The 243,793-nt window shown below is 44.5% G+C and overlaps 1 protein-coding gene and 1 non-coding gene across 3 annotated transcripts; one reads left to right on the top strand and one right to left on the bottom strand.

Moving 5' to 3' along the window:
• Nucleotides 1–11,568: 11,568 nt before the first annotated feature.
• TRIM33 (tripartite motif containing 33) lies at nucleotides 11,569–121,004 on the top strand. Of its 2 annotated transcripts, XM_024570588.4 has the most exons (20): nucleotides 11,569–12,200; nucleotides 53,831–53,949; nucleotides 54,364–54,508; nucleotides 54,673–54,805; nucleotides 84,216–84,332; nucleotides 86,716–86,830; nucleotides 89,917–90,063; nucleotides 90,501–90,618; nucleotides 91,981–92,255; nucleotides 92,867–93,031; nucleotides 95,522–95,719; nucleotides 103,170–103,302; nucleotides 104,705–104,768; nucleotides 107,022–107,181; nucleotides 108,273–108,622; nucleotides 111,016–111,139; nucleotides 112,758–112,832; nucleotides 114,461–114,613; nucleotides 116,071–116,121; nucleotides 116,201–121,004. In XM_024570588.4, the coding sequence occupies exons 1-20, from the start codon at nucleotides 11,675–11,677 to the stop codon at nucleotides 116,411–116,413; spliced, it is 3,381 nt and encodes a 1,126-aa protein (XP_024426356.2). In that variant the 5' UTR covers nucleotides 11,569–11,674; the 3' UTR covers nucleotides 116,414–121,004. The 2 variants fall into 2 exon arrangements, with proteins under 2 accessions (XP_024426356.2, XP_053770459.1); XM_053914484.2 differs by lacking the exon at nucleotides 116,071–116,121.
• LOC112314107 (small nucleolar RNA SNORA44) lies at nucleotides 111,225–111,355 on the bottom strand. Its single transcript, XR_002975772.1, has one exon. It is a non-coding gene; the product is annotated as a small nucleolar RNA SNORA44 (small nucleolar RNA).
• Nucleotides 121,005–243,793: the final 122,789 nt, after the last annotated feature.

Raw genomic sequence — 243,793 nt, 5'->3', positions numbered from 1 at the left:
ACTCAGAATTGTTCCAGACTTGGCTAATGAGAGCCCAACGACCTTTTAATGTGTCGCCATCATCCTGTGAGGACTTCCTTGCTTCCTGCGACAGCAATATATCACAGGCTCGTCCTGTATTTTCCCTGCCCTTGACTGGGAATCAGCCATTTCACCAAGGGGCCGTAGTTCTTTTTAAAGGAGAAGGGTACTTAAAAGCCAAGCTCTGGCCAGCTGCATTTGTTGCTCTTGGGTTACCGTTGCTCCCAAGCCTGCCGGTGGACAGGACCAAGAAGTGTACGTATTTACATACACATTCATACACACACACACATGCTTATGTGGGGTGGCAGAATACGCCACCCCCAAATATGCCACTTTGGCATGCGGATTATTTTGAGCAAAAGGCATTTAAAAATGGCAGGTGCAAGAAGGGTGCTCTGACTTCCCTTTTTCTTCCTGAAAACAGAAGAGGAAACTCCAGTGTGAAAGACGCCCTCCCTCTATCAGGAGGAAGACCGTTTCATTGCCAGACACGGGCGTCCAGGCTGAGCAAATTCCATACAAACGGACCTTGGGAAAATGACTCTTATCTCCCGTTAGCTTCCCATATATTTTAGCTACTTTTCCACAATTGCCTCTCTTTCACCCTAATATATAAGCCGTCGGGTTTTCTCACTACTTCGGTTCTTTATTACCTTATAAGGGCTTCCATGTCACATAAAACTTTTTAAGATTTTATTTATTTAGTTTAGACAGAGGGGAAGGGAGAAAGAGAGGGACAGAAACATCAATGTGTGGTTGCCTCTCGTGCACCCCCCTATTGGGGACCTGGCCTGCAACCCAGGCATGTGCCCTGACTGGGAATCGAACTGGTGACCTTTTGGTTCACAGGCCAGTGCTCGATCCACTGAGCCACACCAGCCAGAGCTCATGTCACATAAAACTTAAATGAAACGGTATGCTCCTATTCTCTTAGTCTGTCTAGTGTCAATTTAATTCTCAGGCCCAGCCAGAAACCTTAAGGGGGTAGAGTGAACGTTTTTGTTTCCCCTACATATACAAACACACCATGACTATATTTGTTTCTGTAACTATCTCTATATTTTGACACCCACGAGGACATACACATACCACAATTCCAATCCAGCACCACAGTGTTAATCCAGTTTTCGCTTTGCATATTGGTAGCTGAGGAAGTGTTGCGAGCGAATACTTCGTGATACAGGCTTTCCTGTAAATCAGCCCTTGACTTCCCCGCTGGGCTTTACGAATCCAAAGTGCTGGGCTACCTATTATGGCCACCAGCACTTATGGCCACCAGCACTTCAGGTAACGCCGGCACCAGGGAGTAACAGTGAGTCAACCCAGGTGACTCTGCTATTCACTCAGCTCTTATTAAAAATGCAGATTTGATTCAAATCTATAATAACCTAAGAACACTAATAATCTCTCAGAAATAATCAGCAATAACATCACACAAAAGAACTGGGGGATAACGAGCCCAGTTCCCAAGACCTCAGATCAGAGTCCGGGTCTGGGAGGGGCAGCCAGTCTGCGTCGTGCAAGGCAGAGTCCGCGGCAGCTTCAGAGTCAGCCAGAGAGAGCGGGTTGATCTGGAGCAGCCGCGTGTAGCGCTAGCCCGCTCGGCTGTCTGTCAGAAGGCCGTTGCTCTCCTATTCTTGTCCGATGTAGAGCTGCATCAGCCTTTGATGAGCACATGTTGTCTTGTGCCGCCTCGATAAGCACGTGTTGATTATGTTGTTCTATTGTGCATGCTCTGAGAGGGTGGTGATATCCCTCAGATAAGCACAAGTTGTCTTCCCGGTGTACTGTGCTTGCTCGAGGGGTTGCTCTATCCCTGAGTCATTGCCCCACTGCGCATGCTCCTAAACGTGGCTTCTTAGTTGACAGGACTGATGCCATCTTAGTTCAGTCCTGCTCTCCACAGGAAGGTACTTTGTTTCTAATTGTTTGCTTATTTGCTCAATCTGCCTGTTTGTCAACAATCGCTTCCTGCAGGCAGTCACCACTTCCCCTCTGTGGGTGCCCTTCTTACCCTATTAGGGCTCTGACATGTTATGAGGGGTCTTGTTCCTGTACTGACACCTTCCTTAACCCCCTGGAGTTACCCCATGCTGGGATAATGCCCCCAACTCAAAGCTGTTCTCCTACTGGATGTCTTCCAGACCTGCTCAGACTTTAACGTCCTTCACTGGGCCTTCCTCCTACACAGATGGCCTTTCTCATCCATCTGGGGCTCTGACACCAGGGCCAGGCCATCCCCCAGTGCCTCGCCACCCTCCTCACCCTAATCCCCTTGCCCCTGCTGGGTGGCCCCTCCCACCCCATGTGGATGTCCTCCTTACCCTGCCCTGGCTTTGACTGCCTGTCCCGGATCCCCTCTTCATCCTGCTTGTGCTCTAAGCTCCTGGATGGCCCACCCTGCAATGCAGAAGCCTTTCTTCTCACCCTCCCCAGATCTGGCACCCTGCATGAAGAAGACCCCTGCCTTCCTGGGGACACCCTGTTCGGTCTCTGACTCTCTGCTCTGGGCCACAGCTGCCCTCCCGCTCAGGCCTGGGCACCTACATTGTTGATCCATGTCCTGGCTTCCAGACTGAATTATTGGGGAAGAAAAAAAAAGGAAAAGAAGAGCTTAGTGATTATTTTTAATACTTATCGTTTGTAACAGATCATGTTGATTATCTTCTCAAGAACAATTCTTCCCACATCTTTTATTCCTTGCAGCCAAAAGAATTCTAACTGCCCAACTAAACTTACTGATGCCTCATTCTCTCAGGATACGCCATGTATCTTTCTCAGAGGCTGCAGCCTTTTCCTACTCTTGAACATCTAAACCACAAAATTACCTACATCTCCGCAGTAGTCTCCTTTCCCATAATTCTGAGGCAGTGACATTCTTTCTCTTATCTCATCTGTGTTCTATTCAGTACATCCTATTTTCTCCCAGGTGCTCAGGGAGACCACTTTGTGAATAAGTTTACTTTCTTTATCTCCACACTCTGGATTATTGTTAGTTCATTTCTTTAAGCAGAAACATGATTAAGTCTCTCCCATTTTATTAAGAAAATAAACACTTCTCCAAACATCTGGATAAGTATCAGAAAACATTTACTCTGTGTAAATGTTTTGACCCAATAATTCTACTTCTAAGAATCACTTACTAATTTATCAAATATTTATGAATACCTTAGTTCTAGGCACTGGAACAAAATGGTAAGCAGAAACATAGCATCCCTTGCTTTCATGGAACTTAATGAAAGAGACAAATATCAATCAGATAATCACACTAATGAATGCATTATTGCAAATTGAGACCTTAATGATTAAATGAAATATTATTTACTTATATTTGCTGGTCCCTATTCCAAACTTTTTCCTTGTATTAATTTAATCATAAAACAATATAATATATGTATAGTTTTGTTATGGCCACCACTATTAAACCCACTCACAGACAATGAGACTAAGGAAGAGAGAGGTTGAGTAACTTACCCAAGGTCACATGGCCAATAAGTGGTAGAGCTGGAATTCAAACCCAGATAGTCTGGCTTCTTGCAAGTAGCTATGAAGGACAGAAACGGGGATCTATGAGAACATCTGACAAAGAAAACTTACCTAGACAGGAGCTCTCTGAGGAAGTACTGCTTGAGTTCAGACCCCAAGTTTGAGTAGGCGTGAACTCTGCAAAGCAAGTAGTAGTAGAGAAAATGATCATGCTAGCTGGAGGACAGAATGTGCAAAGGCCCCGAGGCAGGAGGGAGCATGGCACTGCGAAGAACTCGAAAGGGAAGTACAGCTTGAATGCGGAAAGCAAGGAGAGAGTGGGAGACCACGTAACTAGAGAGGTATCCAGGCCAGATGAAACAGGGTCCTATAGATGCTTGTGGATTTTGTTTTTGTCCTAAGAGCTGGGGAAAGCCACAGAGGTGAGGGTTCAGGGAGCAGGAGTCAGTTACCTTTTGGAAAGATTACTTTTACTGCAGTCAGAGAGTGGATGATTGCAGGGCGGTCACAGGCAGAGGGGAGGATGGTGGTACCTTGAGGGTCGTAAATTGATTTAGGGAGGTGATGGTGGAAATAGAGAGAAATGGAGAGATTTGGAGAAATACTTAAAAAGTCAGATGGACAAGACTGGGTAATAGGTTGGATATGTGGGGTGAGAAGTTTTAGGTTTCCAGGGTGACATCTTCCTATATCTAATCTGTTAAAATCAGTTAATTTATCTTTTTAATATCTTTATTTCTAGAAAATAAGTGAGTGATAACACCTTTCATTGACATGGGGAGTGTGAAAGAAGATGAGGAGGTCTGGGGAGAAGATTACTGAGTCTTGGATGTGCCCAGTTTGAGTGCCTTTGAAATACTCATGGGGCTCATCGACAGCCTCAGTGGGAGCTGTTGTGGAACAGTGATGGGAGGGGAAGCCAGGCTGGAGCAGCTTGAAGACCAAGCGGGATGTGCAGAGACAGAGACTGAGGGAGAAACAAACATAATTGGAAAAAAAAGATTTTATGTTAATTTACCTTTATTTATTGTAGGAAGAGATATCAATCTAGTTTTCTGATAACCTTAATAGGAACCCTTTGCTTTTATATGTTAAAAACTTTTCACAATAGGTATACTCATTGAATAAGCAATTCTGTTTTTAGGAATATTCAGAAGAAATAATCATAGACATGCAAAGAGTTATTCATCACAATATTGTTTATAATAGCAAAACATTGAAAATAACTTTACGGCATAAAACAGTTACTATGTTACAAAACACTCACATCATGAACGCTGTTTATTGTCTAAATTGGGATGTATCTTACTGGTTGCCAGAATTAGAAAAATGTGTGTGGAAGTAAATTGTACACTACTGTTTGAATGTTGTGCTTATTGGGATTACCCATGTGCCCCTGGACGGTATTAGAGATACAGAAAAGCCAAGAGTTAGCAGTTAGACTCAGCACTCTGCCATTTGTTCCTCTTGTCTCGATAGAAGCGGTTCTGACTCAGTCCGACCACACAGAACCTGGAAGCCAAAGTGCCCTTTGCACAGCATCATAAAATGCTGAGAAGTGAACTCTATTACTTTCCCTATGATTTTCTTTTCAATTATCTTAAGTCTTATGTGTTGGGAACCATCCTGCCTGGTTTCAGAAACGGTAACCCCTCGTGGCTAAGGCTGAGTAAAAAGACCTTGAGACCAGAAGCCACTTAGGAGACAAAGCTTATCTTCCTTATAGGGGCACCACCTCTGCCCCCTTTCACTTCACCCCACTTGGCCCCGGGTGGATGACTGGTAAGATTCCTCAAAAGAGGGACGACCTAAGACAGGCACGGTCATGAAGGGACCCCCCCCCCCCACGAAGGACGTGGGGGGGCTATAGAAAAAGGGGGTGATGGACCCTCGCCCCTCAGCTTTGACATGGCCCGAATCCTCATTCTGTCTGCAAGAAGTCTCCTAATCTCTTGGCTGCCTTACTTCCCCCTGCTCGGCCTAAGCCTGAAACAATGCGGGAGGTGGGTGCAGCCCTGTGCTAGAAAGGGCGGGTTCCCCAGGGCCGATCAGGCCTAAGAAAGAATGCATAAAATCCTGTGAAACCTACTTTGCTAATACCCTCAATTTAAACGATAAGGGTCCAGGCGTGAATTGAGTTTGTTCCTCAAAGTTTTATGGCTCTTTAACTATCTGACCCTGACTCTAAATAAGTACTCATAGTTCTTTGAGTGTTATCTATTGTTTGATCATTTCTGCAGGACAATGATTGATGAACTTTACATATACGCCCTGTATTCCTATGCAAATTAAACCCAATAAAATCCTGTCCAGGCCAGGGACAGGATGGCCCTCTCTTTCATCCCTTTTCCTCCGCAGGGTTTCTGTAGTCCGTGTGAATTTGTCTTTTCTCATCCATAATGCCGCAGACCCTGTGGGCCGGTATCTGCATCACTTATGATCATATAATTTACAAATTTGTGATGTCATACCTCCTCTAATTTAATCCTTCTAACGAGTTGGCTAGATCATTGTTACTAATCACACATATGTAGTTCTACAGGTTCTTGTGTCTTTGAATAGCTGTTTAAAGACCATCCTGAATTACAGCTTTGACTTACATAACTAGAAAATATTCAAAAGCAAAGATTAACTTGCTATTGTATCTTGTCATGTGGACTTTTAAAAGCATCTGACTGTATAGATTATCTATACAATGTGGGAAGTGTTAAAATATTCTGTGATAGTGTACATATACCCCACTAGTGTACATATACCCCACAAGGGATACACTAGTGTGCCCGTCATTAAGTAAAAGGCAACACTTTAGGTCCAGGGAATTTTAGATTGGCACGGTTAAGACCAGAAAGATAAAGTGGATATTGCAACCTTGTCTTTAGCCCTGCTACACCAGAATGAACACACACTGAAAAACAGGCGAGTCTTGCTCAGTTCTGAGACAGCGAATGGATAACCCCAGCATTTAAATATTATCTACTTACACAACCAATTATATTGTTCTAAATAGAAAACCAATCTACAGATTCTGAGATGTCATTCACTGTCTTTGTGAAAAGTCGAACGTTACTAATCATGTCCAATTATATCTTTAGAACGAGAAAACAGTGATTGGTAGTATTTGCTTAACTGGAGGTACCATCAAAATTTTAAAAGCTAATCATATCAACTAAGAACAAGCAAATCTTATTTAAGTCAGGACTGCCCAGTAAAAATATTCTATCAGCCATTCATGATATGAATTTTTGTGTACGAGGTCTACGTAAATACGTGACACGTAAAAGAATTCAAGACATTCCTGGCTTAAACAAATAAGGCGGTGGCTCACTATTACTCATTAGTACTTTGCGATAAGCTACCAAGCCTGCCCTTTCTGCCTGCTTAATGCCAGCAAAGATCATTTTTGTTCCAGGGAGGTCCTTCTTGGGATTCTCCAGACATTTCTACTCAGGTGATGATGCCTTTTTTCTTGTTGGCATGAATGTAAGAGAATCCAGGGGATTGACCTATCTTCTGCCCAAACAGACCATTTCTTTTCTTTTTTCATTTTAAAGTGTATGTTTTTAACCCTCACCCAAGGATGTATTTATTGATTTTAGAGAGAGAGAGAGACAAAAGAGAGAAACATTGATGCGAGAGAGAAATATAAATCTGTTGCTTCTTGCATGCTCCCTGCCTGGGGACAGGGCCTGCACAACCTGGGTACCAGTATGTGCCCTGACTGGGGGATCGAACCTCTAACCTTTTGGTGTATGGGATGATGCTCCAACCGAGCCTCCTGGCCAGGGCCAGACCATGATTTCTGGTGTTTGCCTTCCTTTTCATGGTGTGGCACCGGGCGCACTTCTGAACAAAAATCATGCCCTTTTCAATATCGCCCATTTCCATTTTGCTTTTTCAACATGTGTGTTAGGAAGGTCCCTGCTCTATAGCCGACATCTCCTAAGTCCAAGGACACATGCACCTATTGAACTTGAAATCACAAAATGTCACCTTTATATTCTCTGGCCTCATCCACACCTGACTCCAAGTATATATAGCACACTAATAGAAATGCCCCATATCTCAATTGCAGCTCAGCATTGCTCTGCTGGTCCTCATGAACTCTTCCGCTCCTGCTGTTGACCGTGGTTGCTCTGTCCAAGAGTTGCAGAACTGGCCTTACTGTGCCAACCTCCCTGGCTCAGTTGATGGATTATGCTCTTACCAATGCTCACCTGTGTCACTCCCAGTTCTCCTTCTCTTTTCTGAACGGGAAAGTTCCTTCTACTTCTGGTTACTAGCAATTTCTAGGGGGCTTTCTCCATGGCACAGCTGCTAGGTGCCTACTGATAGCTCTTTTATTTCAGAAACGTGTTTTTCTCATAATGCTCAGGCGGGCGGGTTGGGGTAAAAGACAGCCTATTTAGGGTAATGGTGGATATAGCCTCTATTATTGTTGCTCACCTCAGCCCATCTCTGAGGTACTTTTGTTTCTCCCTCCAGGCCTGTCCCTCTCAGGAATCTTTGGGTCTTCTTTTACACACATTTCATGTTTACCCTATTCCAGGTACTGTTAGCATTTTACAAATATTTAATTGTCAGAAAACCTTGAGGTGGGTCCTACTAGTAACAAATGCTCTTTGACAAATGAGGAAATGGAGGCAAGTTAAATCAAGTTACCCTAAATCACACAGCTGGTAGGTGGTGGTACCGGGCTTCAAAACCGTAATTTTGCCTTCATGCCATGCAGTCTCTCCACCAGATTTGTAGTATTTCACCGCAAGAATGATGTCAGTTTCTTCTGCAAGATTTTTGGGATCCCAGTGCCAATCAAGGATGTAGCTAGGTATCTGTTTCAACATCCCCAAGTACTCCACGACAGTTCAATTCCAGGCACTGCCTTCTCAGAGCACACGATAAATTGCATAGGGGGAAAGGGGCTAGTCTTCTCTATAAAATTATAGTTTTTAAAACACTTTTATTCTAGATTTTATTAAAGGCAAGCAGTAGTAGGCATCAAAAGGTTAAGAAAAATTCAAAGATTTTGGTTGAGAAGTTCAGCCCATTCACTTTTTTTTTTAAAAGTCAATTTGCAGAAGAGCATTTGCTTTTTATTATATATGCTCCATCTTTCTCACCAGCTGCCCAGAAGCCACCCTGGTCCAATCAACCATTATTGGATTAGCAGCCTAACTGGTTTTCCTTCTTCCACTCTGACCCCCAACAAGTGACTTCTCCAGGAAGGCCATAGTGATTCTCTTCGACTTTGAGTCTTTGCTCAAAACTCATCTGAGACTTCCCATCTCACTCAGCACCTTAAAACTTGGGAATGAGTACCTCGGGTACGCCAATGGAGGAAGTTTTTCCAAGGGATACACAAGTATGTATTTATTTATAGTTTTTTAATGCAGTGCTTACGTATATAAGCGCTAAGGACCCTGTCTCTTAGTAATTTTGTATACACCCATGTCTACATGAACAAATTGAAAAAAAAACCCAACCCAAACTACCAGTCATTTCATTAAAACATTCCCAATACTTTTTAACGTTTATGTAATGAAACATAACATTTTTTATTATGTACCTTTAAAATGGATGCTAGTGTTTAAGTCACTTTAGTGTTTACTTTCCCGTTGGATAGATTTAAAAGTAATGTAACAATTTAAAAATGTTAATACTGCAAAGTGGTGGAAATTGCACACTGCAACTATTTAGACTCATGATAAAAATTTTAGAGTCAAGTTACAATGTTTGAAAGAAGGAAATATTTTTTCAAAGTTAAAAAATATATATTTATTTATTCTTAGAGAGAGGGGAAAGGAAGGAGAGAGGGCGAGAAACATCAATGTGTGTTTGCCTCTCATGCGCCCCCCACTGGGGACCTGGCCTGCAACCAGGCATGTGCCCTGACTGGGAATCGAACCAGCCACCCTTTGGTTTGGCTGGCCCGTGCTCAATCCACTCAGCTACACCAGCCAGGGCTCAAAGTTCTTTTCAAGGGCATAAGTTAAAAAAGTTGAAGACCATTTCTGTGTATGACCTGGTCTCCTTAATTCTCTTATCTCATGTTGTACTACTCTTTCCCTTGTTCCAGCCACTCCAGCCGTACTGGCTCCTTGCTGTTCCTCTAACAGTCCAAGAATCGCTGTCTGCCTCAGGACCTTCGTTTAGTACTTACTGTTTGTTCCTCTGCCTAGCACACTCTGCAACAGAGCTACAGGCTCATTCACCTATCAACTGAGGCTTTCCCCAATCATCTCTAATTTCTTTTACTCTGCTTATTTTTCTCCATAGCATGTATTACTCCCTGGCATATGTTTATTTTCATTCTTCTCCCATTAGTGTCAAGCAAACTACAAGAGTTTGGAGGCTTTGGCTAGAAATAAATGACAGATTTATTCAAGGGTCTTGAGGGTTGTAAATGGGAAGCACAACTAGGCAAAAACCAGAAGTGTTCTGGAGAAGAAAAGTTGAGTTCTTATAGTAAGAAGTGCATTCTTGCCCTGGCTGGTGTGGCTCAGTGGATTGAGTGCTGGCCTGTGAGCCAAAGGGTCACCAGTTCAATTCCCAGTCAGGGCACGTGCCTGGGTTGTGGGCCAGGTCCCCAGCTGGGGGCGCCCCAAAGTCAAACACACACATTGATGTTTCTCTTCCTCTTTCTCCCTCCCTTTCTCTTAAAATACAACCCCCCCCCCCAAGAAAAATGCATTCTTGAGTATGAGTTCTGCGTTCTTAGCGACCTATTATTGGTCCAGTATGGTTATCAGTCAGATGTCAGGGGAGTCCTTCAGGGTGTAGAGGGTTATCTGGAGGTCTGATGAATATCCAGGTATTGCTGCAGGGCTGGAAAGTTCAAAAGTTTAAGTTCCTAGGCTAGTTAAAACAAGAACAGAATCGCTTCGCATACCTCAACCTACTCGATTTTAGTAATTTAGTCTTCACTCTATTCTTCATTATGTTGAAACTCCTTGAGGTCAAGGACCTCTTTTGTTCTCTGCTGTTATCCTAGAGTCTCTAAAACACTATCGGACACATAGCAGAGGTCAATATTTTTGAAAATAAATTAAAAATGTTTCTGGGTGGCTTCCCTTAAGGGTTTATGTATCAGCTCAAAGATTAAGTTTTTTGGGAACACTGGCAGAACACAAAAGCAATTCATGATCTCAACATTAAAAAAATCGTTTTATTACATAAAAATCCCCAGAGTACTTGTTTCTCAAATAAAGACAGCCTTTCTGAAAGCTTCTGTTACCAACATTGTTAGGGCATTCATAATTCCTAACATTGGTGACTCCCCAAACTGACGCACATCACAATCAGACCAAATGACTGACTTTTCTACATCCTTCAGCCTCCCCACTTCCTGATGCACGTGTGGGGTGTGGTCCTCCTATCTCAATCTCCAGCTCTGAAAGAGCCCTCAGTTGATTGGTTTTCAGATACGAAGCCACGTCGGAGAATCAGTCACCTGAAGAATCTAAACACAGCTGTTAAAGAGTGTCTTTCTAACCAGGTCTTTTGAGCTTCCTTTCTGGTAGGCCCCCAGTTAAAAAAAAAAAGCAAGCAAGCAAACCCCTTAACTGCTCCCCTGAGGAACAACCACTCAAGGGAACGCAGCCGATTAAGGCATAGAGACCCAGGAGGTCGGTACCTCCGAGCCGGAGGCCCAGGCGTCCGACAGTGCAAGTGAGGTCTCCGCGGAGACGCGCCCGAGTCTGGGGACCGCGCCGCCCCGGAGACGCTCGCTCTGCGGGAACCAGTTCTGGCCTCCTACCCGCCATCCTTTCCACTCTTCTCTCAGTTCGACCTCCGCGTCCCAGCTCATAACCACCCCCAGCCACACGCAGTACGGCGCCTCTGGCTTTTAAAGCCAGCTGAACCACCGCGCCGCAACGCTACGCCGGGGACCGCAGAGCCGGCGGGGCGGTGAGGACAGCTCCGCGCCCGCGCCCGGAGTTCCCGCCTCCCTCAGAGGACGTCCTGCGTACGTGCGCGCGCCGCGCCCGCCCCTCTCTCACAGCGCGGCGCGAGGGCGGGGGCGCCGCGTGCGCGCGCGCTCTCGTCCGTTCGTTCGCTCGCTCGCTCTCGGCGACCGCTCTCGCTGCGGCTGCGGCTGGGGCTGGGGGCGGTGGCGGCGCGGGCGGCGGGCGGCGCGGGGCGGTCCGGCGGGTTCAAAGAGGAAAACATGGCGGAAAACAAAGGCGGCGGCGAGGCTGAGAGCGGCGGCGGGGGCAGCGGCAGTGCGCCGGTAACTGCCGGGGTCGTCGGGCCCGCGGCGCAGGAGGCGGAGCCGCCTCTCGCCGCGGTGCTGGTGGAGGAGGAGGAGGAGGAAGGCGGCAGGGCCGACGCGGAGAGCGGCGCGGCCCGGCCCGACGACGGGGGGGTGGCCGCGGCCTCCTCCGGCTCGGCCCCGGCTGCTTCGGCTCCTGCGGCCTCCGTGGGCCCTGCGGTTCCCGGGGGGGCGGTATTGACGCCGGCCCCAGCTCCAGCCTCGGCTCCCGCTCCAGGTCCTTCCGCGGGGCCGCCTCTTGGACCTCCAGCCTCGCTCCTGGACACCTGCGCCGTGTGTCAGCAGAGCTTGCAGAGCCGGCGTGAGGCGGAGCCCAAGCTGCTGCCCTGTCTTCACTCCTTCTGCCTGCGTTGCTTGCCGGAGCCGGAGCGCCAGCTCAACGTGCCCATCCCGGGGGGCAGCAACGGCGACATCCAGCAAGGTGAGCTGGAGGCCCTGCCCGAGGTCTGGGCTGAAGGGGCTTGGCGGGGCCGACGAGGAGCTGGGGACGGAGGTGCTCGGGCCCGGGGCTGCTCCGAGCGAGCGGTCTCGAGGGTTGTAAGGTGAAAGACACGGCCCCTGGGACAGTTTCCAGAGCAGCTGGACCGCCAGAGATACGGGAACGGTGGAGGGAGGGGGTGCCAGCTGCGGGAGACGGTGGGGGGGGAGGGGACATCGCTCCAGGGGAGGTTTGTGCGGTGCGGATACACGCCGGGAAGGCGTGGACTCGGGGCGGGCGCAGGTTCGGAGAGAAGAGGGGATCCGGGAAAGGGCTGGTGGGAAGCGCTTGGGGGTGGGAAGGCCCAGAGCCCGGAGAGGTGTTGAGGAGGGAGTAGGTAAGAGATGAGAGCTGTGAGGGGGAATTGTCCTAGCGGAGAGGACTTGACCTATTCACAACTAGAGGAAAGAAGGACTAGGGATTAAATAGAGGATAAAGGGCGTTGGAGAGTTTGGGGTTAAGAGGAGGCGTCTGGTAGAAAGTAATTTTAAGATGACATTGGGAATGAGAAACTCTGGTAGGAAAATAGCTGTGAGAGGCCTGCATGGTTAGGGAAAAATACTAAGGTTTAGGGGTGAAGGAGAAATGAACTTTGAAGGGAATTGGAAATTAGGGAGAGCTGGGCCTGAATTTTAGTTCATTGTGCATTAGTGAGCCCCTGGTGTTCCAGACGCTGTAGGATTGAATGGAATACTCATTGAGGAGCTTATTCGCAATCTAAGGGAAACAAATATAGAAGCTATAGCAGTAGAGGTGGGTACTTGCTGCAATGGCGTGGCGCAATCTAGAGAAGGTCAGGGAAACTTCACTGAATAGAACACCCTTGGGCAGGTTTCTTGAAAGGTGAGTAACTCACAGGACACCTTAGGCATCCCTGCAGTTAAGGGATGTGTGGAAATCAGGTTGGATTCAGGGGCTGAATAGGTAAAGGGGCTGCAATCCCATATCTGAAACCCTTCAGAATAGTTTGGAAATTTTTCTTCTTCCTGGTAAGGTCTTTAATGCTCTAGCAGGGTCTGGGTTAACAACACATCATCAAACACGATATTTCTGTAGTGAAACATACAAATGTCACACTAAGGGTAAACAATAAATAGCCTTCCACAATTCAGGGTGGGTTTTGTTACAAATTTATGAAAAGAAATTCACAAAACTTTTGAGGTTTGGAGCTGCAAGTAATAAAGGTTTGTGGATCTGCACAAAAGCATTTGGGATTCATCGTGTAGGGTGTATCCTGTGCAGGGTAGACTGAAGGGAAGCACTTCAGCCCGCGGCAGAGTAGGAGAAGGCAAGGCTGGAGGCAGGCCCAGGTAGGAGGAACTTGGAAGTAATCTAGGTGAGAAATTAGCATTTGGGAGGGGTAGTAGTGCAGGACTGATGTCCTGTATTGAAGGAGGAGGTATTTTGCTCCAGGGGAATGGAACTGACTTTGGGAGACATTTTGAGTTTAGATGTTGTTTACTTTGTCACTTCCTGCTTGTGACTTGGACAGATTAATTTCTCTTAGTCTAAGTTTTCTCATTTGTGAAACAAGGACAGAATTACCTTCCTCATGGTTGTTGATAGAATAAAGTATGTATAGTGTAGTTATTAATGAAGTGGCAGCTAGTGTATTAGTAGTAGTAACTAATTGTAAGTAGCCATGGTAATGGAGATAAGAGCATTGAGAGTTCCAGGCTTTTAAATTTAATTTAATTATTTATTGCTTTTTTGGGTTGGGGGAAGATTTGTTGTTCTACTTATTAATGCATTCATTGGTTGCTGCTTGTATGTGCCCTGACCAGAGATCGAACCCACAACCTTGGTGTAGGGGACGACGCTGTGACCAATGGAGCTACCCAGCCAGGGCCTGGAGTTCCAGGTTTCTTGTTTGATGGGTGGCAGTGCTGTTAATGCAAATAAAGTAATTCAGGCACAGAACAGGTTGTGTGGGGGGGGGGAGGGGGTGATATAATTTCAGTTTTGGGTATTTCGGTTTTGAGGTATTGAGGCATGCAGGAAAGGATGTTAAGAATAAGGGTTGATTGATGGAGAAGATAGTAAATGGTAATGGGCACATAGAAGGTGGATAATGGTTGTGTAAGTAGCTGCTTGTGGCCTCAGGAGTGCGGTAAGACATTTGGGATTCAGGGTTCTTGTGGGAACCTGGGATTAGGTGAGAGGTTTACAGGGAGCACACGATGAAAATTGGGTTTGACTGCTGTGGCAGAGGGACTGGGAGGGACTGAGGTAATGCGGTTGGCTCTGTGATATTTGTGCAGGCCAGAGAATAATAGTCTGTAAATTCCCCATTCATTTCTCCATCCTTTGTTTTGAACTTGGAGAAGTAAGGAGATGGGTCTAACTAAGCACTGTTAGTCTTAAGGAAATACTGCGTTCTAACCAGTATCTAAAACAAATGAAGTCTGTCAGCCACCATGGTTTTAGGCAAGGAGTCTAGAAAATAATGTTAGTATTAACTCCTTTTTGCATCTTTTGCTTTGCTCTTTTAAAAAAAAGTGAGCATGCTGTTCTGGAAGGAACACTGGATTTGGAGTCAGGGAACATAGTTCTGCCACTTGCTTTCTGGTTCCCTCAGGTTCATAATATTTCTGTCCTTCAGTTTATTTCTAAAATGTAGCTGATAGTCCTTCACTTAATCTCCCTAAGTCAAATTAAATAATGCATGTGAAAATGCTTTTATAAATTGTGAAATGCTTTGCAAATGCAAGGTTTTATTGAACAACTTGTGGTTCCATCTCTGGTCTGGGAAGCCAGAGCAGGGAGTTTTTCATCTTAAATGGTTGGGAAACGATGACAGGTACTTTACCACCCTCCCTTCTGACTGACCTTTCTTCTGCTCCCCTAGCACACCGAAGTTACTCACATTCTTGAGCTGTTCCCTGTAGCTCCATGGTTCTCCAAGTGCAGCTTTGGGACCAGCAGCATCAGTATCATCTGTGATCTTGTTAAGAATGCAAATTTTGTGCCAGCTACAGGCCTTCTGACCAGCAGTCTGTTTTAACAAGCCCTCTAGGTGATTTTGGTGCACACTAAGTTCTTGAGTGAAGAAGGGCTCCTCACTTCACATGTTGCCTCCTGAGAAAGGCTTTTTCTGAGTATTCTTTCTTTTTCTTAAATGCTCTGTTTTTTAAAGAGAAGTATTAGGTTTATAGCAGTATTAAGTTAAATTAAGAGGGAGATATGGAACTTTTAAATGAAAATTAGAATCTTGGAAAACTTTACCTGTCGTCATGAGCTTGACAGCTTCTCAGTATTTGAAAGTATTTGTGATGAGATCGGTAGTGATATTAGCACTTTTTTTCTGGAATATTGGGCAGTGAAGTGTTAACATAGGGAACTAAGATTTTCCAGATGACCAAATGCATGACATTACAAAATCATGCATAGAAAAAAGATGTAAAGTGCAAAATAGACCAGTAGATTTTAATACAAGACTAGTAAAAGTTATCAGTATGGTTTGAAGTTCCAGATTGCAGCAGACATTTAAGAAATAAATACACTTTTTGCCCAGTTGTTGTGGCTTGGTTGGTTGGGTGTTGCGGGTTTGATTCCCAGTCAGGGCACATGCTTGGGTTGCAGGTTTGGTCCCTGGTTGGGTCTACATTGGTGCTCATAACGGAAAGCAGCCGATTGATGTTTCTCTGTCACATCAATGTTTCTGTTCCTCTCTTTCTCCTCTCCCCCTCTCCCTCTCTCTCAAAAAAAAAAAGAAATAAAGAAATACAATTATATTTTTTATTATATCAAAGAATAGCCACATATTTGTCTGAAAAGGCTACTAAGATACTCTGCCCTTTTCTTAAATTCACAGCTGTATGAGGCCAGGTTTTCTTCGTATTCTTCAAATAAAACAACCCATCACAACAGATTTAGTCATCTGTTAAAGCAGATGTTAAAGAGATATTTAAAAATTTTTACAGTGTCTCTCTTTATTAAAGGCTTTTTGTTTTGGAAAATACAGTTATTTCTAATATGTTATTTAAGCAGGCCATGAATTTATTTTTAAATAAATAAATATATTTAATTTTAATAAAACTTAACAAATTAAAATATTTTAAAAATACTTTATTTCTTTTTAGAGAGAGGGAAGGAGGGAGAGAGGGAGAGAAACATCGGATGTGGGGCTGCCTCTTGTGTACCCCCTGTGGGGGCCTGGCCCACAACCCAGGCACGTGCCCTGACTGGGATCGAACTGGAGACCTTCTCGTTCGCAGGTCGACCCTCAATCCAGTGAGCCATACCAGTCAGGGCAACAAATTAAAATATTAGAGAAATATTTTAAAATTCTTACTTTAATACTGTACCTATTGATGGGTAAAACCCATCTAAATAAAAGCTCTTGAAGATTCTCAATAATTAAGAGGATAAGAGGGACCCTGAGACAAAAAAGGTTGAGACCTGCGCCCATAAAGGACAATCAGAAAATGATAATGTAGAGTCATTGGGAGGGATGTCAGACTGTGGAATAGGCAGAAGATTGCAGATTCATACATTCAGACTTCTTCATTTGGGGGTACCCATTACAGTTTATAAAGAGCTCGCTAAAAAGAACGTAAAGGTGAAAAAAGTACTTAGTAACTGGTTGACCTTTTGTAATTTCCTCACTGTAGTTCTTATTCCCCCCTACTCCGCATATTAAGACTGGTTGACTGGGTTGTATCATTTTACTTTTCCTGAGTCCAAGATTGAAGGTTGAGCTTATAGTATTGGGTAAATTAACCTATGTCTCTTCTGTGGCCACAAACTACCTACTAGGGAGTCAGCTTCTAGAATGGACATTGGTCCCAAGGGAAAGAGGGAAAAAAGACCAAGGACGAATGAATATAAGTAGATTATTTTTAGAAAAATATTTGAAGTCCGTGCTTTAATGATGGGTGAATAGCATGAATTAATGTGGTACTAATGAATAACACTTTCGAATGCTGATTATATGTGGTTTATGTCGCTGCTTCTGTGAATTGTTTGTCCCTGTGTCTTCTATTTTTTTTTAGCTTGTTTATATTTTTTGTTTTGATTTACAAGAATTCTTGGTAAGTTCCATATACTGATCCTTAGTTATGTAAGTTGAAGATTTATTCTGAGCCTACCATGGCTTGGTGTGGTAGCTAGCCCCCAGACGCCCACGCTCCTTTCTCCTGGTATTCACGCCCTTCTGTAGTCTCTGCCCACGGTGACCCGGCTGGTCTGGGTGACCAAGAGACTAGGGCAGAATTAACAGTGACTTCTGAGGCTAGGCCATGAAAAGCATACAGCTTTACTCGCAACTCTCTGGATCCTGTGTTGTGGGTAAAAACAGCTGCTACTCTAGCGGTCCTATAAAGAAGCCCGTGCAGAGAAGCCCTGAGACCTTCTGCCGACATCCGGCTCCAGCTTGCTAGCCACGCGAATGAGCCACTTCGGAGCTGGATGGGTCTTCTAGCGCAGCCGGGCGCTCAGATGACTGCAGTTCGGCTGCCACCCAACTGCAGCCTCACGAGAGGCACAGAGACAGAGCCACTTGCCGAGTCACTTCCAAACTCCTGACTCTAAGAAACTGAGAGCTAATGAATTATTGTTTTAAGCCACTAAGTTTTGGGGTAATTTGTTACATAGCAATAGATAACTAATACACTTGACTTTTTTTTGACTCTTTAGAAAGTTGTCTTTTGATATATGACAGGTGTATTTTTTTAATCAAACCCCCCACCCCCAATTTTTCTAATTTTATTGCCTATTATAAAGCTAAAGTAAACTTTGTTACAGGCACACCTTGGAGATATTGCGGGTTTGGTTCCAGACCACCGCAGTAAAGCGAATATCACAATAAAGTGAGTCACACAAATTTTTTGGTTTCCCGGTACATTTACAGTATTTAAACAACACCGTAGTCTTTTAAGTATGCAATAGCATTATGTCTAATAAAGCAATGTACATACAGCTTAATTAAAAAATACTGCTTAAAAACGCTAACGGTCATCTGAGCTTCAGTGAGTTCTAATCTTTTTGTTGGTGGAGGGTCTTGCCTTCAATTTGTAGAAAAGGCAAAATTTGCAAGGCGCAGTAAAAGGAAGTCTGCTTGTATTCATTAAGGTAATTTCATTCCCCTCCATACATACCTTGTTCATCATCAGGATTATCTTGACTGATCTCAACTTTTTGCTCTTATTTTAGAATCATCTTGTGAAAGTTCATTTTAAAAAAACTTGTCAGTATTTTTGTTGGAATTGCTTTGCATATATAGATAAATTTGGGAGAACATACTTTCTTTACAATTTGGTGTCTGCCTTTTCATAAACATTGTATGCATTTACTGAAATCTTCTGGTTTAGAATATTATGTAGCCTTCTTTCCTAAAAAGTTCTTTTGCATTTTTTTGAGTTCCTCCTATATACACATGGTCCCTGACTTACCATAGTGTGACTTAAACCGTTTTTCTACCTTACCATGGTGTGAAAGTGATACGCATTCAGTAGAAATTGGCCAGGCCAAGCTATGATGCATGTTAGGTTAAAAGCATTTTCAACTTTATATTTCATACTTAGAGCGGGTTTATTGGGACGTAACTCCGTTGTAAGCTCAGGAGCATCTCGGTATGTGCCCTGACCGGAATCAAATCAACAATCTTTCAGTTACAGGATGATGCTCCAGTCAGCTGAGCCACACGGCCAGGGCTATACTTTATATTTTTACTTTTAATGTAAAAGGTTTGTCTCAAATTACACTTAGCTGTGTTTGCTTTGTCTTCTTGTTTATCATTTTACATTTTAAATATCTAAAGTATATTAATTTTATATTTGTATTTGATAATTTCATCATCTGAGGTTCTTGAGGTCTTACTTTACTACTTCTAGCTTCTGCCTAGTCTTTTTTTTTTTTTTTAAGATGTTTATTTATTTATTTTTAGAGAGGGGAAGGGAGGGAGAAAGAGAGGGAGAGAAACATCAATGTGTGGTTGCTTCTTGCACGCCGGGTACTAGGGACCTGGCGTGCAACCCAGGCGTGTGCTCTGACTGGGAATCGAACTGGCAACCCTTTGGTTCATAAGCCCATGCCCAGTCCCCTGAGCTACACCAGCCAGGGCTAGCTTCTGCCTAGTCTTGATCATAGTATGTTAGATGGTGTGTTGCAATGTTTTATCGATTTTGATGGTAACCCTGTTTACCAGGGCTTTAGGTATGAATCCTGTCCGCTGGTTTGCAGCTACCAGCTTCCGAAGAGTGTTTTGTCTTTGCTTCTTTCGGGTGCCACCAACACAAAATCACTGAAATTATGTTTGGTTGGTGTTTCTTAGAACTGGCATATGTTGAATTAGGGTTTACTTTGTAGGCTGACCTGTGTTCGGAAATTCTCAGGAGTGAAGTTCTTTCCTCATTCTGAATTTAGGCAGTGACAGTTTTATTTCTGTGCTGTTGGTCAGATTAAAAAAAAAACTTTACTACTATTATTTGCTTATGCACCCTTCTGAGAGTGTAATTTGGGCCTGCTTTGTGAAGAATCTTGGTTCTACCTACTTTGCATAAACTCTAGTCTCCCACATCTTCTCCATTCTCGGTTCACTGCCCTGTTTGTACGTCCTAACAGTTGCTGAGAGTAAAATTTCTGAGCCTTTGCATTTCCAAAGTTCTCTTTATTTTACTCTTCTACTTAAATGGTAGTAGCATGACTGAATATGAAATTCTTGGTTGAATATATTTTTTTCCTCAGAACTTTGAGGAAAGCTCTCTTTCAGTGTCTCAAAGCAATTAGTGTTGCCAATACTAGTCTCATTGTTTTATTTACTCTTCCTGGAACCTTTTAATCTCTTTATCCTTGTTCTGAAATATAGTGATGTGCTTCTATTGATTTTTTCCCCCTTCCATTGTTTTTAATAATTCACTGTCTGTTTTCTGTTAGTCTTCTGATCTTTGTTTGTAGTGACAAATTTTAAACTTAAAAATTTTTAGCCCTTACTGGTGTGGCTCAGTGGATTGAGCGCCAGCCTGTAGCTGAAAGGTTGCTGGTTTGATTCTCAGTCAGGCACGTGCCTGGGTTGTAGGCCAGGGTCCCAGTTGGGGGCACGTGAGAGGCAACTGATTCTCGTGTGTCTCATACATTGATATTTCAATTCCCTCTCTTTCTGCCTCCCTTCTCTCTCTAAAAGTAAATAAATAAAATCTTTTAAAAAGTTTTTTTTTTTTTTTTTTTTTTTTTTTTTTTACAAGGATACCCTTCTTCCCTCACCCTCCACATCCCCCCAAATGCTTTTTGGAACTGTTACTGTTTGGTGGTTGGTACTTTTGGGTTCATATTCTCTCTCCTACCTTTTCTCTTCTATTTTCCTTCTATTTTTGCTTTCTTATTCAATTCACATTCTGAAAGGTCTCCTTGACTTTATTTTCTAACCTTTTTTCTTTTTATGTTAATTTCTTTTTGCTCCTTTTTGTTTGAGGCTTCCTCAAGTGGTGGATAATCCTTACACTCATCCATTTGAGTGAGGCAAGCAAATGCTGATTGGAGGCTTTGTACTTGTTAATCGTTGGGCTTCACTTTAGATCAGGGGTTGGCAAACTGAGGCCCATGGGCCAAATCTAGCCTGCCGCCTGGTTTTATATGGCTTACGAGCTAAGAAGGATTTTTATATTTTTAAACAGTTGAAAAAAATCAAAAGAATATTTTGTGGCATGTAAAAATTATATGAAATTAAACTTTGTGCTATAAATAACATAAAAAAAAGATTTTATTTATTTTGAGCGAGAGGAAGGGAGGGAGAAAGAGAGGGAGAGAAATATCAATGTAAGAGAAACCTCTCTTGGTTGCCTCTCTTACATGCCCTTACCGGGGACAAACCCACAACCCAGGCATGTGCCCTGCATGGGAATCGAACAGACGACCCTTTGCTTTGTGGAACGACGCCCAACCAACTGAGCCACATTGGTCAGGGCCATCAGTAACATTTTTGGAATACAGCCATGCCCATTTCTTTATGTGTTATCTATGGCTGCTTTCATGCTGCAATGGCAAAATGAATAGTGGTGGCAAAGACTGTGTGGTACTCACTGCTTTGCACTGCTTCTTGGTGTACTACAAATTGCAGTGATGCGGTAATAACTTAATAGACATATATATGAATGGCTGTAGCATGACGTTTACAAAAATATTTTAATTTTTGGTGCATACCTATCATTTGAAATGAGAAATGTGGATTTCATATGTCATACATTTAATGCACAGTGGAATGTTGAGTTATTTCTTTTTTGAATTAGTTGGCAAAGTGTTTATTATTCACTTTTACTATAGTTCTGTATAGCTATGTACCTACTTGCTTATACAACAGAGTACAACATATAGACAATACCAGATTACTAGTAATGATATTCCCAACTCACAGGAAGGCAATGGACAGAGAAATTAGAAATTAAAAATGGATTATCTCATCACAGCAGACTTTCTTAAAAATTAAAAAAAAAAGTGAAATCAAGGTTAGTTTTTGCATGGATTATTTGTTTTCCAGGCAAGGAAAAACTCTTCACTGATGGTGAGTTAATTAAATCTTCCTAGTTAAGTAAAACATTATCTGTTACAAAGAATGTCATCATTCTTATTAGTAGATTTTTATTACAAAAATCTTTACTAGATTATTATTATGAATTTTGTGAATGAAAATTGGAAGTTTGTTTTCTTTTTTACATACATACCTACACAATACTCTTGATACTGTCTTTGCCCACAAAGCAGAAAATATTTACTGTGCTTTCTGATGCCAGGCCTCATGTTGACTTCCAGGTAAAAATTCTAGACCACTGAGGCCTGTCATCCCACTTGTGGTTTATTAATAGAATGCTAATATCCAGATTAAACAGATTTCTCCCCGCCCTGGCTAGTGTGTCTCAGTGGATTGAGCGCCAGCCTGCAAACCAAAGGGTCGCTGGTTCGATTCCCCATGAGTGCACGTGCCTGGGTTGTGGGCCAGGTCCCCAGTGGGGGTGGTGCACAAGAGGCAACCACACATTGATGTGCCTCTTCTTCTCTTTCTCCCTCCCTTCCCTTCTCTCTAAAAGTAAATAAATAAAATTTTTAAAAAACTACAATCGAGGCTACTATGGCAGAGGTACAGTTTTACCTAGATGTGGTTGTTTCATATGCAGATAATAGCAGAGCATATAAGACATGGAATATGAAGGCTTTACTCAGCCAAAAAGCAGTAAAATTTGAACTTAAAAAATACTCCATTTTGGCTAAACACATAATACCAGATAGGCTGTCAGTTTTCTACCTTTGTCCTAACTCAGAATCTGATTAGTCACTTGTATTTGAGTTGGATATAATTATTTTATAGTTAGTTCGACTGACTTAATAATTTTAAAGATTTTATTTATTTATGTATTTTTAGAGAGAGGGGAAGGGAAGGAGAAATAGAGGGAGAGAAACATTGATCTATTGCCTCCCCCACCCCAGGCGTATGACCTATATGGGAAACAGTGACCCTTCAGTTCACAAGTGGGTGCTCAGTCCACTAAGCCACACCAGCCAGGGCTGTTTGAGATTCTTAAATGCTTCATATCCTTACTGATACTTGATGATATTACCTGTCTTTGACATTTTAGCCATGTTGATGGACATGTAGACCTGTAAAATTGAGCATCTTTTTCTTTGTTTATTGGCCTTTAGATATTTTATTGTGATGTGCTTTTATTTGTCATAGATAATAATCCAACACGTAGAATATACAAAGAATGCTTATAACCTAATAATAAAGAATCCAAGTTAAATGAGCCGAAAGTCTGAAGAGACAATTCTCTAAAGAAGATATACATATAGCCCTGGCTGGCATAGCTCAGTGGACTGAGTGCCAACCTGGCAACCAAAGGGTCTGCTGGTTCGATTCCCAGCCTGGGGCATGTTCCTGGGTTGTGGGCCAGGTCCCAGGTCCCAGGTCCCAGTAGGGGGCACGTGAGGGGCAACCACACATTGATGTTTCCTCTACCTCTCTTTCTCCTTCCCTTCCCCTCTAAAAATGAATGAATGAATGAATGAATGATTGAATAAATAAATAAATGAAGATCTGCATGTGGCGGATAGCACATGAAAAGATGTTCAGAATCATTAGTTATTAGAGATGGAAATCAAAACCATAAGACACCACTTCTAGGTTGCTTCTAATGAAAAAATCAAAGTGTTGGCAAGGATATGGAAAAATTAGAACCCTTGAACATCGCTTGTAGGAATGTAAAGTGGTGCTGCCATTGTGGAAAACAGTTTGGTTGCACTACATTCTGAATGTAATTAACGCTACAGAATGAGATATGTGAAAATGGTAAAAATGCTAAACTTTATTTTGCCACAATAAAAAATACTTTAAAATTGTTTTTCCTTCCAGAGATTTTAAAACTATATAGAATCGTTTCTCATTTTTTTGTGGTTCTGTGTTTTAGAATTCACCTAGGCACTAAAATTAATTTGTAACTGTGAAATCAGTCATTGTGGCACTTTTTCACTTGCGGACATGTGCAAAGTGGCACAATACTTGAGCCGCCCAGTGCACGTGTTTCCCGCTGAGGAGAACAAGGCGATGCTCTGCTTTCCTTCAGTTGTCATGCTGGAAATTAATATCCTTCGTATCCCTGTTCTGTGCCCCGTTTTTCTCATTTTTGTACATTTTTTTGATTTCACTGTTTAAAATGACCCTCAAACGTGGAGCCGAAGTGCTGTGTAGTGTTTCTGCATAGTCTCCATGAAGAAGACTGTGCATACTTCATGGAGAACATGCGTGTTGAATAAGCTTTCTTCAAGGCACTTAGAGTGTTACAGAAGTTACAGTGCTGATGGCTCCATTTCAACTTAATAAACCTAGAATACATACTAAATCGTGTTTATGAAATACGCATAAAAGATTATATTTGATTGGTAGATGAAAATGTGCCAATCCAGTGTCTTGCAGGAACCAACCCTGAATTTCCCCTAGTGATGACTCAGTATCTGCTAATTTATATTTTATAGCAACTTCATAGAACATAACTACTGTGAATAATGAGACCTGACCCTATGTAAATGCAAATAAAAACCATTTTTCTCTTTTATGTGAATAGCCACATTTAATTTTTCATTTAAAAATGTATCTTGGAGATTTTTTGTTTTTTTGTTCTGAAATCTCTTTGGTGTTAATATAGCTATTCTTTAAAAAACATGAGGACTTTATTGAGGTACAGTTCACACAGTTGAGGTATCCAGTGGTTTCAGGTGTATTCACAGCGTTGCCCACCATCACATAGTCTGTTTCAGAATGCTTTCATCAGCCCAGAAAGACGTCCTGTGCTCAGTTGGTGGTCACTCCCCATTTATCCACAGTACCCTCTCCCAGACCTAGACATCGCCACTGATCTGCTTTCAGTCTCCTACAGATTGGCCTTTTCTGAACGTTTCATATAAATGGGATCATGGAATATGTGGTCTTCCGTCACAGGCTTCTTTCGTTCAGTACAGAGTGTTCAAGGTTCATATATGCTGTAGCATGCATTGACACAAAACTCTTTTTTTTCTTTTTTATCAAGATTTTATTTATTTTGTGGGAGTGGGGAAGGGAGGGAGAGAGAGAGGGAGAGAAACATACCTGGTTGCCTCTCATATGCACCCTGAGTGGGACCGAACCTGCAACCCAGTCATGTGCCTGACTGGGAATTGAACCTGCGACCTTTTGGTTTACAGACCATGCTCCAACCAACTGAGCCACACTGGCCAGGGCAGGTCATCATTCTTTTTGGGCTTGAATAATATTTTGTTTTGTGGCTATACCACATTTTGATGATCTGTTCATCAGTTGATGGGCACTTGAGTTTCCCCCCTTTTTTGACTATTATAAATATGCTGCTTTTGAATGTTTTTTTTTACAAATTTTTGCATGAACATATTTTTACTTTTATTGTGTGTGTATGAGGATGGGATTTCTAGTTTTTATAGTAACTATATTTACTCTTTGAGGAACTGCCAGACTGTTTCCCGAAGTGGCCGTACCGTTTTCCGAGTATATTCCTATCAGCACCATGGGTGAGGGTACCGATTTTTCCATAATCTTGCCAACAGTTGTTGGTATATCTTTTGTATGGGTGCCATCCTGGTGAGGGTGAAGTGGTATCTCGTTGTAGTTTTAATATGCCTTTTCCTGATGGTTAGTGATGTTGAACATCTTCTCATGTGTATTTTATTGCTATTTCTTCTTTGAAGAAATGGAACCTGACCCTCTAAGCCTTTTGCCTATTATTGAAGGATTTAAAAAAAATAGTTTACTAATTTTTAGAGCAAGGGGAAGGGAAGGAGAAAGAGGGAGAGAAACATCGATGTGAGAGAGAAACATTGATCTGTTTTTCTTGCATGTGCCCTGACCAGGGACAGAACCAGCTGCCTTTCACTTTGTGGAATGATGCCCAACCAACTGGACCACACCAGTCAGGGCCTTGCCCATTACTTAATTGGATTATTTGACGTGAAGTTGTCAGAGTTCTTTGCATATTCTGGATAGTAGATCCTCATATCTGATTTGCATGTATTGTATCTTGTATTTTGGGGTTGTCTTTCACTTTTTTGATGGTATCCTGTTGCACAAATATTTTTAACACCTTGCTATTTTTTTTTAAAACTTCTCTTTTATTGTGAAAAAATATGTAGGAAAATTTGCCATTTTACCCATTATTAAGTGTACAACTTGTTGGCATTGATCGTATTCATAGAGCTGGCAGCACAAAAGTTGTGCTGAAGTCCAGTTTTAGCGAAGTACAGTTTATTTTGTGTGTGTGCGCGCTTTCATGTTTGATGCCACATCTAAGAAACCGTTCCCTGGCCCAGGTCATGCAGATGTACTCTTGTATTTCCTTTTAAGAGCTTTACAGGTTTAGCGTTTACACTTGGATCCATGATGTAGTCAAGTTAAGTTTTTATGTAAAATTTGTATGTGAGGTGAGGGTCCGGCTTCATTATTTTGCATGCGGATATCTAGTGTCTCAGCACCATTTATTGAAAATACAGTTGACTGTTCAACAGAGTGAGAGGATCAGAGGCGCCGAGTCCCTGCCCTCGCCTTTATCCCCCCATTATTCCTCCAAAACTTAACTAATAAAGCTTTACTGATAACATAAGCAGTAGATTACACATGTTTTGTATTTTATATGTTTTACATTCTGTATTTTTATAATGAAGTAAGGAGAAAAGAAAATCATAAAGAGAAAACACATTTATAGCAGTGTACTGTATTTATCAATACCATAAGCTTACAGTGTCTTTACAAGATGAATTGTCTGTCAGTATCTACATCAGTGTTGTCTTATGTGATAAAAAAAATACTGTAGATGCTATATGTACTACTAGACATCAAAAAGTGAAAAGATAATGTGAAAAAGATATTCCTATTTATTTACAGGCATAATGATTCATGCATTGATAATGAAAAAGCAGCAATATGATTGATGGTAGCCTAGTGTAATTGATATAATTGTTTCATGGTAGTAAGGAAATCTCCAAAAAAATTTACACATGTATTTATTTAAAAAAGTTCACATTTAATGGACCTGGGCAGTTTAAACGCATGTTGTTCAGGGGTCAGCTGTCCTGCTCTTTCCCTGTTGGATTGTCCCAGCGCCCCAAGTGCTGGCCTGAATTTTTATTCCTGGACTCTCAGGTTCACTCTGTGCATCCACATGTGGATCCTTTTGACTGTAGCCCATTAGCTTCCTTACTAAAGCTTTGTGTTAAGTTTTGAAATTGTGGGCAAGTCTCCCCTCCCGCCCCTTTTGTTGTTTTTCAAGATTGTTTTAGCTGTGCTGGGTCTCTTGACTTGCCATAGAAATGTTAGCATCAGCTCGTCAATTTCACAAAAAGCCACCTGGGATTTTGAAATCATACTGAATTTGTATGTCAGTTTTGGAGACTATTGCTATTTTAACAATATAAAGTCTTCTAGTTCACAAACATAGGGTGTCTTAACATTTATTTAGGTCGTCTTTATTTCAACTGTGTTTTATAGTTTTCAGAATATACGTTTTACACTTGAAATTTTTATTCCTAAGTATTTTATTCTTTCTGATGCTTCGTAAATGAAATTTCTTAATTTCATTTTTTTTTTGATTTCTTCACAGTTACTATTCTTTCACTGCATAAAACTACAACTGAGTTTTGTTACACTGATCTTTTATTTCTCAACAGATTCTGAGGATTAGGAGGTAAGATATCTTTGGAGGCCCATTATTCTGCCTGCTGAAATTAAGTATAGCCACTCCAGCTCTCCCCTCGGTTGCTGTTTGCATGATACATCTTTTCCCACCTGTTTACTCTGAGCCTATTCACATATGGAATCTAAATTGTGTCTTTTGTAGACAGTGTATAGTTGGCTCCTGTTGTTTTTCTTTAGGTCCATCCTGACAATCTCTTGTCTTTTGGTTGGGTCGTTTAATTCATTCACATTCAATGCTTTACTGTTTAGTTGTATTTATACCTGTCACTGTGTGCCCCTCCCCCCACACCTGCTATCCTTTGTGCCTTCATTTTTCCATTTTTGCCTTTTACGATACAGATCTCCCTATCCCTGGGGGGTGCTAGTTTTTTTGGTTTTTTTTTTAGTAGTAACTTCACTGGGTTATTTTAATGAGGTCAGGTTTATTTTTCACTGTATTTGCCACAACAGGGTAGTGTGAAGCCTCTGATGTCTCTTGTCAGAAAGCATAACCTTGGACACGTGGTCACCCTGGGTCACCCTGGAACACTATGGTTTTAGGAGGGCTCATTTCCTTGATCTGTGTTAAGTTCTCTGCCTCTGTGGGCATCACACTGAGCTGTCAGGCTCTGCTAATGGTGGTCTGGTTACTGTGTTGTTTTTGACAGTTTTATGAGACATTACTTTTCCAGTCTGTTGTAATTATATTCAGACTGCTTTCAGAGGTAGTTTTAGAAGTTAGTCTTTGAGGTTGGTTATGACCCTAACAGGGCTTCTTTTTAGGTTCTTTGGGTGTATAGGAAGCTAGCTAGCCTATGGTTTAGCCGGTTCTCTCAGAGCTGCTAGCTTTCTCTTACTTGTTTAGCACCAACATTTACTGTTTTTAAGAATGCCCTTAGGTTAGAACTTTTGCATACTCTTCCAAATGCAGTCAGTTCTCTTGGGAAAAGCTTCAGCTCTCTTCCTATAGTCTGCCTCTCCCCCTGGGCAAATTCTGGGAGCCACTGCTCTGGAGCTGTAGGTAGGGCCAGCAAGTGATTCACTTCTTGCTGTGCTGAGGGTGCTGGCTGAGGTGCAGGAGCCTCTGGTCTTACTTGCATCTCCTTAGGCATGGGACTGCTGCCCTATAAGCACTTGAGCCAGTCGCCCCATTATTTTTGTCCTGTTGTACCTGGGATAAAGTTGTACCCTATGGGTTGGGACTACATGGAGGAAGGAGCTTCTGATTTCTTGGCCACAGTACCTTGAATTTATTAGCTTTTGCAATCCAGAGCTGTGTGGGATCAGAAATGCTGGTGGCCTGCCACTTCTTGGGGACTTGGAGCTGGTGGGAGAGGTCTTTTTGGCCATATCTACCGGGACTGTTGCTTTCGTCATGGTGATTTGGTGGGAAGGGGAGTGGGTTATAGCTTAAGTCCCATAGACATTTAAAAAAAAAAAGATTTTTATTTTTAGAGAGAGGGGAAGGGAAGAGGAAGACAGGGAGAGAAACATCTCTGTGAAAAACATCAGTGGGGCCTCCTGAACACCCCCAACTGGGGACTGCCTGGCCTGCAGCGCATGCATGTGCCCTGATTAGGAATCGAACCGGCAAGCTTTCAGTTTGCAGCCCCGTGCTCAATCCACTGAGCCACATCAGCAAGGGTGACATTTTTTTTTTAAACCAAAATGTAGTAGATTTTCTTAAATAAGTTGTCTTAGGATAATTGTCTTTTCTCATTAATTATAATTTTTCTGGTTTTATTTCATAGTGATTTTTGAGTTTGTTGAATTTTGGTTATTATATCTGTCAGTTGAGGTCCTAGTTAATCTTTTTTTAGCAAGCAGTCTTCCTGTTGAAGACATTGACTGGCCAGGTGGGTGTATATGCTCAGCTTCTGTTTGGGTCCTGCTGATAGTATACCAGCAAAAGTGGAGGCTGACTGTCACTGCCTTGTTGCCAGTGGATGAGATGGAATTGAAGCTCCCCCTGGGTTTTTCCCAACAAAGTTGGATACTAACTCATACAACTTTGTTGCATGTAAGCTTGGTTCCACTGAGCCCCTCTGACACTAGGGATGGAGGAAGCAGTAGGGATGACTCATGCCAACGTTTGGCTGCAGGATGGGGTGGAATCTCAGCTCCCTCAGGGACCTTAGCATGCTAGAGAATGGGATAGGGAATGGAGTGATGACTTGCCCCATGTCCCACCACCTGTTCCTTTTTGTTGTTGCTAAGTGGGGGTAGAAGTTCAGCTCCTTGTTATTACCCATTAATAGGGAGGGGTAGGAGGGTTTGTTGTTGTTGTTGTTGTTGTTGTTGTTTTGGGTTTTTTTTTTTTTAGCAGTTTAGGTGTTAAAAATGATGTTGGCTTAATTAGAGCCTCTTTTATTTGAATCGTGGCAGTGGAGGCCCTGGCCACGTAGCTCAGTTGGTCAGAGTGCTGTCCTGATACGCCAGGGTTGTGTGTTCCCATCAGGGCACACACGAGAACTGACCAATGAATGCATAAAAAAGTGGAACAACAATTTGTGCTCGCTCTCGCTCTCAAAATAATTAAAAAAAAACCATGACAGTGGAGATTCTGAGGATCCCCCCCCCTTTTCCAGTGTTATTGAAGTATAATGGACACAATTCTTATATATTAATGTTTACGTCATGATTTGGTATACATACACATTGTGAAAGAATTCCTCCCATCTATTCAATGAACACATCCATCACCTCGCATGTTTTTATGTCTGTATTGGTGAGCACATTTAAGTTCTGCTCTTTTACATGGTGTAACCAACTGTAGTCACCCTGTTACGCTTTAGACCCTCAGGTCTCATTCCCCTCATGGCAGAAAGTTTGTAACCTCCTACCAAACTTCTCCCTGTTTCCCCATCCTCCAGTTCCTGGCAGCGACTCTCCTCCTCTGTTTTTGTGAGTTTGACTTTTTTTAAAAACTTCCACATGTAAGTGATACCATGCAGTAATTGTCTTTGGGTATTTCACTTAGCATAATGTCCTAAAGATCCATCCACGTGTTTGCAAATGGTGTTAAATCACTTTACCCACTTACCTGTTGATGATGACATTCAGGTTGTTGCCGTGCCCTGGCTATTGTGAATAATGTCCTCACGAGTGTGGGAGTGCAGGTATCTTTAAGTGAACACTTAATTCTAAAGATTGAAGAGATGATCAATACAATCTACTTTTGCAAATGAAAAAAATTACAGGTCAGAGTGTCTTAGTCAAGGTTATTTAGCTAAGATGTTTTTCCTCCAGTTCAACTTTTATTAAATAAGACATGGAAAATATAAATGGTTATGTAGTGACAACTCATTTAAAATCACAAATCACTGAAATATGAAGTAGTAGTTACGTTATCAGCAAATTTAAAACAACATAATGGCTAGGAAGATATTGAGAGTACAATCTTGTCAGGTAGGCCATTACTTGATAATAAGATGCTACATTACCTTATTCAGTCTCAGTTAAGTCGAGTTTTGTTTAACATAACTGCCTCTATAACATCTCTTCTTGATTGGCTCAGATGCACCTCAATTTTACCGTGTCTGAAGTTGAATTCATCTCAGCTGTTTCTATAACTCTTTTTATAAGCTTTATCTTCCTGCCTAATCACTGTCATTTCCTAAGCCAGAAACTTGGGAATGATCCTTATTGCCTCTTCTAAACACATGTCTGCTCCCCAGTCTGTAGTTTTCTGGTAATATTTTGTTTGTGATGCCTTTAACTTATGTCTTTGGTAACAGGGTGATGTTAGCCTCTTAAAATGATCTATGAAATGTTTCCTTCTCCTCTGTTTCCTAAAGAGTTTCTATGTGGTTTATATAATTTTTCTCTTTGAGAGAATTCAGCAAACCCGGTGGGCCTGGACTTTGATTTGTAGAAGATGTTCAGCTACTAATGCAGTTTCTTTACTCGATACTAGTATGTTCAGTTTCTCTGTTTCTTCTTGAGTCAGTTTTGATAATTAATGTTGTCTAGGAATTTGACTTAAGTTATCTAACCTGTTGGCTTAAACACATTCATAATGTTGCCCTAATACTTGTGATATGTGTAGGATCTATTGTTACAGATCCCGTGTTTTATTCTTGCACTGTTGATTTTGGTAATCTTTGTTCTCTTCCCCTGCCCTCCCTCCCCTTTCCCTCCTTCCCCCTCCTTCCTTCCTCCTTCCTTCCTCTCTCCCTCCCTCTTTTCTCCTCCCTCTCCACCTTCCCTTTATTTTTAAAAAAAGTTTTTATTTACTATTTTTAGAGAGAGGGGAAGGAAGGGAGAAAGAAAGAGAAACATCGGTGTGAGAGAAAAACATCTGTTGGTTAACCTGCAACCCAGGCCTGTGCCAGCCTTTCCCTCTGGAAGGACGCCCAGCCAGCTGAGTGAGCTGCACTGGCCAGGACTGCACCTTCCTTTCTTAGTTGTACCTTCTTCTCCATCAAGCTAATTGTGTATCAGTTTGTGGGTCTTTTCGAAGAACCATCTTTGGGTTGCACCCTGCCCCCCACAATTGATAACTGCTCTGATCTTTATTTCATTCTATTTAATGCAGGTCTGATTTGTGGTATTGAGGGGCATATTCAGATCATTGGTTTTCGATGTTTTTTTCTTGTTTAAATCTTAAAAGCTATAAATTTCCTCTAATCCTGTGTTGTCACATGTTAGCTAATATCCTATTAGTGTAAAAATTAAAGCTGAGTAAAATTGAGCACCTCAGTCACTCTAGTCATATTGTAGATGTGCTAGAATAGTGTCCAGCGGCCACCACATGGGGCAGCGCAGAGGGGGAAAGTCCTGTTGGCCCTAAGCACGGCTTCCTGTACATGCTGTGACGTACATGCTAGTTTTAATTTTTATTCATTTCAAGATATTTTCTCATATCCTTGTTATTTCTTCTTTTGCCTATTGGTTATTTAGAAGTTTGTTTAAATTTTTAAATATTTGGGGCTTTCCAGATTTGTTTGTTTTTACTTCCTAATTAAATTTAATTCTGGTAGGAAAACAAACTATGTATGATTTAAAGCCTTTTCAGATTATTGAGATTTGTCTTTCTTTTTTTTTTTTTAAGAGAGGGGAAGGGAGGAAGAAAGAGAGAGAAACATCAATGTGTGGTTGCCTCTTGCACCCCAGGCATGTGCCCTGATCAGGAATCGAACCAACAACATTTGGTTTGCAGGTGGGCGTTCAGTCCACTGAGCCACACCAGCCATGGAGCTTTGTCTTAATTAGCATAGGAGTTTGCAAACTATTTCTGGAAAGGACCAGGTAATATATATTTTAGGCTTTGTAGGGCACATAAGATTTCTGTTGGTCTTTGTCCCTGGTGTTTCTGAAATAGAGCAGGTAAGACTGAGTGATAGGGGTGAAAGGAACATCTTTTGTTGTCCATAATAAGCCCCATTTCGCTGCACCGGAGGCCAGCCTCCTGAGAACATGACTCTTAGTGGGCCTCTGGATACCATTTTTTTAAAAAATTAAAACCATCCAATCATTGTTCCACTTTATGCATTTATGCATTATTGGTTGACTCTTGTATGTGCCCTTAGGTGATTGAACCTACAACCCCTGACATAGGTGCTCTAACCAGCTGAGCTACTCAGCTAGGGCCTGGATAGCTTCAGGATGGGCTCTGGTAGGAGAAATCAACCACATGATTAGAGGGTGGGGCTAAATGTTCCTGGACCTCCAAGGAAGGGAGAGGGTCTGGAGATCGGGCTCAATTGTGCCTGTATAATGGAACCTCCATAAAAAACCCTAAGCGGTGACGTTTGGAGAGGTTTGGATCTGTGAATACATCCATGTGTTGGGAAAGTGTGCAGTGCCTGGGTAGGGCGTGGAAGCCCTGTGCTCCCCACTCCTTCCCATACCGCTCCCAATGGATCTCTTCCATGTGCATGTTCCTGAGTTGTATCCTTTGTAATAAATCAGTGATAGTAAGGAAAGCACTTTTCCTTGAGTTCTGTGAGTTGCTCTTGTGAATAATTGAACTTGAAGAACGGGTTGTAGAAACCCCTTGAACTGTGACTGGCATCTTAAGTGGGGGCTGTCTTGTGAAAAGAGACTTAACGTGCGCAATCTAATGCTAACTCAAAGGTAGTTAGGGTCAGAATTGAATTGTAGGACACCCAGTTGGTGTCAAGAGAGTTGGAAAAGATACTAGATACTTGGTGTCAGGAGGAAAAAACCCTCTGATAGCTCTTTAAAAGGAAAAACCAATTCTTAGGTGGTAGGCCATACAGGAACATGCTGTGCCTGATTTGGCCTGTGGGCCATAGTGTGCCCTTTTCTGGACTCAGGAATGATCTGTCCTTGAGAGTGTTCCCTTTGTGCTTGGACAGAATGTGCACTGCGCTGGTTTTGAATGGAGTGTTCCGTGTGTCAGTTATATCAAGTTGCATATGGTGGTGTTCACAGCTTCTGTGTCCTTACTAGTACAGCTTCTGAAAAACCAGTCCCTGAGAGATTAATATCGAAATCTTCAACTGGGATTGTTGGATTTTTCATTTCTCCTTTAATATAGCAGTTCTTGCTTCATATATTTGTTAGGTGCATAGACATTTGTAATTGTCACTCTGTCCTTACGTAATCACCCTTTAACATACAAAATGTTGATCTTCGTGATTGGTCGTGTTCTTCATCTGAGAGCTTCCCCCGCCCATGTTAGTACAGCCACTCTGTCTGTCTTACGGTTACTGTTCTCATGATGTACCTTTCCACCACCTTCTGCATGCACCCTGCTGTGTTTCTGAGTCTGGAAATACATATTTTAGACAGCAGGTAGTTGGATTTTGTGTTTTACACAGTCTGACAGTACCTTCCTTTTTATTGGAGTGCTTAGTTTATTTATATTTAATGTAAGTAATGATGCGGTTGGATATAGGTTGGCCATTTTCTGTATGTTTTATAGCTGTGTCCTGTCAGTTTTGCTTCTGGCCCTATCCTTTACTAAGCCTTTTTCGTTATCTAGTGTTTTTGGTATATTTTAAAATTTTCTCTATAATTTGGTTTTTTAGTTTTTGCTATAGCAGTTGGAGCATGCCTTTATCACAGACCACTTCTGGGTAATTCTCTATTAATTTTCTTAAAATATAGCATCTTGCCCTGGCCGATGTGGCTCAGTTGGTTGAGTGTTGTCCCACAAACCACCAGGTCGCCGGCTGGATTCCTGGTCAGGGCGCATGCCTGGGTTGCGGGTTTGATCCCTGGTTGCGGTGCATGCAAGAGGCAACCAATCAGTTTCTTTCTCACATTGATGGTTCTCTCTGTCCCTTTCTCCCTCCCTTATCCTCTTTCTGGAATCAATTTTTTAAAGTTTAAAAAAATATAGCATCTTTGTTCCACTATAGACCCATCCCATACTCTGTACTGTTACTGTTATATTATTCTATTTATATGTTTAAAAAGTTATCAGTACATTGTTACGATTATTGCTTTAAACAGTCTTATGTTCCTTTTAAAGAAATTAAGAGGAAAAATAGTCTTTATGTCTTCCATGTTTATTAGTTCTAGTGTTTCTCATTTCCTTCCTGTGGACCTGAGTCACAGTCTGGTTTCAATCCTTTTTAGTCTGATGGATCTCATAAAGTATTTCTTATGGTATAAACATGTGACAGTCTCAGTTTTTGTTTATCTGTGGATGTCTTTATTTTGCCTTCATTTTGAAGAATAGTTTTGCTTGATATAGAAGTCTGGGTTTATAGTCTTCTTTCAGTACTTTAATTATGTCGTTTAATTGCTTTCTGGCCTCTAGTATTTCTGATGAAAAGTCAGATGTTAATTGTCGTTACTCTATATGTGAATTGTTTTTTTCTTGCTTTCAAGATTTTCTTTGAAAATCTTGGTCTTTCAGCTCTTTGACTATGATATCTTTAGGTTTGAGTCACTTGGTATTTATCATATTTGGAGTTCTAACTTTTGGGATCTTCAGATTAATGTAGTTCATGAAGTTTGGAACATTTCTGTCCATTCTTTACTTTTCCCATTCCTTATTCACCTCCTGGGACCTCCCATTACACTCGTGTTGGAGTTCTTGGTGTAAGCCCAGTGGACTCTGAGGATCTGTTTCTTTTTTAGGTCTATTTTCCTTTTTTGGATTGGATACTTCTAATTTATCTATTGAGCCGAAATATGTAATGGAATTTTTATTATGGACATTGTACATTTTATTTTTATAGGTCGTTACTGTCATTTTTAGTTCTTTCTTGAGACTTTCTGTATGTTGAGGAATAGCCTTCGTATGTTACTTTATGATTTGAAATGTACCTTTTATTCTTGGAAATATTTATAATAGCTGTTTTGAAATGTTTGTCTACTTGAGAACCAAGATGGTGGCGTAGGTAGACACACTGCGCCTCCTCGCACAACCAGAACTGACAGAGAATCGAACGGCAAGGGGGTACGACACCAAGGAAATAAAAAATAAACATTCATCTAGACCGGTAGGAGGGGCGGAGATGGGCACCAGGGTGGAGAGGACTCGCGTGGCTGTGGCGGGACTGGCGGAGTGAGGGACAAATGGCGCAGGCAGTCCGAGCACTAGCGGCCCCTGCGGCCCCACATTCACGCTGATAAACCGAGAGGGCCGGACTCAGAGTGGCAGAGAGCGGGGCAGGCAGAGTGCGGGTAGCACACCGCAGCCCCACATTCCAACATAGATAAACCGGACGAATGGCGGGGAGCAAAGCAGACCGCGCAACCCAGGGCTACAGCTCCGGGAAATAAAGCCTCAAACCTTTGATTGAAAACACCCGTGGGGGTTGGGGCGGCAGCAGGAGAGACTCCCAGCCTCACGGGAGAGGTCGTTGGAGAGACGCACAGGGGCCTAGAGCATGCACAAGCCCACCCACTCAGGAACCAGCACCAGAGGGGCCCAGTTTGATTGTGGGTATCGGAGTGAAAGATTGAAATCCGGAGGAGAGTGAAGCGGGCGCCATTGCTCCCTCTGGGTCCCTCCCCCACGTACAGCGTCACAGCACAGCAACCAACGTTACCCCGCCCTGGTGAACACCTAAGGCTCCGCCCCTTAAAGTAACACATGGGCCAAGACAAAAAAAGGAAAAAAAAATGGCCCAAATGACAGAACACTTCAAAGCTCCTGAAAAAATACAACTAAGCGAGGAAGAGATAGCTAACCTATTGCATGCACAGTTCAAAGCACTGGTTATCAATATGCTCACAGAACTGGTTGAATCTGTTCAAAAAGTAGATGAAGGAATGAAGCCTATGCTAAGAGAAACAAAGGAAAATGTACAGGGAACCAATAGTGATGAGAAGGAAACTGGGACTCAAATCAACGGTGTGGACCAGAAGGAAGAAAGGAACATCCAACCAGAAAAGAATGAAGAAACAAGAATTCGGAAAAATGAGGAGAGGCTTAGGAACCTCCAGGACATCTTGAAATGTTCCAACATCCGATTTATAGGGGTGCCAGGGGAAGAGGAAGAACAAAAAATGGAAAACTTATTTGAACAAATAATGAAGGAGAACTTTCCTAATCTGGCAAAGGAAACAGACTTCCAGGAAGTCCAGGAAGCTCAGAGAGTCCCAAAGAAGCTAGACCCAAGGAGGAACACACCAAGGCACATCATAATTACATTACCCAAGATTAAACGCAAGGACCTACATCCAAGATTACTGTATCCAGCAAAGCTATCATTTAGAATGGAAGGGAAGATAAAGTGCTTCTCAGATAAGGTCAAGTTAAAGAAGTTCATCATCACCAAGCCCTTATTATATGAAGTGTTAAAGAGTTACCTAAGAAAAAGAAGATAAAAAATATGAACAGTAAAAATGACAGCAAACTCACAGTTATTAACAACCACACCTAAAACCAAAACAAAAGAAAACTAAGCAAACAACTAGAACAGAAACAGAACCACAGAAATGGAGATCACATGGAGGGTTGTCAGTAGGGGAGTGGGAGGGGGAGAGGGGGGAAAGGTACAGAGAATAAGTAGCATAAATGGTAGGTAGAAAATAGACAGGGGGAGGGTAAGAATAGTGTAGGAAATGTAGAAGCCAAAGAACTTATAAGTATGACCCATGGACATGAACTATAGGGGGGAAATGTGGGAGGGAGGGCGTGGGCAGGATGGAGTGGAGTTGGGGGGGAATGGGACAACTGTAATAGCATAATCAATAAATATATTAAAAAAAAATGTTTGTCTACTAACTGCAGTCTCTGGATTCATTTGATTAGTGACTGATTTTTTCCCCCCTGAGAGTAGGTTACACTTTTTTTTGTTTCTTTTAGTGTTTCCATAATTAAATCTAAGATAATGTAACAACTCTGAATTCTGGTTTATGTTTCTGTAGGTTGTTGATTATTTTTTAGTAACTTATTTAGACTTAAAGTATGGAATCTGTCTTCTGTACAGTATATAGCCACTGACGTCTCTCTTCAGTATGTTTTAAAAAATTGTTTTGCCTGGCTTCCTGGGAGTTGCTCCAGTATCTGCATAGCTTGGTAGTCATCCAGTGCTTTGGGCAGAAGTTGTGATCCAGTATCTTCAACCTGTCCTTACACCCACTAATGATTGATCTCTGTGGTTTTGGAATCACATTCAAAGTTGCAAGCAGTTTTTAGTCTCACTTGGCCTTTAGTTTTTGCTGGGCTTTCTTGGGTCTCCTTTTCAGTTGGCTAGGTACTTGTGGAGAGTTTTATAAATCATAGTCCTTCTGTGACTCTCTCATTTTAAGTATCTGAATTTTCTGTTGGGGTTGCTGCTTGCTCTCTAACTGTGACCTAACCTCAGGCAGCAAAGCTGTTCTTCTCTGAGATACCTACTTTAACTGGCAAAGATTCCGTTCTCACATTTGCACTCACCCCCCGTTGATTCTCCCTCATATGGCACCAAGCTGCCGTTTTTATGGTCAGTCCGTATTCTAATGAACTCTGATCTTGCAGACCAGACAGTCTTGGGTGGGAGTAGGGAATCCAGGATCCTTCTCAGGCAAAAAGGCCAGTACTGTACCTCTCACTGTTCTTACCCGAAACTCCAGCAGTGTTTGTAGAATAAGCACTTACCATTTTGTCTGACAGTGGTTGTTTCCCACGTCTCTGAAATAGGTGGTTTTGTGTGTGTATGTGTGTGTGTGTGTAATGGTTTTGTCCAGTTTTGCATTTTGTATGTGTGCTTTGAAGACAGGATTTGCTTTTTATTCTTCTACTAGTTGAAGTTGGCTAGCTGTCAATTTTTTCTTTTGTACATTCATTTTGTTGTCAAATTATCTTTTTAATTTTAGTATTTTAGAAAAATGAGTAACATCTCAATTATTCTACATTTTCTTGATCTGCATTGTCCTGTACTGTTGCCACTAGTCACTTGTGGCTAGTTAAAATATTCAGTTTATTAAGTTGCACTAAGCCCCTTACCAAGCGGTCAGTGGCCACCTGGTGTATTGGCTACTGTGTCAGACACTACAGATGTACCAGATTTTCATTATTGTGGCAAGTTCCATTCATTACACAGTGATGCTGGAAAAATCTTTGATACAAATAGTAACTAATAATAGCTAGCATTTTCTGAGTACTTAACTGTGTCAGATAGTTACAGTTATTAATATACACAGTTTTCCAATACCACTGAGATGTAGATAACTATTATTATCATCCCCATTTGTCTTAAGACTCCAGTGTTAAGGAACTACTAACCCAAAGCCACGCAGCTCAGAAGGGGATGGGCTTGGAATTTATACCTAATTTGTCTGGTTTCAGAGGTTGTATTATTAATTATTTTGTTGGATTTGCTTCTTTGATAAGTGGTGCTTGGTTTCTAACTTAAATTGAAAAGGTTTTTAATGTTTTGGCCATTTTTTAATGCTGTTTGATTTTTTTGGTAAATGATTCTTTTCATATTTAAGTTGTTTGCTTTTATTTCTCAGACTTTTTATTAACATCTGAATTTTATCATATGAGAAGGGCCCCCCAAAACCCCCCAGAATTTATTTATAAAAACTTATGTCTTTATTCTCACATGTTTAAACTTCAGCCACCTTCCAAGTGCTCTCCATGTGACGCAGTACTCCCATCAAGACTTTTTTCCCACTACTCAGAACAGTTTTTGAACTCATTGATTTTGATGTCTGTTAGCGCTTCTGCCGTTTTTTGTTTCACCTCTTCCACATTGGTAAAGACGTTTCCCTTTGAGGTCTTTTTTCATCCGAGGAAACAGAAAAAAGTCACTTGGGGTGAGATCGGGTGAATAGGGAGGGTGAGGCACAGGGTCATGTCATTTTTGGTCAAAAACAGCTGAACACTGATTTTGGGCAGGTGTGCTTGTAACTCACCCATCATGAATTTGGCAAATGCATTAAACAGTCTTCAAAGAAATTCACGGAAGCCAGTGCAGCCTCTCACAACAACACCGGCTGGTACTCTGATACAGGTGGGTTCCTAGAACACTCATGTGGTGGGGGAAGCCTGTACTACAAGGGGCCCGCCCTCCAGAAGGTAATTCTGGTTTTGGGGGGTCCTCCCCCCTCCTATGCCACTTCAACATCTTTTTATGTAACCATATAGTTTTCTTCTTTAGTTGTCTTGGTAGGACTATTTTGTTAATATTTCTGCTGTTGAATAATTGAATTCCTGATACAAAACTTGGTTGACAGATTGCCAGGTTGACTACCAGTATTTCATTCATAAATATAGAAATCAATGTATTAGATAGAATATGATCTGCAATTTTTGTCTTTTGCATTGTCTGTCAGCTTAAATTTTTTTTTTATCCTCATCAGAAGACACTTTTTCATTGCTCTGAGGTGGGGGGTGGTGGTGTGGAGATATGAGAAACATTGATTGGTTTGGTTACCTCTCATTTGTGCCTCAGCTGGGGATTGAACTCACAACCTGGGTGGTGCCCTGACTAGGAATTGAACCTATGACCCTTTGAGCCACACTGGCCGGGGCAACAGTTTAATTTTATGATGGGCTTTGGTATGGTTTTATTTTAGAGGTATTATCCTCAGGGATTATTAAGAGTCTTACACCTCTGGATTATTGTTTTGTTCAAGTTGGAAAAAAAATTGGCCACTTAAAAAATAGTTTTCCGATTCTTTTTAGTCTTTTACCAGGACTCCAATTACACGTACAGATAACCCTTGAACAATACAGTTTTAAACTGCATGTGTTCCTTACATTCGGATTTTTTTCAATAAAACAGTTGGCCCTCTGGTCCTCCCTATTCGTGTATTTCACATTTTTATTTATCGATTTTATTTGTATTTATTTTTTAAAACATTTTATTTAGTTTTAGAGAGAGGGAAAGGGAGGGAGAAAGAGAGGGAGAGAAACATCAATGTGTGATTGCCTCTTGCACACCCCCTGCTGGGGACCTGGCCCACAACCCTGGCATGTGCGCAGGCTGGGAATAGAACTGGTGATCCTTTGGCTTGCAGGCTGGCACTCAATCCACTGAGCCCAAACCACCCAGGGCTATTTATTGATTTCACAGAGAGAGAGAGAGAAAAGAAGATCAATTTGTTGTTCCACTTAATTTATGCATTCGTTGATGCTTCTTGTATGTGCCCTGACTGGAGATGGAACCTGAAACCTTGGCGTCGTAGTAAGATGATTCTCTAACCAACTGAACTACCCCATCAAGGTGGTGTGTTTGTTTTTCTTTTTTTATAAGATTAGCTTTTTTTGAAAATTATATTTCTTCTTAGGGAGAGGGGAAGAGAGGGAAAGAAACATCAATGTGTGAGAGAAACACTGATCAGTAGCCTCTTGCACACAGGGCCGCAACCCAGGTCTGTGCCCTGACTGGAAATCGAACCAGCAACCTTTAGCTTTTGCAGGATGACACTCAACTAACCGAGCCATGCTGGTCAGGGCAGTGTGTTTTTAATTTGATCTTCCAAACTATCAGTTTGCTTCTTAGGAGTTGCCAGTTTTTCTTTCCTTTTTTTTCAGGTCTTCAGTTTTTACAAATGTGGAAATCATGTTTAATTACAGCAGAACCCTTTTTCTTATATTTGTGATGTGTATTCTGATTGCATTTCTGAGAGTTCTTTTATTTATTTATTTATTTTTATATACTCAAGTTCTTTTTTGTTTCTGCCATTAGTTCTGCCTCATTAGGAGCCAGTCGGCTGGTTTTGATTGTTCACCTTGGTCTCCCTCAAGTTATTGAACCTCTTCAAATGGGATATACTTGTTCTTTGCCTGTTAGGAGTATGGCTCCCTTTACAGGGTCAGGTTTGGGGGTGGGTGTGTGGTGTTTAGTGGCGGACCAGTAGACCGTGGAGGACATGATAAACTTTGTTTCGCTGTCCTTGTACTGAATGTGTTTTCACATTAAATACCTTATCCCAAGAGCGGCAGAGCCTTACCATTTCCCTGTCAGCTAGTAAGCTGGGGTTGGAGCAGTCTTCTCCCAGGACTTACTGATGGGGCTTTTCAGTGCAGAGTTCGGGTGGACTCCCAAAGGATGCAGTGAATGAGCAGATGCAATGGACCCCGGTAGCCATTGAGGCCTGGGTCTTCATGGTTATGGCTCCAAGTTCCACTGGGCCTTTTCAGCTCCATACCTTTTTCCCCTCTAAATAGAGAAAAGAACACCTAAGTGCCTTGAGGTTTTCTCAAAGTCGCGTGTAGATAACACAAACTGGAGCTCTCCTGTAGACTATACCCACTAAGATGCAGACTTCTTGTAGTTTTGAATTGAGTACTTGATTTCAAGAAACACTTGAATTCTTGAAGTTTTTGGTTATATCGTATTGTTTTTACCTGGGTTAGTGAAAAATCATTTATTTAAATTAGATGTTCAGTACTTTTTTTTATAAAGGACCAGATAAACACTTTAGGCCTTTGTGGTCCAAATATATCTTCATAGCGTTTTCCTTCTTCTTTTCTTCTTTCCTTTAAAAGTATAAAGATTATTCTTAATAAATTGCTGGCTGAACTATTTATTATTATTTAAAATTGCTTTTTTTTATAGCTAGCATGCTATAACCTGCCCATATCACCAATGAAAAAATGTATTAAATACTTTTACACAAGTTTCCAATTTGAGAAAACTTGGGTACCTTAATTCAGATAATGCTGTGTATTGGAATTAGATTAATATATTTAGTAATGAATTTACTCATTACATTTACTCATAGTTTTCCAACTATGCAGGGGTTCTGAATTTTAATTTAAAGACTGATATATCTTTCAGAATTAAGCTTAACGAATACCAAGGAGCTTTATGATAACATCCAGGCTTTTAATGCATTTCCTAAATATATTTTGTTTGTTATGTTTGATAATGTGTCAGGTCTTATATGTTTATATGTACACATAACTGGCCATATGTAACTATGACCTCAGTTAAGCCAACTTTCTATTTAGTGGTAAAATGGACTTGTGGAATTTGCTGGATACTTACCAGCATAATTTTAAATACATTACTATATGGTGTTATTCTGTAGGAGTTAAGCCAATTTGATTATAAATTAATTTCAGTTGTTTTCCATATTATATCCAGTTTTTCCCTGCATAAAGCAGTATTCTTCTTTGTTCTGCCTCTGATAGCAAATCATTCTCTTCTTGTTTCGATTGCCAACATTTTCTAAGAATGGGCAACATTTGACATTCCACATCTCCAACTCCCTATTCTTAATACTACAATCTTTCTGCTGCTATCTCTCCATTGCTATAAAATTTCTGTAGAAAAAGATCAGTGGCTTATTGCTTCATAATCTAGTTACTATTTTTTGCTTTCCTCTTAGTAAATATATACTGCTTCCTAGGTGCCTGTTACCGTGTGCACAGGGGAGAGGAATAGGAATGAACAGGAGACAGGTATGCAAGGTGGAAGGAGGAATTAGCTTTGGAAATGTTGATACTTTTCTAACTTGGGGCTCCTGGTACTACCTGATAAAATTACTGTTCTCTTCAGCCTCTTTTTCCAGTTCCCTGGATTAGTCAGTTCAGACTTTCAACACTCAGCTCATTAGACTCTTGCTCTCATCACTTGATCTGGCCTCCTACTTAGGTAATCAGAGGCCATAGGTGTAAATGCCCCTCCACTCCTCTTCCACCTGAACGTGCATCAGTATTTTTTTCCATTCATAATTACTTTCTAAGGGAAAGGAGAGGGGCATTGATGATTGAAGGCTTTAGGCTAACTGATCCAGAGTATAGGAAAGAGAAGCTTGAGCTGAATAGAAAGATTGTTTGGTCATACTGAGTCAACTGACGTTTAGAGGTTGTGTCCATTTCTAAAAGTAAGTTGGTTGAGTGATGAAAAGTCAATCATGAGTGGTTAATGGAAAAAGTAGTTGACCCTGTTTGATTCTTTTATTTTAGTATAAATGTTCAGTGTTCGTGTGCCAGCTTTTGATGTAAAATGTGCTTGTGATTTACATTTGAAACTGTTTGAAATCTGTCTCTTAAATCTTGAGAACTCCTTTTCTGTTTGACTCATAAATATGGGTGTACTGAAGGGTGCTGTCCTTGATTGTGTTCTCCCTCACTCATCTTAACTGCACTCGGATTTGAACTACTTACAATGCTGGTGGTTCGCTCTGGAGCTATGCTAAACACGATCTATTTAAAAGTTACTATGTTCTGGCTAAAATTGCTTCTCTCTCATTCTGTGTAATTGTGTAATTGTCCATGAATTACTCACACCAGAAACTTGGTAATCGTTCAGAATGTAAAATGTTTTCCCTTGCTGTAACTGCTATGTCTCTGTCATACCGTCGTCATCAAGTCATTCGGTTTTGCCTCTTAATTTATCCTCGATCTTTCTTTCATGACTGCCTTAGTTTAATCTCTTACTTAATTACTAATGGACCAGCCTAGTAACTAGAGAGCTGGTGTAGCACAGGTTTTAAGAGCAAGGGCTATATATTCAGATATCATAGTTTCAGATCTTGACCCTTCCCCCAACCATTATTTACATTGTCATATGACCTTGAGAATGTTATGTGAGGTCTCTGAAAACCTCAATTTCCTCACCTTTGAAGGGGTGATAGTAATCGAACCTACTTTACATAGCTGTTTTATGAGGACTAAAAGAACTAATACATATAAATTTCTCAGTGATATTACACTGATAGATCTTACAGTAAACCTTGTATTAATTCAAATTTAGATATACTTTGACCATGATTATCTCCTCATTCTCAAACAGGCAGGTTAAAATTCTTCCTGGAGTAAGGGCAGAAGAGCTGAGTAGAGCAAGGTTGGGTTGGGAAACATCAAAGAAGGGACACGGGTGACACAGAGTCCCTGTGTCCCAGTGGTCTTCTGAGCCAGTTCTTAAGAATCAAATGGGAAAAATGGCCAACTAATGAGAGATTCCTGGAATTCTTGCTGATATTTTATAACTGTTGTTTTCAAAGTGACATCCTTTAGAACCACAGCTTCAGTCAGGTGTCAAACTACAGTCTTAGTTTGTGTTAGTCTTAGTTTGGCTGGCTAAGAAAGCTTATACACGGTTATTTCACTTTCCAACAACTGATTCTATTTTATGCAGTTGAATTTTGGGGCCTCACTTACCTATTTTGTCAAGGCAAGGTTTTACCTTATTTTTAATTAAACTTTTATCTTAATTTCCCCTTCATATTGTAATTAGAATGTTTTCTTTTCAAGCTTTAGTATAATTAGAACAGATTATTGTAGTTTGATATTTTCATTTTTTTACTTCCCAAATTAATATGTATATTTACTTTTAGTGCATGCATATTTAGATTCCAGCATATATTATTGATGCCTTTGCTAATTGTTTTTAAATTTTAACTTCTAAATATTTTTCCATATACTTAAGGTAAAGATTGAACCGTATAAAACTGCTGTATTTGCAGATCAGAAGTGGTTTACTGTTGGTAGTTTTTGTTTTTTTTTAATCCTCACCCAAGGATATATTTACTGATTTGAGACACACACACACACACACACACACACGGAGAGACAGGGAGAGAGGAGGAAGAAACATCGGTTGGTTGGCTCCCTACATGCCTGACTGGGGATTGAACCTAGAACCTTCCGTTGTGCTGTACGGCATTCCAACCAACTGAGCCAGTTTTACATAGTTCAGCTCAGTGCTTTACTCATTCTCACAACAGTGAGTAATACTGTTAAAGGTCTGAAAACTGAATTTTCTTTTAGACTCAAATAATAGTTTTATCAGGATATAGATTGCTAGGTTGACTGTTATTTTCTCTAAAAACATTGAAGATATTTTGCCTGCTATCTTTCGGTATTTTTTTACTGATGAGGTCTGTTGTTAGTCTTGACTAACTTCTAGTACTTATAGTTAGGAAGAGTTTTTGCTCCGTCTTTGCTTTGTTTAGGTGTGGATTTATTTTTAGTTATCCTGCTCAGGACTTGGATTGCAGTTTGAGAACTCATTTACTCAGCTGTGAAGTTCTCGGCCATTATCTCTTTGAATTGCATCTGTGCCTCATTTCCTTCATGAGCTTCTAGAACTTCTGTTTGACACATGCTGGAGTTTCTCATTCAGTTCTTGAGCTTTCTTCTTGTTTGTAGTTTCCATCTCTCCTTATCTCTGCTAAATTCTATGTGATTTCTTCATATTTATGTTTTACCTTCATAATTTTATTTTCATATATCTCTTGCTGTTTGTGTTTTGAGTTTATTCAATGAGTTTGTTTTATTTTTCTTTGATTCTTTTTCATATTTACCCATTTTCATAGATTGTTCCTTTGTAACCCTGAACATTTTACAAATATCTGAAGTCTTTTTCATACTGCTTTATTCATACTGCTTCTGTGATTTTAGGTTGTTACTTCTTGGTTTATTGTGTTTATTGACTCACTCTAATGGTATTGGGTTTTTTCATGAGCATTGCAGTATTTCTTTTTTTTTAATTTTATTTTTATATATTTTATTTTTTAAATATATTTATTGATTATGCTATTACAATTGTTCCATTTCCCCCCCTTAACTCAACTCCATCCTGCCCACCACCTCCCTCCCACATTCTCACCCTATAGTTCGTGTCCATGGGTCATACTTATAAGTTCTTTGGCTTCTACATTTCCTATACTATTCTTACCCTCCCCCTATGTTCTTCCTACCATTCATGCTACTTATTCTCTGTAACTTCCCCTCCCTCCCCCTGACACTGCCCTTTTGATAACCCTCCATGTGATCTCCATTTCTGTGGTTCTGTTCCTGTTCTAGTTGTTTGCTTAGTTTTCTTTTGTTTTTGTTTTAGGTGTGGTTGTTAATAACTGTGAGTTTGCTGTCATTTTTACTGTTCATATTTTTGATCTTCTTTTTCTTAGGTAACTCTTTAACATTTCATATAATAAGGGCTTGGTGATGATGAACTCCTTGAACTTGACCTTATCTGAGAAGCACTTTATCTTCCCTTCCATTCTAAATGATAGCTTTGCTGGATACAGTAATCTTGGATGTAGGTCCTTCCCTTTCATGAATTCAAATGCTTCTTTCCAGCCCCTTCTTGCCTGTAAGGTCTCTTTTGAGAAATCAGCTGACAGTCTTATGGGAACTCCTTTGTAGGTAACTGTCTCCTTTTCTCTTGCTGCTTCTAAGATTCTCTCCTTCTGTTTCATCTTGGGTAATGTAATTATGATGTGCCTTGGTGTGTTCCTCCTTGGGTCCAGCTTCCTTGGGACTCTCTGAGCTTCCTGGACTTCCTGGAAGTCTGTTTCCTTTGCCAGATTAGGGAAGTTCTCCTTCATTATTTGTTCAAATAAGTTTTCAATTTTTTGTTCTTCCTCTTCTCCTTCTGGCACCCCTATAATTCGGATGTTGGAACGTTTCAAGATGTCTAGGAGGTTCCTAAGCCTCTCCTCATTTTTCCGAATTCTTGTTTCTTCCTTCTTTTCTGGTTGGATGTTTCTTTCTTCCTTCTGGTCCACACTGTTGATTTGAGTCCCAGTTTCCTTCTCATCACTGTTGGTTCCCTGTACATTTTCCTTTGTTTCTCTTAGCATAGGCTTCATTCCTTCATCTACTTTTTGAACAGATTCAACCAGTTCTGTGAGCATATTGATAACCAGTGCTTTGAACTGTGCATGCAATAGGTTAGCTACCTCTTCCTCGCTTAGTTGTATTTTTTCTGGAGCTTTGAAGTGTCCTGTCATTTGGGCCTTTTTTTTTTTTTTTTTGGTGTTGGCGCATCTGTTACTTTAAGGGGTGGAGCCTTAGGTGTTCCCCAGGGCGGGGTAACGTTGGTTGCTGTGCTGTGACGCTGTACGTGGGGGAGGGGCTGAGAGGGAGCAATGGCGCCTGATCCACTCTCCACCGGATTTCAGTCACTCCCTCTGCTACCCACAATCAAATTGGGCCCCTCTGGTGCTGGTCCCGAGTGGGTGGGCTTGTGCACACTCTAGGCCCCTGTGGGTCTCTCCAACGACCTCTCCCGTGAGGCTGGGAGTCTCTCCTGCTGCTGCCCCAACCCCCACGGGCATTTTCAATCAGAGGTTTGAGGCTTTATTTCCCCGCGCTGGAGCCCTGGGTTGCACGGTCTGCTTTGCTCCCCGCCGTATGTCGGGTTTATCTGCGCGAATGTGGGACGGCAGGGTGTGCTAGTGGTCAGACTGCCTGCCCTGTTGGTCCCACACTCTGCCCGTCTCGGTCCTGCCATGGCCAGGCGAGTCCTCTCCGCCCCAGTGCCCGTCTCCGCCCCTCCTACCGGTCTGGATCAATGTTTATTTTTTATTTCCTTGGTGTCGGACTTCCTTGCCGTTCGATTTTCTGTCAGTTCTGGTTGTGGGAGAGGCGCAGTGTGTCTACCTACGCCGCCATCTTGGTTCTTTTATTTTAGTTTTATTTTAATCTTTATTGTATTTTTTCCATTACCATTTAGTCCCCTCCCCCCGCAGCAGTCACCACATTGTTGTCCATGTCCATGAATCCTTTTACCTTTTTGTTCAATCCCTGCTGCACCGCTTAACCTCCCCCTACACTAGTTGTCATCAGAGATGAGATTTTTTATTTTTATTTTATTTTATTTTATTTTATTTTATTTTATTTTATTTTATTTTATTTTTTTAAAGATTTTATTTAGTTGTAGAGAGAGGGGACGGGAAGAAGAAAGAGAGGGAGAGAAACATCAATGTGTGGCTGCCCCTTGAATGCCCCCCACTGGGGACCTATCCGCAACCCAGGCATGTGCCCTGACCGGGAACCGAACCAGCGACCCTCTAGTTTGTAGGCCCGTGCTCAATCCACTGAGCTACACCAGCCAGGGTGAGATTTTTTATTTTTTAAAATATTTTATGTATTTACTTTTAGGGAGAGGGGAAGAGAGGGAGAAAGAGAGAGAAACATCAATGTGGGAGAGATACATCTATTTGTTGCCTCTCGCACACCCTCAACTGGGGACTCAGCCCACAACCCAGGCATGTGCCCTGACCTGGAATCAAACTGGTGACCTTTGGGTTCCCAGGCCAGTGCTCAGTCCACTGAGCCACACCAGCCAGGGCCAAGATGAGATTTCAAATAAGAACTTGAATTTAGGGCTGAAAAGAGAAGAGAAACGTTGGCTTCAGCCTTGGGGAAGATGACCAGTATTATGGATGGGGTTCCTTGGATTTCTTCTGGTTTATAGTAGATCTACTCCCAGTTTTTCCTTCAGTGTTTCTGAAGTCTCAGCAAAACTGTGTCAGGACATGAAGATGGAGGGCTGGAGGTCACGTGAATTTCCACTAAGTCATTAACCACTGGACAGATTCCCTATTTGAGTATGTATGTATGTATATATGTGTGTATGTATGTATGTATTTGAGAGGAAGGGGGGAGGCACACATAAACATCGATTTGTTGTTCCACTTAATATGCATTCGTTGGTTGCTGCTTGTATGTGCCTTGACTGGAGATTGAACGTGCAACCTTGGTGTATCAGGATGATGCTCCAGCCAACTGAGCCACCTGGCCAGGGCCGTACCTGTTTATTTGAAAATATAACTCAGGAACAGCCAGATGGAGGAGTTACATAGGGCAAGGTATGTGGGAAAGGGCCTGGAGATTCCATGCCCTCTGAGTGTGCTGTACCACTTTTTCCCAATTTTCACAAGTTTACCAACCTGGAAGCTCCCAGACAAGCATCTTCTTAGTTTCTTGACTTGGCCTTCTGTGTACTGTGCAGATAATACAAACTTTGGTTATGTCTCTGTACATAAAGCTTATTTGGTATTCTGACTTCTTGGGAATGACTCCAGGCATGACCTGGACTTGAACCTGCTGTATGGCTTCATTGAGGGACTTTAGGTTTTTTACCTGTAAACCTTTGTCCTGTTCCCAACAGCACTACTGATGACCCCTGTGGCCCACTTGCATTGGTGCCTCACCTTTGGGTTTTGAGTTTTTGAAAACTTTTTTGTTTTTGGCACTTGAAAACTATGCTTCCTCGGGTGCAGACTTAGTTACATGTTTGTCAAACTATACTTTGTTTTATTTTAGCTATTTCCGTGTTTGAGTTGGAGGTCAGGTGGTCTTTCCACATCTGCTTAGTCGTCCATCTTGAGTGGAAGTCCCCCAGTTTACTGAAACAAAGTCCACTTAACACTCTGGAGATAAACTAGTTTATAAACTTGTGTATTTTGGCCTAAAAAAGTCTCCCTCACTCCCCATCTTTCCCCACAATTACACATTTTAGTAAAGTGGCATTGAAAAGAAATTAATCTGATAGACATGACTGGGGCTCCCAAAAGTTGGCCTTTGAAGTAATGAAATCAGGTCCAGGAACATGTGCATAAAAGTGGTCAGAAGCTTTGGTTCTGGAGTTTGGGTTTCAGTTTTATATACTCTTCAAAACTCACCATGACAACTGGTACCAAGAGAGAGTGAGTCTGGAGCACACTCATCTGATTCACGAGGGCGTACTTGCCCATAAATTCAAATGGTAAATGGCTCTCATTTTTAAAGCAAACTTTTGTGTAATTTTTAAATTTATGGGTAAATATGGCAGAAAGTTGCCTGAAGAAGCTTTAACTCGTTTTAACTTGGTGGTGAGACACCTTGGTTTCTGGGTAACCCAACGTACATAATTCCCATAGGAGTGGGGTTTGCTGATGTCCACAGACTTTTTTCCCTCGTGTCTCTCATTGGGACTTCTTTAATGCCTCAAATTTCTGAATTAAGCTTCTGTGAAAATCTTTACGGCAGATGAGTCTTTCTCGGATGTGTTCCCCAGTCCTTGTGTACTCCGGGTTGGGTGTCTTCTGCAGTGTTCAGACATGGTTTTGTATCTGCATTTCTTGAAATTGCTTGAATACTGATTTCTGTGCCTTGCCCCTTCCTCCACCTGAATTTGTTGGATATTGTTTTTATCTTCTAAATTCCTTAATGTTATTTTAATGTGTATTTGGAGTGAGACAAAGAATAATTTGTGTTGTCATTTACTGTGATGTCAGCTTGCCAGATTATGGCATTTTTTGGACCATAAGACGCACCTAGGTCTTAGAGGAGGAAAATAGGGAAAAAAATTTTGAAGCGAGAAATGTGGTAAAATATTTAATAACATAAATAACATAATATTTCACTAATGTGAATGTAAGCCTGCATTTGGAATATAAGATGCACCCCCATTTCCCCCCCCCAATTGGGGGGGGTAGTGCGTCTTATAATCTGAAAAATACAGTGAAATAGAAATTTTAAGAATCTGAGAATTTACTGAGTTCAAAAATACCCCCAAAACAACTGGTATGACTTGCATTAAATCATTCATTTATACAGGTATAATGGATACTTTTATAATACTGAGTGTTTTCTTGCTCAGAATAGAATGTCTGTCCATCATTTGTATCCTTCCACAAAAATATTCTTTAATTTAGATGTTGCAAATTTCTTAACTTTTTAAATTATGTGTACACATCAATTTATATGTAAAATTATATTTCTTTTTTATAGTCTCCTGTTTTAAAAAAAAAATATTTAAGAGAGAGGGGAAGGGAGAGAGAATGAGAGGGACAGAAACATGGATGTGAGAGAGAAACGTTGATTGCTTCTCCCATGAGCCCAGTGGGGTACCGAACCTGTGACCCGCACCTGTGCCTTGACTGTGAATCAAAATGGCGACCTTTCGCTTTGCGGGACTACACCCGACAAACTGACCCATGCTGACCCGGGCTAGCCGCTTACGTTTTTTCATTTCTGAACTTGGCACCTGCTGTTCTTGGTTTGCATGTTGTTTTATCCCTTTCTAGTTGAGTTAGGGATCCACAAGACCACCTTCAGGGTCAGCGATTGGCTAGGACTCTCAGGATTTAGAAAAACTGTTAGACTCCGGATCATGTTTTATTACAGTGAAAGGATACAGATTAAAATGAGCAAAGACAAAAGGTGCATGGTGTGAAGTCCAGGAGGAAGCAGGAACAAGCTTCCAAGTATCTGCTTTCAGTGGAGTCACACAGGGAGATACTTAATTCTCCCAGTAACAATGTCTCAGTATGCAGGAGTCCTGCCAACCAGGGAAGCTCACCTGAGCCTTCCTGTCTAGGGTTTTTGTTGGGGGAGGGGGTCTGTCACGTAGAGGGTGCATCCTTCACAGAACTGACACCACCTATTTGGACTTCAATCATCCCCAGAGGTCAATCTGAATACAGCGTCACCCAAGGTCTCAGGTATACAAAAAACACTCTTAATCAGGCATAATATTCCGAGAGTCATCTCCCAGAAGCCAGTCAAGGGCAAGTATTGAGGACAGCCTTCCTGGGAATGTGCAGAGCGTGAGGAACGTAGGCCAGCCAGGCAGACTCTTTCTTGCATGTTAATAAATGCATGTTAACCCTTCAAGACCATACACATTTCAGTGTCAGCTCTTCAGTGAGAACTTGCCTAGTTCACTGTAAGAAGTTAATTGCTCACATACTTCTGGTTCTACAATAACACATACTTATTTCCTTTGTAGTTATATCACGCTCTTTAGTTCTTAAAAGGTTTTTGACTCAAGCCATCTCAAGTGTAAAAATACATTCTTTTTCCTCTTCCCACCATACCTTTGATTTGAAAAATTATTTTTATATTTTCCTTTGAGCGAGATCTTTGTATGCATTTTGTATTATAAAAACAGTATTTTTTTCAAACATACAATTATAAACTTCAGTTTGTTTTAACAGTGTACATGTGTCTACTGGGAGAATGATATTCCTACTTTTAGAATGACATTTTATCGATGTTTCCACTTTCCATTAGAATTATTGTATAAGTTTCTGTAGTTTGTGTGTTCAGAACTCCTGGGGACTCTGGCTAACATCCTAGAGTCTTTCTGGTGCTTCCTGTAGTTGTGCATGATACAAATGGTAAAAATTAATATACTAGTCTTCAAGCCTTTCTTGAAAGCAAGGATGTGTCATTTATACTATGTCCTCAATTTTATGGCTGACACATACAGTAATCAGTTTGCTGTGTTGACTCTCATGTTGTTATTTAGTTCTTAACTTTAACTTCTCTGTGCTACCTCAGCAGGTTTATCCATTTTTACAGATGCTGGGACACTAGCTGATTAAGGCACAGATGATTTTTCTTTCCACACTAGCATGTATTTAAGTAGTTCTGAACCAAGTCAGAATTTATAAGATGATAGATTGTGCCATAAACTTGGCCTTAATGCAGTACATTTTATTCTCTTACTGTTCTGGAGGCTAAAAGATCGAATTCATTTTTTTCTTTTTTAAAGATTTTGTTTATTTATTTTTAGAGAAAGGGGTAGGGAGGGAGAAAGGAAGAGAAACATCATTTGTGGTTGCCTCTCACAGGCCCCCAACTGGGGACCTGGCCTGCAATCCAGGCATGTGTCCTAGACTGGGAATCAAACTGGTAACCCTTTGGTTCTCCGGCCTGCACTCATTCCACTGAGCCACACCAGCCAGGGCTGAATTCATCTGTACTGGGTTGAAGTCAGAGTGTCTTTCAGAGTCAAAGTTTTGTCAGCAGCTCTGGCTCTTTCTGGTAGCTTTGAGAAAAGAATCTACTTCTTTGTCTTTTTCAGCTAATAGTGGCTACCTGTATTTCTTGGCTTGTGACTCCATCTTAAAAGCTTCCATTATCAGTTATTTTCTCCTTTTTTTGTAATCTAATCTTTTCTGCTTCCTTCTTGTAAAATCACTTGTGATGGCATTTAGGGCCCTTCCAATAATCCGGGACAACATTCCCATCTTGAGAGCCTTAATCACATCTGCAAAGTCATTTTGCTGGATAAAGTGACATTGACAGGTTTTCCAAGAAGTAGGACCTGGATATCTTTTGGGACCATTACTCAGCCAACCACATATTATAATAAAGACTCATTTTTAAACTTTTTTTTTATATTAATGCTTGCTTTCTCTTCCTAAATAGGGTATCGTTTTTTTCCCCAATGGAATAACTCAGTGGATTATTTTACTCAGCTCTTAATACTCATTTCTTTGGTCTTGTCTGTTACATACTGAATGCGTAGTTTTCATATGGGCATCATGCACAATTTTCCTGAAAAACAGTTCTTAATGTTACCGTTTTGTGTTGTAGTTGGTGTAATACGGTGCCCAGTATGCCGCCAGGAATGCAGACAGATAGACCTTGTGGATAATTATTTTGTGAAAGATACATCTGAAGCTCCTAGCAGTTCTGATGAGAAATCAGAACAGGTATGCTTCTCAATTTTTCTTTATATTCCTATCTTGATATCAAAATGTAAATTATTAGAAAAAACATACTTAGATTGTTACATAAATTAGGCTAGTTCTACTATAGTTTCATCTTTCAAATTGAAAATAAAGGGTATCTTCTGCATCTGCACAGATCTGGCTAAATGAGACAATGGACCATTACTGAAAAATTGAAATCTTGTATAGATTTTATGTTCTGAGATTTAGATTTTTACCTACCTGAATGTTTGATCTGGCAGGAAAAGGATTTCGTTAAAGATAAATGGTTAACAAAATAATTTTATTTTAGGTGCAGTGAATTAGGATATTTGAAGCAAGCTAGTTTTTACTTTTTATTCTGTGGATCTCTGTTTTGTACATTTAATGTAGATTAGTATTTATTTCCTCTCTTAGGTATGTACTAGTTGTGAAGACAATGCAAGTGCAGTTGGCTTTTGTGTGGAATGTGGAGAGTGGCTGTGTAAGACGTGTATTGAAGCACATCAAAGAGTAAAATTCACTAAAGATCACTTGATCAGGAAGAAAGAAGATGTCTCAGGTAAGAGAGAAGCAGTTTTAATGATTACTGTTAATCTCCCTCTTTTGCCCCTGTAGCATTTCTGCGTGTTCTTTATAAGCTTTGGATACCAGTATCAATAAGAATTTTGAAAGTTAGACAAAAGTGCTGCTTAGTTTAAAAATGTATGTTTTATTTTACTGCAGAGTCTGTCGGAGCATCTGGTCAGCGCCCTGTTTTCTGCCCTGTACACAAACAAGAGCAGTTGAAACTTTTCTGTGAAACATGTGATAGACTGACATGTAGAGACTGTCAGCTATTGGAACACAAAGAACATAGGTACAGAAGTCATAATTGCTTATCAAGAAATATTATAAAAATTCTTTAAAAGTTCTTATTTATTCTTCCTAAAGCAAATATGTACTACTCCATATTTTTGTTAGCATTTTAATTATCAATTTTGTATATTTCTTAAAATATGCTTTTGATAAGTTATTTAATTATTTCCATGTTCATATCTAATAGTCATGATTTGTTAAAAATGTATTATAAGAGTTTGGGTTTGTAAGAATGGAGTTGTATTTCTTTGTTCTACCTTGGTTCAGATGTACTTTTTTTTCTAAGCACTGTGGTATTTAGGCTGTGGGCTGTCACCTAAAACAGTAATATTCCCATGGGTGTGGATAAATGATAACGCATTTGAACAAAACATAAATATACTGATTTCGTGTTAGGTATTACAATGTGCAGAAAAACTAGAGATTTATAAGCATCTAAGTAAGCATAGTTACTAATTCTTTAATAAATAGCTTAGTATTTCAACTCTGTTATACCCACAGAACTCAATAATAATTCACTTATCACCACTCTGTTACATTCTAACTGTTCTGGAAATGTACTGAAATGTCCAATCAGTTATATAAGAAAATCGTCTAGTAATTTTCCCAGTTGCTATGACATCTATTTATTATAGTTAAAAAGATGGTCTTGCTTACCTATACAGCATTTTCTAAAGTGTTTTTCTTAAAATAGTTCTGCTGAATTAATGGAAATAGGTTTTATGAATCTCCTGTCATAAAAGACTAGGTTGAGTTGATCAACCACACTTAAAAGTGTTTCTAAACTGTAAGATGTGTTAGAGCTTCGAATTTGTTAGATTCACTGGAATTCATTTAGAATGCTCCTCAAGAGGAGGGCATGCGTTAATCCCAGTTTGTGCCAGGCACTTTTCTGAATGCTGTGTGTTGGGTTAATTGACACCGACTACCCATGAAGCATTGTTGCTGGTGTCATGTCTGTGCGAAGGAGAGGGAGCTCCCAGAAAGCTTTAGTCATCTGCATAGGGTCTCCCTGTAAGTGGTGGAGCCAGGATTCGAACACACGTGGCCATCCTCCACGGCTCCCTTAGCTCGTATGCTTACTTGCTCCCGTGTGGAATATAGAATGCAGTGTGTGAGCACACTATGTGGAATCTCTCAAAATTGACTGTATATACAGGTAATGCCCTTTGTTCTTCTTCAAGGCTACTCTTACTGTTTGACAGAGCATTTGTTTAGAAATCTACTTAAAATTTCTATATTGTTAATTTGTCCCAGAATGTTTCATTTTGGCTAATGTTTTACTTCAGGTTACTAATCTTGTGGCTGCCATTACCTCAGGGCCAAATCTTACCATTGATTGTTTTATAATAATCTCAGTAAGACATTAGATTACCTTTCTCACAGCTGCAGTCAGATGTTTTGAGAAATCTTAAATTTATTAGAGCTTTTTAAATTGATGGTGAGAAACAAAAGAACAGGAAGATGGTGTCCTTTTTCTCATGAAAGGATAGCTTCAACCACCCCTCTCTCAGACTTTAACCATGATCCTTTTCTTGATCATTTTCCTTGACCACCTATACCCAAGTCCTAACTATCTCTTGACTGTTTTCTCCCTTTTCTTTATTTCACACTTTTCCTGGACAGGCTGTGGCAGAGCCTGTGTCATTGGAATGCAAAGCCTAGCTGTCTGTTACTACAGCGCATTTATAATTGGTGCAGCTGTGTTGAGGTTTACCTTGTTAAATTCATTCTGTGCACATTGTGGCCAGGCTTATTTTGTAAGGTATAGAGTCTCCACCCTCCTCCCTGCCTTCTTTTAAGCACCCCTCAGTGGTTCCCCCCTAGTCAAAGTTCAGGGTGTTCATTCAGTGTAGCATACTTTATTGAGTCTCACTAGAGTCTTTCTCTTCATCTTCTGTAGGAAGTTAGGAAACAGTTCACAAAACCACCCTCACTTATACCAATTGCAGAATTCAGTAAAAACTCAACCATAGGTTTTTGGGTTCGAACAGCATGCAGTTCAGCTCATCGATACGATTTGCTATTACCTTCTTCAGTTAGAGTGGTAGCCTTCCAGACAGAATGCTGAACCCTCACCTGGGAACTGCCGTTCATAAACGAAGCACTTCCCTGTTGGTCAACAGAGAGCTGTTCATAGGGCAGCACCTGTGTGATCACAGGATTCAGCAGCTCCTCAGTGGTTCCAAATTCATGCTTGCGGGAAAGGAGGGTAGCTGCCTGCTCACAAATACCATAAACAGCCTTTGCATCCTCCTGGTTGCGTGTTCCTGCACGGAACGGTTCTGGGCAGTGCCTGCCTTATTAGAGTGTCCTCCAGCCAGGACATGAGTATTTCAGGTTCAGGGTTACTTTATGTTCTTCAGGTGTAGAGTAGGTCTCGATTAATAGCTAACAGCAAGCCAGTAACTTGCTCTTAAATGACATGTATTTACCAAAGCATCCAGAAATTTTCTGGTCCAAAAATCCCAGTGGTTGCTGCCGAGTAGCTCTCATAGGTTTTTGCCATAAACTCCAGTCTGCACGATCCATGTTGCCAACACTTCCAAAATCACGTCGAAATGTGGATCGTAGGGGTCCAAAACCATCTGGAGAGAGACTGCTTTTTGCAGTTCAGACATGGCCTGCCCCGTTCATGCTAGTGTGGCAAGAAGGATCATCTGTGCCTTAACTGGCTAGTGTTCCAGCATCTGTAAAAATGGATAAACCTGCTGAGGTGTAGCATACAGGAGTTAAAGTTAGGAACTAAAAAACAGCATCACAGTCAACACAGCAAACTGATTACTATATGTGTCAGCCATAAAATTGAGGACATAGCATAAATGACACACACATCCTTGCTTTCAAGAAGGGCTTCAAGACTAGTATATAATTTTTACCATTTGTATCATGCACAACAATAGGAAGCACCAGAAAGAGTCTAGGATGTTAGCAAGAGTCCCCAGGAGTTGTGAATACATAAACTACAGAAACTTATACGATAATTCTAATGGAAAGTGGAAACATCGATAAAATGTCATTCTAAAAGTAGGAATATCATTCTCCCAGTAGACACATGTACACTGTTAAAACAAACTGAAGTTTATAATTGTATGTTTGAAAAAAATACTGTTTTTATAATACAAAATGCAAACAAAGATCTTGGTTGCTCAAAGGAAATACATAAAATCAATTGGGCTTCTTGTTTAGTTTTAAAAGTAGGTGGCAAAAGTGATTTAGTTTTCTTTACCTGCGAATGTCATGGGTGACTTTTGCCTAGGTTATTCCTAAGAATTTCACCAGCTTTAGCAGGTTCTTGGACCTATTAACATCCTTTCTGTTCGTCATGTGTGTTGCCAACGCATGGAAGTCTTCACTTTCTGATATCATGGTCTCATCGATACAGTGTATTATTATACCAGGACCTGCATCAAGTCCAAATCCCTTCTAACCAAATTATACCAGTAAATTGGTAAATTGAAATAACCCCGTGGCAGTACAGTAAATGTAAACTGGGATCCTTACACAGGAAGGAGAATTACTGCTGGCATTTTTTTGGGATTAAGGCAAAGAAGAAAACATTTGCAGGATCAATCTCTGAGTACCTCGCTCCTTTAGCCTGCTGTGTGTTTTTTTGAACCGTGGAAAGCACATCAGGGACTGGTGGTGCTGTGGTGGCATGGCTGTGTTCAAGCTTTAATAATCTACTGTTAGTCCTGATGAGCTGTCCACTTCTTCACAGGCTACAGACGGTTACTGTACAGGGAATTCAGTAGTACCAGCACTTCAGCTTCTAATTTGTTATTAAAGTGGTAGTCTCTTTTTGTCCACCACGTTTCCTATAGCGTCTCATGTTAACAACTTCTTTGAGCTCAGACATTTCCAGTGGTTCCCATTTAGCATGACTAATCAAGCCTGGCTTTCAGATGAAATAATATGCATTCTCTTTTATGATACCAGCCAGCCACACTGTCCATCCCATTAATACATTCATGTAAAAGAGATGTAACCACTTCTCACACAGTCTGTTCAGACATTACATTTTTTGTCCAAACTTTTGCCTTAATCCCGTCAACCGTTGCCTCGCCTCCCAATTTAACTTTAGCGCCCATTAGGACTTCGGCCATGGTCCATTGGTCTCCCATGTCAAGGAGTCCCAGAAATGTTTTACTCACCTCCTGGCTGTTTTACGCACACAAGGGCATATTGCCTTTGTTCTCCATCTTGGGGTTGAAGCAGAAGACTCTGGCCTCTTCTTAAGACTTCAGTTTGATTAATCCATAGAATAATCTCGCCAGGCATGAGGTCAGGTTTCTTACTGTCATTTTTGTCCTCTAGTTTTTTAAATTGCTCCAATGTAACAGCTGTTTGGGCCCTTTAATGTTGGGGAGCAGCATGGCTCCCATTGGTCCACCCAGCCTTCAGTGGGGCTGCGTTAAGACCTTTGTTTGAACCCCAGCAATGTCTTCTTTTGTTCATCCCATTTTTAAAAAATTTTATTTATTTACTTTTGGAGAGCGGAGAAGGGAGGGAGAAAGGGAGAGAAATATCAATGTGTGAGAGATACATCAGTGTGGCCCGCAACCCAGGCATATGCCTGACTGGGAATTGAACTGGTGACCTTTTGGTTTACAGGCTGGTGTTCAATCCACTGGGCTACAGCAGCCAGGGCTATTCATTCCATTTTTTTTAATAGCCATCTTAAAATTTCCATTCTGCTGGGATAAATCTCTTGGCTCTCCCCTTTTTCTTTCCCTGTCTTCTCATGAACCACTCTAATTTTCTTAGCATTTATAAGGCCCATAAAGAGAATTTGAGACAATAACTCTGATATGGCTTCTCAGATTGTTGTTGGATTTTGCAGCAGTGCGGTTACATGGGCGCACCCATGTGACAGTGTCCCCCTTAATCGTAGTATTTCCTGTAACCTAAGTCAGGGGCAGTGGATGAGTGTCCTGATCTTCATGGTGCTGATCCAGCATGGTTCACGTAAGAAACATGGCGGTCACTTCTTCCGGGGTGTTCCACGTGCCTGTTAATGGAGAAGGCCAGCACCTATCTCAGGGTAGTCAGACTTTACAGGGGCTTTTACTCAGTCTGTCAGGCTAGTTGTCCCCTTAGGAGTGACCTGCTCTGTGTCTGAATTATGTATAACCTTATCTGCGGTTGTTCCCTAGTGAGCTGCGGGGCCTGCACCAACCCCAGACATTGCTCTTCTATTCTGCAGCGTTCAAAACCAACGATATTGCCTCTAACTAATCACTCTCATAATATTTCAGTAAAGCTTTTCCTTCAGGGGGTAGACAGTGTCAATCCACAAAATGAGACAGATGCTCTACATACACTCTCTGGTGTCATTAGTTTCTTGGTTTTGTCTTTCCTGGACCTGGGCTACTTTCTTGTGGCCACAGGTAGTAGAGGTCCTGTCTGTTTTCTTAGCATAATTTTTGCCTTGGGAGTGGCCCTGAGGCTAGTGGCTAGAGCTGAGACTGGCTGAAATCGGAGCAACTGTGACCAGTGTCTGGATCTGTCCTAACACACCATTTTCATTTTAGCTCCTATGGATAATAGTAACCAAGGGATTGTATAATTAGTTTGTTTCTTACTAGTTTGCATTTCCTTATTTTTCCAGTGATTCAGCTTCTAGGGAGTGGGGTCTGCCATTTCTAAATTCCATTGGTAATTTTTCCTGCTAGTAATTGTGTTACATACCATGAGTGACTAGGTAGTTAGGAGTCAAAGGTTCGTAAACCCCCATGCCCTCCTTCTTCCTCTTCCCAAACCATGTGTTTCAGTGAGTCCCACTGTGATGTCAGCTACGAAGTTAGGAAGCAATCCACGAGTCTTCCCTTACTGCTGATACTAACTACAGAATTTGGAAGTTGTCCCCCAAACCACCCTCAACTTCTACACCAGTTGCAGGTTTGGGATTTCCCAAGACTACCCTCAGATTCGTAATTTGCTAGAACTCACTAAAAACCATGAGGCTGACATTTGCATTTATTAAAGTGAAAAGGATGCAGATTATAATCATCTAAGGGAAAGCTGCAGGGGGCATAGTCTAGGAGAGTCCCGAGTGTGGAACCTTCAATTGTCTTCTTTCACTGGAACTCTGGGCATAGTTAACGTCTCCCAGCCTCCCAGCCAGGATGTGCGACAGTATGCTCGGGTACCGCCAGCCTGTGAGGTTCACCTGAGCTTTGATGTCCAGAACATTTTTTGGACCTTTGTCACGTAGACGTGGTTCACGGTCCATGTAACTGACCTGTCTCCAGTGCCCCCTGAGGCTGAACTGATACCTTGTGACTCAAAAGCCCCCACTGTAAATTACATCCTTAGCATGGGACCCAAGGCCTCAGGTAAACAAAGACTTTTATCAGGCATTACATTGCAAGGGCCAGTAGCTGAGGTCAAAGGCCAGACCTTTCTTTGGGCAAGGTTAAATTCTTTACTGCATAGTCTGTTATCTCCTACCTGCACTTCGAAGTAGGAAGCCCTCTGTTTAAATTTCTCTGCCTTTGTAAGTGCTACGCCTTAACTTATGAAACACTTTCCTTATCTGTCAGAACTATTTAACCTTAAAGCCAGTTCACTTCTGTGTTATCTTTACTGACACTTTTGTTCTGTTTTTCCCACCCCTCTTCCCTGTATGGACTTACTAAGGCTTTTTAGGGGTAGTTCTTTAAGGGATTTAATTTCTCCCAGGCTACTGATCAGATCAGACTTTTCACCTCCTCTTGAGTCAACTACGCAATTGTGATATTTTCTTAGAGTAGTCCGTGGAGATTATATTTTTTAATTTTTTAAAAGATTTTATTTATTTTCAGAGAGAGGGGAAAGGAGGGAGAAAGCAAGAAACATTGATCAGTTGCCTCTTTCATGCCCCCAATTGGGGACCTGGCCTGTACCCAGACACGTGCCCTGACTGGGAATCTAACCGGTGACCTTTTGGTTCACAGGTCGGCACTCCATCCACTGAGCCACAATAGCTGGGACTATTCAGTGGAGATTTTAAAAAATATACTTGCTTAGAATTAAAGAGCATTAAAATTTTGCAAAAATCTGTGGTTATATTGTTTTCTTGTTTATAATATTGTGCAGCTGAGTTTATTTCCTTGTTCTTTATTAACCTGGCCACAGATTTGAGGCTTTTATTGGTCATTTTAGTGACCTGGCTCGAAGTCATTTATTCTATTCTTTAAAAGTATTCTAATTCTAACACTTATCTTTTATCTTTATTCTTTCCTTAGTTTGATTTTTGTACTTTCCTTTGATTCTTATGTTGACTCTTTTGTTTATCAAAATATGTGGATTTCCTTTGATTAAAATTTAGCCTCATTCTGTAATCATTTTTTACCTAACACAGTCTGTAATTATATTCCCCCCCCTTTAAAGATAATTACTAGGTCGTATTTAGCGAGTAAGATGATAAACTGTGTGTTGAACTGTTATTGAAAGATTTTCTTGGGCTCTGCCGAGGAAGAAATGCCAATCAGCCACAAAATTAGGCAGTACAGAGCTTTACTGGGGTTTGCGCACCCGGGTGAGGTTCACCGGTCCCCAGAGTGGGGCCAGGGAAGTCGCGCCCAAGCAGGGAATATGGTGGGTTTTTTTGCACCAAATTCTGGTTGGCTCTCTATGTGAGGGCTAGGGATTGGTCTCTTTGAACCAGGTGGCAATCTATCATTGGTGGTTCCCTGGTTTGACGTCAGCCGTCTCTTCCCGGTTGTAGTTTGGCTGCCATTTTGTCCTACACCACCCACCCTGACATTCCGACCTCTTTGATAGGATAAGGGGTGGGCTTAGGTTGCCAGGCGGATATCCCCGCCCATCCTGACATTCCGACCTCTTTGATAGGAAAAAGGGCCCCTGTTCGATCTGGCTACTTCCTGCTGTCTGGGGCGGGGGGAGGGGGCGTAGAGGGGAGGGGCTAGAGGTTGGCTGTTTTAGATGGATTGATGACCAGGGGTGATGGGAAGCTATGGTTGGGGTAGAAGTGTCCCATACTTGTGGCTTGAGGAGAGAACGGGGGAAATAGGCGGAGCTGAAGGAGGAGTTGGATTTTCTAACAGCGGAAGGATAAGGGAGGAGGAAGGGGTAGGGTTTCCCATGACCTGGAGAGTGGCGCCTAGTAGTTGGAGAACATCCCTTCCTAGAAGCGGGATAGGGCAGGAGGGTATGACAAGGAATGAATGGGAAAAGAGAAAGCTGTCCAGACTTCAGTTAAACAGAGGGGTTCACCATGGGCGAGATGGGGTCCCGTCAACCCCCATGACTGAGATCTGGGAAGGAGTAAAAGTTCCTGAAAAAGATGGTAAAACAGAGTAGGTAGCCCCCGTGTCCACCAGGAAAGAGATGGACTTACCCGCTACCTGCAGTGTTACCCTGGGCTCCGCGAGGGCGATGAGGGTCTTTGAGTCCCAGCCGCTTCAGTCGTCTAGGAGTCCAAGAAGTTCCAGCGCAGCCAGGGAAGAGTCCGCACCTTGATTGGCTGGTCCCCCACGTGGAGGCGCCGGGGACGAGCCTCTAAGGGGACAGGCATCCCTCCAGTGGCTAAGCTGTCGGCAGTCGGGGCAGGGTTTTGTTGGTGGCTGAGGTTGAGGACACTGGTGGGCCCAGTGTCCTTCTTTGCCGCACTTGAAACAGGTCCCTGGTGGGGCGTTATTTGGCCCAGACTTAGGCTTCGCCCCTGTGCCAGTGTGTTTGCCGCCGGCCGCAGGGCCACCTTTTGCTGTAGGCGTGCCTGGCGGGCAGCCTCAGCCTCTGCTTCCCGATTAGTGAAAACCTTAAGTGCCATATTTACCAGATCTCGGATGGGGGTTTGGGGGCCATCCTTGGCCTTTTTAAATTTTCTTCTAATGTCTGGGGCTGACTGAGAGATGAAGTGAATAGCTAGGACAGTGGCCCCAGTGTTAGAAGCCGGGTCAAGGCGGGTATGGAGCATCATTGCCTCGGTTAGTCTGTTGAGAAATAAGGCCGGATTTTCTCTGGGGCCTTGGGTGACTTCTCTGAGTTTATAATAATTGACTGCCCGAGATGAAGGGCAAGGGGAAGACAGAGCCCTCCTTTTGGGAATTATATTTGTTAGAGGTGGAAAGAGCTTAGGCGTTTCTCAATTGAAGACAGGTCAGTTAGTGAGAAGGGACATGGACCCGAACGACACCCTCTGCTCCTGCCCCTTCCTGGAGGGGGCAAATACGGGAGTCTAGGGGCTCTAGATTCAGGCGAGAGCGGGTGTGTGAGCTGACTGGGGGGGAAAGGTCTTCAGAGGGAGGGGAAGAATCAGGCTGAGAGGGGAGGGCCAGAGCTGGAGTAGCCGTGGGCGGGAGCTGAGGAGGAGGAGGAGAAGCACGATCTTCAGGGGAATCAGAAAAGGAGGAAGGGGGTTCTGGGGCAGTTGGCTTAGGAGGCTGTAGGGGTCAGAGTTCCCTTGGGCCAGGAGAACCTGAGCTGTGGAGCATTGGGCACACAGATCAGGGCAGGAGCGCAAGGCCCAAAAGCTCTGAATGTATGGGACCTCAGACCGTTTGCCAGTCCGTCTGCAAAGATTATCTAGGTCTGTAAGGGTAACAAAATCGAAAGGACCTCAGGAGTCCAGGTTTCGTGATTATCGAGCTGATAAAACGGCCAGGCCACAGTGGATAGAAAAATCAGCCGTTTTCGTTTGAGGCCAGGATCAATAGCTGGCAAATTTTTCAGGAGGCACCCTAGAAGTGACTTAGGGTCTGGTTTGGACTCCTGCCCCCCCTTTCCTGGTCCCGCGAGGATTAGCAAGTGGAAATCGGCGTCCCTCAACCCAAGTTGCTGATCCAGTCCGGTAAAAATGAGGATCTAGGCCCAGGGACGTCTCCTCCGGTGCCTAGAGCCCCTCAGCGGAGGGAGAGCAGCCTCTCCCAGAAGGGTCACCCCAACGCAGCGCTGCGATTTGGTGGGAGAGCAGTCTCTCCCAGCAGATGGGGGTCCGGAATCAGTGTTTGGGGACCAGAAATGTAAGGGCAACGGCACTTACCCCGGTTCTTTGTCCGGACTGGTGGGGTAGCCACGAGGCCTCCTTGGGGAGTGGGGAGAGGAGTGGTCTTCATCAGACAACAACTCCTCCCGGGTTTCGGCACCAAATGAAAGGTTTTCTTGGGCTCCGCTGAGGAAGAAATGCCAATCAGCCACAAAATTAGGCAGTACAGAGCTTTATTGGGGTTTGCTCACCCGGGTGAGGTTCACCGGTCCCTAGAGTGGGGCCAGGGAAGTCGCGCCCAAGCAGGGAATATGGCGGGGTTTTATGCACCAAATTCTGGTTGGCTCTTCGTGGGGGCTAGGGATTGGTCTCTTTGAACAAAGCGGCAACCCATCATTGGTGGTTCCCTGGTTTGACGTCAGCCGTCTCTTCCTGGTTGTAGTTCGGCTGCCATTTTGTCCTACCCCGCCCATCCTGACAGTTATTACCAATATTGTGACCTACACATTCTCTTTTTTTCTCTTTTTTAAGTTTTAAATTATTTTTCAAAATCCTCACCCTAGGATATGTTTGTTGATTTTTAAAGAGAGGGGAGGGTTGGAGAATAAAGACAGAAAGAGAAAGAGAAATGAACATCAGCGTGTGAGAGAAACATCAGTGGGTTGCCTCTTGTGTACGCCCCGACCTGGGATGGAAACCGCAGCCTAGGCTGTGCCCTGACGGGAATCAAACCGGCAACCTTTCGGTGCACGTGGGTAATGCTCCAATCACTGAGCCACCCGGGCAGGCCTTTTCTCTCTTTAAAATGCTTTATTGGGGTCTTTGATTTTCTTTGTGGTCTTGTAAGTTCTCCAAAAGTAAAGCAGGTATAAAACTTATGAAATTTTGTTTCTTAAACCATTACGTGGTTTCTAAACTGTGGGGATATCTATCCCTCCATTCTCTAATAATTCTTTTCACAGTACCTGAATAAAAAATAGTATAGACTTATAAATACCAAGAAGTCACCAGTGGTGACTTCAGTTAATTTTCCAAAAGCAGGGAAATGGATTGAATTTTTAGCAGATCAGATAATTGTCTTAGTTGTGTTGAATGAACCACAACCAAAGCACAAAGGACTTAGAAAGGAAACCACTTGATTTACTTCCTGGAAACCTATTATAGCTCAGGATGTAGAGGTGATAGGTATCACAGAAGTTGGGCTTATTCTTTGAGTAAATAAAATCAAAGGCTCTGGACTTGGGGATATTAGGTCTAACTGGAGGATGGAGATGGGGGACTGGCTGAAATTGGAAAGATTAAGTGTAGCTCTGCACTCTAAACCATGGGACCGTCATTCACCTCGACTAGCTTCCAGAGTGCCAATAGTGACACCTTTCTGTTTCACTGTTTCTTTTTGTTCCCCTTTCTGGACTTAGAGGCCTTTCTGCTCCCTGGAGAAAGTGAACGATCAGAAGAGGCCTCTAATTCTTGGGGTCCATTTTAAATGAAAAAGATTGCCTTCCTGTGCAGCCCACCAGTTAATAAGTTCTGCTTTCTCTCACCCATGATTCTAAGCAGTTTTAAAATAGGCTTAATGTGAATGGTTGGAAGGGTCATCTGACACTTGAAGAGAGCCACTGTCACGTGCTGTACACTGTGAGGTATGTTGGGAATTCTCAACTCCTTCCTGTCTTGTCTGGCGTCAGATACAGAGACTGGAAGAGTGTTTCCTTTCTCAGCATTCCTGGCTTTCATAGCTCCGATCCACAGTTTATGGCCATAAAACAAGTGGAATTCTGCTTTGTGGGTGATTTTTCAGAAAGCTTTTGCCTTTCTGATGAAAGGGACAAGTGTTGTGGATGTCAGCCTTTTTTCAGCTTTTTCCTTCCTTGAATTTGGTTGTGGTACCTGGAACTGGGACACCATTGTATGCTGATGAGGTATAAAGCCAAGATCATCTCACAGAGTGTGGATTTGATGTTGTTGAACTGTTAAGCTAATAACATCAGCTGCATCTGTTTGGTCTTGTTATGTCATGCATTATTGGTCTTTGTAGCTGTATATCTTTCTGATTGACATAACCACCCACATGAGAGAGGCCAAGGTACACTGAAAGGAAGGACACGAAAGGGCGTAAGATAATACAGGAACAAAAGGATGTGTAACACAAAATGATGGCATCCTGAAAGATACAGCAAGCTGCTGTTGGTTACAAAATAGGGGCAGAATCTCTGGGAAGGAAGTAACTAAAATAAAAAAATGCTCTTGAAAGTATGAGAGCTGCAATAAAAAATTGACATGTTTGCTAGATAAATTCTAGTTAGTCTCTTAGAAAATAGAGCAAAATAAATTATATGAACAATACAAGAAATGTGCTTTTAAGAACCTAGAGTTGCCAGTCCAAAATGACCTATTTGGTGCCAAGCACACTGCTTGTCAAAGAGATCTGTACGAAGGCATATATTGTCATAGATATAAAATGATCAACAAAGTTTCCAAAGTACAGAAGTAGGTGACCCCGCAATGAAATGGGAATTTAAGTAAGTAGGATCTTTAAAATTAACAGTACCAGGAGATAGAGGATGCTGAGAGTGACTTCCAAAGTTGAGTGGTGAGAGGGAAAGATTTTCAACCTAGAATTCTGCAGCTTACCTGTGAATTAGTGTGAGAGTAAGGTGTTGACGTTTTTCAGCATGCAAGGATTCCACAGCTGCCTCTCATGGACCTCTTGCTGCAGAGCGATTAAAAATGTTAGTAAACCAAGTGAGTGGGAGTGTCCACAGTGGCAGCCATGTAGTAGCTAGTCCAGACTGAAGCTGAGGGCTGAGAACCCTATGAAGGATGTCTCTAGGAAAAAATGAGCCACCTCTATTAAATTTGTTAGATTAGATGACTGGAAAAATAACATAGACAACTTTTTAATATAGTTGATCGAACATGAGAAACATTAGGTACATTGAAAATTAAGCAAATGAGAACAAAAGGCGTTTATTCCAAAAAAAGTTCTACAAGAAAATAAATTATTATATACTTGCCTCATTATTGGGCAACATTTACATAGTCATTTATTAACAAGCAAAGTTGTTGTCCCCAAGGATGTGATGTGACTGATTATTGTTTCAAAAGAATCACACTAGCTGTGGTGAGGGGAGATTTCAGGGGAGCAAGGACTGAGTCAGGTGGTTAATTAGGAGGCTGTTTTCAGTAATTTAGGCAAGTAACTTGGTGGCTTAGACTGGAGTGCTGACATCGGAGATAGTAAGATATCAAATTCTACATGTATTTTGAATTTGAGTCCTGAAATCGGGATGTATGGATTTGCTGATTTATGGGTTGTATGAGATAGGTATTGAGAACACCAAGATTTTTGGCTTTCAAGTTACTAAGAGTAATGAAGGATGGAATTGAATTTACTGAGGTGGGGAAGACTGCGGGAAGGCATGGTTTGTCAGGTGTATTTAAGGAATCGGTAGTTAAGTTTTGGCCATATCTGAGATTTGATATGAGGGGCAACCCCCAAAACCATGGAATTTATTTATAAAAATTCTGTATTTATCTCACATGTTTAAATATCAGTCACTTCCAAAGTACTCTCCATTTAATGCATTATACCTATCTAGGGGTTTTTCTACTGCTCAAAACAATTTTTGAACTCCTTGATTTTGATGCCTTTTAGTGCTTCTGCTGGTTTTTGTTTCACTTCTTCTCTGTCATCAAAATGTTTCCCGTTGAGCACTTTCCCCCTGGGTAAACAAACAAATAAAAGTCACTCTGGGTGAGATGGGGCGAATAGGGAGGGTGGGACATTGGGATCATGCCATTTTTGGTCAGAAACTGCTGACCACTTAGCGTGGTGTGGGCAGATTTGCTCCTAAATCACCCATCATGAAATGGGCAAACGCGTCGAATCTTCAAAAATATTGACTGAAGCGGAACACAAGTCTCTCACCACAATGTCAGCTGGTGCACTGGTACAGATGGGCTCCCAGAACTCTCTCCTAGCTGGGGAAGCCTGCACTACAGGAGCCCTGCCCTCCAGAAGGTAATTCTGGGGATTTCTGTTGGGGCGGTTCCCCTAATAAGAATATAAGCACGACTATTGTATGATAAAACTAGATTGGGCAAGATAGGAGAGGTAGAGAGGCTGGTAGTACAGGTGTTGAATTCTTGATCGTCTAAAGCTGATAAAGCTATTAGACCTATTTTAGAGGGCATCGCCTAGACTGCCTCTATCGGGCAGGCAGAGGGGGTCCTCACATTCCATCCACCTCAGTCCCATTAACTGTCGTCATGGGGCAGGATGGAACCTACAGGTTTGGGGGGACTTTGCCTCTCCTGAAGTGAGGGTCATGCGTAAGTCTGCACGTTCTAAGACCACACAGTTCTGGCTCTTCTATCCTCATCTGGGGTGAAGACATTAAGTTGCTGGAACTACAATTTCTTCCCCGTGAACAGATTAAAAGAGATCTCCGCAGGCCCTTCCCTCTCTCTGTTCTCTCTCCATCACTACCTGCTTTAAATCTACTAGGGCGACGATTAAAATCATTATGTTCTTTATTCCTGTCACCCAAGAAAAGTCGTGCACTCCTAGGCGTCTCCTCATCTGCCATGCTTTAATTCCCATAGGCTCTGCAAGTGACAATTTGTCTTCTCTCTGCCACTTTGTTCTCTGGGATTCCTGGTTTGTTATCAACAGAATCTCCTTATACTCAGTGTCTCCTTTGATCCTTTTCTTTACTTTGCTGCAATGGGAACAGCTCTAGGACATCGCTTCCCCTTCTGCCCTCTTAACTGGTAGCTGGTTTTTCTTTGATATCCCATGTGTCAGTGGGCCTGGAGGCATGAGGTCCATTTTCTATTTGCTATTGTTTAGACCATTCTTCCTCCTCAAAAATTTCTGAATTTTAATCACATCATCAATCACATACCTTTTTGGTGGTATCATATATTAAAAGACCTTGGGGCATCCCACTTCATCTCTTAAAGATCTGAGTTTCTGACTCAGTGGTCTACTACTACTGTCTTGATTCCTAGTGCTTTTAATATTTGATCCTTCACACCCTAGTCTGCATGTTCTGTGAACTCCTTTCTAAGGCGGTTTCATTTACATTGCCACTTGCACCCATGTCTATACACTGGACTGTGGCATTTCCAATAGTTCTTTTCAATTTCAAGCATTCCTATCTGTGATCACATCTATCATTCCAGATTATTCTGCTTAGTATTAGCCTTCCACATTTATTTCCCGCACAGTGGCTTGAATTTTAATTCATTGCTAATACGCCTTTCCTGTACTTCATTTCTTTCTGTTCTCACTTAACCATTTTCCATTTTACTTTCAACACCAATCCTGTTCACTCCCTTGGCATTTAATCTTGACTCCTATATCCCACTTGGTTGAATTCGTTTGGCAAAGCCACAATCGTGATGAAACCCAGCTTCCCTTCTGTCATGCTTTGTTCATGCAGCTGACCATCACAGGAGGAAAAAAATGCGTAATGACACCATCTAGTCTTATTTTCGGCTGGTCCGCTTATCTCAAGTAGACCCTACTGTTAACTGGCAGTCATAGTGCATTCACGCCTTTTCCTGTCACATACGCTGGCATTGTATCCTCAGTCCTCACTCCCAGATACTGACATTGCTTTCTATCATCGAAAACATTGAAGCAATCGACAGGGAACTTGAACAGATTCTGTCTGCCACAGCTACTTGCCCGCCAAGCACCTGCACCCCCATTTCTACATTTCTGTTTGTGATCTTACTTGAACTCTCTCTATAAAGCCGATTTCTGTACTCACACGCTTAGATCCCATCTCGTATAGCCAGTGACATTGCTTCAGCAGTTTGGCCTTTTCTGCCGATGTCAGTTTTTCTGTCTTCAGCAGTTATTCCTATCAGTATTTTGATATTCTGCTATTTTTTTCCTATCTTTAAATACAAAACACAAAACCTTTAACCTACTTTCTCTACCAACAGCTGTTCCTACTCCTCTTGGTGCAAAACTTTTTGAAAGGATTGCTTATAGTCACGGTCTCTGGTTTTTTCTGTGCCGTTTCCTCTTCGACATGCGCACACCACGCTGCCAGCACTCTACCGGCCCCGCTCTTTTCAGGTCACCGATGGCACCGCTTTACTAATCCAGAGGCCGTTTCCTGGTGGTCATTACTGCTGTACGAATCAGCAACACTTGACGTGCTCGGTCGTTTACCTGGAGACCACAGTGTTTAGTTGTCGTCCTACTGCTCTGCTTGCTGCTTCTCAGTCCCATTTGCTCATTTTCCTGGATCTCTTCATGTTGGGTATGCCAGGCCTTAGTCCTCTACCTCCAGCTACAGTCCTGTGGCTTTAAATGCCATTCATGTGCTGGTGATGTCCAAATTTATATTTCTCTCTCAGTATTCTGTATGTCTGCTTGAGTGTTTGCATTATTAAGTGTAACATTTAAAATTGCCTAACCGCCTTCTCCAAACCTTTTTCAGTGTCAGCCTTGCCCCATCTCAATTTGTGGTCGTTGCCTGTTTTTCTGTTGCATAGGTCAGGTATCCTGGCACCATTTTTGCCTCCACTATTTTTTCATATCCAAACCCAAATTCATGGAAACACACATTTGGCTCCATTTTTATTCATTGAGTCCCAAGAGCCTACCTAGAGCAGGACAGATGGTCCCTGATTTACAGTGGTTCAACTTAGAATTTTTCGACTTAAAAACTTTGAATCGTGAATTTGCTCTCTTCCTGAGCTGGTTGCATGTGCTGTGACAGTCTCGCAATGCGGAGCAGGGGCAGTACGGTGACGTTGCCCGGCTGTAGGCTGATGCGAGTGTTCTGAGCACCGTGAGGGTGGGCCAGGCCTAGCTTTGAACTCAGTGGGCTGGGTGCGTGAAGTCCATTTTTGACAAGGTCTTTTCAACTTACAGTGGGTTCATGGGGACATAGCCCCTTTGTGACTTGAGGAACATCTGTGTGACCCAGGTTAGACCACTTCACTCACTAACGGACATTTCTTAATTTAGAGAGGGGAAAAAAGAGGTAATAGAGCTAGCTGCCTGAATGTAGGAGTTATCAACTATATGTCTGTATTTTCATAGGAATCAATTTTTAGTCGTAAAAATAGTTGAGGTCCCTTTGCTCTATCTCTTAATTGAAGGCCCTTGCTCTTTTAATTGGAATGTTTTAATCCTGTTATATTTAATGTAATTATCGATATGGTTAGGTTTAAGTTTGCCGTTTACTTTTTATTTTCTGTTTTTCTCTTTTGTGCTTTTGTTTCTTTCCTGTCATCTTCTAAGTCGAAGCTTCTTTTGGTATTTCATTTTACATCCACTTTAAGCTTAAGTTATACCCTTATTATTTTTAGTGATTGTGTTAGAGCTAATGATGGGCAGCTTTAACTTAAAGTCTATTTAAAATACTGTATTGTAATAAATTAAATAAATAAATAAATAAAATATTGTATTGTTTCTCACTTCAAAATATAGTAACCTTACAAAAGAATAATTTAGTTTATCAAACCCTTATCCTTTGTACTAATGCCATATCAGTTATTCATGCATACATTATAAACTTTACCTTAAAATGCTTTTTAAAAAAATACGGTTTTAACCCACCTTTCCAGGAGTGTTGTCCTGAAAACCTGAGGATATGTTTTTTTATTGATTTCTTTTTTTAGAGGGTAAGAGAGAGAAAAATCAATTGGTTGCCTTCTGCACATACCCTGACCGGGAATTGAACCTACAACCTTTTGATGTATGGGACGATGCTCTTTGAAGTATATGGGTTACCATCTCTTACCATGTTCCTTTGTCGTGAAGAATATCCTTCAGCATTTCTTGTTTTGTAGGTCTGCTGAGGGGGAATACTTGCAGCTTCTGTTTAGCAGAAAAATCCTGTTTAAGAGGATGTTTGTACTAGAGAATTCTGGATTGACATTATTATTTTTTTTATCATTTAAAAGCTGTCAATACTTTGTATTTTGGCCTGTATTTGTTTTTAATGATACCCTTTATATTCTTCCCTGAATGTTGTATGGTGCCTTTCTGGCTGCTTTCAAGATTTCCTCTTTTTTCTTGGGTCTTTACCATTTGACTGTGAAGTTATTACATAGGTGCTCCGTTTGTAGCTCGTGTGTGTGCTTCATTGAGCTTCTTGTATCTGTAAGTTTCTGGTTTTTTAATCAGTTTTGGGATGTTGGCCATTGCTCTTTTAAAAAATTTCTCCCCCACATTCTTACTGTCTTGTGGGATTCTAAGCACACATTATGTGAGATTATTTGATTTTGACACACAGGTCTCTGAAGCTTTGTTCGTTTTCCTTCAATCTGTTTCCTCTTCTTCAGACTTTGTAGCTTTTCATTTGTGTTCATTTTCACTAACCCTTTCTTCAGCCATCACCCATTTGCTGCCAGGCCCATCCAATGAATTATTTCAATTACTGTACTTTTCTGGAATTTCCTTTTTTGTTCTGAGGTTTCCTATCAGTTCACTATTAAGAACCTGTTTTCATTTAAATTTTGAAAAAGTACATAATAGCCCATTTAAAGTCTGCTAAGTAGAACGCCTGGACCATCTTGGTGTCAGTTCTGTTGGGTGTATTTTTCTTTGAGTCATACTTTCTTGTTTCTCTGAATGCTAATGAGTTTTCACTGAGATTTGGTCATTGTGGGTAATTGAAACTCTGGATTCTGTCTTCCTCTGCAGACTCCTAATTGTTCTTCTGACACACAGTTAAATTAGTGGTTGATTGATTACCTTGATTTTTGTAAGCTTGGCTTTATGCTTTGTTAGGATGAACTGTGAAAGCACATTATATTGCCCAAGCCTCTACCTTGTTTGGACTCAACTTCTAAACTCTGTTTCTTGAAAGATCATGTGAAGACTTGGTGTTAGGTTTTGTTAGGACAGGATAGGCCTAGGGTAGAACTTTTGCAACTGTAGTTCTTTCCTTCAAGGTGTGGTTTTCTGGTTCTTAGATGCCTGGAAGGTGACCAGAGTCTCTTCCCCCACTGGCTCAGCTGGAGTTCTCTCTCCCAGAGCTGCTTGACCTCTAGGTTTTTACCTTCCATTGGCAACTTCATAGCGACTTATGACCTCATCCTGTGCGTGTACAGCTTAGACACTGCGTATGGCTTTGTGAGGAATTAACTCACTGTGTATCTTCCCCTCCCCCTTAGCCTCCCGCTCCTCAGCCTCACCCTGCACAGCTCTCTCTATTCCAGTCCCCTGCTCCATGGATTCTAGGTGCTGAGTAGTCCCAAACTCAGATTTCTGCCTCCTCCGCGCAAACAGACTTTTGTACTTTTGCTTGGTCTCCAGTTCTCTTTGCCAGTTACCGTGAAACTGTCTGCCGACAGAGAGGCAGGGTGACTGTGAGACTCTGCAAGGGACTGTAGAATTTCTCTGAAAATGAGTTTAGCAAAGGTTCCCCAGTGACTGAATACAGTTGCCCTATATATCTTTTTGTCTTGTTTTTTAGTTTTTGGTAGCAGGCTAGCCTGGTACCTGTTACTCTGTCATGGCTGAGAGTGAAAGTTAGCTTTGCTTCACCTCAATATTTTTTATCCCAGTTGCAATTTTGTGTATATGGTTAGAGAAGGATATCTGTAGATTGTTTTTGAGCACCAGTGTGGTTTAAGAGAGAGTAGTTACTTGAAATCTAGTATCAGGTGTTTTTATTAAAGAGCAAGATGGTTTATAGTGGTGGTCCCTTGAATGGAACTATCTAAGTAACATTTCTCTCAAATACTTTCTTAAAGAAACAACTTTTCTTGGATTTAGGCCTTTAAACTAAAAAATGAGTGGACAGATGAGTATCCAGACAGATAATCCTTGATGTATATTAGAGCTACCTAGAGACCTTAAAAAAAAATGCTGATGCTTTACTGCTACTCCAGACTGCCTAATAAGAATCTTAAGTCACATTTTGGGTATTAATTTTTTTTTAAGTTTTGTTTTTAGATTTTATTTGTTTTTTTAGAGAAGGTGGGTAGAGAGGGAGAGAAACATTATCGTGTGAGAGAATCATCCATGATTGCCTCCCACATGCCCCCAGCCGGGGACATGATCCGCAACCCAGGCATGTGCCCTGACTGGGAATTGAACCAGTCCTCAGTTTGCAGGCTGACACTCGATCCACTGAGCTACACCAGCCAGGGCTCAAAAATTTTTTACAGTATTTTAAGAATACTGGTAAATCACCCTAGGTGTTTCTTGTTTTTTCAGTGGAAATTGAAAACCACTACTTTAAGAAGAACCTTTGCCAAACTTATTTTTGTTTTTGTCTGCAAATTCTAAAGTTTAAAAAGCGTTTCAGATGAGATCCACGTGGCTGGTAGAAATGACATAGAAATCCATTTCTGCTGTCAGTCCTCTCGGGGAACTATATTTAGAGCTCAGGAGACAGGTCAAGGTTTCTGATCTAAGCATATTGTTTTTTAAGGTACATTTGTTGTCAGGGCAAAAGCAGCTGATTTATTGAACTTTTATTCAGTATTCATTAAGCTCAGTTCAGTAGATATTTGAGTGCTCACCATGTACCAGGTACCATCTAGCTAATGACTATAAAATAATTTTAAAAACTGAGACTGATTTTGCTATCTTGTGTTCTTTTAGTCTGTATGAGACTTGAGATTGAGTGTGTGGTTTGATAGTAGTTCATTTTAGTGATTATGTCCGAAGTAGAGTTAATTCACTTTGGTTTTGCTGGGAAAAAAGCCTTGTGAATTTTAATATCATAGTTTGTGGGCCGTCAAACAGACTGAGGAACTCCTAGGCTCAGCGAGTCAGTCACCCAGCAGAATGACTGCCGTTGTGACTAGGGAGAGAGGAATTGCGTATGGATAAGGACCAGCCTGACGGGGAGGAGTACCAGGAGAGACTGAGAAAGAAACGTGCTGGTCAGAATGGTCAGCTGTCCATTTGGCTTTTCCTTCGGGAAATACAGGACATACAGGGACATACAGGTTGAGGCTGTTGGTAAAACTGTTGTTACTGGGTAAATTGTGACAAAAGTAAATACCCCGTTGGCTGGTCATTTTCTGGCGCAGCAGTGGAAACCTGCCTCTGGTCGTCTGTGGTTCATCTCTGACCCCGCGTGGCTGGTTCCTGTCTCTGAGGTCGTAGCATAAATGTCATCACTCTTCCAGAACTCTGTGCTGTGTACTGGCTAGAAGGTCTTGCTACTCCTGTCCTCTCATCACATCACTCTATTTAAGTTTTTTCTCATTAATTAGAATGTTTGGAAAGAAAAGAGAACATCCTATTTTGTCTTTTTCACTGTAGCATACAAAACCTTTAATCCTTTCTGGCAAGTAGAAGAATTCAGTTCATATCCATGCATACTTTTAAAAAGTTTTGAGGGGGGGTAACCTCAAAATACAGGATGAAGAATAACAAAATATCTTTAAAAATCTGGATTTTTGGTAGTTTTAGAAAAAATTTTACCTAACTACTTGATAAATGAAACTATTAGGTATTTCTTTTAGTTTGGTAAAAAAAATTGCTGGAACACTAAATGGTATCCTGATCCAAGAAGGTCTGGGGCCCTGGTTGGGGCCGTTGGTCAGTTGGAGTGTTGTCCTGGAGACCAAAAGGTCACAGGTTTGGTATATGGTGTGGCTTCCGTTTCCACACCATAGGTAGGGGCGCGAATGAGAGGGAACCAATCGATGTTTCTCTCTCACACTGATGGTTCTCTCTCTCCCTCTCTCCCTCCCCTCTCTAAAAGTCAGTTGGCATGTTTTTTGTGAGGATAAAAATAAAATATTTAAGTGAAAAAAGAAAGTTTGGAAACCTCCTAGCTATAGTTTATCTATTTTTTAACTACAGGTTCAGATTTTTTTGTGGTACAGATTTTCATATCAGTGTTGCAAAGATATGTATTTCTATAAACTTGTTCATTTTATCTAAATTTTCAAATTTCTTGATACCAGTTTTCATGAATATCTTTTTAATGTCTTCAGATCTGTAGTGTTGGTGACCTCTTTTAAATCCCTGGTATTAGTTATTTGTGTCTTCTCTCTTTTTTTTTGATTAGTCATTTCACAGATTTGTTAATCCTAGTTTTTTCAAAGAACCAAGTTTTGACTTGCTGATGTGTACCGTTATATATTTTCTCTACATTATTTTCTGTATCCATCTTAATTCCTTTTACTTTATTTGGGTTTGTTTATGTTACTTTTTTCTACCTTCTTGAGATGAATGCTTGGCTTACTAAATTTCATACTTTTTATCTAATAAACGATAATTTCCTATTAAGTATTGCCTTAGCCCTATCTCAGATTTCGATGTAAGGTATTTTAATAGTTCAATTCAAAATACTTTCTAATTTCCATTAGAAATTAGTAATTTCTTCCTTGAACAAGGTATAGATTAAAGAGTGCAGTTGGCCCTTGAACAACAACTAGGGGCACTGACTCCCCTCCCAGCCCCCCCCCCCCCCCCGCCCCGCCCTTCCTTTGAAAATCTGTGTATAACTTTTGACTCTCCCAAAACTTTAATCGGAGTCCACAGGTGCTCAAAGTGCTTCATATAAAATAACATAGAACAATACAGAGAGTCGGCCTTCCACATCCCTGGAGTCCCAACTGAATATTGAAAATAGTGTTTTTAATCTGCAGTTGGTTAAATCCACAGATGCAAAACCCAGGGTTATGAAGGCCGAGTGTATATTTGTTGAAAGAAATCTGCATGGTAGTCAGACGCGTACTTTCAAGGGTTAGCTGTAGGTTTTATTTTTAACCTCCAAATATGGAAAACATCTTTTTTTAAAAAAATGGACTTTTAATCTAATTTCATTGTTGTTAGAGAATGTGGCTTGCATGATTTCAGTCTTTTGAAATTGTTAATACTTGTTTTATTAACAAATTTGTTTTAGTCCACAGATACTTGTTTTACTCCCATTATTGGAAGGTATTTATGCTGTGTGTAGCATTGTATGTATAGGTTGTCAGTTACTATTTTGTCGTTGTCAGCACATAGCCTTTTTGCTCTGTAAGAGATAGCAAACTTTCTACCTATTACTCTTTTGAAAGTAATCTTTGGTTTCTAACTGCTTTTTGAGATTCCTCTGTTGGTTTGGTTTTCTCAATCTCTGGATTGCGGCTTTTAATCAGTAATCTCTCCAAATATTACACTTGTTTCCTTTTGTCTCCCCTTCTGGAACTTAGGTGTGTGTGTTTGATCTCCTTGTACCATTCGTTCTCCATTTCTTTTTACCTTGTGTATTTTTCCCATATTTTTTTTAGCTCAAAATACAGAACAAAGAGGCATTTTCTTCTGAGTAATATCAGTTAAAGAATATTCTCTATGTGAAGCTTCCATTAAAACCCATTGTTGTATTAAAAAATTTTAGAATCTGCCAGTCACACTCCCCTTTGTAAAAAGTGTTTCATTTTGAGATATGAAATTATACAATAGATTCACAGGGAGTTGCCAAAAAACATTTAGAGGTTCGTTGCCTGCTTTTTACCTGCTTTTAAAAAAAGGTTACCTGAATATTTGCCAGGTTGTGTCTCATTCTTTAAATATAGTAAGCAGAGATATTTTGCTTCTGTTGGTGGATCTTTATTTCTTCGTTGTTTACCCTTGATTTTTGCTCAGGGTGCCATGTTTCCTTATATATGGTTATCTTAAACTATGAACTTCTCTTTTTCCTTGAAAAATTATTTATGCCAATTTTTGTCTAGAATTACAGTGCTTTGCCAGTACATAGCACTACCAAGTTGGGACCAATTAAATTTCTAGAATGGAGTTTTTGTCACCAGATGATGTGCACTTTGTCTAAAAATCCACACGTGTGGTATGTGGTGTCTGCTACTTCTCAGGGGTCTTCCCTCCTCTTTTCTACAGCATTATTGGAGCTTCCCTTAAGTCCTTTAGAGGTGGTGGAGGCGCAGGTTACTCTTACTACATTCTTACCTTGCGGTCATAGGTCTTTTAGGTGTCTGTCTTACGGTGGTATAGATATATACAGGTGAAACTGTCCTCACAGTCGAAAGTGGTGAACGTATTTTCTCCCCAAATCCTGTCACATCGGGAAGGTATTTTTGCTAGCTAACTAATTCTAGGCCTACAGTTTTCTTTCAGTACTTTGAAGATGTTGCTCTATTCTCCATCTTCATTCCTCTGTGTATAATGTATCTTTGTTCCTAAAGCTACTTTTAAGATTTTTATTTTATTACTGGCTTAAGCAGTTTGGAAATAACACAGTTTAATGTAATTTCCTTAATATTTCTTGTGTTGAGCTTCTTAGATCTGTAGATACATAGTTTATATCAAATATGGAAAATTTTACTCCATTATAATTTCTTCTGATATATTTTTCTTTTCCCTTTCCCTTCCCATTTGGGGATGACAATTATATATTAGTGTTATTAGAGTTGTCCCAAAACTTACTTTTTTTGCTGTTATTCTCCATCCCCAGTTTTTTCTCCGATTTTACATGGCGTTAACAACACGCCATATGCTCTGTATGGAAGAAAAGGTAAGTGAATTTGAAGACAGCAGTGGAAAGCAGCAGCCTGTTCTAACTGAAATCTTATGTAACCAAAATACCAACTGATGTCACCGCTTGCCCTTTGAGATTGCAAGTTGGTTCTTTGTTGTATTTATGTGACACTCCTTATGCCTTTCCCAAGCTTTCTTGAAATTTCTACCCTTTTAGGTTCTCATCATGGTTGCATAGAGTTCCCACTCTCCGTAACTCTTCCTGAACTCTTATGGGTATTATCTCCCCTTCATATAGAGCCTTAAATAAGGAACAGAATCTCATTTTAGATAATTCTTCAAAACATTCTGTATGTGCATAGTAAGCTTTTGTTGTTGAAGGATTGAGGTTTTATATTGTCACAAAGGAGACAATTAAAATTACTGCTAAAACTAGCAGTGATCAGTAGCATTAAGCCCCCATTTTGCTTTTGGACGCAAAGTAACTATGCTTATTAAGTGCTTTGTGTGTTTTGCTCAATGTGATTCTTAGAACAGTCCTATAAGATAAATACGGTTATTTCATATTTATCGTAAGGACTTAGACATGGAGGTCTGTCCAAATCATCCAGCTCGTACTGTGAAGATAGTACTGTACTAGTAAGATAGTCATTAAGTTTTCCTAAAGATTAAATGAGAGTCTGTGTAAGATACTTTATTAGCACAGTGCCTGAAAATACAAGTTTTCAAAACAGGCTAGCTGTTGCTAGCTATAGATTGATAAATCTTTAGATAAAATATGATGTTTGGGATTTTTTTCAAAGTAATCTTGAGGATAGAGTGGGTGGATATTTTGACAAAATTGGCTATAAATGAATACTTTTTGAAAGCAGGTGAAAGTTTTCGTGGGATTGAACCTCTAATGTATATTTGAAATTTTATGTAAGTTTTACGTGGAATACCTGAATTAAAAAAGAAACTGAGTCAGAATTACTATGTTATTTTTTGATACACAGTTTGGATACAAACTCAGATGACTTATTTCCCTAGGGGTACCAGAGTAAAATCTCACCAATTGTTTACATGCTGACAATTACTAAGAATAACACTACTGTAATTACTTGGCAAGAACAGTAGAATTCCTGTGCAGCCCAGGACCTGATAAGATTCTAAATGTGCATTCAAAAGTTGTAGCTCTAAGTTATTAGCTAAGTGATTCTCAGCCTTTTTAAAAATAATCCTTTTATTATTCATCACACATTATTTACTTATGAGAACCAGATTTTCAAGAACTTTTTGGCAAACTGTATTAATATATTTCTTAATAAAAAAGCATATAAGCATGGTGGTGAATTCTGTTCAAAACCAGAATAACCAGTGGTATATTTATTATACTGAGTTTTATATCATTCCAGCCAAAAGCACAGAAAGTCTTACTTAGCCTGTCCGGACTAAATCATAGGCCTATATAACTTTTACCTAGATATTTTGAAGTACTAAAAATAGCTCATTGTGGTTAAGAAGCCTGTGTTAAGAATCACTGCTTCATATGCAAGATTAAAATTTGAGAAACTTGCTTTCATGTATTTACATATTAGACTTACGCTTAATCTGTTTGTTGGTTATTCTTTCTCCCCATTTCTGAAGTATTTCAGTTATAATTTTGATTAGTTGGAAAAGAAAATGCAGTGTTAGTTTATTCTGTTAGCTAAGAAAATCAGAAGCAGGACGGAGCCAAAACTGCTTTCCTATTGCTCCTTTGTGTTTGCAAGCTCCAGCTAGTATTTTCTTCTAATAATAAATTGAAATTCACTCAAGTGAACAGAGATATCTGATTATCACTTTGCAGTTAATATCTTGATTGTTCACTATTATTTATTATCTGAGGCCAACTTCAGCAAAATGGGTCTTTACTTCCTTACTCTCAGAGTTTTGCCTTCTTTTACAAGGCCTTTAAAATAACAAATGGCTTCAGAATTATGTATTTTTGTCCATTCATATTGTTTCCCTCAGTATAAGCACCTTTCTGTCCTGGCCGGTGTGGCTCAGTAGATTGAGTTCAGGCCTGTGAACCAAAGGGTCCTTGTTCAATTCCCAGTCAGGGCACGTGCCTGGGTTGGGGGCCAGGTCCCAGGTAGGGGGTACTCGAAAAGCAACCACATATTGATGTTTCTCTTCCTCTCTTTCTCTCACCCTTTCCCTCTGTCTAAAAATAAAGAAAAATCTTTGAAGAAAATAAAAACAAAGCACCTTTCTCCCAAGTTTGTTTACCTAGAAAGCTCTTAATCATTTGTAACATCCAGCTCAGCTATGAACACCTATGTAAGGGAAGATGACACGCACTTTCACCCACGTGTGTCCCTAGTGTGTTTCTTTGCTGCTTGTTCATGTGAATGCAGTAAAGATACTTCTGGAAAGAGGATTCTAAAACATGTATTTCGAGTGGAAAAGAGAAAGGAATTTGTGCAAGATTAAACTTCTTAATTAGATATTTGTGAATTGTGATTCTGGTTGACCTTTCTACCCAGTGCTTTCCTCTTTGTGCTGACATAATCACACTCTGCATTAAAGATCTTTCTTCCCCACAATGTAAAGCTCATTCAGTCAAAAGGGTTAACATGGTAATCTCATATTCCTACTTTATTTTTACAAATTTAATAAAATAAAGTGATATTTTGGACGTGGAGAAATTATGGTAAATAAATGCTGCTCTTCGATGAGGAGCAGTCTTCGGGTCACCTCATTGACAGCAGAACCTCTTTGTAAAAGCCCTTGAAGGTGCCCGCATGTTTTCGTGCTGTTTAATCAATATCTGATGCAAATTATAATGTGCCAGACTTTACAATATAGACAGGAGTATTTTTGGCTTTAAAATATTGGCCTTAAAAATTGTAAAATGGTAAATTTTTAATGTCTGTTTTGCTACAATAAAACATTCTTACTGCACAAAATAAAAACCTCACTTGCCAGACGCTCTCTGTAACACTGATTCCCATATCGCCTTATACTTCGCTCTTACACTGCTTTTTATTTTTCCTTTCTCTCTCGAACCCCACCAGTAAGCAAACTCTCTTTAATGTCTACAACTCTGTCACCTTTCCTCCTGTATTTACCTTCACTGAGACTTTCACTGAAGACCTAGATGCTCCTGGTCTTCCTCACCTCGGTTCCTGCCTGTAGTGATTTTGGTATCCATACAGACAGTTACACCTTTGTCAGTAGCTTCAGTTCCTTATTCCAGTGACACCCCTCCCGGCTTTGACTCTGCCTCAGCTAGGCATTCAAATTTTAGAGTTATACTGTGGATCTTACTTTAACTTGAGGCATATGAACTCCCAAATCACCAAGGTGCTGATCTCTCTGGCATAGTTTGTTGTTCAAGCTTGCTTGTACAGCTGTACCAACTGGTTTTGTAGTTCCTGTGTGCCTTTGTTGTGACTTCTCTATGAAGCTTTATTGGTAGTGAGACAGAGTAAGGTAGCGTTCCTGTTGCAAACTAGATAGGAGGTCTGTACAGAAAGTATCCTGCTATGTACTATGAAAAATAGAGACATTTACTGAAGAAGATACAAGAAACATTGTACATAGGGCAATGATATCTCAGTCCCTTTCAAAGTAGGCACCTTGGGACCTCACCCAGTTCTCCTAGCCACCCTTAGCTGCCCGTCATATTTTCCTGAATCTCATTGATGGTCTGAAATCTCTTTCTTTACAAAGGTGATTTTAGCTTTGGGAAAAGCCAGAAGTTGTAGGGCGTGACATCTGAGCTGTAAGAGGGCTGAGTCACCTGGGTGATTTGATGTTTTGCCAAAAAAACTGCAGAAGATGTGATGCAAGAGCAGGCGTGTTGTGATGAAGCTGCCAGTCACCAGTTGTCCATAGCTGTGGCCTTCTGAATCATCCCAGTAGTATTCGTGGAGGAATGTTCAAGCTTAATGAAAAATTCGATGCAGATTTGTTGCTCTTTTTGCTCAGTCATTTTGAATGTGACAGCCACACAGTACACGTGCTCACTCAACAGTGTCTACCGCCCCCACTGACTAGTACAGTGAAGTTATCGTTGTTCACGCATGCGCATTCCAGTCCACTCTCCCTGGCTGCCAGGTTACATCGATGTCACGTGAACCATTCTCGTCACATTAACACCGTCTGGATTTTTTCTGGGCAGTCCTTGTATACATCCATCATAGCTCTTGTTAGTGTGCTAGCTATTGTTTTATATTTTTGCTGATTTATTATGAGCATAGGAACAATAATGGATTTTTTAAATCCATGTGTTCCTAGCATATAGAGGAAACCCCAAAATATTTGTTGACTTAATGAACAATTTACACAAAGGAAGTGAAACTAGCAAAGAAAATTATTCTACGTTTTTAGTAACCAGTGAACTGTAATCTTTACTATCAGGTCTTAATTTTCACTATTATAATCTTAGGAAATCTTAACATACATCTCTCTCGTGTTGATAGTTACAGACAGTAAAACTGATGTCAGTGATTTTTTCATCGATAAACTTTTTGGAAAAGTTTGACAACATAAAGCATCTAGAACTAAAAAAATATTTTAAGTGGTGATTATAAAGACCAAATAAAGACTAAAAGTCAGATACAAACTTGCATGTACATTATGATTACACGTGAATCTAAAGATGCATAATAAAAGACTTGAGAAATTATATATTATAGTGGTAACAATTTTATGATGTTGGAAATATGAGTACTTTTCTTTTGAAAGTATTTTCTATAATGTGGTTATGTCTTATGCTATAAAATATATACAACATATGCCAGTATTAGGATTTAAAAAAAAAAATCCTGAATCAAAATTCTAATGTGAAGAGCCAACACTGAACAGTTTTTGAGCAATGTTTTAATCTTACAGTGGCCTTTCAGCATTGGGTCAGATGAGGAGGGACTGGTAGTTAAAAGTTGATATCGATACAAGGTATGCATGGCCAGCACAGAGTGTGGATCATTTAAGTAAGGTTTCAGTATTTACCCAAGCAGCAATTCTTCATTTCCAAAATCGTAATCATAAATTTCCTGTTTTAAATGTCATTTTTGTTTTGGTTTTAAGGTACCAGTTTTTGGAAGAAGCTTTCCAAAACCAGAAAGGTGCAATTGAGAATCTACTGGCTAAACTTCTTGAGAAGAAGAATTACGTTCATTTTGCAGCTACTCAGGTGCAGAATAGGTAAGTGTGTTGACATAAAACTTTAAGGATTATTAAACGCAGTGAGTCCAATTTAGATTTTTTCTTTAAATATTAAGTATATTAAAATAATATTTTTGGGGAGGGGTAAATGGTATAAGTTTGAGTTTAAGTTATATTTGTTAATTAAGTAAAATTTAATAGACCAAAATTTTCAATACTCTTTAGGCTGGATACATTTTTGACTGTTTTATAATTAATAGACTAATCTTGGTAAACTTTAGTTAAATGTGAAAAATGCTATTAATGTATAGAGTAGAATTATAAAATTTAACTGCAGACTGTTGAAGACACAGAATAGAAGAGAGTGTGAAGAGTGGTGGACAGATTTATTTTCTCACATAGAAAACAAGCACTGAACACAGTACTTCTTAGTAGTAGTATTATAAGGTGAATATATAGCACAATTTCTGGCACATAGAAAACTCTTAAATTTGGATTTTGATTTGATAAAACTTGATTTTATCAATAACACCATCAATACTGAAAAATTCTATATTGGTCCATTTCTAAATAAATTAAGTTTATTGGTAGAGCAAGTAGCAGTAAGTTCCAGAAGTTCCAGATTGACAAAATGAAGACCTTTAGCGTAGGAAGACAAGCACTTGGAGCTGACATAATTAAAGCTCGTGTGTTCCTGGAGGTGTGGATAGCGTTGATAATGTTTGTTCTTTGGATTCACAAATAATAGGACTTTTAGGTACTTTCAGAATATCACAATTAAGTTACGATTATTTAAAATTTCACATAGTACTAAAAATATTAAGTAGATGAATGGTACATTATGAGTTAGAAAACAGTACACTATATATTGAACAGTAAGGTGGTAGAATTTTCATCTTACGATGCAGATGTGTGTGAGGAACACACTAGTCATGGGTTGTAGGTTCTTGTGTGTGTCGGGATGTTTGGGATGTGCTGACGTGTTGGGGGTGATACTGGAGACAATAACCGTCTTCTCATAAATTCCATATGGATGTCTTTGTCAGAGAAAGGATAGTGAGTTGATGCCTATGGCAGTCTCATGTTTTTGTCTATATGTTTTAGTACATATTTTGCATTTTTGTACATACTTTGTTTATGTGTTCCTGAATCCGTGTAGAGAAGTAGAACAAGAAGTTTATGTTTTACAAGATTGCAAAGGATTGGGAAGATTGATGATTTCATCTTCAGAAAGCCTTGAAAAAAGGTGTTAAAATCTCTAATGATACTTCCCCTCTTGATGACCTATCTTCATTTTTTAATGCACATTTTGTTTTTTTTCTCCGACATGAGTGAACATACAGTGGACATTCCTAAGTCCATGCAAGTCTGACTGGCTGGCTGTTCCCTTTTTGAGCGCGTTTGATGATTTCAGTCTTCGGCACAATCATTTTGAGTCCCTTGTGTCTTATGAGGACTCAGAATCCTCATTTTTTAAAAGGTGTTTTCCTTTGACTTTAAGGACAGAATTGAATGAAATTTTTAAACAAGTTCCCAAACAAGTGCCAATATGCAGACAAAGGAGGGGAGACCTATGTTGTTATGATTGAGTGTGTTAAAAGTTACTCAGATTTGATTTTGGCAAATTGAGGTCAGTTTAGGGGTTGAAAGTGTGGGTTATATATAGTTTGTACAGAAGCAGAGTGTATAAAAGTTGAAGGCTTCCTTATTGTTGTTTAACATTTTATTTATATTGGTGCGATTTTCCCCTTTCTAATTTGTAAATAGCAGGGTATCAGCTATTTCATATTTGCAACAAAAACTTTTTTAACCACAGTGGGAGTTTATATCTATTTCTAGAACATCTAATAGCTGTTTTGAAAGAATGGATTGAAAATGTTTTATGCCTTTAACTGTATACATTAAGACACCATTTCGAGATCTATGAAAGAGTTATGTTAGGATCCATATGTGAAGTGGTTAAGTTATAAATGAAAATTAATGCCTCTAAGCTTAATTCCTGCCATTTGAAAAGATAATTATTGGTTGCAACATTGGTATTTTTTTGCACATTGTTCTTGAAAAGCATTAAGATTAATTAGAATCAGTGTGCCAGAATTGATACTAACCACCAATTGTTGATGTCAAATGTCTGTATAATATGTTTGTCATAGGAACTAAAGGATATTACCATCTAGATTAATAAACTGGCCTTCATGAATTTAATTTAAAATGACTGAGTATTTTATCCATTCTTTGTCTATATATATATATATAACTTGTTTTGACCAAATTGAGTGGTTAGGTCTGCTGAAACATAAGTTACACATTTTGACAAAGGTTTAATTTTAATTGCTTGGTTAAGTGCCCAGTTGGATATTTCTGTAATAGTTGATGATTTAGAGATAAATTGATAACCTGATGATGCATTTCTCTTATTCAGGATAAAAGAAGTGAACGAGACTAACAAGCGAGTAGAACAGGAAATAAAGGTGGCCATTTTCACCCTTATCAATGAAATTAATAAGAAAGGAAAATCTCTCTTACAGCAGCTAGAGGTACGGTTCAAAGCCAAAATCAAACAAACACTGCTTCTGTTACTCTTTAGCTGTCTTTACTGTTTATTGAAAGCTCTTTTAGATTGGTTGTGGGGGATAGGGAAGTAAACTACAAAAATTTTTTTCATGTGCTATTGGAAAATAGACATTTTTTGAGTTACTTTGCCCCACAATTAATACCACTGATTTTAACTATATAAACTAGGAAAGAGCGTTGTCCTCCTAGGAATGAAAGAATTATTACTAAAATGTGATGTAAATGCAGACAGTGCTGACCTATCACATTGCTGCCCCCCTTCCCAATATACCGTATTTTTCAGAATATAAGACGCACCCCCCCCCCCGCATTTGGGAGGAAAACGGGGGTGCACCTTATAGCCCAAATGTAGCTTACCTGGCTCACTGGGGGAAGGGAGGGTGGCGGTGAAGTGGTTTTTCTTTTTCCTAATTTCCTCCTCGAAAACGTAGGTACATCTTATGGTCCCATGTGTCTTATAGTCCGAAAAATACAGTAACTTACTTTTACATACATGTGAATGTGTATTGGGAGTCTGCTTGAGTTATTTGCATGTTTCACTTTATTTAAAAAATATTCCATAGTTGTACAAAAATTGCTTATTTTGAAATTTGTAAACTTTAAACTTACTGGTAGTTCTCTTATATTAGGTCTTTGTTTTGCATATTTGAAATTAATATGTAGATGTAAATTTCTAGATGTGAATCCAGTCAATTTGTGAAACCCAAGTTAAGTTTTAATCAAAGACGCATATCTCTGCTGCCTACAGTTGATTGGTTCTCAAAATTTTGTGCTCTTAAGTATGCTTAGATGATAGGCAGTTATATTTTCTGCACCATTGAATAATAATAGTTTAAACTACATGAGTGTTTGATTAACTCCATTACTATTAACCTCAAATTTTCCTCAAATAGCAGATTTTTTTCTGTTCCATTTCCTTGTAGAATGCTGGAGAAATATTAGACACATAATTACATACAAATTAAAAAAATTATGATAGCATAGTGTTATTTCTGAATTTCATCTTTTTCATTGAGATATAAAAGTACTCTTAACACATAACTGTTTTCTTAAGAAATAATTTATTTACTTATTTTTGGAGAGAGGGGAAAGGAAGGAGAAAGAGAGGGAGAGAAACATCAGTATGTGGCTGCGTCTCGTGTGCCCCCCCCCACTGGGGACCCGGCCCACAACCCAGGCATGTGCCCTGACTGGGAATTGAACTGGCGACCCTTTGGTTCGCTGGCCAGCACTCAGTCCACTGAGCTACACCAGTCAGGGCTCTAACACATTGTTAAAGTTGGCGGTTTCTTCCCTGTAATATATGCAGCCAGTGGCACTTAAACCTGATAAATTTTTGTTTTCAGAAAGACCCTGTTAATAGAGAGAACACTGAGTATGCAACTATTTGTGATATCTTTTAACTTACTGTAAATACAGTTTAACTATAAGTCTAAAATAATGTTTTCAAACCATTTCAAGAACTATGGAATTAAGAGATACCTCATAATGCTAAAATATACATAAATACCTAATAGTAAATTTGTGACACGCTCCATTGCTGATAATTTAAATGATTTTTCTAGTGTAATGTGTTCCAAAACTTTGTAAAATAGAGTTTTTCCTAGGTATTATAAGAGGGATGATTTCCAGCAAAGTTGTCAAACTTCTCTCAGCTGGATACTGTTACTCACTGATTTACATTATAAAATGAGAAACTTGTTTCCTTAGGAAAAAATTGTCCAATAAACCAAGTTGACTGAAAAGGGGTTGAGAAGGAAGTAGATAGGTTGTTTGGTGTGCCAAGCCAGTGTCAAAGCACGGCGGGCATCACCTCTCCTTTCTGGGGGTTGGACTTCCCAGAAAGCAGTTTGTTTTTCTTTTGTAGCGTTTCTTCCAGATTACTCTTTCCTTCAACCCCCACTTACTCACTTGTTCTTTATGAACTTTTGTCAGATCAAAAGTTTCCCTAGCCTCTACTCTTAGAGCTCTGAAATTCATATTTCTCATTTTGTCTGAGTATTTAAAAGAAGAGATTTGAACATCAGCCTCATGCCATGCCAGGAGGGGGCACTCATAACAGGAAGTTTTCTTTGGCCTGAGAAGTGTAATAAGATTATATAACGTTATTATATAACGTTATTTCTAAAGGTCAGCTTATTATGCCATAGACTCCATGTAATGGATGAGCCCAGCAATTTTCAACCTCTTTCATCTCGTGGCACACATAAACTAATTAATAAAATTCTTTGGCACATCAAAAAATATATTTTTTGCTGATCTGACAAAAAATAAGCATAATTTTGAATCATTCATACCAGATGGCTATTATTGTGTTGGCTGTTGTCATTTAAAAATTTAAAACAAAATTTTTGTCCTTATTCAAGGATGTGCTTATTGACTTTAGAGAGAGGGAAAGGGAAGGAGACAGAGAAGGAGAGAAACGTTGATGCTAGAGAGAAACATTGATGAGAGAGAGAAACATCCACCGGTTTCTTCTTGTACGTACCCCGAGTGGGAACTGAACCTGCAACCTAGACATGTGCCCTGACTGGGAATCAAACCTGCAACCTTTTGGTTTACGGGACAGCGCTCCAGTCAGCTGAGCCACACTGGCCAGGGCATGTTGTCATTTTTTAGTTTGACAATCTAAGGGAAAAGAGGCCAATGCCCCTGACTAAATAGTCAGGTATTGCATACTTTAGAAATTCTTGCAGTACACTGGTTGGAAATTGCTGGATTAGCCTAATAGAAAGACACTATCTTTAACAAAGATATTTCATCTTCTGAAGGAAAAAATATATATATAAGTAACATTAATTTCTGTATATGGAATGTCCTTTTTAGCCTGGAGAACTAAGTTTAAGGCCCATTTTTGTGAGTGACTTTTCCCTTGATTATTGGCTCATTGAATAATGAGGAGCTTGTTAACTTACCCATTTTAGCATCTGTTTGTAATGTTCCCATTTTTAAAAAGAAATAGACCTACTGTGTTCATTTTCAATAGAAATTGTGACTTGATTTTTTTTTCCATATAGAATTCTTTGGTGAGTCTCTTGTTCTGTTTCAGAATGTTACAAAAGAAAGACAGATGAAGTTACTGCAGCAGCAGAATGACATCACAGGCCTGTCCCGGCAGGTGAAGCACGTGATGAACTTTACAAACTGGGCCATTGCAAGTGGCAGCAGCACGGCCCTGCTGTACAGCAAGAGACTGGTGAGACACACAGGGTCTTTATTTTGAAGTTGGCTTTACTGTACATTTAGTGAACTGCACCTGTTTAAAGTGTAGATTTTGAATTTTGGCAGATATATTCAGTACCACATCAAGATATAGAAAATCTCCATTACCCACAAAAGTTTCCTTGTTCCCCTCTACCCCTGGCCCTAGGCAATTATTAGTCTGGTTTCTGTCTTTTCTAGAGTTTCATATACGTGGAATCGCACAGTGTTCTGTTTTGAAGATACCATCATCAGGATGGCAGAAATTCAAGCATGTGCATTTGGTTGCTAATATAGATAGTCTTTCAACGCTGATAACTGTCTCCTTTGAGACTGGCACTATGGGGCTACATGAGCTTTTATGTCTTTATCTTGTATGTTTTTTCAAGTGATACTTAATTTTAAGACTAATGTGAATTTTTTCCCTTTAAGATTACTTTTCAATTGCGCCATATTTTGAAAGCTCGTTGTGATCCTGTCCCTGCTGCTAATGGAGCAATACGTTTCCATTGTGATCCCACCTTCTGGGCAAAGAATGTAGTCAATTTAGGTGAGAAATAATTAGTTTTATGAATATAACTTGGAACACTGAATTAGGAGGAGGAAGCATCTAAAGCAAACTTTAGATACTGAAAGTTTTTTAATTTCACTCTAACATATAAACTTGGAAAATATGTTTTTCATTGGAAACTCACTTGAACTATGTTCATTATATTTTTTAAGAATATTGAGAGTCTCCTGTATAGTTTTTAAAAATGTGTATCATTCTAAACATTTCCCCACATCTTTTAAGTTGACATTGGCTGTTTCGTATTGAAAACTCAGCAATCAGGTCTTCACTCTCTGGAATAACTTTTGTTAGATGCTTAGTAGTTTGTATATAATTGTACCAAATCCTCCTCTAGAGGAGGACGTCCAGGATGCTGATGTGTCTGAAAGGCATGCCCTGAGGAATGTTTGAAAGGTCAGAGTAGCTTGTTTCACATGGAAGAGAAATGGACTTTGCTTTTGTCACTCCACAGTGTGGGACTAAGGGCCACTGGTAAAGTTACGGAGCAACAGACCAATTGCTCATTTTGTACTAAGGCAAAACCCTAAAACTTTCCTAGCAATTAAGAGTTGTGTACAGATTGACTAAACTCACTTTTAAAGTAGCCAGATCCTTACCAATTGGAAGCCGTAAAAGCAGAAGTGGATGGCCTTCCATAAAAAAGTAATCTCTGTGTTTATTCAGATTTGGCTCTAGCCTTAGATCAGGCATCAGCACACTGTTTTTGAGTGGCATGATAGTTAAGTTTGCTTTTTACATTTTAAAGGGTTATAAAACCAAACAAATGAAAAGAATATATGACAGTTCTCATGAAGCCTAAATATCTGGAACGGTTTGCCAGCTCTGCCTTATATCAGACCTTCCCGAAATTTCCTTCTCCTTTTAGAGAGCGATGGGCTCTGTGAGTAGTGGGGAAGACTGTCATTTGTAAGGACACATTTCCACAGAAGACAGTTTTGCAGCAGTGTAGTATTCTGCCCTGTATATTTTGGCAATTCAAAGGCAGATAGAATCAGTGATTGTAATCTTGAGTATTCTTCAGTCTTGTCAAAGGAGAATTGATTTAGATTGACTAAATGGGCTTCCTCAGGTAATGTCTCTTTTAGCTCTTTAGTTTTCTGTACATTTATGTAAATAAAGAATATATTCTGAAAAATCAAAAGTCAGTTATTTGGCTTTGGACTATGTTAGGTTTCCGATCTTTATCATCTTTTAAACCTAGCTCCCATCCCTACTGTACTATTGGAAGCTTTGAGTTCTGAGAGTTTTCAGAGGAAAGAGGAAAAGATAATGATTAATCCACAAAGTGTAGATGATTTATGCGATTATATGCAAATCATTCTCATTTTTTAAATCTTTCAGGTAATCTAGTAATAGAGAGTAAACCAGCTCCTGGGTATACTCCTAATGTTGTAGTCGGGCAAGTCCCTCCAGGGACAAACCACATTAGTAAAACCCCTGGACAGATTAACTTAGCACAGCTTCGACTCCAGCACATGCAACAGCAAGTGTATGCACAGAAGCATCAGCAGTTGCAACAAATGAGGATGCAGCAACCACCCGCGCCTGTACCAACAACGACGACGACAACACAGCCGCATCCACGACAAGCAGCCCCTCAGATGTTACAACAACAGGTGAGTATTGCATCACCGCATTACTGGTATAACTTGTGAAGACCTCAGGACTACACCCTGTCCCTCATAGATGAGTAACACATTTCAAAGTGACAAGTAGGGAAAGAGCTCGAAGGTCAGAGTTTAAATATTTGTTATGGGTATGGCAGGGACGTTGGGGAACTGTGAGGAAGGACAGTAAGTAACCATTGGAAACAAAATTAACTCACTATTACACAAGATTTTGTTCCTCCATCCCAGATCTTTTTTTGTTTTGTACATGTGGTTTTGGGCCAAAGAGCCACACTATTTTTGCCCAATTTCTAATACATTCATTGGGCTTTTGTTGAAACCATTCCCATCCTTGTACCTCTCCTGCCTTCCCCTCCCCTATCCGAGTCAGACCTGTTAATCCAGAGTTGGGTAAGTTAATGCTTTACATACATACAAACCTCGAATGTTTGAAAGGTCAGAGAAGGGGCTTTCGGGCTAGAGATGAGGAGAGTGACTTAATTCACTTTTTACTTTATGCTCTTATGTATCCTGACTGAACTATTGTTACCATAACATTTTATGATTGAAATAGAAATTTATAAAAAATATTATATAAATGCAATTTCTGCCCTTTGTAGCCCCCTAGGCTGATCAGTGTGCAAGCAATGCAGAGGAACAACATGAACTGTGGATCTTTCCAAGCCCATCAGATGAGATTGGCTCAGAACGCTGCCCGAATATCAGGGATACCCAGGCACAGCGGCCCTCAGTATTCCATGATGCAGCCGCACCTCCAAAGACAAGTATGCCTAGAGTTACATTTGTAAGAATCATACAATTTTAAAACTAAAAGACACCATTTGTCTGAATCTGTTGGTGGGAGGAGGGTAGGGTCATCGATACCTTTGAGAATTTGATGAATGCTGTGTGTCTTCTTATCCCAGGAAAATGCACGTAGATATATAAAATTTTGTATTTAATTTTAAGAGTTTATTTGATGCCATTAAATCTTTTATATATTCCTTGATCTAGTCTACCCAATTCATTTTACAGAAGTAAATAACAAAGGAGCTCGTTATTTATCCACAACCACAAGATATAATGGTACAATCAAGATTAGAAGCTTAGTTTCCTGAAATTGTTTTTTTTTGCTCTTTTAAATGTGACATTTTGAACCTAATATATAAAAAGGACTTTGAAAACAAACCTGTGCTATTATTAATTTTTGTTTTTACTTCGCTCTTACCATTGTTCTTTTCAGGATATAGATATGCCTCCCCTTAAAAATAAATGTATGTAGAGACACGTTTTCTAGTCTTTGCCTGAATAGTATTGTAGATTATCTTCATATAGGAGACATGATTTTTAAAGATTTTAATCCAGCACCCCAACCAGGTTTGAACTCAAAACCTAGGTATGCTCCCTGACCAGGAATCAAACCCATAACCTTTCGGTTCTGGGACGATGCTCCAACCAACTGAGCCAAACTGGCCAAGGCTAAAGCCTTTTATTTTATTCTAGTGAATGAATCCACTGGAGTCCCAAATACCATGGCAAACTCTTTCTCTTTTTTCTAATTCTTCTCCTAAGGACATGCTCATTGATTTTAGAGGGAGGGGAAGGGAGGAGGAGATGGAGAAAAACATCCATGTGAGAGAGAAACACCAATAGTTTGCTTCCCGAGTGTGCCCTGACTGGGGACTGAACCTGTAACCTAGGCATGTGCCCTGACGGAGAATTGAAACTGCAACCTTTTGGTTCACAGGAAGACATTCCAACAACTGAGCCACATTGGCCAGGGTGCAGAGTCTTTTGAAAGTCAATATTTTACACTCCTTTCTTTCCTGGAAGTTGACTATTTCTTCTACTAATATCTCTGTAGCATTTTATCATTATATGTATATTTATGTTTGATAAAGTTATAAATCAGTCTTTTGGAATTTTTCTGTGGGGAAAAAAGTCTTAATTTAAAAATTCTTAAATATCTAGTGATAGGCTGTTACTAAACTTTGACTATCTTTAAACCAAATTTTATTACAATTATTCGATACAATTGTTTAAACAACATAAATGTTTACATGCTTGAAGAATATTAGGAAAAATAAAAAGTGAAATTCTTGTAGGTCTGTATTTCTTTATGAATGAAATGGAACCTTTCCCCCCTTCCTTTCCAGTTGTATATGTTTGTATGCCTGTTACTTATTGTTAGAGTAAGTCAGAATTCCACATCAGTTTTTATTACTAGCTTGTGTGTGGGTGTTTTTTTATGTGATGCTTGGGAAACTTGTTCACAAAAATAGTATCTGGGAGTTACATGAATATTTCTCAATTTTTTGGACATTTTCTAGGTTATCAAAGCTTAATCTAACAATGAGCTATGAAGACTTTTTAAAAAATCTTATCAGGTCTTTATCTTAATTTTTGTTGCTCATCAAATATCAGAACCTACTTAAAGATTAGTTACACAAGTTTTGGAGCTAGGCACTTGATCAACAGCTCTACAGCTTTATTGTACCTTTGTGCCTCTCTCCCTCCCTCTCCCTCCCTCTCCCTCTCTCTCCCTCTCTCTCCCTCTCTCTCTCTCTCTCTTTCCCTCTCTCCCTCTGTCTCTCTGTCTCCCTGCCCCGCCCCCCCCTCAAACCCCAGAGGCTTTTGTGCTAGATGAGATTAGAAATGGGTCAGAGGTTTGCTGTTTTTTAAAAAAGATTTTATTTGTTTTTAGACAAAGGGGAAGGGAGGGAGAATGAGAGAGAAACATCAATGTATAGTTGCCTTTTACATATCCCCTACTGGGGACCCAACCCACAACCCAGGCATGTGCCCTGACTGGGAATCGAACCAGCAGCCCTTTGATTTGCAGGCTGGCACTCAGTCCACTGAGCCACACCAGCCAGGGCTAATTACTTTTATTTTTAAAAAGACAGAAGACTCAAAGAGGAATATAGACGGAACAGTGGTTTTCCTGGTATGCTATATGAAAACTTACTTGGGGGTTTCCAGATGCATGCATCTTTGTTCTGAGTAAGACCATGTTACCAGACTGATAGGTTGAAAATTTTTGCCAAGTCTGTTTTTTCCCTAAATACTGCACAAACATGAATAGAAAAATGAAAAGACTTAAGTTAGAATTACAGTTTTTTACCTATGTAAGTTTGAGAGGGCTTGCTTTATTCCTCAACCGTAGGTATCAGGCAATCATATATCCTTCCTAAGTTAAAAATGATTGTCCAGGTATATTCGTATTAGGATTATCTTGGCCGATTAAGTGATGATAACACCGTCTTTCCTAACAGCACTCGAACCCAGGGCACGCGGGACCCTTTCCTGTTGTGTCGGCACACAACACCATCAACCCGACCAGCCCTACCACAGCTACTATGGCGAGTGCGAATCGCGGCCCCACCAGCCCGTCCGTCACAGCGATAGAGCTAATCCCCTCCGTCACCAATCCGGAAAACCTTCCATCGCTACCAGATATTCCACCCATTCAGGTTTGTGTTTAAGCCGAGTGAAAGATTTCAAACCTCGTGTTCATGAGGGAGTTTGAGTATGTTTTTCTGGTCGTTTTTAAATTTTGGCAAAACTTTTTTTTTTTTTTTTGAAATTTCCAAATAGTTGGTTATTTTTGAATTTTTAAAAGTTGTATGTACTAAAACTAGCACTCCTCAATATTTTTAAGTTATAACATATAAACTGCTTATCTTTCTCTCACCTGCCAACAGGTAAACCTTGAGTTAGGTGAAGCCCTCCTTGTGTGGTTTGGATCCAGAGAGGAGACCCAGGACCAAAATGTGGTCATGTCTTTGTCATTTCTATTAGGTTTACTGTGCAGACAGGCTGGCCTGAGAAGGGAGAGGCTGGAGAGCGCGGTGTCAGGCGCCGGGGGTGCGCTGCCCCGGGAGGGCCTCTGAGGCAATGCTGTACCTTTCCTCTGCAACGTTTTACTGAACAAAGTCTTTCAGTGCTTCTCGGAATTCTGTTAATTCATTTGATTCAAAAGCACTTTGTGTTTTTAAATGTAAATAGAACCTGGAAGATTATAGTGAGTTACGTTCTCATGAGATGCTGTGGGAGCAGGTGCAGTGAGACTGCTGAGTCACGAGGGCCCTGACTATCCGTGGCCACTGTTGAACATTTTAATATATTTAATGGATTTCTAAGACTTAGTTTTAAGGGATGTTTCTTTAATTCCAATGTTGTTTCAAAACCACTCATTCATTGTAAATTCTCTTAATCTGATTGCTTTCCTGATGTTAGGGGAGATCTTTATTGGCTAAGGAAATTGTCGTTGTTTGTACTGAGAGTTCTGGACTATATATATGGAAAATTTTGGAGTATATCTACAAATAAAATTGCTAAGATACAAGTTTATAATTTACAGAGAACTTTCACAGACAGTGCATCAGTTTAATACTTGAAATCATTTCATATATGTAATGTCTCTACCTTATGGATGAGAGTAAGAGGTTAGTGACTTTCTCAGAGTCACCCAGTATGTGGAAAAGTAGTAATTGAAGGCCCAGCTCCTGATTACCAGTCCATGTCCTCCCCTACTCTTTGTAGAGATAGCAGGGAGGTAGTTTGGGATTGGAGGCCTGGAAAAGTATTAGTATTGAGAGGCTTTGGGCACTCAGAGAAAGGTATATAACAGCGTTCAAGGGGTTAGTCATTCACGTTTTATTAAGTACTTACTGTATGTTAAAGTCCTTGGGCATTAATAATAAAAAGACAAGACTTGGTTTCAGTTCCTAAGAAACTTGCTAATGTCAAACTTAACATGATTTGCTAGGGTCACTCTGGCCCTTGGTCCAGTTCTTTCTCACACAGACCAGAAGGTGGAAGTGTAGGTGCTCTGCATCCTTGAAAAGTTGGACGTCCTAGGGGAAGGAGGCCCACGTTACATCTTCCTTGTCATCTCTCCCAGAAGAGCCGTGCGATCAGGACGAGAAGCTCGGAATGTGTGCCCTCCTGTGTTCAGTTTGTAGAGGGGGTCGGGGAATAGAGGCCATGACTTCGCCGAGGAGCTTTTCCTTCCTTACGCACATGCTGACCTTATTTTTATTTACAGATTTATGAAAGTATCATGTACTTTTAAAAATTGAGATATAATTCACATACCATACAATCCAACTTTTAAAAATGTACATTTCATTGGTTTTTAGTATATACACTGTCACTGCTGAGTCTAGAGCATTTCCTCACCCCAGACAGAAACTCTGGACCCATTAGCAGCCACTTTCCATTTCCTTCTCCACCCTGGAAACCACTCACTCCTGTTCTGTGTCTGCATTTGCCTGTTCTGAACATTTTGTGTGACTGAGATGACTGAGATTATATGTGGGCGCCCCCCCCCCCCCTCCGCCATGAGAATAAGTCTACCAAGACATGATCTGCTTGGGGAGGAAAGGTGGCTGAGCTCTCAGAGGAGAAGGGCCTTGAGCTTGTTCCTCAGTGGGCTTTTATTGGGTTCAATTTGCACAGGAATACAGGTAAAGCTCATCAAGCATTGTCAGCCAGTAAGGATCAAACAATAGATAACATTCAAAGAACTATGAGGGCTTATTCTGAGTCAGGGTCAGTTAGCTAAAGGGCCATAAAACTTTGGGAAACAAATTCATTTTATGCTTGGACCCTTATCAGAAAATTGAAGGAATTCTTAGCAAAGCAGGTTTCACAGGATTTTATACTTATTTCTTAGGCCTGATTGCCTGGGGAACTGGCTGTTTCTGCCCAGGGCTGCACCGCCCTCCGGCATTGTTTCAGGCTTAAGTCAGGCAGGGGAAGTAAGGCAGCCAAGAGATTAGGAGACTTCTTACAGACAGAATGAGGACTCAGGCTTTGTCAAAGCCGTGGGGTGAGGGTCCATCAGCCCCTTTTTCTATAGCCCCCTGAAGTCCTTCCCTGAGGGCCCCATCGTGACCATGCGTGTCTTAGGTTGTCTCTCCCTTGAGGAATCTTACCTGTCATTGTCTAACCAGCCGTCCGCCCCAGGGGCCCAGGCAGGATGAAGTAAAAGAGGGCAGAGGCAGTGCGCACCCCAGCCTGGAAGATAAGCTTTGTCTCCTTAGTGGCTTATGGTCCCAAGGTCTTTTACTCAGCCTTAGCCATGGGGGGTTTACAGCTTCTGAAACCAGGCAGGGTGGTTCCCAACAATTATACAATATGTGGCCTTTTGTGACTGGCACCTTTCACTTAGCATCATGTTTTCCAGGTCCATCCATACTGTAGCATGTGTCAGTACTGAACTCCTTTTTATGGCAGACTGTTCCGTTGTGTGAATGAACCACACTTGTTCGTCCCTCTATCAGTTGATGGACATTGCGGTCTCCACATTTGGCTGTTAGGAATGCTGCTGCTCTGAGCATGTGCACGAACACAGGCTCTCAGCTCTCGGTGCTGAATTTCTAGGAGCGGAAATTCAGGGTCATATTGTGAGTATGTTTGTGTTTTTGAGGAACTGCCAAACTCTTCGTCCACAGTGGCCACACGTTTTGTATTCCCAGCAGCAGTGTGTGAGGGTCTCTGTTTCTCCACGTTCTCGCCACCGCTTGTTACTGTCACATATTTTTGAAAGGGATTAGAGGGGTTACCACCAAAGGACAAAGTAAGAAATAGTTAACCGTGTGAACCAAAAATAGAAAGGGAAGCAAACCTATTATCTCCAGAAGAATCACTTTTTCTCCTGTCCTGTAGTTTCCATGGCAGAGTAAAAGGAAACCTGAGGGAAGCTGTACAGGAGGAAACGAGGCAGCATTAATTATGTAACAAACAGTCAATAAACACAAAGACAGTGTTGGATATTTGCTGACATATCATTATGGCCACCCAGTATAGAGTAGAATTTGATTTAAATAGAATTCTCTCAACCTGAATTATTTTTTTTCGCTCAACTACATAGTGGTGATGCATGTTTGTAATTTGACTTAGAGGGAATATGTAATGAACCTGAATACTTTTCGAATTTATAAGTGAACATTAGATTTTGTTCCTAATATGATCAACAGATGTAGTATTCTAATGATTTCTTTTATACTTTCTTGTAAAGGATTTTTTGTATTTGGCATATTAGTAACTATTTGGAGACTATATTGGATATTATGAAATTTTGGGAAAACTTTGATATTCACATGCAAATTTAAATATTAGAGGGTACTCATTTTTATACTATGTCCAACATTGGCTAAATTAGTCTTTTTTTCCATCTTTGTCAGTGTGATAGATTAAAATGACACCAGTTTTATTTACATTTCTTTTATTTGCATGGTTGGGTATCTTAGGTTCATTGATTATTTGTATTTCTTTCATGGATTGTCTTTTTCCTTTAATTCGTACAAATTATTATATCACACATGCTCTGTACAGTTATTCAGGAAGCTCAAAAACCATTGGCTTAGTGAGTAAGGGAGTTGTTCGTCTAGTGAAACCTCTAGCTTTACGGTGACTCTATCCGCGACGAATGAAACCTGGATGCGAGTGCTGCAGCCAGCATAGTGGGTTCTGGGAAACCCTCGTGCTTTCGGTTGTCTCTCTGGCAGAGACACACTGCAGGCGGCAGAGCGCAGGAGAGTGGGAGCAGAGTAGGGAATGTGGGACTTCGTGTTTGTTTTGCATCGTTCCCTCCTTCACATTTAGGTGAGACAAGGCCCAGCCTCCGTCTGTGGCTTATGTTAGTGCAATAGCTGCTCCTCTTCACACACCCTCCAGCTGACTGTAGTTGCAGCAAGGGCTTCTCCAGTAATTAGAGCTTACAAGTAAAGCCATGGCCAACAGCTATGACCAGTGGGCAGGCGCAGCTCCCAGTCTGCCTTAATTGTCCCTTTTGTTAGCATGTAGCCTACTCCCACCTTCAGCCTTTTCTGTCGCTGACATGAGGCTCTTTGAGGTGTCTAGTGAAAAAGACTTCATTAGTGAGAAAGGCCTATTCACTTCTTTTAAAATTAAGGTATAATTGACATCAAACATTATATTAATTTTAGGTGTATCGCATAGTGATTGGGTATTTGCATACATCGAAATGATCACCACAATACATCTAGTTACCATCTGTCACCATACATAGTTATAAAAGTTATTTTCTCGTGACAACTCTCAAGTATGGTGAAATTTGAGTATTACTATCTGTAGTCACTATGCTGTACATATTACTACCTCCCCGTGATTTATTGGTTTTATAATTGGAAGTTTGTATCTTTTGACTCACTTCACCCATTTCGCCCACCCACCACCTCCTCCTGTATCTGTGAGCTGGTTTTCGTTTTGTTTTCAGACTCCACATACAGATGAGGTTGTGTAGTATTTGTCTTTCTCTATCCGACTTATTTTATTTAGCATAATACCCTCTAGATTCCTCCATGTTGTTACAAAATGGCAAAATTTCATTTTTTTTAATGTTGAGTAATAATTCCATTTTGTATATATCCATTCATCTGTTGATGGATGTACAGGTTGCTTCCATATCTTGCCTATTACTAGTAATGCTGCAGTGAACACAGGGGTGCATATCTTTTTCAAATTGGTGTTTTTGGTTTCTTCAGATAAATACCCAGAAGTGAAATTGCTGGATCGTATGGTAGCTCTATTTTTAATATTTTGAGGAATTGCCATAGTATTTTCCATAGTGGCTTCACCAGTTTATAATCCCACCATCAGTGTACAAGGGATCAGTGTGCACCCTTCTTCTGCCAGCACTTGTTACTTACTACAAGTTATTGATAAGAGCCATTTCGACATGTGTGGGATCGTTGACGGTTCATCTGGTGACTAGTGATGAACAGATTTTTCATGAGTTTGTTGGTCATTTGTATGTCCTTTTCAGAGAAATGTCTATTCAGGTCCTCTGCCCGTTTTTCAATTGGATTGTTTGTTTTTTATGTTAAGTTGTATGAGTTCCTTATGTATTTTAAATATTAACCTCTTATTGGATGTATCATTTACAAATATCTTATCCCTTCAAGTAGGTTGTCTTCTTTGGTTTCCTTTGCTGTGCAAAAACTTTTTAGTTTGATATAGTCCCATTTGTTTTTTTCTTTTGTTGCCTTTTTTCCCAAGGAGACATGTGAATAAAGCTACTGTTATCTATCCAAAAAGATACTGTTACAAGTGGCGTCAAAGAGTTTACTGCTTACGTTCTCTTGCAGGAATTTTATGATGTTGGGTTTTACATTTAAGTCTTCAAGCCATTTTGAGTTCATTTTAATGTGGTGTAAGAAAGTGGTCTGGTTTTATATTTTTCTGCATTATCTGTTTGGTTTTCCCAGTACCGCTTATTGAAGAGACGGTCTTTACCCCATTGTGTATCCTTGACTCCTTTGTTGTAGATTAATTGACCATAGATACGAGAATTTATTTCTGAGTTTTCTATTCCATAAATCTGTGTGTTATCCAGTGGCATACTGTTTTGATTATTGTAGCTTTGTAAGTATAGCTTGTTATCAGGGAGTATGGTACCTCTCACTTTGTTCTTAGAATTTATTTGGCTCTTCAGAGTCTTTTTGGGTTTCATATAAATTTTAGGATTAGTTAGTCGCTCTAATCCTAATTGATTTTGTATCCTGCAACTTCACCGAATTCATTTATTCTAACAGTTTTTTGGTGGAGTCTAGGGTTTTCTATCTGTAATATGTCATCTGCAATAAGGACAGGTTTACTTCTTCCTTTCCAAGTTACAGGCTTTTGTTTCTCTTTCTTTCCTAATTGCTCTGGCTAAGACTTCCAACACTATATTGGATAAAAGTGGCAAGAGTGGGCCTCCTTGTCTTTTTTCGGGATCTTAAAGGAAGACCTTGCAGGTTTTCACTGTTAAGTATGTTGTTAGCTGTGGAGTTGTAATTTATGGCCTGTATGATGTCACAGTATGTACCCTCTATACCCATTTTATTGATAATTTTTATTATAAATAGATATTGAGTTATTTTTAGGAGTCCTCCCTTGCCTGTGGTATGTTTTGAGCTTCTTTATTCTGTTCATTTTTCTGTCAATCCAACTCTACCTTGGCATATATATTTATAGTTTCTTCCAAAGTTTCTGCTTTGATGCCATCTTTTCCTGTTTTATAGTCATGAAAATCACTGTGTATTTGGGGAGGGAAGGGAAGCAAGTAGTAAATGTATGTGTGGAGTTTTCAAGAAGCGTTCCTGCCTCCAGTGGGAGAGAAGATGCAAAGGGGGCACGTGTAGATACAGTCAGGTCAGTCAGCAAGAAGATGGGCAGTTGTTTAAGGGTAATTTGACCACCTCTTACGTGGCATAATGCAAACTTTTACTTAGGGTGGTTTTATAATTAAATAGTATCACTTTACTGTTTCTTACACAAATATTTTCTCATCTCATCATCACAGTGCTCAGTGTGGGTGAATGTGTTAAAGATGGGAAACTGATGTTCAGTTGGAAATCAGGTCATGGTCTCCGTGCCAGGCCCTCTGGCTTTAGCCTACAGCCTGTTGACTCCCCCTTTTTGTGAAGTCAGGAACCCTGTGTCTCGGGCTAAGGGCTTTCTCCTGCGTACAGACATGACGCAGAGCTTTCGAGTTAGGCATTGACATTAAATCCCTGTTTGGGTGAATGATTCTGGGAGATGTTTGGGTGTTGAAATAAAGGGAGGAAGATGGGACACGGATGATGGAAAAACAGGGTCTTGCATCAACATTGAGAAAAGGCAAACGTGTCAGAATGTGTCAGCGCTGTTTGCATAGTAGAACATAAAGAATTTAGGGGGTTATTGGCTTTTGTCCTGTTCTGCTGGGCATTCGTTGAATAATATTATTATAGCTTTATTCACATAAACTTTATACTGTGTGGGTTACCTCAGGGTGCCTTAAGGAAGCAACAGGCTGATTTAGCTGTAGGGTAATCTGTTTATTAGGTGACTGAGCATAAGTGATTATCCTAATAAAATTAGTAACTTCTCTTTAATCAAAGCAAATTTATCTTTTTCTTTCTTTAGCTGGAAGATGCTGGTTCAAGTAGTTTAGATAATCTACTAAGTAGATACATCTCAGGCAGTCACCTCCCCCCACAGCCTACAAGCACCATGAATCCCTCTCCAGGCCCCTCTGCTCTGTCTCCAGGATCGTCAGGTAAAGCCAGCCGAGGTGCCGCCTCGCCCTGTTGCAACAGTCGTCTCTCAGTGTGTGTGTGTTAGGGTTCTTCAGAAACACAGAGTCAGCAGCAGTGTGCGTGCGTGCCTGTGCAGGGAGAGGGAGAGATTTGAAGGAAGAAGCTCGCGTGAGTGTTCAGGCTGGCAAGCCCAAACTGCAGAGCAGGTCTCCAGGCTGGAGACCCAGGGAAGAGTAGGTGATGATGCAGCCTGGAGTCTCGGGGCAAAACTCTTCCTCTGGTGACCTCAGGCTTTTTCTGTTAAGGTCTTCAGCTAATCAGATGAGGCCCATGCACATCATGGACGTTGCTCTTTTTTACTCAGAACCTACCGATTGAGGTGTTAGTCACATCTAAAAAACACCCTCATAACAACATTTAGACTGGTGTTTGGCCAAGCGACTGGGTACTCTCCTCTAGCCAAGGTGACCCACAGAGTTGACAATTCAGAACATACCATAGTTTTTCCCCAGGTAGTGTTGGCAGTCTTGGCTAACAAGTGAACTGAATCTGTATCTGTAGTGTATGCTGTTCAGAACTGCAGGGCGCCGCTTCCCTCACACCCAGCCCTATTAACAGGTGTCGCATTTGTGGGTGCATTGACTTCCCGAGTCTCACATTTTCTGATACAGATCATCAGTTGAGTTCTTGGGTTCTAACCCAAGTTTAAAACACTTCATAAAATAATGAAAAGTGGAAAATTTGTTTTAAAAAAGTTACGGGAAGGCAAGTGAATTTTCAAATTGTAATTTTAAAACAAAAACTTAAATTTATTGGAAACTGTTAAAATGTGACTAACCAAGTCCAAGAGATACAGCTCTTCCAAAATCCCAGTTGTTTTACTGACCTTCCTACCATGAGTGTGAATGATCGAAGCAACTCCTCACAAGTTGATGATGCAGAGTCACGGAATAGATTTTTCTGGGGGAATTACTTATTTTTTCCTTGCTAAAACAGACCACCTCATTATTTGTAGAGTAAGAATAGTTCAGATTTCGATGTGGGTTTTGCATGAGATGCATCATTAATACATTTGTTGAATCACATAATTTTGAGGTTTAGTATAATTATTGTAGGACTTCTAAAATACAGAGGAAATAGTAGGAATCTAAGTAGTATACTTAACCAGATGGCTTGGGGCAAGACAGCAGGCAGCCTTCTCTTACTGCAGTTGTCACTGATGGGTAGTATTGCTGTGAGGAGAATTCTGGGAATGGGGCTCGGCTGAGGGACTGGTTGAGGTCTGCCAACCTGAGGCCCAAGCCTATGTCTGATTTCTGAGAATTAATAAGTTTTCATTGTAATCATTAATCCTGTAATTAGTAGGTAGAATTCTGAATACTCTTATCTGCATTGATATTTATTTTAACTTATTGGTTGCAGGTTTATCCAATTCTCACACACCTGTGAGACCCCCTAGTACCTCTAGCACTGGCAGTCGAGGCAGGTGAGTATTACGTTATTAATAGCTATATATATATATTTTCTTCTTTATTAAGAAATATTTCAAATACATATTTTAGAAAGTAGTCTTATCACAGTGAACTCTCACGTACTTACCACCCAGCTTCAACAATTACCAGTCTTAGTTCAACAGTTATGGCCACTGTTAATTCTTCTGCACTCCCACTCATTCTCTCTTGGTCTGCATTATTTTGAAACAAATCTCAGACATCTTATTTTACTTGTGATTGCTTCAGAATATATCACTTAAAATATAAGGATTTTAAAATTGTATAGCTGCAGAACTACTATCACATCTAGAAAAAAATTAGCAGGTAGTTCTTTAATATCAATAGAGATCCAGTTAATGTTCAGATTTCCCAATTTTTCCCACAAGTGCCTTAAAACACGGCTTCTTTGAACCAGAGTCAAATGAGCTCTCTGCATCGCCAGTAGAGACATCGAAGGTGGGGTTGGTGTTACGGGAGGTGTGTTGTTTCTCCCCCAGTGCACCCCCCGCCCCACCCCTTGGTCGCTGGAGTAGGCTGCCTGCTGTTCTTTCTCTGTGTCCTCTTCAGATCAGGGGTTGGCCTAGACTCCTTTTGGTCTGGGGGAGGCGGCCTCATTGTGGAGGGGGGGCGCGCAGTGCCCTGAGGGGCACGTAGTGTCTGCTTGGCTTTTGTTCGTTTTCTGATAACAACCATTAATATTCATTTTCTCTTTTTTAACTAATTGAAAAATGTGTTTTTAAATTATTGTACTCCTTCTTAGTTTACTATTTTAAACTATTTCTGTAAAGAGAAACTTTGTCGTTATCTGTTAGGTTATAGGAAAGGCTGAGTGAATCGATTCTTTCTCTTTATTTACGTATTTTTATAATAATGAATTGATTTCCCAGCACTCTCCAACAGTAGTCAATGAGTCTTATCATTTTTAACTTTATAAACTCACATTTAAACATATTTTATGTTCTCAACCATTATAGATGTGGTTTCGTTGATGCTTAAAGTTTTCTATTTTTGGACTGTCAGCTTTTTAGAGTTGGCCCCTTTAGTTGTTTTGTTATAACCCCGGAAGTCTCTGAAAGCTTCCTTGTTTCTTCTTGTGAAATGATGTTCCAGGTTCATCTTGTACATTCCCGGCCTCAGACCTGGAGTCCGCCACTTGCCTAAGAAATCTGGTCACATTAGTGAGGAAAATGGTGCTTGGAGACACTCTGCTAGGTACTAGGCATACTCGTTACTGCTGAAGTGTTCACTGTTTCTTCTGCCTTTTTGGTGGACAGCACTAAGAGTATGTTGACAAAATACAGTAGTGTTAACTGATTTTTACTCTTTAGTGTACATAATTTAGTATAAGCAGGAAAGACGTACGCTCTGTAAATTTTTTGTATGTGTGCACATGCATTTTTGAAGACTGGTCCTTTTAAACACTTGCTAGACTTGTTAATTATACTTGAAGTTAATGATCAGTTTTTTTTATTTCAAAATACTTTATTTATTTATTTTTAGACAAGAGAGAAATATTAATGTGTAGTTGCCTCTTATGCGCCCCCAACTGGGGACCTGACCCACAACCCAGGCATGTACCCTGACTGGGAATTGAACCAGCAACGCTTTGGTTTGCAGGCTGGTGCTCAATCCACTGGGCCACACCAGGCAGGGCAATGATAAGTATTTTTAGAAGAAAAGTATAAATTGAGTGAAAAAACATTTATTCTTAGAAGTAATACAGTCTTACCAATTACTCACTTTCTCTTGCCAGTGGTTTTGCTTCGTGACCCAGATGGAACTGGTTAGTCATGTATCATTGCATTGATTTCAAACAAGGACCTTCTGGGTTCTTCACTATTTGTTACCTTCTTTTCCCAATCCCCTGCCCTCAAAAATTAAAGTGGCAGTTCCTTTTTCCTCAGATATTTGTGGGTAGAGAAGAATTGAAACTACTTGCATAGAGAGAAGCGATCACCAACACCAACATTCTGTGCTATTAGCCTTGGGAAACTATCACTTACTAGACTTCTTACATGATTAGTGTAAGTGCCTCAGACCATAACATGGTATTTGTAAGGTCTTCCGAAAGTGTGATCTACATGTTTAAGAAGTGGAAGCTAGTTTATACCACAGTCCTCTTAATACCAATATAAAGTGTCCTTATCATTTTAAAGTTAATAAATTGTCTGTTTTCATGTTAATGATGATTACTTTTATATTCACCACACAGTCAAACATACGTGGCCTTTGTCGTTTTTTATTAGCTGTGGGTCATCAGGAAGAACTGCTGAGAAGACAAATCTTAGTTTCAAGTCTGATCAAGTGAAGGTCAAGCAAGAGCCTGGGACTGAAGATGAAATATGCAGCTTCTCAGGAGCTGTGAAACAAGAGAAGACAGAGGACGGCAGGAGGAGTGCCTGCATGGTAAAGTCCCTCTGGGCCCGCCCAGGGCCTCCCGTCTGAGTGTGTCGGACAGGACAGTGCGTCTGTGAACGTTTATTTGTTTGAATGTTTGTGCCCGGTGCTAGACAAATCTCGCTCTCTAATCAGAACAGACTTAATCAATTAAGGACTCATTTCAAGTGATCTTTTAGTTTGTAATTGGTCAGTATTTTTGCCATGATTCTAAATCAAGTTCCGTCTTATTCTGAATTTATTAATCATCTCAATAGTCCCATTGAGTCTTAGGCCACAAATGGTCCTTGGCTATTTTCCTGGGCCTGTAGGTTCAGAATTAAGGCTGCTGACATGAAAGAAGTTTAACAATCAAAGAGTTCTGTGATGGGAAGATCACCTTTAGCTTATGAATGACTAACCATTTTAGAGTTCCCAGTGGAACACTATAGAATTTATATATAGGATGAAAGAAGGCCAAAGTCCCTCATCGTTTTGATATTTCCATCTTGGTTTTTCTTCCTGCCCAGACGAGAAGCCTCATTTTCTGTGTGGTTGGCACAGAAACTCGAGCTCGAGCCCCTGTGTGGCGAATGCGGTGCATGTAGTTGTAGAGGGCAGCACGCCGAGCCCTTGGCGTTGAGGAGCAGTCTCACCTCTTCACCCAGGACTTAGTGTGGAAAGTTACCCCCAGAACAGGGTCGAATATTCTTTTTTGTGTTGTTACAATCTTCCTGCATTTGTAGAATAAGTGAGCAGAAGACTATTTCAGAATGCTTCTCAAAAACTACGCAACAGATTCTTTTGTGAAAAATAACATACCAAAGTCAACTTTGGGTAGGAAAAGTATAACCCTCTGCTTACTCCCAAATCAGTGTGCTTAACCGTTAAATTAATTTCCTTACTATCTGAGTGAACCAGTATTAACATGTTGAAATTCACTATAAATTAACATGCCTAAATAATTTTGGGGTTAATTTTGTTCCTTTATGTCACTAATGCAATTCCCAGAATAATTTTAAGTTTGTGTATAGGTTGACGTGATTTTAAGCACACACACACACACTGTAAACAACAGGAATGAAACGATTCTTCAGGAGTCTGTCCTCGTTTTGTTGTAGCTGAGCAGCCCTGAGAGCAGCCTGACGCCACCTCTCTCAACCAGCCTGCACCTGGAGAGCGAGCTGGACGCGTTACCGGGCCTGGAAAACCACGTGAAAACCGAGCCTGCGGATACGAGTGAAAGCTGCAAACAGTCAGGGCTCAGCAGCCTCGTTAACGGAAAGTCCTCAGTTCGAAGCCTCATGCACAGGGCGGCGAGAATGGGAGGAGACGGTAACAGCAAAGATGATGACCCAAATGAGGACTGGTGTGCTGTCTGCCAAAACGGAGGGGACCTCTTGTGCTGTGAAAAATGCCCAAAGGTTTTTCATCTAACTTGTCATGTTCCAACACTTCTTAGCTTTCCAAGGTATCAGCGAAAGAATTGATTTTTTTGTTTTTTATCTTCATGAGCTAAAAAAAACCCCCAGAAAGTTATTCAGGGCAGATGGCCGTCTAAACTAATGCATACGTAGTATTTCTGTAAAACGTGGGCCTATTTATTATTCCTTTGGTGTTACCTTCGAGAGAAGCTAATAGCTGAATGATAAAATGCCCAAGATCTAAGTGGAGCATTAATGATAAAAAATAGATAATTTCCTGGCCTTTAGTTTATACTTAATGTAAACAAATTAGATACAACTCCAGATTGTGAAGGGCAAGGGTCTCGAGTGTTGGAGAAAGTAGATTTCCTCTTGAAGCTGAATTTTTAAAAATCTATTGCCATTAATTTTAATGGGGTCTATAGTTAGGATTTTATTTATGAATACTATTTAGTTTTATGGAAACTCTATCGGATCTTACCCAAAGTTACTTTTGTAATGTTTGAAAGCTCTCAGAAGGCATTTTAAAGAAAAAAACACCTTTGTAAAATCACCTTCTGTATCTTGAATTGTTGGGGAAATAGCTTCCTCTTGACCACTGGAAGCAGTTAATTTGGTAGTAGTGCCTGCCTGAAGCACTGTGTGCAGATTTCTCGGACTTTTCCTTTGATCTGGTTGGAATGTCTTTCAGTCATTAACTTTGGAGTGGACAGTTACTGACTGATTTAAAAGTGAATAATTTGGGGAATAAAATAAAGAAAGAAAGAGCGTTGTCCTCAGACTGTGTGACCCCATGGCAAGCCGTGCTACCAGCTAACACAGTGGGACCGATGTGCTGGGCTGGGCTTCACAGCCTGTCGTCTAGCGGTGACTCTGTCGCGAACTAGCCTCGTTACTTTGGGCAGTTCACAGATTCTCGGGGATTGTTGCCTGCACTACATGTGGTAGAGTTTGCTCTAGAAGAGCTCCTTTTCTTCCTTCCATTGAACGTTTTATGTTCACACAATTTTATCTTCTAGAGATCATAAAATAGTAGAGTCATACTTCTTTATTTCAGCCTTTCCCCTTCCTCAGTCATACCCTAGGTTTCTTTTCAAGTGAAAGTAAACCAGTATTCTTGGGAAAACCCAGCTGCTTTTCTGTCTATAGATGATTAGATTTCTTTCCTTTTTTCCTCTCCCCTCCCCTCCCCTCCCCTTCTCGTCTTTGTCACTGGAGGACATCCTTACTGATTTAAGAGAGGGGGAAAGGGAGGGAGAAAGAGAGGGAGAGGAACATCAATGTGAGTGAAACATTGATTGGTTGCCTCTAGTATGCGCCGAGACCTGGGGATAGAACCCACAACCTTGGCATGTGCCCTGACTGGGAATCGAACCTGTGACCTTACGGTTTACGAGATAATGCTCCAACCAACCAAGCCAGACTGGCCAGGGCTCCTCTTAGATTTCTGAGAAGCAGTAATTTTACTTGAGTGATACTACCCTTTTTGAAAAATTCAACCTTTTGCCTTAGAAAAGTGGTGGATATAGAAATAGTGCCAGAATATTTTTCCGAAGATTTGTAATTCTTACCTAAATCTTAGGAGGTATAGTCATTTGCCAGAGATGCAATGACAGCCTTCTTTTTCTTTACTTTTTTAGAAAAGAAAAGCACTGGCATTTTGGTTAGAAATTAAGGCTTTTCATATTTTTTTTCGTTGAATAGTAACATCTGCTGGAACATTAGAATTCTGTCACTGAGTGCTTTCTCTCAAAGGCAGATGCTTTGGAAGGAAATGAGACTGTTGGCACACATCAGTATAGTCTCTAGACTTAGAATTTATTCATATGCGGTAGGGGTGGGGGAGATTGAATATGAGTGAGTCATTGGAGTTTATGGTTTGATAGAAATCTTGATGTAAACAAGCCATAGACTGAGCAGATTTAAAAGATTAGGGGTATGTGTGCATGTGCTTGCACTTGTAGGAGTGTGTGTGTGTGTGTGTCCTAGGCTTTTGACTGGCCATGAGAAAAGAATTGTTTTTATTTGGCATGTTTTGTTTAATACAAGCCGAAACAGTACAGGACACCTGAGGAATTCCATATCCTGTGCTCTTGTCCGTGAACACGGGGCCGTTACAGTTCCTGGGGCCTGAGAGTTGGTCTTATGCTGCAAGTACAGGTCATCAACTTTATACTAGGAAAAACCCTTTTGACTGTCAACATGCCAGTTTCATACTGCTTTCTGGTAGCTAATCAATTGAAGAATGCCTGGGAAAGCTTTTATCATACAGCCTCACTTTATGAGATTTGATAAGATTAGAACATCCCTTCCCACCCCCACCCCCCCATAAGTAGAAAAGAAAGAAAACAACAAATTAGTCTTAACTTCTAGGGAATTAGCTTCTCTAGAGTGAGTTTTGTTACAAAAATATGGACTGATTGCCTGTTTTTCTCCTCAGTGGGGACTGGATATGCACATTTTGCAGAGATATTGGGAAACCAGAAGTTGAATATGATTGTGACAATTTGCAACATAGTAAGAAGGGGAAAACTGCACAGGGATTAAGCCCTGTGGACCAAAGGGTAAGTGTCAAATAAATTGATATATTATTAGGGATTCTGTAGCTGCCTTGCTATACATTTTTAAAATTTTACTTATTTGCTGAGATGTTATGGGAAAGGCGAGTGGCAGCTGCAGGTACTATGCTGACCTGAGCTGTCAGAGTCTCTCCAGGTTGCTCTCGCATGCAGTTGGAGACCTCATGGCTACAACCAGCCACAGCCCTTGGAAACATGCTGAATTTTTTTAAGTGTAATATCCATGTAACTTGATACAGTTTCATTTCTTAATCTCTGCATCTAATGGTATATTGATGAGTTCTGAAATCTTTAGCCCTCAGCTCTAGGCTCTTCATCCAGCTTTTTCGCATTTAACATGTCCCAAGCAAAATCTTTATTTTCGACAGAGGGTAAGGGAGGGAGAAAGAGAGGGAGAGATACATTAGTGTGAGAGAGGCACATCGACCGCTTGCCAGGAATCGAACCTGTGAACTGCGCTTTGCGGGATGACACCCAGCTGTCTGAGCCGCACCAGTCAGGGCCCCAGCCAAAGTATTGATTTTTCAAAGTCATCTTCCAAAAGCAAAAGCAATAAACAAGCAGATAACGATGTAAAAAACTGTACTTCTCCCCCAGTGTTTTATATCATTGAATGACACCACTGTTTATCTCTGTTACTCAGATGAGAAATCTATGAGAAGTAAAAGAATCGGGAGTGACTGTAATACTGTTTTCTTACTTTCCCGAACCATGACCTCCTGAGACAGCCACCATGGTCTGTCATCTGCACTGTCGCATTAATCTCGTCCCTGGGCTCCCCGATTCTGCTCTTGCCCTTTTGCAGTCATTTTCTGTGCTGTTCATAGTGTTCTTTTTGAAAATGCAAACAAGGCTGTCATGTTCTTGCCTAAAGTCCTCTAATAACTTCTCATCATATGAAAAATGGAATCTGAAATCCTTTCCTCAACTTCAGTTGAATTTCTGCTCGTGTGGCCCGTAGTCTGATCTCCAAAGACAAAGTAGCTTTCACATAGTTCTGTGGTTAATTACAGTTGCGTTTGGCTCTGATCCGATGTATATGTTTATAAAATCCTTTGCTGTCTGTAAAGAGAAAGTGTATGCTTAGAGTGTACGAACTTAATATTAAAAGAAGTTTAAGTAAATGAAAACCGTAAATGTAAAATGCATTTCAATTTATCTTTGTGTAAAAAAAATTCTAGAATAGGATTGAGAAGACTTACACAGATAGTTTTTATTTAATTTTGACCCAGAATGGAGTCATTTCGAGAAAGGGAATAGTAACACGTGGCCAGCCTCCCTAAGGGAATTACAATGAATAGCAACAGCGATAGTTTATAGATTACCAGGTAATCTGTAAATTGTTGTACAGAATGCTGTTTGTTACGTTTCTCACTCCTTTCCATGTCTGTAAATAGTTGAGTTAATAATAGATAAGAACAATGGCCTTCTGTCTTTGGTAAGTTCATTGAAAGCAGAACAGAAGATAGTTTCAAAACTGTATGGGAAACCAGGCAGTTTTATCTGGGTGTATGTTCAGTTGAAGAGCTAGGATGTGAGAAGCTTATGACCAGTTTGTACTAGAAACTCAACTAAGGGTTTTCTTTTCTTTTTGGGGGGCCAGAAATGTGAACGTCTCCTGCTTTACCTCTATTGTCATGAATTAAGTATTGAATTCCAGGAGCCAGTTCCTGCTTCGGTAAGTTGTTTACCTTAGTGCCTCCCTGCTAAAGAAGTTAGACTCCCTGTGTTAAAACTCAGGCTTCTTGAATAATCTCCTTGACCTTTCCAAGGCTGAAATTTTCTTTCCTAATACTATTTCTTCCCTAATTGGGTTCTTTGAGGATTGTGTATGGTAACCTGTGTAAAATGTTTTAGCATAGTACCTAGTAACATTTTGAGTATTTCTTATAATCAGAAATTTCAGTAGGGCTAGGATGTGAGATTCACTTCTTAAAATTGAGGTTTGTTTTTAAAGATTTCGTTGCTGTGATGAAAACTTAATGAATTGAATTGCCGTGTCCTCTTTTACTTTTAAGATGGACGTAAGGGATACAGGTATAATGAAATGATCTTGAACCTAGGAGTCAGAAGACAACTTCTTCTCTTAGTTCTGCCATTAACCATCCTTATAACTTTGGGGAAATTACACGATTTTTTGCCTTTTTAAACTTTGCTGTGAGAGTATTGGACTAAATTATTTCTTAAGGTTCTAGTTGTATAATACCTGCTCTGTACGTTGGGGAGAAAACAGTGTAAGTATTAGTTTGAATAAACACATAAAAATGAATTTCACACTGGCTCTGCCTTCATAAACCCTCTTTTGAAAAGGCAAGATTCAGAAAAGACTGCGAAAATTGTATAAGTCAGTGCTGTTTATTTAACTTAAAGGGGGCTTTTTTAAGGAATAAAGGCCCCAAAGTCCCGTAACAGAAGGAACATAGGAGGTGCTCAGTGTGTGACCAGTGGGACAAGAACACGCTACACGCATTTATTTGTCAGCCATCGGTGGTGGAATGAAGACACGGGGGGAACCAGGCCTGGTCCAGAGCATTGACCGGTAGGCTTGTGCACTGCATGGGCTCGGCAGGGAGCTGCGGAGCACAGAAGTCTGGACACTAGGAAGGTGTTTTCCGCACAGAGTAATCACCTGATGTTAGGAAGTCTGTCTTGTCTTTAATAAAGTTCGGGGACTTTACAGTATAAAGTTACTTTCAAATAATGATTTTTCATGAACTATTTAAATAGCTTCTCCATGTTCAGTTATTTCCCAAGGATACAAATTTTTGATCAAGAGTGGGGGCCAGAACATTCGAGCATGACCACTAAATGGTTGATTAAAAAATTTGGGGGGTAGTTATTACAGTCTTTCTTCTTCTGTTCCTATGTCCAGAGTACTTTGTGATATAAATATAATCATTCTAAATCATACCATTCTAATAATAATACCTTTTGTAACATTTTTTCTTTCCTATTTGAAAATAACCTCTTGAGGAATCATAAAATTCTGATGAGCCAGATGTGTCCTTAACATTAGTGACGGGCTATCCTTGCTGTTTGCTTTCTTCCCAAATCTACTTATTAAAGACAGAAATTGGGGACCTTCATTAACATGGAGACTGCCACCCATTCCGGACATGATCCGTGATGCAATCAGGGCCAAAGATTTAAAGTATATTCACTGAACCCCAAGTTTGCAAGTAGCTGGCTCAGTGATTAGCACATTTTTTCCTAAAATTCATGTGCTGTACATTTTCATATTAAACAATTTGGCATTTTTGGAGAATCCTTACCTAGCCGTAACTATTTGTGTGTTTTTTTTTTAAGATACCAAACTACTATAAAATTATAAAGAAACCAATGGATTTATCCACTGTGAAAAAGAAGCTTCAGAAAAAACATTCCCAACACTACCAAGTCCCAGATGACTTCGTGGCCGACGTCCGTTTGATCTTCAAGAACTGTGAAAGGTTTAATGAAGTATGTTAGCTTCCAAACTATAGAGTTTCGCATTAGTAGTTTTTGTCTGTTTGCTTGTTTTGTTTGGGTTTTGCTTTTCCCGTCAAGTGAATTTTCTAATTTGATTTAAAATTTTTTTCTGCTTCAATTCTGTCAAAAGTAAAATTTTCATCCACAGTTCCAAAGAAGAATGTTTACTATGTGTAGTTTGAGTGTATACTTAAATGTAATAAATTAGGAATATGATTGAATGTCCCTTCTGAAGCCAGTTGAGGATTGAGATGAGTACAGGAGGTAGTCTGTGGTTAAGTGTATTTTGTGGGAAATGATTACAGACGGCCTACATGTTGGATACCGTTAGGAGACGTTTGTCACGGTGTCCTTTGATTTCATTATTGACCATATCGATGTGGAACCTTAAAGTCATAAACTGATCTCTGGTGGCTCATTCTGAACAGTGGCCCAGAGTATATGATGTTGGGTTTTGTGTAGCTTTCATTAACTTTGGTTGTGATTTTTTGTTGTTGTTTGTTTGCTTTTTGTTTGTTTTGAGGATAAGGATTTGTGATCCATACCTTGAAAAGAAATGTGATATACACCTCCTTAAAGGAAGTAATTTGGTTATCTTTGGAAAAAGTCAAGTCTCCTATTGTTAAAGAAAATTTTCATTATCATAGGAGAAGAAAATGAAATTGGATGAGAATTCAAAAAATCTTTTCAAGATTAATACTAAGATCTCATATTTATTGTTGATGAAATTTGGGTGCCATATGACTATTACTAAAATAAATCATATTGAATTATTAAAATGTACTGATAGCCACCTCTGGAAGCATCTAGGTGACTTTGTAAAATTTTTTAAAAGGTTCTTAATTAGGTTAAAAGTCTATAGTCACCTTATTAGCAATGTTCCACAGAGAACAGAGGAAAACTTGACTCAAAGTTAGATTTATACAGTCCCAAGTTTTTTGTCTTATTTTCTAATCCACCTAGATTATTTTAAGTAAATACGCTTTCATGAACTATAGCTAACGCTTGCCAGGAAGAAGGTCCATTTTATCTGCTTTAGTAATAAATGATTTATGATTAATAAATTGCATACAGGTGGATTCTGATTAAGTGGTGTGTTGAAAGTTGGGCAGATTTTTAAAAGCAACATTTCTTCCAATATTCATTTCACAGATGTATTTCTCTTAAATAGATTGATGTATGTAGACCAACTTTTACTCAGATTGACCTTAGTAATTCAAAATCCAAGACAATCTGTTGAGGTTTCACAGTACTTTAGTAATAGAACTTTGTAAAGAAAGTGGTTCCATGTTCTGCAGAATTTCCGAAAGCACTTGTAATCTGGTCATAGCATTTATAACCTGTTTCCCCTAGTGTGGCTGACGTTTGTCGCCAATCCTATGCAGTTTTGTAACTTTAGAAAGGATTATAATTTCCCTTTTTTTTTTTGACTCTGGTATCCTTTTTAGATGATGAGAGTTGTTCAAGTTTATGCAGAAACACAAGAGATTAATTTGAAGGTAAGCTTTTCAGACCATGCAAACTTGGTGAAGGATTGTGCATTACCAATAGGTGAATGTCCCTGTCTTTTGCTTGCAGGCTGACTCAGAAGTAGCTCAGGCAGGGAAGGCAGTTGCAGTGTACTTTGAAGATAAACTCACAGAGATCTACTCAGACAGGACCTTCGCACCTTTGCCAGAGTTTGAGCAGGAAGAGGATGATGGTGAGGTAACTGAGGACTCTGATGAAGACTTTATACAACCCCGCAGAAAACGCCTAAAGTCAGATGACAGACCGATACATATAAAGTAAAATGGCACGAACTTAAATCAACTGTTTAAACAGAGAGAGAGAGAAGAGAAAATAATGCTTTTTACTGAAGTGTTACTCGAATGTCCTGCCTGCAGTGGGCACCTCCTTGAAGAAGCTGATAGCTTTTACATAGTATTAGATCGAGATAATGGACAGAAACACATTCTTGTCAAGAAAGGGGGAGAGAACTCTTACTTGCACCATTAAAAGTAAAAATAAGAAGCAAAAGTGAAATGATACGGAAATCTCTGTCACTAGAAAGAAGAGTTCTGATCGTTAGAACTGGCAGACATTGGTGACTGGTGGTGATGGGTGCAGGACGCTGGGCGTGACACCTGAGGGCTGTGTCGCTTGATCGGTTGTTTCTTTGGACCATAGTGCACGGTTATTAAAACAGCGTGTGCGCCTCCCCTCCACCCGCACACGCACTGGCTTGTTTTCTGGTTAAAGTCAAAGTTGTTCCGGTTCCATTGTTGATGTCAGTGCAAATGTGCATTGAATCTACCTTTGTATTATTTCTCATTGCGATGCTCTTGGGCCTTAGTTTCTATATTGGTTTAAAGATTCGACAGTTTTATTTTCTGTTCACACCTGGAGTCTAGGGAGCGTGACCACTGGTCATCATTTAATCAACTTGAATGGTCTACTGAAATAAATATGGTAACTTTCCAGTAGCAGATCACATAATTATAATGATCATTTCCAGAAAATACTTCCACAGAATTGCACCTCTCAACCAAATCATCAAGTCACAGAGTTATTCCCATGAAAGGCAGAATGTTTGTTTCAAAATTAACCTAGTTTTCTGTGTATTTAAACTTGATTGAGAAGGTGACAGCTGGCTCTTATCCAGTCTTCCTTCGTATCAGTTTTCTGATAGACCACTATTGGCAAACAGTAATCTGTCAGCTACCAAATGTGTAAACTTTTCTGTATTTCACTTTGTCTTATTTGTAAATAGTGAACGAAAACTTCTGGCGGATCAGCAACATTTGCTGAGCCTGTTTTTTAAGCTAATGTGTATTCTTACTAATGTTCCTATCAAGAATGGATTTGTAATATATGCTGTCTATTTCTAATGTTCACATTCATATTTTGAGGTTCTATGTTATTTTAATAGAGAACAGACTTCCCAGAAAATCTTCAGAAGCAGCTTATTATTAAAACATCAAACTATTGAAAGAAACCTGGTAGGGTTAGATTACTCATCGGCCCATCAAGTGGGACATTGGCGTGGACTGGGGGCCTCGAGGACGAAGAGAGCTGTGAGTAAATGCTGAGAGCGCGCCAGTTCCCACTTGAATGGGCGGGTGGTGGAGTGACCCCACCGTCACACTCTGACTTCGGCACCCAAGGTGGACAAAGCACCTTGGCTCTGCTTCGTTTTTCTTCTCTTCTGTTGTGATGCTCACGTCCAAGATGTGTGTTTTAGACTGTGTACATACAGGCTTCTCTTCTGTTGGATTAAAAATTTTAGTCCTACTTTTGTATGGACCCATTAGAATATAAAGTGACCAAAATAGAAGACTCTCCATTAGGTATTTTCAGACATCAGCAGATTTGTGGCAACTTGTTTGCCTTTTAAAAAATCCAGCTTAAGCAGTTCAGACAGATTACTCAATGAAAATTATTTGACATGATTGTCTAAGAGGTAAATATTTTTTAGTGCATATTGAATCAAATAAAGTGCTCTAAAGAAATGATTATGCAAAGTCCTTTGGGTTGTTTTTCTTTTGTTAACAGAGTGGTGGGGTAGGCATGTGATTCAAGCCTTCGGTGGTGTGTGAACAGTGTTGGCTTTGCTTCTGCTGTTGACCAACTTCGTTCTCCAGCTGCTCTCTGAGTTTTGTTGAGTTAAACTTGAAAACATCCCTGACTATTCTGTTATTTTACTCAAATTTCAAATTCCTATGAAAAGTTTCCTTATAAGAGGGAGAAAATTCTTTAAAAAGACTTTTATCTGTGCTCATTTCCCTCTTCACTACAACATTTGTGATTTTAATTTGGTCAGGAGACATACCTTAGGGCACATTTTTGGAAAGTGACAAGTAGCAGTATAGCTTTATTTTGTCTAATATTTAATACTTGCTCTTTCACAGTTATTAGATAAGTCATATATATAGTTTCTACCAATGGAGGAAGAAACAAAATCTTAAGTAAATATTTATTTCTCAATGTTTGGGGCCTTAAAACATAGTATGTTCCCTTAAAGACATTTCCATGTTAGATGGGGTTTTCCCTCTTAGTTTTATTTCAAGATTGGTTCTTAAAAAGCCACTTTATTGTCAACATTTAATGGGCTTCATTTCTGTTAACAGAAGATAATTCATACCGCTGAGGAATTACCATTCATTAATAGCTACCAGTTAACCATCATCAATGAAGGTGTTCACTTTAGATTTCATTTAAAGCTTTTTTTTGCACACTGATTAACTGATCTAAGCTGTTTCTATGTTGATCTGTTCAGCGCTAATATATGTTCAAAGTATAAAAACTTAAATTGATGTTTAAGATACCTTACATGTTTCCCTATTGTTTCAAAAAGACAAACATTGAATATCAGTTCCTGAAGGCAGTTTGTTTTGATACTCTCTGGCACTTGTATTCTTCATTAAAAGGTAGTATTTTTGATTTGGAGATGTTAATGTTTTCTTAAGAGCTTACAAAGTTTTTGCCACATTTCAGTTTCTATCTCCTATCAGAACACCAAGAACAAAGTATTCCTTAGTCTGTTTCGCTGGCCTAAATTTGTGTATTTTAGTGCTTAGCTGAGCTGATCCGCTGCAGGAATTGCTTCGCAAGGTCAAGCGTGCGCGCGCCCCGCGTGGCTAGATTGTAGGCCGTGCTCCGGAGAGAAACGCCCAGTCATGACCACAGAGCAGTGGCCAGGCCCTGGGTCCGTGGTTGAAAGTCCCCTTTTCGGAATCAGCCAGGTACTTCCTGACTTCTATTTCTTACACAAGGGAATTTTAAATAAGTTTTAAAGTCAGTTAATTCTCACTTTTTGTTAACAGTTTTTATTTTGTTAATCCAAAGAAATAATGTTTTAAAATAGAAGAAAAAGGTTTACAGTGTGCAAACTGTAGATTTATTAATTACCTCAGCAGGTATCCTGCCATGTAATTATTAGTGATTAGTGTTAACAAGTTCATAGGTCTAGGTCTCCTGACTCTGTGCTTGGACTGTGGCCCACCAGATGTCACTCGGAGTCTCTTTGTGTCCCGAAATGGGAGCAGATGGTGTGGCTCCCTCGCCCTTGACCTTTTAAGTTCCCTACCTCCTCCCACTCACATATGACACTGAAGTAAGGAAATCTCTCCTTGTTAGCGCTGCTTATTTGCATAATCAGCATTGGATCAGTGAGTAGCTTCAGAAAAACCTATCCACCCCAACTCTCTTCGTTAAACCAATTAAGTTCTGAATTCCTACTATGATTTCTTAATTGCACCATCTGTGTTAATAATCTGCCGAAGGCCGCCCAAGGCTTTCCAGGTGAATCCCAGTTTGATCCCGCGCCGACCTGGACGTTTTCTTTCTTTCTCCCGTAGTCTCTCCTTGAAAAAGCAATAACACTGCTTTCAGTCTGCTGCCTAAGCGTGCCACGTCCCGCCTGGACGGTGGTTTTATAGGAAAGTTTGTATGCACATCACCCAGTCTATCTTTTAAAAATGAAGAAAACTAAATGTATGCTGGAGCTAATGACAATATATTGTGGCATTTTATTTTAAAAATTGGGGAAAGTTGCATATTTTTTTAAACGTAGGTGTTTGAGTAAAAAAATTGAAGGTACTTTTTTAAGAAAAAAATTTATATGCCTCAGTTTACGTAGACAGTTCAGATTTCAACACGTACTCTGGGATATAATGGTTTCTGTTGCTGGGCCAGAATGCATGTGTAGCGTTCCTTCCGTCTTGGTTCCTTGTGTTTGCCTTTGTGGTCTTTTATATATTTTTTTTATTGTGTCAGAGAAACAAAATTAAGTCCATTTGGATATATTTGTCATAATCAAACTACCAAATGTACAAAATTAAGCTTAGCCCGCTTATAGCAAGTGATCTTTAAAACTAAAAGTGCTGTTCTTTTAAATTAACCAAATTTGTATGTGGGAAGGCACAGAAGTGATTTCCAAGTGCCACTGCAGTCAATATTCCCTTCCGAGTGTGGCCTAAATTTCAACCTTCAGAGTGAAATGGCCTGTCTGCTCCTGGTCTGAAAAATGTAGGCATTCACTATGTTTTCACTCAGCGAAAGGTGGCTATAAGCCTATCAAAAAAGGTTTGTGCGATCTGAAAGCCTGTTAATTTTCTACGTAGAAATACTGACACACGAAAGGGTTATAAATTCATAGCCTTACTAGTTCCTTGCTCCCGGTATTTCCACTGGTCTCCTTCCCTCATTATTTTTATTACTACTACTACTACTACTACTACTACCACCACAACTCCTATTATTTTTGCACATAGTTAACTTACCCTTCAGTATGATTCTTAAAGAAAAAGTGCTGTTTCTGTGGTATTGTATTCTCTAAATAATCATATTTAATTTTTTTAAAAAAGTTACAGTTTCTAATTGTTCCGTTCCTGTGTTTTTTGCTGGTGTGTAATAAAAGCAAGATTTTCTTTTCATGGTTATTTAATACACTAGCTGCCTGTAAATATTTCTTGTTATAATGCTCTGGAATGTGTTGTAGAAGTTGTATTAGATTAGTTTAAATCCTTGTTTGAAAGCCACATTGTTTTGGTTATTTCTATTAAATTAGAAAATTGAAAAAGTTTTCAAATGAATTTCTTTTTTTCTTTCCCATTGATTTGAGGCTTCATCACGTAAGTTCATTGACAATACTTCCACTGTGGGCAGGCGCTGGAGGTCACAGCAGTCAGTGAGCAAGGGTTTTAGACGTGGTGAGGACGCTGAGTGCTGTGATGGGGGTGGGCTCAGCGGAGCGGGACGCACAGGAAAGGGCCTGACCCCGCACGGTGTCGGTCAGGGCAGCCACCTCTTTGTCTCATTAAAGGTGAAACAGTGGGCCAAGCAGAGAGTGAGGAGAGACTGAAATATTCGGAGGCCTGAAAATGGAAGAGTGTGTGTGTGTTTCAGAACCCGAAAAGACTTCAGTTTGGCTGGACTAGAGGTGGCGTGGGAGCAGGGGACACTGAGCTTGAGAAGTGAGGAGGATGGGTCCTTTTCCAGCAGAGCTCCTTGAGAACTGTGGTAAATGGCTGGGGCTTACCCTGAGGGCAGCAAGGAGCCCCACCAAGAACTGGAAGCAGAATGGGGCTTGGAGAGTTGACATAATCAGAGTCGCCTCTTTGGAAGACCACTTTAACTGTGAAGAATGGGCTATAGAGAAGATTGGAAATCAAGAGGCAGTTGCAGGCTGTGAGTAATCCAGGTGAGCCCCAAACTAAGCTACCTGACAGTGGAAATGGAAGACAACAGTCAAATTTTAGACAGATTAAGAAAGTAAAATAGACCGATTATTAAGCCCGTGAGGTTGCCCAAGGCAGATTTTGTTTGGTACCTATGAAAACATGGAGAAAGGAATAGATTATGAGTGGAGGGGAGTGAGTTCAGTTTGGAGATACGTGGAGTTTATTAATGTACTTAACGGAGAATTAGAGCGCAGATGTCCGTGGTTCCGGTCCTTGTATGAAACCCCTGGGCTGCAGACGGAGCCTGGAAGGTCCTCGGGAATAATGTCCTCCATCTGTCACCGAATATGCCCAGCATGTGGTGGGCCTCGGTGACGCGAGCCAGCAGCGTACTAGCGAGGAACTAGGAACAGTGTGAGGGTGTGCTCCTGCCTGGGATGTTGAAGAAAGAGGAGTAGGATACTTAGGATGACACAGGAGACATTTAAAGAACAAAAAGAAGGGAAAAAAGACCATGGAGTAGTCATGGAGCACAGCCAAAGAGCTCTAACGGAAGACAAGAGAAAAGGGTTTCCAGGAGTGAGGAATCAGTGATACCAAGTGTTGCAGCAAGAGATGAAGTAAAAGTAAAGTGGCCATCGAACTTAGCGACATGGAAGCCATACATGACCTTGGTATGGGCTGTTGCATTTTGAACAGCAAGAGTACAGTGGGTTAGTGGATTGCGTGGGGGGTGTTTTTTCCAAGAAATTTGACTGGTGGTTTTTCTTTAGGTTATGCATCAGTTACGGCCATGAATAATCAAGTAAAACATCAGACTGGAACTTCAAAGTTGTTACCTTCCTAGGTGCAGCTTGTGTAGTGGAAAAAGCATGGGTTTTGACCAGAGGGCAGACTGGTTTGAGCCCTTTGGCTTGAAATGGTAAACAGGTTTACCAATGACCTGTATGAACTCTGAGTTTCACTGTATTTGTGAAACGAGGGTAGTCGTGTCCAGCTCATGGAGTTAATGTGGACACAAGACCGTTTATGGTTCAGGGTTGCCCAAGGTTCTCAACAGTTTCCTTTTCCCTAGTTCCTCTTCCTACCATTGCTGTGAACATGGACGGGTTAAAAATACGATTTTTCCCTTTTTATTGATGAGATAAGAAAAGGCGACTATAGATAAGACTTTAAAATCCATCCCCAGCTCTTAAATACTTAGCTTGCCCTTCACTAATTTAATTGATTCTAGACTCCCACAAACATATTAGGTTCTAGACTTTCAGGGAGTAATAAATTCAAAAACAAATGGGTAGGCTAAGTGCTTGGTGCATGATTTTGTCTCAAGCTTCCCTTTTCCATATTACCTGTCCTCAGGTGGTGGTAAATATGTCACTGTTTTATTTGTAAAGATGTAGCTGTTGGTGACCCGGAGAGGCAATACATAAGGACTTCTGCTTCCGACAGTACGGCCGATAGCAGTGAGGACTTCTCCTGATGCTCGGTTAGAGTCATTTTTTAACAACTAGTTTAATGTACTGCTGCTCTAGCAAGAAAGACGGATGCTCAAAGTTCTGCCTGATCACCTGCAGCATTTCCCCTGCAAATACTTGATCTGAATCTAATTATATGGAATAATTAAATAAGTGAAATGGATGTAGGACATTTCACAGAGACACCTGATGTGAAGTGTTAAAGTAACTGTTGTGTAAAACATACGGGGAGACCATTCCACATAAGACAACATGCAATATGTGACTGAGGTTTGATCTTGACTTAGCCAGCCATTGAAGACATCTGTGGACATTTGCATACGAATTCTCATATGATAGGGAATGTGTAACTTTCTTAGGTGTGATCATGGATTTGTGCTTATGGGGGAGATGTCCTTTTTTTGTGGAGGTGCATACTGGAATACCTAGGGGTAAAGTGCCATTCTATTTCAAATGGTTAGACAAAATGTGTGTGTGTGTGTGTGTGTGTGTGTAAAGTATAGATGTGAGAGCGTGCAGATGAGGCAGAATAACAATTGGGATTGTAGTGAAAGGTAGATGGGTCTTTACTGTTTCAAATTTTTGGAGACTTGAAAATCTTCAAACTAAGGTTTAGTTGGGGGGGGGGTGTGGAATTAAAAGCATGAAGTCATGAAGTGTTAACGAGAACAATTGCCACCAATCCTTGTGTCCCAAATACTGGAATGGGCTACGCTTTATTTTTTTAAAAGATTTGATTTCTTTATTCTTGGAAGGGTGGGAGAAAGAGGGAAAATCGATGTGTGAGCAGAACATCGATGGGTTGCCTCTTGCATGCACCCCGAACGGGGACCAGGCCCACCACCCAGGCACATGCCCTGACCAGGAATCGAACCAGTGAGTGACCTTTTCCTTTGCAGGCTGATGCCCAACTGAGCTGCACCAGTCAGGGCTGGAATGGGCTACGTTTTAAAAGGAGGGCGAAGGAGAGGGCCTGTGTGAGTGTGACGTCCGAGTGAGACACTCTTCCAAAACCCGGGGCCTCAAAATAGTGGTGCACCCAGTGAGAGAGCAAATCTGAATACCGCGCCTCGGGGAGGCAAGAAAGGGAAGTGGGTGGAAGGAAGGAAGAAAAACCTCCCCAGAGAATTTGTATCCACATGCTGACACTTAAAAACAGGTTTGGAACCAGACTTATTACCAGTGTGGTCAGAAAAATTAAGACTTTAAAGTGGTTTTAGGTTGGAAGTGATTCCAGGTACTTAACAGAAACATATGTTTATTTTTTTAAAAAAAGATTTGCTTTTATCTCTTTTTAAAAAAGATTTTATTTATTTTTAGAGAGAGGGGAAGGGAGGAAGAAAGGAGGAGAGAAACATCAATGTGCGGTTGCCTCCCTTGTGCCCCTCACTGGGAAGCTGGCCTGCAACCCAGGCATGTGCCCTGACTGGGAATCGAACCAGCGGCCCTTTGGTTCTCAGGCCCGTGCTCAATCCACTGGGCTACACCAGCCAGGGCACAATAGTAAATTCTTAAGAAAACACTTTTAAACCTAATCTCAGGAACTTCACTGAACCTCAGTGTGATCAAAAACAGGCCCTCAGATGCATTACAGTAAAAGATGCTGAAAGTCAAAGATGAAGAGAATATCGAAAGCAGCAAGAGAAAAACAGTTCCTTCCTTTCCAGGGAACAGGATTAAAAGTTGACTTCCCAACAGTAACAGTGGAGGCCAGAAGGCTATGGATAAAATAAAATGCTTAACGAAAAATATGTCAACCAAGACTTCTACATCCAGCAAAGAAGCTGTCTTTGAAAAATGAAGGTGAAATAAAGTCTTAGGTACTAAACGCAACGAGGATCCAGGCTAAAAGCAAGTGACACCGTGTAGTAGTTGGAACCCACACCAGCAAAGGTAATTATATATGACAGTGTAAATGCATATTTCCCTCTTAATTGTTTTAAAAAGCAGCTGGTTAAAGCTATATATCGTTGGGTCCTTACAGAAATGTAATATATGTATATTGAATTTGCTAATTTATATAGGGGGGGTAGGAGCTAAGTTGTGTTAGCCTAAGGAAATGAGTTGGTACAATAATAACAGTGTATTGTTGGGTAGCATTAACGGAAGTTTATGTATAACAATAACATCACAAAGAGGAAATGGGAATAGAGTTACATGGGTTATATTCCTGTATGGAATTAGCCTAGTATAAATCTGGAACCGATTTTAATGTATATGGTAAAACCTAGAGCAACTGAAAAAAAAAAAAAAACCCTAAAGTATAGCAAAAATCCATTATAGAAATCAAAGTACTACTTTGGAAGATACTCACTTAAAGCAAAAGAAAGCATTAAAAGAGAAATAAAGGAACAAGAAAGGCATGAGACAAAATGCAAAATAAAATCGCAGGCATCGATCCAACAAAGTAGTAACATTAAGTAAGAACAGGTTAAACCACCACCGGTCAGCGAGTGCTGGACTGGATAGAGGCCCACGGCAACCGCACGCTTTACACATGGGAAGATACAAATAGACTGAAAGTAGTGAGAGGGAATGGATGTTCTGCAAAGCGGCACTCACGAGGCTGGGGTGGCTGTGCTTAGGAGAGAACAGACAAAATGATGTGGGGGACAGACATTTTATAATGACAACAGCGTCAATGACATTGGGGAGATTTAACATTTCTAAACACACACACCAGACTACAGGAGAAATAGATAACACACCAATAATGGTTAGAGACCTCAGTATTCCCGTCCGGTAATGGATAGAACAGTAGCTAGACAGAAGGTCAGGGAAACAAGATGAACAGCTCTAAACCAGCTCATCTAACTTCTGCAGAAGACTTCCTTGGGAGGAGAGTACGCGTTCCTAAGTGCACATGGGACGTTCTCCAGGGTAGACTGTGTGCTGAACCGTACAACAAACCTCCGTGAGTGTGGGAGGGTAGGGGTAATGCCAAGTATGCTCGTTATCAACAATGGGGTAAACGGTGAAGTTAGTAGCGGGAGAACGTTCGTGATGGGAAAGGTGAGTGGAGGGACTTCTGGGAGGGCTGCCAGCGCTCTTCTGTTCTAGCTGGTAGTTAAAAGCATGGTATCCTTATCACAATTCATGGAACTGTGTATTTGTGTGATTTTTCTGTAGCTTATTGCCTGTATCTTATTTTAGCTATATCTTTATTAAGTTAAAGTGAATTTTAATATTAAGTTAAAGTGAATTTTAAAAGATATGGACTTTATGCCAATAAATTAGAAAATTTAAAGGAAATTAACAAATTCCTAGAAAAAGAAAAACTGACGCAAGTTCTGACAAGTTTTAAAGTAATTGGGTCCATAATTAAAAAACCTTTTATTGCCCTGGCTGGTGTGGCTCAGTGCGGCTCGTGACCCAAGGGCTCGCCAGTTCCATTCCCAGTCAGGGCACGTGCCTGGGTTGCAAGCCGGGTCCCCAATTGGGAGCATGTGAGAGGCAGCCAATTGATTATTCTCTCTCACATCGATGTTTCTTTCCTTCTCTTTTTTCCTCCCTTTGTCTCTAAAAAATAAAGTCTTATAAGAACCTTTTATTAAAAAGTACTCCAAGGACAAATGGCTTTATAAACTAATTCTAACCATATGAAGAAGAAATAATACTTTACCCAATTCCTTCCAAAGAATAGTAAAAGTGAAATTACCAACTCATTTTCTATTCACTCTCCGACACAAGAAAGCCCAGTGAAAGCTCTTACATGTTTTCAACACAGTTTCTTTGCTGTCTCCATATACAGGGTGGGCAAAAGTGGGCTTACAGTTACTCGTATGGAAATACATATAAATACCACCATGATTAATACAAGAACAAAATTCCGCGCTTGTAGCGGAACACCACTTTCGCTCTCCCCTGTGCTCACGGACCATGTAAGCTCTCTGTTCAGTGAACCTCAGCGTCCAGTGCCATCTCACAATTCTGTCCCCTTCCTCTACTTCCTGTGCGCACATTCCCTTTCGAGTCAGGGTAGACACCTGAGTTAGTATCTGGCTGCTCCTGTGCTAATTTGCACAAGAAGTCAGCTAATGGACCTCAATAACAGCTGATATTACCCATTTGACTGGATTTATAAAGCTACCTGTCATGACTGGAAATTCGATTCCTTCCCGTCCCGCCCAATAAACTACCTTCATTGAAATAAACAGCAGAATCTGGTCTTTGAAGGCAAATGTCTGTCTCTTGGCATTCTCCGTTCTCCTGGGCGGCAGAAGTTCTTAGCGCTCTGGCTGTCCCTCCTGTCTTCAGCCTGTCTGCCCACCGAGCTCAGCTGAACCCCTTCGGGAGCATTTCATGAAGGGTCTCCGCCGCACGATCCCTGGAGGAATGTTTCAGCTGATCGGGAGGCCAGGAAAGGTTCAGAAAGGGGCATGTGTGTCTTGAGAGGCAGAGCAGAAGGGCAGGGTAGGCGAGAGGGCAGATTTGGTGAAGTAGCAGCCAAGGCCTTGGGGGCGGCAAGAGGGAGCACTCACCCAACCCCCAAACCCACTGTGATACAGTTTACAGGAGATGCGCCCTCTAGTGGGAGTCTGGTCGTGCTTGTGATGTTCCCGAAGGTGACAGAGGCACCTGGATGGTTGGTGGTGGTCACAATGCGGCATCCTGTACCTGGCAGGACATCTCTTTTCCTGGAATTACAAGGGAACCCGAGCTCCTGCGTGATCTCAGGCTCGGCGTCCCGCAGGGACTGAGGGCTCATGTTCGGTCCCGACGGCAGAGGCCCTCCTGGGTCAAGGCTGCGAGTGAGCGGCCCTCCTGCTGGACTGTGGGCCGGGAGAGGCCCCGTCCCGTCTTCGATCCCGAAGGTTCCATCCCGCTTGAAGAGGCTCTTGAACCTAAAATGCGGCACCCCCTTCTTCACCCTCTTCCGAATCTGCGCAGAGAGCGTCGTATCCGCGGGCAACGGGGGCCAGGCTTCAGGGATAAAACGTGCTGGTGCGCCAGGCACGGTCCTCAAGCTCGGTCACACTCAAGGAACCGAGACTCGGGGGCCAGTGTGGGGCAGATCTGAGATTTCAGTTCAGTTAACGCGACTTCAGGTCCGTGCATGTAACCACGTCGCCACCCTGTCTCTCGGCACAGGACGTCACTGCTACATCCCGTGGTGTGACTGTTTCCCTGGGCCATTCCTCCACGTGACTGAAGAGTGAGTGTTGGGGTGCAGGGGTCCGTGGTGCCCACTGGCTCCCCCTTTCTCCTGGCCTGTCCTGAGGCGGAGCAGTGTCCAGCACTCCAGGGGCAGGCTCCTTGCCTGGGCTGGGAGCCAGGGCCCAAGGGTCTGCGGGGACTGCCAGGCCCGGTGCGGGCTGCAGAGGACTGTCACTCGGTCTCATTGGGTATGGGACAGGGACAGGGACACAGCCTGTGCTCACCTTTCTGGTCCTGCATCCTGTCTTGTGCTGCTTGCTGTGGACACAAGAAGGCCGTTTCCCCAGCCAGGCCAGTGCCTGAGCAAGAGAGCTGAACAGATGGGTGTGGAGGGTGGGGCTGGGCCTGAAGGCCAGCATGTCCTCCTCCACCTCCATGCCCTCCACCCTCAGGTGGCCCCACACCTGTGGCCCCATGGGAGGAACATGAGAACAAGCTGTTTGGAGGAGGCTGGAAAAGGCCTGAAGGCAGTGACAGCCTCAGGGTGTCCTTTGGAGAGGAGCTGGGGATGGGCAGGCATGTGAAAATGCCCATGATGAGTGACTGACAGGGCAGGCAAGGGGGCTGGGTGGTGAAGGATGCTGCAGGACGATTCTGGGGAAACAATCCCTCATCACCATCAGCACGAGGCCCCTACCAGGGTTGCAGGGAGGCCTAAAACCCCTGGTTCCTTTAGCGGGACAAGGGAGAAAGGCAGATTTTCCTGTTTGTGGCAGAGGCTAGCCTCACAAAGGCTGTGCCTCTGAGTGTTGGGTCCCTCCGTGTCTGCTGTCCCCTTTCCCACAGTGAGAGCTTCACCTGGGCACCTGGCTGCCGAGCCAAGGACCTGGCGGTGAACCGGGCCTGCCAACAGGATGTGCACTGCAGGGTCCGAGGGTGTGCCCGGCTTCTCCGTCCTGCTGGCTGGGTCCCTGGCAAGGCCTGCCACAGACACTGAGTGCTAAGGAGGGCACATGGCCCCACCTGGGTCACCTGTGTATTCTGAACTGTTTCCTGAGAGACGAGAAACTTGTTTTGTCTCAGCCCTGGTGTGTTGAGATCTTTTTGTTACAGCGGTTTATCCCAGGCCCTGAGACAGGACCCTGTCCGTGGAGAGGCGCGGAAAAGCAGGAGGCGTTGGCCCGCCTGCGGGTGTTATTTGCCCTGCAGCAGAGCAAGGCTGCTGGCCCTGCAGGGTTGTGTGGTTTCCTCCTCTTGCTAAGGGGCCAGTCCCTGAGGGGAAGGCCCCTCCCCGCCCCCAAGGCCGCGGCTGTGAGGCTGCAGGCTTTCGCAGCAAGTCCTCCCCAGGTGACTTCCGGACATTTGGCCCCAGGGGCCGAGCGCGGGTCTGCAGGACCTCAGGGATGGCAGCCACACAGAGCGCTGTTTGGTCATGCAGCCTGTCTGTGCTCGGCCTGACCCGGCTCAGCCTGGCAGGGACACTCTGGGCCCGTGAGAAGGGCCCCCTCAGGGTGGTCAGTCATGGCCCCGGGGGAACCTGGCCCAGGACCTGCCCCATCCGCCCACCTGGCCTCAGGTCTGTCCCTGGCGCAGCCCCAGGCCCCTCAGGCTCCAAGCCTCCTCCTGGGAGTCCCTTTCCTTCTGAGGATTCAGGAGAGACTCAAGACAGGCACAGGGGCAGGGGATCCCCTTGAGGGCTGAGAACCACAGCTACTTTGACAAAGAGACTGATGAAACTCTGAGGGGAAACCTCTGAGCTGATGCTGGGTAAACGCAACAAGGCAGAGCGGTCACACATGCAGGAAAACAAAGGAGCAACAGTTTCTGAAAGACACCTGATTTCAGCCTTTGCACCGCAAAATGCAAATGGTGGTTCTTGGAATATGTGCATTTTTACTTGCAAGGCTTTTGTTAAGTAAGGTTTCCCAGAAACTCCATGCTGTCTCCCTTCCTTTAGTGAAATTACTCTATCATTACAATGGATTGTTATTGGATTTCAAAGGTGTGGCATCTGGGGAGAATAAAACAGGAAGCGAGGAAGGATTGAGTCCTCCCAACCTGGAGAGTGTGAGGTCAAGGTGGGAACAGCTCAGTGGCAGAGATGGGGGCAGCTGTGGTGCCTGCTGCACAGGGATCCCCTGGGGCGGGCTGTGACCTCCCAGAGCCTAGCTCTCATCAGCAGTCGCTGGAGTGTATGGCTGGGACAGGAGGGCCGGGCAGCAGAGGGGTCAGGGAGGGGACAGAGCTGAGAGCGGCTTCGCACTTTCTTTTCAGTGTTGGTCCCTCTGTTTTCCAGACAATCACCTTCTGGAAATGTTAGGGCTGCGAGCAGCCTCCTCCAAGATTGGTCGGCTTGCCCCTTGGCATACAGTCCGAGGGGCAGTATGGCCCCATAGTCAGCGCTGGACGGGGCCAAGACCCATGACAGCAGGGGCCCGCACACTGCCTCATTGTCACACCTGTCTTCCCCCAGCTGCTGGGACTCTGGACCGTGTGCAGAAGTACACGAGACTGAGAATGGCAAAGGAAGGAAGTGCGGAGGTTAGCCAGGCATGCACCACCAGCAGGTGCGCAGAGACCCCGGGGAGGCCGAGAGGGCCAGGTCCGGGGCTGTTTACCAACTGAGCATTTCCGTCCAGTGGCCATCACAGTGACCTCTCCAAGTCTGCTTGTTCACCTTTGAAGAGGGTAGCACAAGATTTTTGTGGCACACGAATGAGATGTTTTTGAAGAGTACTTATAAGCCAGATGAGCATGCAAATACAAGATATTATTAAACTTTTGCAAATACTTGAGGGAGAGAGACTAGTTTAGGAAACCGTGTAAAGGTAATGCCTTACCAGGAGCCACCAAGACAAGATTGTTCTGGGGCAGAAAACCGTCCAGCAAAGTGCCATTACAAATACATCATTATTATCACCACTATTATAATTATATTATTTTGGGGGAGGGGCTACCACAAAAGAATGTGATTCCAGTCTAAAAAAAAAGTGCCTGGGCTGCATGTTCTGATAAATGCATGATCATGGAGCAGGGTGGCTGCTGTAGACGTTCAGTTCGTGGTCCCCTGTACCCTCAGAACTACTGCAGGCAGATCTGAAGACGCCGCGGCCTCGCTTCTGAGGAGCACTGGCGCCCTCTGGTGGATACTGCTGAGCACAACAGTGCAATGACTGGGAGGCCATTAGGGGCGCTGCAGACTGGCTGTACTGGTGGGGCCAAGAAGGGCACCTTTTCGCCCACAATAGACCTTGATGGCTGAGAAAACAGAACCAGAGCTCCACTCTGTGGCATCCAAAAATCAGTTCTCTTTGCTCGGACAAAAGCAGGACTGGGCCATTCCTTCTAGTCCGGGAAAGAAAGGAAAACAAGGCAGCTGATTGCCAAGTTCAGATTGAAATGCCTACTAAGCTACACTAGTAATAATAAAAAAGCTCTCATTTATTGTCTATCATATACCAGGCACTTGGAATTCACTATTTCTAATCCTTACAAGAGTCCTGAAAGTTAGGTGTTATTTTCTCTATTTTCTGCATGAGCAAACTGAGAATCAGAGGGGTTCAGTGACCCACCAAGTCCCTCACTTTCCTCTGTGCCATCCTTGCTCTGAGGCCTGGACTGAAGGAACTCCAGGGTGGGGCATACTGGGGTGCAGGGTCAGAGGCCAAAGAGCTCCGAAGATCCCGGCCAGCAGCTGCACAGGTGATGCAGCCCCACTGACCATGAGGGGGCCCTGAGGAGCAACTCCACACCTGCTCAGTAGTCAGAAGCAGGAAATGCCTGGGGGTCAGCATTAAAGACAGGGACCTGGGTGGCTGAGCCTCCTCTCCCCCACCTGGGTCCCCCTTGCTTTGCTTTCCCCTTTCTCGCTCTCTCCTCCCTCCGTCCCGTGTCTCCCTGACCCTCTCTGTGTTATAAAATTGCTCATCACGTCTCACGGGTTAGCCAAGACAGAAACACAAGTTCTCAGGGTGTGTCCAAGTCATTCCCAATATTAGTAAGTGAAAGTGACAGTGGTTGAAAGCGCACTTGGTAAAACTTGCCACTGACTGAAAATTAACAGAAGACTGAGTCTGCTTGACCAAATTTACAAAAGGTGGTGAGAAAACAGTAGCCACAAATGCCACAATTGCAGGTGCTCTAACTACATGGAATATGTGACCACAAGCTGACGAGGAACCGGCTTTATGATGTAAAATTTAACTGGAAAATAATTGTCAATGAAAATAACTCCCAAAATAAAAAGTGGAAAAATCGGAGACTGTTAAATTGCCCAGTAGGGAAAACACATTAAGAAATGAAATGGGATTGAAGGAGCTGGCGCTGGAAAAGGCTTGCTGGGTGAAGATTCCTCAGTGCGTCCTTCTCCTGTGGCCTCCTGTCCCTGTCAACCCCCTCACTGGTTTGCAGCGCCCAGTGGCTTCTGGACGTCGGGGACCCCCCGAACCATACTCACATGTGGAACAACTCCCATTGCAAGTGAACTGGAAACCCCACTTCTTCGCACACGCTGTCCTTTCCACTCTGTCCGGTCTCCATCACGTCCCCTCTGCAGATCACTGTTTCTCCCGCTGTAAATGTTTCGGTTTCCGGGATTCCAGCTCCAGCTTCCTTCCCGGCTCACAAGGTTGCCTGGGGCAGCTTCAAACCCTGTCTTACCTTCTACCACTTTTGGGCTGCAGATGAATACAAGATGTATGTCCTTACCTGTCACAGCAACACTTCCCAGCTTCAAATAACGACAAATCGAAAAGACTGATTCACGTAAGCAGGCAAAGGAATTTATGGGAAAGATGTTAAGTTTCTCAAAAACGGATGAGCAAGGAAGAGACTAGAAAAGGAGCAGGCGCCCCCCGCTCAGGGTCCCACTACAGGGGTGATCTGATTAGAACCAACTGTGCCCAAGGGCTGCTGGCTCCACGGACACTGGGCACGGCCACTGGGCACGGCCACCCACTGAGTGGCCTGAGGGAATTTTAATGGCTCTGCTTCTTTGTGTCACTTGCCCAAGAGTTGGGCCACTCGAGGCCACCTGCTCAGGCTCTGGCTGCTGGGGTGGGAAGGACCTGGTCTTGGTGGGATAGTGGCAGATCCTGCAAACACAGGAAGTGGGTTCATGGCCATGGGCGCCTCAAAGCCTAAAATACTTATCAGCCGGCTCTTCACATAAAAGGCATGGCAACCCTTGCTTTAGGGGTTGAATGGTCGCAGACTTGAAGGCTGACCAGTTCAGACCAGACTTGCCTGTTATCTTTGGCCCTCTCTTTGCTTTGGGTTGGTTCCCAGCACAGGTACCAACCACCGACGATCAGAGATTTTCAGGCCTGAAAGCTCCAGCCATTGGCTTACTGGCCTCTGCACTCAACTCAGTCTTCGTCCTGCATCCAACTCAACGGCAGCGGTCTTGAGGCTTGTGTGGGGGACCAATGCCCTTAGTCCTTCCCTGGCCTCCGGGTGGTTCTCTTGCTTTGGAGAGAGACCTAAAAGGGAGGTGCTGGAGAAAGGTTAGGGCCATGCCACCGATTTATTCCTGGGACAGGTCATCTCCTACTTCATAAACACTTCACTTCAGTGGCTGGAATCTGCTAGCTTAGCTTTTTGACCCACAAAAGCTCCGCAGCTTTGGACTCTCAGGCAGCTTGGATGGCAGGCTGCCGGCAGAGAAAGTCGTTCATTCCGCAGAGCTGGGGTCCCTCCCACCGACTGACTGAGCTCCCCTAGAACAGAGAGGCAAAGACTGTCCGACATTCTGGTTTATTTCTGAGCCACGTCCTGCAGAACCACAGGCTACATACCTCCCAGTGTACTGTAGGTGACAATGTGGCCACATGTTTTGCCATAGCATAAATCTCACCAGATTGCCAGCGTGAGGTGATTCTTTCCTGCCACCTGCTGCATCAGTGCCATATTTTAGGTACCAACTTCTAAGTAACACAGGATGTAGTTTTTGTGGGTGTAAGAGAGACCCCAAAGATGACTTATATAGAAGTGACCCATGTCTCGTGGCTGGCATGCCAGCTCTGCTTTATGAGGTTGTCCAGGGACCCCTCTTTCTGGTGGTTCCACCATCCCTCAGGTGCTGCTCTCCCTGAAGATGACTGTCCCCAGTGTCAGGGCCCCACGCAGTTGGAAAGAGGGTGTGAACATGGCAGACTCTGCTCTCTTGGAAGGTGTGCACTTCTCACATCTCATTGGCCAGGAGCTGTCATGTGACCACACAGCCTGAAGGAGGCAGAAGGAGCAAGGGAGTGGATGTAATCGGACAACTTCAGTCTCTACCCTGGGCTGCTCCCAACCCCCAAATCAGGGCAGAGCACTCTGGCTGCCACGCAGCACTCCCGCCCATTGTTACTACCCAGATGATCTTGCCTTTGGCAGTGAAGTGCCTGAAATCTGCTTCTTCCATTCTGGCCTCTTTGCTTCTCCATTAATAGCAAGGATCCCACTTCAGCTGCTTCCACTTGCATCGCTGGCCCCTGGAATCAGCCACAGATTGATGATCTGAGATGCCGCTGGCCTCCTCAGCAATGCACCCGGTCTTTCAGGCCCCTTGGAGGAGAAGAGTGAACAGACGTGCGGGCTGCTCACACATGGCATCTCCTCCGCAGTGTCTCTACATGCCTAAGTGTTTGGATTCTCGCCTCCGGTATTCACTGGAACTTCACTTTGCAAGAGTCACTGTCGAGTCCCGACAACTGCACACCGCCCCCTGCTGGCTGGTGAGCGCACCCCTGATGTGCACTGTGGTAGGCCACCCACCCCTGTGGGAGGAAAGGACCCCTCCCTCAGCTGCTGGGGAGGGGGGGTGGCGGTGGGTCCCCCCTGCGGCCCAATCCTGGCTGCTCAGGGGAAGACCACTGCACTGCCTGGGCCACACCCTTCCTGGAGCAGCCACATCCAATGACTGGTCATTGGGCTATGCAGGCTATGCAGACCTGGTCCCCTGGCCCCAACTTGAGTGATTCTCAGTGGTCGTCCAGGCTCCAGAGCTCACGGTGTGGCCAGTGGAAGCCTCTGACCAATTCTACTTTTCCTTCTGTTCCACAGGCGTGGTTCGAAGGGCCATCCAAATAGAGCTTCTGCGTGCTAATTTATACCTCACAGTCCGCTGCTCGGAAATTCCTTTGATGACAATGTAACGATAGTGATTATGAACCCCTTTACTCCCCCCCCCCAAGGGCCTCCAGGTCATGCTGGCACCTGATTCTATTGTAGTTAGAGACCTACAGGCAGCGAGCAGCGGGGGGGCGGGGTGGGGGGTGGTGGTGAAGAGTCGTGAGTAGAGCTGGCTTCCTTCTGCCAGGAAATGTGTGGCGGGAGCTACCGGCATCTTCACAGGAGGGGATGTGTTTCAGCTGGCTCAGAGGAAGTGTCCAGCAAATGTTGATCTGAACTGAACTGCCTCACACCTACTTACTTCTTATCCCCCAGACCGTCTTGTCTTGTTCTTTTGAGACCACTAGACCTGGAAAGGAAGAAATGGAGCTTTGTGCCTTCTTCACTAAGGGAGGAAGAGAGGAGTCCTAGGGCGGCTGGAAATAACTCGTTGGAAAAAGGGCTAGTTAATGGAAGTGTGATCATGAATTTTGATTTGGAAAGTCGTGTTTCAGGCTAAGCATAGCCTAGTGGGAATAACCATCTGGGAACCAGAGATACGAAATGGTTTCATAAAAATAGGTCAGGGCTAGAGACAGGACGTCATCTGTTTGGGGGTGACAATGGAAAGTCGCCACTTACAGGAGCAAAGCTCAGAAGACAGGGCTTGGCAGGCAAGAATCCTCCGCAGTGTGGTGGGAACTGGAGCCTGCTGGGCCAACCGCTGACCGGATGGGCAAATAGGTTCCGGTCTGTCAGTAAATCTTCAAGTTACCTGGGCAGAGGTAGCAGGTGAGCTGCACATGAGCCGTCTGAAGAGAATGTCTCACGCACAGCAGTGAGCACCCTGCTCCTGTGATGGGGTTCTGTGGCCCTCCCACGTCATCGCCTAGGCCCCTGCAATCACAGGATATGATGAAGTTCCCATGCTGTGTGGAAATTGGTGTTGATTTATTTTTAATGACCTTAGATATGCAGTGTGGGCATTGCAGACATCCGAGAGGGCTGAAAACAATCTAAGACTAGCAATAGTTTCCTTCAACAATGGAACCGTAGTGATTTAATGAAAAAAAAAATCTCCCTAACTTTTTATTAACATGAATGTTGAGGGGAACCCCTGTGAACCCATTGTGTTACAGCTTGAAGATCTATATTGCCAGCAGCTTCCCATAACAGGAATAGACATACTCTGAAAAGTCCAAACAAAGAAGAACCACAGTTGACCCTGAACTTGATTTCCTTGGAGGGCCATGAAATTCTCCCCTGAATCAACACGAGACAGAAGAGCTTGTTAAAGCTGTAACGATTGTGTTCGCAGTTAGATCTTTGAGGAAAAAAGTTTGTCTGCCATCCCTGCTTTATTAGTCATGAAATGGTTTTCTTTTCATTCATTATTGAAAGCCCCACGTTTAATAAAGTCAAAGCCATAAAAATGTTAGAAATGGGGGAAGCTGCTTTTTGTGATTCAAGAGAGACACTTTCAGAGCCGAGTGTGGGAAGCAGGGAGAGGTGCGCAGCTTGCCTCTGGTGAGGGTTATGCATCCGGGGTCAGGTGAGGAGTCGGCCAACCTCTCAGTCACACCTCTCCTTTCTAGAAGAAGCGATGGTTTTGGTTCATGCCACCTTCCTAATTTGTTTCAGCTAAGCACTGAGATAGGAGAACAAGAGAGAGATCAACATGTGAAGAAATGTTAAAAAGTCGGAGTTTAATTGGTGCTATTTTACTTTAGTTTTAAGAGAGAGGAAGATACCAGATAAAACAGACTTGAAGATAAAAAGTTTTACCACAGATAAAGGAGGGATATTTCATAATGCTAAGGTCAACTCGCCAGGAAGACTTAACAACCCTAAATGTTTATTTACCTAATAACGGAGCTTCCAAATACATGAAGCATAAGCCCCTCTCTAAACAACTGATAGAACCACTAGACAAAGAAATCAGTAAAGATATAAATGATCTGAAGAACACTCTCAATCACCTCCACCTAACTGATGTCATAGGACACTCACTATGCCGTACAATTGCAGACTGCACATTCTTTTCAAGTGTGCATGGTGTGTTCGTCAAGATAGGTCATATGCTAGGCCATAAAACGAGTCTCAGTAAATGTCGAAGTACTGAAATCATGTAGAGTATATTCTTTGACCACCCTGTAATTATATTAGAAATCAGCAAAAATACAATACCCAGGAAAACTCAAGATATTTAAAATTAAACCACATATTTCTAAAAGGCTGTGTATTACTGAAGAAATCAAGAGTGAGGTTAGAAAATGATTTTTTAAAAGATTTTATTTATTTATTTTTAGAGAGAGAGGAAGGGAGGGAGAAAGAGGGGGGGGGAGACATTGATGTGGGAGAGATACATGGATCAGTTGCCTCTCCCATGCCCCCAACTAAGGACCTGGCCCACAACCCAGGCATGAGCCCTGACTGGGAATCGAATTGGCTACCTTTCAGTTTGCAGGCTGGTGCTCAATCCACTAAGCTGCACCAGCCAGGGCAAAGTTAGAAAATATTTAAGGTGAAATGATAATGAAAACCACATATCAAGTTGTGGGGTGCTGCTAAAGCAGTTTTTAGAGGAAAATTTATAGCTTTACATGGTTACATTAGGATAAAACGGTCTAAACACAGAAATACATGTATTTCTATCCTCATTAACTTATTTAATAAATTAATATTGGGCACCTGGTTGTGGGGTATATGGTCCTGAGCAGAACAGACGTGGTTCCTGCCCTTTTGCTGGTTGCAGTCTAGTGAGAGAGACAAGTGAGGAATAAGCAAGCACAGACAAATATAAAATTAAAATGATAAGTGCTATGAAGGGAAAAATTGGGTGTTGTGTGGGGAGAGGACTTAATTTAGGTTGAGACATAAGACAAAGCCTCTTTGAGAAAGTATCATTTAAGCTCAGTGGGGCTTGAGTTAAAAGAGGAGATAGTCAAGCACGGAGTGAGGGGGATGTTCCAGGTAGAGGAGCTGTGCATGGAGTAGGCAAGGGGGTGTAGGGGTCCGGGGCTCAGAGGAATGGCCACGGCAAGTACAGCTAAGGATCATGTAAAATACTGGTCTATGTTCTGTGCACTCCCCTCTGCTCTGGATTCCCCGGAGGGCAGTGTCTCTTGCTCCAGCCCACCTCAAGTAGAAGCAAAGGCGCACAGACGCAGTAGGGCTAAGGGCCAGGAAACAAGCCTCGTGAGCGCTTGCAGAAGGAGGTCCTCTGCTCTCAAAGACTCAGTAAGACCAGGGTAGGGGGAAGAGTGAGCAGAAGGTGAGAAGTCCATTTGGAAGGGAGAGAAAGGAGCGGAGGGACTGAGGCTCTTTGTCAAAGGGAGGAAGCTTGGCTTGCAAGGACCAGGGAGCGAAAACACGGAGCTGTCTGGAGTGTGGGCCTCCACTGCTTCAGCGGACTGCCAGTGGTCCACCGTAAAGGAACCTGGTGAACCCTGTGAGCAGTGGGTGGGGGGGCTTGGGCCGAATCCCACGGCTTGGGCAGCGTTCCTCCTGAAACCTTTTGTTCCCAGACCCCTTCACACTCGTAAAAAGTATTAAGAATCCCAAAAAGCTTTTCTTTATGAATTATATGTATAGTAGGGTCACAAGATAGAACATAGAACACCTAGTTACATTTGAATTTCAGATCAATAATTTTTTAGCATAAGTATGTCCCATGCAATATTTGTGCGTCTATTTGCTGAGCCTGGCAACCCTAATCTAGAGCTCTTTACTGAGTCAGAAATTAAAGCTGAGGCCCTGGCTGGTGTGGCTCAGTTGGTTGGAGCATCGTCTCATAAACTGAAAGGTCACAGGTTTGATTCCCGGTCAGAGCACACACTTGAGTTGCGGGTTCAGTCCCTGGTTGGGGCTTGTATGAGAGGCAACCAATCAGTGTTCTTCTCTCACATAGGTGTTTCTCCCCTTCTCTTTTTCCCTCCCTTCCCCTCTCTCTAAAATTAATAAGTGTCCTGGCCGGTGTGGCTCAGTGGACTGAGCGCTGGCTTGCGAACTGAAGGGTCACCAGTTTGGATCCCAGTCAGGGCACGTTCCTGGGCTGTGGGCCAGGTCCCCAGTAGGGGGCGTGTGAGAGGCAACCATTCAATGTACCTTTCACACATCATGTTTCTCTCCCTCTTTCCCCCTTCCTTCCTCTCTCTCTAAAAGTAAATAAAATCTTTAAAATAAAATTAATAAGCACGTCCTTGGGTGAGGATAAAAAAATAAACCCAAGAAATGTAAAGTTATTTATGTATTAGTTAAAAGTAATAATAGTAAGTCCACTACATGTCAATGTAAATAACATTTTAATTAAAATATTCACGTTTCCTAAACAAAAAGTCACTGAGAAGAACAGCCATATTTTTACATTTTTGCAAATCTCTTTGCTGTCTAACTTGATAAAAGACTATGGGACATCTCTTCTGTACTCAGTCTATTGTGATGTGTTGTTTTGGTTGAAGTATGTGAAGAAAAATCACCTTTGCTCAGGAAAAAGGAGGACACAGTTATGGATATTCTTCTTCGATCCAATATTGAAGTTTGCTGAGAGGTACTATGTTGAAGATTATTTGCTGCGTGGACTCTGAATTTATATCAGTGGACTTTTTGTACCTACTCAGTTACATTAAAAGCGATTGCTCTCTATCTTGTACTTTGAATAGACCTTTTGCTCATTTGTAATATTAAAACATTATGCATGCCCTGGCTGGTGTAGCTCAGTGGATTGAGCATGGGCTGTGAATCAAAGGGTTGCTGGTTTGATTCCCAGTCAGGGCACAAGCCTGGGTTGTGGACCAGGTCCCCGGTAGGGGGCATGAGAGAGGCAACCATACACATTGATGTTTCTCTCCCTCTCTTTCTCCCTCTCTTCCCCTCTCTCTAACAATAAATAAATAAATTCTTTAAAAAAAATAAAATAAAAAAAAATAAAACATCATGCATTAGCCATTTGGAAAATATTTGTTCACTGAATTATGCAGTTTTCCAAGCATTAGCACATTTCATTTTACAATATCCAAAAAATCGTATCCATTAATGTGACAACCAAATTCATTAGGAAAGTTGTAAGTACCAGGAAGCTCTCAAATTCAAGGTCGAGGACATAAATTTTCCAAAATTCTAATTTTTTTCTTGAAAGCTCAGATTTTTTCACTGGCTATAAATATCATTTCATCGAAAGGATGTGCTCTTGGGATACTTCCCCCAAAAAATAGAAGAGAATTTTAAAAGAAAGTGTATGGAAAGGTCAAGATTTAATAGAATCAATAATTCTTACTCTTTCAGAAAGGATGCTCTCAAGTGAAACTGGCTGTGTTTTCCTTCGAGGGCGTGGCGGTGGGGAACACAGTTCTCCTGTCACTGTTTGGTGCCCTGGCCTCGATTCCTGCTCGGTCACCAGCTGTCCCCTCACCATTGCTTTTGCATCATCCATGAAAATGCCAGTTCTGCGAAAAAGACAAATGATGTCTGTGATTTTATGAGAACAGTTTTGACCTTGCAGACCTTCTGAAAGCCTCTAGCAGCTTCCAAGTGTCTGGGGGCGACACCTCGGAGCCACTGGAAAGCCTTGGCTGCTGACTGTGCCGCAGGGTGGGAGGTAGGAACCCAGCCAGCTGGAACAGTTCTTCTGAGTTAAGCCAGGGGGACACACCCCCATCAGAACGGAAACCTGTTTCAGCTCACTGAAGCAGAAACAGGATTTACTGATCAGATATTGGAGCACTCACAGTCACTTGAAGGCCGGGTTTTATAAATTGGGCAGCAAGAATCAAAAGGACGCCCTCCGTCCAGAACCTGGGCCAGCATATCCCCAGCAGGTGGGTTTGGGCAGCTGCTGCTGTGCCCAGGATGTTGTATTTGCATCATTCATAGCCCAGCCCTGGTCCCCGAGGCTGCTGCCACAGCTGTCCCTTCTCATCTTTGGCACCTGGAGAGATTTCCACCAACCCCTGCAGGAAGGAACCCAACCCTTGCGTGGCTGACCCTGGGTCCCTTGCCCACGTGATGGCTGGTCAGTGAGCTGGGGAAGCTGCTGCCACCCAACATCTCTACTCCTCTGGTAAGTGCTTCTCTGCTTCCTATGAAGACTTACAAGGAAGGGGATTCTCCATGAATAGAGAAGAGGTTTGGATGCTAAGCAGCCAAAAAATGACAACTGCTTGAGCCCATTTCAGCCAGAGCTGGACATTTGGTAGTAATCAGTCCAGTGCTGGTTGCCGGACAGAAGAAATCTCCAAGGAAGAAGAGTTCGCTGAGTGAGATGGGAGGGGCCTGGGGATGGGCCTGGAGCCCTCCAGCTGAGTGAAGTGCAGACACCTATAAAGACCTGAGAAGGAGGGGCAAGGGGGGAGCAGAGAGCTGTGTTTCAGAAGCCCAAAGGGAAGGGCACTTGGAGATGGACGGAGTGTTACAGTGTTGCATCCCACCCAGAGGCCCAGGAAGCCCAGGCCCGAGAAATGTCCATTGAAGAATTATAAGATGTCTGTAAGTCTGCTCCTTCCCCATCCCTCCCTTCTCTAGCCCACTGGAATGTGAATCATTGTTACCTTTCAAAACAGCCAGGGAGCTGGGATGTCACTTATTTCACAGATGTAGTTATTCTAGAAACGGGGACGTGGGCACCCTCTGGCATCGTTCCTAAGTGCTGAGCCATCCCTGTGCAGCCAGGGCCCCGGCGGAGTCTGTTATGGACAGGAAGCCTCGCAGGCAGCACACGGGAGCTCAGAAAGATCACTCTGCCTTAACAAGTTCAGCACATAGTGGTAATCTATTCAACAACACTGTGGAGACCAAGCTCTGTGTTAAGAATTGGGGATTCTTAATGCAGAGGGTCAAACAACAATACATTCCTACCTTTTTCGACAGCAAGGAGGGAACTGGACAGCATTAAACTAAGTGAAATGAGCCAGTTGGTGAAAGAAAAATACCATATGATCTCACTTGTAAGAGGAATCTAATGAACAAAATAAACTAATGAGCAAAATAGAACCAGAGACATAGAAACATGCAACAGACTGACAGCTGTAAGAGGGGAGGGGGGAGGGGGGAACTAGTTGAAAAGTGGTAAAAAGATTAGTCAAAGAACAGACATGAAGGACCTGTGGGCTTGGACAACGGTGTGAGGATTGAATATGGAAGTGAGGGGCGGGCTGGGTGGAGGGGGGCAAAGGGGGAAAATCGGGACAACTGTAATAGTGTAGACAATAAAATATTTTAAAAAGATAAAAAATAATATATGAGACAGAACACAGACATAAAAGCACATACAAAGCAAAATTTAAAAAGCACAAATGACTACAGTCCCACCTCCCCGGTGCCTGTTCTCACTCTCCGATGTGGTCTGCAGGCCCTGGGCCTGTCTGCAAGGGACCCGCCCTGTTGCACCCCCCCACCCCCTGCTGCCCACTCGGACCTGCCGGAGGCCTGGCCACCTTTTGGTCTCAGCTTAGACCTCAGCCCTCTCACTAACAAGGCTCTGACTCACAAGTCCGCTTGGGAGTCTTCCTGTGTGCCCCCGCACATGTCGACTTCTCTGTCTCAGCGTGTGTGTGCCTGGTTACTGATTTTCCTGAGTGGGGAGTCTCAGATCCACCAACCCCACTTTGGGGTATTGACCCAAAGAAAGCCAAAATGCTAATTCGAAAGGATATATGCACCCCTATGCTCATCACAGCATTACTAGTAATAGCCAAGATATGGAAGAAACCTAGGTGTTCGTCCATAAGTGAATGGATGAAGAAGATGGGATACATATGAGGTCTGTCTGGAAAAGGCCCAACCATCGTTCACATAATGAGAACAGTCTTCACCACATTGATGTAGCCTGGAGAGTGGACTGGAATGCGTGTGCATGAACAATGGTGACTTCACTGTACTAGTCAGTGGGGGGGGTGGTAGATGCCACTGGGTGAGCATGTGTAGTGTGTGGCCGTCACATTCAAAATGACTGAGTGAGTAGAGCAATGAATCTGCATCAAATTTTGCTTTAAGCTTGAACATTCCTCTGTGGAAACTATTCAGATGATTAAGGAAGCTGCACCTATGGGCAACTGGTGACTGGCAGCTTCATTGCTACAATGCACCGGCTCATGCTTCTCATCTCATGCAGAGTTTTTTTGGCAAAAACATCAAGTCACCCAGGTGACTCAGCCTCCCTACAGCCCAGATTTGGTGCCCTGTGACTTCTGGCTTTTCCCAAAACTAAAATCACCTTTGAAAGGGAAGAGATTTCAGACCATCGATGAGATTCAGGAAAATATGATGGGTAGCTAAGGGCAACTGGGAGAACTGGGTGAGGTCCCAAGGTGCCTACTTTGAAGGGGACTGAGACATCATTGTCTAATGTACAGTGTTTCTTGTATCTTGTATCTTCTTCAGTAAATGTCTCTTATTTTTTATAGCATGTGGCTGGATACTTTCTGGACAGACCTTCGTATATGGATGTGATATACATATATATGCACACACAATGGGATATTAAGCAGCAGTAAAAAAGAATAAAATCTTGCCACTTGCAACAATATGAATGAACCTTGAGGGCATTATGCTAAGAGAAACAAATCGGAGAAAGACAAATACCCTATGATTTCATTCATACGTACAATCTAAAAAAACAAAGCAAATGAATTAGCATCAAAAAACCGCCAGAAACGGACGCGTGGATACAGAGAACAAGCGGATGGTTTGCCAAAGGGGAGGGGTGTGGGGGACCCGAAGAAAGTTAAGAAAGAGAAAATAACGGAAGTCCTAGATGCAGGACCTGCTTACCTTACTTACCAACCTGGGTCTTTCTCACAATTGCTTCCCCAGCGCCTGGCACATAGTAGGTGCTCTATAAATATTAAATGACTCCATGATGGATGAATAAATCAAGAGCCTGGTGCTACTGCAGCCTGAGCTGCGCGCGGGGGCCAGAGGGGCTGGTAGGGGGCTGAGCGCTGCGCAGGCTCATGGAGGCAGACGGGCCCAGATCGGCAGCGGCCAGGGGAGCCTCACGGGGAAGGGCTTGTGTTGCTGGAGGCGGCTATTTATTTGGAGTAGTAACTTGGAGTTTTGTAAGTGTGCGAGATGCGGCCAGGAGGGCATGCTGTCCCCACGACCTCGCTGTCTGTGGCAAATGTAGGGGCCCAGCAAGCCCGACGCTCCTCGGCCACCACGCCCGTCCTGGGGCCGCAGCACTGCCTGGCAGATGTGGCGACTAGAGTGGGGCGCAGGTGCGCTGCAAGAAGGGCCCAGCTCCGCTGGCTGAGGGGCTCTGTGATGTAGGGGACTCAGCCAAGCCTTGGCCCCGCGTCAAGAGCGCCATCTGCACCCCGAGAGCCTCGATTTTGCAGTTGCCTCGAAGCCAACTCAGGCAGATTTGACAGGAGCTTAGCAAATAGCTCTTCCAGAAGGTTTGTAAATTTCCAGTCTGCTCTGCTACGTTTTCCCCTACAACTGCCACCGACCAAATGTTAATTTGGACCAGGACTGGCGTTTGATTAGCAAATGTATGGACTCGTCACAGAGTTGGAACGGACTGTTCCTAGAATATATACATATACATGCATTATATGTACATAATTGTCAAATATTTACCCGTGAGTGGGTCTTTGCACATAGATACATTCCTCAGACGTTGCATGTAAAGAGAATTTTTGTCATTTTCATTCTAATTTTTAGTAGAAAATCAATGCACCCTTTAATGTTATTTTAAAGACTTCTGCAATGAGTATGCCTTTTGCCAAAGTAGAATAATGGTCCTTAACCCTTCTGTCACATAAACTGTGTATAATGTACGTGTGTTTACATCTGCGTGTTTGTAACTTTTGTGTACCTGTGTCGAGGATCACTTTGGGAAAATGTGAAAAATGTTGGTTCCAGACTAGCTTTAAGATTTTCACGCTCCATTGAACAGACAGGGGGAGGGCTGAGTTACGTACGCAGCGTAACTGGCACCAAGATTTCATCTGCATCGCTACCCACACCAGCACCCGCACAACAAACGCAGAATCGTTCGGCACGCCGGGATGAGAGTACCTTGCAGCTCCGAGCGGCATTTCAGGTACAGCTTGCTGACGTCTCAGTAACCACGGAGGGGAAAGTGTTTGCTGACGGAAGCCCTGGGCTCAGCAATGTCTGATGTGCAACAGACACTATTTGGGATGAATGGAGAGTCCCCGATTCCTATTGTGTGTGACGACAGTTCCTCCCCGCGTGTTCACATTCATTAACAGTGATTAGTTTTTCAAATGACCTTCAGAGTAACTTGGGGAACCAGAGCAGTAATACTTTATAGAGTAAAGTAAATAACTACATATCCCAATTCACACAACTGTGTGGAGGCAGGCAGACTGGTTAATTTGGGCTCCAGGGACTCTAGGAGCATCCTTACAGTTGTGAGCAGAGAGGAAGGTGACTTACTTTGAAATTCTTAGAGTCGTTTGTGCAAGTGAGTATTTTTTTCTCTAGGACTCCCCTCCACACTGGCGCTCCTGGTGGCCCCGTGGAAGAGCCCCGAATGGTAGAATTTCCTTTAACTGTAGGAGGGTCCCCTTGCTCAGCAGCATAGGTAGGGGCTGCATCTAACCTGACATCATCAGCACCTAGTTCAGGGCAGGGCACGGGGCTGTTTGCTTGTTGAATGAACGAACAAAAGACTATGTGAAGATATGTGAAGTGGGTGTAGGTGGTGGCCGTGCAACACAATACTCTCTACGAGGGAGAGGCCACGGGCGTGCAAATCCTACTCAATCAATCAGCGTGCAGGAGATTGCACCAGTTTGTAACGGGCGTTTTTCGTGCCCCTGACAGCAGAGAAGAATCAAGGCGCTTGACTCAGGCAGGATCAGTGGTTAATTTTCTTGACCTGATAGGCAAACTTTCAGAAAGGGTTTTTCCTTTTCACTCTTGAGTTGCTACATGGAAAGGTGTGACTCTCGGGTGGCTGCCCTTCCTGGCTGCCTGGAGGAAGCAGTGGGGAGTAGGTAAAAAGGTAGCTCGTCCACAAAATGAGGGATGTAGAGCTGATAGTGGAGAGTGATGGAGCCTGGACATGTCACCTGAGCCTCGAATGCAGGTGTTCTTAAAGTGGTCATGCTTCAGGAGGAGCAGGTGAGATGGCCCCAGGATCTTTTGATTAAGTTTTTTTGAACTAAGTTTCTGTCACTTGCCATCAATCAGCTCTGGGTAATTAATTTGCTTTTAATGATTGTTAAGTAATGAACATACACTGCTTTTATAAAATAAGAACAAAAAAGAAACACAGAAGTGAACACACACATACCCACAGACCCACACAGAGATCAAGGGCTCCATCTCTCTGATTTCTGATATAAGCCAAGTGAGTTCAGGGGTCATCTTCCCTTCCCTTTGTTACCCAGCTGTGTACAGTCCAGTCTGGGGATCGGGCAGGAATCAGGTTATTGCTACTGAATGCCACTACCCCTTTGGAAAGAGACAGGGGCCAATTTCAGTAAAATTGAAATTGAACAAAGTCAGAGAAAAACAGGCTAGGAAACTGACATATACAATCTTTTACCATTGAATGGGAACTGTACATTCAAGACAGAGCTCATCTTTTAATTTTCTTTTTTAAAAAAACATATTTTATTGATCATGCTAATACAGTTGTCCCATTTCCCCCTCTTTATTCCCCTCTACACTATACACCCCCTCCCACCTGCATTCCCCCACCTTAGTTCATGTCCATGGGTCGTGCATATAAGTTCTTTGGCTTCTACATTTCCTATACTGTTCTCAACCTCCCCCTGTCTATTTCGTACCTACAATTTATGCTACTTATTCCCTGTACCTTTTCCCCCATTCTCCCTCTTCCCCTCCCTGCTGTTAACCTTCCATGTGATCTCTATTTCTGTGATTCTGTTTTTGTTCTAGTTGTTTGCTTAGTTTGTTTTTGTTTTCTTTTTAGGCTCAGTTGTTGCTAGTTGTGAGTTTGTTATCATTTTACTGTTCATATTTTTGATCATCTTTTTCTTAGATAAGTCCTTTTAACATTTCATATAATAAGGGCTTGGTGATGATGAACTCCTTTAAGTTGACCTTACCTGGGAAGCACTTTATCTGCCCTCCCATTCTAAATGATAGCTTTGCTGGATAGAGCAATCTTGGATGTAGGTCCTTGCCTTTCATGACTTGGAATACTTCTTTCCAGCCCCTTCTTGCCTGTAAGGTTTCTTTTGAGAAATCTGCTTATAGTCTAATGGGCACTCCTTTGTAGGTAACTGTCTCCTTTTCTGTTGCTGCTTTTAAGATTCTCTCCTTATCTTTAATCTTGGGTAATGTAATTATAATGTAATTATGGTGTGTGCTTCCTTGGGTCCAACTTCTTTGGGACTCTCTGAGCTTCCCAGACTTCCTGGAAGTCTGTTTCCTTTGCCAGATTGGGGAAGTCCTCGTTCATTATGTTTTCAAATAAGTTTTCAATTTTTTGCTCTTCCTATTCTCCTTCTGGTACCCCCATGATTCAGATATTGGAATGTTTAAGGTTGTCCCAGAGGTTCCTAAGCCTCTCTTCATATTTCTGAATTCTTGTTTCTTCATTCTGTTCTGGTTGAATATTTCTTTCTTCCTTCTGGTCCACACCGTTGATTTGAGTCCCAGTTTCCTTCCCGCCACTGTTGGCTCCCTTTACGTTTTCCTTTATTTCACTTTTCATAGCTTTTACTTTTTCCTCTATTTTGTGACCATATTCAACCAATTCTGTGAGCATCCTGATTGCCAGTGTTTTGAACTGTGCATCTATAGGTTGGCTATCCATCGCTTAGTTGTATTTTTTCTGGAGCTTTGATCTGTTCTTTCATTTGGGCCATTTTTTTTTGTCTTGGCTCACCTGTTACATAGTAAGGGGTGGAGCCTTAGGTGTTCACCAGGGCGGGGCAACCCACATTGCTGCGTTGTGACGCTGTATGTGGGGGAGTGGTCTGAGAAGGAACAATGGCACTTGCTTGGCTCTCTGACGGTTTTCAGTCACTTCCTCTGCTACCCACAAGCAAATTGGTCCCTTCTGGTGCTGACTCCCAGGTGGGTGGGTTTGTGTATGTTCTAGGCCCCTGTGGGTCTCTCCAACAAACTCTCCTGTGAGGCTGGGAGTCTCTCCCACTGCCACCTCAACCCCCACAGGAGTTTTCAATCAGAGGTTTGAGGCTTTATTTCCTCACGGTGGAGCCCTGGGTTGTGGGTCTGTCTCCCTCCCCAGTTGTTCCTCCCGGTTTATCGGCACATGACTGGGTCTGCCTGCTCTGCCAGCTGCTGCCTTGCCCGGTCTGCCAGCTGCCACCTTGCCATGAGTCCTCTCTGCCTGGCTGCCTGTCTCCACCCCTCCTACAGGTCTGGATGAATGTTTCTTCTTTATCTCCTTGGTTGTTGGACTTCACACAGTTTGATATTCTGGAAGTTCTGGTTGTTTTTTATTTTTAAATTTGTTGTTGTCCTTCTTTTGGTTGTGTGAGGAGGCACAGTGTGTCTACCTACGCCTCCATCTTGGCAGGAAGTCCCAGGACTCCATCTTTTAATTTTCTGAATGGATTCTTTTGAGGAGCAGAAGTTTTAAAATTGATCAAGTCCAATTTTTAATTTTTTTTTCTCTTATGGTTGGTGTTTTTGAGTCCTATCTAAGAATTTTTTTTCGACTCCAGGATTGAGATTTTTCTCTTATGGTTATCTTTAGACACTTCACTGTTTAAGTTTTTACATTTAGGTCTACGATCTATTTCAGGTTAATTTTTTAGTACAGTGTGTTGTAAGAGTCAAGGTCATTTTCCCTCCATGTGGATATCTATTAGTTCTAAACCCATTTTTTGAAAAAGATGTTCTTTCCCCATTGTATATTCTTGGCTTCTTTGTTATAAATTAATTGACTTTATAAGCTTGGGTTTACTATTGGGCTTGCTATTCTGTTCCATTGACCTATTTTTTTATGACAGTACCATACTGTTTTGATTATTATAGCTTTGTAATGTAGTTTGAAATCAGGATGTCTACTGCCTGAAGCTTTGTTCTTCTTTCTCCAGATTATTTAGGCAATTTTGGGTATTTTGTCATTCCACACAAATTTTCGGATTGTTCTATCTCTGTGGAATATGTCATTGGAATTTTGAGAGGGATTGAATTGAATCTGTAGATTGCTTTGGGTAGAATAGTTATTTTAACAATATTAATCCTTTCAGTTCACGAGCACAGTATATCCTTCCATTTCCTTGTGTCTTCATCACTTTCTTTCATCAATGTGTTATCATTTTCAGTTCATAGGTCTTTCATCTCCTTGGTCAAATTTACTCTTTGGTATATTATTCTTTTGATGCAATTATAAATGGAATTATTTTCTTAATTTATCTTTCTGTTAGTTTATTATTAATGTATAGAAATACAACAGATTTCTGTATGTTCATTTTGTATCCAGCAACTTTACCGAATTTGTTTTTTAGTTCTAACAGCTTTTTGATGGAGTCTCTGCGGTTTTCTATATGTAATATCATGCCACCTACAAAAAGTGACAGTTTTACTTGTTCCTTTCCAAGGTGGATGACTTTTATTTCTTTTTCTTTACTAAGTGGTTTGGCTAGGATTTCTAATACTATGTTGAATAAATGTGGCAAGAGTGGGCATCCTTGCTACCTTTACCACTCTTATCCCTACTTAGGAAATTTCAAGGGTTTTAGGAGCTCTGTGCCAAGAAAGGGAACAAAGACTAAATATATATATATTTGTAAATCACGATGTCACAGGTCATGAACTGAGAAGTATGATGAACTCAACCTGTGTACCTAAGAACCAGAAAGAACCCTAGTGCCCAAGAAACAGCCCCCCGGGTCTACCCCCAGGTGCAGATTCTAACTCCGTTCCCTGCAACACACTTGTCCTCTTACCTTGAAGCAAATTGTCCAGAGTTCACTAGATCCAGCGGTTCTAGCTATGTTCTCAGGACACTAAGGCTGGGTTAAACAAGTCAAATGTGGAGGCGCTTTTCGAGATTGGACACATTGACCATCTCCAGGAAGGCCACACAATGTGAGGCATTTCTAAAGCGGTGTATGTTACAAGGCTTTATTTTTATGGCAGTCCAGCATTTTGGGAATCACAGTTTGAAGACTGCTGTGCTAGACAAGGGCACGCTGATGCACGAAATGAGTGGTAAGATCGTGGGTCACAGTGGAGGGACTTCTGAAATTCATCTGCCCATCCTCGAGTTTCATTTATGATACAACTCGAGACACATAGACCAAACGAAGACCTTGTTCTTCTATTATGTAGGATAGCATTCTGTTTTGTGGTGATGTTTCTTAAATGCTTAATAAGCACTGTGGTAACTGATATTACCTGCACCTTATTAAGGCTAGTATCTGATCTGTAGAATTGCATTTTATGGTATATTTGTGACAAAAGTTTCTAATTTTTGGTACAATAACTACAACCTGGTTAGCTTCAATGGCTAGAAGCTACAAATTTCCTAAGCTACAAGGTCTATCAGAGTTAAATATTTACTTCTGGGGATACTTTTTGTGGTCATTTCTCTACTGATATTGATCCCCAAATCATATTTTAAAGGTTAACTCTCTGTTTTTCTTCATTTCTATCTTCTTGGAATAATCCTTAAGGAGAAAAAGACAAATGGAAATATTAGTGCTACCCATCCCAATAGCTCATTGTCATCTTAAGTTTGGGGGGAAAGAATAAATAATCAGGAAAATCTTATATGAGAACCGTGAGGATTAATGGAGTTAATATACAGGGTCCAGCAGAGGCAACACCCGCATGAATGTGGTTGGTAGGGTAATAATATGGGTGTAATAATTTATAGCTTTAATTTGAATATTTCACCTAAAATGTCATGTGTTGTGCTTGAGTGTGATATTGTTATGTTACAGAATTACATGCTTATGATTTTGTAATAAAACATTTTGTAATAAAAGGGGGCATTATATGTGCCCACCGACCCTGTATGAAAAATGCTCAGGACAACACTTAGCACAAATTAGACACTATGTATAAATGTTTTTTAATAAGTGAAATAAGACATTTAAAAGCAATTTAGACATTGGTGAAGTAATGACAACTTTTAACCTGGTCTCCTAGGGATACAGGTTCCCCAGAGGACTCTGGGAGGGAAGTAGTGTTCTCTTTATTGTAAAGAAAGAAGTCAGAATCTTTCAGAGCTGACTTATTTTTTTCCCAACCAAGGAAAACATTTCCAACCATCTCAAAGCTTTAAATAAAACCGGTCTCTTTGAACAAGACTCACTACTTGGACAGAAAAACCAAGTGGTTTTCATTACTCACCAGCAAAGAAACCACACCATTCGAGGGTCTCACTGTTGCCTATTAATAGTGAGTTGCCAACAGACTCTCTCACTTGGAAGATGTTGGCTGGACCAGCATTATAGACCACAATTCCATCTTCCAGAGAGCCTACCCTTTTTTCATTTGTCAAAATGGCATTAGATGAAGAGCATCTGGAACTCTATCGAGTATCTTGGAAGCTACACCCTGAATGATTTTCTGCAGTGAATTCTAGCCCCAAACTCAATAGTCCTTGAGTATTGCTTGCTCATGGCATAACTAGTCATTGAGAAGGAAGAGAACTCCAGAGGTTATTTTCTAGACAAACATGAAGATTTGCAGAATGTTGAAAAACTGGATTGGAAATTTAAAAATCATAATGTGAATCCATTATTGCTGCTATCACCTGGGAAATTTTTTGTCACCATAAGACTTTTGATGGCAAGTTTTCATAAGTAGATGTTGGAAGATTGAGAGGCAAGATTTGATGAATATTTTATTCTGTATCCCCCAAAAGGCATTTTTAAACCACCAATTCCTTCTGTGAGAAAAAGTTCTGTTCTACCAAAAGGAATGCGTTGCAGAGAGAATAATTTAGGGATTCTAGGGACCTCAAAAGCCATCAAAAAAGGCAAAACAGAGTTTTATAGTGACCACAAAGTCCCTCATTGCCTCAGAGAGGAAAACAGTAAATGCATTTTATAAATAAAATTAATTTTAAGTTTTACATCAGTGCATCTTGCTTATTTTCTCCTGGTGAACGTTTTATGAAACAAGCCCTGCAAGAAAGCCTTTCTAAATGTGCTCAGTATTTCCAAGACCTTTAAGGAGAGAATGTCTTCTGACACAAGACTCTATTTCTCATTTGATACCAGATGTGTTTTGTAAGTTAAAGAAGTTTATGGAATTTGGAAAGTTTGACAGGAGATAAGAAGGTCAAGAATTTGGTAGCTTTTCTTAAATATGAATGAATATGGCCTTAAAAACAGGGCATTCTCCATCCTTCCTGAGATGGTACGCACAGTTGCTTGATGGATCTCCGTCTGATGCCTTTACACCTAAATCCTTCAGAGAGATGCTCTCCGATGTGATTTCAAGATCATTGCAGTGGCTGAATATACCCTGAGTAGTTCCCAAGATTAAACCTGGGTATGATCGGACCACTTGCTCTACCTACTTACGCACATTGGGGGTCTCACATTTCTTCAGCCTCTGCACATCCAACTGTGGGTGTTTTGCTCCTTCACTAGCAAAACTATTTCAACTGGATCTTCGAGTGAAGGAGCCACCCTGTCTGAACATTACTGCTATACTAAAGACTTTTCCTTTAAAACCCCGTCATACTATTCTGGTTTTTAACTGCAACAGTAAATGTGTATTATTTTTAAAGCTCTAGGAAGTTTAGACTGTGATGTTTCCTTGATTCCAAGATACCCCACTCATTTAATAAAATCCTTTGGGGAATTGTACCTCCCATATACAAGATATCTCCCAACTTCAGAAAAGTTAAATTATGGGGGGGGAAATGTCATAAAAAATATAGTGTGTGTACTGATGTGGGAAAATGTTTGAAATATATTTTTAAGTGAAAGAAGCAAGTTACAGAGCAATTGTTAGCTGCAGTAGTATAACGAATAAGCCCCCATGTACCCAGTAGAAGTGTGTTTCTTGCTCACACAATGTTCTTGAGCAGACTTGGGACAACTCTCCTGCCAACACCCGTGCAGAGCTCAGGCCGGAGAAAGCTCCATCATCTCCGACATGAGGCTGCTCCACCCCAACCAGCTAAAAGGAGAAAAGAACTTGGGGCAGCATGTACGGGAGGTTTTCATCACCAGGCCTAGAAGATGCGCATGGCACTTCCACTCATGTTCATTGGCTAGACTTAGTCATGTGACCACATCTGACTGCAAAGCAGGCTGGGAAATGTATTCTGCAAGTGTTCTCAAGAGAGGGGAACGTGAATTGTTCTTTAGCAGTCCCTGATTGTGTGTGTGTGTGTGTGTGTGTGCATGGGTGTATGTATACACAGGGGTGGGCAAAAGCAGGTTTACATTCGTGCATGTGGAAAACAATACAATAATTAATAAATACTAATACAAGAATAAACTGTGTTTCACACACTCACCACTGCAAACCTATTCTTGCCTACCCCTGTATATCTTATCTTAGTGAAAATATGGAAATATTAGCTGTATTAGGGTTGTCCAGAGGAATAGAACCAATAGTAGATATACTTAGATATGGAGGAGAGATGGTTGATATCTCCTCTACGTGTGGTTTATTATAAGGATTGGCCCAGGTGATTGTGGAAGCTGAGAAGCCCCATGACCTTCCATCTCTAAGCTGCAGACCCGGCAAAGCCTGTGGTGCAATTCAGTCTGAGTGAGTCTGAGGGCCTGAGACCCCAGGGAGCTGGGCACGGTGTGGATCCCAGTCTGGGGGCAGGAGGACAGGAGAGGAAATGTCCCAGCTCCACAGTGAGGCCGGGAAAAGGGGCAAATGCCTCCTTTCTCCACCTTTTGTTCTACTCAGGCTCTCAGGAGGTTGGATGATGCCCACCCACATGCAAAGGGCACTCTACTGGGTCCATGGCCTCAAATGCTCGCCTCGTAGGAAAACCACCGTCGCAGACAGACCCAGGAATAATCTGGGTACCCTGTGGCCGTCAGTTGATGCACAAAATTAACCCTCACGTTCACATATACATAGAAATAAATATGGAAGAATATGAACAAAATTACTTATCATGGGTTCCTCCAGCAGATGGAACACAGGAAATTTTAATTTATTTTTTACTAATGTCTTAAAAAACAAATGTACCGCTTTTTAAAGCAGAAAATGGATTTTTTTTTGATAATATAGAAGGCTGCAGGGACCCTAGCAGAGAAAGACAAATGCCTTCTCTCTGAAGTTTCTCAGGCGTGGCCTCTGCTTGAGACTGCAAACGTGTTTGCCTGTTTGCAATCAATATCAATATCCCGGTCCCCGCTGATTCAGTAGGAAATGCCAGCGGCAGTCTTCCCTCAAGCTCACTAAGATTTGTGAGCTTTATGGAAGGGTGCTTAAGGGTGCTCGTTGTTCCAGGAGTGAACTTCCATTCAGACCCGGGTGAAGCAGTGACGTGGGGACTCTGAGCACACACGGTGTCATGGTGGCTCACCCACAAGGGTCCCTGTAAAGAGACAAGCTGCCACTGAGGAAGGGCTGAGATGATAAGCCACCTGCCAGTTCTAGTTCAGTGACCTCCGACAGCTTGCTTACCCCGGGCGGGCGTTCTCATCCCCCACATGCTTGGCACCCTGGGTCAGGGAGCGCTTTGCCGTGGGCCGACCAGGGCCCTGTGGGGTGTGTGGCAGTGCCCCTGGCCTCTACACATTAGGAGCCAGCAGCCCATACAATCCCCTCCCCAAGCTGTGACAATAAAAATGTCTCCAAGACGTTGTGAAATGTCCCCTGGGGTCAAAATCACTGCTGGTTGGGAACCATTGACTTAAAACCCTTATGAATTTCCATTTCCTTGTTTGAAGACTGGGGATAAGAATGCTTCTATGGTATAATGCATAAGGCAAGCAACCCTAGCTTCTGTAATAAACAATCCCCGCATCTCAGTGGCTTGGAACAGTAAAGTTTCTACTTTGCTGTGTTTCAGCAGTGTGGGTATTTATGGTCTGGTGGCTTTTCTTATTGAAAATTCAGGAACTGGGTTCCTTCCATTAAAAAAAATGTTATTTATTTATTTATTTTTAAGAGGGGAAGGAAGGGAGAAAGAGAGAGAGAGAGAGAAACATCAGTGTAAGAGAGAAACATTGATCAGTTGCCTCCCACACGACCCCAACTGGGAACCTGGCCTGAAACCCAGGCCTGTGCCCTGATGGGGGATCCAACCGGTGACCCCTTGGTTCTCAGGCCTGCACTCAGTCCCCTGAGCCGCACCTGCCAGGGAGAGCACCTTCCATTTTGTGAACTTCTATCTAGGTCCTTGGCATTCTCTTTATTCAGATGAGAGTTAGAAAAAGAGATGGGTCATAACTAGTGGGACATTATTATGGGTCAGGCCTGGAAGTGACACATATTTTTCCTACTTATATTCCATTTGCCAGGAGCTCAGTCACATGGAGACACGTGACTGCAAGGGAGGCTGGGACATGTGGTTCTCAGGAGCCAGGTAGTCTCAGCATACAGGTTTGGATAAGTTATGAACTGATTGTGGAGGTTGTGTGTGTGTGTGTGTGTGTGTGTGTGTGTGTGAATCTGAACGTCTCAGGTATCACTGGGCAGATGGAACATTGACCCATACATTGGACCCTGACATTGACCCTGACATTGGAACCTCTCTGGGAGAAAGAAGGATTTCAATCCAATAGCCATTCTGACTCTCCCCTAGGTGTTTCTGTGATTTGCTGGAAAGAACTCATAGGTACTCAGAAGTCTGCTCAAGTTCTTGCACTTGACCTTCTCATGAAAGCCCATGGTGCGCAGCCATCGAGGATGCTGCTGGCCTCTGCTGCTGCCCCTGGTGGACCTGGCGAGACCAGGTCCTCCACCACAGTTGCCATGTAGCTGCCCTGCAGCTGCAGCCCCTGCCAGACCCTGCTGCAGTGCTGTGGTACCAAAGCGGGGCAATGACCCTGTCCCCCCCCTTGGCTGTGCTTGGGTGTCTCAGTATCAGCTGTGCCCAGCATCTCTCCTGGACTTTCATGAAAGCTGCTCCGTTGGCTTCCTATCCTGACCTGTCTCTCCCAGGAGATCAACTCTAGTCTGTTAGCCTGCAGAGTTGGCAGGAGCCTGCCGAGGGGCGGAGATTGCAGCAGGGACAGAAACTGCCCTTTCCCTTCCTTCCCTCTGCTACACTAAGTACCTCTGGCCTCCTCCAAACTCTCACCGTGGGCTCCTGTGGAGAGATGCTACAGCGGTCACCAGACCACGACTTCTGCAGTAGTAGCCCCGGGTAGGCTCAGCCAGGACTGCGACGTGTATATTAGATATACGGGTGTTTTAGATTTCTGTACATGTTGGACTCCCGGAGCACGCTCAAAAAGGATGGTGCTGCCATAAGAAGCGTCTCTGTGAAGTGGAGGCATGGCGGGGTAGGGAGGCAGTGTTGGCTCTGTCCACCCGGTGACATAGACCCGAGCTGATTTAGCGTCCGGGAACTTAGGGCTCTTGAGCACAGTGGTCCTCGGTGACTGCATATTTGGCACACACGATAAATCAGATGCTATTCAAACTTAATTAAAGATGCTCTTTCTAAAATAAATTACCACCAGTGGCGGATCTTAGGGACATGAAGCCACCCATCCCATCTGCCTGCTCACTCACCCGTCCTCCAAGTTAGAATGGGCTCTTAGCTCTGATGCCTAATTAGGTTAACAAGTATTTTTAATGAACTCAGCTTTGGCTTGGGATAAAGATCATATCTGAGATTTATGAAACTCCAATAGAAAATTGGGGATTTGGCTTGGTAATGGTTCAAATATTTTCAGTGGGCTGTAAATGTCGTGATTGGGCAAGAAAATGAGTGTAATCAGTTATGCTCCTGTTCTTGCCCAAGTGGGTGTTTTGATCCCTGGAGTCGGCTGTCCTGCATTTAATCGAGTGGGCCACTGCCCAGGGCCCTGTGATAACGAATAGGACAGCATTTCAGAGCATGCCTGCGACTGAGGAGATACCGTTTCTGGACGCCTAAGAGCAGGAGCGATTTCTTTTTTTCTTTTAATAGGGAGAAGAGTTTAATAGGAGTGTGCGTGTGAGTGAGTGAGGGTGTGCCTGTGTGTGCATGCCATGTGAGTGTGAGTATATGTGTACACATGTGAGTGTGGATCTGCATGTGTGAAAGTGAATGTCTATGTGTCTTTCTCTGTGTTATGCGTGTGAGTGCTTGTATGTGTGTAAGTTTGTGTGTAAACATGCGTATATGTGAAAAGTATGTTCCTGTTTGTGTGAATGTGTGTATGTCTGTGAGTGTGACAGAAAGAGAGAGAATAAGTGTTTGCTTAGAGAACTTCAGAACAAATCAGAGAGCTGATTGCCCGATCTAAGGTTTTATCTCCTTTCTCACCTTTGACTCAGTTTCCTCATTTCCTTGGGAGGAGAAGGAAGTCTGCTCACTCTCACAGGGCTCCTGGGTCTGTATGCCTCTCAGGGCTCTTTAATAGAAACGAGGGGCCATTCTCTGCCCTTGGATCAGCCTGGATTCAGATGAACCCTTCCACTCACCCCCGCACCCTTTGGCACTTGGGTAAACAAACAAAGAAAGCTCGTTTTCACTGACCCTGACTCTGGCCATTCCAGCACCAAGCAAGCTTAGAAGAAAAGAAGGAAGGAGAAAAGGGACCTGAACATTCACTGAGTACTTATCATTTGATAGGCACCATGTTAGTCACTCTACAAGTGAAGACACTGAGGCTGGATGAGGTTAAGTCCTAGTCACACAGCTAGGAACTGCTAGGGCCGGCATTCAAATCTGTACTGTATCTGATGGGGAACTCAAACATCCCTACTGTATCTGATGAGGAACTCAAACGTTGGGGAAATTTTAGTTTCAGGTAACAGTTAATAAGCTTAGTAATCAATGTATGTAAAAAGCTACTGTTCCAGGAACTGAAGGTATGACCCACCCTGACTCCAGGAGACCGGAAGCAGTTCCACCTTTGTGGCTCAAGACGGCTGCAAGCCATGGAGGTGGTATCTGAGCCACTGTGCTCCAGGGTGAGGCGCTCACGCCTCACACAGACAAAGGCCACTGCCAGGACACAGATAAAAGAATGCTGCAGCTTTTATCTCATTAACTTCTTCCCTGAATTCCAATCCCTTTGCCTACCCTTTTCTCCTCCTATAAAAAGGTCGGTTTAAAATGGAATGTAAGATGGTCTGTTAGGGCAGAAGCCCACTGTCTTCTCAGATTGTCGACCTTCTGAATAAAGCGCCCATAAAGATTCAATCCCTGTTTCTGCTTATTGGGTCCAGTAGGTGACAGGCAGCATGAACGCCGGCTCTTCCGGTTCCATATTCTTTCCACTAACCACACCGCCTCACAGTACCCTGGGGGAGACACAGGGATTTTTCATTTTGATGGTGTTCCAAAATCTTGGCCAACACTTTAGATCAATTTGTTGCTCAAATGATCATAAATATAAAGAAAGAAAGAGGTTTAAAACACAAAGATAAAAGACTCTTCTTCTGAAAAAATTAAATGTAAAAACCAGGAGAAATTATAATAACAAAACAACTCACTAACACCAACTAAAAAATAACAAGGTTATAGGTTTATGCCACACGTGTCAAAATTAGGTGGTCGGATAAAGCAATGGAAGGTCCTGGCGCAGCTCAGCGAGGCTCAGTCCCGACCAGCCAGCACTGTTGCTGGAAAGAGTGCGAGTCCACGCCACCCTGGGGGGTGTCTGATCCCATTGTCACCTGCTCAAGGTGACCTTAAAGCCAACTCTCTCTTTGTTAGAAAGGAAGAACCCATCGGTTTGGAGAGATGTTGAAGATACACCAGCACTGAATTGAGGCTCTCTCTTTGATTTAAACAGAACTGAGAGTGAAGAGGAAGTAACTTTCCCACCATGTGATTCAATGTGATTTAATTCTATCTCTAGGTACCAATCAATATTTGATAGTGCCCATAAACTCTTTTTTTTTTTAATGGAGTTGGGGACACTTAAGGTTAAAATTTATCAACTGAAGGATGAAACCAAATAATAGAAATGAGGAAGTTCGAGGATGTGGTGAGAATCTCATGGTAAACATTTTACCATTTATTTGTGGAAATGAGACTAAATAACACTGGGACCTTTTTTTTTTTTTTTTAACATCTAGAGTCAATTGAGACTTTCTAAATGTGAAAGACATAATTGAGAAACCCCATTTCTTAAGTATTTTATCTTTTATCCCCCTCAATCACTGTGGAGAGATTTTGTTTAGTTATGTATCGTTGCATAAGAATCCATCTCAAAACTTAGTGGCTTAAAGCAAAAACACCCACATATTTGATCACAATTTCGGCAGTGTGGGCAAGACTCAGCGTGGGGGCAGTTTGTCCTTGTGACAGCCGGTGTCCACAGGGGCTGGAGGCGTCACTTCAGGATGCCTCACTCCTCTGGGCAGTAACGTTGATGCTGGGTGTTGGCTGGAAGTTCAGTTGTGGCTGTTGGCTGGGCTCCAATTTTCCTTCTTGACTTTGCTCTGTAGCTGCTTGAGCTTCCTGGCAGCATGGTGGCTGGATTCCAAAAGGGAGGAAGTGGAAATTACTAGTACTCTACACGTGAGGCCCAGAACTAAAACAGCATCACCTCCATTGTATTCTATTGGTCAAAACAGTCACAGCCCAGCTCAGGTTCAAGGCCATGGGGAAAAAGATCCTACCTCTCAGTGGGAGGAGTGAGAAAGAACTTGTGACCATTTGCCACTACAGCTGTCACTGCATATTTCTTGTGATAAGGCATTTTCAGTTTCCCTGCAATTTCTTTTTCATATTAAATTTGAAAATAATATTAAATTTGACACTTTTACAGAAATGAACTTATGCACTATAATCTCACTTTTGGAAAATTATTTTCATCCATCTATCTACCCTTCTGGGTTGTTTTTTTTTTTTAAAGATTCTATTTATTTATTTTTAGAGAGGAGGGGAGGAGGGAGAAAGAGAGGGACAAACATCAGTGTGTGGTTGCCTCTCACTTGGTCCTACTGGGGACCTGGCCCACAACCCAGGCCTGTGCTCTGACTGGGAATCGAACCGGTGACCCTTTGGTTCACAGCCCACGCTCAATCTACTGAACTACACCAGCCAGGGCTCTACCCTTCTGTTTGAATACATGCACAAAGAGATGTCTAGAAAAATGTTTAACAATATTAGTGATGCTTGTATCTAGACAAGGTATTTAGAATTTTTTAAGAAAATTTCTTTTGTGATTATTGTATTTTATTTGAATTTCTCATATGTATCATTTAAGACTATTTTTTAAAGAGAAGTTTTAGGTAGGCTCACAAGCAAAGTTGAGAGGAAGATATAGAGATTTTTATATAGAACCAGTAAAGTCATTTTAATACAACCTAGAAAAAAAGCAAGTTGTCGGAAAATGCATTTACTGCTAGTCAGAGAAGCAACAGTTACTATGTCAGTGAGCTGTGTAGAAGCGGAAGATTAGGTCCAGAGGGCGCCTGGCGCAGGCTCACACATCCAGCACGCAGGGCGGTGTGTGCCAGGCTGGCGGGCTGTCGTGGAGTTGTGCGCCACTTCCTTTTCCGAAATGCGAGGGAGCGAGTTGGCTTGGGTTTTCTCTAATGTGAATCTATGCGTTTGGATGTTGGATCCATAAACATGTTGAGTGTGAGACAAGAACAGAGAAAGAACCCGGTTGCCGGCTTGATTTCTGGGTTCCTCAGGGAAAGCTTCCAAGGGTTTCTCCTGACCCTTTCAATCTGAAGTCCTTTTCTGGATGTCCCCAAAATGCATGACCTCTCCACTGAGAGGGTCTACCTGTAGACCGAAGACGTCTGTCACACACAGGACCTTCCCAGGGGGAAGAACTTCAAAGTCCCTTTGAAGATGGAAGGCACAGAGCGGGAGGTCTGGCTGGGCCCTGCTGTCCACCCAGACAAAGGCAAAGTATTCCTCAGGGGTGCTGCTTAATTTGGGCTGGGTCAGGCTTCATAGTGCAAACGGCTGCTGCTCCTCTTGTCACTGAACAAATCGGGCCTTGGGTTTTCCTGGTAATTGCTGTGGCTGAAGAGCAAACAGAACAGCCAGGGCCCCTGCTGTAGCCTGCTTGCGCGTGGCAGGGGTGATCCAGGGGCGACAGCAGAATGAATTTTAAGTCTCACAAGCCTCTCTCCCTGCTGGAGTTCCTGGGAGGCTGCTCCTTGACTGAGGGGACTTGGCCTCCAAGGCCTGGGCTCGCCTGCCCTTGACTTTGCCACCCAGGCAGCTCTGGGCTCTGCGTGTGTAGTCTCAGCTAGCTCTGCTCCTTACCCAGCGCCTGGCGCTGAGTTCCTTTCAACTAAATCTTCCCGGACATTTTGCTGAAGTTACTACTTCCTAGCATTCAGCAGCTCTCTGGTGACCTTCATGGGAAAGGGGCTAGCCTCCAGCAAATCTCATTTGGAGGAGAGAGGCACACGGCCTCGAAGCAGGCAGTAAATAAGGGCCCGGTGCAGGGAGGGTGGTGGCGATGAGAGCCTGCTGTTTCTCCAATCACTTCAGGAGATGAAAACACCCAGGAATCCGTTTTGTCCGACTTGGTTGCCATTTCTTTTTGAGGACATTTCCCTGGTGAGGCCAATTCTCCTGTTTTCAGTCCTGCTTCCTTCGGCTGCCACGAAAGGGATGCAGGGCTCTGGCCCGGTGCTAATGGATTGGAGAGGCAATCCATTCACCTCTATCCTCTCCTTCAATGCGTGACAGAAATTCTTACTTCAGGAGTTAATTCGCTGTGTTTTGAAACATCACGCCTCATTCAGAACATTTTTGAAAAGCGTGACAAGGAAAGGCGACGAGGAAGGGTTTTGGACATTTGGGGACCCATCCTTTGAACACCCAACATTCCAGACACTTTAATTGTGCGTGTTTCATTCACTGGGCTTTGTACTAGGAGCTGCACCCCAGAAAAGAGCCGGGCGGTGTGGGGAGCTTCTTGCATCTGGGGAATTGGAAGTCGCTCCAAATGGCTAGGACAAGGGCTGCTTGGGAGTTTTTCACTGTTTTCGAAGATGAAAAAGACAGACATTATTCCTCATGGAGCTGCCACTTTAATGAAAAGGACAGAGCACGAAACCACCAGTATGCTGTGTTCCTTAATAAAAGTGTGTTTGGGGTGCTGGGGTGCTGAGAAGGAGGAAGGACTGAGCTAAATCAGTGGGGTGGGGGCGCCTGGGGGAGGGCCTGGTGGGGCACCGCAGAGGAAGCTGGGACAGAGTGTTGAGGGCCCCTTAGGTTTCTCTCAAGTCAACGACGCCTGGGAGGGACTCCAGACAATGGAAATGGGTGGGTGGGTGGGGGAACCACTGCTGTGGGGAATTGCTGGTACAGTGCGGTGCTTCTGAACAGCCAGCAGGAGATCTTGCATGTCAGGGGGCAGGAAAAGCCACCGCTCCTGGACAGCACTGAGTTCACACCTGACCCAACAGCTGAGAGACATGGGGCAAGTGGATTTCTCTGAGCCTGGGTTTCAGCCTTTAGAAAACGGGGACACTAATGTCTAGGTCACAGTGCTGTGACAAGAAGTAAATGTGCTGTAAGAAGTGAAGGGATGCTGTGAAGTGATTGGCATTGTGCCTACCCCCAAAGTGTGACCTCCCTTTCCCCACGGAGGTGGGGGCTGCCCTGGTGAAGGGCTGGGCTGGGGCAGGCTTCCTCCACTGTCAGGAAGGGTCTGGGCTGGGCCCAAAGTGGGGAGTCTGGGGGGGACAGAAAGGAGGCTGGGCTGACTCTTTCCACCTTCTGACCATGGCCCATGCCCCCGCCCCACCCCGCCCCAGCACCGATGTCTCAGAGCTGCTCTGCTCATTCACTCTGGTGACAATCCCGGTAACTCAGAGGAGAGACTGCCCACCCTTCAAGGCAATGCCACGTTTAGAGAGAAAAGGCTCATCTGTACCTCTGCGGAGGCCCCTGCCACTCCCAAGGCTCCTGTACACTCACACCAACGCTTGTTTGCAGACTGAAGCCCATTCTGGCCCCCAGAATAAGACGCCAGTCTGAGGTAGCCTCTAACTTCACAAGCAAGCAAAGGATTGTCCCCCAGGGAGCGCAGGAGCGCTTCCTGTCTGCCACACCTTCCCAGGTGGCCACGACCCGACCCTTCCAATCTCGTATGTTCCTGGGCTCGGTCCCCCAGGAAATGCAGCTGCGGAAGAGCACTGGTTCTCCTGGGCCTCGCAGGCAGCTGCTGCTCCACCCCTTCATTCAGTTCTCCGAGTGGCAGAAGTGCACATCAGGTCGTTGGAAGTGGCTTCATTTGTGCACAGCAAGTGACGGACAGGCAATCGCTGAGCCAGCCCTGCAAGTGCGTCCACGCCCGGTGGATCGATCGAGCAGAGCGGGAGGGACCGGCCTGCCTGCACGCACCCAGACACTGCACTGGAAGGGGTTTTAATTATAACACTGAAGTGTATTTGTCTTATAAAGCACATCGGGGATAAAATATTAAAAGGGCAAATACTCTTTTCCAAGAGAATGAGTTTTGTCGCCAGTGTATTTTATTGAAACAATAACCCTGACAAAATCAGAGTAACACGCCCGAGCTCTTGCCAGGGCAGTCGATGCAAGAAAAGGCATCTTTGTCTCAGCAGCAAACACCCTTGATTCAGCCCTGGTCCCAGGCCGGCTGCACTCTCCATTAACCGGTTTCTGCAAACCCTCCTGATCACCTTGGAGACCCCTCTTACCCACGGGGAGACCGACGCTCAGAGAGCTGTGTCCCAGGCCACACAGCCAGTGGCAGAGAGAAATTTAAACTGGGGCTGTGGATTAAAAAACATATCTTGTTCTTTTTAACTCTTTTTAAATTTAATCCTTTCACACCTAGGTGACAAATATACATAGTCTAAAAGATAAAAAATATCAACCAGGTTCACGACAAAACCCAGATCTCTTCTGCTGAGTGCCCCACCTCCATTCCTGCTCTAGGTGACATCACTGTATTAGTCGTCAGGTTCTCCAGAAAGACAGGACAAATGTATGGAGAGAGAGAGAGGGGGAGAGAAAGAGGGAGAGAGGGAGATTTTAAAGAATTGGCTCATGGGATTATGGAGGCTGGCAAGTACAAAATTCGCAGGGTGAGCTGGTGGGCTGGAGACCCAGGTGAAGAGCAAATGATGTAGTTCAAGTTTGAAGGCTGCCTGCTGGCAGAATGCCTTGCTTGGGGTGGGGGTGGGTCAGTCTTTGTTTTATTAAACCCTTCAACTGATTGGATGAGGGCCCCCACTTTACCGAAAGTGATCTGCTTTACTCTAAGCCCAGTGGTTTGAATGTTAATCTCATCCAAAACACACTCTCCCAGAAATACTCTCTGTCTCAGTATCTGGGCATCGTGAGCGAGTCAAGCTGACATAAAACTATTGCACCTACTTTCAACTCTGTTGTTACGAGTTGTTGAGTCACTTCTGACTCCTGGCCACGCCATGAATGTGTGACGTTCACAGCGTCCTGTCCTCAGCAGCCCGGCTCAGCTCCTGTAGACTCAGGTCCATGGCTTCTTTGACAGAGTCCGTCCATCTCTGTTCGGTCTTCCTCTTTTCCTGCTGCCTTCCATTTTTCCCAGCATCACTGTCTTTTCCAAAGAACCTGCCCTTTCATGGTGTGCCCCAAGTAAGTTTTAGTTTGTCGTTTTTGCCCCCTGTGATGCGTCAGCCTTCATTTGCCCTAGGACCCACTGGTTCCACTTTCTGGTGGCCCGGGTGTCCGCAGAGCGCTCCTCCAACACCATCTTTCAAATGAACCTATTCGTTTTCCCTTTTAATTTTCAACTTTCTTTTAACTACCTTTCAACTTTCAGCTCTATCAGGTAGTTGATCTGGTACTTTCATATTTCTTAAAAACATGTCTTTATTGTTATTTCTTGTTTTACTTATTTCTTTTTCTTTTCTTTCTTTAACTATTGCCTGTTGACTCTTCACGATGGCGCCTGCAGACTCCGCTCTCTGACATTCCTCCCCGAAAACCCGGCCCTGTGCCCCCTCCTCAACAGCGCTCACCGTTTAAGTCAATATTCAGCGTTTACATTATGATGTCTGTGAGTCACAGCTGAATCACAGGGTGTGTTCCAATTACATTTCCTTTCTTGTTCATCTTTTTGTTCTTTTCTGGAGTTAAAAATCGCTTCCTGCTTAGTATGCTTCGTTTACGGCTTCGTACCTGTCACTGATTAACCCCATACTTAGTCAGCACAGAGGGATCTCTCAGCTCACTGACCAATGGGGTAGTGAGGGTTCTGTCCACTCCTCTCCCTCACGCCCACTTTCCTGCCTTCCCCCTGAGCCCCTGTGCCGCTCATCTCTGCATCGGATTCTTTCTAGGTCTGCGCAGCTGTGGCCTGAGAGTCCCCAGCACCACTTCCGGGGAACTCCCTTGGCCTCCTTTCTGTGTGTTGATCCCCTGCTTTCTGGATCCTGTGTTTTTATTGACTTTAGAGAGGGGAAGGAAGAGAAAGAGAGACAGAGAAGGGGAGAGAGAGAGAAAGAGAGACATCTATGTGAGAGAGAAATTGACCCTATGCCTCCTGTACGCTCTCTGACTGGGGACCGAACCTGCAACCCAGGCGTGTGCCCTGACCGGGAATTGAACCAGCAACCTTTTATGTTGGAGGACAACACTCCAAACAACTGAGCCACCCTGCCAGAGCCCATGTTTTCCTCTTTATTTTGGTGGAGCATATTTTCCAGTAGCTTCTTGAGAAAAGGGGCATGGAAGTACTTTTTTTTGAGGCTTCACATGTCTGAATATGTCTTCTACCCTCACACTTTACCGATAACTTGGATAGACACAGACTTCAATATTGAAAATAATTTTCCTTCAGAATTTCAAAATCTGTGTCCCAGCGTAGGAGACTGTAGCCCTTCTGCCTCCTGATCAGCTTCGGACATTGATATATGAGCTCCTTGAGGTTCCCCTTTCTGGAAGCTTTTAGGGTTTTTCTTTATCTTTGGCGTACTGACATTTTGTGATTCTGGACCTTGCTGTGGGCTTTTTAAATTCATTCCTTAGACACTCGATGGGCCCTTTCAGACTGGAGGCTTCTGTCTTTCTGTTTTGTGAAATTTCCTTGTATTGTTTCTTTAGTAATTTCCCCCTTTATCTTCTTTGCTTTCTCTTTCTGGAATGTCTATTATTCAAATGCTTTTCCTCTTTGATGGATTCTCTCAATTTTTTATCTTTCCTTTTACATTTATTATTATTCTTTTGAATCTACTTTATGGGAAATTTCCTCATTTTTATCTTCTCATCTTCCTATTGAATTTAAAAAATTAATCATTTTTAAAAATTGTATTTATTGTGGGTGGGGAGAGGGGTACATTGATTTGTTGCTTCACTCACTCATTCACTGACTGGTTGATTCTTGTATGTGCCCTGACCAGGGATTGAACCCACAGTCTTGGCGTATCGGGATGACCAATTGAGCTACCTGGCCAGGGCTTAATCATATCTTTAACTGCATTATTATTTGCTGAATACTTATTTTTTTAAGTTTCTTATTCTCAAATCCAAGTGGTCTTACCTTGTGCTGAGGATATTTACACATTTTCGAATGTTTCCTCTTCACCGTCTCTTCTTCCTCTAAGTTCCTTTTATCTCCTGGTTTTTGATCTTGTTCACATTATAGGAATTCTTCAAATGTTTGATATTTCTTGATTACCCGTTTTTCAGATGCTAAGACATCAAGACACTAAGGCCTTATCAGCATCTTACGGCTCTAAAACGCTGATTATCTGTCTGTCTATCTGTCTGTCTATCTGTCTAGATATCAGCATGTACACACTAGGGGCTTATTATCCAGTGGGCTTTACCGTGCCCTGGGGATCCAAGGGGACCAGGCTGCTTCGGTGGAGGTCTCCCAAAGTCACCATCCGTAGGCATATTCTCTGAGCTGTTTCTCCAGACAGGAAGCCTTACCTAAGGGATATAAGATACGCCTGGCTTCTGGCATCCTGGAGCAGAGCTGGGGAAGGGGCCTGGGGCTTACAGTTTGCTGGCTTTTACACAATCCTCATTTTCAGTAGAGAGGCTAATAGCCACCCTGAGTTTGACTGGTATCTTCAGGTTTGGAGCCTGATTGGTTCACCTCTCCAGAGGTGAATCCCCATCCTCCTGCTGGGGTGGGTAAGAGGTAATTACCATATTTTGCTGTGTATAAGGCACGCTTTTTTTGCCTACATTTTTTAGGGAAAAATAAGGATGTACATTATACATAGGTATAACGATTATATGCCACAGGTTTAATAATCCTGTGTGTAATGCACATAAAAATGTGGGTGCGCGTTATACACGTATATGGGTGGGCCAGGTAGGAGCAAGGATGGGTGAGTCTAATTACTTCTCCTAGTCTTTTTATCACTTGTCCTTTTCCAGCCCTGACACCTGGTGCCTCCAACTCCTGAGCCTTTCTAGAGTCTGCAGTCCAGGTAGGCCTGCCTTTCCCTGACTTCCAGCTTCTCTGCTTTGTTCCTCTCTCCTTTGTTCCAGTTCCTTCTGGTCCACCTGCTTCTTAGCTTCTCAAATTTTGTAGACATTTGTTATCTGCTGAATTTCCTTCCCTATTCTCTCAGTTTTTGCAGGTATAGAAAACCTTTTAGAATGCTGTCAGCTTAGTGGACTTTTGGCAGGAAACAGAGACAAAAGCATGCGTTCTACCTGTCCCCAGAGCAGAACTCCTGGGTTTCAAAGAGGCCGGTGGGGCGAAGAGCTGCTGGTTGCGGAACCCGAGCCCGTCTGATGCTCAGGCCAGCCAGCTCCGCTCTGCCTCACAGCGCACATGAGGCGGGCGCTATGAGCTGCTCTTTCAGCAGTGTTCTTTGTGGCTCTCTCCCTGGAGAGGTTAGAGAAGTCTGATCTGAAGCACCAGGCAGGGCATCCTTAGTGGAATAGGAGTCTCTTGGTCAAGTTGGCTGTAAAGTAAATCTCTTTTCCCATCATTCTGTTGCCAGTTGGCTTGGCTTACCGAATACGTGATTGAACAGCCGAAGTGGCCAGCCCACTGTGAGTGGCCAACGGTCAGCTCTCCAGGACTGCTCTGTTGCTCTGGTTGCAGGGGCTATCCAGGCCTTAATTTGGCTGAGTACGGCTTTACCTCTCATGGTGACAAGACATCTCGAACGGCTGTCTAACTGCTCCCCTCTTCTCCCCTGGTTGTTTGAACAGCTGCCCCCTTTAAGGGCTCAGATGAAATGCCAATCTCTTTGCAGCACCTCCTCAAGCCCTCATCGGCACGTTCTCAGGGAGCTTTTTATGGAGTGTGGGGATGATTCTATTTTTTTAATTTTTAAATATTTAAAAAGATTATTTTAGAGAAAGGGGAAGAGAAGGAGATAGAGAAGGGAGAAAAACATCGGTTGGATACCTCTTGTTTATACCCCAAACTGGGAGCCGAACCAGTAACCCAGGCATGTGCCCTGACTAGGAATCGAACCAGTGACCTTTCGCTTTGCAGGATAATGCCCAACCCACTGAGCCACACCAGTCAGGGTGGGATAACCCTTGCTAGATGATTGCACTCACTTGCCGAGCAGTTGCTCTCTCCTGTTGGACAGTGAGAGCTCATTAAGGCTCATTAAAGCCAGGCGCTCTGTCTCCCTCTGCCCCAGCGCCTATCAGGGTATCTGACTTGTACACGGTGCCGGCAGTTTATATTTGTTGAGTGACCATGAAGGTTCCCGCATCAGCAGAGTGTGTTGTCCTTTTGCCAGCGACAGTGACAGGTTTCTATTGATCTACCTTTAAGCTCCACACTGTAACTGCCAAAGTCAGCTTGAGGCTCTGTCTGCCAAGGCCCCTTCCCTCACCACACGCCCCACCCCACCCTCAGGAGAAGGGCTTGGGTGTGAGTCAGAATGAAACAGAATAGCAAGACACAATTAGCTTCGGCATTGGGGTGCACTTCTGGAGGAAGGATGGAAACAGGAGTCCACACTCTTGGCTTTCTCTCTGGGTTCTCCTCCTTTGGAATGTGGCCAGTGCCCTGCTGCTGGTGTGATGGGGTGGGCCCTGGTGCCCCGGCTCTCCTCGCTCTGGTCCCCGTGTGGCCAGCAGTGACAGGCTGTGACTTGCAGACATCCTCTGCTCTGAGGGGTTTTCAGCCCGTAATCTACCCCAGTCGGACAATCCCTTTGCTGCAAGGCGTCAGCCACCGGTAAAGGAATAATTTCCCTGCTGTAACATTTGGGTTTGTCTCTAGTGAGGTGTGCTTGTGTGCAGGATCAGAACGAGCTCTTTGCTGTTATGTTGGAAGAGGCTGTATTTTCACAGGGGCCTTGCAGAATGTGTTTCAAAAGGCCCAGGCCTATTGCAAAGGAATATTCCTGCTAAAAGATGAACAGAGAATGTCTTGAAAGAGAGGGGATCAACCTCTTTCACTTAGAACATTTTTAAAAGAAGACACAAAGCAATCCCAGTGCTCATCAGCTGGTAAACGGGTAGACGCAATGTGTTATACCTGTACGACAGATTGTGAATTAGCAACACGAAAGGGCTACCGCTGATACATGTAACGACGTGGAGAGATCTCAGAAACATCTGCTGAGTGAAAGGGGCCAGACACAGACGACTACACCGTGTGCGATTCCATGCACACGAACTTTCTACAAAAAAAAGACAGATCTGGGGCTGGGGCGGAGTGGGCGTTGACTGCACACAGACACAGCGTGGCGGTTTGGAGTGATGGAATCATCTAAAAGCTGTTGTGCTGGCGGTCACGCAGCTGTATAGATTAACTGAGAATCATTAAACCGTACACTTACAGTGGGGAGCTTGTACGATACAGAAGTGATATCTTGTTGAAGCTGCTAAGTGTGGGGAAAAAACGGGGAGCAGACAAAAAATGACATAAAAACTCCTTTTCCAACTCAGGAAATGGATGGGAAAAACAGTGCGGGATGCACAGCTCTCCGTGGATCCCGAGTGTGCATTAGGCTTAACACCTTTTTCCTGTTTGTTTGACTACTGTCTTCCTGCCCTTGGAGAGGAGGAAATGGCCCAGAATCTTCCCACTAAAGGCAGTGAAATGGGAACAGCGGGGCCAGAGGAACACATTTGCCCCCGGAGCTGCCTCCCCCACACGCAGCCTCTGCAGCTCCTCTTGTAGCTGTGAGGTTGGTCCTCCAAGCACAGAGCACGAAGACCTCCATCGCCAGTGCGAGAAAGTGCAACCTACTCATTTCAGCCCCTGTCTCGGGAAGACCCTGTGTTCCTTGTGAGACAGTCCTGGAGGGCCAGCTCTGAAGGAGGATACGAGGCCCCGGCCAGTCGCTGCTATGATTGGCCGCCCGCAGGTCCATGAATTCCAGACCACAGAGAGTCAGACCCACCAGGAGGGAGAGGAGGAGAGCAATGAAGGACGAGGGGGACAGAAAACACCCTAGTGATAGCGGCTCACTCCAGTCTGTACTTTGTTACCCTGCGGGAGCTTGTCCCCTTATCTTGCTTAACCCCAACAAGCTCCAGGCAAGATCATCACTACTATCCCCAGGGAAGTGAGTGAAAGAGGAAAGATAATCGAGGACAGAGCCGGGGACTCCCAGTCAGTCCTTAGACTTAAGCTGATTACATAAACTGTGCTATTCTGTACTCTACGTGTGTATGCAGTATTACCCTATACTATACTGGGAATATGGCACATATAGTGTATACATGGTAAATATGTTATATGTGTGTATACATATATGTATGTGTGTGTGCGCGGAGATCTGTTGAAACAGGATGGGGAAGAAGTTGTGAGTATGTAATAGAGTTTATTCTTGTATTATTATTTATTAATTATTGTATTATTTTTCATATGAACAACCGTAAACCTCCTTGCTCCATTTTGTATCCACATCTACCTATTTATCTACCTATCACCCATCTGTACACATATATTCACTACCAAGTCCCGGTTGTGTAGCAGGCCTTGTTTTAAACCCCTTAACTACTTCCTCACCACAGTCCCATGAAGCTTTTTAACAGATGAGGAAAGTGAGGCACAGAGAGATTCCTGTGCCTGCCGTCACACAGCACTCAGGTGGCAGAGCTGGGATTTGAACCCATGCTGTCCAGTGTGCTTTTCATGACAACACTCTGCCTGCCTCCAGGCCAGCCACGTGGAGGGAGGGTCCAGCCTGCACCAGATCCTGGCCCGCGCAGCTCCAGCCCTTCATGCCGTCCTGCCTTCATCTGCCAGGACTCCGCTTCCTGCTACCAGGGCATCTCTCCTCCCCCGTCTCCCAAACTCTCGGCACACTCTCTCACTCCCAGGCTGGGCCTCTGTCTCCCCTGCTGCCAACCTCATGATCCCGTCCCAGGAGGAACCGGAACAGAATGTGGATTTTATGAGCCTATGGACTTTTGAAGAGATATAGTTGATTTATTACCTCCTCTCTGTGTTAAAAATGGTCTTCTAGAAACTTTATGATATATTTACATGGAAATCTTCCAACTAAAGAATGTGCTGTAATACAAAGAAACTGGCTGCCAATATTGTTTCATTACAAAGTGACTTTGAACCAGGTCGGAGTAAATGTTTATGATTTCTCTTGAAATGTGACAGACTCATGACATGGTAATTAATTTTACCGTAGGCCGAATTCAGAATGACTTTGGTAATAGATGAGTAGGCGTGTAAAATGTTTATAGGGCTTTCAAAAATAAGCCCAAGGCTTAAATGAAACCTTAATCAGACAACCGAGGAAAAATAAAATTACAATTCTAACTTTACTGATAGAATTTCTGGAAGCAAGGCGTTTTCAAGATTGATATTCATTGTGGGGAATGAGAACACATCACATATTTTATGTACTGCTAGACCATTTGGAGACTTCAAATACACTTACTTTTCCAGAACTGCATGCCTTGAGCAATGGTTAAAAAAGAAAGGCTAAATTTAGAAAATTGGCTTTGATTTAGGGCAAACGCTGCAAGGAACGCATCTCTCACGACTCCCGTACAAGAGGATCAGAGCAGCGTCTCATCCGAGCCTCTGTTTTCTGGTGCTTCTTTCTCCCACCCTCACATTTAATCCATCGGCAAGCCCTGCATTTTCCCCCTTAAGAAGGTATTCAGAATCTGCTTACTTCCCCCATCTCCACTTCGCCATGTGGTCCAAGCCTCATTATCTCTTGCCTGGGTTACCGCAACATCCCTCTACCTGGCTCCTTGCTTCCCATAGTCCCTCCCTCCCCCGTGGAGTCTGTGATTGACAAGGCAGCCAGCATGATTTGGTGACAACATATATGAGGTCATGTCACTCTACTTCCACAGGCTTCCTGCTCACTCAGACTACCAGCCAAGTAAGTACAGAGCCTAGAGCTCCTGCTGGATCCGTGATGTCCCATCATGCCTTTCTGCCCCCTGCTCACTCCTCCCCATCCCAGGCAGCTTCCTGTCTGGGGTCTCTGTGCGTGTTGTCACCTCAGTCCACAAGCTCGTTCCCCAGTATGCTCTGGCTGCATCGTCTCCCCCAGGGGTTTATGCACGTGCTGTCTTCTCAGGGAAACCGCACCTGACCATCCTTTTAACAAGTGCAAACCCCCCACCCCGCCAAACGCTCCGTCCTCCTTGTCTGCTTTACTTTTTATTCAGGACTTATCACCCTCTGACACTATCCAGTGTACTTATTTTATTTAGAAGGTAAGCTCCGTGCGGTCAGGAATTTACGTCTGTTTCTTTACTGCTGTTTACCCAGCACATACACTAATGCCAGGTACCTAGTGGGAGTAAGAGGAAACACATTATTTATTGGTTGGATGGATGGATGGGTGGATGGAAGGGACTTTTATCGCTGCTGTGTGAGGGACAGGGGCTCTGAGAGAGGAGCCAGACTTTAGCGGATGTTCTAGAAAGGACTGCTGAAGGGGTGTGGAGACATCTGGAAGGGATCTCGGTGAATAATGGGCTACTGCTTAGACTATTTCTATTAATAATATCAGGTGTAGTAGCCTTGAATGAACTAGGAAGGGTGCTGTAAAGTTGGTCCCAGAAACGGGTGCAACGGTGGAGGGAATAAACTCACATGTCTTGCCCTGACCTGGGTAACATGCCTTCTAATTAAAAATGGCTTCTGAGGTACAGAGCAAGCCTCGGGCCCAAAGCCTTCTGATTTCCTCCGGAGATTAGTGTCTGCAATGGAAACGTGGAGTTCAAAACCACAAATCAATGTACCGTTTTGCAGTTTACAAAGCGCTGTTGGAAAATATAATAAAATTGCTCTCACTGACTGAGCAATTATCTTATGTAATAAAATGTATATTTATCGAGCAATTACCCTGCGCTAAGTGCTTTACTTATAGTATCCGCTTCGGCCCTCAGAAGTGATTATGGCCACCCCCAGGGGTGTGTTCATTTAACAGCATTTACTGAGCACCTACTCTTCCAGACACCGTGCTGGGCGCCGAGGCCGCAGGGCCGTGTGGGCCCTCCAGTCTAGTGAAGGGGACAGACACTGAAACGTCACTGTTGCAGGTCATGGTGACGTGGGTCGTGGAGTAGGATAAGGCATAAGCGCATCGCCAGACCCGGAGAGAAAACGAACGGCTGTTTTAGAAAATCCCATTGTCACCGTCCTCAATCACGTATGGCCCTTGGTTCGCTTCCTCCTTTGCCTGATGAATGGGGCTTTTCCTGGATGTCACTTAGTCTACAAGCACGATTTTTATTTACGATGACTGGAAATGGGGTTAGAGGCAGTCCTGGGGGTGATTCATGGGAGGGATGATAGAAAACCTTGAACATGACCCCCTTTCCCTTCTAGACTCTTTCCAAAGGGACCTCTGTTACCACGCAGCCAGGTTTGAGGTCTCTTTGTTGGGGGCCTGACTCAGAGGGGGATTCAAGCCCCACCAATCTGCCCATGGATGTGAACCCCAAGAACACCTGAGTCTGAGGACACACCCCTGTCACCCCAGAGAGGAGCGAGGGCAGGTCAGGAAGTGCAAGATGACATATTGGGGTCCAGGAAGAAAATACTGAAATGGCTGCTAACATCTAAAAATTAGAGAGAGCTCAAGCTTCACTTCAGTTTCCCATACAGATTGGAGGAGGCAGGCCTGCTCGGTCTGTACGTCTGTCGGTCCCTTACCACATACAGACCTCAAAGGTGTCCTGAGGCACACTGAGTGTACACACGCTCACATGCACACACACAGGCACACATGTACACAGAAACGCACACACCCACAGCCCGATGGTTGTGCTGTCCTTCGCTCATCTGCTCTCTCAGAGTATTGTAGCTCATCTGTGCTACTTGGGAGACGTACAGATTGTATTGTTTCGTGTTGCCTAAACCCTCACACGAGGGCAGGACCGCTTAGGAGGAGCCCTGCAAAGGAGAAAGTGCGTTGAAGATGACGCCAGCAACGCGAATCCAGGTGAACAACCAGAAATGGCACTGTCCCTGCCTGAGGAAGGCTCACTGCCGGACACAGTGTTATGAGGTTAGAAACATCAGATCAGAAAAGAAGTTGGCAAAACACATTTAGAAATTATCAAGGAGTCAGTGCCTGTATCTCCATTGGCATTGTAGCCCTGAGATCAAGGGTTTGGTGCATATTCGTTTTACAAGGCTCATTTCTGAAAATGATTCTGTTTGCATGCTGGTGGTCCCTGAAGAATCTTCCCGTGGCTGTGAGCCTTTGGAAACTAATTGCATATTTTATACCAGATAACTATTTTATACTGTACAGTAATAAGAACTACTGAAGTGTAGTTTTATATAATCTCTTCTCCATCTTGTAAAACTTAATTTATATTTTTAAGCCTCCCATCTCCTCTATGTATTATTTTTATTTGTGTCTTTTCTTAGTCTGATAATGATTTTTCTTTTTGTGGAGGAAAATTTGCATAACCGCCCCACACGTCAAACAGTGTTGCTTGGTGAGTCACGCTCACACAAACTTCCTTTAAGAGCATGTGACTAAGTCTCTGCCTCAGCCAAATTCTCTTTGCTGCGACCCTCTTTGACCCCCCAAGCTCAGAGGCTCCCAGTGGCCTGGCCCTGCTCTTCTTTTAAGGCCAAGGCCAAGGCCAAGGCCAAGGGCCCGGGCTACTCCTCATGAGCTGGAGGACCTCCCAGCTGCCTCCGGGCCCTAGAGGGTGAGAACTGAGAACAGGCCTCTGAGGACTGGGCAAGAGGTCACCCTTGGAGCCTTCCCTGGACCCTGTGAAGAGGGCTGTGTGGCTCAGCTCTCCAAGCTGTGGGCTGGCAGGTCTCCTTGCCTCTGGGCTCCTGACCACGGTGTGGTGCTTTGCTACCAACCTGCTCAACACGTAGCCTTCCATGGGGGTGGGTAGTTCAGTGGTGAGTCACTGAAGTTAGCCTAGGCTGTTTGTACAACATTACTTAGCCCCATTGTATGTCAGTTTTCTTGTCTGTAAAATGGGCGTGAGAATGCCTACTCCATACACTTGCTGTGAAAGATGAAATGAGAATCCTTTTACTCCATATAATGCACTTAGCTTGATACACAGTAAGTTGTCAAAAAAAAAAATGTGAGCTACTGTTGTGTATTATATATCCAGTCTCAATCCCTAGATGAATAATTGGGAGCTTCATGATTGAAGTAAAATCTGACTATAAATACACCCATTTAGGGGGATGACTCTCCCCACCCCCAAAATAACAGGGTAGCAGGATCTCACACTATTTCTCCTATTTAAAACAACCTGAATGTAGTTTACAGTAATGCTTTCTGAGAGCCATCGACTTGGATTCAAACCCCAGCTCTGTCACTTACATGCTCTTGGGTGAGTCACCCAGCCTCTGGGGCCCATCTGTACAGTGGGGATTTGTCATAGTGACATTGAATTGTGGGAACTTGGTATAAACCTGACATCGAGAGGAGTGCCGGGCACCGGGATCCCAATGTAGTGTCTCTCCTGCTTTCTGTGTAGCCACTAAATAAATCAAGTAATAAATATTTAGGCCATGAGACGTTAGGATGACGTTATTGTCCATGGTCTTGAGGCCCACTGTGATACAATAGAAAGAAATATGTATTTGGTTTTCATCCCTGGTAAAGTGTTCCCCTGAGTTCTGTGAGCCATTATAGCGAATTATTGAACTGAAGAAGGGGGCGTGGGAACCCCTGATTGGTAACCATGCTGGGAAGAAGGGTGGGTACCCTGGGGACCCACTACTCGCAATTGGCATCTGAAGTGGGGACAGTCTGGTGGGACCGAGCCCTTGACCTGCGGGGTCTGTGCGAACTCTGGGCAGTCGGTGTCCGAGTGGGATTGAATGACAGGGCACCCAGTCGGTATCTGCTGAGACCCAGAGAACTGCTCAGTGTGCAAACCCTCACGTTTGCCGGCCAGCTGGCGTGAGCAGAGGAACAGCCTTCGTTTACCTGGGGGGGATCCTCCACCAGACGGAGACACCTGGAGTCGCTGAGAGAAGACTAGACATCTACTGATCCCCTACTGTGCGCCATGCACTACTATGTGCGCTTTGTAATCTCGTGGATGCTTTAAAACCATGCGACCTGATATTAATAACACAGCTTTATGTTAATTGAACTGAAGTTCAGAGAATTTAAGAACTCGCTCCAGGTCAATCTGACCACAAAAGTCCATGCTGCTCCTACCTGCTTCCCATCACCCAGATCTCTGCACCAGAAGACACTTTATCTCTAAAGGAAAATTCCCAAGTTCCCTCCACCCCCAGTTATAGGTGTTAGTAATTAAACCAGAACCAGCAGAACACAGCAGGTGTTGGGAACACTTACACCATGCCTAGGAGACACTTAGTGTCACCAGCAGAGTCCTGGGGGCCGTGGGTAAAAGGAATATGTTTTAGGCTCCCCCACCCCACAATGACTGTGATATACAAGGCACAGTCACTCAGCCAAAGGTTCTATGTAGCTCTTATGTTACCAGCCCAGTCATGGCCCCGCCTTGTTGTCCATTAGGGGTGGAATCTGGGGCCAGTTCTGCTAGGGCACAGAGTCTCGCTGTCGGGACCTGAAGCAGCAGTTCCTGAGGATTTCATTGATGAAAATTCAGCTGGCAATCTAGGGCCATCTCCGTCCAGAAAGAGGAGAGAGAAACCTTTGTAATGACCACTGGCTGTTAAATTTGACCACCACCTGAAATCAATACCCCCGCTAGTTAATCCCAGGCCCCCCGGGTCAGTTCCAGTCACCTGACCTGGGTCAGTTCCAGGTAATATGTGTCACCCGGGGAGCCACAGACTAGCGCGCTGGGAGTGGATGAGCGCTGGACCACGCCCAGACCTAGGTAGAGCATTTCCACACTCTGGGGATGGCTGCAGGAGGCTTCTTTTAAAAAATGTACCTTTTCTCTTCCAACTTTAAAATAATGCATGCATATTATCCTTATTATGGTCTTAAAATCAGACAATATGAAAAGGTTTAAAGAAGAAAGGAAAAGCCCACCATTAATGCTGCACCTGGTAATAACACTCAGACATTTTTCTGTTCATATGCCTCCAGAATTGTTTTAAAAACAGAACCATATTTTGTGATTTTATTCGATCACTTCTCATACAGCGTAGACATCTCCCCAAAAGAATGTAGATCTCTGGTGCTGTTTTAATGCATTTATGATATCCACTACAGAGATGTCCCGAAATTTGCTTAGCTCTTCTCTTTTCATTGGTTTCCAGTTTGCCATGATTATAAACAAAGCTGCAGTAACACCCTGGTGCTTTCTGGTTAAGTATCTCATCCTGTGGTCGTTAACCCTGAACCTGAAAGTCCACAAGACTCCAGGAGGCACAGTCTCACCTCTGTGCCTCCCGCTGATACATTATGGCTGAAATACTCATTCATTTACTCATTTTACAAATGTTTATTGGGTGACCGTGATGCCCCAGACACAAGCCCATTCCCTGGGGATATGCAAAGAATAAGACCGAATCTCTGCCCTCAGAAAGCTCACCTTTAGTGGGGGAACATAATTGATGAACAAAGTAAATAATACGCATTAAAAGGTAGTAAGTGATAAAGAGAAAAAAAAGGCAGGGCAAGGGGGTTTTCTTCCGTAGTCACTCAGCATCTATTCTCGCGATGATTGCGTTATCTGGCTGAATTTACTGCCACCTGTTGAGCCCCTGGGTCGTGCCATAAACTAGGTATCAGAGTGGGGCGGTGGGGGCAACTGAGGCAGGAGCACTAGTGTGATGCTCTCACACTTGTTTTCTGGCTCGTGACTCGATCTCAAGTCTCTGCGCTTTGTCCTCACAGCTTGATTAGAAAGTCTTCGATGATTTATACTTCTCTTGTGTCCTCCTGAGCATTAGGGTGATTTTTTTTTAAAGAGTTAGCAGTCAATAAATGCTTGTTGTAGAAACAACATTGGCAGTTTTGAGAGATGACAAACTGGGTATTGATAACCCAAAAAGCTTCCTGGGGAGTTAGTTCTGCTCAAGTTTTGGGTGGAAAAAGCCCCGATTAACACCCAAGTTTCATGAGAAAGCTACTTATTTAGATCACGGTGTTGACATTTAAAAATGACTGGCTCTAAATCATGTGTCATCCAGTGAAATATAATTAAATAGGTGTATTAGTATTCATGTATAATTCTAACATCGTTGTGAAAAGCTGACTGAATAAGTAATTCTATTTTTCTTTCATAGAAAACACCAAGCCAGAAAAGCATACCGAGTTTTCATCTGATTCTGGTTTATCTAAGCTGCCCCCAAATTTTACCAATACACACCAAACTCTACCTGAAGGGGGAGCTCAAACACTCATTGTGGTTCAAGGACATCAATCTTCCCACACACCCCTTTTCTGTGCATCTTTCCAGCTTCTTGGCTATCCGCTTGCTGTTTCTTCTCCCATTAAAAAAACACACACACAAAACATCCTAGCTATACAAATGTAGGTAACTCCAAAAGAATGAAGCAGCTTTACATCTATCGTGGTCAAATGACTCACGTTTATCAGGGACTGTATCCTGCACGCTCCATATATCATTCCTAATTCTCAAAACAAGCTTGCAAGATGAGCAGTAGTATCCCCATCTTGCAGACCACGGCTCCGAGGCTGAGATCAGGGTGTGAATGGTGGAGGCCAGTCTGCACGCTCTTCTCTGTAGCTGCCTCTATGTATCTGTCTCTGCACTTACCTTTAGCACTACCATATTATTGTCGCAGTTGATGTCATTCTAGCAGAAGTAGTTGAATTTAAAAATACGTCTCTTCAAATTTGACCCTCAGTTCTCCCCCTGACCCCCGCATGCTCATGACCCCTCTCAACAAGGACTCAGCATCCAGGCTTGGAAGGTTTCAGTGAGGACCTGTGGGCTTTTTCTGGTATTTTCTGCCCCAGGGCCCTTTGAGCTGAGCAAGGCCTGGCGTGCAGAAAGCTCCCACCTGCCAACCCAAGCTGCCCACAGGACCAGGTGGAGCTTTGGACTCAATTCTTATCTGAGTTCAGCCTTCTTTTAAAAATTTTTGTCCAGCTTTATTGAGAGATAATTGACATACGGTGTATGTTTAAGACATACCACCTGATGATTTGACACAGGTATATATTTTGAAATGATTACCCCAATAAAGTTAGTTAGCACCTCCACATTTCACATCAGTACATCTGTGTGTGTGCATGTGTGTGCGGTAGGAACATTTAAAATCTACTCCCTTAGCAACTTGCACGCACACGCAATAGTGGTGTTGACTATAATCACTCTGCCAAGCATGGGCTCTCCAAACTTACTCACCTTGTAACTGGAAGTTTGTAACCTCTCCCGTTTCCCCGAGCCTCCCATCACAGCAAGTGCGATTTTCCTCTCTGTTTGTAAGAGCCTGGCTTTTAAAAATTTAAATAGGAAAGAGATCAGGCAGTATTTATCTTTCTCTGACTTATTTCACTTAACACAATGCTCTCGAGGTCCCTCCCTATGGTCACAAATGGCAGGACTTCCTTTCAGATTGCAGTTGGTTTGGCACAGCCCAGGCTGCGGGAGCCCCTGGGCGGAAAGAAACAAATAGCCAGGCGTTCGGGTCCCCATCTGCAGAGGGACGTAAAGACCTCAGAATGAAATGGGCCTTTTCCAAGTGCCCGCCACAGCACCTGGGGCCCAGTAGGTGAACAATGATTCTGAGTAATTGACACTCTTTACAGAAGCGCTGTTTCTAACAGTGGAAGCCTTTCCCGAAGAACGCAAAGACAGGTTTTGGAGAAGCCTGGAAAACCAAAGACAAAATTATTGAGTCAAACTGCAAAGTGGCTGACTATGCTGACCATAGGCCTCATTAAGGGGACAGTGCCTTTAAGAAATTAGCAAAACAAAAACAAAACAAAAAAACTATTCTTTTTGGTATGAAATCTTCTGCCATTTCCCTAGAGCAGAGTTGACCCCCCCGGGGAGAAACCAACTCCACATTTTTATCTCTGTGGTTCTATGATCAAATCCCTCTTTCTTAAAAACAACCCCCCAAGTTATGTAAATAATACAAGTGTATTATAGAAATAATAGGAAATAAGGCCAAATGTGAGGGAGAATTAAATCCCGCTAATGAGCCCATCACCCAGAAATAGCCGCAGCTAACCCTGGGGGGTTCCCACGCACGTGCACGTATCGGCGTTACAACGGGGCAAACACATACGCGGTGTTGCCTCCTGCCCTTTCCCCTTAATCACGGAGCACTTCCCCGTGTCATGGAATAGCCTTGACATCTCGGCGTTAGTGGGTGGAGAATATTCTACTGCATGACTGTTCATAGGTTATTGTGGATGTCTGCGGTCATTATTTCTGCTTTTTGACTACAGCAATCCCAGGCCCCACGATGGACTTCTCTGCACGCATCACGTCTATGCTTGTTTTCTACAATCTTCCTCCCATTTTCACACTCCAGACTTGGCTCCTAAGGCAGTGATTTTTAACCAGCGGGGCATGGCTCCTCAGAGGGGGATGTCAAAGCGTGGGATATTTGTGACTCAAAAAGCCTTATTCAAAATTTTCATTATATTCATTTTTTGTTAAGATATTAAATTGTTTTGAGATTGGATCACAAAGTGAAGGAATGTGTTTTTCTGAAGGGGAATGGGATTAAAATGTGCATTCACTCGCAAATCCTGAGTGAGCACCTACTACAGGTGAGCCCTGTGCTAGGCCTCGGGGCCCCAGCCATGAGCAAGACACGCAGGTTGAGACTCACGCACTGAGGTTTATACATAAAATGTCTGAAGCCTCTGCTGGCCTGGGCAGGTCATTTTTCCTTTCTCCGTATGGCTTGGAGCCAATCATACCTGTGCTGGGATTAAAAGGGGTCACAGGTGTTCTGTGTCCAGCATAGTGCCTGGAATATGGTCGGTCTTCGGTAACAGCAATTGCTACTTTCTTCCTGTCCCCTCAAAACTAGGTTGCCATTCATGTCAATGGTTGTGTCGAGCCACTCAACTCACCTGAGACCCAGCACGCACGTGACAGCGCACGTGACAGCCATTGGTCTGAGTTCTTCTCTGTGGACCCAGAATCTTGGCATCATTTACACCAGACTGTCTCTAAGCTCAAACCAATAGGATTTGATGTGAAGGGTCAGTAATTTAGACGTTGGGGTTCCATGCCAGCCAGGGTGGTAGGCCGTGTGAAATGTTCTCTTTGATACTTGGGTGGACACCTGGGGTCATTCAGCGGCACCTTCGTAGTTTACATCACTATTAACTGGCCCTTTAAATCTCAGAGCTGCTGGAGCTCCGTTCTCAAGAATTGCTTCTTGGTTTGGGAACCACTTCTCATGATGTTGAGGGAGATTTAGCCCCTTGGGAGAGATGCAAAAGTGATGTGATGGGAAGGTGAAATGGGCAAGCTGTCTTCCTATGACGGGCCACCCCTCCTCCTCCTCACAGAGCCCCAGGGAACTACACTACTAAATATAAGATTATTTGGCAGAGTCAAGTTCTTATTGTGAAAATTATTTTTTCTTCTCTGTGAGCCCAAAACCCATCCATTTGATCAGAAGAAATCTTGTCTCTTATGAACGTTACCTTCCAGCAGGGGTCTGCCGGAAATCTGGCTGGACAGCCGGGTGCTCCCACAGAAGTTCGTATAGCAGCTCAGTGGCTTATTCTGTGAGAAGTCCAGGAGGTCCTAGTGACCCACAACTTCTTAAAGACATTGTCCTCAGAGACTGCCGCTTCGAAAAATAATTTCCTGGCCTTATTGAAGTGAACCGAAGACATACGACAAGTATATTTAGAGAGGCTGGGTAGAACGCAGAGCTGGGTTCTAGGGAAGGAATAACGTTATCTACTCCTTACCTCCTCCACTACTGCCCTTAGTACCTTTTCTTAGATATATTTTTCTTTCTCCCCAGGGCATTTAAAATTTTAAAGAATCTTTTTGGAAGCCCATTAGAACGCCATGTTTCCTAAAGTTAATCTAACCCAACATGAGAAATTATTAGCCAAGTTTCTTTTATCCACATTAAGGAGTATTTGAGATATCGATCTCTGACCAGCCTACTAGATCACAGCCATCTGATAAGTCTCGGGGGGTGAGTATGAGTCGAATCCTCAATGGATGCTGTTCCTCACCAGATCAAGGTCGGACACACATGTAGCGGTAATGGAAAATGAAGAAGGGGGATTTATATGCCTAATTAAAAGGAGCAAACTCTCAAATCCAGATCCATACATTGATTTTTAGAGTTCTGATTGCTGAAAGAGTTGCAAATGAAAGCACTTTGAGGTGAGAGTTCATTTTCCCCTAAATCAGATGAGACCAGTGCTTTAAAAATGGAAAGCTTTCACTTCATAAATCTCATTTACAGGGAGAGTTCAGATGTATTCTGAATGATGCGAACCTGATCTATGAACATCTGTCAAAGAAATCGCAGTCTCTGCGACTCGGTGGCAGATACAGCTGGAGACAGAGAATAAGATTATTTAGCTAATAAGCCCTGGAGTGCAGAAGACGTATAATTTAAAATTTGTTGTGTTTGGATACAGTTATATATAAAATTTTTTTTAAATGTGGAAAAGTACTGGATCTCAACCAAGAGTAAGAAGCTGAATTCACTGGTGCCATCCCCACAAAACTGTAATAAATCTGTTTTCTTTCAATTGGATGTTCTGAAAATATTTTCCTGAATTGATAGCTTGTTACTGTGTCCCGGGTCACTCCACTTTATTATCATCCTGGGCCCTTCAAAGGACCTAAATTGCTTTTTAATCACATCAGTAACATAAACCATAATGACATATATATTTTTTCCTCACAAATGCCTAAGCCTGTGAACATCCCCACAGCCCGTGAGCTCCTGGAGGAGGGACCGTGCCAACCTGCTGTGTCCCAGCTCTGGACCCAGTGCGTGGCCCAGAGGGCCCCATAAACACCAGTTCACGTGAATTATGGGACCCGACATGTTTGGCCCTTAGCCATCCCTCAGCTCGAGCAAAGCCCTACATTGGGTTACCCCACTGTCTGGGGAAGAGCAGCAACTGTGCTGGGGAGAGCTGTGGTATTTACGGGGTTCAGATCTTCAGTATCACATGGGCCTGATTTTTTGTGACTTGAGGTGAGGCAGAGATTTGGCAGGAGGGACACTGAATATAGGGAAAAAAGTGGGACAGAGGAAAGATTCCTAGAGAGCCTTTATTGCAGAAAAGAAATGGGATTGTTATCCTACAGCTGGAAGTGTTCAGCTGTTCTTCAAGGTTGAGCAATTCCCCGCCTGCCAGACAGAGGAAGGGCGACTAGGGGGAGCTAATGTGCTCCCTATTATCGGCCGTAACAAAACGCTGTATTCGCTGCTATAAATATTTGGCACGTGAGGAGTAAGCCGGGAATAATGATTGGGGCAGAATTACTCATTTGTTCCTCTGTCAGTGGCAAATTTAGCGTCAGCTGATACAGCCAGCTAAAATCAAGCCTGATACAATCAGCAGGGGGCAAACCCTCAGTGACCCCGACAAAAGGTTCAAGGCAGCCTGTTTGGGGGGAGCAGAATGCACCCCAGGCTGCGCTCTTGCCCTTCAGTACCAGCCCCCTGTGGTTAATGCTCACACCAGCTCCTGCCGCCTGCAGCTCTTCAAGCCACCCCAGCCTCCTCTGTAGGACTTGATGGCTACTTCTCATCACACTGGCCACGGGACGCAGGGGCTGCTTGCTGGGCTGTGCCCCAGCCTCCACCAGTGTGCCCCGGACAAGCCCACTTTCTTTTTTGCCAAAGCTCCAGTCCGTCCTGTTAATACATGCGTTTCATACTCTAGCCGCACTTGGATTTGAATTTGTTAGATGAGCCGGAGAAGGTAACTAATCTCTGAGATTCGGCATCCTCATCTGAAAAAGGAAGCAGGACTTTCAGCACCCCAAGCAAACCAGGACGAGTTGGTCACCTCACTAAAACAGGAATAATAACGGCTCATTTCTCATGCGGATGAGAATATCGTTTGTATAGTATCTGACAGGGAGGAAAGAGCCATCAATGTTAGCCTCCCTTAATCAGTTCAAAGTGTCTGTGAAATAAGGATTTGTGGAACACCTACCAGGTATCTTTCCAGGTGTTGGGACCGAGACTGAATGAAGTCTGAGACACAGTTCCTGTTTTCAAGGTGCTCACGGTGCAGCTGGGGATATAACCTGAATGCACATGATACTTACTTACACTTTGAGATTCCATTCCCCGCCCCCCCCGCCCCAAGCACACTGGAAGAAGCTCAGAATACACGATGCACATACACAGAAATTAGACTTGAAGGACAACAGCCACATAATGAGGGAGACGGTGGCAGAATAATTATTCCAGAAACCCAAGGCTAAGGAAAGCTACTCCGAATGAACACAAATCAGCCAAGAACAAAACAAGAATAGCACAAGGCAGGCTGAACGAAACAGAAAATTATCTGGTGTCAGTTTCAGAAGTTCAAGGTAGTGCTCTAGAAGGTTAAGGAGGAGTTCAGTGATGACTTTCCTAAGCCAGCTGCGTGATCATGGGCAGGTTAACTGTGGCATGCCTCAGTTTCTTCGTCTAGAAAACAAGGAACATACTTTTGGTGACAAGATGTCAACTACCAATGCACTATTAACGCGTTTCCAAACTCTCCCTTTCCTGCCTGGGCTCCTCCCAGGGTACAAGAAGAACAGCGAGGGCTGCACTGGGGGAGAAGCTTAGAGGATGTTTTCCAAGAAATTGGGAGCAGAGAGGGGGCAGGGAGGACTGTGCTGGGCGAAGCAAATTAGATGGACCCACCCCCACCTCTGTCACAGACTTTACCCCCCACCGCCACCCATCACCTCAAAGCCCTCATGCCTTCATCCATCCTAGATTTCTGTATTAAATTCCACACTGTTCTAGTCCATTGGCCCTGACCCTCAGTATGTAAATGTGCTCAAATTTTTCTCCTCAAAAAAATTCCTTTCACATTGCCTATCCTTGTTTCTAGTTACTGTATTATGGGACAGGAGCAAAAAATATTCTCAAGTGAATATCCATCAACTCTTCCGTAATCCACCCTCAAATGAGAATTCTGACCTTGTCAGCTTAGCCTTTCCTCTTCCCTCCTTTGAGAGGGGAAGGCTTTTTCCTGTCTTCCATGCTGCGTGGAATCTGGGCGATGGGGCCGGAGGAAAATAGAAGTCAGAGTAGCGAGTGGACCTGCATAATAAGGAGCTGTGCCTTCTCAAAGATGAGCAGGGAGGTAGAAGTGGGGGTGTGTGTGTGTGGAGTTTTTAAAAAATGTACACTCTCAGGTACCACAGTAGACTTACTGAACCAGATATGTATTTTTTTCCAGATATGGATTTAACAAGATTCCTAGGTGGTTTGTACATTAAATTTTGAGAAGCATAGAAAAATTAAAGTGAATCACAGGCATAAATGTGAAAACCTAAGACTATAGGAGAAAAACTTATGACCTTGGTTTGGGAAAGGGGGTTCTTAGGTACCACACGCCCCCCTCCCCCCCGCACACACAGCATGATCCATAAATGAAAACAATAGACAAATTGGACCTGATTGCCATGAAAAATTTTTAGACTTCAAAAGACATGGTTAAGAAAATGAAAAGACAAGCCACTGACTAGGGGGAAATATTTGCAAATAATGCATCTAGTAAGGGACTTGTAACCAAAATAAAGAACTCTTAACACTCAATAAGAAGACAAACAATCCAATTTTAAAATGGACAATTTGAATATACCTTTCATTAAGAAAGGTATTTAAAAAGTGCAGGAAAACATACTCAACATCATTAGTCATCAGGAAATGCACATTAAACCACATTGAGATACTGCCACACACCCTCTACAACAGCTATTCTCAAAACAATAGACAATACCAAGTTTGATGCTTATCAGAACATAAAACGGCACAGCCACTTTGGAAAATAGTTGGACAGGTTCTTAAAAAGTTAAACCTAAACTTATCATGGAACTCAGGAATGATGCTCCTGAGATTCTACCCTGGAGAAATAAAAACATATATCCACACAAAGATATATCTGTGATTGTTCATATCAGCATTATTCATAATAGACCAAACATTAAACCAATTGCTTATCAAGGCAGAAGCGAATGAGCAGCTACTACTCTAGAGGTCACTGTAGTTAGTAGTCAGTCAGGACAGGTGCACAGGTGCTCAGAAGTTTCTAGAATGTCCTTACTCTCCTCCTTCCCATATCCAGCTCTTCTCTCCAGCTGCTGACCCTACTGACCAATAGTGGTCCCAGGCCTCAGGCTCACCAACAGACAATGGACAGGATTCACGGAAGCACTAGCTACGCCAAGGCCAAAGCTTCCCATAGTCCAAGCCACTGGTCTCCTTCACAGGTGGGCTGGGCATGTCTGGCTTCTGAGACTGACTGAGCGACTCCTTCCCAGATCATTCATGCCATTTTCAGACCTTAACTTCCCCAGCCCCTTCCACAGTGGTGAACGGTCTGATTCCTCTAATAAGTCCCTCAACCCATGACACCCACAGTAACTCTGTGTCCTCGAGGGAACTCTCACTGATACAGTTATTGGCACCAAAAGCGGTTCTAGAGGAGCAGAACATTCAGGATGGGAATATAAAATCGGTTCACTGATCTGACTCGATCTGAAGGCATTTGAGATTCTGTTGCTTTACTAAGATCTATTGTTAGAATAAAATTTTGTTCACCAAGAAATAAAAAATAAAGACTGTTGCTAACGGTAAATCGGACACTGGTAGTTCGTGACACTTACGAGGCAAACTTGACTTAAGTGACCGCCTGTGGTCACCTGCAATCAAACGCTTAGAGAAAACAAGGCGTTGAGTACCACGTGGCTGTTACCTCATAAGATTTTAGTGCCAAAAAAAAATGATGAAGAATTGGGTGGCTTCTAAGTACACCGGAGAGCTTGGGTAAGGAAAATGACGGGCTCCATGCCCCACTGCCCAGATCCAGGTCCACGAGAGAGGCCCGAAAGCTTCTCTGACCGGCCTGAAGGAAACCCTCGTCTTCTGTAGGGGCGGGGCCGAGAGTTCTGAAATCCGGACCCAAGGTCTGGTCTTGAAGATGGCTGACTGGCAATGCAAACGAATTTACATCAGTGAATGAACGGAAGACCATCGAATCACACACTTTAAGTGGATGAATTGTACAGCATGTACATTATATCTTTAAAAGCTATTACCAAAAAGACATTCACAACCATGTAGGGTTTTCTGTTCAAGTCAGGGCACTGACTGGGAAGAAGAGGAATGGGGACAGGTGGGCCGTTCCAATGACGTTGAGGACGTCAAACTGGAACTGCTGCCCAGTCTCCTTTGCCAGTAGAAGCTCTCCTTCCTCCCCTGTCCGAGGTTGGTCTGCCCTTGTCTCAGAACCCATAATGACCTCTCCTAAAGTGGGTGACTTGTTAATTTCCCCCAGGACCTACACCCTACCTTAGACCCCTTCCCTGTCCCCTCTGCAGTCACCGATAAGCTCATCCAAGCTCAGGGCTTTAAGCGCCATCTCTATGCTGATGACTCAGATTTACAGCTTCAGTTCAGACCTCTCTCCTGAGCTCCAGACCCATACATTCGATTGCTCACTTTAAATCTCTGCTTGAATGCCTAATGAGGGTCTCAAAATTAACTTGTCACAAACAAGACGTTGCTCCCCAGTGGCTGAACTTGGTGTCGTGGAAGTCCTCTTTGTAATTCTTCTTTATCTCCGAGAACTGCATCTAAAAGCGTTAGCCAATCCTTCAAAAACACATCCAGAATTCACAACTTCTCACTGTCGCCTCTGCCACCCTCCAGGTCTCAGACTTTATTACCTCTCACCTGTGTGGGCGGCGTGGCCTCCTGGCTGCTCCGTGGCTTCTAGGGTCACTGCCCTTCAGTCTCTGTCCAGCACAGGTGCCACCATGATCCGGTTCAAATGAAGTCAGGTTGTATCACTTCTTGAGAGTTGGGGCAATGGCCTGCATGACCCTGGCGATCCGCACCCTCCTCTGCTTCTCCCGCCTCGTCTCTTACTACTCATCCCCTCCTCACTCCACCCAGCCATGTGGGCTGTTTCCAGGGCCCTTGAACTTGCTGGGTTCACTCTACCTGAGGGCCTCTGCTGCGAATGCCTGCCCCCACCAGGCCTTGGGCCTCAGTGCAGCTTAGTCACTTTCCAGTGAGGTCTTCCCCGGCCACTCCATTTAAACTTTCTAGTCTTCCCCTGCTTCGTGCATCTCCCCTAGTACTTATCACTCTCCTACATACTATACACAGGCAGGAATTTTTGTCTTTCCCCCGCTCTACCGCTGTATCCCCATTGTCTAAAACTGTGCCTGGAACATAGTAGGCTCTTGATAAAATGGTAGAATGAAAGTATGCAAAACATCTAACACGTCCCCAGCTAACACTGCTTATACTCAAGTTAGCTGTTCCTATGTGGCTGATTCTTTCAATCACAAAACTGGGAGGTATTCTAGACTTTTCTTTCTTTTTCTTCCTCCCATTCCCATATGTAAATACTCACAAAATTCTGTAATATCTACCTTAGCTGAACCCCTCACCACTTCCCACCTGGATCCAGGTTGAATGCTATCCTTTTTCCCTCCTTCTTTTCTCTTTTTCTGTATGTTGCTGCTAGAATTTCAGAATCACCCATCTGATCCTTTCACTCTCCTGCTTATAATTCCTCGGTGGCTTCCCAGAACTCTCAGGACAAAGCTGAGACTCTTTCACTCTTCACACAAATCCTCTCCTGATCCGGCCCTCTGACCCCTTTCTGGCCTCCCCTGAGATGCTTCCTCACACTCTGTTCCAACCAAACAGTGCCCTTGGCTCCCCAAAGAGTAAGACTCTTTCCCACCCCCTTCCCTGTTCCCTGCCTGCAATGACCTTCCTCCTCCTCCTTTCTCTTCTTAAAAATCCAGCAAATCACACTCATCTTTTACATCTCATCTCAAGCATGACAGATGCTAGAGATTCTTCCTGGACCTCTCAGTCTGACTTACAAAGCACGTTCTGTGTCTGTCCTCACCGCAGCCCACAGTCCTGCAGCGGGGGGTTGGGTGTGTGTTGGGCTACCTCCCACCCCAGTGAATACAGACCTGGAGGGTATCGCACTGTACTCACACCTCTGCACTTAGCCAGAAAGGAGGGGCCGGAAGCGCTTGCTGAATGGATGATGGTCGTAAGGGTAAGGCTCTGTTAGCTTCTCGAGGCTGCCTTGTCTAGAAGAGAGGTCAGCTGGAAGCCAGAAATCCATACGAGGGACATTTAAAGTTAGACTTCTCTGGGGGTTAGAGAGTAACCACTTCAGAGAGAATAGGGAGTGGTCAAGGCTCTATAAACAGCAATAGCAATGCATTCTACTTTGCACTCGATTTGAAAAAGGTTTCTGATATTTTCTTTGTGCATTTCCTTTTTATTATCCCTTAGTATTAAACAAAGTCTAATGGAAAATTCCAGCCTGTGTTAGCCGTTTTAAAATCATCCATGAGTTTGGGTGATTGAGCCATGATGGAGCCGCAGTATTAAAGGGGTAGCCAGGTCCCTCTTGTTGTGGAAGCAAGAATCTTTTCCGAATAGAGAAGAATTGTAAGTGCTTTGTCGCTTTGGAGGGCTGAGACCTCCCTCTTTGCCTTCCCCAAAGGGAAGTTGAATTTTACAGTATGTGGTCCCCCCCACCTGGAGATCCTCTTTCCTTGGGCTGAAAGCTGGAAGCTTCCATGTTCTCTTTTATGAGAGAAGCTATCCCCCCTCATAGATGCTTAATAAAGGCTCGGACCCAGGGTGTTTTCTGATTGGTTGTCCAGACACAAAGAAGCATTCTGATTGGTTGCTGCAGAGGTGGGAATGTGGCAATGGAAAGGGGCTGGAAAGGCGGGGAGAGCCGAACTCGAAGGAGCAACCGAAATGAGCTCATAAACACGTTACTCAACTGCAAGAATTTCATTCCTTTGAAATAAACTGTTGAAGAAAAGGGGCAAATATTTCAGCAACAGTTGGAGTGTTTGCAATGACAAGTCTCGCTGATGAATTTAAGATGATGAGAGGGTGAAGGGGACACTGGCTCGGAACAGAGCTAAGACTGTGGTGACAGAAAGCAGGATGTTCAAGGCGAGGACCTGGTCTTGGAGGGCATGGAAAATGAAAACAAAACCCAGCGAGTGACGCGGATGAATAATGGAGAGAGCAGTAGCAGCCGCCTTCTCATGGCTGGGAAGGTGGCAACACTACCAACTCTTGAAGGACAGACACGGGAGGCTGAAGGCGAAGGAGGGGACAGCCGGCGACTGTGGGAACAGTGAGGGTGTCAGGGCAGGGAAAGTATGATGGCAAAACAACCAGATCCGGGCCTGCCGTTTGTTTTCCGGCGTTAGGGAGCACATTTATCCAGTTTCCCTTACAAACTGCGAGCCGCTCCTGTGAGCCTTCATCTTCCTGTCGCCGGCAGGGAGTGGTTTTAGACTCAAACAGTTTTACTGTGGGGCTCCGAGGCCTCCTCTCCCTTCCCCGTAGGGATGAGGGTAGTCAGGTCCAGGGAGGGGACGTACTGATGCAGGGTTGCACCCCAGACACCGTGCCTGCCTTCCCTTCCAGTGATCTTCTCATGACTGCGGGGGTTTCCAGCTTTTTAAAGCGAAATGATCTCCCTCTAAATGTCAAATATGTTGAATTTTCTCATCGGATCAAAGCTGTGCTTTTAGTATTTACTGATCACAAAACATGATCTGCAGTGATGATGAAAAGCACCATGCGTGGGCTCAGTGAAGCTTACAGGTCATCTGGCGCTGCAGTGACGACAAGAGCACCCACGCATGTTCGACCTTGCGTGGTCGACCTATGGTTTCCGTCTCTAGGCAGCCCGGGGCTCGCGTGAACCATAACCCTGAGGCCTCGCAGAGTTGGCCGCTCTCAGGTTGGAAACAGGGAGCTGGCTCCTTCCAAACTGAGAATAAAAAGAAACGATTCCATTCTCTTAAGAAGGAAGAAGGTACTAAGTGAAATTGAGTACCCTAACTTCAAAGGAATTCCATAACGATGGCGAGTAATTTCAGACCACAGAAAAAGATCCTATTTTTTCAGCCTGGGCTTGGAGCGTGGAGGGCCGTCACCAGGGGCGCTAACAGCAGGCGAGTTTTGACTGAAGCAGAGCAGAGGGGCGGGAGCTGCCCTTCTATCTTCACAGGCAGGAAGGAAATTCATACTGAGGTGGGAGAGACTCCAAGAGTTACAGCTCAGTCCTGGGAGTTGGAGGAGGGCTGGAGTCCAGGGAGAGACTGAGGGCTGCCGTGGTCCCTGGACCAGGCCATTGCTGAGCCTGGGGATGCTCCCAGGGGTCAGTTACCATTACTGAACACCTACTGTGTGCTGGGCACTCTGCTAGGTGCTTCACATGCACCATTTTATTTACTCTCAGCCCCCTGAGGTAGAGGCTATTCTTATCCCCACTCTGTGGTTAAGGAAAGAAAGGCTCAGAGAGGCTTTGTCACTTGCCTAAGATCTCAGGGCTGCACTTGGAACCCAGACAGCCTGATTCCAAAGTGCCTGCTCCAAGCCACCACCTTATCAAGCAAGCATGTCGCAGCCCGTTGTCTATGCTCCATGGAGAAAACCCACAAAAAGGGCTTTACCGCGGTGTGTGGACATCTAAAAGGGGCTTATTACGTGGTAACGATGCTTATCAATGTTTCCAGTATTATTACCCTGGGAGCGCAAGTCACATAAAAAGGCTGAACATAGTGGGTGTTGTGAGAAAATCAGAGCGTGAAATCTCCCAAGATGGGGTCTTAAAAGGAATCATGCCCCGGGGTAAAGGAAGGAAACCTCTGCCACCTCCTTGTGGTGACCGTGAGCCCAGAAGAACCCTGATGCCTGCCAGGGGGACCAGTCTGCCTCCACCAGGATGGGCCCTGCACCAGGCAGAATGTGGAGGGACCTTGTGTGGCGTGTGTGGCCTGGGGGAGGGGAGCTCCTGGGGCTTGGTTGGTGGAGCTCAGAGACAAGGCTATTTTACCACCATGGACCCTTATTTATTATTGCCCATTTCCTTGTGTCCAGGTGGGTGGGAAGGGGACATTTGCCAGCAAATGACGTCATAACGGGAAGATATAGATATGGCCAGGATCCAGCCAAGATGAGCTTCAGTGGTAGAAAGAGTTTGAATAAGTGTTAAATTTAGTTAGTCCACTTACTAAGTCAGGAGTGGCCTTTTGGAACATTGTTCAAAATCTGTTTTGAAAACCACAGAGCGCTTCAAAGAGAGTTCTGTGGTGGTAAGAAGGAGGGCATGGTTTGGTAGCCGGAATTTTCAAAAATTGGAAGTTTCGTTCTAGAGAATTAAAAGCGTATATGTGTAGCAAAAAAGAACTTTCTTTAAAATTTCAAGCAAAGCTTTAAGGACCTCACGGCCAATTGAGTTTAACATTCTCCAGGGAGAAAAGTGTCTCACAGAGAACAGTTTAATCCCGGACACTGGCCGCCCCAGTCCCTGTCCGAGGGGGAGATTTGCCACTTCAGTTGTCCAAACGATTGAACACATTGTGTGGAATTTGACAACTTTTCCTCTGGAAGTTGTCACTTGTTCTTTCTGTTAGTTGAAAACAGGAAGGTATATATTGCAATATATACCAAAAAAAAAAAAAAAAAAAGAAAGAAAGAAAGAAAGAAAAGGAAAAAGCGTTGTTTGAATCTTTGGTTAGTTTGAGGAGGCTAGGATGGTGTTCTCCCAGAAGTTGCTGCAAGCCGAGGCTGGGCCATCCCGAACAGCCTGGGCAGAGGGCGAGCCCCGCACTCGGGTGCGTGGCATCCCAGGCTTATTGTGGGACGGAAGAAACATGTTGGCACACGGCTGTCTTCAGATTATGTCAGCGCCACGTGGCGAGAATGAGAAGACTCGGCACATCCTATAAACAGACTGGCCCTCTGATGACAAGACTTCCAAACAGACGTGCATTTTAATTGGGATAAACGGGTGTTAAGAACATCAACCGTCTGGGACAGGCAAGTCCACAGTAAAGAGGGTTATCACCAAGCCTGATCAGGACGCCAGACTGGTGAGGACAGAATGTTTCCAATCCTCCCGCGTAGTACCGCGGAAGGAAAGCTGACTCAAGGAGACATTTGCTGTGGAAAGAATGTGTGCATTGCTCTCATCAGCCGAGATTCTCACACTTGGTCCGTTTGGGGTCTGCTCTGCAGGGCAAGAGCTTCTCCCGTGACTCAGCCCGTCCTTAGCCACGAGGCCACTGAGGCCATCAAGGGCTCCGTGTTGCCCGGGAAGCCTGGCAACTGAGTCCACCAAAGGTCAGTCGGCTGAAAAAATGCTGTTGCTTTAGGTCACTGGGTTTTGGAGCCGTTTGTTGTGCAGCAAGAGCTAACAGATACAGACATGTTTTCAGGTCTGTACATTAAGTAAGCTGGCACGTGCAAAGCACTTAGGACTGGGCCTGGCCCACACTCAGCTTTCAAAAACGTGAGCTACAGTTACAGCTCCACCAAACAGTGCCTGTGGAGCGTTCCATCGTGTGGTGGTGCGCCCTTCTTTCTCTGAGTCTCCGTTCGATGAACTTTTGTATCGTTTTAATTGTTTTCTACTGTAAAAAATGCTATTAATGGAAAAGAATTCTTAAATTTTTAATTGCTGAATCAAAGTATATGCATATTTTAAATGAGGTTGGGTAATAAGCATTTGCCTTCCAAAGTTAATTTGTTTCTACCAACAATGTATGAAATGATTGTTTTTCCTCACCACCACCAGATCCGATATTATTACTATTATTTTAAATTTTTATTTATTGATTTCAGAGAGCGAGAGGAAGGGAGAAAGAGAGACAGACAGACAGACAGACATCAATTTGTTGTTCTACTTATTTATGCATTCTTTGGTTGATTCTTGTATATGCCCTGACTGGGGATTGAACCCATAACCCTGGCATCCTGGGATGATGTTCTAACCAACTGAGCTACCTGGCCAGGGAGACCCTACATTATCTTAATGACTGCATAATAGTCTAGCACAACAACTCAGGTGGTTTCCTTTTTCTCCTGTTATAAACAAGACTGTGGTGAACATGCTGGTAGATAAATCTTTTCACACATTCATGATTATTCCCTAAAGATAAATTCCTGGAAGGAGAATTTCTGAGTCACAAGATTTACACATTTTAAAGGATTTTGAATGTAGCACACCAAATTATTCCTCAGAAAACTTTTACCAGATTATCCTCACATGCAGCATTTACAAAATGACTTTATTATGGAAAAACTTCAAAAACATACGAGAGAACAGACACTATTACAATGGATCCCCCATATACCGAGCACAGAGATTCAAGTGTGATCAATTTATGGCCAAACTGCTTCATCTACAGCTCCCCGATTTGGGGAGATTATTCTGAATCGGATCCAAAGGAGGTATTTTCGGTGTGCTTTCACTTGAGCAGCTGAGGGCTCAGAAGACAAGCCAGTCTCCCCTTTCAGGGGGCATCCTGGCAGGAATCACTTGTGGTTACAGCCCGGGGCTGTGGGAAGCCCGCATGCTTGGCGCTTATTTCACGCCCGGGGGGAGCCAGTGACCCTGCAGGAAAGGACCCAGCCAGCCCACTTCGGAGGCTTCCCAGGGTGCCTGCGGCCTCTCTGCATCTCCCAGCTGCATGTCACTCTTCATCTGAATAAAGCGGAGGTAGCTAATGTAATTCACCGTGGCTCACAGGAGTGCAGGCATTGTGATGTGTGTTTACAGTGATCGCTGCTGAGGAGGAGGCTCCTCTTTGGCCTCTGTTGAAATTCTCCAGGCTGATTGAATTTTGTAATACCAGTCGGTCGCTTTGCATCAACAACAGGTCGGCGCAATCTGGGGACAGAAAGACAGGCAGTTTCCTATAATAAGAAAGTACAGTCATGGCCTGTTCTCTCCCCAGCTCTGGGGGAATAGTGCATACAGACTTGGCAGCAAACTGCACGCTTGCTGATGCGTTGCTGTGAGGGGGAAGAAGAGGTGACTTGAAGAAGTAAGCCAGTTTTCAGATAAAGAGCAAGACAAGACCTGTCTGCTAGACCAGAATGGTAAGTGGGTGGATGGTGGCTACTCAAAGTGATTTCCAAATGTCAGATTCAAAGCACCCTCAAGAGTTCACTGCACTTTGCCCCAAGATACTGAATTAGCCCCAGAGGTCATGCAGCCTTGCTTTAAATAATCTGCGTGATGACACGTGTCATCAGAGCTCATAGGAAAGGCCACAGGCTCTGAGGCAAACAGGACTGGGTTTGAATCCCAATTCCAACCCAATTCCATCCTATCTGATGGCTGAGCAACACTGGGCAAGTTACTCACTCATTTCTTCATTCACTCACCAACTGGACAAAAATTTGGGGGTACCTGCTGTGTGCCCAGATGTTGTGTCTGGCACTCAGAACTCCATAGTGAGCCGAGACATTGTTTCTGTCCTTAAGGAGTTCACAGTCCAGTGGGAGACAATGCCAGGGATAAGGGTGAGAACAGAGTGACAAGGGAGAGCATAGGAAATAGGCCAGAGGTCTTCCTAGAGGAAGTGGCATCTCGGCTGGAAGCAGAGAACCCGTGAGAGTCAGCCAGCCTTGTGTGAGCAGGGGCCCACCATTTGTGAAAAGAGGGAACAGCTCCCAAAGGTTTGGAGAAAGAAGTAAGAACACACCCTGGGAGTTAAAACCGTCAGGTGTAGCTGGAGTATGGTGTGCCAGGACTAGAGAGGCAGGTGGCACAGAAGAGGTAGCAGGAGCCAGATCTTGAAGGGACATCCAAGGCAGATGCAGGACAATTCAGGACACTTGTGGAGTTTCAGGGTAGACAGCAAGGTCTAGACGGTTGAGGCCAATCTCCGGCTGCAGTGTGGGTGGCGGGCGGGGCGATCTGTTAGGAGGCAGGGCGGCGGTGGGGTAATCACAGCGTGCCCTGATGGGTATTTCACAGGGAAACCGCTGGGTGTGGTGATTGTGGATGTGACTCCCTGGCTCCTGCCTTGGCCTCTGGTGGATGGTGGTGCCATTCACCGAGAGAGTGACAGTCACAGGGGGCGATGTAGGAGAAGATAGGGACTTTGTGCTGAGTTTGAGGCTGGAAAGCTTCCGTGGGCAATTGTGTTCTGAGGCATAGGGGACTCAGAGGATGACGAAGCTCGACTCTGAGTCACCAACACATAGAGGGTCATTCGAGCCACGTGAGCAGAAATGGCCGCCAAGACTAGTGTTCAGTGAAGAGAAAAATGTCCTTATCGATGACAAGGCTAAGGTCAAAGATGCAAGAAATAAGCCAGCTCTCATATGTAAAATGCCTCGGAGGGCGCCGGGTACAAGATAGGGGGGCAGCCCTAGCCGGGTGGCTCAGTTGGTGGGAGCATCATCCTGCAAAGCAAAAGGTTGTGGGTTTGATCCGCGGTCAATGTTTCTCTCTCACATGGATGTTTCTCTCTCTCTCCCTCCCTCTGCCCCTCCCTCCTTCTCTCTCTCAAACCAATAAACATATCCTTGGGTGAGGATAAAGAAAAGATAGGGGGACTGTCTATAGCAGGGCCCTTCTCTTGGTCTCCCTGTGGTGTGGGGGGACAGCCTTGTCCCCCCCCCAGTTCCATGTTGAGACGTACGGGATCTCATTCTCCTTCGCTGCTTCTCTCTTGCATTTAAGAGCAGCTGTGGAAATCCAGCGGCCCTCCTTCCCTCCCTCCCTCCCTCCCTCCCTCCCTCCCTATGTCCCAGACAATGAAAATGGGCTGCTTACTATGCAAGCCCTGACCTTAATCCTGCAGCGCCCAGACGGGTCCCCTGCAAGCAGGGCCGAGTCAGACTGTGACTGCCCGCCCCTCCAGGGGTGAATCTTAAAGTCACAATTTGCTTCAAGAGACACAGGAGAGAGATCTGGTCAGGAAACTCTAGAAAATTGTTTCTCAGCCATCTGTCTTCCCCTGAACCGCAGCCAGAGGTCGCTCACCAAGCCATGGATGGCAGCTCAGCGGCTCGGCTGGGGGGGACTAGAGCTGAGGGCCCGGAGTGCTCCAGCTCTGTGTTTGGTGATGGCAGCTGGCTGGCAGGCGACTCCCGGGGTGAGCAGGACCAGATTGTCTGAGGACAGGAAAATTAGTTTCCTAAGCCTTCCCAGATAGCTCATTATTGAAAGGAACTTTCCATCTGATGGAATGTAGCTGGCCCGCGTGGGTGCCAAGTCCTGACTCCAGGTACTGGCAGACCCTGCTGGTGCGATCTTTCAACCGAGTGCCATGGGAGAGGAACTGTGAGCTGGAAATAGACTCTTCCCGGGGCTGGAGCGGCCTCTGAGAGATTCCCCTCGGCCCAGCTGCCCTGAGGGTCTCAAAGCCCGAGTTAACTACTCTTCCTCGGAGTCTTTTGAAAGTGGGCTGACTCAGTGGAAAGCCGGAATCAATGAACTGTGCTTCAAGCGAGTAAAAGGAAAGAAAAGAACAGAACACAGGGGTGGTGCCCGCCCTCCAGGAGAGGTGAAATATTTGCGTTTATAAGAAGAAAGCTTTCTGACTTCTCACCACTGTGCCTGCCCTCCCTGCCGTCCGACTCCAGCTCTGCTGACTCTGTTCTGGGCATCTACATGCCCTCAATTCAGAAGAACGTGGAGAAGGCAGGCACCCTCGGTTCATCTAACTGGATTGTTGGCCAGCATTTGTATCAAGGGGCAGTGCTGGCCGAGCTAGAGCCCACTTACTGCAAATGTTATTATGCCCCCTCTGTAAGTGTGTACCCATCTGTATGCGTGGGGCTTAGATTTTGTGGCTGGAGGAGTAAGAACACAGGGGTTTATGGCTCTGTCTTCCACCTGCCCCTGTCCCCTGGGTTTGGTCTCCAGGAACCAAACTGATGGAATTATTTGTGAGATTCTGGGTACGAGCTGGGATTCGTAGGATCCCGGTGATAAAGTGTGGCCCAGGGGTGGGAAGCGGCCATTCCCCTCCCCCTGCACAGAACTCAGGGCTGTGCTGTGACTGGCGGCCTCGGCAGGCTTCTTCAAGCAGCTCGGTGGGTGCATGGAAGCTGGGCTCAGGGCAGCCTGAGTGGTCGCTGCAGCTGGAAGCCAGGCCTGTGGCCCAACATGAGGCTCTCCCTGGTGGTTTCTAGAATTTACCAAGGGTCCCGTGAAATGCGCTAGCTTCTGCTTGGGCGAGAGAAGCGCTTGCTCCAGATCATCGCATCTGGGGCATCAGCGTGAATGTGACCCTGTTTCATATTCCAAAACCAGGAGGCCATGGGTCACTTGGGAGAATTAATGTAGGCACAGTGTTAATGTCCCTTTCTTGCCACCTCTCTGGCTCCAACTGAACTTGGCAATGACTGTCCATGACCTATCTGGAAGGGTTGGGGGCATTTTCTGAAATCACTCAAAGGAGTATTTTTTGAAAAAATATCTTTATCCTTACCTGAGGACATTTTTTTCATTGCTTTTAGAGAGAGGGAGAGGAAGGGAGAGAGAGAAATATCGATGTGAGAGAGAAACATCAATTGGCTGCCTTCTGTACATGTCTGGGCAGGGGATGGTATGTCCTGGACCAGGGATCGAACCTGCAACCCAGGTATGTGCCCTGACCAGCAACTGAACCTACAACCTTTGGGTTACAGAACGATGCTCCAACCAACTGAGCCACACCAGCCAGGGCAAAGGAGGACTTCTTAACCAAGAAGTAGACCCAGAGCCCTGAGGCCTCCATGGGAAGGCTCAGGTGTGGGGAGGGGGTAGGGACAGAGAGGTTGGTACTGGGGGTGAGGTCAGTCTGGGGCAGAAGGAAAGGAAGAGGGAAGAAGAATGGTCTCAGGTGGTTACTTTGAGGAGCAACCGTTGCCACCGACAGAATTTCATTTTCTTAATAGCAGAGCAAACTGACAGGGACAGATCTCTGAGCTGCCAAGGAGGAATCAGCCAAGCCAGAAAACCTACCTCCAGAAAGTGCCTCTTTTATCCCAGCAATTCAATAGTGTGAGATCTAACACGGCAACTTCTAGCTTAGGGACCAAAATACACTCAGTCGGGAATGGCCTAAGATCGACAGCTCCAAGCTGCCCTAACGCCCGTCTAGACAGTATCAGTAACTCTCTGAGTGGGGGCCCACGCCGACCTGTACGAAAAGAGCCCAGGTGCTGGCTAAAAATGAGGCTTCCTCGGCCCCACCCAACCCACAGACTCAGATGCCCTTGGGGAGAGCCCGGGAGTCTGTTTTTGTGACAAGTACCCGGGGAATTGCTACACATCTAAAATTCAAGAACACATTGTTTGTACCTGCACTGCAGGAGCTACTAACCAACTGTGACTGTTTCAGTTAATTAAAACGAAATAAAATGTTAAAATTCACTAGAAGATAGTTGGGTGGGAGCCTGGGCCTAGTGTCTAGGCCGAGTCAGGGATGTTGGAGGACAGGAAGGGGGGGTCAGCTCTCGTGGGAATTGGAGAGTCAGGACCCTAAGCCCCCTTCTCTGTCTCCCAGTGGCCTCCTCTTTCTGTCTTTCTCTTCCCACCCACCCTCAGTTTTCCGTTATCTTTTATTTGGCTGGAAACTAGCCACCTCAACCCCTAAGTCAGTCTGAGCCTTCAGCTCCAGGACACGCCACCAAACCAGCAACGTCCTCTGGGTCTCTCAGACCCAGTTCCTCGAGGACAGCAGCCAAGGGGCCTAGGACATCTGTGGGCAGTCTCTGCCTGTAGGCCAGGACCAGCCCTGTTCCCTCACTCACAGGCAGTCATTATGGGGGTCAGTCATCATGGGGGACAGACATAGGGCCGCCGGCTGTGGGAGGAGCTGCTGTGGCCAGCTACAGAATGTTTGAAGTGGGAAAAGAACTTCAGTTTCTCTTTTAAGAAACCTCCAAAGAGAAGTGAGACCTTCTCTTTGGTCTCACTTGGCCCATAAGACCAAACCAGGGGAAAGGTCAGAAAGAGAGACAAGGCCAAGGCTTGTTTGGGCACAGAGATAAAGTGTACGGGAGCAGAAAGAGCTCTGGGCTTGGACCCCGAGGACCCAGAGCCTGAGGACCCAGGTTCAAATCCTGCCTGGTTTCCCTGGTAGCTGGGTCTGGGTACTCACTTCTCAGTCTCAGTTCCTCATCTGCAAGAGGCAGAGCCGGCTGCCCTTCCAGACAGGGGCTGAGAATAAAATGATGTCCTGTACATGGAAACAAATTTTAAATTGCAAACCAGAGCCTCTACTGTAGCCCCCTTAAAGTAGAGGTTAGTGGCTCTCAGTGGCTGTGACCTCTGCAGGCTCCCTGGAGAAGCAGAGTGAGGCAGCCATGGCTTGTTCCTGGTCAAGGAGGTTCTCCACATTCACAGTCACACGACCCTCTTCTAACTTCAGACTTAATCAAAGACTCCACTGAGTTCATGTCTATGGGTCTTGGTTCCTCAATATGTTCAAAGTTAAAGGATTAAAAAAATGTACTTAGTAACTTATTATAAGAAATTAATAAGTCCTTTAAGTGTTAATATAAATTTACATTTTTATTTTTTAAGCAGTTATGTCTTCCAAAACAAAAATATATCAGGCAAGAGGAGTGGCATTATTTTATATTTTTGCAACTCTCTTCAGTATCGGGCTTATTCCATTCAATCCGTTGGGATGTGTTGTTTTGGTTGAAGTATATGAAGAAAATCTGGCCTCCTCCCATGGGCAGCTGGAAAAGAGAAAATGTATTTTAATAGCTGTTTTAGATATTTGTGGATGTTCATTGATACCACACCCATTCCAGAAGCAGCAGTTAAAGAGAAGTTGCAGTGTGGAATCTGCAATCATGTCAATGAACTTGTCATTCTCTGTTACGGTAAAAGCCACGGCTCTGTCTTGTACTTTGGGTCTTCTACCCGCATGTGATTCTGGGATGGCGTGCGTGGGTCATTCGGAAAATATTGATTCAGTGAGCTACGCAGATCTACATGCGGACACGTTTCCTCGTATGATAAAAAAATCCACTCATTAACTTTACCACCAGCCCCGTCAGAAGAGCCTTAAAATACTGGAAGCTGTCAAGCTTACAGTGGTGGATGCAGCTTTCCAAAAATAAAAAAAAAAATTTTTTTTGAAGCTCAAATTCTATCATTGGCAACACAACCTGTCGGTTGATTTCTCTGACATGACAGGCTCGCTTTGTTCATTTCAGAAAATTTGTGCCAAGTACCCAAGTCGGAATAACCACATTTTGTCTGTTGATGATTCTTTTAAGTAAAAATGGTGTTTTTTTTTTTTTTTTTAATAAAAGCCTCGTTTGGCTCACAGCACGCCTTTCTTCGTCACACCTTAGCACGCAGCGGTGCTTTTACCTGCTTCCCAGCTGGCCACGTAGAATACTAAAACATGTGTGCTCAATTGTCAAGATTTGTAAAATTAAGAATTTTTACTGCTGCATGGAGAACATTCTTAAGTGAGACTGACCCTTGTTTCCCCATGTGTGGGGCAGGCAGACTGCAGACGGCTGGCACGGTGGGGACCTTGAACTTGAATCGTTAAGGGACCCGTTTCAGGGTGCATGGCTTTTCATCATCAGCGAAACAGGTCGGTGACTCGGGTAAAGGACATCTTAGTATATAGGTAAAGAGTTTTGACCTCAGGGGCTTCCTCAAAGGGTCTCAGGGACCTTCAGGGGTCTATAAGCTGCACTTTAAGAACCACGGTTCTAAAGTTTTGGTTGGAAAGGAATGACATTACTTTCTAAATGAAGTTACCGGCTCAAGGAGGTTCCCTGTGCTTAATTTTCTGGAATTCTTTCTTCCTCTCTTGGGCTGGACAACAACCTGGCCCTGAAAACAGGCAAGCGCCGTGGTCCCTCCTGCCTGGTGTGGACGTTGCTCTTGCCCCGGCCCGCCAGGCCTGCGCAGAGCCAGGCGGGCCGCTGGCAGCTCCACACCTCCGAGTCCTGCCAGCGACGGGACCCTCCCCGGTCTTCAGGCTCTGGTACCTGGGATGAATACGGAGCAAAGGTTGGAACCAATCCTTGACTTTGGGACTCTGCCTCACCAACTGGGTGCCCGGGGTGATCACCCCAGTCTTGCCCAAGCATGTCCTACATGAAGTCTCCTCAACACCAGCCATCACTCACAGCGGAAGCCGCTCTTGCGATTCAGCTAGGGCCGGAGGGATCATTCCGGCCAGCTCTTCCCCAGCTGGGAGGTTGTGTGCCACGTTCAATGTTTTGGTGAAACCACAGGGTGTGTCTGGCCACCAGCCCCTGCCGTGGTCTGCTCTGGGTCAAGGCCAGAGCTCAGGTCTGACTAAGCCATTTAGGGAGCTCAGGGAAAGTGGACAGTGCGGGGGGTGGGGGGGTGAGTTCAAACTCAGTATCACCGTTGCTTTTCTCTCTTCTTTTGTATAAAAAGATCAATCTCATGTCTAATTCATTTGAAAATTCTCCACTTCTCTCTGTGTGTTTTGGTAAAAATAGAAGTCTCTGAGGACTACAGGCTCCTGCTGAATTTTATGAGCAACTTTTCAAAGCTTGGTAACCAGGTTCTTCTAATCTTTCCTTGAGTGAATTAAGCACCAGTGGGAGGTGAGCTTTCCAGGTGACTGGTTTGAATAAAAGACTTTTGGGGTTGGAGGCAGGAGGCTTTTTAAGGTCATTTCATCAATCTGCAGGTCACAGAAAACAGCAAAATGAACAAGTTGGGAAGAATCAAGTCTCATGACCCCCTGCTCTTATCCCTTCCTCCCTCCCTCCCTCCATCCTGCCTCACTGTCCCTTTCCTGGTCCTAGCCGTCACTGTCTCCGCCACAGACTCCCAACTTACTGCCCTGCCTACTGTCTTGCCCTGGTCCAAGCCAGGGAGCACTTTCCAAAGGACAAAGATGACTGTATTTGCTCCCTGCTCTAAAACTTCGGTGCTTCCCCGGCTCAAGAACCTGAGAAGCACTGAAGCATAAACATTCCCTTTGAGGGGAATAGTGGGGCTGGCAATAGAGAAGGGCGTGAGAGAGGCTTCCGGAAGGCTGGCGATGCTCTGTTTCTTGGCTCGGGGAGGGTTATGTGGATAGTCATATTGAGCTAATTTACCGAGCTGTGCCGTTATGAAGTTCGCATTTCTGTACACATCTTGTTATACAACTGTAATGTTGTAAAGTGTTTATATGTTTAATATCACCCTCCTTGGCTGCCCACGGTGGGGGTGAGGAATGGCTTCGAACGCTGGGGAGGAGGACTATTGGGATTCCTGCCGAGGGTCCCTGAATCCTGTCGCAGCTTTGGAGACGCAGAATTGGAATGAGCTAACTGCAGTGACCGCTGGTGGGGCCGACTTGGAGACGCTCTGATGAATGGTAGCACATAACTGCAGAGCTCTGGGACACTGATGATTCAAAGAAGCCTCCAGAATCCTTTACAGAAGGTCTTGGTTTGGAGCTGAGTGGGGAGAATTAATCCTGGCCCGGCTCCCATCCAAGAAAGCATTGTTTCAGGTGACAGTTGATTAGGCCTGAGCCTGGTGTAGCTCCTGGTAGGGGTGTGAGTTTGCTCCACAGGAAAGCTGTCCTGAAGTTTGTGACCAGGACTCCAAGGGGACAGGAGGCTGTAGGACCTGGGAGAGATGCCAGGCTTTCCTCAGGGGCACAGGCTGCAACTCTGTCCCTGAGAAGTGACCCTAACAGGTGGGCCAATAAAGGGGCCCTAGAGGGAGGCTGGGGAGGCTGGTCCCTCCAGCTGGTCCCACGGAGAAGCTGCAGGAACGTGGCAGCTGTAGGCCTCCGTGGGAAGAAGGAAGTAGCGTGCGGTGCGTGGTGGGGACAGGCTCCTCTGCCACCCCCGAGTCACGAGCTCGCTGAGCTCTCGAATCGCTGGGCTTTTTGTTCATTGCACCGTTTCAGAAAAGTGCTCTTTGTAGCCTGGGCCTGTCTCCTCTGAGCACTTGGCATGTGACACGGATACTCGTCTGCTCACGCCGTGGCCTCCGTGCGGGTGACATGTGTGTGGCCTTTCTAAGAAAGTCTCCTTCAGCTAGCCATTCAGCCTCTTTCCTGCCCAGGTCCTCCCCTCACTGCCCTTGTCCCCGTGGCTGACCTCAGCCTCGGCCTTTGCCCTCAGCACAGCGGCCCTCTCTGCTGGCCTGGCGGCCTCTGCCTGCTCTTATGCTCTCGCTGGCTCACCTGCCCGGGAGCGTCACCTGCCTAGAACACTCTGTCCCCTTCCTGGCCAGTCCACATGTGTCTTGTTTAGGTGGACATTTGGTTAACCCTTCCACCGTGTCACTCTCTCCCTTCTGTCACCCTCTAGGCCTTGGGGACTCCCTCCATGTGATTTACCTCACGAAGCTTCGTTTGCAAACTTTCCAAATTTCAAGGCACTCCCGATGTGTTTCACAGGTACGTTCTCCTAAACAAAGATATTTGTTCCTTGACAAGAGCAATGTCTTCTAATTCTTTGACAACTGTGGGAACAATAGGACTCACCCATCTGTCTCTCTTTCTCTCTCTCTCTCTCTCTCTCTCTCACTCACACACACACACACACACACACACACACACACACACACACACACCCCCTTCTCTCTTCCCATCTCCACAGCCACCCTGAAAGGGTAGGCAGTCAATCAGTGTCACTAATGAACTAACTAGCTAGGGCGTCTTCAGCCTGGCCTCTCACCCTTGCCAGCAGAGGCGGCAGCTGCCTCTGTACACTGAAGGTTGTGGAAAGGTGCAGATCCAGCATCTAGGGCCAGCAAACCCTAGAAGCAATTACTTTTGGGAGCTAGGGTCCTTTGCCCCTGGGAATAATGTAAGCTCTATGGTGTACGGACCGATTGTCACACTGCTGGATGCGGCCATGCCACATGCTGAGGGGTCCCTGCCTCAGCTGCTGGTCCCTTTCTGTTGTGCTCTGCCCATCCTCCTGGGCCTGCCTGGAGGTTCTGCGTATCCTGCAAGGCCACGTTCAAATAACGCCTCTTGCCATGATACCTGTGCAGATCCTCTGCACGGCCTTCGCCCAGCACCTGGGAGCTCATTTCTCACCTGCCTGCCTCTTTACTGGTGTGGCATGTCCTTAACACCAGGAACCTAATTTTTTCTGGATCATTGCATCCTCTGAGGACAAGTCCACACCTGTCAGGTAATAATAAGTCCCTGTTGAGTTAAATTAAAGGAATCCTTGTTTAGAGGAGCAGAGAGGAAGACCCTGAGAAGTGAACATGGCACTTAATGAATGCAATGGCTCAAATATGTATTAATTATATTGTGGCTCAGGGAGGGGAAAGAACAGGAAAGAGGGAGGGAGACAGTGGAGAAGGATAAGCCCTTTCCCGCTCTCTAGGTGAACATAAGAGCAAGAGCTGTTTGAAATCTCCTGGGCCAGCCTGGTGCCTGGCACATAGTAGGTGGTCCATAAATACTTGGTGAGGAGTAAATGTGAGGTGGGTCAAGTTGTGTTTCGGGTGGAATCTGAGCACGTACTGGGGTGGGTGGGTGAAACCTGGAGGCTCAGGTAGGAGAGGGACACCCCCCATGGAGGAATACTCAACTTTGCCCACTTTTCTGGGGGCGCAGCTGTGCCTCAGACCCCTGTGACTGATCGACCAGCCACCCCTTAACCTCTTCCACCCCCTGCTGTCACCCGGCGCCCCCCTGCTCACCCTCCACTCCCCACGCCCGCAGCTCCCGCACCTGCATCCGCACAGCCCCCTTTAAGGCTCCCAGCCGAGGCCGCAGGTCACGGGGATGAGATCAGACCTGTCCCTCATGTGTGCCGGACGCCCTGGCAAACGGATAAGTGGAGACCCAAGGACCACGCATCTAAATAGTTTAAAGCTCTAAACCAAGTGAATAAAGTGTTCAATAAAATACATTCTCTCGTCCTACTCTGACAAACATCTTAAAAACAACAAAATAAATATATATATAAAGCTACAGTTTTGATATGACTGACACTTAGCCAAACATCAAAGCTGACTGACAAGTTATTATTATGCCAACCTTGGTTGATGGGCCAGTGGTGTTGGGGTGAGCAGTAAAAAAGCACCCGCAATTAGTTATTACATATTTTTTAATATATTTATTGATTATGCTATTACAGTTGTCCCATTCCCCCCCCACTCCACTCCATACTGCCCACCCCCCTCCCTCCCACATTCCCCCCCTATAGTTCATGTCCATAGGTCATACTTATAAGTTCTTTGGCTTCTACATTTCCCACACTATTTTTACCCTCCCCCTGTCTATTTTCCACCTATCATCTATGCTACTTATTCTCTGTACTTTTCCCCCTCTCTCCCCCTCCCACTCCCTTAATGACGACCCTCATGTTCTAGTTGTTTGCCTAGTTTGCTCTCGTTTTTGTTTTATGTGTGGCCGTTAATAACTGTGAGTTTGCTGTCATTTTTACTGTTCCAATTTTTGATCTTCTTTTTCTTAGGTAACTCCCTTTAACATTTCATATAATAAGGGCTTAGTGATGATGAGCTTCTTTAACTTGACCTTATCTGAGAAGCACTTTATCTTCCCTTCCATTCTAAGTGATAGCTTTGCTGGATACAGTAATCTTGGATGTAGGTCCTTGCATTTAATCTTGGGTAATGTAATTATGATGTGCCTTGGCGTGTTCCTCCTTGGGTCCACCTTCTTTGGGACTCTCTGAGCTTCCTGGACTTCCCGGAAGTCTATTTCCTTTGCCAGATTAGGGAAGTTCTCCTTCATTATTTGTTCAAATAAGTTTTCAATTTTTTGTTCTTCCTCTTCTCCTTCTGGCACCCCTATAATTCGGATGTTGGAACGTTTCAAGGCGTCCGGGAGGTTCCTAAGCCTCTCCTCATTTTTCCAAGTTCTTGTTTCTTCATTCTTTTCTGGTTGGATGTTTGTTTCTTCCTTCTGGTCCACACCATTGATTTGAGTCCCAGTTTCCTTCTCATCACTATTGGTTCCCTGTACATTTTCCTTTGTTTCTCTTAGCATAGGCTTCATTTTTTCATCTGTTTTTCGAATAGATTCAACCAAGTCTGTGAGCATCTTGATAACCAGTGCTTTGAACTGTGCATCCGATAGGTTGGCTATCTCTTCCTCGCTTAGTTGTATTTTTTCTGGAGCTTTGAAGTGTTCTGTCATTTGGGCCTTTTTTTTTTTTTTTTTTTTTTTGTCTTGGTGCGTCTGTTACTTTAAGGGGCGGAGCCTTAGGTGTTCACCGGGGCGGGGTAATGCTGGTGGCTGCACTGTGACGCTGTATGTGGGGGAGGGGCCGAGTGGGAGCAATGGCGCCTGCCTTACTGTCCTCCGGATTTCAGTCTTTCACTCCGATACCCACAATCAAACTGGGCCCCTCTGGTGCTGGTTCCCGAGTAAGTGGGCCTGTGCACACTCTAGGCCCCTGTGGGTCTCTCCAACGATCTCTCCTGTGAGGCTGGGAGTCTCTCCCGCTGCTGTCCCAACCCCCATGGGCGTTTTCAATCAGAGGTTTGAGGCTTTATTTCCCTGAGCTGGAGCCCTGGGTTACGCAGTCTGCTTCGCTCCCTGCCGTTTGTCGGTTTATCTGTGGGCGAATGTGGTGCCGCGGGGTGCTACCCACTGCTCTGCCTGCCCCGCTCTCCGCCACAATGAGTCTGGCCCTCTGGGTTTATCTGTGCAAATGTGGGGCCACAGGGTCTGCTAGTGCTCGGACTGCCTGCTCCATTTGTCCCTCACTCCGCCAGTCTCAGTCCCGCCACAGCCACGCGAGTCCTCTCCACCCAGGTGCCCGTCTCCGCCCCTCCTACCAGTCTGGATGAATGGTTATTTTCTATTTTCTTGGTGTTGGTCCCCCTTGCTGTTCGATTCTCTGTCAGTTCTGGTTGTGCGAGGAGGCGCAGTGTGTCTACCTACGCCGCCATCTTGGTTCTCTTCCAGTTATTACATATTTATTCCATCAATTTTATTTTCTCTTTTTATTTCAACAAAATCCCTAATGACGCTGTTACACAACCGAGACATTCCCGTCGTAGGTGTTCTCCTGATAATGGCCTGGCTTAAACACGAAATGTGAGTGTATTCAAAGCGACCAAAATCTCAGCGTATTTTCCATCACAGAGCATAGAGCAAACGAAATGTAGACTTTCTAAACACAAATTTTTCCAAAAAGAAGTATTTCTTTTAATATAGTAAATTAAGGGGAAAATACAAATTATATTTAACGATTATAAAAATGTTCAATCACAATTATTTAAATCAAGCAAAATAAAACTATTCCCACAATTCTACAAGGCAATATCCGTATAGTTGCCGATGTGGAAAAAATAGTATCACTCTTGCCCTGGCTGGTGTGGCTCTGTTGGTTGGAACATCATCCCATAACCAGGGGGTCGTTGGCTTCATTCCCAGTGAGGGCACATGCCTGGCTTTCGGGATCAATCCCCGGTTGGGGTGGGTGCAGGAGACGGCTGATTGGTGTTTCTCTCTCACATCGATCTTTCTCTCCCGTCCTTAAACCTTTTAAGAAAACAGTATCGCTCTTTATGGACATTATGTCTAGACCACTGGTTCTCCACCAGGGGTGACTTTGTCCCCCAGGAGCACGTGACAATATCTGGAGACATCTTGGTTGGTGCAACTTGCTGCTGGCGTCTCATGGGTAGAGGCCAGGGATGCAGCTCGCCACCCTACAATGCAGAGGACAGTCCCCACAACAAAGAGTTAGCCAGTTTAAGTTGTCAACAGTGCCACAGCCGAGAAGCCCTGGCTACACCCACATCCACAAGCATCCACACAAGCATAGCACGCGCTGCTTCATATTGCAGGGTGCTCCTTGCCTGCTGCGACGTGCGACGGTTGTGAATACCACACTAATGGTAGGTAACTCCACAGTTACCAACTGGAGCACGAGGGGAAGCAGGGAAACGGGCACGTGTCACAGTGCTTTATGCAAGCATCTACCGAATCCTTGTCGTGCAAGAGGAAGGTTTGACATTTTAATTAGTCTTTTACTTGAGCGCTTCTGCCAATCAATCCCCCGCCTTCCCCAGTTAAGACACATCCTGAAATAATGTCCGTCTCTAACGTCAGAAGCTACACGAGCCACAGATCTTGACGTTCACACACAGCCATGTTTTGTTTTGTTCAAGGACAAGAGACAAGAGCAGCATAGTCCTGGAGCCTGAATGGTCCTGGAGCCTGGAGCACACCGTCCTTCAAGGGAGGGTGTGCAAGGTTATGGGTCGTGCTGTCCCAGAGTTGAGCAGCAGATCCCAAGTTACAGAGGTGGCCGTATTTTCCTTCGTAAATACAGTTTCTGGGGGCTTGGGGGTGGGGCTCTGGAGCACGAGGCATGGGGCAGAGGGTGTGAGCCCCCGTCAACCTTGGGCTCTGAGCAGGAACGCGGAGAGCTGAGAGGATGCTAATGTCGGACCGTGAGCGGTTTCCCAGCTCTTTCCTAGAACAGCGTGCGGCTAGGCTGCCGAAACATTGGGATTGAAAGCAGCTGGCAAAGATGTTCAGTGAGGAAGTCAGCCTGCCTGGAGAAGCCAAAGGAAAAGCTCCCCGTGGACTGTGACTGGAAAAGAAGCCTGGTTCTCAGGTCCCTTTTGGGAAGTGTCACTCCGTCAGGTGGGGGCTCCCTCTGACCCCAGGCCCTCAGGGCTCCTCTGAAGCAGGTGTGATTGGAACCTGTGCGTACTGCAGGTCCTGGTTGGGGTCGGGGACTAGGGAGACCCTGTCACTACCTGCCCTAAAGAAATTCCCAGCTGAATAGTAAATTTATTCTTAGTAGTAATATTCTTAATATGAGTTTCACTAATGAACTCAGAAGGTAAAGAGCAGACAGAAAAACCCACCTCTAAATAACCTCAGCTGACAGTTCTAGAGAGTCAGGCCCAAGGGGAGATTAGGTGGCAGGCACCTGTGTAGGACAGTGTTGGGGGAGAAGGCAGACACGGGATTTACTAGTCCTCATCCTGTGTCCCTTCACAAAGGGACTGTCGTTGACCCTCTCTGCTCCTCAGCACAGGGAGCCAGGCAGGTTCCCTGTTCCCGTGTTACACGCCAGGGCACTGACTTAGGAAGGTGGAGTAACTTGCTCAGGACGGCACAGACGGTAGGTGCAGAGCCACAGTGAGACCCGGTCTTCTGGCTTGAAGAACAGTGCTCCTTCCAGGGACAGCAGCGTTCCAGTGTGCAGAGCCTGGTGGCTTCAGTTATCGTAAGGGGTTCACGGATGCAAATGAGCGGTGAGCACTGTTCGTGGTTCCATCCATAGATTGTCACCAGCACCATGGGAACAGCACCCAGAAGTTTCCGACACTGACGTAGAATTCTAGGGCAGAGCCTGGGAACCACGACATGACCCCACGCTGTGTCACGACCTTCTGGCAGACAGGGGACATCCTCAGCACATCCTGAGACAGGAGACGCTGAGCACGGCCACTCCTAGGAGTGGGGATAACTAGGGTTCTGGCACAATGTTTGGTGTGTGTTCTGTGGTGCATAATGGACTTATAATTCAGACAGGAAACTAGAGAACCCACCATGTAGTAGGTGCTCAGAAAGTTGTATCACTTGACCAAGTGACCGGCCGAATCCCAGAAGAGGAGAAGTCAAACAGCAAAGGGGTTTAAACCAGCCTCCTGGAGGTGTTCAGGGCGGGAGATCAGCAAGCAGCCTGCTCACCTGTTAGGGAAAAGGAACGGAAACAAACAGCGGAAGCATTTAGCACTTCGGTAAACACCATGAAGCTGTTGGGTTTGAAATAACACGACTGTGCTGTCTCATTAGAGGTTCTAATGGGAACAGAAGGGAAATACGCATGGCCAATTTCCTTTCTCTTCTTGTCATTAGTAATGCGTTTTTAAAGTGGCCAGTAGGGTGGTAAGTTATTTTCAGTCACTATGAGTTTGATCATTCCTTCTTTCCTTCCTTCCTTCATTTATTCATTCATTCAACAAACGCTCACCGTGTCCCATAGGCCAGGCGCCGATCCAGGTGTTGGGATTAACAGTGAACAGAGCAGAAAAGAGACTCAGCGCTCCTGCAGCTCACATCTCAGACAACAAGGACGTTCAAAATAAACCACATAGTACAGGCTCGGCCCAAATAACGCCCCCCTTTATTACAAAACCTTTTATTGCAAAATTATATGATTCTATTCTGCGACGTAACAACATCACACTCAGCACACCACATGGTACTTTAGATGAAATGTTCAAATTACTGTCCATCTCGTGTGAGACGTTCACGCACCCTCCCAACCGCACTCAAGTAGGCGTGACTTCTGCCAGGCCCTGTACACCAGGTGGAGACAAGGAGGCAGGGAAAGGGGACATGGAGGGAAATTGCAGTTTTAAACAGGATGATCAGGACAGAAAGCCTCACTGGGAAGGTGAAACTTGAGCCGAAGTCTGAGGATAAGAGGAAGCACGTCAGGCAGGCATGTTCTGGGAGCAGCCAGGACACCGTGGTGGAGAGAGCAGAGTGCGCCACCGGGAATGAGCAGCCTGTGAAGTGGGCGGGAACCAGGGGAGTCTCAAGAAGCCTCAACTGTTTCAACTGCCTCAACGGCTGTGAGAGACTGAGCAAGATGAGGACTGAGAATTGACTGTTATTTAGTAACACAGAGTCAACCTAGAGCTTGATACAAACAACTCCAAAGGCTTGGGGTGGAGTGACTGACAGCGTGGCTTCCGAGGTTTAAGAGAAGAAAGGAAGAAATGTATTCAGCGAATACAGACAACTCTTTGCAGGAGATGGATTCCAAAGGGAGTGTCCAAGGGGGAGAGTGTAGCTGGAGGTGGCTGTTTGTATGCAGACAGCATGGTCCAACACAGAGGAGAAATGGGTGATGAGAGGTAGGGAAGAACTGCTGGAGAAAAGTCCTCGCGCAGGTGGACGGAGCTATGATGCCGACCACAGGGGAGTCCTTTGCAACAAGGAGAGCAGGTGCAGGCAGGAGGGGATGCGCTGGTGGGAGATGGTGGACATTTCCTTCTTAGTGCTTCACCCTTCCCAGGGAAACAGGACGTGCGGTCCTGGGCTAAAGTGGGGGGAGGGGAGAGGTGATGGGGGTATGAGAGGACACATCCCTCCCCGGTCTCCCCTGAGGATTAGCTGAGGTGCCACAAGCCCAGGGCCTGGCAGGTAGGAGGGAATCGTAAATACTAGCACCTTTCCCTTGAACTGAAAGGAATTCCTCTACTGTCTGTGTGATTGTCGTTAATATAACAACTTGATTTTTAAATTACACATTATTATTATACTTTATGTTCAATATTAAACATTACAGAACATGCAGAAAGTATAAAAAAAATCACTTGCACTCTCTCCCCAAAGACTGACGCACATCCTTCCAGCCCCTTTTCCTAGGAGAATATATATACTTTTTCTAGGGGGATATATATACTTTTTTTGCCTGAAGCCTTTTTCACTTCACATTGTATTTCACTATTTTTCCACGTCATTTGTTAGTGTCCAAAAGTGTGATTTTTAATAGTCCTACAGCATTCCATCCCATGGCTGTTCCATCATTTATCTTAAAATGCTCCCTGTTTGGGGCATTGGTGTTAATACCAATTTTTCTCATGTACAGCTAACACTGCAAGGGGCATCTTTGGCAGAGAAGTCTTTGTACTCTGATGCGTTCTCTAGGAGAAGTTCTAGCAAGGGGTCCGAGGAGACGGCCATTTGTTAGGCTCTTGGTCCGTACTGCCCAACGGCCTTCCAGAAAGGTCGCGCTGACTTACATCTCTGCCAGCAGCACCGGAGAGCGCCCTGGCGTGGCCATTTTTAAAACCTTTGCCAAAACTCCATGGACTGATTACTTTAATTTGCATTCCCCTGGTGGCCTGTGAAGTTCAGCTTCTTATCATATGTTCACATCATTTGCATTTCCCTGGAATGCCTCTGGGCAGAGGAGTTTGGTTGGAGGAAAAGCCTGTCAGAGGAAATCTTTTATCTTATTTTTTTAATGTATCGGGGTAACGTTGGTCAATGGTATGTACGTTTCAGGTGTATAGCTTTGTAATACAACATCTGTCCTGTCTTTGACTCCCTCGGCCCCTCCCTGCAGCGGCTGCAGGTGGCTGCTGATTTTCTGTGACACTCCCCAGATGAAGACCCCGGCACTCCAGAGGCCACTGTGTGGGTGACACCATCTTTCAACCCCTTCCTGCTCCTCGATGACACGTCCCTATCAGGGTGACTCGAGTGGTTTCTGCAGGATTCATCCCAAATCCCAGGAGACCCAAAGTCCTTTTTAATATTCCACAAAGAGAGAGTTTCATCCCATCCGTGACCTGGCAAGCAGGAGCCACGCAGGAGCTGAGCTGAGACTGCAGACAGGGCGCTGAGCCCCGTTCCCCCTCCCACCCCGTGTGGCGTCCGGGACCTGACGTGCTTGAGGCGAAATGTTCCTCCTCTCCCGAGGGAAGGAAGCTGAAGCCACTGCAGTGTTAACACTGTTTTTGTTTTAATGCTTCCCCCCAAAATATCTTTCACACCCATTTTGTTCGGTTGAGACCCATCTTGTCCTTCTTCATTCAGAGCATCAGAGATCCTGCAAACAGAAGCTTCACTCGAAAGGGAAGCTACTCCAGCAAATGTCTGGGAAATAGAAAAACTCCTTTTTTAAACGGCTTGTTTTGTTAGAGACGGCTCCACACTCACTTGGTCTCTTTTTACACACACACACCTACACAAAACCTACACAACACACGACATCATACTACGCTCACGAACAACCACACAGCCCATCATGGCCACCACACCCCCAGCCCCTAACATACACACCCCCCTCCACACCCCTCATTCCAGCCCCCACCCCCCAAACCACGCGTGGTCGTGTGACTTCCGTGAGGACGAGGGGCCTGTCCTGCCTGCACTTCCCATCACAACAGGCCCCAAAGCTGCCCCCGCCTTGTGGGGAGGGTGGGGAAGGGGAAGAATGTGCCCAAGCCGGGGCTCTGGGATGAATCAGAGGAATAATTAGAAATTAGCGAGTCGTGTGTGGGGCAATAACTATAGTCCAGAACAGGCCTGGGACGTGGCCTTCTACCCGCATGCTCGTGAACGTGGCCCAGGGGCCTTGCCATCGGAAATAAGGCTAGTCCCTGGCAGATGGTCAGGCCGAGACAACAAGAACCTGGAAGCATCCACCCTTCTAATTCTCTTCCACTTTCCTCATTTAAAGATGAAGAAAAACGTGAACGGTAAAGCCTCAGAGGTATAAAGGAGCTACAGCCACATAGCTCTGCTAATTGGAAAGAGCAAATTTAATCAACAGCGGTAATCAGCTGTATGGGTTTTCTGTGGTGAAATTTTCATGCTGCACCCGTCACTCCCTCTCCTCCTTACCCATAGTGTTCTCGGAGACCAGGGCTATTTTTAATACCTGCCTTGGAAAGACATCATTTAGAAAGCAAATCTGCTACGAGCTCCCCCAGCAAGGCCGCCCCGAGCCAAATCCACACGAATGGCCACGGGTCTGAGCTGTGGGATCATCTGTGCCTCCGTGGGTCTTCCCGTCAGTTTGGGTGACTGAAAACGGTTTCCTCTTGCCTGGAGCTGTCAAGGCTGAGTGACTGATGCCGAGCAAGTTCCTTCAGCCGTGGAGAGTTTTCTGAACGGTGGTAGAGGCATTAGATGGCAGCCGCTGAGCTCTTGGGCTCTGGGCTCAAATATGACACTGTTTGAGTCCTCACTGCACTGGCCCGAGACGCTGAGCACTTGTTCTGTCTCCTAGAGCCTGAGCCCGATGGATCCTAACGGCAGAGGCCGCATGGTGGGTGGAGGATGCCTGTGAGGCTGCAGCACACGGCAGCTGCTGCTGCTGGGAATGAGCTCGAGCTTCTGCAGGTGTACTGTCCAGCAGGTGGGCACATCCCAATGGAGCTCCTCTTGGGCCACAAGGGGAGATAAGGAGAGGAGCGTCTAGCTGCCTAGTTTCAAGAAGGGGAACCGTCATGTGTCAGCTGCAGTGACAGACCAGCAGGAGGCACCAGAATTTAACTCCACCCGTTCCCAGATGTCAGTGGCATGAGGCCGTCACCTTGAGGGCCAGTGACCACGTCCCCGCCCTTCCCAGAGCTCCCCTAAGGAGATCCTCTTTGTCTAGTGCAGCTCGTTCCCCCACCAGAGAAGGTCTCCCTTCTCCTTTACACTAAATTGGCAAGTCGTTATTGTAGTAATAATGCCCACGATAACCAGCGATCTGTCTTTCACCGGTAAACTGTTGCTATGCGCTTGGCTAAGAAGGCCCGTGCTGCCATAACCTGTAAGTGCCGGATGAAGCACAACAACGAGACCGGAAGCGATAATAACGACACCTGATGCTTCCATGAGCATTTATTTTGCAAGTACACAGCTGCTCTCTGACCTCCCTGGGCCAGGAAATCCTCACATCATGCTGTTTGTTCTGTTTGGAATCCTAAATTCTCAGGTCACGTGTCCTTTTTGAAGTCTTTGTGAGTCTTCAGTCTCTGGTGACAGGCACGCCAGGCAGAGCCAACCTGGTGGGAGGGGGGGCTGTTTTCTTTTGGTTTTTCCCCCACAAACATGTGCCCCTGACCCCAGAGAGGCAGCTTCTTTATTACGGCCGTTTATTGTTTACCAGGCACTGCAGGTGTACACGGCATTTTCTCAGACACGGAGACAAGGTCGCTGCCCCACGTGCGGGGAGGTTTATCCAGCGCTTCATCTACCTGAGCTGAGCTGTCGGGAAGCAAGGCTGGCGGGCGGAAGGGATGAGAGCGGTGTCTGAGAGGTCAGGTGGAAGGAAGGCTTTCTGAGGAGGAACCTGAAAGGGGGGAAGTCAGGTGCGTGAAACTTGAAGCATCACTCCAGGACCCTGGAGAGGTTCAGTGATGTGCTGTGTTCCAGCTTGGGGAAGAGAAATTCTGCCCACGTGCCTTGGAACAGTCGGAGACAAGTAAGTGGAAAGGCTAAGAAGAGACAAATGCTCTGTTGGTCCTAAGAGCCTCTACACCAGTCTGTACCTACCCCCTCCCTGCCCTCCTGCAAATTGTCTTGTTTTCTTCTGTTTTGTTTGGGGAGTGGCTGTGGCAGGGAGACATATTAGTCAGTTTTTAAAAAATGTGTTATTATTAATTCACTGTGAAACTTAAACAGATTCATTTTCCTCCTCAAGAAGGGTAATTTTTCGGGTATATGGGCCCCTAATCTTTAGCCACACTCTGCCACTGGTCAATCACTCCTCTTCTGTCCTGTCTCACCCAGGCCAGCCCTGATGGTACCTCCCAGGCCCTGTGCGCTGCCATCATTGATGCTGCCTGCATCATCTGAAAAGATGGACAAATCCCCCCAGAAGCTATAGACCCACAGGGTCGAGGATGTGAAAACACAGTGAGGTTGGGGCCAAAGCTGCCCTCTCCTGTGGGAGGAGACAGAAGGTTTGGTGATGCGAGACATTCCTGGGTTCCCACCTTCTGGAGCAAGGGCTCAAATTCTGGGAAGGCTCAGAGATGCAGACTTGCCCTGGGCTCGGAAGAAACTGATCACGTCCTTGGCATGGGATTCTTCCTGCTCAGAGCGCAGGGCTTAGTCCAATACCAGGCAAGTTTTGCAGCCAGAAACAGATATAAATTTGGCTGAGCAGCATTAGCGAAAGCAAAATAGATTCTGTAATGTGTAGAATATGCACCAGATGGCTCTGCTTCCTACCAGTCATGTAAGACTAGTTCACAAAGGCTGCTGCCTTCCACCATCCCCACCATCCCCACCATCCCCACCATCCCCATCCCCACCATCCCCACCATCCCCACCATCCCCATCATCCCCACCATCCCCACCATCCCCACCATCCCCATCATCCCCACCATCCCCATCATCCCCACCATCCCCATCCCCATCATCCCCATCATCTCCACCATCCCCACCCCCATCTTCCCCAGCATTACCACTATCCCCATGACACCCACCATCCCCATCCCCAGCATCCCCAGCATCCCCATCAAATCTTATTAGAAGCCCTCTGGTACACAGCGTTCTGCAGAGCATGCTGGGTCTGGATGTCTAGTTATGAACATTTCCTACCTTCCTCCCCGCTTTCCCTCCCTCAGCCTCCATGCCTCAGCGGTGTTTGTGGTCTGGGTTATGGTTTCCTCCATGCTCTTCCCCTGACCTCCCCATCTGCCACCACCCCTCGCCCTGCTCCTTCTTCCTATTCCCTTCCACTGTCTGAACCAGAGTCTCTCTCGAGAGGACCTCACCCCTCCCCGCATCAGAATTCCCCCGCAGTGTGTTCACAGACAGGTGTCGGGGAGCCCCTCCCCCATGCTGACACGGGAGGTCTCATGGTGGCTCACAGTCGCTTGCACTTTCACAAGCTCCCTCGGTGATGCTCATGTGCCCCAGACTTGGAGAAATGCTGCTCTCTGCTCTCCCCTTCCTACGAGAGCCAAATGCTGAGTTTTTTAATCTCCCCATTTTCAGGGGGCACAGAAGTGATGCCTGTCACCTCCAGACCTGTCCCATAAGCTTCCCTCATCCCCTCCCATTCCCGTCCTTCCTGCTGGCTGGAAGGGGTGACCAGAGAGCAATCGAAGCCACAGGCTTGATTTTAATAACTCCAGGCTGGAGTTTCAGGGCTGAACGTAATGCTTATGTTACTCACCTCAGAGTCCGGGTCCTGCCCCCGAGTTCAAGGGGCTCAGAACTGCTCAAAGAGGAATGTTAACCCATCCGATTACTTTCATTTTTATGGACAAGTCCTTTATTTTTTGCTTGGCCCTTCCCTACAGCTCCCGGTCTTGGAATCTCATTTAATTTCATTTTAAATTCCACTGTTCTCCTGCCTCCTTTTTGTTTCTCCCCCACACAGATTAATGGAAGGATTAAATGAATTTCACTGCCCGAAATGTGAAATCATTCTTCAGAGACAGTGTGGGCCACGGTGTGTCATTTTTTTATAAGCAGGGTGCTGGACGCCTTTGATTTCAGGAGGCATTTGGTAGAGTCTCTTTTTATCTCCTGGAGGACGAGATAAAAAACGTGGGCTGAATGATAATGCATTCAGAATGTGGTGGGGGGCAATGGCTAGCAGCCCACCAGACTCCTCCTTCGCAGGGACAGGAGCAAAGCTGCCCCCAGCTGCACTGCCTCTGCACGGTGAGCTGCACCTACGTCTCAAGTCTCTGGCCCGGCAGGCGAGCGGAGGTGATGCCTGCCATGTCCAGGCCCCCCAGCCTCTCCCACGGGCTCCTCCAAGCTCCTGCTCTCCCTGCTGGCTGGAGAGGTGGCCAGGAGAGCAACATGAGCCACGGGCTGAAGCCAAAAGAGCAGCCCTTAGCCTGGGCCCCTGACTGATGGTGGGAGAGTGTCCTGCTTCCTGCAGAAGTGGAGCCTCTCTAGACTATTACCTGCAGAGGAGTAAACACGCATACGGGGGCGGGTGAAAGGGAGGGTTCCAGTTGTAAAATCAACATGCAATACAATGATTAATAAGTAATAATGCAAGAGTAAGCTGCATTCTGTGCACTGACAATTGGCAACTTACCGTTGGCTGCGCTGTGCGTGGTGAGCCTCTGCGTTTTTGTGGGGTCTCGACACTGAGCTCCCTTTCCTCTAACGCACCGGGGTAGCTGGTGTGACAGCCACTTCCAGAGATCCGTGACCGGAGCACCAACACTGACCTGGAAGGGCGCCTGGGAACCGCAAGGCCCTGCCTTGGACGCTGACGCAGGTCATTTCAAGATGAAGCCATGGAACCGTCCTCACCAGACTTAAAGACGACACCGTACTGAGTGAGGTAGTCGGTCAAATTCGACAAGGTCTCAAGGAGCTAAAAGTACCAGGTAGTATTTCCCGAGCACTTACTATGAGCCAGGCCCTGGGTTAAGTGCTTTCCACACGTGATCTCACTGGACCCTTCTGATAATCCTATGATGTAGGAACATGGTCTCCCCTTCCGAGATGGGAAAGCAGAAACTTTGAGAAAGTAAGGACAGAGCTGGTAAGTGACGCACTGAGATGTGAACTTGGACTCTGGTCTAACCACTGTGCTGAGGTTGGCCTTGAGTCCAGGTGTCTGGGACAGTCCTGATTATGCCTGTTGCCACAATGTGATTATTAATAGCAATAATAGCACTCCTTTTGCTCTGAAAAGTGTCCTGATTTGGATGGTAAATAATATGGTCACCTAAGCGATTCTGCCCAGTCCGTAAAACTGACAAGATGAGATTTAGGGGAGATCAATGTGGTGTTCCACACATCAGATGCTTCTTGACTACGTCACATTGGATTTTTCTTGATTACGTTACATTGAGCCCATAGTACCATGAGGCTGTGACAATGGCACTGGAGACTTACATGCTGTCATCAGCAAGGGTGGCGAGTCCAGAACCAAGTCCGAAAGGGCCCAATCGTACGTGGTGCCAGACTCTTCGAGAACGCGTTTGCAGGGGGACCCTGGGCCCTGGAGCCCGCCCCGAGGCTGGTGTGGACGCAGCATCAGGAGGCTAAGTCATCTGAGGACAGGGCGAGGGTGCAGTAGGCTCTGCCTGGAGTCAGGCAGACTTTAGGGAAGTGTGAGCTGTCCTCATATATCCCAGTGGCTGCCGCGTGGGGGAGGGATCAGGCTCATGCCAGGGACTCCAGATGGCAGGCCCGGGACTAGGTGGAATGACGAGGAAGCAGCTCCAGCTCAGCTTTGGGAAGAACTTTCTAACAATCTGAGCTGTCTGACAATATGCCGGCTTCTCAAAGGATGGCGTGGCCAGTCCCGGGTCTTGTCCAAGCCAGGGCAGGCTAGACCCCAGCCAGAGGCAGCAGGGTAGCGCCTGCCCCGGGGGTGGGATGAACCAGACAACCTCAAGTTTCCTCCTCAACCTCTGGGACTCCAACAACAGGAATAGACACAGAAACGGGCACAAGACAGGGTGCAGAATTTATTCAGGGTGTGAGCAGAGGAACAAACTACATCCTGGGTTGTTTTTTAAAGGCAAGTGGACAACGTCCTAAATCTGTGTTTTGAGTGGCTCCATGGTCCCTCACCAGCTCTGAGTTACTAGACCTTCTCAGGCAGGTTGGGGGCTAGTCATAAATGGTTCCGCCAGTGGGAACAGGAGTTGGGGCTTGTGTCTCAGCCAGACAGAGGAGCTCCTGCGTCTGCAGGGCCTAGGATTGTTGGGGGAGAGGTCGCACCAGCCCTTGAGGGGGAAGAAGGAAGACAGAGTAGAACCAGCCTTTCCAGGGACCAGAATAGAGAGAACTGAGTTTGAGAATGGAGAAGTTTCTTTGTTTGGGGTAAGAAGTTTGGGGACTGGCAACTACGGCGTGGGATGGGCACCAATGCCCAGCTCCAGCTGCAGAGCTTAGATTAGCTGGCATCCCCTACCTCCATTCTCCCTGTCACTGTGATGGGCTCAGAGTTGACATGTGACTTAGGCTAGTCCAATCAGACTGAACCTCAGGGCTCTGCACCCTGGCCTTCTTCCCTGCTGGATGTGTTAGCCTCTTCAGATACTGGAAGCCATCAGGACCAATGGGGGTGAGGCTTTTGGTGTGAGAGTCTGGCCAGCTATGGGGCTGAGCTGAGCTAAGAAAGGGAGAGAAAGATACAGAGTCCTGTATCTTTGCATTATCTGAGCGCCTGGATCAAGCATTGCCTGAAGCTTGGGCTGCCCCTAGATGTGTCAGCTGCATGGGCCAATAAATTCCCTTTGTATTTAAACCAGTGTGGGGGATTTTACTGTTGTTACTTGCAACCAAGAAACATCCTAATTTCAAATTCTGCCTTAGCACGATATCCTCAGCCCTCAGCAGCGCAAAGGGCAGGATGGGTCGGCACGTCTGAGCAAGGGCCAGAAGGCTCCTGTGTGCTGGGAGCCGCAAGTCCCGTGGGTGGTGAGATGAGGGAGGGAGAGCGAGGCAGAGGCGGGACAGGAAGTGACGGAGGGTTTGCAGAGGGGAATAATATGCTCTCACCTACATTTTATATGGACCACGCTGCTTGTTCCAGGGAAAACTGACGGGAGGTGTGGTCCGGGCAACTATGAAAGGATGTGCTCGCCTTTGTTCTATTCCTGGGCTGGTGGGCGACCCCTGGGATGCTCTCAGTGACCCTCACCTCCTGGTACTCACTCCCCTTGAGTGTGGGCTCGCCCTAAGGACTTGCTTCCAGCCAATATGATATGAAAAAAATGATGAGATCTCACTTCTAAGATTAGGTTACAAACAGACCGACATCTGTCTCACTTACATGCTTGCTGGCTTGCTCTGGTGTGAGCTCCCGGTGGAAGGATCTGGTGTCTCCCGCTAACACACAGCGAGGACCTGACACCTGCCAACAGCTGCCTGAGTGATATTGGAAGGAAGTGGGTCTTCTTCCACCCGAGCCTTGGGCTGACTGCAGCCCTGGCCAACACCTCCCACGCAGCCTCGCGAGGGACCCGGAGCCACAGGGACCCAGCCATACCACACAGGCATTCCTGACTCACAGTAACTGGGAGATAATAAAAAATTGTTGTTTAGAGTCACTAAGTTTGGCGGTAATTTGTTACATAGCAACCGATAACTAATACACGTGGTAGGAGTTAATGAAGTATAAACGCGGCACAGCCAATTGGAATTTTGTGAGAATTACCAAAGAATCGCTGTGAGTTCTTCTCTCAGATGTGTCACGACTCACTCAACGCCTTCAGATCTGTAGTTCAATGTCATCTTCGCACTGAGGGCCTTCTTGGTCGCCCTTTAGAAAATGGCACCCCTCTCTCCTCCACACTGGTTTCTCTTGAACACTTCTCATGCTCTGACACACCAGACGCTTTGCTTACTTATTTTGTGTATCGCCCTTCTCTCCCATGCCCAGCCCCTCTAGAGCGTGGGTTCCACGTGAGCAGGGACATTTGGTGTTCTGATCACTGTATTTCCAGTGCCCGGGATCCTGTGGCCCACCTGGAACGCAGTGGGAGCTCAGAAACAGCGTGCCCACGTTTACTCTGTGCCTGAGCAGGACGGGTAGGAACAAGAGGAGTGGCTAGAGTAGACTGTATTATCCTCTTCCGCAGCACTCCACTGGCACAAAGAACGAAGAGTGTCCATCAAAGGGAACCACAGTGTCACCGGCAGTGAGGGCTCCGGAGCCTGGGAAACGAGCAGCACCAGAGGATGTGCAGAGACGAGGGACTGCAGGGGAGCCTGGAGAAGCAAGATCCGAGGACCTCAACCACCCTGAACAACACTCTCTTTTGCTGCATGTGGCCTGGTGCACGGGCCCCTGGCCGCCTGCAACATGGCTGAAAGGGGTCAGGCCTGAGTGTCCACTCCGCCCACTGAGTGGGCGTGTATGTGGGGCTGTGGCAGCTAACACATCTTTGAGCTGCTACCATGCTCTGTGGTATTTCTTATGTTAACTAAGGCCTCAACCTCCCAACTTCACATAGAGAAATCAGCTCTTACTTGTTCAAAATAATGTAGGGGCAAGGCAACAGAGCTAAACTGGGGAAGGGAAGCATAAGCCAACAGAGAGTCCGCTAGGGAGCTGGGCTGTAGGCTCTTAATCTGTGGTCTTTTGACTGAACACTGTCGGCTTCCACTTGGGGGATAATCATGCTGACTTTTCCTCTGTTCATAATCCCAGCAAACTCTTCCTTAGGCTCCAGTTTCCCCACCCCACTGTGTCTGCTTCGGCCTGCAGTGAGTAAATTCTAAAAAGGTAGCACTTCTGTATGGACACGCTCCACCAGCACATAGCTGGGCTGGAAGCTGCTGCTTTTGTGCAAAAACCAAAGCAAACCAACCCAAAACAAAAACACCCTTTCCTTCAGCCCCACTTGCCGCCTTGGCTCGGCGCCTCTGCACAGTGAATACACTCACGTCCGTGCACCGTGGCCCAGACTCCAAGTTCTTTCCCTGTTTCATCTACAAACACGATATACCTCCAGAGTCAAACCCCAAACCATCTGAAGCCCAAGGGGAATGTTGCATGGGGTCGTTCAAGATGTGGCCCGGAGCCACAATGAATTTAATGTAGAAAAATCAATGGCATACAGAAAGCCAACAAGAAGCCCACACATTTTGTAGAATACACCTTAAATCAGTCACTGCAGCTGTTTCTGAGAAGGGGGCCGGTGAGACAGGATGGCTTGATTTTTATCATGTGCATCTGTGACTTATGGAAAATAAAACGCAGATGGTGAGCCTTAGCTGGGACGCCGTGGAGGCCAACGCCAGAGCCCGGCCGCGGGTTCCTTCCACGAGGTGCAGTACGTTTTAGGGAGTGCTCGTCACAGAGCAGGAGGCTCGGCCGCTCTCAGTGAACCTTGGCCTCAGCTTCACTGAAGTCTGAACGACGGAACACTTGCAAGTGTCTCCACACAGGGAGTCTGGCTGGGAGCGGAGCCCCATGGAAGCGCTGCTGACAGGGTCCAGGGGTCCAGGGTGGGCAGGGCAGGGAACGCGGCCTCACTCGGGGGAATAGGCAGCCTTCACCCGGCCCGAAGGTTCTGCACGTGAAAATGATACGGGGTGGCTGCTGGCCAAGCTGGTTTTCTTGTGGCCATCTGTGCTACAGAACTTGCACCCAGCTGCCTTTGGGCACATTGCTTCCTGGCATGGGGAAGCCAGCCCGCTATGCCTGTGCCCTGCGGCTGGCTTCGGGCGCGCCCTGCGGTCTCAGGGCTGCTCCTGAGTCAGCCCCCCCCCCCGCCCCCCCCCACCCCGGCAGGGAGAAGGCAGGAACAACTTCCAGCAAATTATTTTTCTCCTACTGATACAGTTTGTCTGTGGCTGTCTTCTCGCCTCCCTTTGTTTGGCTTGCCCCTACTCCCTCCAGTCACCCGTGATGCTCCCTTTCACAGTCATCTCCCCAGACCACCCTTGACCATCCACAACCCCTGGCCTTGTCCTGTTTATAAACTCCCAAGCCCTCACCCTTGCGACTGGGCAGGTTTCATTTTAATGCATCATAAACCCTCCCTGCCGGCTCGGCCAGAGGCATGAAGGGCTCTGTGACCGCTGTGGCAACACTGTGACACCCTGTGCCCTGCTGGCTGCGGGGGCATCGCTGCATGCGTGTGTGAGCGTGTTACTGAAATTTCAGACTACAACTTCACGCGGTCCTGCTTCTCCCTTTCCTCTCCCCTCTTCCTACTTCTGAGCATTCCCTTTTTGAAATAAATTACTCCATGTAGATTTTTCTTTTGACATTTATTCTACCAGAGAGGGGATCACTGTCACTTTTGACTTCCAAAGGTTACTAGCATCAAGTTCAGGAACCAATTATTTCCTCCCCCTCCCTTCTTTTCTTGTTCCAAATGACTGAATAGCTCAGCCCTAGTTTTCTGGCTCTTTCTTTTTTTAACACTCAAGAATTTATGTAGAAAATGCATAATATAAACTCAACCATCTTACTGTTTTAAAATTTATGGTTTAGTAGTGTTGACTATATTTACATTGTTGTGCAACAGATCTCTAGAAATTCTCCATCTTTCAACACTGAAATTCTGCAGTCACTAAACAACGCCCCCAACTGCCCGCTCCCTCCCTGCAAGCGCCGTTCTGCTTCCCGTCTCTAAGACAGCGACTGCCTAGGCGCTTCATAGAGGTGGCGCCATACAGGATTTGTCTTTCCGTGACTGGCTTATTAAACTTAGTGCAATGCCCTCAGAGTTCACTATGTTGGAGCAGGTGGCCAGATTTCCTTCCTTTATAAGGCTGAATAATACTCCACTGCATGTACATACGACAATTCCTTTACCGATCCACCCATGGACGGACACTTGGGTTGCTTCCACCTCTTGCCTATTGTGAACAGTGCCGCAGTGAACGTGGGTGTGCAGACTGGCCCTCTCTGATACTGTAAGTACATTAAAAACATCCAGAAGGCACGAAGAGCTGAAAGGAAGGTGTTCCATTTTGCCACAATGACAAACAGGTCTGCTGCCTACCTTGCCACTCCGGAAGCTGCTCGCTAGTGTGAAAGTTATTTTGCATAAAATTATCTATCCACTCAAAGCTTTCAACTCTATTTAAAGCCCTGATTTCAAGTTTGACATTTTTTCAGCCCTTCAGAAGTTTTTATTATCTGAAAGTACTCAGAAATGTCTCCATTCATCTGGAATCTCTAGGATACTTTATTCTCGAACAAGGCTATCCCATAATTCACAATACTAGCCAAGTGAGTGTTGAACGCTCTCCCTACCCAGCTGTAGCTTTTAAAACTAACATATTTTTATTTGGTGAAATTAAAAGTCGGTTTTAAGAAGGTATGTGTGGGCAGAAGTCCTCCTTAAAATAATCCCCAACCCTTCGCTAGTGGGGCACACGGGCAAGACGACCTCCCATGGGTCACGCCAGGGTCGTGCCAGGGTCATGCCAAAGCCATGCCTTTGCGCCTGCTGCTTTCCCTGGGCCCTCTCTCACTCCAGATTGCATGAAACACAAGCCAGTGCAGTAGGTATTGTTACAATGTAGGATAACCTTGACTTTTCTCTGGTTTATTTTTTTACAAAGGCAAATCATTTGCACACTCCAGTGTTTTAACTATTAACGACACAGATTGCTTGCAAGACCCCTTACAAATGAGTCCCCACACCAGTGTGAACGCACCGTGGCTGAGAGCTGTGGCCTGAACTGGTGACACTCCAGCTGTTCTCCGTATGGTGTATTCAGCCCTGTGAGGGGCAGTGAGAGCCGTGTTTGGGGTTCCCAGGTCCTTCCTTCCCACGTGGGAAAGGCAGAGGAAGAGGAACAGGACTGAGCAGCAAGTTCCCCGAGGGCCTGGGGGATCTTGAACTTATCACCAGGCTCCCTGCAACCTCAGTTATTTGGGGAGCCCTGAAGGAGAAGCCCCAGGTCTTTGGAGCTGGGGTAATGGAGCACTGGCTGATGCTGGCTCAGTTAGTACAGTTTAATGGTTAAAACATGAACTTCAGAGGCAGACAAATGTGGCTTCAAGTCCAAGGTCTGTAGCTTCCTAGTTTAGTGAACGTGGATGAGTCATTTAACCAATCTGGTCCTCAATTTTCTCACCTGTAAAATGGGCTTGAAAACAATCTATTTGAATGTGAAAAACATCTGATTTTTTCTCTATCTAGAATCCCTTCTTCACCCCTTTCTTTCCTGTAGGTAACTCATTCCATGGGGTTCAAGGGGCCTTACCCCCACTTCATCCTCACAGTCACAGGGAAGGCATGTGACCCAGGTCTGTCCCTCAGAGAACTTCATCTCCTGGCCAGAGAGTTGCATTCAGGGAGGAGCATATGATTCAACTGGCCAATCAGATCTTTCCGGTGGGGCTGTTGAGGAAGACTTTTTTTCTGCTGGACCTGTGTACTGGGAGGATAGGAGTGGGGGGCTGCAATAGCCATCTAACTATCATGTGGGGTACGCCAACATGATAGATGAATGGAGCCAAGTAGAAACAGAAAGTCCTGCCGTCTCTTGGTTCCTGGTTCCGGCTCTGTCTGACAGCAGATCCAGCCTTGGATTCCCCAACAAACTCCCTTTTTTATTTAAACCAGTCTGAACTGGGTTTCTGACATTCGCAGCCAGAAGTCTGGACTAGTACACCACCTCAGGGCGGTGGTGGGAAAAATGCCCGGAAGGGATTTAAGGCTGGGTCACGGTGCCTCCTCTTCCTCTCCTAGGACAAGGTAGGGCAGGCTGGGCTCAGTCTTCAGTCCCAGAGCCAGTAGAAGCAGAGACTCTTCCTCCTCCTCCTCCTCCTGTGCATGTGGGGGTTGGGGTGTGCAGACCCCAGACTCCTGTCGCCTCTCCCCTTGCTCCGTCAATGTGCAGGGGACCCCAGAAACCCTTGTCCTGGTGGGAAAAGCACCAGTGATAAGTGCAGCTCTTTGACTTAACAGCTCCCTCACTCTCTCCCTCTCTCCTCCTCCTCTCTACCCCTCTTGTCCTTCTTACCTGGTCTAGTTGGCCCATTGTTTTGGGAGGTTAAGTTCTAGATGTGGAGGCTGATACTCTGAAGTCAGAGTTTCTCACAATGTAACCCAGTGACCATAGTTGTTAATATAGATTTTGTGGGTTGAAAAAGATTTCTGTGGACAAATCCAGAGTTATTGAGTTTAATGGACTGTGGAGTTACTTTATTTTCTTAAAATCAAATTGCCTGTGAACTGAGCCTCCAGCCCAGCAGGCTGATGGGAGAGTCACCCTCTCATCACTGAGTAGTCTGGCCAGTGGGCCAGGCTCTCCGCCCTTAGGATTCTGATAGCCAGCACCCTGCCCTCGGGGGGTCGGGATGGAGCACTACCAACAAAGGGCTGGTGGTGTGGCCCTGTGGCCCGTGTCAGGCTGTGGTTCTGTGCGGGGCTCCAGCACAGGGAGCTCAGCGGAGGCCGCAGCCTCTGTGCCCAGAGCCAGCCTCCCCACAGGCCCCTGTCAGGTCCTGGCAGCCCCAGTGGGACCTGGTTTAACACATCCGTGTGCCCGACACTTAGCACAGGGCCCGTCCTCTCCAGCACCCCCAGTAAGTGCATGCGGATGGGCAGAAATAGCCCCTGCTTCCTCCTGGCTCTTGTCCCCAGAGCGGCAGGGCTGACAGGCAGGGCTCAGACCAGACAGGACAAAACAGAACATAGTCACTCGACCCAACACCGCCCCCATTATCCCCTCCACCCTCTCCACATCTGGCCAAGTGGCCCAGGAAGGGGCAAGACCTTGGAACCAAGGGGAGAGGGCTGCTCCTGCCCCCTTCCACCTGCCCTCCTCTCCACTCATATTTCTGTCCCTTCTGTAGCCCCGATTAATGGCCCTTCCAACATGAAGCCATTTGCACAGGCACAGCTGGCTGTGTTCCTCCTCCTAATGTGGCTTTGGGAATAAAGCGATTTCGGTGGCAGAGCAGGCTGTCGAGTAGCAACGGCACATTAATTTTGAGCATGTGCAAAGGTACAAGTGGCAATTCCGAGCTTAGACATTTTGTTTGTAGAGAACTGAGACTGACAATTTCCCCCCAACCCCTCAGCCTTCATTCACCTTTGAGTCACAGAGCATACGGGCTGGCGCCGACGGCTTGGCACCCGTGATGGGATCTGCCAGACACAGGCTTCTGCAGCGTGGGGACGCTGCTGCCTCAGATGCTCAGATCGCAGACCGGGAGGGGCCGGGTGTGTCAGTCTAATCCAGAGCCTTGTTTCAGGGGGTGGCTGGCTCTGAAGCCCAAAGACGTGATTGAAGTCAGGAAGGACACAGCGTTAGTGGAGCAAGGAGGAGCCAGGGCGTCTGTCCACCCACCTGCCTCCAAGAGCTTCCTCTGCATAGAATCCCTTCTGAGGACCTGAACGGTCTAGAGTCTTTGACCTGAACTTGGCCTGCAGAAGTGGTGGGGCCCCAGTGAGTCAGCTTCTCCTCAGGCTGGGCTGCACCCAGCTCCAGGAGTCCAGGTCCCGATGACTCAGTGGCTCTGTGGCATCTGGGGCTGCCCTGTGCCTGGGGCCTTGCTCGCTGGGTGGCAGGACCACGTCTGTGCATTGACCTCCTCCCTCCTCAGCGGCCTCTCCAGCCCCCTCCCCTGCTCTCTGCTTTTAAGAAAGTCACAGCTCCTCTCCTGATGGGTTGGACTGTGGTCCTGCCCAGAAGCCTCTGCTCTGAGAGCCTCAGGGATCATCCTGTCCAGTGTGCAGTGCCCAGGAGGAAACTGAAGCCAGAGAGACCACCCTAAGGCCACATAGCTGGGGCATAGCTGACTGAGGTTAGAACTCAGGACTCTGGACCCAGCATTCTCCAGGCAGGGTGTTTCAGAGTGGGGTGCATGGACCAATTGGCTGCAGAATCATCTGGGAGATTTCTTTCCCATGCAGGTGTCTGAGGCCACCCGGACCGACTAGAACAGAATCTGAGGTGGGGAGGGGGCAGAGATCTGCTCTGATGCACCACTTCCGGTGAGAACCACCGAGGCATTGGCTGGATGAGTCGTGAAGGGTGCTGTAAATAATTGGTTGCTAATAATAATTAAAGCACCCGGTTTGGGGAACCATGTGCTTTTCGCATAGAACGGACACAATGACGCATAACAATTAACTTCCTCCACGCGCGCCCCGTTGACCAGCCCTCCACCTGTGTTGGGCACCTCCTCCGTGAGTCTCCAGGAGGAGAGACTTGAGGGCACAGCTTTGGGGACAGGCAGAGCTCTACCTTCTACTCTGACTCTGACCGTTTCCGTTTCTCATGTGTAAATTGGGAATAATAGTTCCTACCCCTCAGAGTTGCTGGGAAGGTTAAATTAAATGTCCTAATGTATGCATATCAGACCAAAATGAGTGGGGAGGGGTCCGCAGCTCCCTGCAGCCTGCAGCAGGACGCATCCCTGCCTGGCTTGTCCCCTTCCCCACTCTGATGAGAAAGCACCTTCATGGGCAGGGTTCTGGAAGAACTGCATTCCCAGGGGGCTGTGCTTCACACAGTGCCTACCCCCAACCCCCGTCAGGGCTCAGTGAGCAGAAGTGACAGCATTATCCCCAACACTGTACCACCTCTCAGCCTTTGGGGACCTTGGCGGAGGCTGGGACCCTCTCCCCTCTCTCCCTTTTCCATCACAGAAGTTTCTGCCTCAGCCCCGAATCCACTGCAGTGGGAGCGGAGGTAGAAGACCAGCTTCGGGATAAGTAAAAGACACACACCTGGCTCTGGAGAAGCTTCCAGCAAGGAGAGAAAGAAGGCTAAGCCCAATCACTTTTTGCACCATCACTTTCATGCAATTCCACCCCGCTCTCTGGAATGCTGCCCACTCCCCTCTGGGGCAGATGGCGGGGATGTCGAGGAGCCACACATTTGGGGAGTCCAGAGGGCTGGCGACTTTGATTCCCACACAGACTCCTGGCTCGCCCCCACATCCCCCTCCAGAGTGTGGTTATTCCTGCTCTAAGCCCCTGAATGGGCTGCTCTGTGTCAGGCTATCAATAGGCAAGCGTTTGTCAATAACGACACGTGGCGAGAAACTGATTTTCTTAATCACGGCACGTCAGCCTCATTAAGGCCTGTAATACAGGTGACATCTCAAGAGGAAACCAGGCACCTCTGGGCTGGGAGGCGTTTCTCCATGTATCGCCTCCCGGGAAATGATGGGTGGATGCCCAGTGGCAGACATTCTCCCTGCTGACCCACTTCCCCAATTCCCTGGCCGCACAACCGAGACACAAATTCCAAACAAGCCGAGAAATGGAGATGATACAAGAGCTCAGGAACAGATCGATGCTCCTCAGAGCACTTGGGAAGAGAGGCAACAAGAGCTCTGCATGCACCCCGGGATTCGGGAGGTGCTTGGTCATATGTGAGCCCCTGGCTTTGGTTTCTAATGGCAGACCCTGGAGGGAAGCCTTTTAAAGAGCATCTGTCCCCTGCCCCCCCCCCCCCGCCCTTTGCAAACAGGACCTGTGGTGCCTGTGTCTGCAGCCCTCTGTCCACCTGTCAGCAAAGGCGCTCATTAAAGCCTGCGAGACTCACATCAAAGGAGGCTCTGGTTGTGTTTTGTAGGAACCAGGCTGCTTTTAATAATCCATGACCTCGGCGGGGGTGGGGGGCAGTTCTTGGGGCATGGACAATTTTCTAAACTGCAGTTTATCTAGAAATGACTGGGTGACTGGAGGAGGCCTGAGCGGCAATGGCAAACAATTTTGGGAGGCAGCAGTGGGGGGTGGGGTGCGGTGAAGAGCTGTTGGATTTCTAATCAGTTGGAGCTTATTAATTTTTCATCCCTTGGGTGCGCACAGACTCAGAGATAGAGCAACTCCGATATGCACTGGGCCACCACAGATGGCTGCACTTGGAGGACAGTCTGCACCTGACCTTGCAGTAACAAGGGTCAGCCCATCCTACCTTCAGGCAGAAGCAAGCTGCACAGGAAGCACTCAGACTGGGCTGTGCGTGGGCCAGCTGTCCCGCTGCGCCTGCAGGAAGAGTGGGGGCACATTCGGCAGCAGCCAAGCCACCAGCCCATCACCCAACCCTCTAATGACATGCCACAAAAGCCCCCTGGCCTTTGGACACCCCTCAGCAGCCTCCATCAGGTTACAGCCAGAGACTGCAGGGAGCATTCCTGGCTGTCCCTTACACTTCTAAATCCCACTTAGGTGTCTCTCTTCTGTGCTTCCTTAGCACTCTGGGTTTCCTTTTTAAAAAAATCCTCACCCAAGGATATAGGGTGTGTGTATTGATTTGAGAGAGAGAGAGAGAGATCAGTGTGAGAGAGAAACATTGATTGGTTGTCTCCCGTATGCGCCCCGACCCAGGAGCAACCTAGGTATGTGCCCTGACCGGGGTGAAACCGCCAGCCTTTTGGTGCACGAGACGATGCTCCCACCAGCTGAGCCACCAGGCCAGGGCCAGGTTCACTTTTAATGGTTTTATTTAACAAACACTTATATAGTGTTTCCCAGCACTTTTAGGAATATTTATTCGTAGAATCCTCATAACAACCAATAAGGTAGTTACTAATAGTACGCCTGTTTTATAGATGAGAAAAACGAAGGCGCGGAAAGGCTGGGCAACTTGCTCAAGATCACACAGCTTGCAAGTGGTGGGGGCAGAACTCAGATGCAGTCTAGTAGCAGATTCTCAGCTCTGAACCCCTCTGTTAAACCGCGCTGGCCACGCCACCAACTGCCTTGTAGAATGAATGGTCCGTTCACAAGTCTTTCTCGCTCACCAGCCTGTGAGGGCTGGAATGCCCTGCCGGCTCACGGCTGATGTTCCGAAAGCTCCTGGGAAGAACACGCCCTGTGTGCCCTCTGCTCCCAGGTCAAGGGAGAGCATACGGCCGCCAGTAGTTTCTTCTGGCATCAAGAAAGGGGGCTGTGATGGGTTACATTGTGTCCCCCGCAAATTCATACGTTGAGATCCTAACCCCCCAGTGCCTCAGAATGTGATCTGATTTGAAAACAGGGTCTTTACAGAGGTCATTAAGTTAAAACGAGGTCATTAGGGTGGGCCCTAATCCAATATGACCAATGTCCTTATAAAAAAGAACATTTGGACAGAGACACTCATAAAGGGAAGACAATGTGAAGAGACTCAGGGAGAAGCCAGCCGTGTACAAACCGAGAGGAGGCCCAGGACGACCCTTTCCTCACAGCCCATTGAAGGAACCAACCCTACCGACTCCCTGATTTTGGACTCCAGCCTCCAAAACCACGGGACAATACGTTTCTGCTGTTTAAGCCACCCAGTCTGTGGTACTTTGTTATGGAGCCCTGGAAAAGGAATGTGGGTGCTTAACACAGGGGCAGGGGGCAGCAGCCCCCAGGGCCAGCAGGGGTGCCTGGCAGTGAGGACTGTCCTCCAACTTGCTGGCCCCTCCCTGCTGCTTCCCCTCTCCCCCGCCCCACTCCCAGCCTCAGCCTGGACCCCCCAGCACCAGAGGGAACACAGGGACTCCAGAGTCACCCCAGCACCGGCCCTGCTTCTGGTCTTGCCTTGTCCCCGTGCCTCAGTTCCAGACACCAGACTCTTGCCAGACCACACGCTGTCCTGCAGAGAGTAGCTCCTCCTGCCCAAGACCACCCTGGGCAGGCCCTTGCAGCCTATGCAGACTTGGAGAGAATTTTCCAACCAACCCGAACTTCAATTTCTCACGTGAAGCATGGAGGCAACACTCCCTGACCACAGGGGACATGTCCTGGTGTTGACTGCCCATTCCCGTCGGCTCTCTGATTTCCTCTGGGGGAGCCACCTGCTGGGTATGATTTCGACAAGGTTGTAAGTGGCGGTGACCTGTCCACACCCAGCCAAGGAGGGCACAGACCCCACGGTGGGCCCGTCAGACTCTTTTCCTGGACTCTGAATTTGGAGAACAGTGGTCCCTGAGGGGAAACACCAGTGGATGGAGGCACGCAGGCAGCCCGTTCCTCCTTGCTTTGTCTTGACCTCCATGTCTGCCTCTCTCCCCTTCTGCCCAGTCGTCCCCTCTGCACCTGGACCTTACTTTGTATTGGGCCTGTATTGGGCCTGTTAGGCCTGGCACCTTGGGCTCCAGTGAACCTGAACTGCCCTTTGTCTGTACAACTACCCCTCGGAAGTGACTGCTGCTGTGGCTCACAGGGCCACGTCGTCCACTCTTGCTGGGGAACTTCTGTCTCCGGCATCCTGTTTAGGCCTCTCTCCAGTGACCTGCTGTGTCTCTGAGCTCCAGGGTGCCACCTGTGGAGGAGGCCAAGAGAGAGGCTGAGCACGCAAATCTATCGGTGCCACTTTTATCTGTCTTATATACTCAAGTTATACATAGACTTCAATTAAAAGAAAAAAGTTCCTCTACTTAAAAAAAAAAAAAAAGAGTTTGAAAACCACCACTTTAGATCCTTCTGAACCCATCAGTGCGTTTCTGTGTGGCTCTAGCGTTTCAGGTTCCTGTTGGTTCAGAAGGCAGCAACCCATTCCCTTAGTGTTTACTTAGCGTCTGCTCTGCGCCAGGCCGTGGCTGGGGGCTTGAGCACCGCCAGGCCAGGAAGCACGGCTTCGGTCCTTCCCATGCGTGCGAGCTGGAGTAGCGCCCCTCAGATTTCACGCTCACCGGGCCATCTGGGGATCTTGTTAAAGCGCAGAATTCGGTTCTGTGGATCCGAGTTCGGGCCTGCGAGTCTGCAGTTCTAACGGGTTGTCAACCACGGAACCAGGAGCCCAGTCCTTCCTCCTGCCCTCTGGGATGCTTTTAAAAACCCGACTCTGTGGGCCATGAAGGAACCAGCATCTGTAACTTTTAAACATTCTTAGTGATTCCAGTGCATGGCCAAGATCGAGAACCCCCAGCCTACAGGGAGACAGACTCTATGAGTTTTCTATGGCCGCTGCAACAGATTCCCACAAACTTAGTCATTTAAAACAACACCAATAGGTCATCTCACACTTCTGCGGGTCAGAAGTTCAAAATGGGTCTCTCTAAATCCATCTCATGAAAAGCAAGGTGTTGCAGGGCTACGTTCCCTCTGGAGACTCTAATAGAGAACCTGTTTCCTGGTCTTTTCCAGCTTCTAGAGGCCGCTGCTTTCCTTGGCTCCTGGCCCTTCTTATCAACTCTGAGTTTTCCCGTCTGAGTCTGCTCTCATCAAATGCAGTGTAGGCTCCCACGAGAGAATTTCCAAATTCCAAAGCTCCTAGAGCAGGGATTCTCAAACCTTAACACACACACAAATTACCTTGGGATCTTGTTAAAATGAAGATCTGACTTAGGAGGAGGAGACAATGTCCACGATGTTGATCCAAAAAAACACACTTTGAGTAGGAAGACTCCAGAGCAGTGGTCTTTAAGAGCGATCACGAAGCAATCCACTTGGGTCTAGGCAGGATGATTCCAGAATTTCTATTTACCATATTGTATTTGCCGAAGATGCCACTGACCACCATTACTTACATGCATTAGAAAAATTTCAAAAAGCCACCACTTAAACTATGACATGCCACTGAGTGTAAGATGCATTCTAATTTCAGTGATACTAAAATGTGACCAAACGCATGCCTTTGAATCAATAAAGCGCAGCCTTCGGATTCCATCATTTAAAAAAATAAGAAAGAAATTACACTTAGCATTGTTTAATATTTTACAGAGACTGGAGCCCTTCCTTGGCCCCCTGTTGGATGGTTCTGAACTCTGTACGGTCCAGAGAGACCCAGAGGTGAAATGGGGGTGGGGGGTGTCTTGCCCCGGAGGGGCTAGTCTGGTGTCCTCACTTGTCAACACACTTTCTTTTGTTTCCTCGGAAACTTTAGTTTTTATTGAGTATGTTACCTGGTTTGAACCGAAAGAGCCCTCATAAACTAGACTAAAGGTCTAAAAGGAATCCAGTGACGCGAGCCTGAGTGAGCAATGCTGGCAGAGTTCGGCATCTGCCACGCTATTTAGCGGTGTAAATAACACCAGACTAGATCACTGTTGTAAGTAAAACAATGGTGATCTAGTCCGATCTGACAAGACGATGGCAGAAAGAAAGAAAAGGAGTGATCAGAAACTCTTTCTGAAATGTGGGTTTACATTCATTTCGTTAGGCAAGCAGGTCTCCCTGGGGACCCTGAGGTGTGAGTTAACGGTGGCACATCACTCAGGAAGCAGGGACGGTCTGCTCGTTGCAGGTGCCAGGGACCCTTGGTGACGGAGCTTCCATCATCTCAAACCCTCTGTAGGCTCTCACACCGGCAATTAAATTCTCCATTCTGGAAGTGCCACGGGGTTCTTTTGTTCACAAGTCCTGGGCCCAAGCTGATCCTATGGGCCCAAACGCAAGGAGACCCGGAAGCGGCACGTGACAAACAGAACTAACGACCTCGACTCCCACTTCCTCCCTGTGCCCCAGCCGTGCGGCCTCCGGCCCATCTGGGGTCGTGAGCCTTGCAAAACACAGACAGCTCTTGATGTTCTCTGCCCGAGGAAGCTGCCCACATTCGCCTGTTTAGGTTAGAAAAATCCGGTCTGAGCTTTGAAATGCTTTTGCAGATGAGGATGTCTAATAATCCAGAGAAACTGCAACGCTTCTGAACCATTGATAAAGTCCAAACATAAAGAAATCACCTACTAGGCCTTGAAAATGTGCTGAAATCATGCTTAACTCTCCCAGGTCAGTCCTAGCCAGGGTGGGAAGTGACTGTGCCCCCTCTAAGCTCTTTATCCAAGGACGGAGCTAAGGAGGTCTTTTCTCGCCCTTCCTGCCCCCCCAACCCCGGCTGCCAGGGGCATGAAGTGTAAATGGCCGTGCTCATTATCGCGCTGAAGGATGGATTTAGTCAGTGGAGGGGAGCCAAGGAGAACCCGGGAGCAAGGCTGGTTCAGAAAAAACTCCCAGTGCACATCAACTGTCACTTATGGGGAAGTTTTCCGCCTGCAAAGGTTATATATACATCATGATTTTAGAAAGAGCACCAGGGGAGAAATAGCTTCTTGGTGACTCCATCGGAATGTGTCAGAGCTGAGTTGCTCATGAAGCAAACTTCATTCACATTTCATGCTGAATAAACGCGTGGGGGGCACAAGGAGGGGTCTGAGCAGGCGTGGGCTCCCAGCACCGGGTCCAGCTTCCATCACAGGGACCTCTGCCCTCGCTGGCAGCTGGACTTGGGCCTTAAGGGCCAGTGAGGTTTGGAAAGAACAGCAGCTGGTGGCAGTCCCCGTCAGGTGTCCCCGGGAGGAGATGGCAGCGCAGGCAAGCAGAAGTGGTTCTTGGAGTATTTACTGGTTAGGGAGGGGGTGGCAGCCTTGGAGCAGACAGAGAAGCAAGTTTTTGCTGTGCTGAGTGTGGACAGTTTGGCTTAGTGACTTAGTACCACAGCTGAGATGTAAAAAAAATATATATATATATATCTAAATATAAAACATCTTCAGGACTCAGCCATCTCTTCTGAAAATTCTTCCTGGAACCCTCAGGCTGGGTCAGGCTGTGCACCATGTCCCCGTCCCCGTCCCCATTACGGCTGTCATTACAAGAGCATAACTGTGTAGGTGCGGTTGCCTCCGCGCTCTCCGCCCGCTGGCCGTGGCTCCCTGAGAACGGGGGCTGCGTCTTCTTCGGTGCCATCCCTGGGGTGGGACGGGCGACACGTACTTGGTCTATTTGACTGAGAGGATGGGTGGATGGGGTGATTCATTCCCAGCCCTCCATTGCAAACCCTCCCGAAATCCGCGGAGCGCCCAGTGCTGGGCTGCGTGGGCTTTGTTTACAGCTGAGTCCATGCCCTTACCTTTGCGTCTATGCACCCCATGGGAGGAGTGCGGTTCACGCATGGGATTCAGGGGGCGAGGGGTAAGTCGGATGAAACCAAATGCAATAGTTTGCTTGCACGTTCATTCCTCCGGAGGGGGCGACCAGAGCTCCTTGTCAGCTTTTCAAAATGATTCACGACTTCCCTGAAAGCCTAAGAAACCCACGTGCTCGTGGAATGCTTGGCCTTAGCCCTAATGGGGGAGAAGGGGTGGTTTCATGGGGCAGCACCAGCCATCTGCTGGAGATACTGGGAGGTAGACAGACATGTGGCAGCCCTTAGCCTCTGCCAACAGTGTATTGCTCTGCCCAGTGTCTTCCAAACACTGAGATAAGTGCGTGTCTGCATCTGGGCTGCTGTCTTGGAGTCTTACCGTTTTTAGAAGCCCAAGGCAGCAGAAGAGACACCAGGAAGCAGTAACCCACAGAGAAGGGATCAGAGGTGGCTGTTGACTCCAAGGAGACAGAAGCTGGCCTGGGGATGCAGGAAGGCCCTCTGCGTCTGAGCGTCTGAACGCAGAGGCTCGGGGGGAGCTGGGACCAGCAGGTGACTGGTTCAGTCGGCTCCCTTCTGCTCTCAGAGAGAGCCTTCTCCCAGTCCAAACTGCTTAGAAACGGAACAGTCTGTGCTCGGAGGCAGTGAGTTCCTTGTCACTGGAGAAATTCAAGCAAAGGCTGAATAAACAAATATCAGGGACACGGGGGGCTGATAATTCCAGGGTTCTGAGTTTTCGTGTCAGTCTGCTTATCAAGTGATTTCATTCATTTTGAAAGAGATTTCACTGTTCTTAGTTTGGTTCCTGTAAGAGCCTCTCTTTCACCAACCCCACCCACAGTTTCCGAGCTTTCGTCTTCAAGTTAAAGTCAAGGGCAAGCTGACTCTAAACAAACCGATGAGATTCTGAGCAAAACCACTCTGGATAATGTACTGAAATATGTTCTCCTAAAATATGAAACAGATAAGCAAAACAGCTTTTATTCCGATGTGCTCTGTTTCCCTGAACGTCCTAGAAGCAACTGCTCTTGAAGACTGAGCTGTGATAGCCAAAGATTCTGAAATTAACGAAACGCAATTTTCTGACACGCGTGATAAATTTCCACGTTTTTTAATGCATATGAAAGTCTCAGGGATGAGCAGAAGCAAAACTGCTAACCAGGAGGTTATTTCCACAAGTTTCCTCCAGCTATCTCCTGTTGTCTTTTTTTCTGAGTACAGCTTTTTGTTTTGCACTGCATAACAATAAAATAAAAAACGGAGAACAAGTGAGAGAGAAAACCAATGACACAATGTTCAGCCAACAATGCAAACAGAATAAAAAATGTTCTTCGATTTTAGACAAAGGAGAAGAATTTGGTTAAGGGCAACCTCCCCCCTCCCCCCCCCCACCCCCCAAACCCTGTGGAACTGTATGAAAACCAAGCACTGGGAATGCTGTAACTTTTGTGAGCCACAAAGAGATTCATCTAGAGTGTTGCTTTTGGTTCTAATATAGCCTTGGGCGCTGTGTGTGAGCAGCTTCAGTTCAGAGCCTTGTTTCTCGGGGCTTTGTTCAGCCCCGTTCCTCCCTCCAGCCTGAAGCCCAGTCCCGTAAGTCTAGAGGGACCCTGATCTTTCCTGATCTTGCTTGAAGCATCCCATGCATTTGAACTTGTCTTTGCACTGGCTTACTCCTCTGCCTGGGACGTCTGATCCCCCTGGTGGACTCTTGAGACCACCTGAACGAGAACAGCTCCACCCCTGCCCTCACGGCCAGACCATCAATAACATCACCCCAGGCACGTTCATGCTCGCCATAACACTTCTCATGACCTGATGTTACCTTGTATGTTTACTTACTTGCCCGTATATCACCTGCCATCCTCAAATGAAATACACTCTCCATAAAATCAGTGTCCTTGTGTGTCTGGTTCACAGCTCACCTCAGCACCAGGAGCCCCACCACACGTCCTCTCCCTGGACCTGGGCTTAGGATTGGCATCCTCACTATTGGTCATGTTGAAATGCTTTCCTCTCCTTCCTGCCTAAATTCCTCAGCTGCGCTGCAGCACAGCTGTCAGATGAGACCACCCAGGGTCCTCCTGTGTGTGTGTGTGTGTGTGTACCCTCATCTCCCTTATTCCTAAAGACCCACATTCACCGACTGCTTCATCACCTGGTTTGCTTTTCTCTACCTGGCGTGATTCTTCGCGCCCTCCACGGCCACATAAACATCCCCGGGTTTCAGTTTCTTGACTTGTTTACTGCCCCAGTCCTGTCCTGCTCCTTAGCCACCTGCCCATCCGTCCGTCTCTGCCTAGGATGTCCTTCTGCACCTGTCAGGGCCCCCAAACCGTTGACCGATCCCCCCTCGCTCTCCACTCCCATGCTCGCCCCGCCTCCCTCCTTACTCGGTTCAGATCCCACGTTTACCCACAGAATCGCTGGCCTTGCATCGGCATAATAAACTGTCTGGCTCTTGTCTCATTCTTGGCCTTAGTCTGGCAAAATTTCAATCCTGATTAAACCCAACTGCTCCTCACGGGCAATCATGGCTGGAAGAAAAATACAAACTGACTTGTCTCATTGTCGATTCATGACCACAGACCTCAGTGAGCCCTCAGGGCCGCTGGGCAGGCTCCCGGGTTCACCTGGTTGATTCACTCTCCTGCTCGCCAGCAGGACTGTGGCGCACGTTCTCCTCGCTCTTCCAGCCCCTCTGCACACGGGATCCCCTCCTCACCTTCAGCGGACGGCCTGGCATGTTACTCCATGAGAAATAGAAACGCCCACTGCCATCGACCTGCCTACGCACCGAACGCACAGAGGTGGCCTCCCTCCTGTTATAAGGAACGCAGTGTCCACCCGCCATCAAAGGCCAAACCCTCTACCTCAGCACTGGCTCTCCTCTCCCTCCCGGTTCAAGGTCATTGTCCTGCACTAGCTCCTCTTTCTTCTGTGTTATCACTTTCCCTCCCTACTGGATCATCCTTATTGGCAAACATTCTGTGGTATTTTCATCCTAAAATTAAAAGTATCCTTTGACCCCACAGTCTTCTCCGGCAATGGCCTCAGGTGTTCTTGTGGACTCCTCTCTCTCACTACGCAGCTAATCAAGCAGCAAGTTCTTTTGATTCTATCATTAAAATGTACCCAAAATCCTACTAAGTCTCATCACCACCCCCACCACCCTCCTGGTCCCTACCGCCATCAGCGCCTCTGGGATTATTGCCACAGTCTCCCCATGGGTCCCTCGACCTCCACTTTTGCCCTCCTTCATCGAGGTCTCCACACCGCCAGAAGGGTCCTCTGAAATGTAAATGAGACCAGGACTGCTCCTGTCCCCACCCCGCAGAGCTTCCCATCACTCCCAGACTAAAGCTCTAAGTCCTTGCTGAGATCTGCAAGGTTCCCCATGCACTCTGCCCGAAGATGGAAACGTGCGGTCCGATGTGCGTGCGGTCCACTAGGAGTGCGGTCCCACCGGGCAGCCGCAAGCCACATGCGGCTACCGGGCACTACAAGTGTGGCTGCAGCAACTGAGAAACTGCATTTTAAAGTTTATTTCGCTTTCATTCATTGAACTTAAACAGCCACACCTGGCGAGTGCCTACCCTATTGGTCAGCGCAGTCTACACAACCTCTCCGACTTTACCTCCCACTCTCCTCCCTCCTGTCGCTTGGCTCCAGCTACATGGGCCTTCCTGATGCTCCCTGGACTCTTAAGCACATTCTTACCTCATGGCCTTTGCACTTGCTGTTCTCTCCCTCTCTGGAACGTACTTCCCCTGGATATTCAAAAGTCTTACTTCCTCACTTTCTCCTGGTCAAAAATCACCTCCTGAGAAAAGTTTTTCTGAACACCCTATTGACAAGCCTCACCTCTTCCTCTCCCCCTTCTCTCCGTCACCGAGTGTCCCTTCCGCTCACCCCTTGCTGCCCGACACGCCGCTATATACTTGTTTATTTGTTCTTTATCCAGCTCCTCCGTGAGGTTTGTAAGCTTCACCTGGTGGAGGGTTTGTTTTGGCTCACTATTGAATCTCCCGTACTTAGTTGCTGGTTTGATCATTATTTGAATTGATTAATTAATGAAAGAGACTCTGGCCAAGGGTAAGCACCTATGCTGAGTGTTGTGGGGACGCAAAGGAAGCCCAGGGCAGGGAAGGTCTACCCCCAGAAGTCCGCAGGCGACGCTTTCGTCTTGGCACAAGCACTTGGGAAGTGGGGCAGGGCCGTGTGGCTGCGGGGGCCTCACGGCAGTCTTTGACCGCGGTGTGGGTGGGCCGTTCTCCCGAGACTGATGTGGAGAGCAGCAGGTGATGGCGGAGATTTCCAGAAGAAGAGCGTGCGAGGGACGCAGCAGGCTGAGAGGATTTGGCCAGGGGCCCGGCTACAGCAGACTTCTATTTCCACCTTCCAGGGTCCGCCCTAAAGAAGCTCTGACCCAGTCAGGGTCACGTTTTACAAGCGGTCTGGTGTTCTGATTGTTGCGTTTCGTTGTCTGCATCCTCTGTGCTTCCCCATTGCATTTCATTGAAAACCACTCAGGATGAAGAGCAGGGAGGCCCTTCCAGCCTTGGGTCCAAGTGGCTTTCTCCAGTTCAGCTTCCCCTATCACAAAGTACGTGCTGGATCTCTCTCTCTCTCTCTCTCTCTCTCTCTTTCTCTCTCTCTCTTTCTCTCTCTCTCTCTCTCTCTCTCTCTCTCTCTCTCTCTCTCATTTCTGGGTGTGTTTCTGGTTCCAAATCTGTAGGTTGGTTTCACTGGCCCTCTCATCCCCAGAATCAGCTGGAACTGGGGCCTCTTCTGGAGGCCTTCACTGACTCCCAGGGGAGTCAGTGGCGCCCTCCTCTGGCTTCTGCTGCTCTTTGCACACACTTGACCAGAGACCTAAGCCCACCACCTGAGACGGGGGCAGTGCAAAGGCTCTGGCAAAGCCCCAAGCCCGGCTCCGTCGTGATCACGCGAGACTTACCCCAGAGGAGCTAGTAGAACATGAGAAAGGGGTATCTCCATTCCCAGGGCTCCAAGCACATTCCCCAAAAGCCCAAGCTTAAAGTGATTTTCTGGGTCTCGAGCCTTGTCTTGGGAAGAGTGTATGTTTTCCCATGTCCCCATCCCCACCCTACACTAACGACTGCCCATGCCTGGCCGCCCTCGAGGACATTCCACTGAGTCACCAACTTTGGGTGGAGAGAGCTAGAAGCTGCTATTAAAAGCCAACCGATTTGTATGCTAAATGGAAACAAGCCAATTAAAAAGAAATGTTTCAGGCAGCTGGGTTTGGAATGTGAACTGGGTAATTTTAGAGAATTACTATTTTGTCACTTTTGTTAGGGGGTGATAAATACTTATGTAAGGTCACATACATCTTTTAAGTTTTTACCAGTTAAAAGTGCACGCAGAAGAGTTGACCGGTGAAGTGATAGAGTACCTGGGATTTACTCTGAACTACTTCCGAACAATAAAGGCACGGGGGAGGAGCCCGAACCGCATCAGGAGGATATTGATGATTTCGAAGCTAGGCGACAGGTAAATGGGATTTCATTTTCCTCTCTCTTATATGCATTAAAATTTTTTTTAATAAAACAGTCAGCCTCTTGTTTCCTCCCCTCTGGAGGCTGCAAACTGAAAGTCTCTCCCTCAGATTCCAGAGGGTCACGCCTTCATGGGGGACCCTGCGCGCCGTTTTGTCTGAGTGTGTTTATTTCTATGTATCCATTCAAGAACCCACAGATCTGTTAGTATGTCAGTTTTATTAATGACCCTCAGGTTCAACTTTAAAAAAAAGAGCTGGCAATGATACTGAGCCTTAAAAGAAGGATAAGGTGATTCTGCAAAGGTCGCAGGGATTAGGCGAGTCCAAAGGGGGCCAGCCGGGTCCAGGGTATGCCCTTCATCACAGGGAGAGCATCTTCCTGCCACAGAAATAGCCACACAAACCAGGGGGGATGAAAGCAGGAGCCCCAGGCCCTGCAATGTGCTGGCTGTGAGCAGAATTCGCCCCCCGGGGCCTCGCACTGGAGCCCAGGCCACCCAGCAGTGGGAGTAATTAGGCAAGAAAAGGTCACCGATTCATAATTCATGTCCAAATGGCTCGATGTAACCAGCAGCCCCTTCCTCCACTTGTGCCCACCTCAACACTGAGGGGAAGGGGCCCTCTGACTATTTCCGGGCCAGCAAAGACACCTGCCTGCCTTACCTGGGGACTGATCACTCCTGCTGGAGCTGGGGACAATCTGTGGTGGGGGAACGATGGCTCTCATGTGGTTAAGGAGTTCCACTGGTGACCTTAACCTTGTGTGTGAGGTCACCCAGCAATCAGTTCCCAAGTCCACGTAAGAATCACGGAGCTATCATTTAGTAAGCACTTACTGCGTGCTAGGCCTTTTTCAGGTACTGCCCTATTTAGTCCTCCCGACAGCCCAGGCATGGACTCACATGCTCTGCCTTTTATAGGAGAAGAAATGGAGATGGGAGG

This window comes from Desmodus rotundus, chromosome 12 (assembly GCF_022682495.2).
Source record: "Desmodus rotundus isolate HL8 chromosome 12, HLdesRot8A.1, whole genome shotgun sequence".
NCBI lineage: Eukaryota > Metazoa > Chordata > Mammalia > Chiroptera > Phyllostomidae > Desmodus > Desmodus rotundus.
The sequence above is the reverse complement of the archived record's forward strand: the minus strand, read 5'-3'. Positions and strand labels throughout refer to the sequence as shown.

Excerpts from the sequence above, each read along its gene's own strand:
- TRIM33 (XM_024570588.4), top strand. The coding sequence starts at position 11,675 with ATGGCGGAAAACAAAGGCGGCGGCGAGGCTGAGAGCGGCGGCGGGGGC. Across the intron at positions 12,201-53,830 it reads CAACGGCGACATCCAGCAAG|TTGGTGTAATACGGTGCCCA; the intron begins GTGAGCTGGAGG and ends TTTGTGTTGTAG. Across the intron at positions 112,833-114,460 it reads AGGAGCCAGTTCCTGCTTCG|ATACCAAACTACTATAAAAT; the intron begins GTAAGTTGTTTA and ends TTTTTTTTTAAG.